Raw genomic sequence first — 237,173 nt, forward strand, 5'->3', positions numbered from 1 at the left:
CAGCCCAGTGCTTGGTATATTTTAAGCCCTCAGGAAATGTGAGCTCTTAGGCCATAATTATTTTTATTAATAAGAAAAACGGCACCAGTGAGGGTGAGCACATGGGGATCTAGGCTGATGTGGGTGTTACCATATGGATACTCTCCAGCATCTAGTCTTCCAGTGCAATAGGCATCAGGTAGCCCTGGGAGAGTAGCTTAGTTTCACTGGGAGATAGCATAAGTGCATGTGACATGGGCCTCTCTGTCTACCTGGACCTCTCATACTTCCCCAAGAATTTGATTGGGTTAGTTCCATTGTCATCCACAATGGCCCCTGCATTTTCACCTAGACATAGTTACTTTAACTCTGTGTCTAAGCAATTGAGGTTTTTTGCTTTTGTCTCACGGGCTCAATATAGAATCACTTGTGCTTAAAAGGGAAAAGTGGGCCTGGCAGACTTCTAGAGTTTGATAAGTTCTCTCTGAAAATAGACATGTTTGGGAAAAAAGAACACACAGCTGAGTTCCTATCCACCCAGGAGAGATGAGGAATCCCTCCCTCTGATGCCCTTGTCCATCAGTGGCTGTTTAAAAATGGCCCTACTCTCTTGTGTAGCTGCTATTGCTCAGGTTTCCATCCTGGTGACAGTTAAGTCCCAAGCTGACTGTATTCGTCAGGGCTTTGCAAAGGAACAGAAGCAATAGGATATATAGAGATAATATAAGAGGAGATTAACTAAGGAAATTTGGCTCATGTGTTTATGGAGGCCCAAAAGTTCCACAATCTGTCATCCATAAGCTAGAGGACCAGGAGAGCCAATAATATAATTCAGGCTGAGCCCAAAGACCTGAGAACCAGGGAACCCAATGGTGTAATTCCCTGTTCCAGGCCAGAGTCCTGAGAGCCAGGGGACCATTGGTGTAAGTCCCAGAGTCTGAAGGCCTGATAACCAGGAGCTCCAGAGTCCGAGGGCAGGAAAAGATGGACGTCCACCTCCAAAAGAGAGAGCAAGAATTCACCTTTCCTTTGCCATATTTTATTCCATTTGGGCCCTCAAAGGACTGGATGAGGCCAGCCCACTTTGGTGAAGGTGGATCTTCTTTACTCAATCTATTGATTCAAATGCTGATCTCTTCTAGAAATACACACATTGTTTCACACCCAGAAATAATGTTTTACCAGCTGTCTGGGCATCCCTTAGGTCAGGCAAGATGACACATAAAGTCACCTATCATGTTGACCAAATACCTCTCATTCACTATCATGCTTTTATCTTTGGGACCCAAGGTCAACCTGTCCTATGTCCTTATTTTTTCCACCTGTCACCCAAACATAGACTCCTGGGATTAAATAGTGTTTTGACTTATTCTGATGTCAATACTACTTTAAGTTTCTCTTGCCTGACCCCATCCTCTCTCTCTTCTATTCTCCCTAAATGCTTTCCCTAAATCTACCACTCCATTATTAATGAACTTCAGAGATCCTAAAACTTCACAAAATATTTTGTGCACTTTGAAGTTAGATGAAATCTTGTTTTCCCTAGAAGACCTTGATTAACCTTTTCTTCTTCCAAGCAAATCTACATATCCTCTCTCTTCCTATCTCTCAGAGTTGAGAGGCAGCATCTGAACATCTATGCACTCCACTGTCGCTTTTAGACTCTTCGTCCGCTGCCTTCTTATAAAAATTACATGCTCTTTCATGGTTCATGCCAATCACCTACATGATCTCCATCTCTCTTAGGGCTAAAAAGCAACCCAGAAGCTGTTTTTAAACATGGTGTTTAATTCTTTTTTGTAGCTAACATGGTCTAGCTCCAAAACCCGTGGGATTTATACTGTGAAATTCCTACTGGGGCTTTCCAAAAATCCCACACAACGTGGTTTTTTTCCACCTAAAATTGTGGTTCACATTTTTAAGTCTGAAACTGTGAAGGATCCGAGATGTTATTCTACTTATAAGTTAGCTGGCCTTTCTTCTTTCTTTCTGTCTGTCTGTCTATCTATCTATCTATCTACCATCTATCTCTCTCCTAAGAGAAACTGCAGACTTCTGGATGAGAGAACAGACAGTTTACCCACAGAGCATCTTAGCTGTGCCCTGACTCCCCCTGGGGCAACACAGTGAGGGCCAAGGTTCACTTCTGCAGAGGTTGCACTATAGAATATGAACCCTGAAATTAGGACAACTAGAACTTATAGGACAGCTGACACGTCTGCCTTCCTCCTCTCCAGAAGGAGACTTTTGCTCTGGAATATAAACACATTATCTCCAGGGAGAAGAAAAAGTCTCCAGCTTTTTCTTTTCTTTTTTTAACATCATTATTGGAGTATAATTGCTTTACAATGGTGTGTTAGTTGCTGCTATATAACAAAGTGAATCAGCTATACATATACATATTCCCCATATCTCCTCCCTCTTGCATCTCCCTCCCACCCTCCCTATCCCACGCCTCTAGTTGGACACAAAGCACCGAGCTAATCTCCCTGTTCTATGCAGCTGCTTCTCACTAGCTATCTATTTTAAAATTGGTAGTGTATATATGTCCATGCCACTCTCTCACTTTGTCCCAGTTTACCCTTCCCCCTCCCCACATCCTCAAGTCCATTCTCTACATCTGTGTCTTTATTCCTGACCTACCCCTAGGTTCTTCAGAACCATTTTCTCTTTTTACATTCCACATATATGCATTAGCATACAGTATTTGCTTTTCTCTTTCTGACTTACTTCACTCTATATGACAGACTCTAGGTCCATCCACCTCACTAAAAATAACTCAATTTCATTTCTTTTTATGGCTGAGTAATATTCCATTGTATATATGTGCCACATCTTCTTTATCCATTCACCTGTCGATGGACACTTAGGTTGCTTCCATGTCCTGGCTATTGTTAATAGTGCTGGAATGAACACTGTGGTGCATGTCTCTTTTTGAATTATTGTTTTCTCAGGGTATATGCCGAGTAGTGGGATTGCTGGGTCATATGGTAGTTCTATTTTTAGTTTTTTAAGGAACCTCCATACTGTTCTCCACAGTGGCTGTATCAATTTATATTTGCACTAACAGTACAAGAGGGCTCCCTTTTCTCCACACCCTCTCCAGCATTTATTGTTTGCAGATTTTTTGATGATGGCCATTCTGACTGGTGTGAGGTGATACCTCTGCAGTTTTGATTTGCATTTCTCTAATGATTAGTGATGTTGAGCATCCTTTCATGTGTTTGTTGAAAATCTGTATATCTTTGAAAAAATGTCTATTTAGTCTTCTGCCCATGTTTGGATGGGATTGTTTGTTTTCTTGACCTGCATGAGCTGCTTGTATATGTTCAAGATTAATTCTTTGTCAGTTGCTTCATTTGCAAATATTTTCTCTCATTCTGAGGGTTGTCTTTTTGTCTTGTACATGGTTTCCTTTGCTGTGCAAAAGCTTTTAAGTTTCATTAGGTCCCATTTGTTGTCTTTGTTTTTATTTCCATTTCTCTAGCAGGAGGGTCAAAAGGATCTTGCTGTTATTTATGTCATAAAGAGTTCTGCCTATGTTTTCCTCTAAGAGATTTATAGCGTCTGACCTTACATTTAAGTCTTTAATCCATTTGGAGTTGATTTTTGTGTATGGTGTTAGGGAGTGTTCTCATTTCATTCTTTTACGTGTAGCTGTCCAGTTTTCCCAACATCATTTGCTGAAGAGGCTGTGTTTTTCTCCATTGTATATTCTTGCCTCCTTTATCAAAGATAAGGTGACCATATGTGCATGGGTTTATCTCTGGGTGCTGTATGCTGTTGCATTGATCTATATTTCTGTTTTTGTGCCAGTACCATACTGTCTTGATTACTGTAGCTTTATACTATAGTATAGTCGCAAGTCTGGGAGACTGATTCCTCCAGCTCCATTTTTCTTTCTCAAGATTCTTTTGGCTATTCGGGGTCTTTTGTGTTTCCATACAAATTGTGAACATTTTTGTTCTTCTGTGAAAAATGCCATTGGTAGTTTGATAGGGATTGCATTGAATCTGTAGATTGCTTTGGGTAATATAGTCATTTTCACAATGTTGATTGTTCCAATCCAAGAACATGGTATATCTCTCCATCTGTTTGTATAGTCTTTAATATCTTTCATCAGTGTCTTATAGTTTCCTGCATACAGGTCTTTTGTCTCCTTAGGTAGGTTTATTCCTAGGTATTTTGTTCTTTTTGTTGCAATGGTAAATGGGCTTGTTTCCTAATTCTCTTTCAGATTTTTCATCATTAGTGTACAGGAATGCCTGAGATTTCTGTGCATTAATTTTGTATCCTGCTACTTTACCAAATTCATTGATTAGCTCTAATAGTTTTCTGGTAGCATCTTTAGGATTCTCTATGTATAGTATCATGTAATCTGCAAACAGTGACCGTTTTACCTCTTTTCTGATTTCTATTCCTTTTATTTCTTTTTCTTCTCTGATTGCTGTGGCTAAAACTTCCAAAACTGTGTTGAATAATAGTGGTGAGAGTGGGCAACCTTGTCTTGTTCCTGATCTTAGTGGAATACTTTCAGTTTTTCACCATTGAGGACAATGTTGGCTGTGGGTTTGTTATATATGGCCTTTATTATGTTGAGCTAAGTTCCCTCTATGCCCACTTTCTGGAGGGTTTTTATTATAAATGGTGTTGAATTTTGTCAAAAGCTTTTTCTGCATCTATTGAGATTATAATATGGTTTTTATCCTTCCGTTTGTTAATATGGTGTATCACATTGATTGATTTCCATATACTGAAGAATCCTTGCATTCCTTGGATAAAGCCCACTTGATCATGGTGTATGATCCTTTTAATGTGCTGCAGCATTCTGTTTGCTATTATTTTGTTGAGGATTTTTGCATCTGTGTTCATCAGCAATATTGGCCTGTAGTTTTCTTTTTTTGTGACATCTTTGTCTGGTTTTGGTATCAGGGTGATGGTGGCCTTGAAGAATGGGTTTGGGAGTGTTCCTCCCTTGGCTATATTTTGGAAGAGTTTGAGAAGGATAGGTGTTAGCTTTTTCTAAATGTTTGATAGAATTCTCCTGTGAAGCCATCTGGTCCTGGGCTTTTGTTTCTTGGAAGATTTTTAGCCACAGTTTCAATTTCAGTGCTTGTGATTGGTCTGTTCATATTTTCTATTTCCTTCTGGTTCAGTCTCAGAAGGTTGTGCTTTTCTAAGAATTTGTCCATTTCTTCCAGGTTGTCCATTTTATTGGCATAGAGTTGCTTGTAGTAATCTCTCATGATCCTTTGTATTTCTGCAGTGTCAGTTGTTACTTCTCCTTTTTCATTTCTAATTCTGTTGAGTTGAGTTTTCTCCCTTTTGTTCTTGATAAGTCTGGCTAATGGTTTATCAATTTTGTTTATCTTCTCAAAGAACCAGCTTTTAGTTTTATTGATCTTTGCTATCATTTCCTTCATTTCTTTTTCATTTATTTCTGATCTTTATGATTTCTTTCCTTCTGCTAACTTTGGGGGTTTTTTGTTCTTCTTTCTCTATTTTCTTTAGGTGTAAGATTAGGTTGTTTATTTGAGATGTTTCTTGAGTTAGGATTGTACTGCTATAAACTTCCCTCTTAGAACTGATTTTGCTGCATCCCATAGGTTTTGGGTCATCGTGTTTACATTATCGTTTGTTTCTAGGTATTTTTTGATTTCTTCAGTGATCTCTTGGTTATTTACTAGTGTATTGTTTAGCCTCTATGTGTTTGTAATTTTTTATAGTTTGTATTCCTGTAATTGATATCTAGTCTCATAGCTTTGTGGTCAGAAAAGATACTTGATATGATCTCAATTTTCTTAAATTTACCAAGGCTTGATTTGTGACCCAAGATATGATCTATCCTGGAGAATGTTCCAGGATAGCACTTGAGAAGTGCTTGAGCACTTGAGAAGAATGTGTATTCTGTTGTTTTTGGATGGAATGTCCTATAAATATCAATTAAGTCCATCCTGTTTAATGTATCACTTAAAGCTTGTGTTTCCTTTTTTTATTTTCATTTTGGATGATCTGTCCATTTGTGAAAGTGGGGTGTTAAAGTGCCCTATGATTATTGTGTTACTGTCGATTTCCCCTTTTATGACTGTTACCATTTGCCTTATGTAATGAGGTACTCCTATGTTGGGTGCATAAATATTTACAATTGTTACATCTTCTTCTTGGATTGATCTCTTGATCATTATGTAGTGTCCTTCTTTGCCTCTCGTAATATTCTTTATTTTAAAGTCTATTTTGTCTGATATGAGAATTGCTACTCCAGCTTTCTTTTGATTTCCATTTGCATGGAATATCTTTTTCATCCCCTCACTTTCAGTCTGTATGTGTCCCTATGTCTGAAGTGGTTCTCTTGTAGACAGCATATATATGGGTCTTGTTTTTGTATCCAATCAGCCAGTCTGTACCTTTGTGTTGGAGCATTTAATCACATTTAGGGTAATTATTGATATGTATATACCTATTACCATTTTCTTAATTGTTTTGGAGATGTTATTGTAGGTCTTTTCCTCCTCTTATGTTTCCTGCCTAGAGAAGTTCCTTTAGCATTTGTTGTAAAGCTGGTTTGGTGGTGCTGAGTTCTCTTAGCTTTTGCTTTTCTGTAAAGGTTTTAATTTCTCCATTGAATCTTAATGAGATCCTTGCTGGGTAGAGTAATCTTGATTGTAAGTTTTTCCCTTTCATCACTTTAAGTATCTCCTGCCATACCCTTCTGGCTTGCAGAGTTTCTGGTGAGAAATCAGCTGTTAACTTTATGGCGATTCCCTTGTATGTTATTTGTTTCTTTTCCCTTGCTGATTTTAATACTTTTTCTTTGTATTTAATTTTTGATTGCTTAATTAATATGTGTCTGACGTGTTTCTCCTTGAATGTATTCTGTATGGGATTCTCTGTGCTTCCTGGACTTACTGACTATTTCTTTTCCCATATTAGGGACGTTTTCAAGTATAGTCTCTTGATATATTTTCTCAGACCCTTTCTTTTTCTCTTCTTCTTCTGGGACCCCTAAAATTCGAATGTTGGTGTTTAATGTTGTCCCAATGTCTGAGACTGTCCTCAGTTCTTTTCATTGTTTTTTCTTTATTCTGCTCTGCAGTAGTTATTTCCACTATTTTATCTTCCCAGTCACTTATCCATTCTTCTGCCTGAGTTATTCTGCTATTGATTCCTTCTGGAGAATTTTTAATTTCACTTATTGTGTTTTCCATCATTGTTTGCTCTTTACTTCTTCTAGGTCCTTGTTAAATGTTTATTATATTTTCTCCATTCTATTTACAAGATTTTGCATATCTTTACTATCATTACTCTGAATTCTTTTTCATGTAGACTGCCTATTTCCTCTTCATTTGTTTGGTCTTGTGGGTTCTTACTTTGCTCCTTCATCTGCTGTGTATTTCTCTGTCTTCTCATTTTACTTATCTTACTGCATTTGAGGTCTCCGTTTTGCGGGCTGCATGTTCATAGATCCCATTGTTTTTGGTGTCTGCCACCAGTGGGTAAGATTGGTTCAGTGGGTTGTGTAGGCTTCCTGGTGCCTATGTTCTGGTGGATCAGTCTAGATCTTGTCTTTCTGGTGGGCAGGACCATGTTTGGTGGTGTGTTTTGGGCTGTCTGTGAACTTATGTTGATTTTAGGCAGCCTCTCTACTAATGGTGGGGTTGTGTTCCTGGCTTGCTAGTTGTTTGGCATAGGTTGTCCAGCACTGTAGCTTTCTGTTCATTGAGTGGAGCTGGGTCTTAGTGTTGAGGTGGAGATCTCTGGGACAGCTTTCCCCATTTGATATTATATGGTATAAGGAGGTCTCTGGTGGACCAATTTCCTGAACTCAGATCACCCACCTAAGAGGCTCAGTCCTGACACCCAAGGCCCCGTCAGCCACATGACTTAGAAGAGAGAAAAATAAAAAGAAAGAAAGAAAAATAAAATAAAATAAAGTTATTAAAAGAAAAAAATTAAAAATATATTATAAAAATAAATAAAAAAGAAAGAAAGAAGAGAGCAATCAAACCAATAAACAAATCCACCAATGATAACAAGCGCTAAGAACTATACTAAAAAAAGAAAAGAAAAAACAAACAAAAAAAACCAGACAGAATCCTAGGACAAATGGTAAGAGCAAAGCTATACAGACAAAATCATACAAAGAAGCATACCCATACACACTCACCAAAAGTGAAAAAGGAAAAAATAAAAACTATATAATATATATATGTATATATATATATATATATAAAACAAAAAAAGGAAGAGAGCAACCAAATCAATAAACAAATCTACCAATGATAATAAGCTCTAAATATTAACCTAAGATAAACTTAAAAACCTAAAGCAAACCCCAAGTCTACAGTTGTTCCCAAGTCCACTGCCTTAATTTTGGGATGATTTGTTGTCTATTCAGCTATTCCACAGATGCAGGGTACATCAAGTTGTGGAGATTTAATCCACTGTTCCTGAGGCTGCTGGGAGAGATTTCCCTTTCTCTTCTCTGTTCGCACAGCTGCCGGGGTTCAGCTTTGGTTTTGGCCCTGCCTCTGCATGTAGGTCACCCTCTGGCATCTGTTCTTCACCCATACAAGACAGGGTTAAAGCAGCAGCTGATTAGGTGGCTCTGGCTCACTCAGGCCAGGTGGAGGGAGGGGTACAGGATGTGGGGCGAGCCTGTGGCAGCAGAGGACAGTGTGACGTTGCACCAGCCTGAGGTGCGCCATGTGTTCTCCCAGGGCATTTGTCCCTGGATCGTGGGACACTGGTAGTGGCGGACTGCACAGCCTCCTGGGAGGAGATGTGTGGATAGTGACCTGTGCTTGCACACAGGCTTCTTGATGGCTGCAGCAGCAGCCTTAGTGTTTCATGCCCGTCTCTGGTGTCCGTGCTGAAAGGCGCAGCTCACACCCATCTCTGGAGCTTGTTTAGGCGGTGCTCTGAGTCCCCTCTCCTCGCACATCCCACAACAATGGGCTCTTGACTCTTAGACAGTTCCAGACTTTTTCCCAGACTCCCTCCCAGATAGCTGTGGTGCACTAGCCCCCTTCAGGCTGTGTTCATGCAGCCAACCCCAGTCCTCCCCCTGGGATCTGACCTCCGAAGCCCGAGCCTCAGCTCCCAGGCCCTGCCCACCCCAGCGGGTGAGCAGACAAGCCTCTCAGGCTGGTGAGTGCTGGTCGGCACTGATCCTCTGTGTGGAAATCTCTCCGCTTTGCCCTCTGCACCCCTGTTGCTGTGCTCGCCTCCATGGCTCTGAAGCTTCCTTCCCACCACCCCCCGTCTCCGCCCGCGAAGGGGCTTCTAGTGTGTGGAAACCTTTCCTCCTTCACGGCTCCCTCCCACTGGTGCAGGTCCTGTCCCTATTCTTTTGTCTCTGTTTTTCCTCTTTTCTTTTGCACTACCCAGGTACATGGGGAGTTTCTTGCCTTTTGGGAAGTCTGAGGTCTTCTGCCAGCGTTCGGTAGGTGTTCTCTAGGAGTTGTTCCACATGTAGATGTATTTTTGATGTATTTGTGGGGAGGAAGGTGATCTCCACATCTTACTCCTCCGCCATCTTGAAGGTGCCCCAAGTCTCTGGCTTTTATCCACCACTTTGGCGTATAAACAAATGGCCTCAGGGGAGATCTGTATTTAAGATTGCTATTCAATCACTCTTTATTCAGAAAGCCAGGACCATCCAGAAATGTGAGAACAATAGTAGTTTCACAAGACTCTGGCCCAAGTGGTAGAACTGCTTTCATAGCCACATTTTCTTGCCCTGGACCCCACTCACATCTGGCAGTCTTTCATGACATCCACTACAGGTCAGAGCACTATTGTTACCAATGGAATATTCTGCCACAGACCCACAGATGCTTTCTTCTTAGCTTTCTACACTCCTAAGTCTTCTTAGGTGTGAGATGCAGTAATTTTGCAGGGGACATCCCAGCATAGCTTGGACCATTGGGCCCCTCAAAACTTTACCAATATAGTGGGCCCTGATTCTTCATAGGTTTTATTTCCTATCCTCTGTAGTTTATATGCATTTAATCAAAACTTCTAACATATTTGCAACTTCTTGATCATTTGGTTCTGTTAACATGATGTTACCCATAGAGCATACTAATGTGGTGTTCTGTAAATGTTCAGATGGTCCAGATCTCTTCTAAATATATTTTGATAGATGGCAGGAGAGTTAGTGTAGCCCTGAAGCAAGACCATAAAAGTATACTGCTGTCTGTTCCAAATGACTGCAACTTTTTTTTTTCACCTTCCTTCTTAATAGAAATAGGAATGAAAAAAGTTTGTTAAATCAATGGCCACACACCATGTATCTGAGCCCATGTTAAATATCCACATTCTGCACAGCAAACAGAATTTGTCTGCTTGATTAGTGAATTAATTTGGGATATATTCGGGACTCTCACCCCGGCATTTTCTGAGACTTTAATATCTGCCATTCCCTCCAAGATGCAATACTGTTTTTGATTTACTAACTTGGCCAGTGGGGGTGGGTTGGGATGGTGACATGTCAGGTGTTTCCATGTGGCCTTTCCCACTACAATATAATCTACTAATCAGGAGAAGGAACTGTCAACTGAAAAAAAACAAAAAACCACACAACCTAAAAGTTGAGAATTATGTTTTATTTGGTGGATTTTATGAGGACTGAAGCCTGAAAGATGGCCTCGCAGATAGCTCTGAGGGACTCTTCCAAAGAGGTAAGAGAGGAGCCAGGATATATAGGAGCTTTTGCAAGAAAAACCAGGGAGTCAGAATATCAAAAGATTAATGTTAATTAAAGAAAACCAGACATCTCAAGTTAATGAATTTAGTGCTTTTCTGAGTATGGGAAGATGCAAGAGTCTGGGTTCATTGAAATCATTCCTTTGATATGCACCTCAGCTGTCTAGGGCCAGTATCCTGCTTTTCTCTTCTTGGATCCCCTCAGGGTGCATAGCTGGGTGTGGCTGTAGTGTCTGCTGGCTTGATGGCTGCAACATCCTTTGTTTACTGATGTGGCAGGTGACATTTTTCATCCACAGAACTTCTGTGGGAGTCTAAGAACAACCAAGTATATCCATACCTATGATATTATTCAGGGCCAGGTCCCAGAGAAATGACCACTGGGTGATTCTGGGGACCCAGGGAACTCCCTGTGAGCCAAACTGGGACAATATTGTATTTATTATGTTTCACATTCCAGAGCATCAAGTTAACTCAGACCCAGTGTCTAATCTTCTTGGAAATATTTCCATACTCCCTTCCTCTTAGTATATGGTTACTTGAGTAAATGGCTGGAAAAGTCTCTTTGAGGAAAGACTGTGGGGATCATTTGTCTACATGCTGCCCACTTGTATGGTTTTGCAGGGTCCTTCCTCCTGAGCACTTCAGTCAATATGTTTCAGATCTGCAAAATGGCTCAGGTCTAGAGACTGGGCAAGAATTTGAAATATTTTATTGGCAGGTGCCCTCAGCTTTCTTTCTTAAATTCTTATGATTATGTGGATTGAGTAATACCCTTTTGGTTACCCTTCTAGGTTGCTTTAATGGAAGCTATGTTTTTTTAAACCATTTCCATGGCGCCCTGTGGTTCAGGTCCCTGTCTGCCATTCCAGCCTTGCAGCTCACTGAGTTCATTGTAACAGCCTGGCTTTGAGTTCATTGTAACTGCTGACAGTTAAGTGCCATTACCTAGCCTCTATTATTTTGGAATTCTATCATTCTTAATTCTATTATTGAACCCCGACTTGTAATAGAAGCTCCTTCTGTTTCCCCTTACTTACAGAGGAAAAGTCATCACTGAGTGTCTTAATGACGCTGGTGCCCCTGTCACTAGAGCATAATTTATCACTTTTGTGGAAGTATCCACCCACAGAACATGCTCAGCTGGTAGAGTTTCTAACTTTACGTCCATATCCATCTAGAAGCCTATTTCCACTATCTGCAGTTATTCCATTTCTATTTCACTTATTGTGGGCCAGTGTTCTCTCCAAACTTCTAAGTGTCATCCAAATTAGAATTAGAACTATCTAATTAGCATATTAAGAATTAGCATATTAGCACCATCTTCTAGGGTCCTTTCCAGATTATTAGATTTTGTATTATGGGAGAATACTCATATCAATAGACTCTCCATTAGCCATCCTTCTGTACCATCCACCCCGGCCCCCCAACTTCACAGTCTAGCACTCTCAGGGTCCAGTTCTTTATATCATTTCCAGGCTCCTGCTGGTACGTGTAGGCTAAATCATGCAGGTTTTCAAGATATAGTCCATTTCCTCTCTTCCAGTCCCAGCACTACACTGGCCATACTCTGGTACAGCTTGATGCTACTACTTGGTCTGGTGGCTAGGAACGGATGTGGGGCTAGATTCTTATGGTGGGGTAGGGGTACAATCTAGAGGCTGCTGCATTGTCTTCAAGCAAGAGAAAACTGGGAACTTTTGATTCGGGAGGTGTGGAAACTTCCTGTAGATCCAGAGGGTTCAAGGGGATCTGAAGCTTCAATAATATCTACCCACATGACCCCACCCCATGTCTCAGAGTCTTACTGCTCTCCCGCAGTAAGCCTTGACTTGATGTAGTTGAGACTTCAGCCTTCCTTAGAGATGAGCTACTAGCCCAGGTCCTCGCTTTATCTGTTCTAGGTTGTAAAAGATACGAGTTACTTTATATGTGGCCTAAGAGGACCTCTGACTGTCACATTTTGCTTTTGATTTGTGAAATTACCCTCAGTCTTTCAGTGTCCTTCTCCATGTATCAGTTACACTCAGCAAGAGCCATCTGATTCCACTGTCCTTATAATCAGCACTTCTACTGAACCTTCCAAAAGCCTGATGTTTTGAACCAGCCAGTGCATTTCTCTTTTCTGGTGTTTCATCCATTTCATCTGGAGAAAGTATAATAATGACCAATTGCATCAAACTTCATTCTGTTTCTTTTTTGATACCTTTCTTTTCCACTAAGCAAAATTCAAACTGAGTTGTAAGCCCCTACTTCAGTGTTGGGCACAACATAATTATTTATTAAGTGTGTAAATATTAGATTTCTTTTAGGGTCTATATGATGATTTTCACTAATTCCAATTAGTGAATTCCAATTCCAATTATTCCTTTTTAATATAGTGCACATAGAACCAGGCTAATTTTAATAGCTTATATGTTGGAATTGGATTCTGTCTATTGGAAATAGATTGCAGCTAAGCCAGTGGTTATCATTGATCGAAAATCTGCCTGGTCAGGCCAATGTGATGGGTTAGGGTCTGATCAAGATGGCTCCAGGCCATAGCTTTTGCTCAAGCTTATCAGAAGTAGACATTAGGATTCTTGACAGAGCCTCTCGGCATGTAATGAAATAAGCTTCAGTTATACTTCTAGGTTAAAATTAGAATCAACTGTGTCAATATTAGTTTCATCAACCATATTACTTACATGGAGAAGTCATCACCTTTACACACACACACACACACACACACACACATTTCCTGTTAAAATTTTAAAATTGAATTATGACTCACAATGGATACCAGCAGAATTCTGGTAATGTTGCCTTAACCTCTGGAACATAATGGAATCAGTCTTCATAGCCTCCTTTGTCTGTACTCACAGAAAGATCTGCCTCTCCTTCCCAGTGTAATTTCTTTCAAGGCAGAATGGCATGCTCTCACAGCGGGGATGCCATTCTAGCTAGTTTTTGTCCTTGAGGTTGAAGGGCAAGGTCTCCAAGTTTAATTGATTTCTTTCTTCCAAAGAAAGAAAGTTGGAGGCTAGTGGAAAATCCCTGGTATTTGCACAGGTGTCATTTGCCAGTGTGCAAAACAGCACGGCTTTCATCTCCTCACCAACATCCATGCTTGGGTCCTGTCATCTGTGCACTGCTGGTATCTGGCCCTGAATCTAACACACCACTGAATGTACAAAGGAATCTGTTGTTGTTGTGTTTTTTTTGGCATTTCTGTTGTTGCTTGAGCCCCACTGATGTTGCTCCAGCTCAGCAGTCAGCTGCTCAGACGATGAGAGCCTGTCTCTTCATCTTGCAATTTCCTGTTTCCCACTCTCCACTCCCCTGATCCAACAAAAGGAATTCATTAAAGGAGTTAAGTGTTTGGTTATTATCAGAGGAGGGAAAACAAATTGAGCTATTTTTGACCACAGAGGTCTTTCACAACAGCCACTGAAGTCAGCTCTTTCCTCACTTATAGTAATCATAAAAAATCAGCCATGGTTTCTACCGGTCACTGCATTATACCAGCATAGAACAGGCAGAAGAGTAACTATGATTTGTGTTTGTGTTGTTAAAAACCAAGTACAAATTATGTAATTATTTGAAGAACTCATTGTTTTCTTTTGTTCTTTGCTTATCTATGTCCTACTTGTATCATCACTGAATTTCTTGGTAAGTTCTGAATATAAAGGCAAGTAAGGCTGACATATGACTATTAATTTTCCTGGAGAGCAAATAAAAAACTTCTTTACTAACTCCAACAGCAGTCAGTAACAGTAAAGTTCTTAAAAGCAGTCAGAGCCTCTAATATCTTGTAATGTACGAAAGAAAACCCTAGCTTATTTCTAAAAAGAAACACCCTATGTATTTTTTATATATATATTATTGAGAAAAGTTAGGTTATTCTTTTATCATACCACTATGTTTTCAATTTTCTATAAAATTTGATAGAGTTGAATAATTACATTTCATGTGCAAAGAACAAACAGGAAAAAAGAAACATTACAGCCTATTGAGCTTTTTGGTTATTCAAGTACATATATATATATATATATATATATATATATATATATATATATGTACTTGAATATGTATATATATTCTATATATGTATTCTCTATATATACTTGAATATGTATATATATTCTCTCTCTCTATATATATATTTTTAACATCTTTATTAGAGTATAATTGCTTTACAATGGTGTGTTAGTTTCTGCTTTATAACAAAGTGAATCAGTCATACATATACATCTGTTCCCATATCTCTTCCCTCTTGCGTCTTGCTCCCTCCCACGCTCCCTATCCCACCCCTCTAGGTGGTCACAAACCACCTAGCTGATCTCCCTGTGCTATGCAGCTACTTCCCACTAGCTATCTATTTTACATTTGGTACTGTATATATGTCCATGCCACTCTCTCACTTTGTCACAGCCTACCCTTCCCCCTCCCCATATCCTCAAGTCCATGCTCTAGTAGGTCTGTGTCTTTATTCCCGTCTTACCCCTAGGTTCTTCATCACCTTTTTTTTTTCTTAGATTCCATATATATGTGTTAGCATACGGTATTTGTTTTTCTCTTTCTGACTTACCTCACTCTGTATGACAGACTCTAGGTCCATCCACTTCACTACAAATAACTCAATTTCATTTATTTTTATGGATGAGTAATATTCCATTGTATATATGTGCCACATCTTCTTTATCCATTCACCTGTTGATGGACACTTAGGTTGCTTCCCTGTCCTGGATATTGTAAATAGAGCTGAAATGAACATTTTGGTACCTGACTCTTTTTGTATTATGATTTTCTCAGGGTATATGCCCAGTAGTGGGATTGCTGGGTCGTATGGTAGTTCTATTTGTAGATTTTTAAGGAACCTCCATACCGTTCTCCATAGTGGCTGTATCAATTTACATTCCCACCAACAGTGCAAGATTGTTCCCTTTTCTCCACACCCTCTCCAGCATTTATTGTTTCTAGATTTTTTGATGATGGCCATTCTGACTGGTGTGAGATGATATCTCATTGCAGTTTTGATTTGTATTTCTCTAATGATTAATCATGTTGAGCATTCTTTCATGTGTTTGTTGGCAATCTATATATCTTCTTTAGAGAAATGTCTATTTAGATCTAATGCTCATTTTTGGATAGGGTCGCTTGTTTTTTTGTTGTTGAGCTGCTTGTAAATTTTGGAGATGAATCCTTTGTCACTTGCTTCATTTGCAAATATTTTCTCCCATTCTGAGGGTTGTCTTTTCATCTTGTTTATGGTTTCCTTTGCTGTGCAAAAGCTTTGAAGTTTCATTAGGTCCCATTTGTTTATTTTTGTTTTTATTTCCATTTCTCTTAGGAGGTGGGTCAAAAAGGATCTTGCTGTGATTTATGTCATAGAGTGTTCTGCCAATGTTTTCCTCTACGAGTTTGATAGTGTCTGGCCTTACATTTAGGTTTTTAATCCATTTTGAGTTTATTTTTGTGTATGGTGCTAGGGAGTGTTCTAATTTCATACTTCTACATGTAGCTGTCCAGTTTTCCCAGCACCACTTATTGAAGAGGCTGTATTTTCTCCACTGTATATTCTTGCCTCCTTTATCAAAGATAAGGTGACCATATGTGCATGAGTTTATCTCTGGGCTTTCTATCGTGTTCCATTGATCTATATTTCTGTTTCTGTGCCAGTACCATACTGTCTTGATTACTGTAGCCTTGCAGCATACTCTGAAGTCAGGGAGCCTGATACCTCCAGCTCCGTTTTTCTTTCCAAGATTGCTTTGGCTATTTGGGGTCTTTTATGTTTCCATACAAATTGTGAAATTTTATGTTCTAGTTCTGTGAAAAATGCCAGTGGTAGTTTGATAGGGATTGCATTGAATCTGTAGATTGCTTTGGGTCATATAGACATTTTCACAATGTTGATTCTTCCAATTCAAGAACATGGTATATCTCTCCATCTGATTGTATCATTTTAATTTCTTTCATCAGTGTCTTATAATTTTCTGCATACAGGTCTTTTGTCTCCTTAGGTAGATTTATTCCTAGATATTTTATTCTTTTTGTTGCAGTGGTAAATGGGAGTGTTTTCTTAATTTCATTTTCAGATTATTCATCATTAATGTATAGGAATGAAAGATATTTCTGTGCATTAATTTTGTATCCTGCTACTTTATCAAATGCATTGAATAACTCTAGTAGTTTTCTGGTAGCATCTTTAGCATTCTCTATGTATAGTATCATGTCATCTGCAAACAGTGACAGCTTTACTTCTTCTTTTCTGATTTGGATTCATTTTATTTCTTTTTCTTCTCTGATTGAAAACTTGCAAAACTATGTTGAATAATAGTGGGGAGAGTGGGCAACCTTGTCTTCTTCCTGATCTTAGTGGTAATGCTTTCTGTTTTTCACCATTGAGGACGATGTGGCTGTGGGTTTGTCATATATGGCCTTTATTATGTTGAGGAAAGTTCCCTCTATGCCTACTTTCCGGAGGGTTTTTATCATAAATGGGTGTTGAATTTTGTCGAAAGTTTTCTCTGCATCTATTGAGTTGATCATATGGTTTTTCTCCTTCAATTTGTTAATATGGTGTACCACATTGATTGATCTGCATATATTGAAGAATCCTTGCATTCCTTGGTTAAACCCCACTTGATCATAGTGTATGATCCTTTTAATGTGCTGTTGGATTCTGTTTGCTAGTATTTTGTTGAGGATTTTTGTATCTATGTTCATCAGTGCTATTGGCCTGTAGTTTTCTTTCTTTGTGACATCTTTGTCTGGTTTGGTATCAGAGTGATGATGACCTCGTAGAATGAGTTTGGGAGTGTTCCCCCCTCTGCTGTATTTTGGAAGAGTTTGAGAAGGATAGGTGTTACGTCCTCTCTAAATGTTTGATAGAATTCTCCTGTGAAGCCATCTGGTCCTGGGCTTTTGTTTGTTGGAAGATTTTTAATCACCGTTTCAATTTCAGTGCTTGTGATTGGTCTGTCCATATTCTGTATTTCTTCCTGGTTCAGTCTGGGAAGGTTGTGCATTTCTAAGAATTTGTCCATTTCTTCCAGGTTGTCCATTTTATTGGCATAGAGTTTCTTGTGGTAATGTCTCATGATCCTTTGTATTTCTGCAGTGTCAGTTGTTACTTCTCCTTTTCATTTCTAATTCTATTGATTTGAGTCTTCTCCTTTTTCTTCTTGATGAGTCTGTCTAATGGTTTATCAATTTTGTTTATCTTCTCAAAGAACCAGCTTTTACTTTTATTGAATTTTGCTATCGTTTCCTTCATTTCATTTTCATTTATTTCTGATCTGATTTTTAAGATTTCTTCCCTTCTGTTCACTTTGGAGGTTTTTTTGTTCTTCTTTCTCTATTTGCTTTAGGTGTAAGGTTAGGTTGTTTAGTTGAGATTTTTCTTGTTTCTTAAGGTAGGATTTTATTGCTATAAACTTCCCTCTTTTACTGCTTTTGCTACATCCCATATGGTTTGGGTTGTCGTGTTTTCATTGTCATTTGTTTCTAGATATTTTTTGATTTCCTCTTTGATTTCTTCAGTGATCTCTTGGTTATTAAGTAGTGTGTTGTTTAACCTCCGTGTGTTTGTATGTCTTACAGATTTTTTCCTGTAATTGATATCTAGTGTCATAGTGTTGTGGTCTGAAAAGATACTTGATATTATTTCAATTTTCTTAAATTTACCAAGGCTTGATTTGTGACCCAAGATATGATCTATCCTGGAGAATGTTCCATAAGCAGTTGAGAAGAATATGTATTCGGTTGTTTGTGGATTTAATGTCCTATAAATATCAATTAAGTTCATCTTGTTTAATATATCATTTAAAGCCTGTGTTTCCTTATTTATTTTCATTTTGGATGATCTGTCCATTGGTGAAAGTGGGGTGTTAAAGTCCCCTACTATGATTGTGTTACTGTTGATTTCCCCTTTATGGCTGTTAGTATTTGCCTTATGTATTGAGATGCTCCTATGTTGGGTGCATAAATATTTACAATTGTTACATCTTCTCTTGGATCGATCCCTTGATCATTATGTAGTGTCCTTCTTTGTCTCTTGTAATAGTCTTTGTTTTAAAGTCTCTTTTGTCTGATATGAGAATTGCTACTCTAGCTTTCTTTTGATTTCCATTTGCATGGAATATCTTTTTCCATCCCCTCACTTTCTGTCTGTCTGTGTCCCTAGGTCTGAAGTGAGTCTCCTGTAGACAGTGTATATACGGGTCTTGTTTTTGCATCCATTCAGCCAATCTATGTCTTTTGGTTGGAGCACTTAATCCATTTACATTTAAGTTACTTATCGATATGTATGTTCCTACTCCCGTTTTCTTAATTGTTTTGGGTTTATTATTGTAGGTCTTTTCCTTCTTTTGTGTGTCCTGCCTAGAGAAGTTCGTTTAGCATTTGTTGTAAAGCTGGTTTGGTGGTGCTGAATTCTCTTAGCTTTTGCTTGTCTGTAAAGGTTTTAATTTCTCTGTCAAATCTGAATGAGATACTTGCTGGTAGAGTAATCTTGGTTGTAAGTTTTTCTCCTTCATCACTTTCAATATGTCCTGCCACTCCTATCTGGCTTGCAGAGTTTCTACTGAAAGATCAGCTGTTAACCTTATGGAGATTCCCTTATGTGTTACTTGTTGTTTTTCCCTTGCTGCTTTTAATATTTTTTCTTTGTATTTAATTTTTGATAGTTTGATTAATATGAGTCTTGGTGTGTTTCTCTTTGGATTTATCCTGTATGGGACTCTCTGTGCTTCCTGGACTTGATTAACCCTTTCCTTTCTATATTAGGGAAGTTTTCAACTATAATCTCTTCAAATACTTTCTCTGTCCCTTTCTTTTTCCTTCTTCTTCTGGGACCCCTATAATTCGAATGTTGGTATGTTTAATGTTGTCCCAGAGGTCTCTGAGACTGTCCTGAATTCTTTTCATTCTTTTTTCTTTACTGTGGTCTGCAGTAGTTATTTTCACTATTTTATCTTCCAGATCACTTACCCGTTCTTCTGCCTCAGTTATTCTCCTATTGATGCCTTCTAGAGAAGTTTGAGTTTCATTTATTGTGTTGTTCATCACTGTTTGTATGCTCTTTAGTTCCTGTAGGTCCTTGTTAAAAGTTTATTGTATTTTCTCCATTCTATTTCCAAGATTTTGGATCATATTTACTATCATTCTGAATTCTTTTTCAGGTAGACTGCCTATTTCTTCTTCATTTGTTAGGTCTGGTGGGTTTTTGCCTTGCTCCTTCATCTGCTGTGTGTTTCTCTGTCTTCTCATTTTGCTTAACTTACTGTGTTTGGGGTCTCCTGTTCGCAGGCTGCAGGTTCATAGTTCCTGTTGTTTTTCGTGTCTGTCCCCAGTGGCTAAGGTTGGTTCAGTGGGTTGTGTACGCTTTCTGGTTGAGGGAACTAGTGCCTGTGTTCTGGTGGATGAGGCTGGATCTTTCTTTCTGGTGGGCAGGTCCACATCTGGTGGTGTGTTTTGCGGTGTCTGTGGCCTTATTATGATTTTAGGTAGCCTCTCTGCTAATGGGTGGGGTTGTGTTCCTGTCTTGCTAGTTGTTTGGCATAGGGTGTCCAGCACTGTAGCTTGCTGGTCGTTGATTGAAGCTGGGTGTTGGTGTTGAGATGGGGATCTCTTGGAGATTTTCACTGTTCGACATTATGTGGAGCTGGGAGGTCTCTTGTGGACCAGTGTCCTGAAGTTGGCTCTCCCACCTCAGAGGCACAGCTCTGATGCCTGGCTGGAGCACCAAGAGCCTTTCAGCCATACAGCTCAGAATAAAAGCGAGGAAAAAAAGAAGGAAGAAGATAAAATAAAATAAAGTAAAATGATATAAAATAAAGTTATTAAAATGAAAAATAATTTTTAAGAAAAAATATTTTTAAGTAAAAAAAAAATAACAGACATAACCCTAGGACAAATGGTAAAAGCAAAACTATTCAGACAAAATCACACACAGAAGCATACACATACACACTCACAAAAAGAGGAAAAGGGGAAAAAATAATAAATCTTGCTCTCAAAGTCCACCTCCTCAATTTGGGATGATTTGTTGTCTATTCAGGTATTCCACACATGCAGGGTACACCAAATTGATTGTGGAGATTTAATCCGCTGCTCCTGAGGCTGCTGGGAGAGATTTCCCTTTCTCTTCTTTGTTCGCACAGCTCCCGGATTTCAGCTTTGGATTTGGCCCTGCCTCTGCATGTAGGTCACTGGAGGGCGTCTGTTCTTCGCTGAGACAGGACGGGGTTAAAGGAGCCACTGATTCGGGGGCTCTGGCTGACTCAGGCCGTGGGGAGGGAGGGGTACGGAATGCGGGGTGAGCCTGTGGCGGCAGAGGCCGGCGTGACGTTGCACCAGCCTGAGGCACACCATGCATTCTCTCAGGGAAGTTGTCCCTGGATCACGGGGCCCTGGCAGTGGCGGGCTGCACAGGTTCCTGGGAGGTGAGGTGTGGACAGTGACCTGTGCTCGCACACAGGCTTCTTGGTGGCGGCAGCAGCAGCCTTAGCGTCTCTTGCGGGTCTCTGGGGCCCACGCTGATAGCCGCAGCTCGCGCCCGTCTCTGGAGCTCCTTTAAGCAGCGCTCTTAATCCCCTCTCCTCGCGCACCAGAAACAAAGAGGCAAGAAAAAGTCTCTTGCCTCTTCGGCAGCTCCCGGCCTTTTCCTGGACTCCCTCCCTGCCAGCCATGGCGCACTAGCCCCTTCAGGACGTGTTCACGCCACCAACCCCAGTCCTCTCCCTGCGCTCCGACGGAAGCCCGAGCCTCAGATCCCAGCCCCACCCACCCTGGCAGGTGAGCAGACAAGCCTCTCGGGCTGGTGAGTGCTGATCGGCACTGATCCTCTGTGTGGGAATCTCTCTGCTTTGCCCTCTGCACCCCTGTGGCTGCGCTCTCCTCCGCGGCTCCGGAGCTTTCCCCCTCCGCCACCCGCAGTCTCCGCCCGTGAAGGGGCTTCTAGTGTGTGGAAACCTTTCCTCCTTCATGGCTCCCTCCCACTGGCGAAGGCCTGTCCCTATCCTTTTGTCTCTGTTTATTCTTTTTTCTTTTGCCCTACCCAGGTACTGGGGGAGTTTCTTGCCTTTTGAGAGGTCTGAGGTCTTCTCCCAGCGTTCAGTGGGTGTTCTGTAGGAGTTGTTCCACTTGTAGATGTATTTCTGATGTATTTGTGGGGAGGAAGGTGATCTCTGCGTCTTACTCTTCCGCCATCTTGAAGCTCCTGTCCCTGGTCGAGGTTTTGTTTGTTTTTTTGTTTTGGGGGTTTGGGTTTTTTTCTTCTCTTTTTCTAATATTCATCATAGTAGAATAAGTAATTACTACATTTAAGCTGAAATGTGTATATTTATTTGGATAATATTTATATCATTTTAATTCTATTACACCTTACTCTTAAAAATTTTACTTTTTTTTATAACATTGAAGACAAGCAATGAAGAAATACTATATGTAATAAAGAGTAATTTAATTATAGTAGAGTTCATTTAATCTTTATAACCAAATATAGTAAATACCATTATTTCTAATTCACATCTAATTTTCAGAGATACAAACCTATTTCCTAGGATTACATAGCTAGCATGTGGTTGAGCTGTAACTTAAACCCAGGGATTCTGATTTAAAAATAGTCAGTATGTTTTTATTTTTAAAATAATTGCAAAATAACTGGTGGAACAAGTTTTGGGGATGAGGTTGTTGAAATAAATTAAAATTTGCCTTTAGAGAAGCATATTCCTGTGGTTAAAGGCACAATAAGTATTGATTTAGTTTGTACAATAGACAGGGATATGTTTCTTCTTAATACTTTTGTGTCTAACTCTTACCTTTGTTTTTTCTTGCTTATATTCTTGCTTATATTTTATATTTCTTGCTTATATTGATGTAGATCAATGGCATGTCATATAGAAAAACACTCTCATAATTTTTAATGCATTACACATACACACACACAATTTTATATCTTTTCTAAAGTATATCCATTCCTTAACCTCAAATGTGAAAGGCCTTATGTAGCTGGCCTAGTTTGGAAGCTTGTCTCTTGTATATTTGCTGAGTTCACACCTGCTGCTTCTCCATCTGCTACAATTTTAGATCAGTATAGAACCTTCTTGAAATACATGGAAAATGTCAAACATACTCCCAAAAAAGTACTGTCTTTTTTAAAGCTGATGGTGTCCTGAGATGACTGAGGTTTTTCTTTTCCTAGGATTAGCACTCCCCTCTTTTGTTTTCAATGATTTAGAGTTTAAAGGATTAAGAATTATTTAAATGATTATTTAAAGATGAAGGCAACTTGGTCATAGTTTAAAGAATAGAGAAATATCATTTTGAAAATAAACATCATTCTACTTGATAGTAGGCACTTGAAAGGTTATCTATGCTATCAGTTTCTTACTTGAATTATATAACAAGTTTTAGTCATGATTTCGTATTTGGCAATTGTACAAATGGGTTTCTTTCCATCTCAGTCTTAATACATCCAGTACAATATACTTGATATTTAGAAATAACATCTAATAGCTTGAGTCATTCATTCAGGTATTTACTCTAAGCAAGTTTCTACCTGGAACTGTACTATGAAAGTTTAAAAATGTGTTCAGTAAGGAACTTGATGAAATTATATTCGTGTGGGTATGCTGGGTCATTCTTAAATACTAAGTTCCTATTGTTTGTGCTTAAAATTTAGACATTGAATTTTGTTTTTATTTTCTTGTACACTTATATGTAAATTTATTATGCTTAAATTACTTAAAAGTTGTGTATTTTTCCCCACAAGCAATAAAGAAGTTGTTAGTAGTAATAATGGATATAGTGGTTTGGAGGAAGGAGATAGTGAATCCTAAGTAGGTTGTATAGGAGAATTGTCAAGGTTTCGAAGCATTATTATGCTTCCAGGGTACATTGGGTTTTAGTGTTAATAACTTTTATCCTTTCTAGACACATATACTAGAATATTATCATGAGTTAGGGTGGATTTCACATGGAATAGTTTTTGCAGCAATAAAGTATTATTGGTTGAAAGTTTATTTTAATTCTAGCCAAAACGGCAAGTCCATGCAATCTTGGGTGTTTGCTTATTTACAAAATGAAGGCATTGGACAATTATAAAGTGACTTTCTGATCCTCAGCCAATCCTCGGCTGTCAGGCAGGGTTTTTTATTTGTTTGTTTGTTTGTTTGTTTACCACTGGGAAAGTCTGATTGGGGAGGAAAGGTGGGATCAATCTTCTACAAGGCTGTCGGCACTAATTTGCTGGACTCTGATATACAGAACTGCTGAGATTGGTTAGTCTTCCTACATCTGTGTTAGATCCTAAATCTTGACTTGGTCTCACTCCTAATTTTTTTGTACCTTTTAACAATCTAGACTCTCTTGAACTGTTCTCTCTTTGCTACCACTTGGGGAATTTCACTATAGCAATCCCATTCCCAACTTCTGTCTGAACTTAACAGAATGAAGGCATCCACCAAAAAGAAAGCTAACTAGATAACCACAGACAACATAAATTCAGTCAAGAGTCCACCTAGGAATTTGAACTTTTTCAAATGTGTGCTTTGAGGATTTTCAGAAAGCACAATGCCAATCAATCAGATTCCTGGAATTCGTATGTTAGGAGGCTTTGATTTTTTTCCCCGAAAGAAAACAAAACAAAGAGTGAACTTCTGCAAAGTGAGTATTGTATCTCAGAGATTGTGAGGTCCAAATACGTGAAAAAAATACATTTTTCATATTTTTGTTTTACCTCGGCCTAAGATATGGATGAAATCATTTGGTTCTGAACAAAATTCTCTATATAATCCTTCTTTAAAACCTTAAAATTTTCAAAGTATCAAGATCATGTAAGAACTTGGCTTATTATTTTGCCAAACACCTCTGAGTCAAGGCTGACATTTTAGGCTACTGAGTTGACATGGTGATAAGGCATTTTAAGTAGAGCTTATTTTTATTCTCTTCAGAACTCCAGCCTTTTGATCTGTAGCCTGACCTTGGTCCTTCCAATTCACAGAAGGCTCCAGAATCCCGCTAAAGAACCCCTCCCTGGCTTTGGGTGGGAGTAGTGCTGCTGTACTGTCAGAATTCCCTGATGCTGCCTGGATGGACCATTAGTGCGTTATCATTTATTGGATAGTTTTTTCCCTATTTCCTATATATCTAGACTTCTTCCCAGCATTTACTTCTTCCCACAGATGTGTGCATTTCAAAATGTTTTTTCTCCCAATATGTTCTGTACTACAAAACATCTGAGCCTTCTATACCTGACTGTTGTGAGGTACCTTCACGATTTGTATCGATGACTCCACCAGACCTTGCCCTTAAGGAAAAGTAACGTTTTTAATTCTGCCACTGCATAGGCATCACTTGAGGCTTTTCCTTACTGCTCTAGAAACCTAGAAATTCTAAAAATTAAAACATCCATCTCTGTCTATTCTGGTCGTAATGTGGGCCTGCGTTAAAGAGGGAGTCAGTGTAGTCACCCATCCTTAGGGGCTTTGACTATTTCTTCCTCAGGAAGAACTTGATTATGAATGCCTTTGACTATGGGGGGTAATGATTTGGAAGGGTTCTATGTGACTGTATTACATTTTTAAAAGAGCTGTTTGGTCATACATTTCTACTAGACATAAAATAGAAAAAAAATGGCCTTCTCCCCCTCTGCAAAATTATAATAATAAAAATAATCACAAATAACAACAACAATAACAAAATATCTTCTTCCTGCAGGCACTGAAAGTTATACAGTCTTTGTGGTTCACGTTCAGATTTTGGCTACAAAGAAACTTAGATCTAAATGTAGGGTTTAAATGTATTGTTCCACACCATATTCTCAATAAGCTTATTTCTCCACTCTCTATAAGTGATATCTCACTTTTTAAAAATTTTCAGCTTTAGTTTACAGTCCAGAGTGATTTTTTTACTTTGTTCATTGCTGTTGTGAGGTCTGAATATTTTGGATGTAGGTTAGATATGAACAAAAAATGCATTCAGAAATCAGAAACATTTTATAGATATTAACTGTTAAAGAATAAAACATCGACAACTTCATATTGAATGCATTCCATAGTTAAATATGCAAGATTGCAAGACTGGTCTATCTTAAGCTGGTGATAGGTGTGTGTAGGTGTGTGTGGGAGTAGGGATGGAGAGGTTTATCCCTAGAGAAACTGCTCCAGGAATTCAAGTCAATTGCAAACTGTCAATATGAATTGTCATCTATAAAAAGGTAACTATTATGTGGAAATTATTGTTATTCCAGAAAGAATTGCTTTGAGTAAACTGTCCCTAGGGCATCCAGGAATTGTTGGCATGAAAACAATGACTAAAAACTATGTCTAATGACCTGGAACTAGGTATGATAGTGTAAAACCAAGAGTGTAGCATTTGAATGTCTGTTCTCACCATGGACAGTACAAAGCAGCCAGATCAAAACTCCTTAATATTGATTTGGAGAGCTGTTCTTAGACATGACTCACATGGCTTTGAGTTGTACTAGAATCTTTTTCAGAATGACACCAAGTATCCAACAATAGTTCATCTCCAAACATTGCTCTGATAATCAGAACTCAACATCAGTTATTAACAATATATAATACACAAATGCTTTAAATCATATTTTTTTTGGTTTCGATGACATTAAGAAAATTGTGGAAAAGGTTTTTATCTTAGCTTCGTACTTTTACTCATCATTCTCAGGCAAATGGCCTAGCTAAAACCTTGGTACAAGCTGCTGGGGGTGCCCACGGCTGATTGCTGGGGAAGCATGCCAAGAAGACTTGCCAGATCTCTCATCATTCAACATGGCAGTCCATCTTCAACAGCAGGAGTCTGTCCTGCTGAACTACAAATGCTTGGCAGCCTCTCAAGACTTGCCCTGATCGTTTCTATAGAGATCTGGGTGATGCCTTTTATGACAAAAAAATATGTTCTAGATGCTCATCTGTCTGGATTTGGTCCTTGGTTATTTTTACCCCAAGAGTTGATCATTGTTATAAAATGTAGTATTGACTAATAATTTTCTGCCACTCTAACTTTGTTCCCTAGGCTGTTTCAGACAGTCCAGTGGGTAAAAGGACAAGTGTGCTTTGTCCTACTGATTGACTTTCCGAGCATGCTGCAGAGGATGATCTGACAGCACAGAACCCTGGCAAGCTCGCTTGCTTTTTCACAGCAGTGATCCTAGGGACTTGCTAAAGACAAAGAGGAAAGAAACAATGTTTTTCCATTGTGACTGTTGGTATTTCTATTACCTCTCTTACATTTTCATGTAAAATATTGCCTCCTTTTAGGTAAAAAATGAGAGTTACCAAGTGAGAGGAGTATGGGGGAAGATAATGGGAAATGAATGAGATTTGGGAAATAGATGGAAATTCAAGTGGCTGTTTTTCTCCTTTGTGGTTGAGAATAATCTGTTTTAGACTAGTGAGTTTTATATATGTGTGTATATATATATATATATATACACACACACATATATATATATGTATATATATATATACACGCTTGTCTTTTTTTCTAGTGACCAGAACCAAAAGTAGTGAACATATGAATATATCATATAAATATAAATATCAAACACATCTCACTTGGATGTGAAGATGTATGACTTGATGAGTATAGCTGGGTCTAAAGATAGATGTGTCCCATAAATACAGTGTTTGGATTTGGTACATATTTATCTCATAGTAGGTAACTTTCTTTGGTGCTAGGTGATATTCTGTGAATATTCATACTGGTTATTAAACCATTAACATCCTCCCATAGCTATTAGTAAATAGTCTCTGCTCAGGTCTCCAGAGTGGCTCTACCATCATCCTAATCCTGATGACTGTTTTATTTATGTATGATTTATTTATTTAGATATAATTGACATATAGCATTATGTTAGTTTCAGGTGTACAACATAAAGATTGATATTTGTATATGTTGTGGAATGATCACAATAAGTCTAGTTAACATTCATTACCACAATGTTTCTTCTTGTGATGAGAACTTTTAAGATCTTTTAACAACTTTCAAATATACTATTATTAACTGTAGTCACCATGCTGTACGTTATATTCCCATGATTTAGTTTATTTTATAACTGGAAGGAAGTTTGTACATTTTGACTTCTTTCACCCATTCCACACACACACACACACACACACACACACACACCTCGCCCAACTCACAACCTCTGGAAACCACCTATTTATTCTCTATGAGTTCCATTTTGGGGGTTATGTTTTAGATTCCACATATAAGTGAGATCATACAGTATTTGTCTGACATATTTCACTTAGCATAATACCCTCAAGTTCCATTCATGTTGTCACAGATGGAAAGATTTCCTTCTTTTTATGGCTGAATGGAATGCCATTGTACATACAGTTGACCTTTGAACAATGCAGGGGTTCGGGGGTGCCCATCCTCTGCACAGTCAAGATTTTTATGCAACTTATAATCAAACCCTCCATATCCTCAATTCCATATCTGTGGATTCAACCAACTGTGGATCATGTAGTACTGTAGTATTTACTATTGAAAAAAAAGCACATATAAGTGGATTCCCACAGTTCAAACCCATGTTGTTCAAGGGTCAACTGTATATACTAAATTTTCTTTATCCATTCATCTATTGATGGACACTTAGGTTGCTTCCATATCTATGCTATTGTAAATGACTCCGCTATGAATGTGAAGATGCACCTATCTTTTTTTTTTTTTTCTTTTGGCTGAAGTGCTGCAGCTTGAGGGATCTTAGTTCCCTGACCAGGGATTGAACCTGTGCCCCCTGCAGTGGAAGCATGGAGTCTTAACCACTGGACCACCAAGGAAGTCCTGCATCTATCTTTTTGAGTTAGTGTTTTTGTTTTCTTTGGATAAATACCCAGAATTGAGATTGCTGGATCATATGTCAGTTCTTTTTTAAATTTTTTGAGGAACCTCCATAGTGTTTTCCATAATGGCTACACCAATTTACATTCCTACCAACAGTGCACAAGGGTTCCCTTTTCTCCATATCCTTGCCAACACTTGTTTTCTCTTGTCTTTTTGATAATAGCCATTCCAACAAGTGTGAGGTGATATCTCCTTGTAATTTTGATGTGCATTTCCCTGATGATTAGTGATGTTGAACACCTTTTCACGTACATGTTGGCCAGCTGTATGTCTTCTTTGGAAAAATGCCTGTTCAGATTTCCTGCCAATTTTTCAATTGAATTATTTGCTATTGAGCTGTATGAGTCTGTATATACTTTGGATATTAACCTCTTATCAGATATATGATTTGCAAATGTTTTCTCCAATTCAGTAGATTGCTTTTTCATTTAGTTGATGGTTTCCTTTGCTGTGCAGAAGCTTTTTAGTTTGATGTGATCCCACTTTTATTACCTTTTATTACCTTTGCTGTCAAATCCAAGATATAATTGCCAAGATTGATGTCAAGGCCTTACTGCTTATGTTTTTTTCTAGGAATTTTATGGTTTTAGGTCTCACGTTCAAGTCTTTCATCCATTTTGAGTTAGTTTTGTGGTATGGTGTAAGATGGTAGTCTAGTTTCATTCTTCTGCATATGGCTGTCCAGTTTTCCCAACACCATTAATTGAAGAGACTATCCTTTCCCCATTGTATAATCTTGGCTTCTTTGTTGTAAATTAACTGACCCTATATGCATAGATTTATTTCTGGGCCCTCTATTCTGTTCCATTGATCTGTCTGTTTTTCTGCAAGTAACATACTGTTCTGACTACTATAGTTTTGTAATATAGCTTAAAATCAGGGGGTATGGTGCCTCCAGTTTTGCTCTTCTTTTTTAAGATTGCATTGGCTATTATAACTTCTTTATTAGGATATATAAATGAATATATTTACACATTTAAAATATTTATTTCTTATTTATCTTTAAAAATATAGTGTTCTCTACTACTACTACTATCACCACTACCACCACCACTTGTACTAATACTACTAATAGCATCACTGATTCATTGATCACTTACCATAGGCAAGTCATAGTCTTGAGCGTTCTACTTATATTAACTCATTTAATCCACACAACACTGCTATGAGGTACTATTATTGTCATCTGCATTTTTACAGACAAGGAAACAGAAACACCAAGAGATTAAGTAACTTGTTCAAAGTAACACAGGTAGTAAATGACATAACTAGGAGTCAAACCTACATAGTCTACTTTTAGAATCCAGGATCCTCACTACTACTCCTGCCAACCTAGTTAAGCAAGCACCCCTGATTATTTTTGGAAAAGAATGTTGTATTCTTTTCTAAGATAAACACATAGACTTGCTACTATATTTGTTTAGATTTGACTTTACTGGAGCCCAGTTTAGCTTTGACATTTACAGATGGGCTAGCTTTCACCTCACGGCAAGATATAAAGCAACCTGCTATTTAGTCTACCTGCAAAACGCAGTTAGGAAGCCCTAGAGGAACCTAATTAAAATGCAGCACATTTCCAAGGCACTGTATCTCGCTGTGTTGCCATAGAAACAGTGGGAATTTCTGGTCACTGACCTTTAAGGGAATCTGAGAATACATTTTCATAAGGTTCATAAGGAGAGCTAGCTCAGTGTATTAACCACAGTTGTAGGATCAACTTTGGAAATCCCCTATGCAATCCTTCCTGACTTTAGAAGCATATTATATCAGCAAAACCTACTAGGGGCTCAAACTGGACTTTCTGAAGGAATGCTTTTTAACCGCTTCCAATATACCATCTGTACCACTGGGTTTAAAATAATCAAAGATAGTGTTGTAGCAGCAAAGAAACATTAAAGAAAATCTTAGATAATTATACAGGAGATAATTGGAACTAAAATAATACTTAGAAATAGTTTTGGTGTTATAGCTATTCTATTGCATTTGGATTCCTGAAATCTAGGTTTACTCAAAGGATAAAATAGAGCATTACTATATCAAAAAATATACCTAGAAAATCAAGGCTTAATATAATTTAAAAATATAAATTAATTCATGTACTTTCCAGTTTATTCATTTATAAATTCAGCCATTACATTAATAAATATGTATAATTGAACAGTTTTATTTATACTTTATATATGTATTTTTGCCATTTGACAGAAGCTAAGTACCCATGATGCACTAGGAAGATGAAAAAGCCTGCCTTACTGTTGACTACTGTTATTATGTTGATATTTTTATCTTCTACTGAAAATAAATAACTTAGTTCTAGCGACAGGATGTGCATAGTTTAGTTATAAGGAAGGATAAATCAGGGTGATCAGGAGCTGGCTAATTTCTCCTAGAATTAGAAATAAATCTCCGTATACGTGAATATGACTTATTAGATGCCTGAAGAAGGCTAGAAATATACTAATAATTATACCTAGAAAAGCAAGGCTACTATCACTTTCTCTAGACTTCTGGGGAAATATACTAATAATTATACCTAGAAAAGCAAGGCTACTATCACATTCTCTAGACTTCTGGGGAGTTGCTGACATAGTTGTATGTCCTCACTCTGAGAGATGATGTGACCTAGGGGCTGAGAGCACAGACTCTGGCCCCATATTGATAGAACTTCTGTTTTGGCCACTTCTTAGCTCTGTGGCTATGAGAACATTACTTAGCTTGCAGGTGCCTCTGTTTGCTCATATATAAACTGAGGATAGTACTGGAACTTAGAGCTGTTTTGAGAATTAAACAAGTTACTGTTGATAAATCACTTACATCTATATTTGACACATAGTAATAAAAAAAAAAAGTATCTCCAATTTAAATTCCGGGGACAGAGCAAACAGGGAAGTACCAGCCCTGTTGTACTCCTGCCCAAGACAGAAACAACACAGTAGGATGAACTCATCCCACATAAAAAGAGTGTGGTGTCAGTGTGGTGGACGGAGGAGTCTGTCAAGTTTTCAGTCAGAACATTGCGTTTTTCTTCCTCAGTGTGGATGTGGAAAGCACTATCCCTGAGAACTAATGGTTGTCCTGAAGCGTGTGTATGTGTCTGTGTGTGCTGATCCAATAGTTAGCCACTGGATGAGCCAGAAGGTTGGGGAATATAGCTCATACTGGTGGGAGATTCTGCAAAAGATCTGACTTGGAATGCCGAACCATACATTAGACTGTTGTGCTGCTAACTGTGGCCAAAGCCCATCCTGACCTGTTTTGCTAAAGCCCCATGGAGCATATGAGGCTGAATAACTCAGACTTGGGGGGATGATGTCTGCAAAAGAAGCCTGGGAGCAGACTAACCCTCAGGCCACTTGTCAGGTAGTTGTCTCAGCAGTGGCTGTGAGACAAGAATCCTGAAAAGGCTTACGTGCCTTGCACAAATTTTGTTTAAGTGCTTGGTTCAAGACAACCACTACTGGTGTATATCTTCCCGTGGTATTTTCTATGCACATATTGGTACTAGAAGGCTTCTTGTACAGAAAGGCTGTAATTTCCCATGTGGTTTCCTCATGAATGTATCTAATGAAACAAGAGACTTACCGCTTCTCTCCAGTTTAAGACTACATACACAGCAGCTTAACACTCTGCAGTCTCTTTCCAATTAGGCAAAAAACTAAGTTTCTGTGGTGATCATGCTGAGAGTCATATTCATTCTGCCTTCCTTCCTTGCCAATACCTAATATACATCAAATTACTCATGATTACATCTGAGCTGCCTAGCACTTCTAGAATATTTTCTTAAAATTAAACTTTCTGTTGGGGACTTTTTAAAGTGGCTATGCCATTTGTCTCCTGAATAATTAAAAAGATTTTTAAAAATTATTGATTTGTATAGGTCTTTTGACATTCAAGTTTATTGTCAGCACCTATGGGGAATTAACAGATTTTCCCTAAGTAGAAAAATGTTTCCTAAAGAAATATCCTAGAATTCATATGTTTACCAGAATTTAAACGAGTCCAAGAGATTTTTATAAATCTAGAGACATTAAGGCGATTCTCTGGTAGTTCCCAGAGATGTTTAAAGGTACTTCCTGGAAGGAAAAGATTTGATTTAAAAATAGAAAATCCTGGTTTAAAGTTAACCAGTTTCTCTCAGAGCTTTTAATGTGCTAATGTTAATGTGCCTTACGAATACCTAAAGAGGATGTAGTCAATATCATTTCTTATGCTTCTATATTCTGTGGAACCCACTTTTTTGTTTTATTTATTGATTTATTGAAGTATAGTTGATTTACAGTGTTAATTCTGTACAGCGAAGTGATTTAGCTATACATATATATACATTCTTTTTCATATTCTTTCCGCTATGGTTTATCACAGGATATTGAATATAGATATAGCTCCCTGTGCTGTGCAGTAGGACCTTGTTGTTTATCCATTCTGTATATACTAGTTTGCATCTGGTAACCCCAAATTCCCACTCCATCCCTCCCACTCCACCTCCCCCTTGGCAACCACAGATCTGTTCTCTATGTCTGTGAGTCTGTTTCTGTTTCATAGATAGTTTCATTTGTGTCATATTTGAGATTACACAAAATGATATCATATGTCTCTTTCTGACTTACTTCAGTTAGTATGATAATCTCTAGGTGCATCCTTGTTGCTGCAAATGGCATTATTTCACTCTTTTTTATGGCTGTGTATTGGGTTGGCCAAAAAGTTCATTTGTGAAAAACCCACACAAACATTTTGGCCAGCCCAGTATATATGTACCACATCTTCTTTATCCATTCATCTGTCGATGGACATTTAGGTTGCTTCCAAGTCTTGGCTATTGCAAACAGTTGCTATGAACACAGGGGTGCATATATATCTTTTTGAATTATAGCTTTGTCTGGATATATGCCCAGGAGTGGGATTGCTGGATCATATGGTAAGTCTATTTTTAGTTTTTTGAGGAACCGCCATACTGTTTTCCATAGTGGCTGCACCAACTTACATTTCCACCAACAGTGTAGGAGGGGAACCCACTATTTTAGTAAGGCCTCTTAAGGTACTAGTGCACACCAGAACATATTTTGGGCAGTGCTGCTTCAGGGAATTCCCACAGTAAAGGGTTAATGTTTCATCTCATCTTTTGAAACTCCTCTAAAATCTATCCTCCTTCAAATGGCCATGAAGAACTTTATATTTAATTGTGTCAGCTCTCATGGCATGTTGTTTATAAGCATGGTTTTATTATTAAAGTGAGATGGGATAAAAATAAGATTTTTGTAATGAGAACATTTTATTTTAATTTTCACCATTTATATACAAACACAAGATAAGAAAACACATCACAAAACTAACATTTTTATAGTTAATATTTATAGGTGCATAGTTTCATGCTCACGTATTTAAGTATTGTATGTATTAAATTTCACAATACATCAATATATTTAGAATCATCAAAAGACACCTTAAAATCTTATAATATATTATAGTAAATCACTCACAATTTTTCAACATCAGCAACAAAAAAATTAGTGAAGATTTAGAAATAAGTGGTAGTCACTTAGGTGTTTTTAATTTAATTTAACATTTTAGATTTGAAGCCACAATATCCACAGCACACAGAGACCCTGCTATCATATATTAGGTGAGAGGGAAGCACCGAAATGCTGAGTTGGGGCAGGTGCAGATACTCCAATCACTGCTGATGGAAGACTTCAAAACACACTGAAAACTTTGAGAAAATGTCATGACTGGGCACGTTGGAGCTGAGCACTTGTACAGGGTGGAACATCTGTCAGCAGATCTCAGGAAACTGGGAGCAAAGATATTTCTTAGGCTTCAGGTTCGTAGTCCTGATACCCTTCCTAATAATAGGAAAATTGGAAAGACAACACGAAGTTTTAGTATAAGTGACCAGTAATCAGGGCTTTAGGGCAAATGAGATGGGACATGGCTTGCCACTTTGAATAAAGGTTATAGTCTTAACCGTTCTGGAACTATTCTGCTACATCCAGTATAATTTTCTTCTTTTTAATCGTTTTGTTTTCCTGTCAAATATAAAAGTGAATTATTATTCTTGTGGTCAGCGTTAGGGTGTCTGAATTCTACTTCCACATGCGCCATTTAATAATCATATGACCTAGTCCTGTAGGACACAGTAGCCGGTCTATCTTATCTGGCTCTCATTTTCTTCAACTAAAGTGTTAGCTTCTTTCTAAGAAATCACCTGATTTGGTTCTACAACGTTTAAAGGCAAGTCACATTTTCTCTCCTTTTACTTTGCCAGTTGGGAATATCATCTTCATCTATGGCTTCAATTATTACTATTTCAAAACTCCTCCTCTCCCCCTATAATACTTGGATAAACATAAACAATAAGAATATTGATGTTCTTAACCAAAGTGGCCAGATTAGTCCTCCTAAAAAACAACTCTAATAATATCAGAATCCTGCTTAAAACATATTTTCAATAACTCAAGCTGCTTTCTGAATGAAGTACAAACTTAAATGGCCAGGTTTTTACAGTACTTTACAATTTGCCTTTGACTCATCCCTGCAGCCTTCATCTGTCACTATTCTCAAAGCTTGAACCACATTTAATTACTCACTGTGCCTCAGACATATCCACATGCACTCTCAGACATGTATGCCTTGGAGTTTTCCTTGTGTTAGAATGTCCTCCCTTCATTTTGGCCTATCATACCTCCCACCCCTTCCCACGCAGATCACTACCACCTCTGCTATAAAACTTCTCCCGATTGATCTAAAGAAATCTTGTAAAATGTTAACCTTTTTTGTGCATCGTGTATATTTTTGCCCCTGTGATGCCTGGTGCATAAAAGGCAGTCAATAATGTTAAGGGTATCATGATGAGTAAATGAAGGGATACACTTGTATTTGTTTTTCAAACCTACTAGAGTGTAAACTCCTTGCATCCTGGTACTAGCAATTACTCTTCCTGTATTTCTATAGTGTTTATTAGCATTGTCCCATGTATAAAAAGACCCCCCAAATATTGGAAAAATTAATTAGGCAAATAATTTAAGCTCAAGTTCTGCAAATGGAATGATTATCAATATGCCTTTTTTTTTTTTTTTTTTTTTTGCTGTACGCGGGCCTCTCACTGCTGTGGCCTCTCCCGTTGCGGAGCACAGGCTCCGGACACACAGGCCCCGCGGCCATGGCTCGCGGGCCCAGCCGCTCCGCGGCATGTGGGATCCTCCGGGATCGGGGCACGAACCCGTGTCCCCTGCATCGGCAGGCGGACTCTCAACCACTGCGCCACCAGGGAGGCCCTCAATATGCCTTTTAATAATGCCATGAAGAAGAAGAATAACCTATCTACAACACACTTTAACTCAATTTTTAATGGTGATGTCTGGTTTCGATATCAGGGTAATATTGTTCTCATAGAATTGGTTAGGGAGTGCTCCCTCTTCTAGTTTTTGGATGATAAGTTAATTGGCATTAATTGTAATTAGTGGTATTTCTTCTTCTTTAAATGTTTGGTAAAATTCACCAGTGAAGCCATCTGGTCCTGGAATGCTCTCCCTGGCTGGGGTTTTTAATAATTCATTCTTTTTTCATTAGAAATCTATTCAGATTTTCTATTTCTTCCTGAGTCAGTTTCATTCATCTAAAAGTATTTTCTAATTTCTCTTGTGATACCTTTTCTATTAAAGATACTTACTTTCAAATTAAAGTATGCTGTTTAAAATGCTAGACTGAAATGTATCCATTATTGCAAACTATGCATTTATCATATTTCTACTCTCTAATTTTTTTGAGTAACTTTTATTTTACTATGCAAACATCTCACTAGAAATGTATGGCAAATAATAATTACTACTTTTGGCATTTAGTTGATTTCTCTAACTTTCCATTTTGGCATTTGTTTTAGAAGGTAAAGTTTCTAGTAACATAATTCTTCAATGTAGGGGCCAGCAATCTCTTTCTGTAAAAGGCCAGGCTGTAAATATTTTAGGCTGTGTGGGCCACATACCGTCTCTATCAGTGCTGTTGCCGTTTTTTCTTTTTTTTTAACTCTTTACAAATGTAAAAACCATTCATAGCTTGAAAGCTGTCCACACAATACATGTCCTGGATGTGGCTAACTTGTGCATCTAGAGAGTAAGTCATTCTCTTTAAGGACAAACGTAAGGGAAATCTGACATTGACAGCTTTGGGGTACTGATTATTGGACCCAACTTGAACTCTCAAACTTTATTTTTGGAGTTTCAGGTGTATAAACTCTTACCTCAGAAGGCATTTCATAAGCCTCATTGTCAGGATCCACAGGTGTATCTTCCAGAATTCCTTCCTGGGAGGCTCCTTCACTCTAATATTTAAATGAAAAGCATTCAGAGACTTTGAGGAGGTACCATTATTCACACTTTTTAAAATCACAACCATATTTTGAAAAAAATCTTATATACAGTACTGGCAGGGATGTAATAAAAATGGCACTCCTTAGTATCACTGCTAGCATTCTAAACTATACAGTGCCTTTGGTAAAACACTGAGGCAACAGGTGTTATTAACGCTAAAAATGTACAATTTTTTGGCCAGGTAAAGCACCATTCGGGAAACAGTCCAAAGCTAGAGAACAAAGATGTTTCTCACAGGATCAATGACAGTAGTAAAAATTGTTAACCTAAATACTCAATGGATGATGAAGAATTAGGAAAATTATCATTCAACAATTCAATAGATTATTATGAAAACATCTATTACTATGACAAAAATTATATAAAAAATAAGAACTTCTTTATGATACAATGTTTAGCAGTATATAAATGTTGTTGTATATATTATGGATACAGCCTAGGTAGAATTCAGATACAAAGGTGAAACAGATTGGAGGAAGGCACAACAAAATATGAAAAGTACTTTTTGTTGGGTAGCTATGCATGTTATTTTTACCTTTTTGTAAGTTTTTAACTTATATAACCATTTATAATGTAAAAGCGTACATATTTTATACTTTATTTCTAATAACAGCAAAGAAACAAATTTAAAAAACAAATTTCAAGACTGAAACTGTACATATTTGGCAGAAGAAAATTCAACTATTTGGTCAGTTTTCTAATTATCTCTCCTTAGGATACCACAAATTCAACCTGTTGTGGTCATGGTTTTATTAGTGTTCTTCATTAAATACCTTTTGTTGCTTTGCATTTATTCCAGAAAAGGAACTGTAAAAAGAAGTGATTGAAAATTAAAAGAGCAGGGAGGCAACGTGAGCCTATATGAACTTGCTTAAAGATATCAAATAGTCCCTCAGTTAATGTGGCTTCTGTTTAAAACTATGCCTGATGTAAATAACATCTCCCCATGTCTTCATCTTGAAAATACTTACAGGTAGGGAAAGGGATAAGGAAATGGATGACGGTGAGAAAACGTCAAACTAAAGCTCATTCTTACATTAGCTGGGCAGAGAAGCTTATAAATCATCCACCTCTGCCTAACTCCTGTTTTATAAATTTTAAAAGTCCAAGTTATTTATAAATTAAGTAAGATATAAACCATCCCCCAAATACCTTACTTCTAAACGTGGAGTAAAGGTACTGTGTTCAGTGCTTCACCTCTTGGTTCATGTCAAGAACATAGGTTCTGCTGATTGGTGGTTAGACACCAGGGCTGTAATATCACAAGACTTGAGTTCAGATCCTAGCTTCTACAGATTCTAGACCTTTTGTGATGTTGAACAAGTTTCTTAAGCTTTCTCTAAGCATCAAATAGCCTTAGTGATAAAATAGGGCAGCAATAACTTTTAAATTGGGAGGAGCCAATGACATCATTAGTCCTCTCATTAGTATTTAGATAACTTTTAGTGATAGTCAAGTATGAGGAAAATAAGGTAAATTTCCTGTTCCTTTGCATTTTAAGCTTTTAGGGATTTATTTTTCTAACCTAATTTGTTAAAAGATTTTGATATAGACTGGACAAGTAAATATGCAGAACTGACTTGCTTTCTATCACAAATGAGGTGCTAATTATACAACTAAGACTGATGAATGTTATTGGATATGTGTGTGTATGTGTATTTGAGTGTGTCTTACATTCTTCAAAGGTCATCCAAGTAATGGTCAATGTTGCTGGTGAATTCTTTGGCTAGATTGATCATGTATTGGCATCAAGTGAAATCCATCCCTATTAATTTTATTTATTTATTTATTTATTTATTTATTTATTTTTGCGGTATGCGGGCCTCTCACTGTTGTGGCCTCCCCCGTTGCGGAGCACAGGCTCCGGACGCGCAGGCTCCGGACGCGCAGGCTCAGCGGCCATGGCTCACAGGCCCAGCCGCTCCGCGGCATATGGGATCCTCCCAGACCGGGGCACGAACCCGTATCCCCTGCATCGGCAGGCGGACTCTCAACCACTTGCGCCACCAGGGAGGCCCCATCCCTATTAATTTTAAATAATGACATACTTAGGTTGCAAGTACATAATAACTGCTATTTTTAAAAGTATATGTATTTCTGAGCATGTATTTACCTAATCTTTAAAACCATACTCCAAATATCTACAGTTTATAAAGTAAAATATGTATCACTCGTGGGTAAGGATTTGAGAAGCCACAGAGGAAATGCTAATATAATATTTAAAAAGAAGTCAAATAAGTGATGAGACAGAAAGTCAGCTACAAAAGTAAAGACACATAAATTAATGGAAAAAAGAGGAAACAAGTGAAATATAAATACCAGGATGGTCAATAAGTATCAACATGTCACAGGAAGAAGCCTATACTTTCAGGTATCTTTACTCACTAAAGGAATAAATATGTGTGGCTTTCACAAGTTTGCTAGACTTTATGTGTTGTCCTCTGGTGAATGAGATTATTGATTTCATTAAGATAAAAATACATTAATATTAATAAACTATCATTAAGGTTTTAACTGTATTATATGAAGTGGAAATAGCTCATAGACCTCCCATGAGGCAGGCTATCCTTAGCCACATCTTGCCAAGGAAATTTGGCTTTAGAGGTTTAGTAATTTGCTCAAACTAGCAGAGGTGACTCCAGACTCTGTGCCCTTAACCACTATCCTGAGCTTCTTCTCCAAAAGAATTTTGGGGCCTCCCTGGTGGCGCAGTGGTTGAGAGTCCGCCTGCCGATGCAGGGGACACGGGTTCGTGCCCCGGTCCCGGAGGATCCCACATGCCGCGGAGCGGCTGGGCCCGCGAGCCATGGCCGCGGAGCCTGTGTGTCCGGAGCCTGTGCTCCGCAACGGGAGAGGCCACAGCAGTGAGAGGCCCGCGTACAGCAAAAAAAAAAAAAAAAAAAAAAAAAAAAAAAAAAAAAAAGAATTTTGGCATTCAAAATGTTTTCTTTAACTATCTATAGATTTCAGAAACTGAGAAATAGGACATTCTCTCACGTCCCTGACTATGCCTTGCCTATTCCTTTAAGACCCAGTTAAGAGTCTATTCCTGCTAAACAAAATTATCTTATAATTTGATTGCTGAAACCCATCAAAGAAGTTTATTCAGAAGCACTGTATGCTCTGTGGGGCCATTATAACTTTCAGACTATAAAAGTTTACCCAGAAGGAAAAAACAAACAAAAAGTATTAGTTAAAGCACAAGTGAGAATTGCCTTTGTTTATCAAAACACTGATGAATTCTCTAGTGTGTAGAAAGAAACCACCCCAAGGGCATGGCTAGAGAAACTATTGAGGATTAAGGAAATAGTGGGGATGAAGTTGCAGAAAAAAAGATAATTACTCAAAATCCTTTAAGAACAGGGGTGTATGATATTCAATTTCCTATTTTTCTATCCAGTCTTGTGCTGTAATCTAATTTCACCATCCTACCATATCCTTCACACATAGCCTGTTGGCCCTAAATATTCACTAAAGTGCTACCCAGTGGTCAGAATAGGATGCTGCAGTATGAGGAAAGCACAGCATAGGTAGGAGACGGATTATATATATAATGGAAGCAAGAAATTAGAACCAGAATTGACCAGGAAAAATGTAATCACAGGAAAACCATCAAACATGTACCTTGCCTTTCCTACACAAACTGTACCTTAGCACATCATTGGATGCAATCAGCAAAATTTGGACTGTGGGAAATGATACAGGACAAATAACTACTTCAACAAGTAAATTGCAAGAAAAACAAAAGTTTTGGGAAACATGTAGATTAAAGTGGGCTTCAGAGAGCATTAGAAAATTACAACTTAAGAACCTTATTTCACTCTTGTTTGGAATCCTGTTTTGAGAAAAGAGAAACAAATATGAGATGGGGGAATTTAAACACTGACTGGATATTTAATTAAAGAGTTACTGTTTACTCTTAAAATGGGATATTATATTTGGGTTTTACTTAAAGAAAGTCCATAAATTAAAAAATAATAATCAAATGTTTTTAGATCAAATAAGATATCTAGGTATTGCTTTGAAATTATCCAGGTTTGGCTTGGGAGAAATGAATAGGCTGTAGAAGAAACAGGAGTCTATGTGGTGGTGCTGATTGGTTGCATTTGAAGGGGAGCATAATATGCACCCTAAAATGTGGTGGGTAGAGTAATGTGAACTGAAGGCAGTCGAGGCCCAGCAGACTCAGGAAGAGTTTCTTACATCCTCCATAATTGCCTAAAAGAACGTAGATTAGAGGCCTGGACCAGAAAGAGAGCTTTCACCAGAGAGAACTTTTTGTTTATCTGAAAGCGCCCTCTATATGGCAGGGAAAACATCTGATTTCCAAAGATCTGCTCTTCTCGTCTTCCTGTGCATTGTCCTCCTCCCTTTTGAAGCTCGGGCCCCTATCCCATTCTTTAGTGCAGGGTAGTATATAAACCTCAATTGCCCGACTGCCTTTGAGTTCCATATCTTTGTGGGGCTCTCAACGTATGAAATTAAATTTGTTTTTCTCCTGTTAATCTGTCTTATGTCGATTTAGTTACGAGACCAACCAAAGAACCTATAAGGAATGAAGGGAAAATTTTTCCTCCCCAATAGTTTGGTGCCAAATGTGGGGCTCTCCTTTGGCTGGGCATTGCTTGTTCTGGGGTTGCTGCAGCTGAGAGATCCTGGAAGCTCTAGGTAGAAGGTAAGAATTCTTACCACATCAGTCTCCTGGATCTCTGCCTGCAGGATCTGGTGGAAGCAAGAGTGGGGAGAATCCTTTTCCTTTTTCTAGATTTAGATTAGCAGGAGACAACATTTGTGTGAGTCAGTTCCTTTGGCATAGTGACTCTGGTAAAGATCGGTTATGAGTATTCTTGCTTTCTATTGATTCCTTTCCTCCTAGGTCATTGTTTTCTTTTGTCTTTTGTGTTGTTTGTCATGAGGAGGAAAATTCATAGGGTTGAATACAGGGATGGACCCTATAAGCTTGTTGTTGGAGCTGGCCTTAGACTGGTGAGTTCATGATTCTCACGAGACTGGCATCTCTTTAGACAAGCTTTGCTGTGGTTCCCCTATATTAAATACAACAACAACAGAGATGAAGGATTCTTTTTGTCTTGTTCAGTCCCATCTGCCTGTTTTAACTTCTCTTTCCTGTTAAGATCTGCAGAAAGCACTCTGTCCAGATCACCAGGACCAGGGTATAAAGATTACTTATGTAAATCATGAAAGCCAGGAGGTGAATTTAGCAGAATCACTTGGGATGGGTGGTAGGGCTGGCTTCTCTGCCCCTTACAACTCCTTGTACTTTTCCATCTACTTCTCTGATTACAAGGCCCTGTAATCAGGTTCTGCCAGCTTCAGGCTTTCCTATGCAATGTCCCTTGCAAATGTTTTCTGGACCCCCAATGCAAGAATTCATGTCTATGGATGGTGGTAGTTCTGTTAAATTACAAAACCCTTTTACCTCTACTTTTCAGTTCCTACCAAATTTTAGGGAGGAGTTTAAAAGATTAGTGTACCTTCACAAACCCACTTACAGCTGCCAAGGTGTGCTTTCCCCCTCCATAAAAATTATTTTGGATTATATATAATAAAATTATGTTGTAGTTAACAGACAAAACAGACAGCTCCTGGCGGTGACGGGGTGGAGGGGAACTCTCACAGAAGAAACAGATGACCCAGGCCCTCCTATAAATAATCAGGAAATGGATCAGCTTGAGGCCAATATTCAGGGGCTAATAGAAGCATCAGCAGAGGTTTTTTCCTCCTGAAGTGAACTGGTGCAAGACTGAATTGTACCTTCAGGAAAAGGAAAACATTTGAAGGCCTTTGTTAAAGACTTTATCCAGACTTTTAAAAGGCATACTGCATTAAACCCTGAAGCTCCAGAACATAGAAATCTTTTGATTTCCATCTTCTTTGGAAATCTCCCTGATATAAGGAAGCAAATTAAAGATAATGTAGTTGGATGGGTGGGCCAGCCCCCTTGACAGTATTCAGGCTGCAACCCAATCTTTGAGGAATTAAAATCAACTGTCCTTATCTTGCAAACCTTTGCAAAACCAGAAGTGCAGCTCTAGAAACAGTTCAAAACACACCTATCTTTACCAACCCCCCAACCTCCCCTATTCATCTCAAAATGCTTGCACATATTGTAAAAACTCAGGGCATTGGAACAGAAGTGTTCTAAAAAGAAGGAAAATAGTAATTACCCTAAACTTCTGATAATTATAGAGAAACATATTCCAAAACTCATTGGAGACAACTCACATTCTTTCTTTGTCCCTTGAAGATATAAATCTTCCACGTCTTTGAAATGTAAACACCCCAAGGATATAACTAATACACAGCCCACAATCCTCTGAGACTGAAGTAAACAAAAGGGGTGGTGGTGGTGGGGGGAGAGGCTTTTTAAAATAAAACACAAACTGCTATATAATTTCCCTTGCTGAAAATTTAATCCACAGCTTCCATAAGATTACTTATTTCGGACAAATAAAAGTCCTTGCCACAAAAATTAGTAAAATGCTTTAGCCATTTGAGTGGTAACCTTCACTTGTTCCATCTTCCAGAAACACAATTTGGATTCAACTGTTATTTACAAACTAATGAACTTTGTATTGTTGTACCTGATCCTTGGCTAAAATTTAGGGTCCCTGTTTGTATCTGTGTGTTTATATATGTCTATGGATGTATGTTATGTATATGTGATATATTTCTACCTCTGGATGGTATTGCCAAAAAAAAAAAAATTAACTGACTGTTTAACTGGCTTAAAGAAAAACATGCACTTATCAATTTAAATATTTTTAAACACTCTGAAATATAATAGACACTAACCCAAATGCTTTTCAAGTTCATGTGGTCTGGGACAATCTTTGGTAAATAAAAGCTAGTTTAAGTTTGTTGGTTTAATTAAAATTGCCATGTCTTTACAGTTTTCCGCATTAAATATAATTTATTTGACCTAGGTTTACTAAAAGTCAAATAAGCTCATGTTGTCTCTGTTACAGAATTTGTCAGAAAGAAAAATAACCTAAGATGATGGCTAGCTGCTTTAATGTCTCATGAAATTTTATGAGTAATCTGAATATGATTGTTAAGAACAAGTGAATTAAATAATTTTAGGGGAGATAAAAATCTTAAGTGAACTTTTCAAAAATAATTATGGTTTATGATATGTCTACTTAAATAGTTTTCTAAATCTCTTTGGTAATTTAGAGTTTTGATATGTTAAGTTAAATGATGGAAATTCGGTGAGGTCATTTCCAAATAAGATAAAATACAGAACATAGGTTTATCCACTTTTGGTTTCTTATTACAGAGAAACTAAAGATATTTGGATCTGTCAGTAAAATGTCTTGTGTCACATTAAAAAAAAATTGTACTATGAGAAAGCATATACTTCTAGAAATTATGAAATGTACTCCTAAATTTGCCAGTCTATGGAATGATAGTATGACAGTTCACAATTGCTTACTTAGTTTTCACTAGATATTAAAGTTTCCAAGAGTTAAGAATTCTAATTAATATACATAATTGAAACTACTAGAAAGAAAAAAACTCTGTATGCAAGGGAATAAGATGTGTTTTTGGCTAAGAAAAGGTATGAGGTATGGAGATACGTTTTTATTAAGAGAAAAAAGACGAATATTGTCCTAAAATAAAGTAACTAATTATTTCAGAATGAGAAAGCAGAAAATAAAAGACAAACTAAGTGGATATACAAAGTTGGGGAGAAAGGGAGGGAGGGAAGGATAGGAAAAGAGAATTTTGCCCTGTGTAGTCAAACTGGCTAAAATTGAATGAATTTATTATAAATATTTTTAAAATAAGCTTTAATAACAATAGTATACTTATATTTGTGTAAAACTAAAACTTAATTTCATCTGCTAAAAGAACAAGATTTTCTTAGACTAGTCTGCTCTTCATAAGATTGTGAAAGGTTAAAGATTCTGTATTTTATCAAAAGAATTTATTGTGCTTCATGTTCTCTTTATCAAGTCTTTGATTACTTAAGAAAACCGAGTCTTCTCTATTAAAAGAACTCATTTTTTTTTAACAATTATATAACTTTCTATATCTGCCTGCAAAGTATTTTGTTGTCACTTTGGCTAAATGGATGACTAAATATTGTACCACAATGACCTATGATCCTATTTGAATCCCCCAAATCAAACTCTACATGAAATCTTTTTGTCCTTGAAATAATTGGGATTTTCAAGAGGGTCCCTGGAACATCCCAAAAGATTGGTGCTCTCACCTTATATTTAAAAAAAAAAGAGAGAGAGAGATGTTAAACTAGCTAAGTTTATTTGATGTTAAATTACATGGCAAGTATTGTCAGGCAAGAAGTAATACTAAACCTTCTTTATGTTGTATTTCTATGGATGTATGTTATTAATATGTATTCCAGAAATTGTAAAATTCCTAAAAATGATATGTATTGTTTTCAGTCACAATTCCAGTTATTACTTAAAAATGTTGTATATCACAAAAATAATCAAATTTCCTTATCAACTGCATTATAATGAACTCTCATCAAATCTTTAACTGTGACTTTTCTTTTGTCATTAACAGACAGTTACTCTTTTACTCTGATGCTTCGGAAAAGGTTTCTCGCAAAAGTGCTTCACCTTCAAGAAACTCCTGGAAAGGAATCTACCAAGTACAGGTTTTTGATAACTTCTGATCATACCACTAAACTGGGTAAGAATTTGCATTAATCTAATGGAGAAACTGATGGCTTCATAAAACTGCTAACAAAAGATCAATATCAGTAAGAATTAATTACATGGGAGTGAATGACTGATGAGGATGAGAACAACTTTTATGACTTTTTGTTTGAAATATTCTTGGTTCCTTGGTTTTGTTTTTCTAGATTTAAGGAAACCTTTTTCTTTCTCTCTTAAGCTACTAGCAATTTGGTAAATATACCTTTGTGAACAAAGATACAACAATTACTTTTTCCCACTATCTGATCCCTCCAGAATTTGGAGACTCTTAGTGAGTATTCTTATTTTCATGGTATTACAATTATTTGCATAAGTTCAATAGGAATCTGTCCTCATAACATGACACAATTGGAAACATTGGTTACACACCAAGGCTTTGACTGGAATGTCATATTTGAGAATGTGCACGGAGTCAGATATGACCAGACAGGTTTAAGTAGCTAAGGTTGACTTTATGGAGCCAATAATGCCCCTTGAAAAACCAGCCTGGTACCTTCCTTACAGGGTTCCTGGCAGCCTTATCAGATGAGTAAGGAAAGTCACTTCCTGGCAGGTGCAGGAACCTCAAGATATCTTGGGGACCTCAAGAGGAGAAGAATTACCCCAAATATATAGGTACTGCAGGCAAAGTCTGATGGTAAGTCCTTGGCTTGGCTGCCTAGCCTCCAGAGGCATTTAAAAGTTAAATCTGAGATTCCTTATGAAAGGTTCCAACAAAGCAGATTTAAAAGAGCCTATATGGTCAGCCACTATTCTTGTTGCACTTATGTAAATAATAAGGCCAAAGTTGTTGAAACTAGACTTAATTTGCAGAGACATTAGTCTTACCATGGTTATCTTTGGTAGAAATGAAGCTAACTGTAGAGAGAAAAATCATGTCTCAGTAATATACCTTTGTGGATATCATATTCTAGTGCTGTTAATTGTCTTTGAGGTTTTGTTTTCTACCTGTAAACTGGACTGGATCCTGAATTTCTTCTAGTTTCCTTCAATATTTGGCTAAAACTCTCCAAGCTAACATTTCCAACTTTTACCCACTTTTTGACTTGGAATCACTATGAACAAAAACTGCTCTCTTCCTGAAGCTCCGCAAACTAAATGTGAACAACTTGATATAAACTTCCCAGAAATCATCACAGCAGCTCATGTATAGATAGTCTTTATGCCTGTTGCTGTGTGGGCCCCTCAGAAAGTTTACTTGAACACCCAGTGACATCAGAAATATTCAAACTGAAAAAGATGTTTTGGCCCTGACAGCTAGAAATCTTCTTAACTGGCTGCCCTTAGGACTCAAACTGGGTTTATAGTCTGCTCCAAACATTAACCTTTGTTTTTCTTTTGTTTCCACAGAAATGCTTTTTTATTGAATATCTAATTGCTTGCACAATATAGGCCTAACTGTGGGAGCCCAATTGCATCACTTTCTTCTGAAATGAGGCAACTCTTTAATGGAATTGACCTATTCTCAGGACTCAGACGCTGGTTCGGTGAGAGGAGCAATCTATCAGCTCAGCTTCTGGACTGTGAAACTTCTTGGAGAAGTTTGAAAGGTGGGACTGAAGAGGAGCAGAATGTGCCACCCCAAAATGTGCTACTTTGGCAGGTAGATTATTTTAAGCTGAAAGCAATTAAGGCCCAGCAGACTCAGAAGAGCTTTCTGCCCCTGCCCTTAACTGCCTAAAACAATTTAGGTAGGGAGGGGAGGAGACAAGAAGGTGGACTAGAGGAACTTGAGCTCAACCCCTCTCACAAAAACAGCAAAATCACAACTAACTTCTGAACAACCAACCATCGACAAAAAAGACTGGAAACTCCCAAAAAAGATATTCTACATCGAAAGATAAAGAAGAAGCCACAACAAGATGGTAGGAGGAGCACTTTCGTGATATAATCAGATCTCATACCTGCCAGTTGGGTGACCCACAAACTGGAAAATCACTATATCACAGAGGTTCTCCCACTGGAGTGAGAGATCTCAGCCCCACGTCAGGCTCCCCATTCTGAGGGTCTGGAATCGGGAGGAGGAGCCCCCAGAGCATTTTGCTTTGAAGGCCAGAATGGCTTGAGTGCAGGAGCTCTACAGAACTGGGGGACACAGAGACTCCACTCTTGGAGGGTGCACACAAGGTTTCACATGCACTGGGACCCAGGGCAAAGCAGTGACTCCATAGGAGCCTGGGCCAGGCCTACCTGCGAGTCCTGGATGCTCTCCTGGGGAGATGGGGGTCAACTGTGGCTCACTGTGGGTACAGGGACACTGGTGGTGGAGGCCCCAGAGAATGATCATTGGCGTGATCTCTCCTGGAGGTCACCATTTTGGCACCGAGACCCAACCCCACTCTACAGTCTGCAGGCTCCACTGCTGGGACACCTCAGGCCAAACAACTAATAGGGTGGGAACACAGCCCCACCCATCAGCAGACAGGCTGCCTAAAGTCATCCTGAGCCACAGCCACTTCTAACACGCCACTTGACTCAGCCCTGCCCACCTGAGGGGCAAGACCCAATTCCACCCACCAGTGAGCAGGCACCAGAAGCAAGAGGAACTATGATCCTTCAGCCTACAGAATGGAGACCACAAACACAGAAAGTTAGACAAAATGAGATGGTAGAGAAATATGCTCCAGATGAAGGAACAAGATAAAACTAAGTGAAGTGGAGATAGGCAATCTACCTGAAAAAGAATTCAGAGTAGTAATAGTGAAGATGATCCAAGATCTTGGAAAAAGAATGGAGTCACAGACCAAGAAAACACAGGAAATGTTTAACACATTATTGACTGGGGGATTTTTACAGAAACTAATGCCTGTGGCTGTAATACAGCTCTGGTCAAAAATGTGTTGACAAAGAGCAAGAAGATTTAAAGAACAAACAGAGATGAACAATATACTAACTGAAATGAAATGAAAAATACACTAGAAGTTATCAATAGCAGAATAAATGAGGCAGAAGAACAAACAAGTGAGCTGGAAGAGATTAGTGGAAATCACTGCCATATGGTGCTGGCATGAAAACAGAAATATACATCAATGGAACAGGATAGAAAGCCCAGAAATAAACCCATGCACCTATAATCAATTAATCTACAACAAAGGAGGCAAGAATATACAATGGAGAAAAGACAGTCTCTTCAATAAGTGGTGCTGGGAAAACTGAACAGCTACATGTAAAAGAATGAAATTAGAACATTCTCCAACACCATACACAAAAATAAACTCAAAATGGACTAAAGACCAAAATATAAGACCGGATAGTTTAAAACTCGTAGAGGAAAACATACGCAGAACACTCTGACATAAATCACAGCAATATCTTCTTGAATCCACCTCCTACGGTAATGAAAATAAAAACAAAAATAAACAAATGGGACCTAATTAAACTTAAAAGCTTTTGCACAGCATAAACAAAACAAAAAGATCAACCACAGGATGGGAGAAAATATTTGCAAATGAAGCGACTGACAAGGGATTAATCTCCAAAATATACAAACAGCTCACGCAGCTCAATATCAAAAAAGACAACAAGAAACAACCCAATCGAAAAATGGGCAGAAGGCCTAAATAGACATTTCTCCAAAGAAGACATACAGATGGCCAAAAGGCACATGAAAAGATGTTCAACAGAGCCAATTATTAGAGAAGTGCAAATCAAAACTACAGTCAGGTATCACCTCACACTAGTCAGAATGGCCATTATCAAAAAGTATACAAATAATAAATGCTGGAGAGGATGTGCAGAAAAGGGAACCCTCCTACACTGTTGCTGGGAATGTAAGTTGGTACAGCCACTATGGAAAACAGTATGGAGGTTCCTCAGAAAACAAAAAATAGAATGACCATATGATCCAGCAATCCCACTCCTGGGCATATATCCAGACAAAACTATAATTGAAAAAGATACATGCACCCCTATCTATGTTCATAGCAGCACTATTTACAATAGCCAGGACATGAGACAAACCGAAATGTCCATCGACAGATGAATGGATAAAGAAGATGTGGTACATATATACAATGGAATACTACTTAGCCATAAAAAAAGAATGAAATAATGCCATTTGCAGCAACATGGATGCAACTAGAGATTATCATACTAAGTGAAGTAAGTCAGAAAGAGAAAGACAAATACCACATGATATCACTGATATGTGGAATCTAAAATATGGCACAAATGAACCTATCTACAAAACAGAAACAGACTCACAGACATAGAGAACAGACTTGTAGGTGCCAAGGCGGGGTGGGGGAGGGATGGACTGGGAGTTTGGGGTTAGTACATGCAAAGTATTTCATATAGAATGGATAAACAACAAGGTCCTATTGTATAGCACAGGGAATTATATTCAATATCCTGGGATAAACCATAATGGTAAAGAATATAAAAAAGAATGTATATATGTGTATAACTGAGTCACTTTGCTGTACAGCAGAGATTAACACAACATGGTAAATTAACTATGCTTCAATTAAGAAAATAATAAATTAAAAAGTAATTTAAAAATACAATCCCATTTTAATTAAATGATACTTTTAGAGAAACCAGTCTTATATAGAAATATGTATTTAGAAGCTATTCATGCTCTAATTTGGATAATCTGTTAGCATATTACTCATTTTCTTGCCTTTTGCTCTTCTAACTCTTTCTTTCGTCTTGGCAATCCTTTCAGAAAGAAAGAGGGAGAGAGAGGAAGATAAAGTGAACAGATGAAATGAGAACAAGTTTGACTGTTTTTTGGGTTTTTTTTTTTTTTGCGGTACGCAGGCCTCTCACTGCTGTGGCCTCTCCCATTGCGGAGCACAGGCTCCAGACGTGCAGGCTCAGCGGCCATGGCTCACGGGCCTAGCCACTCCGCGGCATGTGGGATCTTCCCGGACCGGGGCACGAACCCGTGTCCCCTGCATCAGCAGGTGGGCTCTCAACCACTGCGCCACCAGGGAAGCCCAAGTTTGACTGTTTTTAATAAAAGGTTTGGGATTGGGGGAGAGAGTAAAGCTAATACATTAAATCTATTTTAGCGTTATTTTTGGATGTTCTTTATCAGTATCCTTAAATCTAGTTTTAAATACATTCAGCCATAAATTATAAAATAACTAGTCTAGGGCCTCCCTGGTGGCGCAAGTGGTTGAGAGTCCGCCTGCCGATGCAGGGGATACGGGTTCGTGCCCCGGTCTGGGAGGATCCCATATGCCGTGGAGCGGCTGGGCCCGTGAGCCATGGCCGCTGAGCCTGCGCGTCCGGAGCCTGTGCTCCGCAACGGGGGAGGCCACAACAGTGAGAGGCCCGCATACCGCAAAAAAATAAATAAATAAATAAAATAAAATAAAATAAAATAAAATAAAATAACTAGTCTATTAATTGGTCTATAAATCAGGAATCAGTGTGAAATCATTTTGTAGATGAAATTTTCATTATATAGCAAAGAAGTAGTATTCTATCTTAAATCTTCACCCTCAGTAAGCATAATAAGTAGCTCAGTGACTGCCATATTTATGAAAGTGGCATATAATTAGCTGACTCACCTAATAAGACTTCACAGCAGAGAAAAAATTGCCAGCTTTTCTCATGTTACTTGGATATAGACCTAGTTGCAAGTACTAATACACAGTAGGAAGTCTGGGAATAAAGTATTTTCAGTTTTCAATGTTCAAAGATTAATCCTCTTTGTCCATTAATAAAGTAATATTATTATATATGTCTAAATATATATTTATATTTGCTTATTATTTAAGTTTGCATGGATAGAATTCCTGAAGATCAGCCCCTTGGCTAGTGCTTGAATAAGATATCATCAAAGTGAAAGTGGGTCAGCCTGAGGAAGATCTACTCTTCTGTTGAGCCCAGAAAGAGCCAGTTCTTTCATCTTTGCAAATGCATTGATATTTGGAGGCAAGTGTAAAACTAGCAACTGGGGGAGGAATCAGTGGGGAGTGCAGGTTTTGACAAAGAGAGAGATAGCGAGTCTGCTTTCATATCTTAGGGAACCTAGGGAATGCTGAAAGGCTCCTGGGAAGGAGGAAATTCTTGTGAAGAGCATAGTGAACCAAGCCTTCGGTGTCTGCCTTCAAAAACAAGTGGGAAACTGGCCTTAATACCTGACTGGGAGAAAATACTTCAGGCAAAACAAACTGCTCATACACGAAAAGGTGGATAGGACCCATAGGGCTCTGAAGCAGAGAGCGAAGGCAAGAACCTCAAGATTGGTGCATGTGAAACCCAGAAAAAGCTTAAAGAATGAGTAAAGATCTGCCTTCTTCATCTAAGAGAGCAAAGATTAGGAAAAGCTGTAAGAAAGGCAGAGCAGGAACACAGTACGGTCATGCACAGGTGGTAACCTGAGGTTCCAGGAGTCTCCATGATACTGGGAACAGATGCCAGTCCAGTGTGAAGGGCTTTCAAGATCTGGAAGGAAAACTCTTCAAGAGGATCTCAGCCTTCAACTTGGAATATCTTTGTTTAGCATCTAAGATGGGATACAGAGGGAACAATGCCCCACAGACCACAGTAGTCAATTTCAATAGGTGTTGCAGTTACTCTACCCTATAATTTCTACCATTGTTAAGTTCTTTTCACATTAGTTGTGGTTGTTTCTTTTGGTTACTTAGAAAAGCTTTCCTCTATCCTTGTCTCAACAAATCTGAGATAAAACGGAATTTACTTAGAAGAGTATCAAGAAAGATCATGGGCTGGGTATATCCTCAGGAGATCATTCAAATGAAGTATTGTTAAAGGCTTAATTTTCCATCTTACTCTTACATGGAATAACAATAATAGGTAAGGTTTATTTAGTGTGTACTCTGTATTTGTACTGTTCCAAGAGTTTCACATGCATTATTTCATTTTAAAAACCAACTACAGGAGGAGCTTCAAGATGGCAGAAGAGTAAGACGCGGAGGTCACCTTCCTCTCCACAAATACATCAGAAACACATCTACATGTGGAAGAGCTCCTATAGAACACCCACTGAACGCTGGCAGAAGACCTCAGACCTCCCAAAAGGCAAGAAACTCCCCATGTACCTGGGTAGGGCAAAAGAAAAAAGAAAAAACAGAGACAAAAGAATAGGAATGCGGGCTTCCCTGGTGGTGCAGTGGTTGAGAGTCCACCTGCCAATGCAGGGGATGCGGGTTCGTGCCCCGGTCCGGGAAGATCCCACGTGCCGTGGAGCGGCTGGGCCCGTGAACCATGGCCGCTGAGCCTGCGCATCCGGAGCCTGTGCTCCACAACGGGAGAGGCCACAGCAGTGAGAGGCCCGTGTACCACACACACACACACACAAAAAAAAGAATAGGGACGGGACCCGCACCAGTGGGAGGAGCCATGAAGGAGGAAAGGTCTCCACACACTAGGAAGCCCCTTTGCGGGCGGAGACTACGGGTGGCAGAGGGGGGAAGCTTCAGAGCCACGGAGGAGACCACAGCAACCAGGGTACGGAGGGCAAAGCGGAGAGATTCCCGCACAGAGGATCGCTGCCGACCGGCACTCACCAGCCCGAAAGGCTTGTCTGCTCACCCACCGGGGTAGGCAGGGGCTGGGAGCTGAGGCTCGGGCTTCGGAGGTCGGATACCAGGGAGAGGACAGGGGTTGGCTGCGTGAACATGGCCTGAAGGGGGCAAGTGCGCCACGGCTAGCCGGGAGGGAGTCCGGACACAAGTCTGGAGCTGCCAAAGAGACAAGAGACTTTTTCTTCGCTCTTTGTTTCCTGGAGCGTGAGGAGAGGGGATTAAGAGCGCCGCCTAAAGGAGTTCCAGAGACGGGCGTGAGCCGCGGCTATTAGCGCGGACCCCAGAGACGGGCATGAGACGCTAAGGCTGCTGCTGCTGCCACCAAGAAGCCTGTGTGCGAGCACAGATCACTATCCACACCTCCCTTCCGGGGAGCCTGGGCAGCCCGCCACTGCCAGGGTCCTGTGAGCCAGGGACAACTTTCCCCGGTGAACACATGGCGCACTTCAGGCTGCTGCAATGTTACACCAGCCTCTGCTGCCGCAGGCTCACCGCACATCCGTACCCCTCCCTCCCCCCAGCCTTAGTGAGCCAGAGCCCCCGAATCAGCAGCTCCTTTAACCCCGTCCTGTGTGTTCTGTCTGTCCTGTCCATCTGTTCTTTTTCTTTAATAATTTTTTTCATAATATTTTTTATTTTAATAACTTTATTTTATTTTATCCTACTATATTTTATTTTATTTTATATTATCCTCTTTCTTTCGTTTTTTCTTTCTATTTTTTTCTCCCTTTTATACAGAGCCATGTGGATGACAGGCTCTTGGTGCTCCAGCCAGAAGTCAGTGCTGTGCCTCTGGGGTGGGAGAGCCAACTTAAGGACACTGGTCCACAAGAGACCTCCCAGCTCCACGTAATATCAAACGGCGAAAATCTCCCAGAGATCCCCATCTCAACGCCAAAAACCAGCTTCACTCAACGACAAGCAACCTACAGTGCTGGACACCCTATGACAATCTATTAGCAAGACAAGCACACAGCACCATCCATTAGCAGAGAGGCTGCCTAAAATCATAATAAGGCCATAGAAACCCCAAAACACACCACCAGACGTGGGACTGCCCACCAGAAAGACAACATCCAGCCTCATCGCCCAAAACACAGGCACTAATACCCTCCACCAGGAAGCCTACACAACCCACTGAACCAACCTTAGCCACTGGGGACAGACACCAAAAACAATGGAAACTACGAACCTGCAGCCTGTGAACAGGAGACCCAAAACACAGTAAGTTAAGCAAAATGAGAAGACAGAAAAACACACAGCAGATGAAGGAGTAAGGTAAAAAAAAAAAAAAAAAAAAAAACCCACCAGACCTAACAAATGAAGAGGAAATAGGCAGTCTACCTGAAAAAGAATTCAGAATAATTGAGGTAAGCTTGATCCAAAATCTTGGAAATAGAATAGAGAAAATGCAAGAAAAGTTTAACAAGGACCTAGAAGAACTAAAGAGGAAACAAACAATGATGAACAACACAATAAATGAAATTAGAAATTCTCTACAAGGGATCAATAACAGAATAACTGAGGCAGAAGAAAGGATAAGTGACCTGGAAGATAATATAGTGGAAATAACTACTGCAAGCACAATAAAGAAACAAGAATGAAAAGAATTCAGGACAGTCTTACAGACTTCTCGACAACATGAAACACACCAACATTCCAATTATAGGAGTCCCAGAAGAAGAAGAGAAAAGGAAAGGGACTGAGAAAATATTTGAAGAGGTTACAGTTGAAAACTTCCCTAATGTGGGAAAGGAAATAGTTAATCAAGTCCAGGAAGCACAGAGAGTCCCATACAGGATGAATCCAAGGAGAAACATGCCAAGACACATATTAATCAAACTATCAAAAATTAAATACAAAGAGAAAATATTAAAAGCAGCAAGGGAAAAACAATAAATACACACAAGGCAATCTCCATAAGGTGAACTGCTGATCTCTCAGCAGAAACTCTTCAAGCCAGCAGGGAGTGGCAGGACATATTCAAAGTGATGAAGGAGAAAAACCTACAACCAAGATTACTCTTCCCAGCAAGTATCTCATTCAGATTTGATGGAGAAATTAAAACCTTTACAGACAAGCAAAAGCTAAGAGAATTCAGCACCACCAAACCAGCTTTACAACAAATGCTAAAGGAACTTTTCTAGGCAGGAAATAAAAGAGAAGGAAAAGATCTACAATAATTAACCCAAAACAATTAAGAAAATGGTAATAAGAACATACATATCAATAATTACCTTAAATGTAAATAGATTAAATGCTCCAACCAAAAGACACAGACTGGCTGAATGGGTACAAAAACAAGACCCGTATATATGCTGTCTACAAGAGACCCATTTCAGACCTAGGGACACATACAGACTGAAAGTGAGGGGATGGAAAAAGATATTCCATGCAAATGGAAATCAAAAGAAAGCTGGAGTAGCAATTCTCATATCAGACAAATAGATTTTAAAATAAAGATTATTGGGCTTCCCTGGTGGCGCAGTGGTTGAGAGTTCGCCTGCCGATGCAGGGGACACGGGTTCGTGCCCCGATCCCGGAAGATCCCACATGCCGCGGAGCGGCTGGGCCCGCGAGCCATGGCCGCGGAGCCTGTGTGTCCGGAGCCTGTGCTCCGCAACGGGAGAGGCCACAGCAGTGAGAGGCCCACGTACAGCAAAAAAAAATAAATAAATAAAATAAAATAAAATAAAGATTATCACAAGAGACAAAGAAGGACACTACATAATGGTCAAGGGATCAATCCAAGAAGAAGATATAACAATTGTAAATATTTATGCACCCAACAAAGGAGCACCTCAATACATCAGGCAAATAGTAACACCCATAAAAGGGGAAATCGACAGTTACACAATCATAGTAGGGGACTTTTAACAGCCCACTTTCACCAATGGACAAATCATCCAAAATGAAAATAAATAAGGAAACACAAGCTTTAAATGATACATTAAATAAGATGGACTTAATTGATATTTATAGGACATTCCATCCAGAAACAACAGAATACACATTCTTCTCAAGTTATCATGGAACATTCTCCAGGATAGATCATATCTTGGGTCACAAATCAATCCTTGGTAAATTTTAAGAAAATTGAAATTGTATCAAGTATCTTTTCGAACCACAACAGTATGACACTAGATATCAATTACAGTAAAATATCTGTAAGAAATACAAACACATGGAGGCTAAACAACACATTAGTTAATAACCAAGAGATCACTGAAGAAATCAAAGAGGAAATCAAAAAATACCTAGAAACAGATGACATGAAAACACGATGACACAAAACCTATGGGATGCAGTAAAAGCAGTTCTAAGAGGGAAGATTATAGCAGTACAATCCTACCTTAAGAAACAGGAAACGTCTCAAATAAACAACCTAACCTTACACCTTAAGCAATTAGAGAAAGAAGAACAAAAAAAACCCAAAGTTAGCAGAAGGAAAGAAATCTTAAAGATCAGATCAGAAATAAATGAAAAAAAATGAAGGAAACGATAGCAAAGTTCAATAAAACTTAAAGCTGGTTCTTTGAGAAGATAAACAAAATTGATAAACCATTAGCCAGACTCATCAAGAAAAAAAGGGAGAAGACTCAAATCAATAGAATTAGAAATGAAAAAGGAAAAGTAACAACTGACACTGCAGAAATACAAAAGATCATGAGAGATTACTACAAGCAACTCTATGCCAATAAAGTGGACAACCTGGAAGAAGTGGACAAATTCTTAGAAATGCACAACCTTCTGAGACTGAACCAGAAGGAAATAGAAAATATGAACAGACCAATCACAAGCACTGAAATAGAAACTTGATTAAAAATCTTCCAACAAACAAAAGCCCAGGATCAGATGGCTTCACAGGCGAATTCTATCAAACATTTAGAGAGGATGTAACACCTATCCTTCTCAAACTCTTCCAAAATATAGCAAAGGGAGGAACACTCCCAAACTCATTCTACGAGGCCCCCATCACCCTGATACCAAAACCAGACAAAGATGTCACAAAGAAAGAAAACTACAGGGCAGTATCACTGATGAACATAGATACACAAATCCTCAACAAAATACTAGAAAACAGAATCCAACAGCACGTTAAAAGGATCGTACACCATGATCAAGTGGGGTTTATCCCAGGAATGCAAGGATTCATCAATATACACAAATCAGTCAATGTGATACACCATATTAACAAATTGAAGGAGAAAAACCATATGATCATCTCAACAGATGCAGAGAAAGCTTTTGACAAAATTCAACACCCATTTATGATGAAAACCCTGAAGAAAGTAGGCATAGAGGGAACTTTCCTCAACATAATAAAGGCCATATATTACAAACCCAGAGTCAACATCATCCTCAATGGTGAAAAACTGAAACCATTACCACTAAGATCAGGAACAAGACAAGGATGTCCACTGTCCCCACTATTCAACATAGTTTTGGAAGTTTTAGGCACAGCAATCAGAGAAGAAAAAGAAATAAAATGAATCCAAATCGGAAAGGAGGAAGTCAAGTTGTCACTGTTTTCAGATGACATGATGCTATACATAGAGAATTCTAAGGATGCTACCAGAAAACTAGTAGAGCTAATCAATGAATTTGATAAAGCAGCAGGATATGAAATTAATGCACAGAAATCTCTAGCATTCCTATACACTAATGATGTAAAATCTGAAAGTGAAATTAAGAAAACATTCCCATTTACCATTGCAACAAAAAGAATAAAATACCTAGGAAATAACCTACCTAAGGAGACAAAAGACCTGTATGCAGAAAACTATAAGACACTGATGAAAGAAATTAAAGGTGATACAATCAGATGGAGAGATATACCATGTTCTTGGATTGGAAGAATCAATATTGTGAAAATGACTCTACTACCCAAAGCAATCTACAGATTCAATGCAATCCCTATCAAACTACCACTGGCATTTTTCACAGAACTAGAACAAAACATTTCACAATTTGTATGGAAACACAAAAGACCCCGAATAGCCAAAACAATCTTGAGAAAGAAATACAGAGCTGGAGTAATCAGGCTCCCTGACTTCAGACTATGCTACAAAGCTACAGTAATCAAGACAGTATGGTACTGGCACAGAAACAGAAATATAGATGAATGGAACACTATAGAAAACCCAGAGATAAACTCATGCACATATGGTCACCTTAACTTTGATAAAGGAGGCAAGAACATACAGTGGAGAAAAGACAGCATCTTCAATAAGTGGTGCTGGGAAAACTGGACAGGTACACATAAAAGTACGAAATTTGAACACTTTCTAACACTATACACAAAAATAAACTCAAAATGGATTAAAGACCTAAATGTAGGGCCAGACACTGTCAAGCTCTTAGAGGAAAACATTGGCAGAACACTATGACATAAATCACAGCAAGATCCTTTTTGACCCACCTCCTAGACAAATGGAAATAAAAACAAAAATAAACACATAGGACCTAATGAAACTTCAAAGCTTTTGCACAGCAAAGGAAACCGTAAACAAGATGAAAAGATAACCCTCAGAATGGGAGAAAATATTTGCAAGTGAAGCAACTGACAAAGGATTAATCTCCAAAATTTACAAGCAGCCCATGCAGCTCAGTATCAAAAAAAGAAACAACCCAATCCAAAAATGGGCAGAAAACCTAAATACACATTTCTCCAAAGAAGATACAGATTGCCTACAGACACATGAAAGAATGCTCAACATCATTAATCATTAGAGAAATGCAAACCAAAACTACAATGAGATATCATCTCACACCTTTCAGAATGGCCATCATCAAAAAATCTAGGAATAATAAATGCTGGAGAGGGTGTGAAGAAAAGGAAACCCTCTTGCACTGTTGGTGGGAATGTAAATTGATACAGCCACTATGGAGAACGGTATGGAGGTTCCTTAAAAATCTACAAATAGAACTACCATATGACCCAGCAATCCCACTACTGAGCATATACCCTGAGAAAACCATAATTCAAACAGAGTCATGTACCACATTGTTCATTACAGCACTATTTACAATAGCCAGGGCATGGAAGCAACCTAAGTGTCCATCAATAGATGAATGGATAAAGAAGATGTGGCGTATATATACAATAGAATATTACTCAGCCATAAAAAGAAACGAAATTGAGTTATTTCTAGTGAGGTGGATGGACCTAGAGTCTGTCATACATAGTGAAGTAAGTCAGAAAGAGAAAAACAAATACCGTATGCTAACACATATATATGGAATCTAAGGGAAAAAGAAAAAACGGTCATGAACAGCCTAGGGGCAAGACAGGAATAAAGACACAGATCTACTAGAGAATGGACTTGAGGATATGGGGAGGGGAAAGGTAAGCTGTGAGAAAGTGAGAGAGAGGCATGGACATATATACACTACCAAATGTGAAATAGCTAGAGGGAAGCAGCCGCAGAGCACAGGGAGATCAACTCGGTGCTTTGTAACCACCTAGAGGGGTGGGATGGGGGGGGTGGGAGGGAGGGAGACGCAAGAGCGAAGAGATACGAGAACATATGTATATGTGTAACTGATTCACTTTGTTATAAAGCAGAAACTAACACACCATTGTAAGGCAATTATACTCCAATAAAGATGTTAAAAAAAAAAAAACTACAGTTATTTACTTTTTCAATGAATGAACAGACAGGCCGTCTAGCTCCAAAACCCGAACTTCTAGCTACAATGCAATATTATTTATCAAAATTCTTGACAAAAACTTCTAACTAAAACATTAAGTTGAGCTGCTTACAGAAGATAAAATTCAGTTTCAAAAAATTCATACTCTCAATATGCAATGTAAAATATGTTATGAGTAAATATTGAGCTATCTCTACTATTATTTAAATGTTTGTCACCATTTTATCAGAAAAAAGTTAGAGGCTGAAAGAATTGTTGATATATATGTGAGTGGTATATTTACAAGAGCAAAAATCAGACAGAGTATCATTTTAACCACATGGTCATTAAATCTGCAAACACTAAACTGATTAACTTTTTGTTACAGGGTAAAATAGCTTATTATGAATTCAATGCATAATGTTTTTAAGGTTTAGACCTTTCCATTAGAGTGATTCTTACAGAATATAATGATAAAATTGTCAGAAATAAATTGTTCATTTTTTCCCCTAAATATGTGGCACAGTTTTCACAATGCTTTGAAACATCATCACTTGAGTTTCTTTTTTCACTCCTTTTGACCAGTCAGTGAAACTTTTGCCTGGGGCACAGGCCTCCTCTTCCTAGCTTTACACTGGAAATGGTCATCTCTCCCAATCCCCAGCAACAGAATTTATCATTCTCATAATAAAAAGTAATGATCCAGGGACTTCCCTGCTGGCGCAGTGGTTAAGAATCCCCCTGCCAATGCAGGGGACACAGGTTCGAGCCCTGGTCTGGGAAGATCCCACATGCCGCGAAGCAACTAAGCCCATGTGCCACGACTACTGAGACTGCGTGCCACAACTACTGAAGCCCGCACGCCTAAAGCCCGTGCTCCACAACAAGAGAAGCCACTGCAATGAGAAGACCATGCACCGCAACGAAGAGTAGTTCCTGCTCACCGCAACTAGAGAAAGCCCGCGAGCAGCAGTGAAGACCCAATGCAGCCAAAAATAAATAAATATATATATGTTAAAAGTAACGATCCAGTAAGTCTCTGGGCAGATGTTACACTTAGTTATGATGTTTTATTGACCTTGCATTATTCCACAGAGAATTTGGAGAGGAATAAAAGATTATTTCCGTATCACAGCAAATGAATAGCCTTTGCTTTGTCTAACATTGTCTTTTTTCTACCTTTAATTAAACACTAAATGTTTATTTGTGTTCTTTTAATTACTTTTAAAGCATCCATTATTTCTGGATTACATTATTGAACTCTCAGTAAATCAATATAGTCCTCTGTATTTATGTTTTTCAACCATTCTCACTTCTTTAATTTGGTCCATTTATATCTCCCTTTGGGTTTGTTTGTTTGTTTTTTTGAGTAGAACTCCTGATTTTTACGTCAGAGGGAGGAAAAACAAAGAACACACAGAATATTCTGTATTTAAGATGCTGCAACTGCCTCGATGGTCTCAAGGAGTAGGTGGGGTGGGTACATGCTTGTGTGTGAGTGTTTGCATGAGTGTGTGTGTTGGAAAACTGTATACTGAGGATAATTCCTAATTCTAGTTCTGCTGAGAAACTGAAACTGGTTGCACAATCACTGTAAACACCTTGTACAATAGTCCCTTTCCTCTAACAACTGTATGTACTATTTGTAGTTTGGAAGCACAGAAGAAAATACGCTTTAAAGAACATGGGATTTGGTGTCAGACTGAACTAGTGGCAGATGATATCCGTGAGATTTTGAGCAATTTAGATGTCTCAACTGGAATGTGGTAATTATAAAACATTTCTCGGAGTGTTGTACTAAATGAGGTGATAAACATAAATTAGCCTATAATGACCACAGCACACAGTCATACTACCAAATACTTACTGAGCATCTACTAGGCTGCTAAACTGTCTTAAGTACTTTGTTTTTGTTATCTAAATAGACTAATAAATGCACATCATATATTGTCTCAATACATATTACCTATTGTTTTTGTTAGACTTTCATCTTCTTGTTAATTTTGTTTTTTTTTTAATGCTTTTCTTGGAAAAGACTGAAACAAACAAAAAACTCTTAAGAATGGCTGCTTTTCCCTTATCTGACTAGCCACCTTTGACTCCCCAGTGAACTGCCGTGTTTTGCTTTGCTCAAACTGGTGCACAGGCTCTCCTCTTTTTTCCTTTTCTCTCAGCTGCCTAGAAACACAGCCAAAAACTTTTGTACTAAATGATAGATGGGCCTGTTACACCCCGAGTACATCCTTGTGATTTAGATAAGAGGCAAATGCTACAGAACTATCAGTGCAAGTGCTACAAGTACAGTGTTCTAATTGTGTTTAAATGAAGACTTTTAAGCAGAAGCAGTGTTATATTTAGACCATATCAAGGGTGAGAAATATTCACAGAACCACTACTTGAAGATAAATTTACTTTTCTTGATATTTATAATGTTGGTAAAGAAACACCTCTTATCCTTGCAATAACTAGCTTCTCATAATTGAAGCAGAACAAGTTATATATTAAAATCCCTGACTTTTCCTTTGTAGACTCTTGGGTCAACCTCACAAAAGGGTCAGTACTGTATCTGTGAAACTTAGACTGCTAGATCAGTCAATTATAACCTCGCCATAAAAAATAAAACACAGGGAAAATATAGAGAACTGAGATCTTAGAAGTGGCAAATACCAAGAGTGTAACATTACTACAGATTTTCCTTGATGTACAATGGGGTTACAACCCAATAAACCCTACGTAAGTTGACAACCTCCTACGTTGAAAATGCATTTAATACAACTAACCTACACAACATCACAACTTAGCCTACCTTCAGAACAATTACATTAGCCTACAGTGGGGAAAAATAATCTAACACAAATCCTATTTTATAATATAGTATTAAATATCTCATGTAGTGTATTGAACACTGTCATGAAAGTGAAAAACAGAATGGGTGTACAGCTATAAAATAGCTGTGTATTGGTTGTTTACCCTCCTAATCGCGTGGCTGACTGAGAGCTGTGCTAGCTGCCACTGCCCAGCATCATGAGAGAGTATCATACTGCATATTGCTGGCCTTGGAAAAGATCAAAATTCAAAATATGGTTTCTACTGAACGCATGTCACTTTCACACCATCATAAAGTCAAAAAATCCTAAGTTGAACCATCATAAGTCAGGGACTGTGACATACTGTCATAAATACAATCACTGGTAGCATTGTGACTTGCTTCCAAAAATGTGCAATATATTTGTGTTTAAAGGGCTATAAGATTTTGTAAGGCAAATTTAGAATTAAGTTGTTCTGTATTAAGAACTGACCTTAAAATGATGATTTCTGTCATACTGTTTATCCACGAGCACCTCCAAATTTTGATTAAAAACTATGATACAGAAAAATGTTTCTCAGCCTAATTCAGAGATAGAAATTCTATGTTTTGTGTTATATTACCAAATATGCAATTATATTGCCAATATTAACCTCAACTAATCAAAAGAAAGTAATTAGCAGTATAAATCCAATAAACATAATTATGTATAGTACTTATATCAGGAATCATAGAATGTACAATGCTATATAAACGCTAGATAAATAAAAAGAGATACATAAAAGTTAGTAAAACACAAGGTAGTAAATGTGATAAAAGGTCATAAGGAAAGTTAAAGTAAAATGTTCAGAATGGGGTATGATGACTTCTGGCTAGAGGAAACATCGTTAGAACTGGGTCTGAATATTCCGGTTAGACTGGGAACTTCAGGGAGAGGACATATCATGGACAAAACAGAGTGGCAGGGAAGTGAATTTGTCTGGCTGGAGAATAGGGTATGGAGATAGAGGAGTATCCTGATAGCCATTCAGTAGGGTTTAAACATTCAAGAATTGTTCTGTGTATCACACAGAAAAGTTATACGGTACATATTTTGTTTGAAAAAGAATGTCCTGCAAACGATGTACAGAACAGTTTGGAAGGAAGGAAAGCAGAGATGGATGGACCATGTAGGGGATTAGTCACAGCAGTAATCCAGAGCAAGGTAATGAGATGACTAGAGGAATGGGATTGGAAATGGAGCAAAGGGATTGGTGTTGAGAGCTATTGTAGAAGCTGAATGGACAGAATTTAGCCACTGTTATTTATGACTGTGATAACTCAGATTTTATCGTACTTGCAAGCTAACACGTTAGCCTGCCACAGCTTTATGGATGCTGGCCAAAGACACGAGAGTCCGGGGTCAGAGACAAATGACTTTATTCCTCATAATAAAAGCAGTAGCCAGAGTATCATCATTTTCTTGACCAGAGTCCCCAAGCCCTAATTCCCACAGAGAGGTTCAGGTAATGCCTACACAGCCAGTGGGTTGCATCATAGAAGAGGAATCCATGGCTTAGGCAACCTGTATCTTTTATAATCGCCAGTTAACATGTCTTTCCTTTGCCCCAGAAAGAGACACTATCTCTAACAAAGGCTGTAAGCACATCCGCCCTTTGTTTTAGAGAGAGAAACTATTTCTCTCTTCCAAGCTGTTCACTATACAAGAATCCTTGAAACATAGCCTCAAACACAAGGCAGTTGGTGCCTTGCTTGCAAAATGTGCAGAAATGTCAGATACTTGTTCTCTCAGCACTACTTGGATGTGGGCAAATGACATAGGACATGGGATAAAAACAACCAGGTTTTGAGTTTGACTAGGAAAATGGGAACCATTATTATAGCAATATAGTAAAAGAGGAGGAAGTAGATTTTAAGGGCCAAGTCACTTTTTGCTATGTTGAGTCTGAGCTGCTTCCATAAATATATGTTGAAAATGTGATACGAGAGTTAAGACTTCAGAAACATAGAGATATGTTTTGAATATTTACTCCATAGAGGTATTTGAGGAAGTTGTCAGGGCTCACAAAACTAAGAAACAGAGGCAAGTGAAGAAAGACAAGCTGGCATCACGTGAAGAACCTTCTGAGTTAGGAGGTATGGCAGGAAAAGCTAAGGCAGAGTAAGAGATGGAATATGAAAAACAGCTAGCAACAATGTTTCAGTAGCTAAATGAAAAAGGCCTTTTACTAATGGATTGGTACTACTGCTAGCAGTTTCAAGCAATGAAAAAAGAAAATGAGGAAGAGAACCACATTACATTCACTTTCAGTATTAATCATTTTTTCCTTGGGGGATGCATGTATGTTTATTAAATGTTTGTTTAAGTTTGTTGAATAGTCCAGAAAAAGATGGAGGAAAAAGTCAAATTTCAGGGGATAAAGAAATAAGCAAGACCACTGGAGGCCATGACAGCAGACAAAATTTTGTGAGGCTATGAGCAGGGAAAGTTGTTGAGACATTTAATTTTGCGAGCAACAGGATTTCAGATGAGTAGGGTTTTTGATTTTTGTTTGCTATTCTAAAGAAATGAAGAGGCTTATTAACGATTTCAGTAGGAGCAGAATTTCACAATACAAAGCAGAGAGGGGTTGGTTCATAGAATAAGATCTCAAAAGACAGAAAAAGGGATGGAGTCAAGAACACGGGTGATGTTTACTTTGGGGGAGGCAGGACACATTAACATGCAGAGACCTTTCTAGATGGAGACAAGAGAACTCAAAGGAGCCTGCAGCAAGGAGTCTCTATTTTCTAGGTAAGATAGTAATGAGATCACAAGATGAAATGTTTAGGGGTGGAAAAGACAGGGGAGGGAACTTATATTTATTAAATAATCTTGTAAAGTAATCAATCATCCCATTTTAGTGATGATAAACATGAATGTCAGAGAGTACACTTTTGCCTAAAGTCATGAAAAGATGATTAATAGTCAAGCAGGGTTCAAAACCTTATCAATCTTATGCTAAAGCTAAGTTTTTAATTGTTGTGGTCTTTAGGGAAGTGGACCACAATGGACTCTGAAAAATAAGATATCAATTAGAAAGAAATAAAACAACTGCTGAGAAGCTGGGAGTGCCAAGTGGGATCTGGGTTTCATCACTTGTTAGTTGAATCAACCAGCCCAATATCCTGATTTTCTTTAGCCTAAATTTTGAGGCTTTCACATGGGCTGAGTTCATTGTGAACTGTTTTACAGCAATAATGTAAGAGTGCTCAACAGATAAAGAAGTGAAAAACCACCACTGCCTCGGAGAGTTCTACTGCCAGTTTCTCCTCTAGGCTGACCTTCTGAGCCTTATAGCTGGTTTGTCAACAAAGAATCTGGCTGGCCCAGATTATCTTACATTAACTAAAAGCCAAATCTAAAACACATAAATAATACCATACGTGTCTACAAAACCACCTTCTAGTCAACCAAATTTCTAAATCATACAATAAAAATTTTTAAATAATTCCAAGTATTTGGAAACAAGAAAAAAGTCACTTTGACATAAAATTGACATATATAAAGGAGACTGTGCATAATGCATTTTTAAATGAAATTCAAACTTGAAATTTGATTTTTAAGATAAAAATTCAATATAAATATATTTAATTATTCTGAATAAATATTATATATGTTTTAACCTTCTAAACAAAGTCCTATTGTTTTGGTTACCTTCATTTTAGATTCCTCTTAATTTTGTTTAATTTTGATATCTCTGAATTTTAAGTCTAGGGAACTATTCCATCTTCTTTCACCCTAACCTTTCTAAGTGCTGGCATTCTTTTATTCTGTGTGGCTTTCCTATTTCCATTTTTTACATCTCAAACCATAATTTGGGCGGAGTACCCATGAATCCCATCTCTGTGGAAACCAAGACATAGGCAGCAGAAAGGTGATTTTATAAGAAAGTCCACTAGTGCAGAAGAGCCAGTGTACACATTTACTTTCCTAGCAGACTCGGCAACTTACCCTGGAAAAGAACGTCTGCCTCTGTTGAATCTTACTAGGCAAATGGAATATTTGAAGGCCGTTGGATATTTCAAACAAAACAAAACAAAACAAAAGCCAGGTGGTAGAACTGTGTTGGTGTTCTCACGTGCTTATGCCCAGAAAGTAGCAGGCTGGAGCTTCCTTAGGACTAATTGGTATCACAGTGCAATTCCTGCCCAGAACTGACAATCCAGTCATTTTAAACCTTTTCATCATCATCACAGTGTAATTACTATAAAGTATAAAATAACTACTTTTTATGAGAAACTTTGAAAAATCTCAGTGCAAACAGATAAAAGTGGTTCTTGCCCATCATTCCCTGTCCCCCAGTACCGGGGACTTAGGCACATCAAAGGAACTCATGGAGCTCCTTGGAGCAGGTGTGAAAACCGCAATGATCCACTACATCAATGTTTCCCTCAAAAGAGAGATACCAACATTTTACTTCAGGAAAAAAGCAGCCTGATATAATAGAATATCACTAGTTAAGAAACTTCTTGAAGCCACTTTCAAGGTACTGCTGCTAAATTACTGTAATTTGACAGATTATCTAATCTATGTCACCTGCCTACCTGTAAAATGAGACTTTCAAAACACACATACCCACCAGTTACACGCAGGTGTTTTAAAACAAGTGTTCCCCGAGTATCTAAATGTTAAAGCTTAGATCTTCAATTTTACGTTCTTCACGGACAAGCACAATATGTATTGAATGGATTAATAAATTAACGAACAAGATTGACATGGGTTAAGATGAATCACATTCAGCACAGAAATCATTTCCATAAATATTTAAAGATGAACCGGCACATCCATTACCCTTAAACCTCTCTTTAACTGATATCCCAACTTCACTCTTAGTAGCTATTCAGCCTTAGGTGTTAAGCACACCTCTCTCCTCTGGTCTTCCCTTTAAATTTCACAGCTACTTCTGGCAGGAAAGACAACTGCCTTGGTGAGTGTGAATACATACCACCGTGGACTGCAAGGCACCTGAGAAAAGAGGATGCCAAGATAGGGAAAAAAGACAGGGAGCTGGAAATATAACCTCTATGCATTTGTCTGCTTATAATCTAATTTATGTGTCAGTCATTTAAAAAAGATTATAAGGTGTTTAGAAAGTCAGTGTTGCCTCTGGCTGTACTTCATGCTGTGGCCACTTAATAGGAAGCAGTGTCCTTACTTAGTATCACAAAGGACAATTCAGAATCGAGAGCTCAATCTCTAAGGGTGGTTTATGCACTCTATCTTGAGGCACACCAAGGAGAGAGTTTATCATTTTCAGAAAACACTACCATTACTCAAGTTAGAAAGATGGCTGATGGGAAATTTACTTTTTTTAAGATTTAGAAAGATCATGAAGGCAAGCTGGCTTTAACAAAAAATATTTTTATGCATTTCCTGACTGATTGAATTTATAAAGTCCAGAAACTCAGCTGACAGCTTAAGCTTTTTATTTTTTAAAAAATTACAGTGGGGGAAACCTAAATATTATTTGGACTATCAGTTGTGAAATTAAGCAAAAGGGAAGTTTTGCTAATGGGTGAATTTAATATTCATGAATGTGATGGCTCAGCGTTTTCTCCAATGTTTCTGCCAGCAAGACCACTAATTAGTGATCATCTTTACGAACGAAACATATCATTGAGACTATTTTTTTTCTTTGCCAAGAGTTAATACTTATTTTGAATATGTTTCATTATTCCACTCCACTTTTCTCTGTTTATTTCTACCTGAAAATTTCTTGATTTTCTTTTCATTCAGTCCTCTTATTCTCACTATAGGATTTTTAAAAGCCTGGTTTACTATACTGAAATCCTCCAACTATGAAGTCAGCAATGTGTTGATTTGATCCATCTAACATTAGGCTGAATTTGTGAAGCTTAGACATCAACATGAAAGAAAATATTTTTTTAAAATAAAATGCCTGAATCAAAATGAGAGGTCAAATTTTTACAGGGTGTTTTGCGTCTTGAAAATCTTCCTGCTGTAATTATCTGAAGCCCTTCGCTAGATAATCATTAAGGGACTCTTGCAATTGTCCCTTTTCTCTACATAGATCACCACATTAATTAAGACAGGATCATTGGAGACACATTGCTGTTCTGCATCTTTAAGTATTTTTAGCTCTTCATTATCAAAAGAGAAAAAAATGCATTAAGAAACAGGTCGCTTCTCAGCCAAATTTTCTGATATACAGATATTCTCAAAAAGGTCTCTGGAATGGGTGTTAATCTTATTTCTGCACTTTTTTTTTTTTTTTAAGAAGGTCATTATGAATTTTACACATTTTTTAACCTGTAATGTACTTTTCTGATTTGATTTCAATTGAGCTAGTAAAGAAATAGGAATCCGGTGCTTGCTGCAATCAAGATGCCAAAGTTATATTTACACTATATCACAGCTTAGGTAGACAAGAAGAAAACTGATAATTGATTAGCCCCAGAGCAATTCAGATCTACCTAGAGAGGCCTTCCCCACTTAATGCAGTGGTAGGAGATCATGGCTCCTGGCTATAGGGATGCGAACCAGAGTACATCCAGTCCTAACCTTTGGAGGATGTCCTTACATTGTACTGCATTAAAATAAAAATACAAACAAAAGCAAGCAAACTGAGTTGATAAGAGCTGCTTCATTTTCCTTCATTTCCTTAATTTTTTTTTTCTTAGGCCAGCTCACATGCCCACTAGAAGAGAAAGGATCTGAGAAGTAACCTAAAAGTCTTCTTCTAAGCACCCTTAGATCCCAGAACAGTGCATGCACCTAGTACTTGCTTTGTAAATTTTCATCGAATGACTGTACCTCACCTATGAATTCTTCCATGATATCCTCTGTCAGAGCTAATCTCTCTCCTGGGTGCTCCCCTAAACACCTTCCCCATAGAGGTAGTTCAGCAGAAGCTGCCCATTTCGAAACTAATGGTGTAGGCTGGTGTCCTCTACTGGGTTGTAAGTTCCCAAGAGCAGGGATGACATCATATTCATCTTTTCCCTCTACAGTTCTTTGCCCAGTGCCTAGCAAATAATACCAAGTAAAAATTTTTTAAAAAATGAATAAATTAATGTATATAAAACACCAGTGGAGAAAACAGAAAATCAGAGTTACTAAAAAATTAACTCAGTTTAGTTGTTTTAAAATAGGAATCCCTCAGTGATTTGTATAGCAGAAATTAGGATTCAGATCCAAGTAAGAAGAGATAATATCAGCCCATAAAGATATCACAATTTGTTGTATAATACGTTAAAATATATTGTGTGATATTACGTTTTTACACAATTTTAAAAACGTATTTACCTTTTATGTATAGTTAGTTAGAGAACATTAACACCAATATGCATGGGTAACACCTGAGGTCCTCATTATAAATGCACAGTCCCAGGCTTTTGCATACACATTGACTGGTAAGTCTCCTTTTTTTTTTTTTTTTTTGAGAAAAGGACCTTTTATCTGGGGAGAAAGAAAGATAGTCAGCTTTTCTGAGAGAAGGCACTTCTAGAAAAGCCTTGATCCCTGGCTGTATCACCCAAGGCAGTGAGAGCGCCCTTCACTCTTCAGCCCTTTTACTCCCTTGCAACAGAAGCTCCCAAATCTCATTACACACGGTGCATTTTCTAATCCTGGTGTTATCTATGGGACTCCCACAGCAGTTTGGGAATCTGGATAAAGAAAGAAAGTACCAATCTTAAAGTACTTAATAATAAAAAGAGCAGCTTTTCAGAATTACAAAAAATGAATGGGTATACACAATGTTTTAATTGAAAGTGTCTTGACAATAGAATGAAATTGTAGGCTAGATATTAATAGTACATAATATATATTTTTTAAAAAATTTACCACTTGTTAGATCCTTATTGGGGGCTTTACCATGACTGTAGGAGGTAGGTGCTAGGATGAGGTCCACTCTACACACATAACTAGTTTACCCCACTGCTCTCAACTTCTAGGAAATGGAATGAGGGAGCTTGGCTGCAGAAGATATACTCTGAACTACCAGGCCACATCGCCTCTCAAAACAAGCCTGGGTGTATGTGGGTGTGTGTTTAGGCATATATGCATACCTGGGAGCTATTTGTGTCAAAACTGTCTACTACTGTTTACCTTAATGGTTGGAATTCAGGCAAATGAGACAATATTTATACCTTGAATACCGTTAAAATTTTAGCGGAATTTGTTAACAGTTTTATCCCTGTGTATCTCAGCAGTACATTTAAAATATAACAGTTAGATGGGAACTTTTATAACTGTGTGATTCAAACACAAGTACAAGAAATATTGAAGAAAAAAAATTTCTCCAATTACCATCTACTCCTAAGTTTCTCCTTCCCTCTGGATTTGATGTTAAATCGTGCCACATTTCTCAGAAACTAATATCTTATAACTGACTTCTAAGAAAGGGTTTAGAAAAAGAAAAAAAAAGTTTGAGTACAATGCAAGCCTCTATTATAATACTGTTTCATTCTCCTATTATCTCTCATTAGAGCATACCACCTGCTCTAAAATTAGTTAATAATGGTTTCTCAGCATATTTAGTTTTGTTAATACACAAATGCATCTGTAAATATACACACACAAGCACACATACATATATATGTATATATGTATAGATATATAGATATATAGATATATCATAGACTAGAATGCTTTCTTGGAGGGGTTTTGGGGCCTATGTGATGTCTGTTATTTAAATTTTCATAGTATTTGCACACATGAGAAAAGTAAAAACGGGAATAAAGAGAGATGTTTTAATAATCATTGGTGAGCCTGTTAAAAATAACATTTAAATGTCCTTTAAATGATAATTAAAACATCTAAAAGAAAACATCTCAGTTAGACTGTGATTAACTATTTGATTTGAGCCCAAATACCTTGAAGTTGTAAATTAAGTTTTATCCAGTAGAATACATAATCCCAAAGGTTACAGCTTTTTGGCCAGTAAAATATTAACTGGCTTTGTATTTATTAGCCAATTCACTTCAGAATTCCTTTGACTCACTGTTTCTATAATCTTTATTCCTCAAATTCTCCTTTGAACCAGTTTAGTGGTTCCCATATTAATTAGCCAGTTAAACAAAACCTTTGATATGCATTCATTTTATTTTTGTGTGAAACATATTTTTTACTTTTTGAAAACTATAATACACTATAGAAAGACCAATTGCTAAGTTTACTTGAAGCATTGTTGAATCGTCTTTTTCCTCTTTTAGTTTTAACATTCTGTATTATTTCAGATTATTTAAAAACTCAGAAAATATTTGGGGCTCATATTTATAGTCTTCCTAAGTAGTATAATCTGTTACCTAAATTAGGTAAGTAAACTTCCTTGAACATTTTCATCCTTTAAAGGTAAATACATGAAAAAAGAGCTATGTTCCAAATGTCTACGCCACACTCAATATACTGACTCCTTACTTAGGAACTCAGCAAGAATAGGTGGATTTTTTAAAAAACATACATCCCACAGGGTGTTGCTGTAAATTATTTTTATAAATTATATTGTCTCTTTCATTTCCCTTTTTATTTGGAACGTATTACAAACTCTAGTGGTTTCAGAGAAAGCACGTAGCTCATTCCAAGCATCTTTTCTGTAGAGTACAGGTGTGACAAAGTATGACAAGAACAATGGTTACCCAACCAATCAAGTGGCCTCCGAAGGACAAAAACCAGAGGATCTAAAGCCATGAAGGAGTCTGACCACTGAGGAAGCCCTAGGGAAGTGGCTGCTCCATTTCCTCTTTCAAAAGGTTTTCATACGGAGCATCTATCTACTCTCCTACATAGATGAGGGGACTCCCTAGACAACTACTCGTCCTCCCCCCTCCACATTCCCCAGTTTACATACACACCCAAGGAGATTAATTAACACTTATTCCAGGAAGAAACACAGACACTAGCATCCGATATTGGAATAGTCTTTGGTGAATAAGTATAAAACTTATGCAGGGAGAGGGAGATATTTTGAGAAAGGAAATAAGCATTGGACTTTATTGCTTAAAGTCAAAAGAAATTGGTATTTGTGGTAAAAGTATGAACAAAACATACTTTTTTTGAAAAACGAACAAAACAATGAAATTTTGTACTAAGTATCTACTGTTTTTGTGGCAATGGCCTGTCACTCTAAAAGGCTTACATAAAATGAACAATTGGATCTAAAACATCTACTATTATAGCATGCTCTGAAGATCTGACAACCTTCAACAAATGGATGGTTGTGATCCTACAGGCAGACACATAACTATAGATGCACAAGTAGAATGGTATTCCTTTTAAGTATAATATAAATCATTTTATATAATATAGTTATAAACATTTAGTTTGTTTTTTCAAAACAAAATACAGTCAGATTTAAAATATCTCTACTCTGAGACGAACACTTGACAATTTAAATTCAAGAGTCCTTGTTTTTTGAAGGAAACTATGAAAGCAAATGCTTTTGAGAACTTGGCTGTTATATGAGCCATTTCAATAATCAAATTCCACATTCACTTTTGAGTGATGACTTTGGAAGCTGTCAGGACGTACCAGTTATAATGTTTCCATTTATAGAGTTACTTTCTTCAAAGAAAAAAAGTGTTTTATGTACGTACCTAACAATTTCTTTCCAGGAAGATAAACTCAATAGGTATTGAGATGTTTCCCACTTGTTAAGTTGCATCCATGCAATAAATCCCATGTTTAGCAATGTTTCCCAATAAAGCTTAATATTTATAAACTCATGCATATCCAAATTTCCATTAGAAGATTTTTTTTTTTTTTTTTTGCGGTACGCGGGCCTCTCACTGCTGTGGCCTCTCCCGTTGCGGAGCACAGGCTCCGGACGCGCAGGCTCAGCGTCCATGGCTCACGGGCCCAGCCGCTCCGCGGCATGTGGGATCTTCCCGGACCGGGGCACGAACCCACGTCCCCTGCATCGGCAGGCGGACTCTCAACCACGGCGGCACCAGGGAAGCCCTAGAAGATTTTTACATTGTGAAAATGGATATATAGCATTTTGTGGCCAAAAGCATCACACAGTTCCATTGTTGTTGTTGTTTCTTTTTTGTTTGTTTCTTTCTTGCACAGTTTTTGGTCATAAATCATAGATGACATAAATAGGGCAATCTTAATTCCCTTTGCATAAAATTTCAATGCCTTCGCATAGCTTATACAGAAATCCAAACTTTTTCACTATAAGATCTGAAATACCTACAGCCTCTATCTCCTCCTTCCGCTCTCATATTCCCTATATTCTAGGTACTCTGGCCATTTCATGCCATTGAAACCACCAGATTCTCCCATCCTCAGGGCCTTCACATGTCAGCTTGCTCTGTCCTATACGTCTGTCTCACATTCTAATCACCCCATCCCCAAACACTCTCTCATCACATGATTTACCCCTTCTTGCCTTTCTGATCTCAACTGAAATGTGACCTTCCTATATAAACTTTCCATAAACTGAACTGACTGAATCCAAACGGTTAATGGGTTTCCATTCTTATTACACATTCTCTGTGCATCTATTTTATAATGCTTTGGGGAAAAAATGAGAAGGAGGTGGTCTCAGGAGAACGGAAGTACTGATGTAAAGGTGCAAAAGGGGAAACAGTATCTGTTCCGCCACCTGGCTCTAGGGATCTTAAGGAGGGGAAGAGAGGGAGAAAACTGCAGCAAATGCTGAAGGTGCCCGTTTGATTGACGTAATTGAAGTACTCAGGGCACAAGAGGCAAGGTCACTGGCAAGGGTATCAGTGGCATGATTCCTCCCTTAGTAACTCAAGGGCAGCAGACTCCAAAAAGGAAAGGAAAGGAAAGCAGATGAAAGTGAGCAGACTTGTTCTTGAGCACATGTGAGATACCCTTGGAGGCTGCAATAAATCACTGGGAGACTGAGGGGAGGTTTAGGCCCTGCAGATGGAACTCTGCAAGGGAGAGGAATATTATTTATCCTCAGGCTGTTCAGATCCAAAGATACTTAGGTCAAGTAAATGACCCCTGGGATGGTAACAGTCAGAGATTATCTACAGTTACAGATCTGTCTCTATACTAAACCAGATAACAGCATCCAGGAATTATCAAAAGCCACAAATCAATCCCAGTGTCTTACGATGAAATCACATAGTGCTTTTCCCTTTCCTCATGGCTACTTAATGGATACTGGCAAGCTTTCAAATAAACAAACAGAAGTGAGGATAAATGATGCTCCCCAAATATAAGGTGAGGCATCCGTCAGACTTGGTATGGTCAGGGAATTTAGTCTGGTTTTTAGCTAAGTTTACTTTAGCACAGCCATAAATCTAGCTGTAATTAGTCTCTAACTTCAATGACTCAATACATTAAAGCATTTCACTTGAGACTCTCAACCATGAAAAACTGCAACTGATTTGACACCAGTAAAGTGCTCTCACTCGCATGCATATGATGCTGTCAGTACAACATGTGCTTTCAGTATCTGTTTTTTTCTTGTGATACTGATGGACTATCACGAACCATCTTATATCCCTCCTAGTTTCCTCTGGCCTAATAGGATGCATTTGAGGGGCAAGTGAACATGGTAGAGCTTGTGGCCATTGGTTAGATTTCTCCCTCAATATGAAACAAATTAGCTTTTACAGACACTCAACAGAGCATGGGAATAATTTTTATTATTTTTTAAATAAATTTACCTACTTGGAACACCACCCCAGTCAATGAAGACAGTGTATCTTCTATAACTGATAGTAAAGATTATTTTTAGCTGAGATATGACAAGCAAATTGCTGTTTTAATCACTGGGATTACCATTTAAAATAGATAGTAAGCATTTACTTTTTAATCTGGAAACAAATTAAAGCAAATAGTATTTCATATCTAAATCACATTTAACATGTTTTAAAATGGAGAGTAATTTTTTTTAAACTTTAAAAATGTATTTGATATGTGTGGGTATTCCTGCACCTGAGAAAGATTTTCATTTCTCCAGGGATTTTTATTGACCCACAGAATCATAATAATGGGGCTGTGTAAAATTTCATCAAGTGCTAATTTAACATCTAAGTTTCTATTAATTGATTTGTAAAGGATACAACAATGAGATTCAAAGGAAGAGGCATCATCTGTGGACAGCTCCATTTTCAGATTCCGAGAAAACTATTAAAACACTTACAGCATTGAGAGTGAATCAGATGGGGTATGTACTCGTCTGTGTGGCCATATTGCATAGCGGGGGTGGGGGTTGTCAGGGTAATAAAGTTCAGTCATCCATTTAGTCTCCGGTTGGAGCTCAGGCAACTGTAATTTGTACTTATGATGATAAATTTCCAAAAAAATGAAGTATTTGTAGACCATGTTAAAAATTATTCAGTGGAACTAGAAAATTACCTATTTTGAAAATAAAAATGCACAAATATACAAATGCAAGAGAAACTGGAAGATTTAAAATGCTTGTTTTAAATAGAATTATCATAAAATTTTGATAGAAAATAGCTCAGCATATATTTGCTAATATTATATACTATTTTCATTTCATCAGTTCTACTAAGGCAAATACATGATTTTTTGTATACAAAAAAAAAAAAAAACCCTACAGGAAGTATACTCTGACCACAGGGTAAAGTTTTTTATGATTATTAGCATGGGAAAAGTGTAAATAGGTAGATACTTTTCATAATTTTAAATTATTAAATATATTTAATAGAAAGGAAATCTTATTTTACAAATAACTTGAAACCTTAAATATATATGTGACCTCAAAACACACAATGTTACTTTGTCCTGAGAATAACAGCTTTAAAAGAATTTAGGCTTAAATATTCTCCTAAATGCTTTGTAAGACTTAAACTATAGTCCCTCAGAGCTCTTGACAAAAGGGAATAGAAAGAAGCAAAGATTTTATAGAGCTCAGGGAAAGTTGAAAGATGCCTGTGTCATCTATTCCTTACATTTTTAAAGAGTAAATGGTAGACAGTTTTCCAGAGAGCCTGCAAAATTGCTAAAATTAAATGTTTGGACCTAAATGTGGAATGCAGAATTAGCTACCCTATTTTTAATTTGGCATTTTCAAAGGCAAATTAAAAGGAAATATATATATTTTAAAGTACTCAACTGTAAAATGGATATTATAGGAGACCTAGACTTATAAGAATAATGTTTTAAAAGCTTTAGATGTCACACAATGTAAGTATATTTACAAATAACGATTTTGTTTTCCTTTTAAGTGTAATTGTCTAAAATTTTCAATACTCTCCCCCCTTTTGACCTGTGATATCTTGACATTCAGCAAATGGGTAAGCAAAAAATTAAGTGGAATAATTGGAAAGAACCATTAAATAATCAATATCTGATAACTTAGTAATGTGAGATAAGAATTTTATGCATTATTTGGGCTTATAAACTAGGTCCTTTTTATAGATATTTGCTCTTATTCTAGTCATTCTCCAAAGAATTCTTAGGCACTGATTACAAAAGATGGCCAGAAATGGAAATTCTGTGTATATAATAAAGTCAGGTCGTCACTCAATAAAATCAGGTCTATATACCAGAAAAGACCTTTACCTTGAGGCTAAGGCAATCTGGACTGGACAAATATATTTCTTGTTGGAACCATTTCCATCTATAGTCCTTAAACATTTCACACACATTTACTCTGGGGGTTTGGTTTATTACTTCTCTTCACTCCCAGTCTCTTAAGCACTGGTATCACACTTGCAGAAATATCTCTAGATAAGACATTATTGACGGAATGAGAAAGAATAAAATATAGATGTTTATTTCAGAGATGCTGAAATGATTTATAAAAACTCTCTATGAGGAATACATGCATAATGTAACCTATCAGGAAAGAGCAATGCTATCTTTAAATAAAATTAGTATGTGTGTGTTCTGAAAGGTTGGACTTCACTGTTCTGTGTCACTTTCTTAAGGTGTGCTTGAATCCAAACTGACAGCTTTGGCTTGAAGTAGGCTTTAAAACAATGTCTGTTTTAATGTAATGAATTCCAAAATGAAATTTGTTGGAGCTGGCCAGGATACCTGCTACAAGTCAAAATGTTTATGGCAGGGAAGAAAGACCTGAAATTTAGGCATTTAGGGGGTTGCTATTATGATAGTTGTTCTAAACAGTTGAGTTCAAAATTGCATTTGTCCATTCTATTATCAAATATTATAAAACAGGTAAAAATAAATGTTAGGGAATTTAAAAGACTACAATCAAACTTATTTCAGAAAACTGCTAGTTTCCTAATATATGCACAGTTTTCAGTGTCTTTGGAACTGTAAACTCTGCCAGTGTGATGAGCAGATGATGAGCAGGTGGCTGTGTGGTGTTATCAATCACACAGTCAGAAATCAAAGTCTTCCTTTTTACTTTATAAATGTCTGGGAAAAGAAGGTGTGTGTGTGTGTGTGTGTGTGTGTGTGTGTGTGTGTGTGTGTGTGTGTGTGTGTGTGTGTGTGTGTGTGTGTGTGTGTGTGTGTGTGTGTGTGTGTGTGTGTGTGTGTGTGATGCGAGCAGGGGGAGATTGACTTGTAAGCCATTATCTGATGCATTTACTAAGTCATCTATGAGAAGACGGTTCAGTAAGAGCTGAGCATTCATATAAATCTTCAGGGACCCAGATTCTCTCAAGTGTGACAGCACACTCATCTTAACTGCAAGCACTCCTATTTTAAAAGATTGCATTTGGCAAATGGCTCTGGTGTTTTGAGTTTTGCTCAGTGACAGGTTTGTTTTCAATCTGATTAACATTATCTAAGGACAATAAAAAATGACCTTCAATTAAAACCCCTTTAAAATTTTCTATGTGAGTCCCCCCACCGTGGATGTTCTTTTTAAGAATGATCTCTAAAACACTTAAGATGATCATAGAAGAGATGTCTCGGAAGCCATAGAAAATAACCGTTGTTCAATGCTGGTCTGTGCACCATTAAGAATACTATATGAGTGGACAAAAATTTATCCCAGAAAAAGGATATTATCTAGCCACCAGAATCCAACTGGATTCAGTATAAGTGAGCAATGCATGAAACAGACTTGTGGTTTAAAACAGTGATGCGCAAGGTGCATAGTCTAAGGTCCTCACTCAATTAATTCCATTACCTAATCTGTTTGATATTTAATCTTTTTATAATACAGTGTGTGAAAACATCCCTATTATAGGATTCTAGACATACATAACATAGTTCTCTAACTGTGCTTGTATAATCACAAACAAGTGGGAAAACCCCTTGCTGGGCTGTATCAGCATCTCTGCCTACACATTCACATTGATTTTGTGAATTTTAGAGTAATTTATATTGGGAATGGCTCCCCCATGTAGGGCCCTTGGAAATAAATAGTGCTGAATTAACTGAGACACTTTTCATATTCTCATGTAATAAGAAAATCTAACCAATAATCCTTCTTTTGAGGCATTCATACAGAAATGTTTATAGAAAAAAGGTTATGTTGTTTACTTTGGCATTCCTTTTATGAGAAGAAAAAAAAACAAAGGTTATATCTACAGAGAGGAAACAATCTAAATCACAGACACATTTATTCATATGTTTCCAGACCTGTGACTGAACTCATTTTAAATAATGCTTTCATTTATAATCTAGCCCCTCTCTTCTATAATAGGATGGTTTTATACAATTATACTATCATCATTTCCATTATTTATAGTTACACACATCTTTCACCTAATTTACCCTTTTAATCCTATTTATTTGCTAATATTTTGGTATATTTATTAACTTTATATATAAATACAATCTACCAGCATTAGGCAGGAAATATTTAAGAGACCCCAAACTTTTTTATGCCAAGAAAGATAGTGGTTTGCCAAGAACCACAAGCTTTTTGAACTTAACTTTGATCTGTTCCAGCTGCAGGTTTGGAAGAAGGCTGTCTGAAGTGAAGAGAGGGCAAATGAATGGGTCAGTCAAAGAGTCAAAGGTCCAGTGGGTTATTCTTTCTTGTGGCACTTGACCTAGAATTGTTGCCTTTCCTCATAAAACCATAATGACAGACAAACACCATGAACCTGGGTAGGCACAGCTTTCACTTTCCTAAAAGACTAGTTGATATGTGTTATATGAATAGAGAACTAGAAGTGTTATCTGAACAGTATGGCCACAGTGGATAGAAATGAGGGTGGAGAGCAGACCGGATGTGTGTCTAGATATGGCTTGGAGCCAAAGGACAGCTATTAGAGGCACTCCTAAAATGGCATCTACTATTTGGGAACTGGGTCGAGAAAGCCTATAATTACATATCTACTCTGTCTACACAGCACTCATTCATCAGAGAGCTCATCCAAGAAAAGAGAGGACAGTGCATACAATTTCATTTCTTTCTCAACCCCAAAGTACATAAAACTTGGCATGAGATATTTTCCAGCTAAACACACAGTCATAAGTTCTAGCATCAGCTTTAATGTCTCCCACATCCATTTTCTGTGACAATAAAGGGATGAAGCCATTTGTACTTTATGCATATTTGTTACATCTTATTCTGTGTTTTTCATTTAGATAAATAGGCCTTTATACCCTAGGTACTATAGGAAATCCCAAAGCTCAGAAAATCACTAATGAGAATGGAAGGAATTAACTATCATGAAAGCTGAAGTACGCAGCTGCTATGCAACACTGCTCAGAGTTCATGTGACAGTGTCATCAGTGGGGCAGCTATTCAATCAGCTTTATTGGAACTTGAGTCTCACATCCTAAATCTGAAATGTCTCTTTTTAACAAAGATGGTAACTTTATGCCTTGCAAAACAAAACACAAGAAAAATCCTCAAACATTTTTTTTAAAATGAAGCAACCCTTTGTCTTTTCTCAGACGTTTTCTCTTCATCTTCTTAGGATCTTTGATAATATTTGAAGGATAAGCTACGTAACAGTGTAAACTCTAGGCTAAGTACAATGCCTTATACTTTGCAGGCACTCAAATATTTTTTCAGTAAATGAATAAGTGAAGTTTGAATAGGAAATTGTACTGTAAATTGTAAACTGAATTTAAAATGGGTTGAGAGTTAATCTCTAAATTAACTGAATTACATAGGGTTAAGCTCACTGATAAATTTTCACTACTAAATTTCACATTATTTATTAAGGAAAGGTGGTGTTGGAGAGTTATAGAGTTGATGGGTGGATTATCTATAGATTCTAATATACCCAGAGAACATGAGCTTTCCTAACATGTAACTTTTACAATATAAATTCCAGAACATTTAAAGCTGTAACACTTTTGATTAGTCTTTTAAGAAACTTCAGATCAACTTCAATATTTGCTTCCCATAAGGAAAAGCCTATTAATATGTACAACATAACAAAATTTATAAATCATATGTACTACTGCAAGAAATCTGTAAGAGTGAAACTATGATTATAAAAATCAGCAGACCCAAACAAATGAATACATCATTCAATAAAGCTTATAGGTACCAAAGGACATTCAGCTTCAAAAACCCCATCTATGGAAAATGATAAAAGGACCAAAGCTGTAACTGGTAACATGATTTCTGCCTAACAACAAACTAATTTATTTTAATAGCTATGCTGGAACCAGTAAGTTGTCTTTTTTAACCTTAGCTAAAGAATATTTATACAAACCTTGCTATGCAGAACTATCCTATAGAAGATCATACCCTTGAAGAAAAAGGAACTGGGGAGATATGAAAGTTCTCATTTTCTAATCCCAGCAGATATTATTTCATTGATATTCCATGTATGTATAAATTCACATAGAGCATGAATATTCCTTGTAGATCAGTTTTACTGACAATCAAATTGCACAAATCATTTTAGGGCTGTGTGGTACCTAGAGATGTTGTACTGTTAATTGGCATCATTAATTAACATTTTGAAATTATGGCGAGTCTAAATGTACTAGCCGAAGATTTGATTGGGTACTGATAAATCACAGACTTGATCTCTAAAGAGATGGAATTCATATCTTAATAGGTTTTATCCTTACATTATCTGTCACAAATTTGGAACACATTTCTTTTAATTTGCAATTTATATTGGAAAACTAAACTATTATTTTAATAATTAACAGATGAATTTGAAATTCAGTGCTCCCCATGGTAGCCTCTTATTTTTGGGGCTTCTTATTGATTCTTTTTAGGGATAAGTATTCTGTGGAAACCAAATCCTATGATTGCCCTAATTTTTAAATCCTAAGTTTCTAATTTGCATTTTGGCAAAAGAGGCCCAAAACCCAAGAATAGTCTTTTTTGACTATTTCTTTCTCAACCCCAAGATCCTGCAAAACGGAGGCTGCATTCTTCCTCTCACTGAAGGTTTACCCTTTACCATCATCTTTTATTCTTCCTTCACTGTCTTCAATCATCCTGTAGCCAATTCTTTCCAGGGCATTCTCTAACCTCTATTTTATAGCTATACCTCTCTATCTATCAGAACATTTTAAATATGGATATAAAGTTAATAGTCTTCCCATTCTTTAGGAGGAGGAGTGAAGATGGTGGTGTGGGAAGACGCGGAGTTAGCGTCTCCCCACAACTAGGGCGCCTGCCAGCAGCTGGTGGGGGACTCTGACCCCCAAGGAGACGGGAGGAACCCCAGAGTGAACTGTAGGATGTAGGGGGACTGAGGTGGGAGGAGAAGTGGAGGCCAGACAAGATCGGCGCCCCTGGGGCTGGGGAGATCAGGAGAGGCAGGCGGGAGGTGCCCTGTGGGAGAAGCAGGAGAAGAATGAGGGCGATTGCCCAGCCCACTCAGGCCCAGGGAGTCTGCTGAGCTCCAAGGCCGATACCCTGCCCTCCAAGCCCCCTCCAGGTTGTGTGGGTCCTGGGGGCGTAGGAAGGTGGCCAAGGGGAGATCAGGAGAGGCAGGCAGGAGGGGCCCTCTGGGAGGAGTTGGTGAGCAGAGGGTGATTGCCCCACCTACTAGAGCCCAGGAAGCCTGCTGGGCTCCCAGGTGAGGTCCCCTGTCATCTGAGACCAGGGCTGGGGGGCAAGCCTGGGCCCCTTCTGCTCCTTGAGCCTAAGCCCCACCACACACAGCCCCCAGGGCCTTTTCCAGCCCTGTGGGTCCTGAACATTGGCCCCGCCCACTGCCTAAACCTCACCCTTGCTTGGCCCTGCCCTCCACAGCCAATGCCTTCCAGCACCCCCTCCTTTTTTTTTTTCTTTTCCCTCCTCCTCCTATTTACTATTGTGGTACTGATGTACCTTCTGGTTGTTGATTCATCTATATTTTTATTTTTACATTCTTTCTAACATATCTGTTAGTTTCCTAGTCTAATTTTAGTTTTTACTTTGTTATTGTTCTTTTTTTTTTTTTTTTGCCACCCCACTCAGCTTGTGGGATCTTGATTGGAGAGCCTGGGGTTGGGTGGAGGCTCCTGCGGTGGGAGCTCTGAGTCCAAATGACTGGACTAACAGAGAACCTCAGACCCCAGGGAATACTCATTGGAGTGAAGTCTCACAGAGTTCCTCATCTCAGCACCAAGACCCAGCTCTACCCAACAGCCTACAAACCTGAGTGTTGGAAGCCTCAGGCCAAACAACAAGTAAAACAGGAACACAATCCCACTCATTAAAAAAAAAAAAAAGAGATGGGAAAAAGTATGTCACAGATGAAGGAGCAAGGTAAAAACCTACAAGACCAAATAAATGAAGAGGAAATAGGCAGTCTACCTGAAAAAAGAATTCAGAGTAATGATAGTATACATGATCCAGAATCTCAGAAATAGAATGGAAGCAGGGACCGAGAAAATACAAGAAATGTTTAACAAAGATCTAGAAGATCTAAAGAACAAACAGACATGAACAACACAATAACTGAAATGAAAAATACACTAGAAGGAATCAATAACAGAATAATGGAGGCAGAAGAACTAATACGTGAGCTGGAAGACAAAACAGTGGAAATAACTGTTGAGAAGCAGAATAAAGAAAAAAAGAATGAAAACAATTGAGGACAATCTCAAGACCTTCTGGGACAACACTGAACACACCAACACTCGAATTACAGGAGTCTCAGAAGAAGAAGAGAAAAAGAAAGGGTCTGAGAAAATATTTGAAGAGATTATAGTGGAAAACTTCCCTAACATGGGAAAGGAAATAGTCACCCAAGTCTAGGAAGCACAGAGAGTCCCAAACAGGATAAAGCCGAGGAAAGACACACCAAGACATATTAATCAAATTAACAAAAATTAAATTCAAACAAAAATATTAAAAGCAGTAAGAGAAAAACAAAAAATAACATACAAAGGAATCCCCATAATATTATCAGCTGATTTTTCAGTGGAAACTCTGCAGACCAGAAGGGAGTGGCAGGATATACTTAAAGTGATGAAAGAGAAAAACATACAACCAAGATTACTCTACCCAGCAAGGATCTCATTCAGATTTGATGGAGAAATTACAACTTTTACAGACAAGAAAAAGCTAAGAGAATTCAGCACCACCAAATCAGCTTTACAACAAGTGCTAAAGGAACTTCTCTAGGCAGGAAACACAATAGACGGAAAAGACACACAAAAACAAACCCCAAACAATTAAGAAAATGGTAATAGGGCTTCCCTGGTGGCGCAGTGGTTGAGAGTCTGCCTGCTAATGCAGGGGACACGGGTTCGAGCCTTGGTCTGGGAAGATCCCACATGCCACGGAGCAGCTGGGCCCGTGAGCCACAACTACTGAGCCTGCGTGTCTGGAGCCTGTGCTCTGCAACGAGAGGCCGCCATAGTGAGAGGCCTGCGCACCGCGATGAAGAGTGGCCCCCGCTTGCCACAACTAGAGAAAGCCCTCGCACAGAAACGAAGATGCAACACAGCAAAAATAAATAAATTAAATTAATAAACTCCTACCCCCAACATCTTAAAAAAAAAAAAAAAAAAAAAGAAAATGGTAATAGGAACACACATATCAATAATAACTTTGAATGTAAGTGGATTAAATGCTCCAACCAAAAGACACAGACTGGCTGAATGGATACAAAAACAAGACCCATATACATGCTGTCTACAAGAGACCCACTTCAGACCTAGGGACACATACAGACTGAAAGGGAAGGGATGTAAAAAGATATTCCATGAAAATGGAAATCAAAAGAAAGCTGGAATAGCAATACTCATATCAGATAAAATAGACTTTAAAAGAAAGACTGTTACAAGAGATAAGGAAGGACACTACATAATGATCAAAGGATCAATCCAAGAAGAAGATATAACAATTATAAATGTTTATGCACCCAACATAGGAGCACCTCAATATGTAAGGCAAATGCTAACAACCATGAAAGGAGAAATCAACAGTAACATAATAATAGTAGGGGAATTTAACACCCCACTTACACCAATGGACAGATCATCCAAACAGAAACTAAATAAGGAAACACAGGCTTTAAATGACACAATTAGACCAGATAGGTCTAATTGATATTTATAGAACATTCCACCCAAAAGTGGCAGAATACACTTTCTTCTCAAGTGCACATGCAACATTCTCCAGGATAGATCACATTTTGGGTCACAAATCAAGCCTTGGAAAATTTAAGAAAATTGAAATCATATCAAGCATCTTTTCTGACCACAGCACTATGAGATTGGAAATGAATTATGGGAAAAAACTGTAAAAAACACAACTACGTGGAGGCTAAACAATATGCTACTAAAAAACCAAGAGCTCACTGAAGAAATCAAAGAAGAAATAAAAAAATACATAGAAATAAATGACAGCGAAAACATGATGACCCAAAACCTATGGGATGCAACAAAAGCAATTCTAAGAGGGAAGTTTATAGAAACAAGAAACATCTCAAATAAACAATCTAACTCTACACTTAAAACAACTGAAGAAGAACAAAGACAACCCAAAGTCAGTAGAAGGAAAGAAATCATAAAGATCAGAGCAGGAATAAATGAAATAGAAACAAAGAACACAATAGCAAAGATCAATAAAACTAAAAGCTAGTTCATTGAGAAGCTAAACAAAATTGATAAACCCTTAGCCAGACTCATCAAGAAAAAAACAGAGAGGATGCAAATCAATAAAATTAGAAATGAAAAAGGAGAAATCACAACTGACACTGCAGAAATGCAAAGGATTATAAGAGACTACTACAAACAACTATATGCCAATAAAATGGACAACCACGAAGAAATGTATAAATTCTTGGAAAGGTATAATTTTCCAAGACAGAACCAGGAAGAATTAGAAAATATAAACAGACCTATCACAAGTAATGAAATTGAAACCATAATTAAAATCTTCCAACAAACAAAAGTCCAGGACCAGATGGCTTCACAGGTGAATTCTATCAAACATTTACAGAAGAGCTAACACCAATCCTTCTCAAACTCTTCCAAAAAATTGCAGATGGAGAAACACTCCCAAATTCATTCTATGAAGCCACCATCACCCTGATACCAAAACCAGACAAAGACATCACAAAAAAAGAAAATTATAGAACAATGTCACTGATGAACATAAATGCAAAAATCCTGAACAAAATACTAGAAAATGGAATCCAACAGCACATTGAAAGGATCATATCATACACCATGATCAAGTAGGACTTATCCCAGAGATTCAAGGATTCTTAAATATATACAAATCAATCAATGTGATACACCACATTAACAAATTAAGGAATAAAACCCATATGATCATCTCAATAGATGTAGAAAAAGCTTTTGACAAAATTCAACACCTATTTATGATAAAAACTCTCCAGAAAATGGGCATAGAGGGAACCTACCTCAACATAATAAAGGCCATATATGACAAACCCACAGTAAGCATCATAGTCAATGGTGAAAAACTGAAAGCATTCCCACTAGGATCAGGAACAAGACAAGGATGTCCACTCCTGCCACTCTTATTCAACATAGTTTTGGAAGTCCTAGCCACAGCAATCAGAGAAGAAATAAAAGGAATACAAATTGGAAAAGAAGAAGAAAAATTGTCACTATTTGCCGATGACATGATACTATACATAGAAAATCTTAAAGATGCCACCAGAAAAGTACTAGAACTAATCAGTGAATTTGGTAAGGTTGCAGGATACAAAATTAATGCACAGAAGTCTCTGGCATTCCTATACACCAACAACGAAAACTCAGAAAGAGAAATTAAGGAAACAATCCCATTTACCACTGCAATAAAAAGAATAAAATACCCAGGAATAAACCTACCTAAGGAGGCAAAAGACTTGTACTCAGAAAACTATAAAACACTGATGAAAGAAGTCAAAGTTGACATAAACAGATGGAGAAATATGCCATGTTCTTGGATTGAAAGAATCAATATTGTGAAAATGACTATACTACCCAAAGCAATCCCTATCAAACTACCAATGGCATTCTTCACGGAATTAGAACAAAAAATCTTACAATTTGTATGGAAACACAAAAGACCCTGAATAGCCAAAGGAATCTTGAGAAAGAAAAACGAAGTTGGAGGAATCAGGTTCCCTAACTTCAAAATATACCACTAAGCTACAGTAATCAAGACAGTATGGTACTGGCACTAAAACAGAAATACAGATCAATGGTAGAGGACAGAATGCCCAGAGATAAACCCACGCATGTATGGGCACCTAATTTATGATAAAGGAGGCAAGAACATACAGTGGAGAAAAGACAGCCTCTTCAATAAGTTGTGCTGGGAAAACTGGACAGCTACATGTAAAAGGATGAAATTAGAACACTACTTAACAGCATACACAAAAATAAACTCAAAATGGATGAAAGACTTAAATGTAAGACCAGACACTATAAAACCTTTAGAGGAAAACATAGGAAAAACACTCTTTGACATAAACCACTGCAAGACTTTTTTTGACTCACCTCCTAGAGTAACAGAAATAAAAAGAAAAATAAACAAATGGGAGTTAATTAAACTTAAAATCTTTTGCTCAGCAAAGGAAACCATAAACAAGAAGAAAAAGACAACCCTCAGAATGGGAGAAAATATTTGCAAATGAAACAACAAACAAAAGATTAATCTCCAAAATATACAAACAGCTCATGGAGCTCAGTATCAAAAAAACAAACAATCCAGTTAAAAAATGGGCAGAAGACCTAAATAGACATTTTACCAAGGAAGACATATAGATGGCAAAGAGGCACATGAAAAGATGCTCAGCATCACTAATCATTCAAGAAATGCAAATCAGAACTACAATGAGGTATCACCTCACACTGGTCAGAATGGCCATTATCAAAAAAGCTAGAAACAATAAATGCTGGAAAGGGTGTGGTGAAAAGGGAACCCTCCTACACTGTTGGTGGGAATGTAAATTGATACAAGCACTGTGGAAAACAGTATGGAGCTTCCTTAAAAAACTAAAAATAGAACTACCATATGACCCAGCAATCCCACTACTGGGCATATACCCTGAGAAAACCATAATTCAAAAAGAGACATGCACCACAATATTCATTGCAACACTATTTATAATAGTGAGAACATGAAACCAACCTAAATGTCCATTGACAGATGAATGGATAAAGAAGATGTGGCACATATATACAATGGAATATTACTCAGCCATGAAAAGAAACGAAATTGAGTTATTTGTAATGAGGTGGATGGACCTGGAGTCTATCATACAGAGTGAAGTAAGTCAGAAAGAGAAAAACAAATACCGTATGCTAATGAATATATGTGGAATCTAAAAAAAAAAAAAAAAAAAAAAAAAGGTAGTGATGAACCTAGTTGCAGGGCAGGAATAAAGAGGTAGGCATAGAGAATGGACTTGAGGACATGGGGTGGGAGGGTGAAGCTGGGGCGAAGTGAGAGTAGCATGGACACACATACACTACCGAATGTAAAATAGTTGGCTTGTGGGAAGCAGCTGCATGGCACAGGGAGATCAGCTTGTTGCTTTGCGATGACCTACAGGGGTGGGGTAGGGAGGGTGGGAGGGAGGCTCAAGAGGGAAGGGATATGGGGACATGTGTATGTATATGGCTGATTCGCTTTGTTGTGCAACAGAAACTAACACAGCATTGTGAAGCAATTATACTCCAATAAAGACCTATTAAAAAATAATCTTCCCTTTATAGTAATAACCACCACTGACTTTGCAGTTGTTAGCCTAAACACTTATTTGACGCTTAGGAAGTGTACTATGCCACACTTTATTTAAATCCTATGAAGTAGGGGTAATTTTTATCTTCATCTCACACGTGAAGAAACTGAGGCACATAAAGATTAAGATACCTTGCCCCAAATCTCATAGTTGGCAAATGGTCTGACTGTAAAAATGAAGCTTTCAACTACTGTATTGTAAGACTTCCTGTGTATCACTATAAACCTTTCATTGCATGGTCTTTACATTTGGGATCTTCAGCTTTAAAGTTATTCATCATGTACTCATGACACTACGTCCTCAATGGCATTGGAAGTCAATAGCAAAAAATTAGTCTGCAGGAGAAAATAAAGCTAGGCCTAGAGTACCTGACTGTGTTAACAAGAGGCTTGAACTTTATTTTGCCTGGGGTGGGAGTCACTGAGGGGTTCTAGCTAGGCATATGCAGAATCGCACTGTGGAGAACTCTGAGGCCACGGGAGAGGCGAGCAGGCCCTGAACTATGTGAATGTTGATTAGCTTGGGAGGAGGGACAGCATCAGAAAACACTTGGAAAGTGACATTTTCTAGGCACCTGTGACTGACTGGATGGAGGATGAGGGAGACGTTGGCTGCTACATCCTAAACACTGAGGACTGTCATGGCCACAGCATCAGAAAAGTGGTTTGCTTCTGGCCCTGCTGTCGGTCCCACTCTCAGCCTAGACTCACCACCCTCCTCCCCCCAGTGGCTGCTTCCCCATGCAACTGAGCTCCAATTTCTCAGTCACCCAATGGATCTGGGTCATAGAAATGGGAAAGAACATGATTAAGCCTGAGGTTGCTGGGCTGTGAGTGATCAGGTAGTTTGGCTGTATGTTTGCTTATGTATTGGTGAATATCTCAGTCATTGACAGATCTGTTCCAAATAATGTTCTTTACAACAAAAATCTGGTCAAAAACAGGATTTCAATGGTTCCTTATATCTACAAGTAAAACTCTTCTTTGCCTCAAAGCAGTATTCAGAATACCATGGATGCTGACCCAATTCGGGTAATTATCATAGTCATGCTTCTGTAACTTAAGGGGATCCATAAATTAAACATACACACACAAATACTATATAATTAAAATCATGTGACTTGCAAGACACTTGCCTAGTTGCAAAAGTAAAATAGGTGTCATAACTCATTTACCTCTATTACTTCAGCAGAAAAGCTGATCTTAAAATGCATTTTTCCTAGCTCTACTTACACAATCCTATGACAAGCCATGCTTCATACCAGACAGGTTAGCCCCGGTTAGAAGAAGCCCAGAGTCACATAAGTTAATGCTCAACTAGCTCAAGAAAGTATCAGGAGATCGGGTAAGAAGCAAAATGAACTAACTCAGGATGCAAAACAATAATATGAAAAACAACAACAAAAAAGTTAGGTACCTAAGTATATTTGTCTATGTGCACATACAGAAAAATTTCTGGAATGGTACATGCAAAACTTATAGTAGTAGTTTTAATAAAATAAAATACGTATTTTGGATGAAAATATAATTTGTTTTAAAAAATGGTTTACTGCATATGTTTATGGTTTGGGGAGTAGGGGGAACAGAAGACAACAATATAAGAAAAGGCAGATCAAGCCAGGGGCGAGCACAGAGACCAGCACAGAGTAGGTAGTTCGTGAATAGCTTGGGAATGAAAGTCAGGGTAGCAGCACTTAGGGCTTTTATGCAAGTGACACACAAGTTGACTTGGCAAGATGCTGCATCTAAGTCATGGCTTTGACTCAGGTGCTGACTTAGAATATTCCTGGGAAGCGCAGGCCTATGTAATAAAAACCTACTACACACAGAATTCCCTGGACTTAATATCTCTCCAAATCACAAGAATTTAGACTGCTTAGAGGGGAAAATTGCTTTCACTTAGCTAGGCAGCTGGGCTGGATCAGGTGACTCTCAAAGCTGGGGCTGGAGGGTGTCTACATCCTTCAAGAAATTCTTTGCAGCCAAATAAAGGACTCTACCTCTTTCCCATAAGTGCATCTTTATCTCAACATGGAGGCAAGAAGCCTGACATCTAGGGTTCTAAAGACTCAGGTATGCTCTCTCATTTGAAGCTAGAGTGAAACAATCATGTCCTAAAAACATCTGCCAAGACTCCAGAAAATCTCTCTTAAACAGACTGGTAATTTTTCCATTTCTGTCACTTAGGAGGATTTTAGGGACATAACTCTGATAATTCCACTCTTTATCTCCAGAAAGGTGATAAAATCCAATACTCACTGAATGCTCACTAACTGCCAGGTACTTTTCTAAACACTTTACACCTTACAGCTTGTTTATTTGGAGTATTCCTATTGTCCTTCACTTGGGAGATTTGGGAGAGAAGCACAGTGACTTGCCCAGGATGGCAGAGTTGGTAAATGGGAAAGCAGAACTCTGTAACACCAGTAGTGCAACCCGGAGACTCTTGTCTTAACACTTTTACTATATGCCTCCTAAGAAATCAGGGCAAATTTAAAAGTACACCATGTCCTATTAATTAATGATTTGCTAACAAGTCATAGTAAACTCAGTAGTTTAAAATACTGTGTTCCTTTGGTTCAATGACCCACAATTGTACATAATTTTTTGGCTTCTGATTTTGGGATATATATTTTAAATTAGTGTGCATATTCCCCTCTCTGTCCATCTCCTCAAATTCTTACAGTAATACTGTTAAGTCCATAGTATACGTTATTATTAGGTGTCAGATTCAAGAACATATAGAATTACTATTATGCTGTATGTTTGGTTCAATGGCAGAAATCTAAGGGCTGTTAACCAAGACATAAAGAGAGATTCTTGGTCGCTCTGAAGATTTACCCTTCAAAGCTGCTATGTATTTTGTTACGTCACCTCCAACAAAACGAATTCTGTTCCTTGTACATATTCTTATTCAACTCTTCAGCAAACATCTGCCTTGTTACCAGCATAGCACAAAGTGTTGGAGATTCCGGGAAAAATAAGCTGCTATCCCTGACCTTCAGGATCTCGAAGTCCAGTAGGGGTAACACACACACGAAGACAGTCTTACAACATAGTTGTTTTCTGTAGCAATAGATGGGGATCCAAGGAATGAAATTATTTGGAGGACTGAGGGATTTCCTTGAGGAATTCTCGCTACATGTTTGTCTAGCCACTGGTAGATGACAAATTTATGATTTTGGAAGTCATGTGATCTCCTTGGTCTTAAAAGATATTGAGGGTCTTTCTCACTCAAATATGGTGACACTGTTAATCCCTACATTAAAGGGATACTGCTCCCAATCACAAATTGCCTGCCTCCTAGAATCTCTCTGAGCCTCAGATGAGTGTGTGGAGGGAAGAACCTGGTGATCTAAGAACATCTCCAGTGTCAGAGAAGCAGATAGACGAGCATAGACCATGAGCCACAATCTTTAGATAGCTGTTGCCCATGTGGGTAAGAATCTTGACATTTGAAGTGTTCACCGAACTAAATTTCTTGGTGGATATTCCTCCCACAAAATCTGAGGAATAGAAAAATGAGTGTGAACCTATGTTTGAAAGTGATGAGAATTTACTGTAATTCATTTAATTCTTTGTAGATAACCTCCTTTAAGTTATCGTTGCTTCTGTAGGTTTATATGCTTACAATTGATTAAGCAAGAACAGATTTGAAAATACAGAACAAAAAAAATTTTTAATTTCAGAAGTAGATTCTTCTCCTCCATGAACAATTGGCATTCTGTTTCTATTTCACTTTAGGCTGAAATTGCATTTTTGTCTTTTGATTTCACATGCATTTTAATGCTTGCTGAAAGATTTAAACAAAAATATTGGGTAGTGAAATTGAGAAAGAAATAAAGTAAACAAATAGCTGGCTACAAAAATGACCTTATAAGTCTCTCAGTCTATTGAAAATATACCAGATATTTACATGGAGAAGCAACTGCTTTATAAAGTTATTTAAATTTAAAATAAAAGTGCATAGCTATGAATGTATAGCTATAAACTGGTAAAAAAGTTTAAATATGTTTAACCCTTTTCTTGTTCCACTTATATATACATATATAATACATATATATTATGTATATATTATATGGTTCTCTATCTTCAAATCTGCTCTTGCTTAATCAATTGTAAACATCTTGAATCTATGCTCAGAGGCATAGAAACTTATCTTCAAGATTCAAGATTCATGTTTATCTGGGTGGAGTTACAGAGTTGCCTTGGTAACAGCTACTTTCATCAAACTGAGAGTTAATAATGGAAAATTTTAAAAATGCAGATGCCAAAGTAGGGCAGTGTAGGGAAAAAAATGTTTTAAGTTACTTTTTTCCTATATCTATTTTACATTACAAAATTTATTACTTTTAGAAATTTTTGAATGTTTAAAATATGTACATATATAAAGTCCTTATTATTGAAATAATCAACTTAAAATTATGAAATGTAAAAACAAAAAACAGAATGGTATATGACCAAAAAGGCAAAGGACCCTTACTGTGAAAAACAAGAGGGGTCACATATAATCATGATAATGCTTCTTGCTTCCTATTACTGGTGAATAGAATTCTATACCCAGAACCAGAAGAGTTCTGGCATTTGGTCTAGAATCATTTTGAAGGGTAAGTCTGGAGCTGCAATACTAAGCACAGACAATTTGGCATTTGGCTCCAAAAATATGCTCAGAATTTGTTATTTCTTCCCTCAGCAACAGGCTCTCAGCCAAATAATTTTTAACCAAATCTCAGAGCCCAATTTTGCTTCAACTACTGAGATCCTATTTCAAGTTGCTGTCAAGATATGGGGAAAAGTGAAATATCAATACCAACACTTGTGAGATCTCAAGACTACATCCATACAATTCCTGTTTCTGCATTAAAAAATAAAAAAGATATTGAGGGAAGAAAGTGTGATATTATTGAGCCACTTAATCGGTTCCCTCCAACTTAAAGTCCAAACGGGTAAGTTTTTTTGGTTTCTTTGTTTTTAAATCTAGACTTGGTAGAAGACAAAGCATAGACATTTTAAACAAAATATTAAAACTTCTATTATAGTGAATCACTTAAAATCTAAATCTTGGACTTTCCTTAGACTGAGTCTTCAATTCAGTTTTTACAAAAAGTAAAATTTGACTTTTATTTCTAAAAGGGGCAGGAGAAAGAAGTGAGTAAAAACACTTTGTCTCTTTCTTGCTTTTAATACTGATATTCAATTCTTTTGACACTATGTAAAAATTCTGTTTTTTCTTTCCAAATGAGAGTAGAATGAAGCATTTTCCTTTAATGTATAATTGATAAAATTTAGAGTTACAAAGTATCTTCTACCTCCTGGTGTAACTGTGTAGCTGAATTTAAGCTTTTTTTCCCCCTCCAAATATGAAACTGTTCCACATCTTAGCTATGTCTTAAATTAGAAGTCAAGATCTAGTACCAACTTTAATTTAATCTCTCCTAAAATTTTAAATATAATAAATATGGTTTGATGTTCCAAACATGTCATGTTTGTTGGCCTATAACAGTTGTATTGAGTTTTCATTGAATAAAATATATATTTCCCTAAAATTTTTTGCCTTTATTATCATATCTCATAAACTACCTCTGAATCCATGAACATGTGTATAGGTAGATAACACAAAGATCCATTAGAAAGACTTTCAGTGTGGTATGCTCCTTCTGTTTCTTTTTCAATAGCATTAACTTACATTTCAAATTATTATAATTCATTCTGTTTTTCACAGTTCATCAAATAATACTTTATGAAATGAAAAGAGATCATCACATAGTTCACAGAACTACATTTTAAAAGTAATAATGAATTTTAAATTCCTACTTTGGCAAGAAAACTCATAATCTTTTCTAAATTCTTTTAGTATTATGCCTACTTAATTTTCCTTTATGATTTTTAATTATATAGTTTCCTATTGCTGCTGTAACAAAATACCAAAAATGTAGTGGCTAAAACAATAGAAATGTGTATCTTACAGTTCTGCAGGTCAGAAGTCTGAAATGGGTCTCACCGGGTTAAGATGAAGGTGTCAGCAGGGCTGCACTTCTTTGTAGAAGTTCTAGAGTAGAAACCATTTCCCATGTGTTCCAGCTTCCTGAGTCTGCCCAAATTCCTTGGCATATGCCTCTTTTGGCATACGGCTTTTCTTGGAAAGCCAGCAATGGCTGTTCGAGTCTTTCTCAAGCTTCATCACTCTAACACTGACTCTTCCGCATCCCTCTCTCATTTTATAAGAACCCCTGTGATTACATTGGCCACACCTGGATAATCCTGGTGCCCTCCCCATCGCTGTCAGCTGATTAGCAAACTTAATTCCACCTGCAACCTTATTTCCCTTTTTCATAACATAATACATTCACAGGTTCCAGGGATTAGGATGTGGACCTCTTTAGGGGGTGGGAAAACAGGAGGAGGGAGCATTAGTCTGCCGACAATATTAATATATCATTCTTAAAAGAAAGACAAAGTCTGTTTTGTAAATAATATTTTTTCTCAGTATTATGTCTTCCCTTCACTCAGGAATTTAGTTAGAAATTAAGATTAATAAATATTAATTAAATAGTAAAAAGCACCAGTACCAACAGTAAGACATACAAACTGATCCTAATATTTTAATAATATTAAGTAATGGCACTTGTATTGCACCTGACACTAATTTACTATAGTTCTTACCTATCAGTAGATGATTTATATTTGGTTATCTTTTAATTCCAGGTCTTTCCCACAAACACAGAAAAGAGTCTACTATGACACAAATTAAAAAGTCATCGTCTCACCATTTCTCTGTATTCTTTCTCTTCAACAGGCTCCATGACTGGAACTATTACACTATAGTAGATCTAAAAATCACTGGGCCACCTTCTTTTGTAATTCTTTCCTTGTTTTTAATTAGTATAGAGTATAAATTTATATTTTATCATATCTTCAAGTGACTAATATTCTACCTGAAGTGGTCAGGGATTCATTTATCCCCCAAATTATAAAAGATTCCTCGGTTCCAAGATTTCACCGAGGACTAATCATTGGAGATAGAAGTCTGCCTGTTTTTCTCTCTCATGCATTCTGCTAAAACAAACACACACACCAGGTTCTGCTAATTATCATTTTTTTGTTCCAAATCATCCCCAATCCTAAATCACCTGTGTCCACACCAATCTTTTTTTTTTTAAAACATCTTTATTGGAGTATAATTGCTTTACAATGTTGTGTTAGTTCCTGCTGTATAACAAAGTGAATCAGCTATATGTATACATATATCCCCATATCCCCTCCCTCTTGTGTCTCCCTCCCACCCTCCCTATCCCACCCCTCTAGGTGGTCACAAAGCACCCAGCTGATCTCCCTGTGCTATGCAGCTACTTCCCACTAGCTATCTATTTTACATTTAGTAGTGTATATATGTCCATGCCTCTCTCTCACTTCATCCCAGCTTACCCTTCCCCCTCCCCGTGTTCTCAAGTCCATTCTCTACATCTGCGTCTTTATTTCTGTCCTGCCCCTAGGTTCATCAGAGCCATTTTTTGTTTTAGATTCCATATATATGTGTTAGCATATGGTATTTATTTTTCTCTTTCTGACTTACTTCACTCTGTATGACAGACACTAGGTCCATCCACCTCACTACAAATAACTCAATTTCATTTCTTTTTATGACTGAGTAATATTCCATTGTATATATGTGCCACATCTTCTTTATCCATTCATCTGTTGATGGACACTTAGGTTGTTTCCATCTCCTGGCTATTGTAAATAGAGTTGCAATGAACATTGTGGTACATGACTCTTTTTGAATTATCGTTTTCTCAGGGTATATGCCCAGTAGTGGGATTGCTGGGTCGTATGGTAGTTCTATTTGTAGTTTTTTAAGGAACTTCCATACTGTTCTCCATAGTGGCTGTATCAATTTACATTCCCACCAACAGTGCAAGAGGGTTCCCTTTTCTCCACACCATCAAGTGGCAGGACATATTTAAAGTGATGAAAGGGAAAAACCTACAACCAAGATTACCCTACTCAGCAAGGATCTCATTCAGATTCAACGGAGAAATTAAAAACTTTACAGACAAGCAAAAGTTAAGAGAATTCAGCACCACCAAACCAGCTTTACAACAAATGCTAAGGGACTGTCTCTAGGCAGGAAACACAAGAGAAGGAAAAGACCTACAAAAACAAACCCAAAACAACTGAGAAAATGGTAATAGGAACATACATATCGATAATTACCTTAAATGTAAATGGATTAAATACTCCAACCGAAAGACATAGACTGGCTGAATGGATACAAAAACAAGACCTGTATTTTTGCTGTCCATACCAATCTTATTTGCCTACCAGTCCCTTGTCAAATTACTTCCTTCAATAGTACCTCCATTTATGATGTCCTGCTTTCCTGATGCATAGTAACAGATGAGGAGTTGAGACAAAGGAGAGAAAGGTCATTACTCTCATCTGCCTGGAGAGCAAACAACCAGCAAATTGTCCCCCATTTAAGGGAAGCTGGCTTCACCTGAATATATCTTCAAGATATTTGCAACATATCGTGTTCAGTTATTTTGCTTTCATCCATTATAGAAAAGATCAACTTTTAGATTGAGGCAATAAAAGCTGAGCAATTTTTACTGGGATGGCCTTCATGTTTGAGAGCTGACTGCTGCTTCAACAATACTTCACCCATAACTGTTCCTCTGTATTCATTTAGGGAGGTTTGATTCTGAAACACATAAACAGCTGTGTTTCTCCTGAGCTACAACCACATTTATAGGTGGATAAATCATAGATTTTTCTCGATTTTGATGGCATTTTCTTCTTCATGCACTACATACTGGCCCTGAAGACTGCATGTTTTAAAATGTTCAGAATTATTTGGATCACTGATTTCTGACTGTAGAAAAGTAAATAGTAAAACATATAACAACACTAACACTAATTGGAAAGAGAAACATTTTCCAACTAGCAAAATATGAGTATAGATATAAAGATCATGGACAAAAGTCACAAAGCACACTGCCAGCAAAGAATTGAACCAGGTATCCCCTGCCCAAAGAAATCTGCTTAGTGCTTAAAAAAAAGTTTATTCCTAATAGTTATACTTGTTTACACAGTTCCAAATATATAAAGGTTTATTTGTTTCATCTAAGAGACAAGTAGGAGGGACACCCAGAATTTTTTGATATAAGTATTTAAAAAGTTTATCCACACTCAGATGGAGGGGTGAGTAAAAAAAAAAAAAAGAAAAAAAAAAGAAAAATGGAGAATAAAAAATAAATAAACAATAAACTACTTCTTTTTTTCTCCCTCTCCTTTCATATAAAATCTGTTAAATCCTCTTGATTATATATCACAAGCATCATGCATTGGTTTAAGATGACATTTTTCACATACCTGCCTCATTATTCATCAGGTCTTCTTGACTTTAGTTTTGCTGCCTGTAAGTCAGACCTCAATATTGGTGAGAAAGCACCACTAAAACACAAATCTTAAGACCCTTCAGGGGCTTCCCATCACCTGTGGGAACTCTCTCTAACCAGAGATCTAGGCCCCCAATATTCTTATCTCAACTCCGGCCTCTCTTCCACATGCCTCCTCTTTCTAACTGACTCAGAGTCAGTAAAGGCACAACACAGCTTACCTTTTCTTGAATTTAATTTGTGCTCTTTGCCGCCCATGCTTTTGTGCATGTTAATCCATTGGTCCAGCATGCCTTCACTAACCTGTATACAAGGGGAACCATGGTTCAGAACAAAAGGAACATCAAAAGTGCCACTCCTTAGTTGCTTTCCAATTCCTCTGATGTCAGCCAGTGCCGGATGCACAATTTCTTAAGGGCTTTGATTCATTTTGTGCCAGCACCTTGCCTTAAGTATGCTGTGCCTTCTCACCTTCTGCCTAGGGGTTTCTCCAGTGCCAAAGTTAAGATGGGAGCCCTGCAGAATAGCAGAGATAATACCCTAAGGGCAGCTCTCAAACAATGGGACACAGGACCTGATGGATAAATGTTTCTTCCTCTTTTCCTTCAGGCAGATAATTCAGGGAAGCTGTCTACATGGTTCTTGAGAGGCTGCCAAGACTTAAAGGCCCCATTGCATCCAACAGCATACCTTTACACTGGCTTTTTCTCCTGACCTGCCACACTCTTTCCTTTTTCCTAGGATTACCACCCAAATCAACTACCTGCATTCTGCACTGTATATAGGACTCTGCTTTGGAAGAATCTGACAAAGCTAAGAGAAGGCCCAGAACAGAACCTGCTTCCATGCTCCCAGGTCTCTGAACCTACTTCTATTACGGAACTTATCATACAAATTTCTTTAAGTGTGAGGTTTCTCTCATTCGTCTTTGAATCTCTAGTGTTAATCCAGTCCCTGACAAACTACAAACGTTCAGTAAATGACAATTAAATAATGAACTCATAATTCTTATTCATGGACTTTTTGTTAAACTGCAAACTTTAGGAAACAGATACCGACCTGTAAAACACGCCTGTAAGTGTTATAGCACCTAGTACTGACAACTCAAAAATATTTATGAAACGAAAGAAAATGAAGGAAGCTGACTCACCAAAAGAAGAGACATGGCCAAAGTCTGGAAAAAAGATATACTGCCCCAGTGTAACTTCTGATAAGTTGTAAGAGAGAAAGAAAAACAAGACAGGTACCTTTCCTCAGCCTTCACATCTAAAGGTATTAACCTCGAGGGGAAAAAAGTGTGGTCTGAAGAAACAAGGGACTAAAGCAAGTGTGTCTTTCATCTCTCTCAGAGTCAGCCTTGCTGCAAAGCAGTCCCAAGACAGCCCTGCCTGGACAAATCACTAGCAGTCTGACCATTTATATTTTTATTCTTCAAGATCCACAGCTATAAATATCTAGTGTTTCCCAAGTTGTCTTCATTGTCTTTTAAAGTTTCAGGAAAACATTACAGGAGAGCATGGATACTGATGATTTGCTGGATCATGCATAGTTCAGGGTCCCTTTGACCCTCTGATTGCACAGCCAGAGTGAATTGTTACTTGGGGTCCCCCTATAGGATATTCCCTAATCCACCTATGAAAGTTCATGAGATTTGTAATAATCAACCCAGTCTTCTGACCATTCCTTTGTCAGCATTCTGAAGGTTTGAAAATGAATTCTATATTTGTGTGATTGCACATAAAATACTATAAAACTTTTTCCTTGAAGGTAAAATTCATGCATATTCTTCCTACTATTTTAGCAATAGCCTTAAACTAATATTGTTTATTCAGATGTAAATGTAGATTCCAGTACAGTGGTTACAGTGCACAGAAGTATGCCTTATCAAGGTTTGGAGAAAAGATCACTAGCAGTGGTACAAAAATGAGTAATTATGTGAATAGCATCATTATAAACACATAAAAGACAAAGTTGAAGTATTTTTATAATCATATCACATTTCAAATGACCTGAAATATTTTATATAATAAACGTTTCAAAATTATAATTACTTAATTCCAAAAATATTTATCATAACATTTCTATTTTTTATGAAAAAAATAATTTTATCCAGTTGTAAATTTTTCAGGTTAGGGAAACAATTATTTGCTTGAGGTATTTATGAAGATAAATGGTAATGGTAAAAATTTATTAAAACATAAGGTAAAAGTTCTACCCACACTTAGACACACGACTAGAGAAAAAAGTCAATAAACTTTTCATCTAGAGTTCTGGGGGTAAGTAGAATTCACTTGTTTTACTGGCCTAGGCTTGTAGTGGAGTTTAGAGGCAATGGAACTGGCTGGACTACTCTTTTGTCAAATCAGGTATATGAAAAAGGTTGTGAAGATTTATATTTTTTACAGTCCTTGGCTGAGATGATAAGTTGCAAGCATTTTACTTTGTCCAAAAGCAAGTATTAGGCCTGGTTAGCTCAACTACTCAAATTTTCATTCACTCCTAATGACACCTAGTCATTCTTCACACCTCTCGTTCTCTCTCTCTCACCCTTCTCACACCCAAATTGTTAACTTTTTTCTCTATCCTCACATTTGTAATCTGGTTCAGACCTTCAGTGATCTCTCACCTATACTTGTGCTTACATTTCTTAATTGGAATTCCCATCTCTAGTCTCTTATTTCAATATGTGCCATCAGAGCTTTGTTTCTGAAATTGAATTTGATTTCACCACACCTCTGTTGTAAAATTGTCAATGTGTCCATATTCCTACTGGCTAGAGTTCAAATTCACATCACACAAAGTCACTCACCACGTGGCCCAAGCCACTTCCCAGCTTCACCTCTGGGTATCCCCTCTTGGGCTCTCAGCCAGCTGTTGAGGATACAAAAGTGAACGCAATAGCCATTGCTCTCAATGAGCTCATAGTCTGACTGGGGAGATGAATAAGCAGATCACTGTAAAACAGTCCGGCAAGTGCAAGGTCAGGAGTGTGCACGTGGGAGCAAAGAGAAGGGATATATAATAAGCCAGACTAGGAGGAGGAGAGGTTCAGGAGGACTTCCTGGAGGAGGCAATGCCTGCGGGAAGTTTGAAGTGCAGGAAAGAGTTGTTAAGAGAAGGGGAAAGGCGGCAAAGGAAAGCAGCACATGGCACCAAGGTAGGAAAAGCCTGGTTAGATGCAGTCTGGTGCTGCTAATGTTCAATAACCCTTCTGTGAAGCTTTTTACGATCTTCTCATTCAGAGTTCAAATCTTGACTCTCAGTGTTCTCACATCACTTTATACTTACTTCCATTATTGTACTCTCACAGTTACTCTAATACTTTGAGATGCCATGACACCATTCATCATTTCTCAAACCCATAGTGTGAACTGCACAGTGTTTTGTGCATGTAGAGGTTGCATAAGATTGGGTGGTTCAGTGGGTCTGGAAATTTAAAACCTTCTATTGTGGACTCATAGAGATAAAAGTCCCCGTTATTAAGAAGCACATGTTCATAAACTATCCTTGTAATTATATTAAATCTTTAAAATTATGTTTAAAAATCAGAGGCTAAAAGATAACAATCAAAAAACATATTCCCAAGAACAAAATATTTGGGGTCTCAAACTATTGTGAGATTAGCTATAATCAAAAACAAATGACCCCTCACCATTTCTCTGAAACTCCTGTAATTCCTGGACCCACTGATTTCCCATGAGGGTTACCTACCTCTCAGTTTCCAAAACCAGTCTGACTTAAGGCTCTAGACAATTAAGCAGCTTCAAATGCCTACCTACGATATTTCTATTGATATATTGGATCTCTTCCCTGTTTCTCTGTCCATAATATGTCCTTAATTAACTTCTCTTTGCTGGAGTCAGACCTGGGAGACATTAGACACCAAGTCACCTTCCTGGGAACTGATCACTGGGTATCTACTTTTTTATCTAAGTCTCCTGGAATAATTATCTGTTTACAAGCTAATGGTATCCACCTGGCTCATGGAATCATCTCCTTGCTATCTGTGTCCCATAATACACATCAAAATCCCTGTATGGCATACAAGGTTCTGTCCCGAGAGGGTGTTTTTAAGCCTACATTCCAGAGACATAGTTCCCCTGCCCGAGGTGCCTCAATTTGTACACCTAGGATCCTGCCTTGAATTCTGCTTCTCAATGCCAAGTACCTGTGCCCACTTATTAGGCTGGGTCCATGCCACTTTCCTGTGGAAATAGAAACCCACTCCTTAATGACCATCCAGGATGTACTATCATGGCCCTCCCTCCCTGCTGCACAGATGTTTACTGGTATGTGTGTGTGTGGTTTTCACTGGTTTCCTGAATCTCATCCATGTGCTTTGCCACCTTTTGGTGAAGCTTAAGTGCAGAGTTCTGATGCCAAAGAGTTTTCTGACCACTGCTATACATCTTAGACAATGGTTCTTTTTGCTGCCTATTATGAGATGTACATCTCTAGTCCAAACCTGAACACAAAGATAAAAAATGTCAAAGATGACAAAAATTCTAAAGAGCTTTTAGGAAATGTACAGAATAGTCTGTGGTCAATACCTCAAAACCAATAACAAATATTTCACATATTATTTATAATGGGAACCTTAAGAAACACTACATCAGCTTACCATTTTGGAAAAGTCCATCAATTAGTATCATGCAAATTATTTTTCAAAAGTCTTTCTAAATCCATTTCATAAAATAGGAAAAATACTTTTTAAAAATTATCAATATTATGCATGGGCCATTGTTAGAAAATTTTTTTATCTTAAAAGAAGCAATTTTTAAATTATTTGACTGCCAGTTAGAATATGTAAATAATCACTCCAAAATCTTGAGATTTCAGATGAATCTATTATGGCCTTCAAATTATCATTCCTACCTCTAACTTATCTCTCCAAAGCATTCTGTGCATTGCCATCAGATTCATTATTTGAAAGCTTCAATTTCATCATGTTATTTCTCTCATTAAAAATTTTCAAGGATCTGATCAAACTTCCCTATTGTATGTATTTCCCAGACAAAAAATCCTTTACTATAATTATTTATTTTTCTCCAAAATTACTGTTTATAACACTCACATATTTATTTTATTTATGAATGCACTGATTTTATTATTTATTAAATAATTAAAATATTAGTCATATTAAGGGATTTTAAAAAATTAATTCATTCATTCATCTCCCCTTATCAATTAGACTATAAAGACTTAAGGGCAGTTGAGTAGAGGCCCAAATGATTGCTGAATTCAATTATACTTCTTTATATAGAGAGCCTCACATATAGGGACTCCCATATGCACTTACATAGCATACAAAATAAATAGCAAATCAGTTGATTGCTTCATCAACTGGCTATAGTTTGTAACAAGGCTTGCATTAACAACATCTTGTAGGAAAAGTGTGAAATATGTTTCACTATCCTGTAAAAATGCAACTGGAAGTCATGTGGTTTCCTAGTTTATACTCCGTTTATAAAGTCAAAGCCTTTATTGACTCATAGCTTCACACCAGGTATCACTCTTCGACACAAGGGGAGAACATCTCTAAGCCTGACTGGTTGCACTGCCACACAAACTGTGGTCACAAGAGAGGTAGATATCTCAGTACCATTCAATGCCACTCACAGAAAAAGCAAATTATATGTCCTAGTGAGTACAGAAACCTGATTATAGCTCACACTTAATGTTAAACAAGAGGCCCTCTTCTTTATTCTCAGTTAAATGACTCTACAGTAAGACAATAGTGCAGTATTTTACCTAATGACGGTGGCACCCCACTTTCCTTCACTTTAGGATTATACACTGGCTTTCGATATTTAAAAAAAATCCTTCACGCTTTGTTTCTAAACAAGCACATAAATGGAAAACATTTCCTAACATTTATTTTATAAACTTAATTCTCAAATGAGAGATCACCAAATACCTGACTTTTGCTATTTTTCTTCCAGATACATGTCTTTTATAGACACTTAAAACTCATCAACTTAAGTAGCAAAAATGTCATTTGGTTCTTCTCTCAATCTCAGAAGGGAGTATTTCATTAGGAATTCATCATTAAAAATAATGATGTGGAAGGTGTTACTTTTACAGTTTTCTTGTCTTTAAATATGGTGAAATTATTTTAGTAATGTGAGAATGAGTATAATCTAGAAAAGAGAAAACTCTTTAGATTTGAGAACAGATGGTTAATCATCACGACAGCAAAGAACATAACCAAGGTTAATGACCTATATGCTGAACTTCTTTTAATTTTTACAAGCCATTACCAACTGAAAATATCCGGTTTTAGCTGAACCAACAATTACAAGCCTTTTTAAAACATTTCTTTAAACCTTTAGAATGGTACCCTTGCCACTGGTCTCTCTGGAGCGACAGCAGGAACCTGTGTGGTTAGTCCTTTGTGGATACAAGGTGCATCCACACGGACTTGGTGGTTTCTGAATGCTTAGGAGACAGGTAATGTCATACTAACACCTTCACTACAAATTCTTCTAGAATTATTTTATTTCTTATCATTCCAAGCCTACTTCTAATTGCCCTTGGACTAACTGCCCCCTCCATCAATGGTTAAGTTATTATTTATCTGCTAACTAAGGCTACTCTAAGGTTCTATCATAAAATGTTGGAAGAATCAGGTAAGACAAAAAATTATGCTTATGCCAGTTATCAACAGAATGTTAAGAAAGATTTTTAAGAATGAGAATGTTAGTTCCAGGCTCCAGTTGTTTGATATATTTCACCAGGGAACAGGAATGACAAACAGGTTGGGTCTGCAATGAAATTTCAAGGTCAGACTTCTACTCTGCTATTTACATTTTTTTACAAAGGTGACTTGAGAAAATGCACATTTTTCCCTAATCATTACATACATACTTTTGGTGGATCAGACACTCTTCCTTGAGGCTGGTGATCTCATATCATTACCTGTAACTATTGTTCTTATGGTCAAGTGAATGGACCATTGGCAATCAAGCCAAACGAATTCTACTTTCATACCCAGTTTTAGCATCTATAAGTGTGGCTTTTGAATAGCAGAAAAGATATCATATCTTCTAGAGTCTACATTTAGATATAGTTAAGGTTACATTGTGGGGAAAACTTTTCATCATTTTTCATTCACAAAGGGGATGAAAAATAATTTAAACATTTCATTATCTCTAGGTTCAATATCTGCCTTTACCAAAATTTTAAAATATTTCTTTTGAAGAAGAACAAATATTTGCATTCAATCTTAAAAGTCTAACATGTAAATGGATGCTTAGGAAAACATATTCTTAACTGTGTGTTTATAAACTGTATGAAGATACCTTTATTTAATAACAGGCCTTTTTCCAGGATAAATGTCTTAAGACAGCTATGTTTTCCTTTTTTTAACATTGATTTTCAGTATGGGGTGGGGAATAATAAAACCTACTTATTATTTATATGAGGCATATATTTTTCAATGTCTGTATTTGAACACTTTAAACTATAAATTTGACATAGACAGTATTATAGATTATGGTCTATGATTTATAGTAATCTTTGGGTCATTTTTCTGAGTTACTTTCATAAGTGAAGAAACAAAGTTACCAAGAGAATAATCTATGGCACAGAAATAACTTTGAACAATAAGAAACTTGAAGTACAACAAAGAGGCCAGGGTCTGGGCTAGACAAGACAAAAGGAAATACACTAAAAAAGGAAGAAAAGAGTATGCTATGGCTCTCCCCAGATTCCTCCATGACAGAATGAGAGAAACTAAATCTAAGGGCAACTCAATAACAGTCAGTAATTATCAGCTGAAGGAATGGATGGATAGGTGGACAGATGGATGGATGGATGGAAGGATGGATGGATGCTTGTGTCTGGTGACCCTTGGCCATCTTGCATAAGCAGTCCAAACCTCTTAGACAAATTCCATGTGACGTGCTTCTTTCACTTGTGAGTAAAATGAACATAAGCACAGGCATTAGGAGAACATGGGACTGCAACACTCAGACTGCTATAATAAGGGGAAGGGAAAAAAACTTGAAAGTTCTTGTTGAAGAAAAATTTTGTACACTTGATAATGTATAATATTTCTATTAATCAACAGAGAAACCCTGCCTTGGAGAGAAATGTTTATACTGGATGTTGTCACTATCTTGCAGAAAAGGAGAGAGGATGACAATAATTTTTTTTTTAAGTTCTTTGTAAGATGGATTGGAAATGGGGGACAGAGGAATTGTATCTCCACTGCTTAAAAATATGAAACATCAAGGAAAGGACGTCTACAGCAGAAACGGTCTTCATTACTTTCAAAACAAAGAAGCCTTAGCGATAAGACTATAGCATTAGGGAAAGCAATACTTATTCTAGTGCCCATCCTACTACCTGCTAGTTTTATGACCTTGGCCAAGTCACTTGATTACTCTGGGTCTAAAAATGAATCTGAAGATGAGGGTCTGTGGTGGACCATTCCAATGCTAAGACTGAAGATTCCGCATTCACAGTTACATTTGAAAACTTCCCTGGCATTTCTGAAGCTTCCCAAGGCTATCAGGAATTTAGTATGTTTATAAGATATTCATGGTAGTATTTTCTAAACATAACACTACTATGTGTGTAAAGAGATGTCTTCATTAAAATTTCTCTTCAGTTGTTCCTTCCCAAAGTAGTGGAAGCTGAACAAATCTTAGAAACTCATTTAGAATTCGTGATCATTCTACTTGACTAAATTTAAGATTCCAACCATCTTCCTTTTAGAATAACAGTATATTTTATTTTAAATATCCAAAGATCAATTTAGTCATTTTCATCCATAGGCATAAATTCACCTTAAAGTAACTCTTTTTTAGAAATATGGGATGGCACTATTAATATTTATCAAGCAATGTTTCTTCTAAGAGTGAGGGAAGGGAATGTGAAAGTCTAGCAACATAAAAGAGACTGATCCCACACATCATGTAATACAGATTTGGAAGATGGGGTGGCAACACTTTATTAGTGAAGAAACAATCTGTTCTTTAGAGCCAGAACATTGAATTCTCTGGTTTCCTCCTTCTAGTCCCACTATGTCTCTGGCATCATATAACTGCTGCCAATCAATTGCATCCAGAAGGTGGGATAAGATGCCAAATTACCCTTTCGGCAATATTCCAGAGATTCTCAGATGGCTCTTTCCTTTTCCTACTTTAAAACAGTATCATATGAGCTAGGTTTATTTTGAAATGTCCATGAAAAACAAGTCAGATTTTTTCCTGAAATTGGGTCCTCTTGGAGTTAAATGTTTTTGAAGATGCTTCATATAAGTCCACTTGTTCATTTTATTATTTTTAATCTTTTTCATAAATCTGTCCTCTAAAAGGAGCTTGAAAATTTCACCATGTTCTGACATTACTGTAGAAATATATCCTATTTATTGAAAGACAGAGGTCAATATATTTATTCATTAATTTTAAGAAATGTTAGAGGAAAACTAATATAACCTGAAAGTGATACTAAAGGTCACTCAATGAAGTTGAGCATTTTATCAAAAACTAATGATAATAATAAAAAATATAGTGTTTTACCACTTGTAAACTGCATATGTTTTCATTTGATTCTCACAACCACTGTGCTAGATAGATAATATTATCCTCTTATAACACAGAAAATTTACGGAGGATACTGTTTTATCACTTGCAAAGTGCATATGTTTTCATTTGATTCCTGCAACTACTGTTCTAGGTAGATAATATTATCCTCTTATAACACAGAAAATTTACAGAGGGTAAATGGCATGAATTAAGTCAGAGAGCTCTCAAAATAGGTGATGATTATAATTCCTAAATTATTTCTATAGGATCAGCTATTTCCTTTGATATCAAAAGATATATTCAGTTACATGACTTTGTAAAATTCTGTTAATTCTTTAGTGACCTCGTATGTGTTTGTTCAGGAAACTACTGCAAAAACAAGAAGGTGGATACATTAAAAATGAGAAATATTTACTAAGTATAATACATTTATTGTACATCAAAAATTTTTCAATATTTCTAGCAGCAGATATGCATCTTCAATATTCTCCAATCTCTTCTGAGAATGAAGATATAAACAAAAATTTTAATTTAAAGATGTTCATCATCAAAACATTATTTATAATACATAAACTTACAAATAAAGTGTGGTACTGTATTCGTAAGTAAATTGAGACCCATGTCATTTGATCATAGGCACAGTAGTAGTTAGGGACAGATCTGGAACTCAAATGTATGTTAGCCATCTCTAGATATAGAACTCTCTGTAAGAGGACACTCTTTATACTGCAGAACTGCAGAACTCTAACTGCAGAACTGATGGTTTGCTTAATTGTTTGTTGGATATGGGTATGGATTTATGTGTAATTGTGATTAAAATTATTATTCTTTTAAGTTAAATGAAAGGGGAGGGTAAATAGATTATAGCGCAGCCATAAAACAGTAGGTTGCTCTGCTGCCCCACGTACCAAATGCTAGATAATACATTTCACATTAAATATATTTTCAAGGTAGAGAAGAAATGTACCTCAACATAATAAACTTTATGTATGACAGGCCAACAGCTAACGTCATACTCAATCGTGAAAAACTGAGGCTTTCCCACTAAGGTCAGGAAAAAGACAAGTATGCCCACTCTCATCACTTCTATTCAACACAGTACAGAAATCCTAGCCAGAGCAGTTAGGCAAGGAAAAGAAATAAAAGGCATTCAAACTGGAAAGAAGATAAATTGCCTCCATTTGCACATGATATGATCTTATACATAGAAAACTCTAAAGACCACAAAAAAACTGTTAAAACTAATAAACAATTCGGTAAAGTTGCAGTTTATAAAATCAACATGCAAAATCAGTTGTGGTTATATACACTAACAACAACTATCCAAAAAATAAATTAAGAAAACTAACCCATTTACAACAGCATCAAAAAGAATAAAATACTTAGGAATAAATTTAACCAAGGAGGTGAAAGATGTGTCCACTGAAAATTTCAAAATGTTGATGAAAAAAATTGAAGACAAATAAATGAAAGATATCCTGTGTTCATGGATTGAGAGAATTAATACTGTTGAGTGTTCCCCAAAGCAATCTACAGATTCAATGTAATCCCTATTAAAATTCCAATGGCATTTTTCACAGAAATAGAAAAATAATCCTAAATTTCCTATGAAATCACAAAAGGCCCTGAATAGCCAAAGCAATCTTAAGAAAGAACAAAGTTGAAGCATCACACTTCCAGATTTCAAACTATATTACAAAGCTATAGTAATTAAAACAGTATGCCACTGGAATTAAAAACAGACACATAGATCAGTGGAACAGAATAAAGAGTCCAGAAATAAACCACCTCATATATGACCAAGTGATTTTTCACAGAGACCCCCAAGAACACACAATGGGGAAAGGATAGTCTCTTCAATAAATGGTGTTGGGAAAACTGGATATCCACATTCAAAGCAATGAAACTGGACTCCTATACTACTCAAAAAAAAAAAAAGAAAGAAAAAAGAAAAAATACCACAAACAATATATGCTCTCCCAGCCCACCTACGTGTGTGTGTGTGTGTGTGTGTGTGTGTGTGTGTTTCTGGCATGGTGGTACATTAACCTAAATTGTCCAATATGTACATCCCCAAAACAAAAAGATTCTTCTACACTGACACAATACAACTCAAAAGCAGGAAGTCAACAGTGATACAACACTACCATGAAGGCAGAGTATACTGAAATTATTATATATTTATTGTTTGCTCGAGTACTTGTTCAGTGTGACAAATATTATGATCACTCTGGCTGCATGTTTCACCCACCATCTCTGCACCCCTCCATCCCCTCTCCCACTTCTTTGGCTGCTGGGCACACCGCAGTTAACCCCTGCAGTGCAATCCCTTCCCGCAGCCTTGCTCAGACATACAGCACCCATGTTAACAAGTCTCCATACCAAGAGGGAAGGGAAATGAGGGAAGGAAAGGAAAATGAGAAGAGCAAGGGAAGATGATGAATTAATTAATTTTTAATTAAAGCTACATGAAAGGAAATGTTAGCAACTGACATTTTTGAAAGTTAGTAGTAAAAATATCCCCCAGAGGGCCTCCCTGGTGGCGCAGTGGTTGAGAGTCCGCCTGCCGATGCAGGGGACACGGGTTCGTGCCCCGATCCCGGAGGATCCCACATGCCGCGGAGCGGCTGGGCCCGCGAGCCATGGTCGCGGAGCCTGTGTGTCCGGAGCCTGTGCTCCGCAACGGGAGAGGCCACAGCAGTGAGAGGCCCGCGTACAGCAAAAAAAAAAAAAAAAAAAAAAAAAAAAATATCCCCCAGAGACTACCTAATGTGGACATGTATATTTCTTTCAAAATTCTATCTGAATTGAAAAGAAGAGCTGAAAGGACTGAGAAACTGGAATTGGCTGCCTGGATTTATAATTCTCTTTGATGACCACCATCTTTTTACTACCTCTCTAAATAGCAGGATTAAGCACACAAAGATGAATGCTTCACTCAGATTGAAATCTAAATCTTTCTTCTTTTGTTCCCTTAACTGTAAAGTATCTTCCTGAGCTTCAGACAGTCTAAAGGTGGCATGAGGACACTGAACATTTTTTTCAATTATCCAGTAGCATAACTCAGATGACCAACAAGATACTAATTATGTGGGCCTAATGTTTTCACCTTTTCATTTCCTTTATCACAAACCAAAATGCTGCTTCCTTATAAAATATATGTGTGGGTTTCCCTGGTGGCGCAGTGGTTGAGAGTCCACCTGTCGATGCAGTGGACATGGATTCGTGCCCCGGTCCGGGAGGGTCCCACATGCTGTGGAGCAGCTGGGCCCGTGAGCCATGGCTTCTGGGTCTGCGGGTCCGGAGCCTGTGTTCCGCAATGGGAGAGGCCACAGCAGTGAGAGGCCTGCATACCCCCCCACACACACACACACACGCACACTATATATATATATATATATATATATATATATATATATATATATATATACATATAATGTGCGTGTGTGTGTAAGCCAACATGATTCTTTTTGTCGAAGCAAAGCTTTTCTCTGAAATCTAGCTACAGAAGAAAATAAGTTTATAGGAGGTGTATAGCACACATTCAGAAACATTTTGCCTCATAAATGTTTTGGTAAATGCTTCACTTCTATGTAGGAGGTATGAGATTCATGCTAAAAATACACTCCCTTCTTTGATTATTCACAATAGATGCCAAAAATTCTCACAAAGACAGGGCTGATGGGGCAGTGTCTTGTTTAAGATGCAATAATCATTTAGATTTTATATACAATTTCAACATTTATCCATTATGTTGAATAATCTTATAAAATGTCCTGATTAATGTACTACATACAAAATGTTATCAAGTACTTTGATAAATTAACAAAAAATACAAGTTTTCTTCAGTATCTGTAATACTACTACCAAACTGGGCTGAGAAGAACCAATACATGTGAGATTATGACTTAACAATTATAACAGGAAGAGAACATTGTTACCTAGGGCACTGTCTCCTCAATTATGAATGTGTTTCCTCCAAAAATGTGTTTGTAAGGCATGTGCTGGAATGAAGACCGTATTTCCAACACAGGAATTAAATGAAGGGGATTTTTTAGTTCCCAAGGCAAATCCAAAACAGTCTCTCTTATTTATCATGTCATGAGACTACAACACTGTATTATTGGTACTACTATCTAACCAATAAACCCAAAAGTTCACTCTCAAGACCCAGGTTTCTCTACTAGCTCTAGTTGTCCTAGTTGTCCTAGTTCTCAGTAGTAAGTTTTTCTAGGTCTCAATAGGAAGATGAGAAGTCCCAAGGTTCTAGGCGGGGGGGGATCCCAGGGTAAAAGGAAAGATGCTGCAGATAGGGACTGAGTCTTCATGAGCAACCATGGGCAGTACCTGTGGTCTGGTTCTTGGTAGGTAGTGTGAATGCTACCTAAATCTCTGTGTGCTAGGTTTTTAGCAGCAATTGGCAGGTAAAGGACCACATCTCTGATGACAAGTGATCGTCAAAGAAAAGTGAGAACTACAGGCAATGAATAAGGACAATGGAAGGGTGGAAGGATAATTCTAGCAGTAGCTTATGTGGGTAACTGAATCCCAGCCTCGGGAAAATCACCTCTGCCATGGATACACACACACACACAGACACACACACACACACACACACACGCACACGCGCACACACACAGAAGGTATCAATTCAATACCCTAAATGGAACACTGCAAGCTAGTTCAAAATACTAGTTACTATTCAATAGTTTTAACTGCCCTAATTCAGTATTTTATGCTATGCTCTCTGCCATTAGTGAGAATGATTTGTACTCTATGTATTCAAGTGATGCTTTGGTGTATAATGCCTATTAAAGATTTTGTGCTAGGTAATATTTGTGGTCTTGTCTCGCCTTTCTCAGGGGACTCACTGACAAAATTGAAACAGCTCAGCATGTCATATGGAAAAATCTCTTAGAAAATAAAGGTCAAAGATGAAGTACGATAGCCGTTGAATTAATTTGTTTTTCTTAAGAGGAGTTACTCCACAGGTCAACACTAATGTCACTGACAGTTATGTTTCTCATCTTGTTCTCCGGGTGTGAGGAGAACAAGTTGTTGATTTCCTTCAGTGGCACTTTTCATGTCTCAGAAGAATATACTCATAAATTCTGCACAGCTGTGATTTAGTAGTGTGACAAAAACAAAGAATGCGTTTCCTTTTCCACCAAGAAAACAAAGTACAAATCTCCCCCCTTCCTCACCCTCCCCCATCGTAAACACTTAGCCTGGTAAAGGGTTTTTTACCCCAACCATGTGCAAAGGTAATGATATACTGCTGCCTCAAAATCGTGCTGATTAAAATTTTCAAGCTTTGTGTAAATATACCTACTGCCGAATTGCTGGCTTCTATGTTATATGGCAATGGTTCCTAAAGGTAAAATTGTCTTACAAACAAGTAATTTTGACCTGACTACCCTCAAACATAAATATTGAGCCCTCCAACTTGCTTTTATTTATAAAAATGAAAAGGGCTCAAAAATGAAAAGGGCTTTCCAACTTCAGGAACACAAATCTTTCACTTGTACTAATACACCACAAAAATTTCTCACCTTTGGATAGTTTGTATTGTGGATACGTTTTGAAGAGAAACAGACATACAGAATCTAACTGTTATCTGTGTTTGTTTCTAGAATGCTTATTTTTTAATATTTTGTTTTTTATTTTTATGCTTTTATTTTTTAAATTTTATTTATGACTGCACTGGGTCTTAGTTGCAGCACGTGGGATCTTTGTTGTGGCATGTGGGATCTTTTGTTGTGGCATGCATGCTTCTCTCTAGTTGTGACGTGCGGGGATTTTTCTCTCTCTAGTTGTGGCGCGCGGGCTCCAGAGGATGTAGGCTCTGTAGTTTGCGGCACGCAGGCTCTCTAGTTGAGGTGTGTGGGCTCAGTAGTTGTGGCGTGCGGGCTTAGTCACCCCGCGGCATGTGGGATCTTGGTTCCCCAACCAAGGTTTCCCAATCCCCAGGGATTGAGCCCGTGTCCCCTGCATTGGAAGGAGGATTCTTTACCATTGGACCACCAGGGAAGCCCCTATATTTAATGTTTTTTTAAATGAGTGTTTCTGATCTCATACATTTAGAATACTTGTATTGGGGTGGCCAAAAAGTTCGTTCAGGTTTTTCTGTTAAGATGTTATGGAAAAATCCAAGTGAACTTTTTGGCCAACCCAAATAATATAACAGCAAATTTCCACTGTGGAGACAAGGAAAAGTTATACAATTTTACAGCTGGAAATAACCTCAGAGATCCTGTAACACACGTCCTCATTTTTACAAATGGAAACAGGGTATGTGGGTCTGAGTGACCTGCTTAAGCCATAAGCTAGTGGTATAACTGACTTATTAGGCCTATCTTGTTCAGTTTCTCCATGGTGAAATCTAGTGATGCAGTTCCTTCACAGCAGCCCAGCATCTGGCCAGAGAATCATTCTGTGGACACTCCCTGATAGTAACAGCACCTCCTTGGTTTACTTCTGGTACAGTTATTTATTCCCATTGCTAATTCCCTGGTCATGACTCTGTCACTTGTATATAAAGGGTGTCAACCTATTCTCTTGATATTTCCATCATCTCTTTATTCTTATACACAGAGTAGTCAGAGTCTAATCTATCATTTAGCTTGCATTTTCCTCTTAAAAGCCTACCATACATCTCACATGGCCTTTTAAATTAGATTTAACCCAATAAGACATTCAGTTTTCCTTAATTTGATAGCTGTTATCTACCATTATATCCTCTGTTATAACTTCTATTTCAGCAAGGTAATCTTGTTACACCTCCTTACGTGTATGCCATTTATTTTAGTGCCTAAATTTTGATTATAATGATAATATTATAGCATCTATTACTTATGTCAAACACTGTTCTTAGTGCTTTGAACCCATTCACTTCTTTAGCATTTACAATAATACCATAGATATTATTTGTCACCTTGACATTTTATTGTTCTATAATGTAAGTATTTTGTTAGAGTTTTACTCTATTGTGGCTGTAATGAATTATCACACATTTAGTGGCTTAAAACCACACATAATTATTAGCTTAGAGTTCTGTATAAATCTGACAGGCGTCTCACTGGGTTAAAACCAAGGTGTTGGCAGGGATGTGTTGATTTCTGGAGGCTCTAGGGGAGAATCTGCTTCCTTTTGCCTTTTCTAGTTTCTTAAGGCCATTCTTTGTTCTTATCATGACACAGTACCCCCTATATTATACCTATTTTTTATTTATTGTTTGCCTAACCTCTGTGAAAATGTCAGTTCCTTGATGGCAGGGTTTTTTATTTGTTCTGTTTGTAGCTGTATTCTAGTGCCTTAAAACAATGTCGGATACATAATGGGCACACAGTCTACATTTTGAATGAGCCAAAAGTTTTGTTCCGTCACTTAATAGCTATGTTATCTGGGGGAATACAGACTTTTAAAGCCTAATTTTCTCATATGTAAACTGGGGGTATTAACACCAAGATGTTGTTTTGAGGATTCACTGAGGTTATGTTTGTGAATTCCTGAAGCATAGAGCCTGGCATATAGTATGAACAAATAGTAGTAGTATTATTAAGTAAAACAGCATTCTGTTTCATTTTCTTCAGAGCACCTACACAAGGTATCCAAATTACCTTGTTTATTTCTTTACTCATTTATTAATTGTCCCATGAAAGCAGAATCTTATATGCTTTGCCTCTGTACCTCTAGTACCCAGAGTAGGAACTGGTACAAAGTAGGAGTTTAAGAATGTTGAATTAATGTTACTTGTGTAGGTAAAGAACCTTAGGGGCCTTTTATTCTACCACTTAAAGCTGTGCCCACTATTATGCTGACTTTGTTGTGTGTCCATACGGATTCAGTTTCAGAACCTAAAATGCGATGTAGAGTGGTGGTTGAGTTGATGGTGGGGATGGGAGAAGCTCTGAATTCTCCTTATTGTAAAAGTTCTTAATGTTTTACGTGTTACTTAACCCTAGTGGAACCTGATGAAAGCCATGAACACTTCCCCCCAATTTCACATCCCTACCACAGCACAGTATTTTGCATAAATGTCCAAAGGACCACTGAGGTCCTAAAGACTCTCCAATGATCAAACAGATGTTCACAAGTCTCAGATAAAGAACCTTAAAACAGGCTCTTACCTACAGGTTATAGTGTGTTACTAATACGATACAGTATGTTGATGTAGCAGGAATAGGCTATGGTGACAGAAAGCAGGCAGCAAGTTATTATTACAGTCCAGGTGAGATATTCTGAAGACCTGAATTGACACTGTCATGGTGGAGTTAGAGAAAAGACTTAAGCAAAGTCAAGTCAGTGGTCTGAGTGTTCTGGAGAGTGAGGGAGAAAAACATCGTCCCTGACTCCAACATTGCTATCCTCCACAGGTCCGTATTTTGTATATTTTTTACTTAAAATGAAAACAGTTAACAATATTAGCTATGAGAAGAACTTGTGAGTAAAGAAATAAGAGTTCAGGAGCATTTTAATGAACTTCTCTATTTACTTCCCACATAATAAGCTTAAAGCTATTTTAGTTCTCATCACATTACAATCCAGACCTCATTCACCACATGATTATTATTTGGGGATTCTTTGATCTATGAAGAGTGGACTTGACACCTGTTTAAAAAGTCCATAGGACTTCCCTGGTGGCAGAGTGTTAAAAATCCACCTGCCAATGCAGGGAACACGGATTTGAGTCCTGGTCCAGGAAGATCCCACATGCCACGGAGCAGCCAAGCCCGTGCACCACAACTACTGAGCCTGTGCTCTAGAGCCCGCGAGCCACAACTACTGAGCCTGTGTGCCACAACTACTGAAGCCCACGCACCTAGAGCCCGTGCTCCGCAACAAGAGAAGCCACTGCAAAGAGAAGCCCACACACTGCAATGAAGAGTAGCCCCCACTCGCTGCAACTAGAGAAAGCCCATGCGCAGCAAGGAAGACCCAACACAGACAAAAATAAATAAATAAAATTAATTTTTTAAAAAAAGTCCATAATACATGGTCCCATGGAACTGCTTCAAGTACCACTGCAATACAGTATTATACTTAGAAATATCACCAAGTCATGCAATGAACATAGTATTCCTACTTCCATTGTCAGGGTGTCAGGAAGGACCCTGAGCTACTTGATCATCAGATAGAGGAAAAATCAGCTGTTTCATTTCACAGGGCATAGCCACTACTGCTTACCGGTCCGGGTAAGTTTTTTTCAATTTGGATGGGGGATTGACACTTAAAATTGCTTCTAATATATATTGGCGGGATAGACGAAAATTTTTTAAATTTCTCTTCTTTAATATTAAAAGAGAAAATAACTCCTCACCACAGGCAAAAAAGTCCAATTTGGAAGTCTTCAATGAAACTAATTTACATTAAGATAGAAAAATCTAGCTTGATATCTGCCCCTATTAAAAGTGGTGAGATTCAAGTAACTCATGAGCCTCATTCATCAAAATATCACTTCATGGAAAGATACTGAAGCTCTTAATTTTTTTCCTCTTACTTTTCACCGAATGGAAAAATATTTAGGATGATTATTAAAAGAAAAATTTTAGAAAGAAATACCTCCAGGTTTCCTAAAATTTATGTCAAACTCAGCATTATTTATTTTACAAAATAAAAAGTCATAACTTTTACTTTTTATTAAAAATATATAAAAAATAAATAAATTATATATATATATATATATATATATATATATATATAAAGCAAAAGAGAAGTAACTCACTAAATAACAACTGATTTATCTCATTTGCGGCTCCTCTCTACTTAAAGACTTTGTAAAATGCTGTGGATTTTTTAAAAATGAGAAGGGTGCAACCCTTGCCTTCAGGAAGTTCCTTGTCAAATTTTGGAAATAAATTATTTAACAAAGTTACAAGTTTTCAAAAGCCAAAATATTTATGACAAGATATGCGGAGCATGCCCAGGGACACCAAGCAACCAGAGGGGAAAACGTGGGGCAACAGAGGCAAGAGATGAGGTGGGAGAGAAGGCCTGAACTGGCACACAAAGGGGGCTTGTACAGCCAGGTTGATGCCTAGGAATCCATCCTGAATCTGAAGGAGAGATGCCAATGGGGGTTAAGCAGGTAACAACTCTGACGATTATGAGACATGGATTTGGATACAGCAGCAGAAAAGAAAAAAAGAGACGAGTTGGAAATACAATACTGCAACTGTCCACCTAAGAGATTTTGAAGTCTTAAGACGAATTCCAGAAATATGGTATCTAGAAAGGAAAATCACAGAATGTTATGACTGACCAAGGTGAGAGAAGTGAGGAAGAGGAAGAGCTGAAGGTGACTGAAACAACCGACTGCAGGAGGAGGAGAGGGGAAAGTTACGGGGAGGAAGGTCAGTTCACCACAGGCCCAGTGATTGCAAATCACCCCTGCATAACCAACACAACCCTATTCCCCATGTTCTGAAAGTTCAGCACCTCATCTAGCAGAGAGATCCTTCCTATTTGACTTGTCTAGACTCTTCAATAGATCTTCAAGGTTTTATTTCCCTGGACAAATCATCTAACCCTTTTGTAGATCCACTATTTTATAATGGGAAAACACTGTAACCCTTTCAAAATGTATGTTATTAGTAGACCTTTTCAAGTTTATTAATTTAGGACAAGGTCCATCTTCTCCTCCCTTGCTAAATGTCACACATCTCATTCATCTTCTTCAAGTTGACTTCTGCTGTGCTGATCACAGGGCAACTAATTTTTAGAAGGAAGGGTGATTTGAGATTGTTCTCATATATAAAGGAGAGTCTGTGACTTTAAAAGGTCAATTACACAAGAGGCAAGGGATATGGGAACAGATGTATATGTATAACTGATTCACTTTGTTATAAAGCAGAAACTAAAAAGAAAAAAAAAGGTCAATTATATTGAGGGATAATTTGCCTACAATAATATACACACATTTAAAATGTACATTTCTAGAGTTTTGATGTATTAATAATCCCATATAACCACCAGCACATTGAAGATATCATACGTTTTCACTATCTCCCCAAAATTTCATTTATGCCTTTTGCTCATTAATTCCCTCCCCCTACCTCCACGGTGGCCCAGTGTGGTAGTAATGAAGGTACACCTCTCAGGTCTCTATTCAAAAGTTTATTCGGGGCAAGGAGTGCTGTCAGTTTCCCACTGCAGCAGCGATGAGATCCACTGCAGTATAAGAACTAAGGCCAGGGCTTCCCTGGTGGCGCAGTGGTTGAGAGTCCGCCTGCCGATGCAGGGGACACGGGTTCGTGCCGCGGTCCGGGAAGATCCCACATGCCGCGGACCGGCTGGGCCCGTGAGCCATGGCCACTGAGCCTGTGTGTCCGGAGCCTGTGCTCCAAAATGGGAGAGGCCACAGCAGTGAGAGGCCCACGTACCGCAAAAAAAAAAAAAAAAAAAAAAAAAAAAAAGAACTAAGACCATAATCCAGCCAATGACTAAGAACAGCAATAAAACTAGGACCTGGACATCTCTGCCCAGTGTATGACTCCTCACAGAGCAATCTTCGTACCAGAGCTCCCTACTGGAAGCTAGGAGGTCCCCGGAGCTGCACTGCAGCCTGAGGCTCTTGCCGTCCAATTCTCCCTTCTGCCTCTTCTTAAACAGGTCACAAACCTACATGGTGGTCTCAAGGCATTCCCAGCCTCCTTTTGCTCCCATTCTCCCTTTACCCTTCACGGGTATTGCCCCCAATAGATCTCTTGTAATTCTATCACTGTCTTAGCATGTGCTTTCTGGATGACTTCCCAAGGCTGCCTGCACTGCCACTCCACCTCCAACAGCCACTGATCTACTTTTTGTCACTGAAGATGAGATGTGTGTTTTCCATGACTATAGTATGTACTCATTTGGGCTTGGCTTCTTTCACTCAGCAGGACAATTTGGGGGCTTATCCGTCTTGCTGAGGTTATCAGGAGTTAATTCCATTTTTATTGCTAAGTAGTATTCTACTGTGTGAATATAACAAAAGTGTTGACTGACAATTGGGTTGTTACCCGTTGGAACCAGCAAGAGTGAAGCTGCCATGAACATTTCTGTATAAGTCTCTGTACAGACATATTTTTCATTAATCTTAGTTAAATACGTAGCAGTGAAACTACTGGTCATGAATTGTGTGTTCAACTTTATAGGAAACTGCTAACTGCTTTTCTAACGTTACTACAGCATTTTACAAACTCATCAGAAGTATGTTAAAATTCTAGTTGCTCCACATCTTTGACAACCTTGGTAATAATGTTTTTTTTAATTCTAGCTATTACAGTGGATATGTAGTGGTATCTCATTGTGGCTTTATCTTACATCTCTCTATTGACCAATGAAAGTGAGCATTATGTTTTATTTTGCCCATTAAATTTTTTTTTTCATATTGAGTTGGAAGAGTCATTTAAATATTCTTCATACAAGTGTTTTACCAAGACACACTTGGTAACTTTCCATTGTTTACCTACAAGTTTTATCTGAAATATTAACTTTAGGTTTATTGATAGAGAAGAAGCTAAGATTTTTAAAGGACTGAGATACCAATAGCAATATCTAACATTTTTTGAGAGCTTACTATGCACCATTTATATTCTAAGTGCTTAATCTCATTGAATCCTCATAGCAACACTCTGGAATTTATTATTCTTATCACTTTTCAGAGGAAGAACCAGAAGTACAGCATGTATGAAACTTTGCACCAGAGGGTGGCACAGGCTTCCTGGCTCTAGATCCAACACTCTACACTGTATCACTCCTTATGGAAGAAGACCTATTTTTATTGAGCCATTTAGAGATTCCATAATGTTTCATCAAAGTGTTAACATTTAGGTTAAAAACAGCAAAAGTTGGGACACAAACTCAAACACCCCAGGGATTTGAACTATTAGAAGAATGATGAGCACTTAATACATGCAATCAAACTGCACATGCAGCACACAACCCAAAGTGTTCCTGGAAATCTCAGTGCCATAAAAAGGTAACTGTAGAAGACAAGGATATATTTGAATACTATGTATTCATTTTAAGGAAAATCTTTACTGAGACAGCAAATTAAAAGGAATATGAAGATGTATAAAGACGCTCAGAATTCTGCTTGTGAAAAAATTTCTTCAGTTAAGTATTCAGATAACTTGGGTCCTCTCCTGTAGCCTTACAAGTTAGTCCAAAGATGAAAACCTGTAACTAACCTGCACTCTCATATTACCATTGTTAAACACGTATACATAAGGAACAAGTTTAAAAACAATGTACCATCAAGAAATATTAATATTTTATCTAATCACATTACTCGCAGTACACATTACTCATGTGCTTTATTGTCTAGGGCAGCACTGTCCAATATAATTACCATGTGAGTCATATATGTAATTTAAAATTTTCTAATTGCCACCTTAAAATGTAAAAAGAAACAGATGAATTTTATATTTTGTTTAACATACCATTCAAAATATTACAGTTTTGACATGTAATCTACATAAAAATTCTTGAGAAATTTTATGGGGGTTTTTTCATACTAAGTCTTTGAAATCAAGTGTACATTTTACACCTGCATCTCAATTCCGGCTGATTACATTTCAAGTGCTTAATAGCAACATGAGTTTAACAGCTACCGTATTGGACAGTGCAGGGGTAGAAATCAACAGGAAACATTTATTAAGTACCTATCATAAGAAAAAAAAATTGTATTAGCTACTAAGGAAACCAAGAGGAAAAAAATCACAGTGCACCACTAAAGTAATTACAAGGAAGTTGAAAAAAAGATTTTGTACTGAAAAGATAATTGACACAATGCAGCCATCTCTGAGAAGTTCAGCAGACGTCGTAGACAGCAGGTTCTGTATGAATTTATGGCAGGGATTTTTGAGATCCTGGGCAAAACTGTGTCTTAAATATGTGAGATTTAAGAAATGGTTTTAGGTATTGAAGATACACACATACACAGAAGTAGGAAAAGCCTGATATATCTGGTGACAGTGGATGAGCCATCATTCGAGACTTCATAAGCTAGATATTGAACTTGGTGGGTGTTCAAAGGTTAGCCAGCTCTTAAGCATATGAATAAACGAATGAAGAAAGATATAACATAGGAACAAAAAAATGTAAACATGAAAATATCAGTCTGATGACATAAACGTTGGATTCCAATGAATGAGGAGCCAGTTAAATGTGTTTGAATGGGATATGATGTGTGAGGTGGAACATACGGCAGCTAAAACTTTACTGGGAGGAAAAGGAAAGCCACGGGTTGATGAGCTGAGAGCCTAGTGCACTGATGTAGGCATAAGCTGATGAGAGTCTTATCCAAACCACAATGGAAGAGATGGGAGAAATAATGGAAAAGATAAGGATCCCAGAATCATTTTATGGCTAAATGTGGGAAAGAGGGTATTATGAATACACCAAAGGTTTATATTGTGGGTCAAAGGGAAAATACTTGTGTCAATGGTGATAAATCAAGGGAGGGATTCCTTGTTTGCAGTAAAGATTAAGTTCAACTTTAGAGTTGATGAAATCACAGTGATAGTGTGGTATCTAAGTAAATATGTTCAGTGGACAAAGACATATGAGAGCGTATATTAGGAAAGAGATCCTGCTAGAAACATGCAAAAAAATAGTCATGAGAATATCTGACATTGCTGAGAGAGAGAGAGCAAAACTCAGAGGACAGTGAGTCAGGAATCTATATAACATTAAAATAAAGGCCTACATTGTGAAAATGTGAGAAACAGTTTTTGTAGAGAATGTTCTAGGGAATAAACCTAGAGAAGAAAAAAATGAATCAAATATCAGCTAGGTAGAAAGGCCGTGCATATTGGTGTGTGCAAACATACAGTTGCATAAATGTCAAGTTTACTATCTTATGTGGCTATATTACTACGTACACGATAGCCTTTAACAGTACATAAATGAAAGCAATTGAGGATTGCCTGTGTAGTCATGAAATCCTTTGTTCTATTATATTCTTGTCCATGTTTTGTATAACATGACTGCCTGTAATCTGAGTATTGTGTGTGCTCTTTATTAATAAATCCTTGTATAAATCTCACAAGGATTTTTCTAAAGACAAATCTGGCCTGCCAAATATTAGACACTCCAGGTTGAATTTTAATAAATTCCATAAAACGTTACCAAACATGGTTTTGAGACTTTTATATTTTCAGTGTTATTTCTTCCCATGTCTTCCATTTTTATTGGTTTCTTTTGTGGATATACTGGTTTCTTCCTTTTACCCTTCAGAAACTCTCTCCACTCTACTCTTATTCTGTGGTGATAATAATGTGATACATTATTATGACTAAAGTCCAGAGTTTACTTTAGGGTTTACTCTTTGTGTTGTATAGTTCTGTGAGTTCTAATAAATATATAATGCCATGCATCCATCATTAAAGTGTCATTAAAAATAGTTTCACTTCCCTGAACATCCTCTGTTCTCTACCTATTCACTCATGCCTCTGTCCTTACACCAACCTCTGGCAACCACTGGTCTTTTTACCGTTCTATACTTTTTTCTTTTCCAGAATGTCATATGGTTGGAATCACATAGTATGTAGGCTTTTCAAACTGGCCTATCTCACTTAGAAATACTCATTTAAGGTTTGTCCATGTGTTTTGTGTCTTGAGAGCTCATTTCTTTTTCTCACCACGTAATCTTTCATTGTCTGAATGTATCAAAGTTTATCCATTTACCTACTGAAGGATGTCTTAGTTTTCCCCAAGTTTTGGGACTTATCTGTAAGGCTTCTAGAAACATCTATGTGCAGGATTTTGTGAGAATATATTTTCAACTCCATTGGGTAACTGTCAAGGATAAGATTGCTGGATCACATGAGAAGAGTATGTTTAGTTTTGTAAGAAACAGCCAAACTGTCTTCCAAAGTGACTGCACCACTTTGCATTCCCACCAGCAACAACTGGTAGTTCCTGTTGCTTCACATCCTTCCCAGTACTAGGCACTGTCAACATTTTGGGTTTTAGTCATTCTAATAGGTGTGCAGTGAGCTTTACAGTTTGATAGCTATTTTGTGGATAGGCAAATGGCCAAGGAAAGATCAGGGTACCAAAGTTCTGCTTTTCTATGATGGTGATGAGGAAACGTATTGAAATTATAAAAAGGCTGTATGCTAAATATAAAGAATTTTCTAACAGTTAAACTGTTTAGCTAAGGAGTGGTTGAAAAAAGCTGACTTAATGATGTACATAGGATATAAACCTTTCCTCGTGCATTCTTGCATTGATATCAATGTTTCATTTGGTGAAGATTTAAGCACTAATGGCTGTCAGTACCTGCAAATTGTTAGTAAGTTTGAGTAGCAGGACACTTTTTCTGGTACATACGAATACACAGATGAGAATCATGTGATACAAGATGTGAAACTCTCCTGGGACATGCAACGATCTCTATGATGTAGTGGGGCAAGCACTGAGCTTTGTATCACTGAGTTTCGGTTTGTTCCATCTGAGTCACTCACTAATCATGTAACCTTGGTTCACTTGATTTCTTCAAGCCTCAAAAATGAATTTTTAAAATGGAAAATACATTCTTTTTTTCTACCCATCTTACCGTGAAGCTCTTATAACAAGAACAACAAGCACTTAATAACTATGCTGTATGTCTGACACTAGGTGAACAATTGGAGAATCACAAAGCACCACATATAAGGTCATATCAGTGATGGTCTTTAAAGAGTTCACCGTGTGGCAGGGAAGTTCACAACTAAGTACAGCACAGTATGATCAGTGCTGTGGTTGTGGTACTACACATGTCCTCTGGAGCACTAAGGAAGAACGGGAGAGAACTATAAATATGAAACTCTCTTGTGCCAGGTTCTGGGCACACATTTATCCCAGGTGGTCACCACATCTCTGAGATGTGAATTTTATTATTCTCATTTCACGCAAATGATGTGACTGAATAACAGAGCACTTTGTTCATGGTTACACAGCTAATGACTGTAGTGTAATTCCATTCTTCATGGAGAACTGGAGAAGGCTACATCATATATCCTGAACTGCAATGGCCATTTCTAAAACTCAAATTTCTAGAACTCAAACTACACCACATACAACAGATTACTCTGTTGACAGTAGGAAAATGTGGGAACTCTTTACATGGCGATCCTTAAGGGCAAGATTCCTATTTACTCAAGAATTAGTTTTAGGTATTGGCCCTGTGCTCATATTGCTGTTTTACGTTTTTCTCCTATCAACCAGAAAAATAAAGAAAAATACACATAACAACAACCTCATTCTATTTGTGACCTTCATTACCAATCAAGAGTGAATAGAATATCAAGATAAACTTGTTGCAGATTTAGTATCTTCTCTGTCTCATTTTCATGGTTGCCCAGAATCTAAGAGGCTTGGAATGATTCCAGACTGATAAGGAGAAAAAGACATGGAACTCAGTGTCTAGAGTCTAAAATAGATCTGGGAAAACTATTCCTTTAGCGTTACTGAGATTTGTCGGAATAACTGTTAAACAGAGATGGATGTTCTTTTTTCCTAAGATGTAAGAACATTTCTTAATCATTCTTATATCCTAAAAGTTACCACAGCATATGGCACTGCACAGAAATTCATTAAATATTAGTTGACTATTAGATGTGAAAAGAGGTAGTAATATAAATAGGGCCTCATATAATTTGCATGGGCTCTTTAAGTTCTATATTTGCCTGTAAGGTTGCTTTTTAAAGAGTTCTGCTGTTAGAGTCATTACTGGTTGCTATCTAGGGAATCACCTTCAACCTTCATTGAAAATACAGTGTTTAAAAAGAATGAAAACTAAGAATGCAAATTGTGTTTAACATAGATCACATGAAGGATCTGAAATGAGCAGATAAAAAATGGCAAGTTTTAATACCTAGATAATAATTGGTTCTGAAAAGAAGAACAGACTGTACCAACTAGTGAGAAGTGTTCCTGAATAAAACCAAACAATGGTATTCTCAGAAACAATGCACCTTAGAAAAGTTAATATCAGCCAAGTACACTATAACAGTATCATGCCAACTTTTCTCCCAGTGAGACAGAGAGAAAACAATGTATCTCTAACAGGAAAAATTCCAAAGATATGTTAACTGGGGACTGCACTTTAAACATTTTAAAACAGATTCCCTAAAGTAACAAATACAACTCTAAAAAAATAACTAATAAAACTTCTATCGATAATCTGAAAAGGAACACATAGAAAACACATTAATAAAGAAATATTTAGGATTGAGAAAGAAGCTCATAGGTACTAACATTAAAAGCAAGTTGCAGGGGCCTCCCTGGTGGCGCAGTGGTTGAGAGTCCGCCTGCCGATGCAGGGGATACGGGTTCGTGCCCCGGTCTGGGAGGATCCCATATGCCGCGGAGCGGCTGGGCCCGTGAGCCATGGCCGCTGGGCCTGCGCGTCGGAGCCTGTGCTCCGCAACGGGGGAGGCCACAGCAGTGAGAGGCCGGCGTACCGAAAAAAAAAAAAAAAAAAAAAAAAAAAAGCAAGTTGCAGGAGAGAGGTCCAAGAGGGAGGGGATATACGTATACATATGGCTGATTCACTTCGTTGTACAGCAGAAACTAACACACCATTGTAAAGCAACTATATCCCAATAAAAAGCAAGCTGTAAATCAATTTGAACAACAAATAATATAGACATATAATTTAAGTAAAAGGGAAGAAATCATGAAAAACAGTACATGAATAAACATTTTCAAAAGTACATTTTACCAAAATTTAAAAATTCATTAAAAAAAAAAAAAAGGAATAACCGTGATGGCAGCAAAAACTATCTATGTGTTTGGCTGATTTGGGTTCAAAGTTTGGGTAGAGATCAACTAAATGAACATCTTGGACTGAAATAATTCCACAAAAAATACAATGAATAAATCAAACAAAATTTGGCACAGTGATTCACATAACCAATTTCCCAAAATTTTTGATGTGGCAGAAAGTATGAGTTCCAAACAAATATCCAAATTTATCTGGGCATAAAAATAGTACAGATGATCGCCATCACTACAGTTGCCATGACCTCTACCCTTGTGAGGCTGTATGGAGAGGGGCACAATGGTCTGCTCTCGGGCTCCTCAAATTTGACTCTATCAATTAGAAGGGGTCTGAGCACAGAAAGTGAAAGGGGCTGTGGTCCTCAAGTCATCTTGCTCACACAATTTACCTGGCATCTAGGTCTGAGAGATATATTTTGGATTAAGAGCAAATATATGCAAATTTTGCTTTGGCTGTGAAGCTAGTGGCCCTTACACATAATTTTCCTATAGGTAGGATATCTACTGATTCTCTCCGACAAAGGAGGAATTGTTAAACTAAAATGGTTTCAGCCAGATCAGACATTACAGGAGGCAGAATTTATCTGTGGTTTTCAATGAATCTTATTTACTGTAAAGAAAATCTATCACACCCAAAGATACACCTTGACATTAGAATATTCTGGATAAACCAGTATAACCTAGAGAGAAAATGAGTTACAAAGCCTTCTCTTAAATCTCGATCAAAATTGAGAGATGACTACTCCACATCACAAAAGCTATCTCGTTCTTTTTTCTTTTTTAACGTTTTTATTGGAGTATAATTGCTTTACAATGGTATGTTAGTTTCTGCTTTATAACAAATTGAATCAGTCATACATATACATATATCACTATATCTCTTCCCTCTTGCGTCTCCCTCCCTCCCACCCTCCCTATCCCACCCCTCTAGGTGGTCACAAAGCACCAAGCTGATCTCCCTGTGCTATGCGGCTGCTTCCCACTAGCTATCTATTTTACATTTGGTAGTGTATATATGTCCATGCCACTCTCTCACTTTGTCCCAGCTTACCCTTCCCCCTCCCCATGTCCTCAAGTCCATTCTCTAGTAGGTCTGCCGCTTTATTCTCATCTTGCCCCTAGGTTCTTCATGACCTTTTTTTTTTTTTTTTAGATTCCATTTATATGTGTTAGTATATGGTATTTGTTTTTCTCTTTCTGACTTACTTCACTCAGTATGACAGACTCTAGGTCTATCCACCTCACTACAAATAACTCAATTTCATTCCCTTTTATGGCTGAGTAATATTCCATTGTATATATGTGCCACATCTTCTTTATCCATTCACCTGTCAATGGACATTTAGGTTGCTTCCATGTCCTGCCTATTGCAAATAGAGCTGCAGTGAACATTGTGGTACATGACTCTTTTTGAATTATGGTTTTCTCAGGGTATATGCCCAGTAGTGGGATTGCTGGGTTGTATGGTAGTTCTATTTTTAGTTTTTTAAGGAACCTTCATACTGTTCTCCATAGTGGCTGTATCCATTTACATTCCCACCAACAGGGTATGAGGGTTCCCTTTTGTCCACACCCTCTCCAGCGTTTATTGTTTCTAGATTTTGTGATGATGGCCATTCTGACCGGTGTGAGGTGATATCACATTGTGTTTTGATTTGCATTTCTCTAATGATTAATGATGTTGAGCATTCTTTCATGTATTTGTTGGCAATCTGTATATCTTCTTTGGAGAAATGTCTATTTAGGTCTTCTGCCCATTTTTGGATTGGGTTGTTTGTTTTTTGGATATTGAGCTGCATGAGCTGCTTGTAAATTTTGGAGATGAATCTTTCATCAGTTGCTTCATTTGCAAATATTTTCTCCCATTCTGAGGGTTGTCTTTTCAACTTGTTTATGATTTCCTTTGCTGTGAAAAGCTTTTAAGTTTAGCTATCTAGTTCTTAATGTTTTTCTCTGCTCTTAGTGAAATCTGTATTGCTGAAGTATTCCAGAAGAAATAAGCAAAGAAGTCTGTTGTCTCAGCCAGTACTGCTCAGAGTTCCACACGGCTGATGAATCCAGGCAGTGACAAATGACACCCTGTTCCTCAGTGTGCAGCCTTTCCCTCCCTCTCATCGTCTTGCGACTGAATACTGTCAGATTTCCATACAGAGGAAAGGAATTTCAGAGCTGTCATCCTTGCATAAAAGGCAAAAGCAGGGGGGAAGTTCCTTTTTCAATCTGCCTAAACATTTCATTTTATTATTTATATATCAATTACCATGTGAAAGCCCTGACTGTGTGTTTGGATATAAAACGTGGAAAGTTGTTTTGGAAGGCATTACTTTCAAAGGAAAACATAGAGCAAAAAGTCAGAAGCAAAGGATCATCCCTTTTCAAGAGCAATGGGAAACTTCCTGCCTTGTTGGTCTTAATCTTCTTTCTGGCACCTTATGCTCACCAACTGCTTAATATTGGATGCCTGCAGTTCTGCCCATCTGTTCAACAGTCATTCTAATTTATGTGGTTTACTAAGAAAATGTTTATTGCAAAATGAATAATGTATAGTGATAAGCAGTTTTGAAATCTCCAGGATTTACCTCATAAGTGAAACGGTTGCTTTGTTCTTGAGAAAGTTAATTTCATGTATCCATGTACCATCAACTAGAGTGGTTATAAAAGTATGGAAAAGCCAAAACTTTTCTGATAAGTATGAAGGATACAAGCCATTTCATTAGAACAGGCTCATATTCTATAATATACCAAATTAATAATATGCACTAAAATCACATGGAAATCTAAAGGAGAGAATATCTGCCATTTTACACATTCTTTTTTTTTAACATCTTTCTTGGAGTATAATTGCTTTACAATGGTGTGTTAGTTTCTGCTTTATAACAAAGTGATTCAGTTATACATATACATATATCCCCATATCTCTTCGCTCTTGCGTCTCCCTCCCTCCCACCCTCCCTATCCCACCCCTCTAGGTGGTCACAAAGCACCAAGCTGATCTCCCTGGGCTATGCGGCTGCTTCCCACTAGCTATCTATTTTACATTTGGTAGTGTATATATGTCCATGCCACTCTCTCACTTTGTCCCAGCTTACCCTTCCCCCTTCCCATATCCTCAAGTCCATTCTCTAGTAGGTCTGCAGCTTTATTCCCGTCTTACCCCTAGGTTCTTCATGACCATTTTTTCTTTTTTTTAGATTCCATATATATGTGTTAGCATACAGTACTTGTTTTTCTCTTTCTGACTTACTTCACTCTGTATGAAAGACTCTAGGTCCATCCACCTCACTACAAATAACTCAATTTTGTTTCTTTTCATGGCTAATATTCCATTGTATATATGTGCCACATCTTCTTTATCCATTCATCTGTTGATGGACACTTAGGTTGCTTCCATGTCCTGGCTATTGTAAATAGTGCTGCAGTGAACATTGTGGTACATGACTCTTTCTGAATTATGGTTTTGTCAGGGTATATGCCCAGTAGTGGGATTGATGGTAATTCTATTTTTGGTTTTTTTTTTTTTTTTTTTTTTTTTGGTACGCGGGCCTCTCACTGTTGTGGCCTCTCCCATTGCGGAGCACAGGCTCAGTGGCCATGGCTCACGGGCCCAGCCACTCTGCGGCATGTGGGATCTTCCCGGACTGGGGCACGAACCCGCATCCCCTGCATCAGCAGACGGACTCTCAACCACTGCGCCACCAGGGAAGCTCTATTTTTAGTTTTTTAAGGAACCTCCATACTGTTCTCCATAGTGGCTGTATCAGTTTATATTCCCACTAACAATGCAAGAGGGTTCCCTTTTCTCCACATCCTCTCATTTCACACGTTCTTACAGTTTGTCTTTTTAAAATTAGGATCAGAAATTATGGGTAGTTGTTTTTTTTTTAAAGGAAACTGTAGCATTTCTATTTGCTTTTAGAAGAAGTAAACAGTCCACATTTAAATGAATAAAACTCATTTTACATATACTTCGTGAGTATTAGAAATGTGCTTGGCAGGTCTGAAGAACAGCAAGAAGCCCAGTGTAGCTGGAGGGCAGTGTATAAGGGGTAAAGGGACAGGAAATGAAACTTAATGAAAACCAGATGACATAGGGCCTGTACCCACAGGAAGGATCTGGATTCATTCTATGTGTGATGGGAGGTCACTGGGTGATTGAGAACAGGGGAGGGATGATTTGGTTTGTTTCAAAAGAATTACTGTGGTGAAGAACAGACTATCCAGGTTGGGTGAGTGGAATTAGGGAGCTCAGTCAAGAGGCGAGGGAAGGAAAGTAGGTGAGAAATGATGAGGGCCTGACCTAGGGCAGTGGCAGTGGAAAAGGGAGACATGGGGAGATCAGGCATATATTTTGAAATACAGGTAAACTGATTAGCTAAAGGCCTGGATGGAGGATGTGAAAGGAAAAGAATCAAGGTTTTGGCCCGAGCAACCAAATATGTACGCTATATCTTGAAATGCTAAGAGGACTAAGTGAGGTGAAATTACTGTGCATTTCAGTAGTTAGGGAAAGTTTTTGGAGTTCTGAAGGCTTGAGCTGGGCTTTTTAGCCTGGATAAAATTCAGACAGTAGGCATAAAGCCCTCTCAAAGGGAAGGCAGAATTAAAAGTTACATATTCTGTTAAGTAACTGGAAGGTATTTTGAAGACACTTGTCTGCCTTGACTGAAGAGTTTTCTTGAGTAACTGTGAAACATATGGTTGAAAAGAAAGGAAGGCTGGATAAAGAAGGGCCTTGAATAACAGGATTAGACCTTGGGGCTTCATTCTATGGGTAACGGACAGCCACTGGCTAACCTGGCTAGTAACTTTCAAATTTCCAGTATACTATATTAAAAGAAGTACTGCCAGGGCCTCCCTGGTGGCGCAAGTGGTTGAGAGTCCGCCTGCCGATGCAGGGGATACGGGTTCGTGCCCCGGTCTGGGAGGATCCCATATGCCGCGGAGCGGCTGGGCCCGTGAGCCATGGCCGCTGAGCCTGCGCGTCCGGAGCCTGCGCGTCCGGAGCCTGTGCTCCGCAACGGGGGAGGCCACAACAGTGAGAGGCCCGCGTACCGCAAAAAAAAAAAAAAAAAAAAAAAAAAAGTACTGCCAAAAGCCATTTCATGTATTCCAAAGATAGAGATTTATGGAGGTGCATTTATAAAATGGTTGAATTCTGAGAAGATCAGGAAGATTTCTATAGAAAACGCTACCATAAGTTGCAGTTTACACACATACAATCCACACCCACATTCACACACACACACACACACACTCTGAACCACCCGTCATAACATGAGCACCTCCCACCCCATAAGTCTTTACAGTTTCTTTTTATAAAGGAATCAATTAGTTTCAAATAAGGAAAAGGAATGTGTAAAGGAGGAAAGAAATTCTATTCTTTCTATAAAGAATGAAAACACAAATATTTGTTAGATATAAGAAATATACTTTTTTTCTCAAACAGTTCCAGGATATTTATCACCTAAAAAATAGGCACTTTGTGGAATTTTTTACCCCCTTAAAGCCTTAATTTTTTTTCTTATAGTTGCCTATATTTTTTAAGTGTGAAAACCTAATTTCTATTTGCAACTGAATTCCACTTCCAAATACATACATTAATGGTTCAATCCTTGTTACATTTCAATAAACCTTAGGTCTAAAAATATAAATTTATTTCAAAATGTGACCCTAGGCATTTGGAATGATCAGATCTGCTAGTTACTACTAAGCAAAGGCAGTACCTATTAACGAGATGATACTTGAGGTTACAGAGAGTCTAAAGAATGTAAGGTCCTCCCAGTCCAGGGGCAAGGCCTTTGTTCCTATGTAAAATAAACTGAACACTGTGGATGGAGTTATCTAATTCCAATAGAAATAAACTAACTATAGTAAAAAGTCTATCAAAAAAGTGACACTTTTACAACTTCCTAGATATTATGAGACAGGTTAACAAAAACATTGAAAGGTTGTTTGTAAGCTTTGGAGATTTGGGCATGCTGTGGCGAAACCATATTGAAATGAGAAAGGCAAAGTTTTTAGGATACATGAATATAAGAGGATGACAGCTTTCTCAGAGCCCCAAATATTTATAATCAGATTTTGTTATAATATTTGGCAAAGTCAGATTGTGAGTAAGGCCCTAGATGATCAGATATACTTGCCAAAAATGAGAGAACAAAGAAATGATTCAATTCACTTGGACAGAAGACCCCATTACCCCTCAAAAATCTTTGTTAAAATTTATCTTGAAATTTGGATGTGGAAACCAATATTATTAGATAGCAAAATAGAATTGCTGAGATAGTATGTTAATTTGGTTTGATAATTGTGATCAAGAGGAATAAATGGAAGAAGTGTATTAAACCAGATATTTTGAGAAAGAATAAGAGACTGTGAGTGCTATGATACCTCACTCAGAGACAGCATTCCTTCCAACTGGAAGGGAAGAGAAGGAGGTTGGGGAAGAAATCTTCAAGCAGGGTCCACAATATTAATACACGAATAGACTCCTACATATACTCATCATGATTAACAGCTAGATGTTCATGCCTAGAGCATAAGAAATTGGTCTTACATATCTCTATATTTCTGATGATGCCTGGCACAGGAGTTTACACAGAGCATAATTTTAATAAATATGAATCAGGTGAATGGATGTATAAACAGACAGGTGAAGGATGAACAGCACATACTACAACTGTATTTTCAGTGTCTAGAAGCTAAGATGATTTTTTTAAATCAGTAGAACAGATGTAAGCAGGAACTAGGGGACTAGGAAAGAAATTAGTCTCTTTAAGTCTCATTATGGTTAAAGCAGAAGAATGCTTAGTCACATAAATGTTGAATAGTGTGGAATATTACAAATACCACTTATTATGCTTTTGTTATGAATTCAATACATACTTATTAAAGGAAATTGAAGAAAGTGTAAGTAAGCAAAGGGAAACAATAAAATGACTATAATCCGTGACCCAGAAATAGTCACTCAGTTGCAGTGTTTGCTCAAGGAGGGCTTTTTGTGGTTGGTACGATGCCTGGGGAGCACTACTGGTATTTAACAAGTAAGGCCCAGGGCTGGGAAACATCCCACAGTGAATGAGAGAGTTCCCCAAAGCAAAGAATTACCCAGCTGGAAATGCAAAGAGTGATTCACTAAGAAAAACTGAAAGCCGGGTGCATTCACCTCAAGATCTTTGTACACACGTATAACACACACGGTTGTTTTTGATAAAAATAGGTTATACTATACAAACTGTTCATGTTGTTTTATTATATGTTCTTTCCACTTAATGCAGCAAGAGCTTCCTTCCTCTCCATCAATTATTCTTTTACACCAACATTTTGATGATGGCCCAGAGTAACCACTGTATGGATCAACCATAATGTATTTAACTAAGTCCCTATTGTCAAACTTCTAGCATTTTTTAAAAAGTTAATATTATAATCAATGATGAGGTGAGCATCCTTATATTTAAGTTTATGATCATTTAAATTCTTTGAAATGAAATTGCTGATTTAAAGAATATGCATAATTTCAATGCTTTTAATAGAGATTTCCAACATGTCCTCAAGAATGATTTGTATCAATTTTTCGCCAACCATATTGTTGGAAGGACATTTCCAACATAAAGTTGCTGAAAATGTAACACCAACTGAACCCCAGCTAACAGTTGGTTCCCTTCCTATCCCACATCCAAGTAGAAGGTGCAGGGACTCATAGCTGAGACAGTGAAACTAAATCATTAAAGTTCAAATACCAGGGCCTCCCTGGTGGCGCAGTGGTTAAGAGTCCGCCTGCCGATGCAGGGGATACGGGTTCGTGCCCCGGTCTGGGACGATCCCATATGCCACGGAGCGGCTGGGCCCGTGAGCCATGGCCGCTGGGCCTGCGCATCCGGAGCCTGTGCTCCGCAACGGGGGAGGCCACAACAGTGAGAGGCCCACATACCGCAAAAAGAAAAAATAATAATAATAAAAAAAAAAAAAAAAAAAAAAGTTCAAATACCAGACCCTTTTGTCTTATTCCATCAGTAAAGTATAAAAAGAAAAAAGAGATTTTCAGGGGAATAGATTTGAAGTGGAGCATTAGAGTTTGTCTTCTCCCGTGAACCCTCCTCTGTGGAGGCACTCCTCATGAGGTTGGGGATGTCTGTGAGCAGGGAGACTGGTGTCTTGTTCCCTGGCGAGATGCTGCCTGAGGAACAGGGCCTGCTGAGCTTTCCCAGTGACGGCAGAGTGTGAGCTAACAACTACAGAGACCTGGTGGCTGACATATAACATAGGCAAGTTCAGACTCAATCTCTATCACCCCTGCACACCCTGACTTTTAAGAGTTAAGGCTGGTGTGGGAAGGATTCCTAGGTTTCCCCTGGGTCCAGATCAGGCCTTGGAAAGAAGTGTTGGCAGGCTCTGGCCAGCCAAAATGTGGAGACAATGACATGGTTGTCCCAGACGCCCGAGGTGAGCAGGGGACCAGCCAGGCACATTGAGGCCACATCAGACAGTCACCCAGGATATCAGTGGCTGTGTGTAATGAAAACCAGAAACCATCAAGAGCAAGGATATTCCTGCCCCCATTCCTTGTCCTTTCACCCTTTGCAGACCTACCATCCCATTTCAAGTGAACTTGGGGAGAGGGAACTTTGAGCTCATGTTAATCTCTGGCAACAGATAAATCTTGAATTTGATTGAATATTTATACAATGAGTCTGTTTTATACTAAAACTAACTAAAATAAGATTAAATACAAGTCCTTAAACATTAAACTAGGCCTTAGCGCTTATCATGAAGGTGCCATAGTCAGATGAGCATGGGGTTGTTCCTCCTCTGGAACTGCTCCCTTTCTAGAAAATTAGCTTGAGGAGAACCTCTCTGGCCTCTTCCCTTTGATGGACTTCCTTGCCTTTGAGTAAAAGGGAAAAGGGCCAAGAAGATGACTCAGCCAATTTTCACAGTTGCAAACTACTTAGACCTGCCCCCATCTGGGAGCTTTGTCAGGATTTGGTACAAAAGCTTCATATGAACAGAGTCCTCTCTTTGGCCTTGTCCCAAGGGATCTTATAGAAAATGGGTATAAAAGAAGAGGATTTGGATATGGGGTGCTGAGTCTTGGTAATCTCTCTAAATACGTCTAATGCAGAACCAAGAAACAAGGCATATTAAGAAGAGGAAAAGAGTGAGTGGGGACAGTTTCAGTTAGCCTGGGGCATCTCAAACCTGTGTTCCACAGAATACCCAGAACTACTCTCCAAGGGTTTTGCATCAAAAAAGCAATAGGAAAGACAGCAACTATATCCCTAACACAACATATTAGGGCTCTAGATTTTCTTTAGTTTAAAAGAGATTTTTAACTTTGTTTACTCCAGTGTTTCCCAAAATTGTTTCTTTCTAATTATAACATGTATGTAATAATCAGTGGAACCATACTGGGGAAATCGAACACAAAATAATAGTAGTATGACTTTATTTTATTTAATAGACTGTTCAGTGAATGGTTTTTCCTTTTTGTGTTTACAATTTCCGCATTAAATATCATCAAAATATAAACAAATATAGAAGAGACCTTCTATAATCATATATCTAACACAACTTAGAGAAAACGTAGGCTCCTCTTAGCAAAATGTTATAACTACAATGCATTGCAGTTGGTTATCTTTTGTCTGCCATACCTCATTTCATTCACACTCTGACTCTGTGCAGTGACTGGCCAGTTACAGATGAGTAGGTTTGGTTTAGAAAGGTTAAATGAGTTGCCAGAAGTCTGGCAATGCGAAATTGAACAAACTGGCCTAAAATTTAAGCCATTAAACAAGGACTCAAAACATTTTGAACTCATTTAATCCAACACTGTTATTTCACAGAGGAGAAAATCCATGCTCAGAGGGGTAAAATGGCATCATCCAAAGAGACAAGACCAACTCCATGTTCCCTGATTTAAAGCACATGCCCTCTGCATTAAGCCATGCTTCTCCTATAGCTGACCAAATCCAATGGTGTGGGTAAACCAGGAACCCAGTACAAAGATAGAGGCCAGCTGGCTATCATGGTAGATGAAACAACAGATAGAGAGCAGCTTTAGTCAGAACACTTGTGATCTGCGTCAGACACAAATGTTCCCTTCCCTTTGCAGGAAAAATACCATGGAAGAAGGATTGCTACTATAAGCAGTTATTAGTATTTAGTGCAGATTATTATTTTTAAAGGTGCCTATCTTACATATGTTGCAATGTTAGAAATTAAAGGTGAAGTATTTTTAATGACATTATATGCTTTGTGTGATAATTATATTAAGCCCCAAATTCAGGGACATAAGTAGGAAGCATGTGCCTTGTCCATTTCTGCTACAGACAGTATATAATACACAATCCACTGAGTAAAAACTGGGGCCTTAAGGCAAAGCTGTATGTACCAGAAAACCCGTGTGGCAAGAAATAGTACAGTGTATAATGAAAGGGCAATTTTCTGCTTTTTTGAGGATCCCCAACAATCAAATAGGATAAAATGTGTATATGTGTTAATTGGAGATGATTTGCTAATATGGCTTCTCAGACTTACATCATCCCCTTGTAAGCATAGAGAGTTAAATTCTATGTGATTTTCTTAAATTATAAATTCACATTATTCTTCACAATCCCCAAAGCTGCAACTGAATTCATTCTTATGATTGGAGTTCCAAATACACTCATCATACCATGTAGCTGTGAAGAACACACAAGAAAAATAAGATAGTTTCCACCTCTAATCAGAAAGATAAAATATATATTCTTTCTATTTTTTTGTTCATTCGATTGTTTATTTACTCAACAAACATAATTTCTGTCTCAGTGTTCTTTGTATTCATGTACACTATAGTTTTAATAAGAATTAAATAATACTTTTCTTAATACATCTGTTTAGTGACACCAGAATTACCTGGTAAAGAGGAATATTTAAGTTGTAAGATATACAAATGTTCGGTAAAGTTTTAATAAAGTTTTTTTATAAAAGACTTACCTCATATTTGAGTTGACAAACTACTCATTTTCCCCTCATAGAAGAACAATTAGATTGATAAGATGAATAGCCCAACTCTAGTTCCCATAATTACGTATTCGCATGCACAATCAGCATCTCATTTATCTTATTTCTGTTCCTCTAAAATTCAAGTAAACATATTTTGTTCTAGATTTGTGTATATTTTGAATATTTTGAGAACCTAGGACCTCTTTTTCTATTGTCTCTTGATAAAGCAAACACCACCATCAAACATCTCCCTGAAAATTAGAAAACTAAAAGCCTTTCTTTCAAGGGACAAAAAAATCAAATTATTCTTACTTTTTAGGAACACACAAGTTGATCATCACTGAAGTGTGGAATAAGATTACTGTAAATCATAATAAATAAACATACCTTATTTCTTTTATTCCTGCCACTTAAAATTATTAATGTTACTAATGTTGTTTTTCATTGAATTACAAGGTAGAAATATGGCTCAGATGGTAAAAGAGCTTTTAAAAAAACACCTAAATTTGAAATCATCTGACACATAATAGTATCTGATTAATGAAACACTATCAAAAATATCATGTCATCTTGCATGTGAAGGGATGGTAGCAATACACCTTAGCCACAAGCGCAATGACAATGAGTTCATAAAAGTATGGGTATTGCTCTCACACTGCATTCAGCAAAATTGCAATCCATGTTAAGCATTTATGAAGGAATAAACCAATCGCACAAATATGATTTAAAGCTATTTGTTGGTGTGCCTTGGAGCAGTTCTATCATACCCTTCTTATAATATATTTCTCTAACAAACAAAACTATCATCACAATTGGTTTTCTGAGACTGAAATTGGATCTGTACTCATGTATGTATTGCAGGGTTGTAATGCTTACACATTATTGTTTTATGACAATTTTAAAATTTATTGTTTATTGTTGTATTACACAATGCTTACACTGGTCCTAGGATTCAGGTGGAAGTGTTTTATATTTTAGTTGTGTCTAAACAGCTAAAATATTATAGCTCTTATCTCTGTGTGCAGTAATTTCACAGTCTACTGACAAAAACAAAATTTAAAGATAATATTTACTGAGAGGATAAGTCTCTCTCATTTCTAACAGAAAGCATTTTTTTCCCTATAATGGATATATACTTGTTACAAATACATGTTCTCAAAGACCAGAGATGCTCCTTCTTCCCAGGGGAAAATACGTCGGTCGCCTGCCTGGATTGCACATTTCCTGAAGGCAGGAGCCATCCACGTGTTATTCGCCTTTGTATTCCCCATAGTGCCCAGCTGGGCATCAGCACATACAAAGTACCCATTAAATGACTGAATGCTATTGAATTTTAATGAAAACTTAACCATAAGCCTATGTCCCTTACAATCTTATATATAATTATAGGGTGCTTTCCTACTTACAACCTTACAAGATTAAGGGTCATTAAGAATCATGATTCATCCATCCTGAACCCAGTGAAATATTATTAGATACACAGAAATCCCATCATAATGGATGAGTTTCTTAGTGGAGACAGTTTACGTAACACTAGTAGACTTTCACACGAGTATAGAATATTGACTTTTACATACCACATTGCAAACTATTACTGATTATATTCATTTTGAAACAAATCAATTAGGTCAATTAGTTTTTTTCTTTATTTACCACATTATGCTTTCATCTAAGATCACAATGATATTAGCCGTATACACTGCTTCCACCACAAATACAAATCAGGCAGAGCATTGCACCTCAGAAGTTTTAGTTTAGGTTTAAATACAACTAACAGTCATGTTGGTTATGTTCTAAGGTCAAGCACAAGGCAAGACTCAAACTTCTAATTATTTGAGAAAATACATTGTGTCAATCATTAATAAATATTAAAGGAAAAAGTTTACTGTAAATTAAAATACTTCACTAATGTTGACATCTCTTATTACCTTCTTATAAACAATGTTAAGACCACGTCTGTGATATGTGTATGCTTCTTCAAAGAAATCTGAAAGGTTACCTGTGACCTTTGGCTTATTTGTGAAATCAGTAGCAAATGAGCTAGCTGATTGCCAACGTTCATCATTTGATTAATCATTTAATTAGAAGGTCCGTAACACTCAAGTGTTTAAAAATAAATTTGGATCAAGCTAAACACAATGGTTCTGGTAAGTCAAAGGAAATAAGGACACTTAAATGTTATAGATCACAATGTCAAATCTGAAATTTTTCATTTCTGCTTTGTTTTAGTCACCTAGCACACATTTGGTGAGCTATCCTCTTACAAATTAAGGCAGGATTACAGATTATACATGCTTCTATACATTTGACATCAATATTTTCTGGGTAACTGTGCTGGGGATATTAAAAATTGTTTATAATATGATCTAATTTTTCCAAAATGGCACTGCTTAGGAATTTTATTATGATTCTGAAGAAAAAAATAAACAGATGAAACCTGAATATTTCAAGTATCTGAGGCCATAAATATTTCAAGCTTATTTCTTCCATAAAACCTATTCATCTCCATGTAGATAGGGCAGTGCCTAAATGGGATGTGATAATGAAGTTGACTGCTGTACTATTTGTCAGGCAGTGGCTTTATAGCTTATTCAGAGCTTTCACTCTCTACATGTGCAGAAAATTACAAAAATATAAACCTCAGGGACACCGAGGATCCAACTGTTCTAGGGCATTCCAGATAGCATTAAAGAGATGCTCATGTATTCAGTAAGGATTTATTTGAGCAGCAAACACATGCAGAGCACTATTGAGGGGCTGGAATGGAGCAAATGCTGTAGTTAACCGCTGTATATTGTAAACACAGACGCACTACATATAACTCTTACTCAAGTGCCTTTCTTTTATAATATTCTTGGTACAAGAAGATCATTTGTTCTCAATAGAAGTGGGAAACATAAATTTTATTTATATAACATCACTGTTTGTTTGAACTTAAAACTTGAATACTTCTGCCAATGCATTTGTAGCTTGTTTCTATTGTGCTAATCAGGTGAATGAGCTTCAGGAAATGATTTGTATGGCTGGTAACCTCTCGTGTGTACATAGGTAAAAACAGAGATCAGTAGATGTATTATTCTGATGTATTAAATAAAGAAGCTAATAATATTTGAATACAAAAAATTCTTAAAATTCAGGACATCCTATTTGTCATTTAATCTAGTATCTTATAATTAGAAATTATTACTAAGGGTGGCTTCATTCATATGATCAAATTCACAAAAACACTTAGGTATCTGTGGTCATACCTCTCATCAAAAAGAGATGAGTACAACAGAATAAGCATTCCCGAAGAGATGAATTTAGCAAATAGAAAGAGAAAAATAAAAATGAGTGCTAGAGCTCTTGGTTTAAAAAACACACAAAAGGCAGGAAAGAAAGAAAAGAGAAAGGAAAGGGAGGGAGGCAGGGAGGGAGGGAGGGAGGAAGGGAGGGAAGGAAGGAAGGAAAGAAAGAAAGAAAGAAAGAAAGACAGAGAGAAAGAAAGAAAGAGAAAGGAAGGAAGGAAGGAAGGAAAGAAGGAAGGAAGGGAGGGAGAAAGGAAAGAAGATTTGTCCCCTCATCAATCTGGGAATGATGGGCCAAATACCCTCAAAGGGCATGCGGGCTGAACACCAATGCAGCCAGTCCTTTTGCAGTGTTCCTGATATTCAAAGGGAGAAACCAACAACCAAGAGAATGGCACAGCCACTAATCCACTTCAACAAGCTAACACCTAGTAGCCCTGCTTATCACATTCCTCTTCCACCAAGCCGAGTGAAATGCATCACTGAATCTCGTTGATATTACTTCCTGTGTAGTCTTTGAATTAATCCATTTCTTTCTTTTTCCCTCACCAACACCCTGGTATTCACAATCATCTCCTCTTTTTATCATAGCCCACTAACTGGTCCCTGGTTTCCTCTCTTTCCTCTTTTTAATCTGTTTCCCACACTACAGGCAGAGACACCATTTCCACAGGCAAATTTATAAACTGACATCCAGATTAAGTGTTTAAAATGTTTTAATAGGTTCCTTTATTTTTAGAACAAAGAACAATGTTTTTATCATGGCCAACTGTGACATGGCCCGGCTACATTCTTATTTTCTCTGGTCCCAGCTGTCCTCTTTGATTTGCCAGGCTCCCCTCCTACCACATTAGATTTCCTCTTGCTGATGCTTTTACCTGGAATGCTTTTCCTCTAACTATTACTTCTGAAAATTGCTAGTCATTTTTTGGATCTCAGTTCAAACATCACTTCCCCAGGGAAGCCTTTGTATTGCCTCCCCCTCACCCTTACCCTGCAGTAGCTGGGTCAAGTCTCTAGTTAGATATTCTTGGCATTATGTACTCCATTGCATTTATCACAGTTTATAACTACACACTTATTGTGTGGTGATTAGATGATTACTACTGATTTCTGTCACTAGACTATAACCACAATGAAGAGAAAAACTGTATGGGTTTTCTTATCATTTTAACCTCAATATCTAGCAAATTTTCTGGCACACAGTGAGCAAGCATTATTTCTTCAATGAATAATGAGTGTCAAAATGGAAGTCATTAACAAGTGGTGAAAACAACAATAAAGTGCTTATTTCCATTCACCAGCATCACTTTGATAAGAGTTTGAAGGATTAAATTATTTCAAATTTCATAACGAACAAATTCAACAATTTTGTTTAAATTCGGGAATTTTTGGCATCCCGTAGATGTGGCCAAAATGAAAGTTTAGTAGCATCTTCCTTGAATTATTACAGAAACTCAGAACTTTATTGCTAAATTGGGATTTAACAATTTTCTAGTATATCCCTCATTATACAAGAAAGAGTCTTATGAGATATTCAAAAGGTCATTTAGCCTGTTCATGACAGAGCAGGGATGAAAATCAGCCATTTAAACTCCCAGTTCAATTCTTTTTGCTACAACTATGCTGTAATTTCTAGGCTTATGGCTTCATTTTCATATCAGAAATTTGTAAGACCCTACAAGTACCCATAAGAGAAATATCTCCAAATGGTTAATTCTGTCACATCATTTAGATTTCTGCTTTAAAAAAATTAAAATAAAGAGCAATATTTTTAGAAAGGTAAAAAGCAGGCCCAATTTTGTAAGAAATGAAACATTTTCATGCCTTATTTGCAATTCACATTGTATGCCTTAAATGAGGGTGAGATGCAGACGGTACATGCTTCCCTGGTTTCTTAATATTCCGAAGTAAAGAATTTTCCCAGTTAAACCTGGTTGTCCAAATTTCATTTATGAAAAACCAAAAGGAAGGTAAATTTTGAGGAAGGGGTTGGAGAAATGACATTAGTAGATGGAAGAGCACTGCTGATATCCAGTCTATTACAATTGGCTATGTGACCTTGGACTGCTTACTTCCCCTCTGTAAATTTCCTCATTTGTACAATCAGGAAACAGATCTAAATCATGGGCTCTGTCTGTTGATGGGCTTCCATGATCCCACTAAGCCCTTTGGTGTGTGTATGTGAGTGTACATTTTCTGGGAAGAGGGTCCAGAGTTTCTATTATGTTGGCAAGGATCTGGGACACAAAACACATTAACTGCCTTTGTGCTAAAATCTGAGGGTCCCTCTGAACTTTGGAAATGGAATAAAGCTATACATAGAATTATAACTTCAGATGGAAATAGGAATTAGTATAATTATTAGCATGAATAATAAGATAGTTTGAAAAGCATAGTCTGTACAAAGGAATACTACTATCATCAACCATACATTCAAGTATTAGCTGAAGAACTTCACTGGAATCCCAGTCCAGATTTTCCAGAAGTAGCATCAATTGTTCCAGACAATGTAACTACATGTGATAAAATCTCAATATGTCACAGGTTTTCAGTCCTTCCTTTTTATTGACGTTTTAATGATCCATTAAGATAGGCCTGCTACATAGGATTACATGGAGTGGAAACAATACAGAGTAGTCTGTCAGCAAATAAAGATACTTTCTTATAGTTTTCAGGATATCTATTCCAAAACATTTTGATGATAACTTTTGGATGGTTGAAGAACCATGGTTGCTATAGTACACACATATTTACTAAAGACACAGAAATAAAAGTCACTTTCTTATCACTGATTTCCTTCCTTCCTTCCTTTCCTTCTTAATGTAATAAATATTCCTTAATTGTCTCCTATGTGTCAGGGCACTCTTCTAGACACTTGTGAAATATCAGTGAACAAACTAATATCTTCTACTTTCGAGGTGCTTACATTTCAGAATGGGAGAAATAAAATAAATGATATGCATAAAAATAAGTTAGCTATTATTTTTAAAGGTGATAAATGATTTGGCCAAAAAAAAAGAAAGAGTAGGGAAATTAGGAATACCAGAGATGAGGAGAATGGTTCCAATTTTAAATAGGTCAGAGTAGGCCTCACTGAGAAGGTAATGATTAGTGAAGACCTGAGGAGATGAGGGAGTGAGTCAAATGTATAATCTTGGGGAAGAGCTTTCCAGACAGTGGGAAGAGTCAAGGCAAGGGTATGCTTGATGTGTTCAAGGAATAGCAAGGAGGCACTATAGCAGGGAAAAAGCGAAACTCATTCTGCTGCTAATCATGCTGCTGACAACGGTTTAACCTCCAAAATATACAAACAGCTCATACAACTCAACAACAACAACAACAAAACAAACAACCCAATCAAAAAATGGGCAGAAGACCTTAATAGTCATTTCTCCAAGAAGATCTATGGCCAGTAGGCCCATGAAAAGATGCTCTACATCACTAATTATTAGAGAAATGCCAATCAAAACTATAATGAGGTATCACCTCACACCAGCCAGAATGGCCATCATTAAAAAGTCTACAAATAACAAATGCTGGAGAGGGTGTGGAGAAAAGGGAACCCTCCTGCACTGTTGGTGGGAATGTAAGTTGGTGCAGCCACTATGGAAAACAGTGTGGAGGTTCCTCAGAAAACTAAAAATAGAATGACCATATGATCCAGCAATCCCACTCTTGGGCATATATCCAGACAAAATTATAATTTAAAAATATTACATGCACCCCTATGTTCATAACAGCACACTTCACCATAGCCAAAACATGGAAACAACCTAAATGTCCACTGACAGATGAATGGATAAAGAAGACGTGGTACCTATATACAATGGAATACTACTCTGTCATAAAAAAGAATGAAATAATGCCATTTGCAGCAACATGGATGTAACTAGAGATTATCATACTAAGTGAAGTAAGTCAGAAAGAGAAAGACAAATACCATATGATATCACTTATATGTGGAATCTAAAATATGGCATGAATGAACCCATCTACAAAACAGAAACAGACTCACAGACATAGAGAACAGACTTGTGCTGCCAAGGGAGAGGCGGGGAGGGAGAGGGATGCATTAGGAGTCTGGGGCTGGTAAGTGAAAACTATTGCATTAAGAATGGATAAACAAGGCCCTACTGTATAGCACAGGGAACTATACCCAATCTCTTGGGATAAACCATAATGGAAAAGAGGATTAAAAAAGAATGTATTTATGGATATAACTGAGTCACTTTGCTGTACAGCAGAGATTGCCACAGCATTGTAAATCAACTACACTTCAGTTAAAAAAAGAATCATTCTGCTGCTGTTGTCAGGAAATTTGTAAAATTTCATCTTCCAGTTGACACTTCATTTTCTATTGTTTACTTGTTTAAAATGAATAATAAATCTTGAATAATCTTCCTAGAGTCTCATATTTGTCAAGAAAGGCAAAGTCAGAATTCTTCTGAGAACTGAAAAACCACCCCAAAACAATGATCTCTGGTTGGTAATGTAGTTTAAGTCTCTCAGTTTCCACAGACATATGTTTGGCAATGAACTGTTATGTAATAAGCAAATCTGCCCTTTAATAAGAGATGATGTCACTATAAAGAAATCAAGTAAAAGATCTTCATTTTTGAACATTTAGAGATTGGTCACAAAGCATTTGCTATACTCCAACAAAGAGAAATTCCAAGATTCATAGCTAACATAAAAGCACCCATTCTTTCTGAATGTCACTGTTCTTTGGGGCATTTGTTAAACTCCATTTCATCAACTTTTTTCCAGAAAATAAAACAATCATGACTATTGTACAATTTTCATGGCATTTATCTGGGTGAATACCTCCAAAAAGAACACACATATAAAGGTAGTACTTTTTTATGAGGGAAGGTCACTCAGCCCTCCCACAAGTAAGCATCTTATTCCTGCCTAGTGCCTTGACTGAAAACTCACCGCGATCCACAAGCTTACATATAAAACAAAAAAATGTACACAGCCATACCTTGCCCAACTGATCCTTTTTGCCAAAGCCAGTGGCAGCTGCAATGCTCCCTGCTCCTTCCACTGTCTTCTGTGCTACTGCAGTCACCCCTGTCACCACTGCCTCTCCAACATTTGTCACTTGCTCTTTGGTCTTCTCAGCCACTGGAATAAATCAAGAATGACAGATTAAGGGATGATGATGATGGACCGATCGCCACTTAAAATAATTTCATTTCCACTACACATCGACTTCTAAAGGCCTATATTTGCACACGTAGATAGCTAAAGAGTAAGAAGAAATAAAAGCTACCAAGATTTCTAAGTGAGCGTGGCTTAGCCAAACATATCAATAGAATCTTTGCTAAGATAGTCTGTTGTAATCATGCAGATATTAAGAGGTGTTGCAAGCTTAATGATCACAAATTTAGAACCATAAGCAATTTCAGTTTGGTTTACTTTTAATTAAGGAAAGTTTACAGAAAGCAATGCTTACAGGGGCAGTTGTATCGAACTTAGCATGAAATTTATTTCTTTATTTCAATTTCAATGCCAATTCTTTGATCTCACTCAGCATGTTTGTTTCATCACACCTTCTGAGTCACAGAACACATATGCACTCTCACACGTTACCATCGGAAATAAACAATAGAGTAAGGGAAGATTATGAAGGAACTTTGATCCTTTTATGAAAACATCACATAGTTGAAACAGAAGGGGTTTTAGTGATGAGATTGATTTTCAACCATTTTAATGGGAACAAAAGAGCTAAAGTATGAAAATGAAATGGTTTGTTGAGCACACTTACAATTTCTTTTCATTAAAAAAATATAATATGGTGATTCAGTAGGTTTTTAAAAATTAGTTAAAATTTTAAGAGGGTATAAACAGTTTGGGATTAGACTTAGAAGAGATTTAATCTCACATCAAAAATCCTCTAAGACTATATCTGATATAACTGTTGATTTAATCTTTCTAAATTACCTCCATACAAATATCAAATAAAGGAAGTTGCAATTAAAAAGTTTGTTTCAATTAAATGAAGAGTTTTATGAAAAAGAGGTAAAAGATGAGATTCTGCACTGTTAAACAATTTCAAGGTCAACAGAGAAACTAAACAACCCTTCACCTAAACTTTATAACATTTATACTCATAAAGCCTGGGTCTTGCATTCTTACCTATATCTATGTAATGTTTGCCTTCTTTTCTGAGGAATCCGATGAGTTGCACTATGTTAGCTGTTAAGTGTTATGTGCTAGTCACATGATTATTGTACAGATTTCATGTCACCAGTTGGGAGAGGCCAGTGATTAAACAGTAATCATGTGGACAAAACAACTGGGTTTTGAAAACACTATGTAGGTCAAGGAAGCTGAAGAGGTCTGTAAGGACAGAGTCTCACTCCTCAGTCTAGGCAATGTGGGGAAGCAGAAGTGACCCTCGAGTCTAAAACCAGGAAGGGTTCACAACAGGTGATATGGTTGATGCCTGCTAACTAGTCATGGCTATTCTCAATGCAAAGTTCAGTTTAAATGCCGGTGAAAAGCTGTACTGGAAATCTCATGTTTTTAAACATTTACAGAATGTTGATGCTTTAAAAATAGTGAATTATGGGCTTTAAGTTTTCATTTTTTTCTTTTCTAAGAACATGAATAGAAAATTTTACTTGAAAATGAACATTTCTTGTTACAAAATCTCAAAGACAAATATAAATTTTGATCTTTTTACAGATTCGTTTTTCTGCCAGCCACGAAAGTTTATTTTTATAATTCTAGATTTACATACATATACACTTTTTTAATGCACATAAACTGCACAGCAAAATGCACTTTGTACTTCATTATAATTTTATTAGATTTTACCACTGTAAGAATAAGTAAATCAGTTACATTACAAAATGGCAGAGTTTACATATAGCAATGATAGGCACATTTTAAAAGATTTCTGTAGGACTTGATTTATCTAGCGGATTATTCACTGACCTCGAACTCCTTTGTTAAAACCCACCTCAAATGTCAACCTCCATGTTAAAAACCTCTCCTCCCAACAAATGTCCTTGTTCCTCCTCCTGTGATCCCATAAAATTTTAGGTATATCTTTACTACTGAACTGCTGTTTTTCACCATAATTGTTCCTTGCCCACTATGTCTCTCCACCTCCAGCATGCATATACGTGCGTGCATGTACACATACACACACATACACACATGAACCCCAAAACACATGTTTACATTTTGTCATTCCGGAGAAGACAAAAATTCTGACTTTGTCAACAGTTATCCTTGCAGCGCATCTCCACAGCCTCCATTAGATGGTAGTATTAGTTGTATTCTTTTTTTTTTTTTTTTTTTTTTGCGGTACGCGGGCCTCTCACTGTTGTGGCCTCTCCCGTTGTGGAGCACAGGCTCTGGACACGCAGGCTCAATGGCCATGGCTCATGGGCCCAGCTGCTCCGTGGCATGTGGGATCCTCTCGGACCAGGGCACGAACCCGTGTCCCTTGAACTGGCAGGCGGACTCTCAACCACTGTGCCACCAGGGAAGCCCCTAGTTGTATTCTTTTAATTTTTACCACAGGCTCTGAACCTTGAAACGTGCTTATCTGCTTTCTCAACCACATGGTTTCTCCTTCAACTATTAAAATGGAAAGCTGTTACTCTACATAGGCTCCCTTCATACAGCATAGTCTACAACTCTCTGATATCCATTTCTTATAAGAATCATACTTCATAATATCCCATCTACAGAAGGTCCCTTGAGGGCAGTTTATATATATCTTGGATTGCAACAGAGAAAATGTAAGCTTGTTTTTTTTATTTCATGATTAACTTAATTTTTTTAACATCTTTATTGGAGTATAATTGCTTTACAATGTTGTGTTAGTTTCTGCTGTATAACAAAGTGAATCAGCTGTACATATACATATATCACCATATCTCCTCCCTCTTGCATCTCCCTCCCACCCTCCCTATCCCACCCCTCTAGGTGGTCACAAAGCACAGAGCTGATTTCCCTGTGCTATGCAGCTGCTTCCCACTAGTGATCTATTTTACATTTGCTAGTGTATATATGTCAATGCTACTCTCTCACTTCGTCCTAGCTTACCCTTCCCCCTCCCCATGTCCTCAAGTCCATTCTCTACATCTGCGTCTTTATTCCTGTCCAGCCCCTAGGTTCTTCAGAACCATTTATTCTTTTTAGATTCCATATATATCTGTTAGCATACAGTATTTGTTTTTCTCTTTCTGACTTACTTCACCCTGTATGACAGACTCTAGGTCCATCCACCTCACTACAAATAACTCAGTTTTGTTTCTTTTATGGCTGAGTAATAGCCCATTGTATATATGTCCCACATCTTCTTTATCCATTCATCTGTCAATGGACACTTAGGTTACTTCCATGTCCTAGCTATTGTAAATAGTGCTGTAATGAACAATGTGGTACAAGACTCTTTTAGAATTATGGTTTTCTCAGGGTATATGCCCAGTAGTGGGATTGCTGGGTCGCATGGTAGTTCTATTTTTAGTTTTTTAACTAACCTCCATACTGTTCTCCATAGTGGCTGTATCCGTTTACATTCCCACCAACAGAGCAAGAGGGTTCCCTTTTCTCCACACGCTCTCCAGCATTTATTGTTTCTAGATTTTTTGATGATGGCCATTCTGACTGGTGTGAGGGGACACCTCATTGTAGTTTTGAATTGCATTTCTCTAATGATTAGTGATGTTGAGCATCCTTTCATGTGTTTGTTGGCAATCTGTATAACTTCTTTGGAGAAATGTCTATTTAGGTCTTCTGCCCATTTTTGGATTGGGTTGCTTTTTTGATATTGAGCTGCATGAGCTGCTTGTGTATTTTGGAGATTAATCCTTTGTCAGTTGCTTCACTTGAAAATATTTTCTCCCATTATGAGGGTTGTCTTTTTGTCTCGTTTACGGTTTCCTTTGCTGTGCAAAAGCTTTTAAGTTTCATTAGGTCCCATTTTTATTTTTGTTTTATTTTCATTTCTCCAGGAGGTGGGTCACAAAGGATCTTGCTGTAATTTATGTCATAGAGTGTTCTGCCTATGTTTTCCCCTAAGAATTTTATAGTGTCTGGCCTTACATTTAGGTCTTTAATCCATTTTGAGTTTATTTTTGTGTATGGTGTTAGGGAGTGTTGTAATTTCCTTCTTTTACATGTAGCTGTCCAGTTTTCCCAGCACCACTTATTGAAGAGGCTGTCTTTTCTCCACTGTATATTCTTGCCTCCTTTATCAAGAATAAGGTGACCATGTGTGTGGGTTTATCTCTGGGTTTTCTATCTTGTTCCATTGATCTATATTTCTTTTTTGTGCCAGTACCATAGTGTCTTGATTACTGTAGCTTTGTAGTATAGTCAGAAGTCCAGGAGCCTGATTCCTCCAGCTCCATTTTTCTTTCTCAAGACTGTTTTGGCTATTTGGTGTCTTTTGTGTTTCCATACAAATTGTGAAATTTTTTGTTCTAGTTCTGTGAAAAATGCCATTGGTAGTTTGATAGGGATTGCACTGAATCTGTAGATTGCTTTGGGTAGTAGAGTCATTTTCAAAATGTTGATTCTTCCAATCCAAGAACATGGTATATGTCTCCATCTGTTTGAATCATTAATTTCTTTCATCAGTGTCTTATAGTTTTCTGCATACAGGTCTTTTGTCTCCTTAGGTAGGTTTAATCCTAGGTATTTTGTTCTTTTTGTTGCAGTGGTAAATGGGAGTGTTTCCTTAATATCTCTTTCAGATTATTCGTCGTTAATGTATAGGAATGCAAGAGATTTCTGTGCATTAATTTTTTTTCCTGCTACTTTAGCCTCCATGTGTTTGTATTTTTTACAGTTTTTTTCCTGTAATTGATATCTAGTCTCATAGCATTGTGGTCAGAAAAGATACTTGATATGATTTCAATTTTCTTAAATTTACCAAGGCTTCATTTGTTACCCAAGATATCATCTATCCTGGAGAATGTTCCATGAGTGCTTGAGAAGAAAACGTATTCTGCTGTTTTTGGATGCAATGTCCTATAAATATCAATTAAGTCCATCTTGTTTAATGTGTCATTTAAAGCTTGTGTTTCCTTATTTCTTTTCATTTTGATCTGTTCATTGGTGAGAGTGGGGTGTTAAAGTCCCCTACTATGATTGTGTTACTGTCGATTCTCCCTTTTATGGCTGTTAGCATTTGCCTTATGTATTGAGGTGTTCCTATGTTGGGTGCATAAATATTTACAACTGTTATATCTTCTTCTTAGATTGATCCCTTGATCATTATGTAGTGTCCTTCTTGGTCTCTTGTAGTAGTCTTAATTTAAAGTCTACTTTGTATGATATGAGAATTGCTTCTCCAGCTTTCTTTTGATTTTGCATGGAATATCATTTTCCATCCCCTCACTTTCAGTCTGTATGTGTCCCTAGGTCTGAAGTGGGCCTCTTGTAGACAGCATATGTATGGGTCTTGTTTTTGTATCCATTCAGCCAGTCTATGTCTTTTTGTTGGAGCATTTAATCCATTTACATGTAAGGTAGTTTTCAATATGTATGTTCCTATTACCATTTTCTTATAGTTTTGGGTTTGTTATTGTAGGTCTTTTCCTTCTCTTGTGTTGTTGTTGTTGTTTTTTTTTTTGTGGTACGTGGGCCTCTCACTGTTGTGGCGTCTCCCATTGCACAGCACAGTCTCCGGACGCGCAGGCTCAGCGGCCATGGCTCACGGGCCCAGCCACTCTGCGGCATGCGGGATCCTCCCGGACCGGGGCACGAACCCGTGTCCCCTGCATCGGCAGGCGGACTCTCAACCACTGTGCCACCAGGGAAGCCCCTCTTGTGTTTCTTGCCTAGAGAAGTTCCTTTAGCATTTGTTGTAAAGCTGGTTTGGTGGTGCTGAATTCTCTTAGCTTTTCCTTGTCCATAAAATTTTAATATCTCTGTTGAATCTGAATGAGATCCTTGCTGTGTAGAGTAATATTTCTGTATGTTTTTCCCTTTCATCACTTTAAATATGTTCTGCCACTCCCTTCTGGCTTGCAGAGTTTCTGCTGAAAGATCAGCTGTTAACCTTACGGGGAGTCCCTTGTATGTTTTTTGTTGCTTTTCCCTTGCTGCTTTTAATATTTTTTGTGTTTAATTTTTGATAGTTTGATTAATATGTGTCTTGTCATGTTTCTCCTTGGATTTATCCTATATGGGACTCTCTGCACTTCCTTGACTTGATTGACTATTTGCTTTCCTATATTAGGGGAGTTTTCATCTATAGTCTCTTCAAATATTTTCTCAGTCCCTTTCTTTTTCTCTTCTTCTTCTGGGACCCCTGTAGTTCGAATGTTGGTGTGTTTAATGTTGTCCCAGAGATCTCTGAGACTGTATTCAATTCTTTTAATTCCTTTTTCTTTATTCTGCTCTGCGGTAGTTATTTCTAATATTTTATCCTCCAGGTCACTCATCCGTTCTTCTGCCACAGTTATTCTGCTATTGATTCTTTGTAGAGAATAGTTTATTCATTTATTGTGTTTTTCACCATTGTTTGGTCTTTAGTTCATCTAGGTCCTCGTTAAACATTTCTTGTATTTTCTCCATTCTATTTGATTTTGGATCATCTTCACTAACATTACTCTGAATTCTTTTTCAGGTAGACTGCCTATTACCTCTGCATTTGCTTGGTCTGGTGAGTTTTTACTTTGTTCCTTCATCTGCTGCGTATTTCTCTGTCTCTCATTTTGCTTAACTTACTGTGTTTGGAGTCTCCTTTTCACAGGCTGCAGGTTCATAGTTCCCGTTGTTTTTGGTGTCTGCCCCCAGTGGGTAAGATTGGTTCAGTGGCTTATGTAGGCTTCCTGGTGGAGGGGACTGATGCCTGTGTTCCGGTGGGTTAGGCTGGATCTTCTCTTTCTGGTGGGTAGAACCGCGTCTGATGGTGTGTTTTGGGGTGTCTGTGAACTTACTATGATTTTAGGCAGGCTCTGTGCTAATGGGTGGGGTTGTGTTCCTGTCTTGCTAGTTGTTTTGCATGGGGTGTCCAGCACTGGAGCTTGCTGGTCAGTGAATGGAGCTGGGTCTTAGCATTGAGATGGAGATCTCTGGGAGAGCTCTCACCAATTGATATTACATGGGGCCAGGAGGTCTCTGGTAGACCAATGTCCTGAACTTGGCTCTCCCACCTCCGAGGCTCAGGCCTGACACCAGGCCGGAGCACCAAGACCCTGTCAGCCACACGGCTCAGTAGAAAAGGGAGGAAAAAATAGAAAGAAAGAAAATAAATAAAATAAAATAAAATGAAGTTATTAAAATAAAATATAAAATATTATTAAAATTTTAAAAAAAGAAAAAAAAAAGAGAGCAACCATACCAATAAACAAATCTACCAATGATAACAAGTGCTAAAAACTATACTAAGATAAACATAAAAATCAAAAACTAGTCTTTGGCATACAGCAAACCCCAAGTCTACATTTGCTCCCGAAGTCCACAGCTTCAATAACCCCAAGTCTACATTTGCTCCCAAAGTCCACAGCCTCGATTTTGGGAATCCTAACCACAAGGCCACGAGGGAACTCCCTGTTTTAATTTTATACCCTAATTTTTATCATAAATATGTATAAAATAGTCATATAAATACTTCCACTAGCCACAAAAATGTAGCTCCGGATAGATCCACTATAAAGTGATAGTAAGTAACACCTAGATAATATATACTATTTGCCTTCAGTATTCTATGTATTTATATATATTCATTCACTGAATTTTTTTACAGATGAGGAAACTGAATCACATAGATGTTATGAATCTTGCAGAAAAATCACACAGCTAGTAAGGGGTAAGCAGAAATTCAAACTAAAGAGGTCTTGCTCCAGTGTTTATGGCCTTAACCACAATACGGTATTAATATTCCTGTTTGATTTTCCCAATTTCTATTTTATAATTTATCAATAGGAGCATGTTATTTTTCTGAAGGCTTGTTATGTTTACTGTTTTCTGATGATATGAATTATATTTCTGATTATATCTCTTGTTTTACCACACCTGTCAGAAAGCTTGGAGTACGTACAAAATGAAACTCAATCACAGCAAGTCTGTGTGGGCTTTTAAGGTTGTTAAATTGTGATTTTTCCCTTGATTTTGCTATTTCTATCATTATCCTCCTCCTCTTCCTCATTATCACCACCATAATTTTCATAATTTTTGCTATTCATTTACTGTAATCTTCTTACAGACTTATTCAAAATCTTGGTGAAATTAGGCCAAAGAGATAAATACAATAATTAATTTACCAATCATCCCAAGGGTGTTTCCTAAAATGTCTTCTGAATCATCAAGGAAATGTTATAATTCGTATATTGTAGTGTCAGAATATTTCATTATACTCTACAGAAAATTTTAATTCATTCCTTGAAAATGGCAATCCTTATATGATATTTATGCTATTGGTTTGCCAAGAACACTAAGATGGTCTGAATACTCAAATCTACACTACTATAAATTAAACAATTAAACTGGTTAATTCAGTCATCATTCTTGACAGTTACACACATTGAGCTTTATTTATTTACAACAAATACTTAAACTATTTAAAAATATTTAATAAAGAATCAAGATTTTTAAAAAAGATTTAAAAAAAAGAACCAAGATTAAACAAAGCTGATGTTCCCTAGTATGCTCCTCTATGGGCAGAGTGGTTATTTACATTTACATTCTGAATGATCAGTGCTAGGGCTATACTGCTTACTAGATATTTTCAATATCATCCCTGGATATAAGCTCCACAAAGCTTACCTGTTGTCACACCATGAACCACTCCTTCCTTAGTTTTGGACCCTATAAAAACAAACAAATTGAAACCATAAGTCTCAAAGTCACCCTTACTGCTAATGAGCTACTTTGAAATACATCTAATGGAAAAACAGTATCTCAATCTTCAGAAGCCCATGTGTTAAGATATCCTCAGGGGGGCAAAAACTCTAAAACAAAGAAATCCAGCAATCACTACAACAAATAGAAGAAAGCAAAGCTAACAGGATACTTTCCAATTATGATTTTAGCACACAGTGATGACTTTTCAACCCCCTGTGGCCCACTTCACCCATCAACATACAGAGGGGGAAAAAATGGTGAGATAACACTGGGGCTGGGTGGGAAGGTGATTTTGCATTCAGAACTGCAGAAGTTCTACCAAAGTACAATACAAAAGAGAGATTAGGTAACCCATGAAACATAAACAGATGGGGGAGGGAGAGAAGGAATTCACATTGTTGAACACCTATTATGTAAAAGGTATTTTACATCTCATCTCATTTAAACTTTATAATACCCATTTCATATCATGCCTATTTTATTCCATATGAAGCAATTACAAATTAAAGTTAAATGATTTGCCTAAAGTCACATAGGTAATAACTGGCTATAACCACATTCAAATTAAGGGCTCTATGACCCTAAGCCCATATTTTCTACGAAGCCAGGCAAACCTTTAGAAGGAATGCAGTACTTTATCATTCAAGTATGATTAATGCCAGCTTCAAGAAGTGGCAAGATAGGAATTTTCCCCAATTCTTGACCATTACTAAGCTTTTACACAAGAAATTTATTAATATGTCATTAAAACTAAGTTTGTGAACAATTTTATTCATAAGCCCTTTAATGTTGGATTTTTTAGTGTAATTGATACCAGCTTTTTCATAAAATGTTTTTGAAGAAAATAACAACAAAATGAAGATTCATTTGAAAACTACCCTATAAGTCAAATAAAGTAGTTCTATTAGACAGAGAAGAATGTAAGGAAATTAGGACATAAAAACTTGGAAATGATTTAAACCTATATTTGGATATTAAGATAGTCACCCATCTTCAGTTTAAAAATGCACTGACTTATAAACCCTTACTAAGTATACTAGAAATAACTGTAGACACATTTTACAACAGGAAAAAAGTATAAGAGGGCCTCAGTTCCTTATCAAATAAAAATCCTTACCAACAAAATTAATATATAAGATTAATTAATCTCTAAGAAGCTGGTTCTTAAACTGGAGAGTGCAGCAGAATCAATTAAGTGGAGGTAAGGTTAAAAAATGTTGACTACTGAGTCAGAGTTTCAATATTCAGTAAATATCAGGTACAGATATTTGCATTTTTAATAATCCTCATGATCTAATGCAGGTAATACATGGATCAAATTTGAGAAACACTGGTCTGAGGCAGTTTCTAGTTCCAAATTTATTTAGAAGTACATACCAATGATATAAATAATACTATGATCAATAAGCTGATTTAAATAAATATACATGGTCATATTGAAATTTTTCATTGAAATTTTTAATAAAAATATATAAATAAGGCATTAAGTATAACTTGCATGCATTATATTTAAACTTACACTGTACAAAACAGTCCAGCTAAGTTTCTACATTTAATAAAGCAATTTATGTATATTTAAGAACTTCCAATTTGAATGTATTTAAGGACCTCTAATAAATATAGAGCATAAAATGAAATACAGTCTTGTAATTAAGAAAGTGAGCTCTGGATTCTGATTTTCTGGATTTAAATCTTCACTTCACTACATAATAAACAAATATACATCACACAATCAACATGAAGATCAAAGCAAATAATACACGCACAGGTCTTAAAACAGTGTTTAGTACTAGTACTTAGTAAGTGATAATTGTTATTATTTTTCTTATATAATATTTGTAAAGAGATTTTCAGTTTAAAACACAGGACAAATCACCATGTCATAAACTCATATAAATGAAATTGTGCAGTTGTTAAATATGTTAAAGGTTATAGGATAGTATTTTACATATATGCAATATGAAGTGTGTGTGTGTATTTTTCAGGCAATGATCACTTTGCATAGTATTGTGGAATCATAAAATGACTGCACACAAACTGAGGTGAAGCTATAGAAAGTGATCTTAATAATCAATGAGGAAAATTCTGATTAATCAGTGATAAAAATGACTTGTTCCATGATCTTTAAAATTTTCCGTCAAAACATTAAAAATTCTTCTAGTCATTTAAAAACGTACAGGGAAATTAAAAACTAAGTAAAGTAATATTTATTTTGTGTACTGTAATTTAAAACATTGAAAAGTGTTTTATTTCTTTGTAAAAAACTTATGAGTGGTTTAAACAGTGCTTGTCTTCTCCCCATTGTATAACTTTCAATATTAAGCTGAGCATCTTTTCTAGGTCTTAGAAAATTGTAATACTCCTTCATAAGTTTGGGTCAGTTTCCAAGATCTTAGCTTTTGTATTTTTAATGTCATGATATCTCTCTGATGGTTTCTTTCATGTGAGGTGTTTATATGGCACCACTTCCTCTGGGACAGCTTCAGCCTACTCATCACAAATACATTTTCCACTTATGTTGATACCTTCACCTTCAAGAAGTTCCTCTGGCTGCATATCAAGAGTCTCCTGAATGGCAGCAGTATCCACATTCTCACAGTCAGCTATTCCTTCTATAAATACATTTATGTCTGATTCAAATTTTACTTTCAGCATTTTTCACTTCATTTCTTTGCTGACATTCACTTCTTTGGTCAATTTCCTCTTTCAATTATGCATTTTTGTAAAATATCATCTGTGTTTATCATTGGGAGGCAAGGAGGTAACTTAACTATGGGCTTTGCTGTCTGCACAAACTGAATAACAGATCATACAGCCACTGCCTGTTACAGCGGACTGATCACAAATAAACTTTGAAAGAAGTCATGTGATTTGGCCGTGGATCATAATGAGTTTCTGTTACTTATGTAGTGATTGTGGGCTAAAGAGCTAGGAGCAAAGTTTGTACTTTATGTAATAACTCACAGTTTATGTATTGCGGTGATAGAAATTTGAACTGTGTTGTTAGGGACTGGTTTTATTTAACTGACTGTGGTAACTGAAGTTCATTCATACTGGAACTATGCAAAGTGAGAAAAACCTGTATTTGAGAATAGTTCTTATCACTACCCACCTGCTACTCCTTGAACCCCTTATTTCAAAAACTGACTAGTAAAAAGAAATTTTTAGCAGTTGGCCTGTGGTCTTTCCTCTCTACCTCAGTTATAACTAATAATTTGATCTTTGGCTTAATCATGGAATGTATCCTGAATTAAAGATAGGTGAAAGTCTTGATGAGGTTGCTTTGCATTAAACCAATCACCTTTTTTTGCTGTCATAATTGTTCATTAGTATATGTTATTGATGATTAACCTTTAATTGATGAGTAATCTATAATTGAAAAGACATAGCTACAAAATAGGTGCCAAGTGGCTATGTGACTAGTAACATAGATGATGGATGGATGGATGGATGGATAGATAGATAGATAGATAGATAAATCTCATAATAGATATAGCTGAAGGGACACTAGACCTGATGGCTTCCCTTAGCTGAGGTGGCCCACACTTCCCCTCTTGTCTGTCAGGACTTCACAAAGCTACAGAGTGGAGAAGGTCAGAAGTCATGCCTAATCTTTGCAAGGACTCAGTTATGCTATTGTGCATGTTATGTTGACTATCTGAATACGGTGGAGGTGAAGCATATTGTGACTTAGGAGTTTGATATCAATCCACAGTCTTGACAACTGCTACTTACTGAGCAGAATGTCATTGGAAGGGTTTTGAAGACCATTTGCTTGCCTTTACTGTTAACAGTACTTGACATTATATAAAAAGAACTACTTTTTTTTTTTTGCTTTTGAATTTGACTCTCAATTTATAATTTCTAAGCTATTTGATTGAGAAAATTTTTGTCCGTTAAATTGAAGCAGGTTGATTGAAAATTTATGTACAAAGATATCACAAAAGGAGAAAAAAATCACAAAAATAACACTGATTCTTATGGTGATTCTTCAATTAGTTAAAAGATAGTTGTCAAAAGTATAATGTTGTAAAGGAATGAGGTTACTTTTCTCATGAGGCTTAAGAAAACTGTGTGCCAAACTTCTTCAGCCATAAGTGAAATTAGAAAAATTTCCTTAGGCATTTCTAATCTTTCAAGCTAGTTATTGATAATAGTTCTTGTAATGAGGATGAAATGATAGAAAGAAAATATACTGACAAAGGAATTATTCTGTTAGAGAGTTTATTTGACAGTAATAACCACGGCTCCTATATATAAAAGCGTGCTTTACAAAAATTCTCAATAAATATTAACAAATCAAACCCAACAATGTATAAAAAGAATTATATACCACAGTCAAGTGGGATGTATCATAGGTATGAAAGGCTGGTTCAGCATTTGAAAGTCAATTAAGTAATTCATCACATCAGCAGGCTCAGAAAGACAAATCACATGATCACATTAATAGATGCAGAAAGAGCATTTGACAAAATCCAACACTTATTTGTGATAAAAAAAAAAAACTCCAGTAAACTAGAAATAATGGGGAACTTTCTCAACTTGATAAAGAATATCTACCAAAAAATCTACAGCTAACATCATATTTCATGGTGAGACACTAGAAGCTTTCCTACTAAGACCAAGAACAAAGCAAGAATATCCCTTTTCACCACTTCTTTCAACATCGTACAGGAAGCCCAAGCTAATGCAATAAAACAAGGAAATATAAAGTATCAGACTGGGAAAAAAGAAATAAAACTGTCAAGAATCAACAAAAAAATCTCCTGGAGCTAATAAGCTATTACAGAAAGGTTGCAGGATACAAGGCTAAAAAGTCAATCACCTTCCTATCTACCAGTAATGAACAAGTAGAATTTGAAATTAAAAACACAATACCATTTAACATTAGCACCAAAAAAAATAAAACGCCTGCATATAAATTTAACAGAATATATACAAGATCTATATGAGAAAAACTACAATGCTCTGATAACAAAATCAAAGAACTGTATAAATGGAGAGCTAGCTATTTCATGTTCATGGATAAAAGATACAATATTATCAAGATGTCAGCTCTTCCCAACTTGATTTATAGTTCAATGTAATCTTAATCAAAATCCCAGCAAGTTATTTTGTGAATGTTGACAAACTGATTCTAAAGTTTGTGTGGAGAGGCAAAAGGCCAAAATAGCCAAAATGGTATTGAAGAACAAAATTAGAGGGCTGACACTACCAAACTTCAAGACTTACTATAAAGCTACAGTAATCAAGGCAATGTGATATTGGTAAAAGAATAAACAAATAGATCAAGGGAGCAGAAAAGAGAGCCCAGAAATATGCTGACATAAATATAATCAATGGAGTTTTGACAAAGGAAAAAAGGCAATAAAGTGGAGCAAAGACAGTCTTTTAAACAAACGGTGCTAGAACAACTGGACATCTACATGCAAAAAATAATTTTATACACCAACTTTACACCCTTCACAAACAAAAAACCCAGTATAGATCACAGACTTAAATGTAAAATGTGAAACTATAAAACTCCTAGAAGATCACATAGGAAAAAATCTACATAACCTTGAGTATGGCAATGACATTTTAGCTATAACACCTAAGACACGCTTCATGAAATAAATCATTAATAAGCTGGAACTCATTTAAATTAACAACTTCTATGAAAGACAACGTCAAGAGAATGAGAAAACAATCTACAGACAGGAAAATATTCACGAAAAATATATCTGAAAAAGAACTGTTATCCAAAATAGACAAAGAACTCTTAAAAATCAACAAGAAAGCAAGTAACTTGATTAAAAAATGGGCCAAAGATCTTAACAGACACCTCATCAAACAAGATGTGCAGATGGCAGAGAAGCATTTGAAAAGATGCTCCACATCCTATGTCATCAGGGAAATGCAAATTAAAATAACAATGAGATGCCACTACACACGTATTAGCATGGCCAAAATCCAGAACACTGACAACATCAAATATTGCTGGGCAAGTAGAGCAACAGGAACTGTCATTAATTGCTGGTGGGAATGCACAACAGTGCAGCCCCTGCAGAAGACAGTTTGATGGTTTCTTTAAAAACTAAACATAATTTTACCATATGACCCAGAAACTGTGCTCCTTGGTATTTACCCAAAGGAGCTGAAAACTTATGTCCACACAAAAACCTGCACAGCAGATTTATTCGTAATTGCCAAAACTTGGAAGCAAGCAGATGTCCTTCAGAAGGTGAATGGATAGACAAACTGTGATACACTGAGACGATAGAATATTATTTGGCACTAAAAAGACATAGAAGAACTTTAAATGCATACTATTAAGTGAAAGAAGCCAATCTGAACAAACTACATATGATTCCAATGATATGACATTTTGGAAAAGGCAAAACTATGGAAAGAAAAAGATCAGTGGTTGCCTGGGGCTGGGGGACACTGAAAATATTCTATAAGATATTATAATGATGAATACATATCATGATACATTTGTCCAAACTCACAGAATATACTATACCAAAAGCAAACCCGAATGGAAACTATGGACTTCGGATGATTATGATGTGTTAGTGCAGGTCCATCAGTTGTAACAAATGTACCATCTAGTGAAGGATGTTGGTAATGGGAGAGGCTATGAATGTATGGGGGGGAGGGGGTACATGGGAAACCTCTGTACCTTTTTCTCAATTTCTCTGTTAACTAAAAACTGCTATAAAAAATAAAGTCTTTAATTTTTTAAAAGTATGTGTTATTATTCATATGTTCTGCTTTATTATGACATTCTCACAAAAACTCTGCAAGGTAGTTGCATTTATCCAAATCATATTTTTACAAATGAGGAAAGTGATGCTCAGATATGTTAAGTTACTTCCCCAGTATCCTAGAGGTAATAAGTGGTGTAGCCTGGAGTGGAATTTAAGTTTGACGCCAAATCTATGTTTTTTTCTCCTTTATCAGGAGTCAGCAAACTACAGCCTATGAGCCAAATAAGCTCCCCAGCTGTTTTAGTAAGTAACGTTTTACTGGAACATAGTCACCCTAATTATTGTCTATGGCTGCTTTCACACTATAAGAGCAAAGTTGAGCAGATGAAACATATCATAACCTAAAATATTCACTTTCTGCCCCTTTATAGAAAAAGCTTGCCAACACCTGAACTATATTACTTACTATGTCTTCACATGGTCACTCTTCATCCTGAATCCTGTATTTGTATTCAACTTTTAATTGACTTTAAAACATAACTGATAGTTTATAGAATGCACCATGTGTTAAATACCAAAATAAACATTGAAGATGATTTTTAAAAAACACATGTCACATAAACAAATTAAAACTTCATATAATAATCTCAGAACAAATAACAGAATTAATCTCTAAAAAGTAAAATAATTTTATTTGCCCAAACTCATAGTTGACAATGAAAACAAATACAACGCTTTCCAGATGATAATCCTGCTTATTACCTGGAAAACTGCAATGTATTAATTTAATATTCAGTATTTTCTGGGCTCCTTACAAACTAATAAAGTGGATATTATCACACTAAAAAAATCTTTAAAGTTAGTAAGTTATAAAGTAACTGAAATCAAAGAATAGTTGCAAGCATGCACTTGCACAACTTGGAAAACTGAGGACAAATATAAAGATATTGATTATCTGCATGTCACTGATTCAGTATCCCAAATTCCATCTGAAAAGATATAATCCGCACTTCACAAAAAAACTTGAAGTTAACTCATCAATTGTTTCCCTCTTGTAACATCTTTTAATCCAATGAAAATATGTTTTAAAGTAAAGAGTAATTTAATTAGAGATTTGTGGTAAGATTAAGCCAACGTAAAAAGAGTCTATGAACAGTGAGAAAAAAATGAGAAGGATTCATAAAAATCATTCCAGGGCTTCCCTGGTGGTGCAGTGGTTGAGAGTCCGCCTGCCGATGCAGGGGACACGGGTTCGTGCCCCAGTCCGGGGGGATCCCACATGCCGCGGAGCAGCTGGGTCCGTGAGCCATGGCCGCTGAGCCTGCGCGTCCGGAGCCTGTGCTCCGCAGCGGGAGAGGCCACAACAGTGAGAGGCCCACGTACCGCAAAAAAAAAAAAAAAATCATTCCAAGTATAACTTTTCTCCAGCGCATCGATGTTGGAGAGACGGTGTAGCTTTCTTTCACCCCACAGACACAGGCAGAGTATTCTAAATATGCTCATCCTCCACTTTATTGCTCATCCTTTGGCTACTCTTGCTACAACTGCCACCAGAGAATGTGGAAGAGCTCGGAGGAGAAAGAGGAGAGGCAGAATGCGCAGTGGGTAAGTGTATGTGTATGTGTGTGCATGTGTCTATCCTTATGCATGAGTGTGTGCCTACTTCTTCTCCAAAGAGTTTGAGGTGATTTGTAAAATAACACCCAACCTAACACAGTTCAAGAGAGTCTGGGTCTGTAAGAATACTCCAAGGTGGGAATTTATAAACAAGTAGAAATAATAAGCATCAATCTCATCATTTATTGTGTGTATCGCTCGATAAATGAAATATATAAATGTCTCGGAGATATCAGCAGCCTTCAAGCACTTTCTTGAGCTTAGTCCCCAGCTTACCAAGCGGTAGCAAGAACTAACTCCACCAAAGACTTTTTTGTCCTGTCCTTTTTAGGGCCACAGAAGGTCTCTCTTTACATATCTCAAGGTCATATCAAAGTCTTATTTTTAAATTAGAATACACTAAAATTAGTATATATTATACATGATGATAAAAGAAATCAAAAGCCAATGGATGAGTTTGATTCTTAAAACAGTCTCGATTATTTTTTAAGACTGAGTTTTAAAAACTGTCCTCGGAGCTCTAGTTACTTATGCATAGAAACATTCATTTTAAAAAAAGAAACCAAGTCCTAAGTATTATTGCAAAATTAAATGATCTGGAAAAACAAAATAGCCCCACTTTTTACTATAGCCCAAACACACACACATTTACCTACATACACATACCTCTGATTCAGTCCATCATTTTGACAAGTGAAGATGCAAAACTGAGTCAAGTGGGAAACACCAGCATTTAAAACATCAGTCATCCTAGCGCATCAGTCATAAATAAATAACGAAGTGACACTTGGGTCTTACCTACCTACGTAGAGAACACCCTCTTTTGTCTTTTCCGCTGCTTCTGCTACACCCTGCTTGGTTTTTTCAGCAGCGGCCACGACTCCCTCCTTGGCCTTTGAAAGTCCTTTCATGAATACATCCATGGCTAATGAATTCCTTTACACCGCACTGGAGAACACAAAAGACACTTTGAGAACTTTTGGGTAAAACAAAACGAAATCAGAACCACCCAAGGTAAAAACCACTGAAAGATCAGTAGACTCCCCAAAAGTGTGGGATTCTTTTAAGTGTACCTCCATTTCCACCATCGGACAAAGCAGCCTTCTTTTTTTTTTTTAGCTTTTGCATTAAAAATTTAGCATCTCCCATCCATCTTGGCTGGTAAAAGTCTAGCCGCCTAAACATGGATTAGGATGAATCATCTGAGCTGTTCTTACAGCCTTTCCGAAGTGGAATTACATGAAAACATGGACCCCTCTTTTAACTTCCCAGGGTCCAAATGGTAACAGTATAACTTAGAAGTGCGTTTAGAAGACAGGTTACACGAAAAGCAAAGGGAGCTGGGGGCACGGGGTCAGAGACACTCTTAAAATAAATTCCCGAAGGCGGCTCACAAGTCAAACGTGAAAAGGGCAAGGGAGGGAACTACTCACTCTGGGTGTGGCTGAACCTCAGAGCCCCCGCACTCGCCCTAATCCACCCCACCACGCACCCTGCCCTCGGCCATCTACCCTGCGCGAGCAGGCGCGCGTTCACACCCGCGGGCAGTCTCGGGATGCGCGCCAGCTCCCCGAGGGGGCGTTCTCCGCGCGCTGAACCCGCCAGCCACCCAGCGCCCGCACCTGTTAACCCCTTACCACCTGCTGGCTTGCCCTCTTTGCTCTTCCGTTTAAAGATTTGCCAAACACAGCTTGTTTACTTAACAAGAGAGAACGGACTGCGGGATTTAAGGAAAGCGGAAAATAAAAGTTGAATACTCATACTCCATCGAGCATCCTCGCCTTTCCCAAAGAAACAGCTTACCCCCTGAGAATCCGGACCTCTCAGCCTTTGAGGACAAGACGCGGGGAGTACCGGAAGCAGAAGGGAAGCCAGGTGGATTTACTTTCCGCAAGCTCACCATTAGGGGTAAGAACCCACCTCCGGGAGAGACTCGACTACGGCGGGTCCTCACTGCAGCACCAACCCCGCCTCCCGGGCGTTCGCAATGACTCTTCTCCCACCAGGTTTTCTCCATGATTTCCCAAGCTGCCCGTTTAGATCCACAGGTACTTACCTGATTCCCTCGACTCCTCAGAACTCGGATTCTTCCCCCACCCGCACTTTTAAAAAATGTAAAACAATCCCCAAATATTATTTAAGTGGGAAGAGGGTGGGTGAAGAGCGCACAGGAAGGGAGGAGGTGGCACCAGAAGAGGGATGGTCCCCAGAGGAGGCGGCTGTCAGCATAACCGCGCGAGGAGAGGCTGGGGGCGTGGGACGCCAACCCGCACACCCGGCGTCGAATTGCCACTCCCCGTCCCCCGCACGGGAGGATTCGAGAGAAGAAGAGAGAAGGTCGCCAGGGAAGGCAGGGAAAAGAGCGCCAAGGACGCTCAAGGCGGGGCTCGGTCCCCGGGTCAGCTCGAAGGCCGGCACACACCTCACCCCGCGTGGCCGCGCGCGCTCGCTCGCCCCCTCTCCTTCTCCTCCTCTCGGTCCTTCCGTCTCCTCCTCCTCTTCCTCGCCCTTTTCTCCTCCGCTCACCGCCCCCCGCAGCTGATTTGTCAGCGCCTCTCCCCGCCCCTCTCCCGGCGCTCGCCGCTTTCCCCGCCGCGTGCTCTTCACTCCTCTTCTCGGTGGGGGGTGGGGGGTGGAGGAAGGCTGTCCCTCCAACTCCGGCAGCCCGCCAGGTCCTGGGAGACGGGAAGGTGGTGGTGTCCTGGGGCTCACTTCCAGTCCGGGGTCACGGGGGGGCTCTTGCGGAGATTCGGAGCGGTTAGGCTTGGACTGATGTCTCTCCCTCTTTCCCATCCCCCCCTTCCCCGTCTCCGCCTTTCCCTCTGGTTCCTCAAGGGGACCCCCACGTCAGAGCCAGCCTGGGGAAGTGGAAGTCTGGGCGATCGACCACCAAAGATAGAGCCAGCCTCTCGGGGAGCTGCTGAAGGAGACAGGCAGCTTAGGAAGGGTGCTCCCATCGGCACCGCCAAGAGCACGTTTCCCGCGGATCGCTGAAATTTGATTAATGGTCGTAGGACACAACGTTAACGATGCTTTTGTTTAAAGAGCCTCCAGGTGTGCGTTTGCTCTTAACCTCTCGTGAGCCCGAAATGGTCTCGCGGGCGGAGAGAAGACGAGTAAAGAAGAGTTACAGGTTGAAGAGGCAGGAGGAGGCTCGTCAAATCCTCTTCCCACCCTACTCTCACCATTTTCTTTTCCACCAACCAGCGGCTGCCAGACGCTGATTTTCCCATCAGTGGAACGAGGAAGGAATAGTCTCCCCAGCCGTCGAAACCAAGCGGCTGTAAGGCTTTTCGTTCTCAGAATGGAATTTACTTTCCAGATTCAAGGGCCTGGTTGGAAGAGACAAATCCCGCGTGATTGAGTCTCCTGACCCAGCAGGTCCAATTTCTTCCGCCCTTCTGCAAAGGGAGAGTCTACACACCACTCACCTTTCCGACTTCTGATTCCCGTTGTCCTCGGTGCTGACACGCTACCGCATCCCACACACAGACACACAGGCAGACACTCGCACGGGTTTCAAGACAATTTTTGCATGGCTTAACACAGTTTCACCTTTCAGAGCTGGAGGGAAAACAGCTGTTCTGGATCACACCGGAATGGAGACCCAAGCGCCTCCCCTTAACAGATCTGCCTCTGCTTTCTTTGCCTGGAATGGGAGGATGCTTTTAGAACTGGAAGGGGAAAAGAAGTCTTTGCTGTATGTTTTTTTGTTTGTGTTGTGTTTATTTTTTGTAGGAAAAAAAAAAAAGCTTTCTCTGATCCTTGCACTCACATTCTGAAATGGGAGTAAAAAAGAATTTAAATCTACAAAACAACCATTTGAAACCAAAAGAGACTGGAAGCAAGTATATTTGTTGCTTAAACAACTCCTTGCACTATCGGTGGGCCCATTTGAAAAGTAGCCTTTCCAAAACGCTCATATTTTCTTTCCTTGGGATCAGAGAAAGTAGGTTAAACTTGGGAGTTGGATTGCTTTCTGGCTTTGAGAGCTTGAACAAGTTACGTCCTTCTTCTTCTGTTCAGTTTTCTCTTGTGAAGGGAGATGGACCAAAATGATCCCCCTTTTTTCAACTTTTTATTATGGGAAATGTTCAAACATATACAAAAGTAGACAGAATAAAGAACTCTCAGTGGACTGTCACCCAACTTCCACTATTTTCCAATGCACGATTCATCTATATTCTCATCCACTCCCCAGTTTTACCACTACTCCCTTCCCCCATTTTTCTTTACTAAATCCCCAAAATTGCATATCTTTTCATCTGTAAGCAATTAAGCATGCATCTATAAACTATAAGAACTATTTTAAATAAACACAATAATGTTTTGATGGTCTTTTTAAAAATATAAGTAAAATTTACATGCAGTGGTATGCTCATCTCTTTATAGTGTTCCTTTAAATCAGTTTTGAAAAATATATGCATTAGTGTTATCCTCACCATTTTGAAGAAATAAAACATTTTCATCCCCCAGAAAGTTCCCTCACGCCCCTTTTAGTTGTATATATTCTAGAATTTCATAAAAATAAGACCATACATTATGAACATTTTTTTTTGTATGTCTCTGGCTCCTTTCACTCAGCCTAATACAACACCTGTGAAGTTCATTCATGTTGTTGCATGAATCAATAGTTTCTTTTTATTGCTTCCGAATGTTTCTTTTTATTACTGCCAATAATAAATGTTTTCCATTGTGACCCATCACAACTAGTTATTTAATATAAATATTTGATGAATATTTAATATTCAATTATATGACATATTTATAGGTTAACAGGGACCTCCTTGAGAAGTCAAAGGGGTGGATAAAGTGACAGATATTGTAAGCCCTGTGCAGACCAATGAGAGAATTATTTTCAAGCAGTTGTTACATTTTTGTGCTTCTTTTTTTTTTCTGCATGATTCTTTCTTTTTCTGCTTTATAACAAATTTAATCAGTTATACATATACATATGTTCCCATATCCCCTCCCTTTTGCGTCTCCCTCCCACCCTCCCTATCCCACCCCTCCAGGCGGTCACAAAGCACCGAGCTGATCTCCCTGTGCTATGCGGCTGCTTCCCACTAGCTATCTATTTTACGTTTGGTAGTGTATATATGTCCATGCCACTCTCTTACTTCGTCCCAGGTTACCCTTCCCCCTCCCCATATCCTCAAGTCCATTCTCTAGTAGGTCTGTGTCTTTATTCCTGTCTTACCCCTATGTTCTTCATGACATTTTTTTTCTTAAATTCCATATATATGTGTCAGCATACAGTATTTGTCTTTCTCTTTCTGACTTACTTCAAATTAGTGTTTTCATCTTTTCTGGATATATGCCCCAAACTGGAATTGCTGGATCATATGGCAACTCTATTTTTAGTTTTAAAAGGAACCTCCATACTGTTTTCCATAGTGGCTGCACCAATTTACATTCCCACCAACAGGGTAGGAGGGTTCCCTTTTCTCCACACTCTCTCCAGCATTTATTATTTATATACTTTTTGATGATGGCCATTCTGACCAGTGTGAGATGGTACCTCATTGTGGTTTTGATTTGCATTTCTCTAATAATTAGGGATGTTGAGCATTTGTTCATGTGCCTGTTGGCCATCTATTTGAACTTCTGGATCCCCAAATATTTAAACATCTTTTCTATCTAGCTTTAAAGTCTTTAATCATAGAATCTTGCATGTCTTAATATTCTTAGCACCAAAACCCACAAGGATATTTAAAATGACGTCCAATTGAATTTTACATATTTCATATTGAGGATATACTACAGTATTAATAAATATGATAAATACATTGTGCTGGAATAAATGTCCATTATTTTTTGCTGCATGTGGTATTGTAGAAACAACATGAAGTTGTCCATGGGGTCAAATTAAATAATCTTCTCTGGACCCTATATGTCCTCTTTATTGTTTTTCATATTTCTTTGGAGTAACCCTGTCTCAAGGGCAACCCCTTTCCAAAATCACACACAATGCCATCCCAACTGTATGCATTAGGCTTTCCCTTCTGTGCCCACTATGAAATTACAAGAGAAGCCTACCAAGATCTCACTACCTCCTGTTTTCCATACATCTACTGAAGATGAGAGAAAGGTGCAGACAGAGAATAAGAAACAAGTGGCTCACTCTTCCCAGGTGGTGCAGTGGTTGAGAGTCCGCCTGTTGATGCAGGGGACACGGGTTTGTGCCCCCGTCCGGGAAGATCCCACATGCCGCGGAGCGGCTGGGCCCGTGAGCCATGGCTGCTGAGCCTGCGCATCCGGAGCCTGTGCTCCGCAACGGGAGAGGCCGCAACAGTGAGAGGCCAGCGTACCGCAAAAAAAAAAAAAAAAAAAAAAAGTGGCCCAAGAATCGACATTACTTGCTCCTTGTGTTCACAACAAATATGGAATATTATTCAAAGATAGTAAAGATTGTATTTTCCTTACTTAAACACATTAAATCAATTCTTATCCTCCCTTTAGTATATGGTCACGGGAAGCTTCCTTATTTTTCATGTCGTTCCACTTTGCAGTTCAAGCTTACCGCATGGCACACCTAAAAAATTAGTTGTTTTATGGGGAAGATAAAGAGAGCCTAGGTTAATCATGCGTTTCATAGACTGTTAATCTTTGGCTAAATTACTCTATTAAACTCAGATAAAACAATCCTATTAAATGTAGCAAAATATTTAGATTTCATTTGTCAAAGAGAAAACCAAACATGGTTGTAGTCATTAACAAAATATGCACATCAGTAATGCCTCCCAATAGGTTATCCTTCCATATTCCTTATGAGGTACAGGCCATTCAATGAGTTAATTTGGTTTTTTAGTAGTTTAAATTTTAAAGTTATATTCAAACAGTTACAAATTTTCTCAAGGCTATGTTGTCACCTAATGATGAAAAGAAAAAAAAATCGATTAACTTTCGGTTCCCTTCTTTGTCCTTGAGTAGTTCTGCCTCCTTAGGAATACTGAGCTAAGAGAATACAGGTAGAATATAAGAAATGTCACTATTAATATCACCAGTAATTAAAAGTTTATTGAATGCTTACTTGTTCAAGGCACTTTGAGGGATGAAAAGAGGAGTACGCAAGAGGGAGGAGATACGGGGACATATGTATATGTATAGCTGATTCACTTTGTTATACAGCAGAAACTAACACACCATTGTAAAGCAATTATACTCAAATAAGGATGTTAAAAAAATAATAATACTAATGTGAAGAGTTTTGAAAGGTAAAACATAGAGAAAATTTAAATGACAAAAACTTATTTTATAATTTTCTTTTTATTTTTTGTGGGTGATGAGGAGTCATCTTCCCCTATAATTACCAATATAGAAATGGCAACATTTCAAATATGAATGCAATGTTTTAGAACATAAATTCTCCTTGATTTCCATTGTCACCTCCAAATTCAAATGCTATTTCTAACAGAACTGGGTCCCACTTTTTACCTCCCACCCTATGCCGTGCCCAATCTGCAAGGTTCCAGAGATTACTGCCAATTCAGGAGGCAATTGTGCCTTTGGGAACAGTTCCTGCTGGATTATCTCAGCGTTGCCACTTAAGAGCTATGCAATTTCTGCATTTTACCAAAGTTCTTTGAGCTGCAGATTCCCTATCTACAAAAGATACATAATAAAACTTAACTTACCCATTTATTATGATTAAATGATCATACATTAGTCCTTTGCCAAGCATAATGTACCATATCAAGGTGTGGAATCATACCTATACACCCCAAGGTTCATAGCAGCAATATTTACAATAGCCAAGGCATGGAAGCAGCCCAAATGTCCATCGACATATATATACAATGGAATACGACTCAGTCATAAAAATGAATGAAATAATGCCATTTTCAGCAACATGGATGGACCTAGAGAGTATCATACTAAGTAAGTCAGACAAAGACAAATATCATATAATATCACTTATATGTGGAATCTAAAACAATGATGCAAATCAACTTATTTATGAAACAGAAATAGACATAGAAAACGAACTCATGGTTATCAAAGGGGAAAGGCAGAGGGAGGGATAAATTGGGAATTTGAGATTAACATATACACACTACTATATATAAAATAGATTTAAAAAAACAAGGATCTACTGTATAGCACAGGGAACTATATTCAATATCATGTAATAATCTATAATGGAAAAGGAATCCGAAAAAGAATATATGTATTCTGAATCACTTTGCTGTAGACCTGAAACACTGTAAATCAACTATATTTCAATTTAAAAATTCTTTAAATTAAAAATGAAACCAATAAAAAATTCAAATAACTTTAATATTTGAAGGGAAAGCATATTTATGAACTCAAGAAGTGAGTAAGCATGGTAGACTTCAGAAAGTAGAGGAACTGGGTACAGGTTAAATGCAAGGACTTATCTAGGCTCTACTACTTGGTAGCAGGACTGAGAGCAAGTATCCAAACTCTCTAACCTCTAATTTTCTTATCTGTAAAATGGTGATGACATCTTGTGTGATTGTTGTAAGGAATAAATAATATGCTTTTTAGGAAAGAACCAAGCACAGTGGAATCTCTCAATACAAGTAGCAATTATTGTTATCTAGCCTCTATATTTTAGGGCGCCCTAGGAAACACTTTTTTCCTTGCAGTAGTTTCCAACATTATTACCAGCCCTCCCCAACCTGCCTTCCCACCACAACACGCCCGAGGTATCTGATGCCTCCCCATCAATAACTTCATCTTACTATGGCAAGTAAAACATTTCCAACCAGAAATGGAAGTTGTGGGGAGATTAGAGTGTGGGGAGTCTAAAGACATTGATAGAGGTCATTAGCGGAAAATCTGCCAATATCTCTTTTCTCTCCTTAATGTGTAGATTACAGTAACAACATCACTCATGGCAATTTGCTTCAGGAGCCTGCAAAAAGAGAGAAATAGAAATATATCACTGTCTTTATTGATAGTTTTACATTCTTGGAACCTGGTTTCTTTAAAGGGGTGGTGGCAGAGTTCTGTTTGAATTATGTTAATTTTCTAAGGGAGAAAAATAAAATGATACAACAAATGGTGTTCCAAGTTTGCCAGACTCATTGTGACAGCAACCCTGAAGGCTTCAGAATGAATATCCAGTTCAGAGATAAACTCAGCCTCTCATGTTCCAGCTGAGTGAAGAATGGACAGACTGATGGGACAGTGACAGATCGACTTATACTTTTCAACAGCATCTGTGTGCAGAAAAGCACAAATAAATGGATGAAGAAACATTTCAGGAAAATTTATAATATTTTCGTATGATGTGTTAAACTGAAGTTTTAATGCCTTCATAAACAGAGAAATCATAACAAATTAGCAAAAGGACTATGTTTCTTATAATACCATAATTATCAAGGCATCTGATTACCTTCCTCTGTAGATAATTTAACAGTATGAAGTGACATTTAAGAAATTTTCTTAAACACTATATAAAAAGCATATCACTAATGTTTTGAAAGCTAGTTATCCCACCTAAAATTGGAAATTTATATTATTAAGAAAGACAAGAAAATAAGAAATTATTTCTTAATGGTTACTTGATAAGTACGTTAACATCAAAACATATCCATGTAAATAAACACACAGTTGTAATATCATTTTACCTAAATATATTACCATGTATTTAATTGTCTATTTTAAATTTATTTTTATTACTTTTTATTAATATAATGAGTTTTTTTCTATTATCTTCACAAGTAGGACAAGAACCTGTCTATATATTCAGTCTACTAATTTTTTCATATATAAAGTATTATGAATGAGTTCCTTTTAAATCAACTTCTCTATGGTAAACAATGATTGTTCTTTAAGTCACAGATTCTCTTCTGAGCCTATTTTCATTTAAATTCCCCTTAACTTTCCTCCTTAAAATATTGGACTAAATGCTTTCAGTTTCTGTTTCAGTTTTTTAGATCAGGATTAGAAGAAACTCCAAGTAATCAGGTTAACACAAAAAAGGATTTTTTAAATAGTACTGGCTATTAAACTTATGAAAATGATTAAAAAACAAAGTTGTGTATTTTTATTTTACATTACCAAAATTTAAAGGGCAGAAATAGACTGCCTAAATATGTAAGTCTCCAATTTCTACAGGAAATCTAGATGTTTCATAGATATGTCTTCAAATACATGTCTAAGAAAGAAAAAAATAATATTCAGGCATCTTCATATAATGTAATCATCAAAAAGGAAAAACTGATTTATATAAAAAATATAAATGATATTACTCAAATGTGTACAGTTGATTTTCAAGTAAGGAAATAGCACATACTTACAAGATCATCAAGATGTAGACAAAAAAAATATAATACATGAACACATACACACATATACACATAATGCAGATGTTATATACAGTAAAGAAAGAATAGGAGTCAAGTTAATTGCCAGGTGCTTTCAATATAAAAGGGACCTCTGTTTAACGTCTTAGTTTATCTCTGTATGAGAGTCTTTAGCAACAATTAATTGAGAATTCAATCTTCTTGATCATCTTGGATTATGGTCTTAACCTGCAGGAAACATTTAAATAATTAAAAAACACTCTCAAGATATGTTAAAAATCACTGGATTGCCATGACAGGACAGACTGAAATGATAGTCTATAAATATAATTCTCCTTTATTTTTTGTTGTTACATGAAAAGTATATGCTCATTAAAGTACACAAATGCATATAAGAAAAAGGAAAAAAATAAAATATCAGTATGTCCAGCAACATGAGATAACCTGTTGACTCTCCTATTAAAAATTACCTTTTATAAAAAAATTAAAAAAAAATATATATATATATAACAAAACCATTCAATACGTCCATACCTTTGACTTCAATTTACTGCTAGAAATACATCCTTAGAAAAAAAAGAAGTCATATTCTCAAAGATATGCATTTTATGCTGTTTTATACAGCTGTATGAATGTTCCTGCATTTTACACAAAAAGATTTACCAATGCCATTTTCCAAGTTAAATTTCTGATGAGGTAGTTATCTAAGGTCACTTACTCTTTATGTGATATGTAACACAACTAGTAAACCATGAGCCATGTTGTCTCCATATTCTTTCTTCTTAAGCAGCACACAATGCAGCCCCAAATACTTGCTGTTGACCTTTTTCTCCGCTTGCTCTTTGCTCTTGAAAAGATAAGGGTTATCTATACCAACCTCACAACTTGGTGAAAATGGATTGAAATAATATATATAAATAATTATTTTGATGATATGTGAAAGAACTGGTTCTACTTAACTTATAAAGCATATTTTAGGGGAAAAAAAACAGGCTAATCTATCATTCTACTGCTCTTTTCCTGAGACAAATGCTGCATATGGTGAAATAATGCTTGCAGAAGTGAGGGATAGATTTTAGTTCTGGACATAGAAGAGCTACTAACTTTAGGAAAAAGACAATGAGGTTATAAAAACTTTTCCAGTTAAGCAGAAAAACACCAAGACAAAGGTCAGGCAACAAAAAAAAATTTTTTTACTTAGAAACAAAGGAGAATTGGCCCAAGAGTATCTTGTATATATTACTAATTTCTCAAAATAATTTATTTAAAACCATTCAATGTTATTGTCTGTAAAATTAAAACTTTAAGAAATGATTGGCATCAAGAAGTGAAGCTGAAGGAGGTAGAGTCAGCCATTCACAACATATACATAGTATATGCTGTTGTATTTCAAACTAGACATCTAAGGAAGTTTGAAAATTTGAAACAAATTAGGAGAGCCAAAAGTTGTCAGAGATGAAAATATTTAAAGACATTAAAAATTATTTTGTCCAAGACAATTCTCTTCCCTTCCCTATCAATAAAGTCAGCTCTATTAGAAGAGCTTCCCCCCAAAATCTTTCACATTGCATCAGTACTGCCAGCTGCATCTTGGGAGCCATCAATTGAAACAGCTGAAGAGCTTTCAACGCTGTCTGTATATATACAATATCTAGTTAATAATCATATATATATGTCTGTAATTAAAAGAGTTGTTTAGCATTAAGTGTATTTAAAATACACTGTTTCTCTTCGGGAAGTTTAAAATCTTGACTGAGAATATTGCCAGTGGTGAGGGTCCCCTATCTTTATTACAGAGCTATGGGATGCATGTTACAATGGTACACAGAGACTTATCTGAAGATGAGCAGAGTTTCTCAGGCATCTTTTATTATCATGGCCTAAAAGCGACCTAGCAGTGTGGCAGAGGAGAGCAGTAGCGAAGCAAGGCAAGTGCTTTTCTCCATTGTGGAAAGGGTCAGAATCTGAGAGACTGCTCTCCAAGGGGAAACCTCTAGATAAAGTCACTTTTCCCTATCAGAGAGGAGTATACTCTTTAACTCCTACCCAAACAAGAGGACACTGCAGAACATGTATTCTATTGATTCCTGCTTAGAATAACTAATTAATAACATCCATGGAATTATTTTTTACATGATATTTTTTTCTTTTAAAACATTGGCTTTTTGGCCTGGATGATTTATACCCTCATGAGTACTATAATCCTACTTCTCAAGATTTCTTCCACATCATTCCTCTCCCCAAGAAAAAATGAATTTAACACCTTTCTGAGTAGAGCTTAATTGCATAGAAAGAATGTTATACCTTTTAGAGTGCTAATTAGAGATGGTAATAATATGACAGGTCTCATCTAAAATCCTTTCGAATTATACTATCAGTGCTGGAATGATGTTGAGCTTCTGCACGCTTGCCAGATATGAAAATGTATTTTTTCTATGGATTTAGAGAAGGCATCATGAAGAAATTTCCCATATGTGAACTGTGTATTCTGATTGACATATTGAGACCTTTAATGGAGGTAAAGAGCAATACAGAAATCTCTCTGAATACACAGAGGATAGAATGCAGAAGCTTTACAGAATTAGGCAGCCTGTCATTTAGTCAGGATTTTTCTTTCCCTCTTTTCACCCTAACCTTTCTCTCTTTCAGTTTTGTCTTTTTATTTCTCGTGACTTTCTCTTTCTAAAATACTGGTCTTCATTTACCAAGGCACTAACAGCTAGTGGAATTAATATCCCAAGTGTTATGGGCTGAATCATGTCCCCCACAAACTTGTATGTTGAAGTCTTAACCTCCAGCACTTCAGAATATGACTGTAGTTGGAAACAGCATCTTGAAAGCGGTAACTAAGTTTAAATGAGGTCATTGAAGTGGGCTTGATCCAATATAACTGGTGGCCTTATTAGAAGATGAGGTTAGGATACAAACACACACACAGGGAAGAAGATGTGAGGACACCAGAGGAAGACAGCCAGCTATAAGCCAAGGGGAGAGACCTTAGCTGGAAACCAACCCTTCTGACACATTGATCTCAGACTTCTAGCCCCAGAAAAATGAGAAATAAATTTCTGTTATTTAAGCCACCCACTCTGTGGCACTTTGTTACGGTAGCTCTAGATAACATACTTCAGAATGCTAGTCATGTTTTCAAATAAAACTATGTAGCTACACAATGAGCCTTGCCATCCTACTTTTCCCAGGAAATTTGAAGTTTGTAGAAACTATGGGACTGGACCAAGATTAACCAACCAGTATCACCCCAGTGGATGACGTGGAGGTTGTAATTTTCCTACACATACTAATCCCTTCGTCTACTCTCTCATAATTAAATAAGCCAGGGAATAAAATACATAGAATTAGCACCAGCACATCTTCTCCTTCATAAGTGCTTGTGTTGTATTTTACAGGCTTCAGAGGGTGGAGAACAAAATCTGGGGGTAAAGAACAAAAACTGGCACTATGAATATTTTAAAATAAAATAAATAAATAAATAAATAAATAAATAAATAAATAAATAAAATAAATATGCACAACCAAAAATAATGTTTCAAAGGTTGAATTTAAGGCTCTAAAACCATTCTATCTAATATCATATGACATCATTTCAGCTCTCATTCTTAAAAAAGGTGTGGTGGACAGGTTAACCTAAAAATCATTGGTGTTTAGGACTGAGAATTTGAAGAACTGAATTATAGTCAGGTTATAAAGAATGCATTGTCTGATTTCACCACCCTTATTATAACCAGCTGGAAGATCAAAAGCATCCATTAACTCTTAAACTTTCTATTCTGTAGGACTTTCACTTCCGAACTGTCCAGACAATTCAATAGAAGGTGTGCATGTTCACTGCTAAATAGGATGATAGAATCATTTGTATTCTAAGGCATTCATCTTTTACATGTATTTTTCCGGGCTTTGAAATTCTGACTGTGGACCTATGTGTTACTAAATATTCAGTTCATACAATGGCTATTTATTGAACAAATGAGACCCACTCTTTCTTTTATCTTTGGTGCCTGGCATATGTGTCCAGGGGAAGGATCCAGGAAGTTCCCAAGCACTTCTTCACCCCTTGATTTCCAGTTTACAGAATTCAGTCTCTCCTTGGATTCCAATGTTTCCTTTTACAGGAAACTGTCCACTTACCCAAGGGAATCCTGCCAGGGACCAGGGTTCTGCTTTGATTTTGACAGTACTTATCTTGAAAACCTGGCAATTTGCTCCAAAAGCTTCCTAAAGGCAGACTGCTGCATTTGTGAGATGACTTAAATGCTAGTTTGATTTTGATCCAAAATAATATTCAAAAAATTATTAGGGAAATGCAAATCAAAACAACAATGAGATAACACCTCACACCTGTCAGTATGGCTATCATCAAAAAGTTTACAAATGCTGCAGAAGGTGTGGAGAAAAGGGAACCCTTGTACACTTTTGGTGGGAATGCCAATTGGTGCAGCCACTATGGAAAACAGTACGGAGGGTCCTCAAAAAACTAAAAATAGAACTTCCATATGAGCCAGCAATTCCAATCCTGGGTATATCCGGAAAAAAATAAAAACATTAATTTTAAAATATGCCTGCACCCCAATGGTCATAGCAGCACTATTTGCAAAAGCCAAAATATGGAAGCAACCCAAGTGTCCATCAACAGACAAATAAATAAGATGTGGTGTGTGTGTGTGTGTGTATATACACATACATATATATATATATATATATATATATATATATCAGAATATTACTCAGTCATAAAAAAGAGTGAAATACTGTCATTAGCAGCAACATGGATGGGCCTAGAGAATATTATGCTTAGTGAAATAAGTCAGACAAAGAAAGACAAATACTGTATGATATCACTTACATGTAGAATCTAAAAAATAACACAAATGAATGTATATGCAAAAGAGAAACAGGCTCACAGATATAGAAAACAACCTAGTGGTTACCAATGGGGGAACACATTAGGGGTATGGGATTAAGATATACAAACGACTATGTACAAAATAGATAAACAACATGGATATATTGTAAAGCAGAGGTAATTATACCTATCATCTTCTAATAATTTTAATGGACTATAATCTATAGAGTCCATTGAATCACTATGCTGTACACCTGAAATTAATATACTATTGTAAATCAATTATACTTCAATAAAAATATTGTATCATTCTAGTTTGGCTATTTAAAATTTTCATTAGAATAAGATTGGTTCAGGCATTTAATTCTTTCCTTTTTCTTGTCGAGTTTTCTACTTTACTGTTTTTTATTATTCTTACTCTCATATTAATAAAACAAACTTATCCAGATGATAAAATTGTTTATTTTTATAGGGCGAAGAAACATCAGAATAGTAAAGAACATCTTTGAAGAACTCACTCATCTGTCTTCATTCTTTTTACCTGGATGTTGGATTGTTTATTTCCCAGACTCAGTTCTGCAGCTGTCAATCCTGGCAAAAACACTTTTCAAAGACAGAATTATTGGAAACGCTGAAAAGAAAATGAAAATGTGACAGCTGCCATCTAGTAGGGTGTAGATTCATGTATTCCTTGGGGAAAATTAGAATACTCTGGTTATTGTGTTAATTTTATACTATATTTCTCAAATTTCCTGTCCTTCCAACTGTGATAGAATGTGCTCTGTGTTCTGCTATGTATATTCAGTGACAAAATTGTGATTTAAGTGAAACTTTAAAATAAATTCAGCCTCATAGGTGATAAAAAGAGATATCAGGAACAGAGATGATTACAGAAGCAGGAAAAATTTTGGCAACATGAAGGGCTAGTTTCTTTATATACTAAAATCATATATTTATGTGCCTAATCAAATCACTATCACATTTTCCAGCATTGGATGCAGTAAATAGAGGAGCTTGATTTCAACATTGGGCAGATTCAGGATACAGGACTCTGCTGTATGAATAAATACCAAAGTAGAGTATTTGCACAGATGATGATGATAATAATATTATTAATAATTTATTAATAACAATAGTTTATAATAATAAATTATTCATCATTTTACAGTCTTAAAAGATATATCTTTTTTTTTTTTTTTTTTTTTTTTTTTTTTTTTTTTTTGCTGTACGCGGGCCTCTCACTGCTGTGGCCTCTCCCGTTGCGGAGCACAGGCTCCGGACACACAGGCTCCGCGGCCATGGCTCGCGGGCCCAGCCGCTCCGCGGCATGTGGGATCTTCCGGGATCGGGGCATGAACCCGTGTCCCCTGCATCGGCAGGCGGACTCTCAACCACTGCGCCACCAGGGAGGCCCAAAGATATATCTTATTAATGAATATCTATAGAGTTTTGATAAAAAGTAATAATTTATCAGAACTAATGCCGGCTTTAGCACTAGATCCTCATATTTGGGTAATCAATTGGACAGATGATGATAATTCAACAGTTCTCTGATTGTATTTAAATCAAGCTATTTAACATTGAATTGAAAACTATACGACAACACTGTTTTCCATGAATACCAGACACTCAATTCTTTGTTGATGGAGTACTACAAAAAAAGCACACATTAATACCTGGGTAATTAATTTGCTGAAAAAAGGTGATGATAAGAAAGATTTTGCTAACCTTATGAAGTGTCACTCTGCCAGTTACAAAGCTACTGCTGTTAAGTCCAAGTTTATTTTTCCTTTCTTTTTCCTCTGGTACTGGGGCTAGGGTCCACAGATCATGTTCCCTTGCCTGCTGACTTTCTGTTTAGATTCTGCCACATGGGGACCTTAGATGCCGGGGAGAAGGGATCTGACCCTTCCTACTTGGTGCTGTCGTCAGTATCACCCAACTCCAGCCATCTTCGTTCATTCCAGCAGCAGCAATCGGTCCTCATCTCTAGCTTTGTTCTTTTTTTTTTTTTTTTTTTGCGGTACGCGGGCCTCTCACTGTTGTGGCCTCCCCCGTTGCGGAGCACAGGCTCCGGACGCGCAGGCTCCGGACGCGCAGGCTCAGCGGCCATGGCTCACGGGCCCAGCCGCTCCGCGGCATATGGGATCCTCCCAGACCGGGGCACGAACCCGTATCCCCTGCATCGGCAGGCGGACTCTCAACCACTTGCGCCACCAGGGAGGCCCTCTAGCTTTGTTCTTAATTTCCAGAACCAATCTCATTGCTCCCCTCTGGGTTTCCAGGACCAGGAGGGCAGCACCCTCTCCTCAGATGTCTGAGGCCCTACAATGAGGGACTCTTCTCCTGGGCTTCTGACTTATCAGCACCAGGCACTAGGCAGTGCTTCCTCCTGGTGGGTTTGATTTCCTCATGGGTCTGATTGCAGCTCTGAGCTCCTGTGATGCCAGCACAAGCCTGGTGGCACCATCTCCGCAGAAGCGTGAATGCCAACTTGACAGGAGGCCTGCTTTCAGATTTTAGGTTTCCATAACTCCAAACTTTGGCCTTTGTGGCCCGAGTCTCGGGAGCGATACCTGCTTCTTGCACCCAGTAATCTTTGTGCTATCCTATAATGTCCTTTTTCAGCCCTTCAATACAATTTAACCAATTCTTATATTAAATGTCCTCTGTTGAAAACTGACTGTTGTTCCCATTTTCCTGACTAAAACTTCATCGATCTACTGAGTGATTTAGGTAAAACAAAGTTAAGACTATTCTGATCTAGTGAAAATAAAAGTATAGAATTGTTTACAAAAAGTTTATCTTAGGAACATAAAAGACAGATTGAATAAACAAAGTTTTTAGGTTATTGGTCTTATCTGATACCTAAAATAATATTAAACATATTAATTAATCAAGTGCACAATAATATTTTAGTATTTTTTAGATGTTATTTTTGTAGTTCTTTCAATGAGGCAAGAAAAAGTAATCTTTAGTCTCTGCCTCAGTAACTGATTTAAAAATTTGAATTAGGAGGATATGAACAAAAAAGTTTAATTCTTTTACAACTGCTCAGTGGAAATTCTGCTTAAACGTATCGATGTATAGAATTCTGTGTTACTATTCCTGCACAAAAGTCTGAAAACTAACGCTCTCACTATCTAGTACAGCACAGTCAATGCACAAGGATAATTTGACTGAAAACATGTTTTCTCCAAATCACAGATTTAAAAAACCCTTGAGGGCCTCCCTGGTGGCGCAGTGGTTGAGAGTCCGCCTGCCGATGCAGGGGATACGGGTTTGTGCCCCGGTCTGGGAGGATCCCATATGCCGCGGAGCGGCTGGGCCCGTGAGCCATGGCCGCTGAGCCTGCGCATCCGGAGCCTGTGCTCCGCAACGGGAGAGGCCACAACAGTGAGAGGCCCGCGTACGGCAAAAAAAAAATAATAATAAAAATAAAAAAAAATAAAAAATAAATAAATAAAAAAACCCTTGAGAGAGTTTCTTGCCTTTCCCTATCTGGATGTAAAACAAGCAAAATGTACAGATTAAGAACCCACCACCTCTCATAGGGAAAAAGAGAAGGGATAGTATTTCCTGAACACTCATTGACAGCAGGCAATATTTTCATTGCTTCATTATAGAATTCCACCCTCACATTAAATTTTGAGGTATGAATCATTAGTCCCTTTCTTTCTTTTACTTGGAACATGAGGAAACCGAGTCCTTAAAGGGCTTCAAGAATCAGGCCCGGATCTGAACCAGATCTCCTGCCTCCAATCCCAGTGCTTTTTCTATGAATGCATTTCTAGCCTGGTTGGTACATAGCACAGTTATGACATGAAACTGTGAGTCCAATTTGTAGTTGCCAACATGAGTCACTTCTCTATTACATAACATTTTCAGAATGCACCAAGTTATCACACTGTTATCCCAGGGGCATTTCTCATCTCTCTCCCACTTCCTCCCTTTTCCCCACTCTTGCTTCTCCTCTTTATTCATTTCTCAAATGCTTGTTTTTAAGGTCTGTGAAAAGCTCAAGAGTTGCTTTCCTACTAATGTATAGTCATTTTTTTAAATCATGTAACATATAGCTTTGAAATATATCTATATATCTGTAAGTGTATGTGGACATATAAATATACACGCATGTATATAAGTACATGTATTTATGGTGATCAGTAGGAATTCATAACAACTGTCATAATTTCCTCAGCTATATTAGTTTCTAAAATGGCTGGTCTCACAGTAGATCCATTTGGTTTTTTAACTGGCATACAGTCTAAATTAAAGTACCTGATTACATTAAGAATACGAAATTAAATCCTCATTTGTGTTTGACATTTTGTTTAGTATCAATTTTTGAGAAAAATTTTAATTCATACTCTTTTCAGAAACAGTCAAGTATATTAATACACAGGTCTAATGTTTCTTTGAACTGACGTTAGTAAGTCAATAGAGCCCTTGCTCGAATGCTTCAGTTGTAGCACATATTTGTGGTTGTCCTTCTTTAAGACAACAAATTACTTTTTATTATTTATTGACAAAACACTTGAACTTTTAAAATTCTTGAACTATGTCCTCAGTTCTTTGAGACTTAAATTTTAAAAACATTGTAGTGTTTTTCACCTGATTTCACGTTTTAACTTTCAGAGCTAGCAGGTGTTAAAAATCTCGAAGTGGCAAGAGGAGATTTGACGTGCATTAACACTCAGTGTTTACTTCAGATATGAAAAACTCCCATAGGACAAAGTGCCAGACAGTTTTTATCCAGGGAAAATGCTGAATTCAGAGGAACCAGCAGTCAACATGCTGAATTCATAATGCTAGATTTAAAGCTAGACCTTAAGTGATCAAAATGAAAAATGGCCACTTCCAGCAACTTTCTCAGTCAACACGAAATGTTCACAAGAAAGAATAATATTTCAAGTGGTTAAAGTCGGATTTTTTTCCCCAGAGAAATAACTCCATATAAGACTACTGGCTCAAGACCTTTCACGATGGTGTCATCACCAGGATAAGCAAGTATTTCTTCTCTTATCTACAAACACCTTCTTCCCCAAGCCTCATATCTAACTGACATTGACTATCCAGTAGGTTATACTCTTAGGTTAGGAGCAGTCCAGACCAGTTTATCAACCAACCTTAAAAATGTACACACTATTGGAAAGCTTTATGCTTTAGGTAACATAACTATGCACATGTTCAGAATAGCTAAACTGTTGCTACTCGGGTAAAATTCAATAAATATCATTACCAACTGTAGCTGCCAGAAAATCCTACAGGACCTAAAATGGTATTTATAAATGTATGCTTCATTGCAGGAAAGTGATACAATATAGCAAGAACAGTAAAGTAAGTATATTCATCAGAGCCAAAGACTGTCTTCCAATAAGGGGTCCACAAAGGTCAAGTGCAGGCTCCCACCATCGTCCACTCTGTAAGGGCTGTCTACTGCCTCTCTTGAATTAGGAATAACCTACATGGGCACAGAATTCCTCTGAACCAGGGAGTGTAATATGGAATCTAGGTCAGGTTCCTTATACTTTGCTGGTCATGTAGGTATATTCTTGTTATGTAGCCATCCCCAATGGCATAACACTTCAGGGGTCTCACGGAGACTAGGTGGAAATCATTGAACTCATAGCTCTTTTTTTTTTTTTTTTTTTTTGGTACACGGGCCTCTCACTGTTGTGGTCTCTCCCGCTGTGGAGCACAGGCTCCGGACGCACAGGCCCAGCGGCCATGGATCACGGGCCCAGCCGATCCGCGGCACGTGGGATCTTCCCAGACCGGGGCACGAACCCGTGTCCCCTGCATCGGCAGGCGGACTCTCAACCACTGCGCCACCAGGGAAGCCCAGAACTCATAGTTCTTAACGAACAATACAGACAAGCTGATACAACCCCCCGGAAACGTATCTCACCCTCATGGTTACAGAACACTACTACTCATCACCACATTTCATGCCTTGACTAGGTGTCAGAGATATGTAGGTAGATCTCCTACTCTAGCCCAACCACGAAGGTCAGTTCCAGGGTCACTGGACTTAGCTATTATGGGGCAGAGTGTTCATAAAAAAATTTGTGAAGCTTGGTGATGCTCATGCTCCCTGTTTGTTTATACTCACTGGTTCAGAGGGGGAAGGAGAGGGTATCTCTGGACCCCTTGTCAGGAGACAGTCTTCGGCTCAGATGCTTTACTTCTTCTAACGCTGTTACTACACTGCATCACTTTCCTGAAATAAAACATAACTTTTTAAACATTATCCTTTTGGGTCCCCTAAATTTTCTTTAGCAGTGAAACCCCGTCTAACCTGGAGTTCCCAAGTTATTGGGAAACATACAAACATACAATGAACTTCCTTAAACCTACACCTAAGCCGAAATCCTTCATTAGTCTGAAGTTTCTTTTCTTCTTGTCTGAACGCTGCCTGGCCATTTCCTTTCTATGCATGCCTCCTAGCAGAGACCTTTCTTTGTCCACAACCTCCTCCCATGAACCACTTTATGTCTCTTTCTAGTGATTGGCCTTATGTAATTGGATTAGGAGTGGATTCATGGCATCTGTCCAGGTAGTCAGCATTTTTCTTCAGGGAATTTTAGAGAAAGAAGGACAACTGGTTAGTCAGTTGTCCTTGGGGAACTAAACTGGAAGGTCAGTCTGGTTTTCCTGTTGAGGTAGCCATGAATAGCAATGGCCAAGAAGATTGAGTGAGCCAAGAAGCCCATTTACAGAGAGAGAAGAGAAGAATCAAAGGGAAAGTCATTTGGCCACACAGAGGGAATGAGAGTGACAGAGCATCGCTGCCCAGTGACCTTCCCAAATTCATGGACCTGCTTATGCCTCCCAGAACTAAGTTATACAATATTATCCTGCATACCTAAATTCTACTTTACATAGGGTAGACAGAATGGATTATTAAAAGAATATTCTTAGCATAAACACCATAATCTCCTTAATGAATTCCTAATCATTCTTGAAAAGCCAACTCTGACTTGCCTTTTGCTGGGAATCTTATTCTGATTTGGATAATTTCTTTCATCTTGTTTTCCCTATTTTTAATTACTGCCTCCTCAGTATTATTCTTTATAGATGGTATATGCTTATACCTTTCATATATAATTATATAGAACATAGCATTTTAGAATGATTTCTTTAACAGGTTATTGACTGTGACTTTCCCGTATGCCCAGAATTTTTTCAAAGACCCCAAACTGAAGAGTAAACAGTGCCAACACCCACATTCTAAAGAGATTCACCGACAACTTGGGTTAGATACTTTTCTCCAGAATTTACTTAAAGCAAAACTATTTCTTTTAATTCTATATCATGGAGATAAGGAGAGATCTGGACAGCTAAGTTGGAACTTGCTCCAAGAAAAGATGTCCAGGCGCGGCTGAAAGCACGGAGCCCAGAGACGGGCGTGGGACGCTGGGGCTGCTGCTGCCGCTGCCAAGAGGCCTCTGTGCAAGTGCAGGTCACTGTCCACACCGCCCTTCCGGGAGCCTGTGCAGCCTGTCACTGCCGGGGTCCCGGGATCCAGGGGCGGCTTCCCTGGGAGAACGCACGGCGCGCCTCGGGCTGGTGCAACGTCACGCCGGCCTCTGCCGCTGCAGGCTCACCCCACACTCCGTGCCCCTCCCTCCCCCACGGCCTGAGTGAGCCAGAGTCCCTGAAGAGGCTGCTCCTTTAACCCTGTCCTGTCTGAGCGAAGAACAGACGCCCTCCGGCGACCTACACGCAGAGGCGGGGCCAAATCCAAAGCTGAGACCCAGGAGCTGTGAGAACAAAGAAGAGAAAGGGAAACCTCTCCCAGCAGCCTCAGAAGCAGCGGATTAAAGCTCCACAATCAACTTGATGTACCCTGCATCTGTGGGATACATGAATAGACAACACATCATCCCAAATTGAGGAGCCCGGAGTCAGTGCTGTGCCTCTGAGGTGGGAGAGCCAACTTCAGGACACTGGTCCACAAGAGACCTCCCAGCTCCACATAATATCAAACGGCGAAAATCTTCCAGATCTCCATCTCAACACCAGCAGCCAGCTTCACTCAACGACCAGCAAGCTACAGTGCTGGACACCCTAAGCCAAACAACTAGCAAGACAGGAACACAACGCCACCCATTAGCAGAGAGGCTGCCTAAAATCATAATAAGTCCACAGACACCCCAAAACACACCACCAGACGGGGACCTGCCCACCAGAAAGACAAGATCCAGCCTCATCCACCAGAACACAAGCACTAGTTCCCTCCACCAGGAAGCCTACACAACCCACTGAACCAACCTTAGCCACTGGGGACAGACACCAAAACCAACGGGAACTACGAACCTGCAGCCTGCAAAAAGGAGCCCCAAACACAGTAAGATAAGCAAAATGAGACGACAGAAAAACACACAGCAAGAGAAGGAGCAAGATAAAAACCCACCAGACCTAACAAATGAAGAGGAAATAGGCAGTCTACCTGAAAAAGAATTCAGAATAATGATAGTAAAGATGATCCAAGATTCTATTTCCAAGATCCAAAATCTTGGAAATAGAATAGACAAAATGCAACAAACAGTTAACAAAAACCTAGAAGAAATAAAGATGAATCAAGCATCGATTAAAAACACAATAAATGAAATGAAAAATACTCTAGATGGGATCAATAGCAGAATTACTGAGGCAGAAGAACGGATAAGTGAGGTGGAAGATAAAATAGTGGAAATAACTGATGCAGAACAAAATAAAGAAAAAAGAATGAAAAGAACAGAGGACAGTCTCAGAGACCTCTGGGACAACATTAAACACACCAACATTCGAATTATAAGGGTTCCAGAAGAAGAAGAGAAAAAGAAAGGGACTGAGAAAATATTTGAAGAGATTATAGTTGAAAACTTCCCTAATATGGGAAAGGAAATAGTTAATCAAGTCCAAGAGGCACAGAGAGTCCCATACAGAATAAATCCAAGAAGAAATACGCCAAGACACATATTAATCAAACTGTCAAAAATTAAACACAAAGAAATCATATTAAAAGCAGCAAGGCAAAAACAACAAAAAACACACAAGGGAATCCCCATCAGGATAACAGCTGATCTCTCAGCAGAAACTCTACAAGCCAGAAGGGAGTGGCAGGACATACTTAAAGTGATGAAGGAGAAAAACCTGCAACCAAGATTACTCTACCCAGCAAGGATCTCATTCAGATTTGATGGAGAAATTAAAACGTTTACAGACAAGCAAAAGCAGAGAGAGTTCAGCACCACCAAACCAGCTTTACAACAAATGCTAAAGGAACTTCTCTAGGCAAGAAACACAACAGAAGGAAAAGACCTACAATAACGAACCCAAAACAATTAAGAAAATGGGAATAGGAACATACATATTGATAATTACCTTAAATGTAAATGGACTAAATGCTCCCACCAAAAGACACAGATAGGCTGAATGGATACAAAAACAAGACCCATATATATGCTGTCTACAAGAGACCCACTTCAGACCTAGAGACACATACAGACTGAAAGTAAGGGGATGGAAAAAGATATTCCATGCAAATGGAAACCAAAAGAAAGCTGGAGTAGCAATTCTCATATCAGACAAAATAGACTTTAAAATAAAGACTATTAGAAGAGACAAGGAAGGACACTACATAATGATCAAGGGATCGATCCAAGAAGAAGATATAACAATTGTAAATATTTATGCACTCAACATAGGAGCACCTCAATACATAAGGCAAATACTAACAGCCATAAAAGGAGAAATGGACAGTAACACAATCATAGTAGGGGACTTTAACACCCCACTTTCACCAATGGACAGATCATCCAAAATGAAAATAAATAAGGAAACACAAGCTTTAAATGACACATTAAACAAGATGGACTTAATTGATATTTATAGGACATTCCATCCAAAAACAACAGAATACACATTTTTCTCAAGTGCTCATGGAACATTCTCCAGGATAGATCATATCTTGGGTCACAAATCAAGCCTTGGTAAATTTAAGAAAATTGAAATTGTATCAAGTATCTTTTCTGACCACAATGCTATGAGGCTAGATATCAATTACAGGAAAAGAGCTGTAAAAAATAAAAACACATGGAGGCTAAACAATACACTACTTAATAATGAAGTGATCACTGAAGAAATCAAAAAGGAAATTAAAAAATACCTAGAAACAAATGACAATGGAGACACGATGACCCAAAACCTATGGGATGCAGGAAAAGCAGTTCTAAGAGGGAAGTTTATAGCAATACAATCCTACCTTAAGAAACAGGAAACATCTCGAATAAACAACCTAATCTTGCACCTAAAGCAATTAGAGAAAGAAGAACAAAAACATCCCAAAGTTAGCAGAAGGAAAGAAATCATAAAAATCAGATCGGAAATAAATGAAAAATAAATGAAGGAAACGATAGCAAACATCAATAAAACTAAAAGCTGGTTCTTTGAGAAGATACACAAAATTGATAAACCATTAACCAGACTCATCAAGAAAAAAAGGGAGAAGACTCTAATCAATAGAATTAGAAATGAAAAAGGAGAAGTAACAACTGACACTGCAGAAATACAAAAGATCATGAGAGATTATTACAAGCAACTCTATGCCAATAAAATGGACAACCTGGAAGAGATGGACAAATTCTTAGAAATGCACAACCTGCCAAGACTGAATCAGGAAGAAATAGAAAATATGAACAGACCAATCACAAGCACGAAATTGAAACTGTGATAAAAAAATCTTCCAACAAACAAAAGCCCAGGACCAGATGGCTTCACAGGCGAATTCTATGAAGCATTTAGAGAAGAGCTAACACCTATCCTTCTCAAACTCTTCCAAAATGTAGCAGAGGGAGGAACACTCCCAAACTCATTCTACGATGCCACCATCACCTTGATACCAAAACCAGACAAAGATGTCACAAAGAAAGAAAACTACAGGCCAATATCACTGATTAACATAGATGCAAAAATCCTCAACAAAATACTAGTAAACAGAATCCAACAGCACATTAAAAGGATCATACACCATGATCAAGTGGGGTTTATTCCAGGAATGCAAGGATTCTTCAATATACGCAAATCAATCAACGTGATACACCATATTAACAAATTGAAGGAGAAAAAACATATGATAATCTCAACAGATGCAGAGAAAGCTTTCGACAAAATTCAACACCCATTTATGATAAAAACCCTGCAGAAAGTAGGCATAGAGGGAACTTTCCTCAACATAATAAAGGCCATATATGACAAACCCACAGCCAGCATCGTCCTCAATGGTGAAAAACTGAAACCATTTCCACTAAGATCAGGAACAAGACAAGGTTGCCCACTCTCACCACTATTATTCAACATAGTTTGGAAGTTTTAGCCACAGCAATCAGAGAAGAAAAGGAAATAAAAGGAATCCAAATCGGCAAAGAAGAAGTAAAGCTGTCACTGTTTGCAGATGACATGATACTATACATAGAGAATCCTAAAGATGCTACCAGAAAACTACTAGAGCTAATCCATGAAGTTGGTAAAGTAGCAGGATACAAAATTAATGCACAGAAATCTCTGGCATTCCTATATACTAATGATGAAAAATCTGAAAGTGGAATCAAGGAATCACTCCCATTTACCATTGCAACAAAAAGAATAAAATATCTAGGAATAAACCTACCTAAGGAGACAAAAGACCTGTATGCAGAAAATTATAAGACACTGATGAAAGAAATTAAAGATGATACAAATAGATGGAGAGATGTACCATGTTCTTGGATTGGAAGAATCAACATTGTGAAAATGACTCTACTACCCAAAGCAATCTACAGATTCAATGCAATCCCTATCAAACTACCAATGGCATTTTTCACAGAACTAGAACAAAAAATTTCACAATTTGTATGGAAATACAAAAGACCCCGAATAGCCAAAGCAATCTTGAGAACGAAAAATGGAGCTGGAGGAATCAGGCTCCCTGACTTCAGACTATACCACAAAGCTACAGTAATCAAGACAGTATGGTACTGGCACAAAAACAGAAAGATCAATGGAACAGGATAGAAAGCCCAGAGATAAACCCATGCACATATGGTCACCTTATCTTTGATAAAGGAGGCAGGAATGTACAGTGGAGAAAGGACAGTCTCTTCAATAAGTGGTGCTGGGAAAACTGGATACGGACATGTAAAAGTATGAGATTAGATCATTCCCTAACACCATACACAAAAATAAGCTCAAAATGGATTAAAGACCTAAATGTAAGGCCAGACACTATCAAACTCTTAGAGGAAAACATAGGCAGAACACTCTATGACATAAATCACAGCAAGATCCTTTTTGACCCACCTCCTAGAGAAATGGAAATAAAGACAAAAATAAACACATGGGACCTAATGAAACTTCAAAGCTTTTGCACAGCAAAGGAAACCATAAACAAGACCAAAAGACAACCCTCAGAATGGGAGAAAATATTTGCAAATGAAGCAACTGACAAAGGATTAATCTCCAAAATTTATAAGCAGCTCATGCAGCTCAATAACAAAAAAACAAACAACCCAATCCAAAAATGGGCAGAAGACCTAAATAGACATTTCTCCACAGAAGATATACAGACTGCCAACAAACACATGAAAGGATGCTCAACATCTTTACTCATTAGAGAAATGCAAATCAAAACTACAATGAGATATCATCTCACACCGGTCAGAATGGCCATCATCAAAAAATCTAGAAACAATAAATGCTGGAGAGGGTGTGGAGAAAAGGGAACACTCTTGCACTGCTGGTGGGAATGTGAATTGGTACAGCCACTATGGAGAACGGTATGGAGGTTCCTTTAAAAACTACAAATACAACTACCATATGACCCAGCAATCCCACTACTGGGCATATACCCTGAGAAAACCATAATTCAAACAGAGTCATGTACCAAAATGTTCATAGCAGCCCTATTTACAATAGCCCGGAGATGGAAACAACCTAAGTGTCCATCATCGGATGAATGGATAAAGAAGATGTGGCACATATATACAATGGAATATTACTCAGCCATAAAAAGAAACGAGATTGAGCTATTTGTAATGAGGTGGATGGACCTAGAGTCTGTCATACAGAGTGAAGTAAGTCAGAAAGAGAAAGACAAATACTGTATGCTGAAACATATATATGGAATTAAAAAAAATGTCATGAAGAACATAGCGGTAAGACAGGAATAAAGACACAGACCTACTAGAGAATGGACTTGAGGATATGGGGAGGGGGAAGGGTAAGCTGTGACAAAGCGAAAGAGCGGCATGGACATATATACACTACCAAACGTAAGGTAGATAGCTAGTGGGAAGCAGCCGCATAGCACAGGGAGATCAGCTCGGTGCTTTGTGACCGCCTGGAGGGGTGGGATAGGGAGGGCGGGAGGGAGATGCAAAAGGGAGGGGATATGGGAACATATGTATATGTATAACTGATTAAATTTGTTAAATAAAAAAAATAAAAAAATAAAAAAGAATACACCTAAAAAAAAAAAAAAAAGATGTCCAGAACAAGAGGTTGTGTCTATTGCCCTTGTTGGATGGTTGCTGAGCTATAGGATCTACAGATTTACCTGGTGTGGCCAACAAAACTGACTTCTGATGTGGATCCATTTACGTTAAGAGGGGGATGTAGACATGGTGACTGGAGCCAGTTTCTGATTTAGACATTTCTGAAGGTGGAAACCACACGTCACCTGAAGTCCTTGGAGGGATAGTGATGGTGTATGCCTGAGAAGACTTGGATAAACATCTCTCCATTACAGTTCCCTGCAGCAGCCCCGGAGCAAGTGAGATCATACTCCAGTACTTCCTATGCCTCCAGTGACGGAGCACAGAGCTTGCAGGAGGGCGCTATAGGGCTCCTGGGAGAGTCACTAATGAGGCACGTGGAGTAGGGCTATCATGTGAGGGACGACACCTCTCCTCCATCAGGAAAAGAGACCAGGAATAAGTGACACTGCCCACAAATGCTATGCAGAGAGCCAAGTATTGGCAAAGGCTACAATTAACTGATAGAATCCAAAGAAAACAAATGGGCCTGGGATGTGCACATGCCATGTACAGGCAACCAGTGCCTAAATTCATCTCTGTGTACTCCAAAGGACAGGGAGGGAGGGGTATCTCCAGAGACACCATCCTCCCTCTTCTCACTACAGGTCTTTGGAGCTACAGGTCTGGCCTAATGTGGGGGAAGAGGAAGTTTGAAGTGGTTATGCTACTGAAGCTTTAACATCTCCTGGACTAAATTTAATAACTGAAATGTGTCAGAAAGTTGTCATTTCTACCCAGATTCTGTTCAGGTATCAGAAAGAGAAAATGGGCATATTATGGTTAAAGGCAATAAAGAACATCTTTAAAGCTTCACATTTATATTCAATCAAGGCGAGGTTGCTCCATCAAGTGGCTACCTTGGTTGACAAGTTTGTCTTGCCCTCTGGAGCCATGAGTCTTTGAAGAGAGCTTGGCTTATTCAGGTCGGTATTCACAGTTCCTTGCCCAGAACTCGAAACCTAGAAGAACTAACTCCAATAAACGTGGGTTGTAACTGAATAAACGTTTATACATTATGCCAAGGTTTTGTCAAAGGCACTATTGAAGTCAGCTGTGTATATCTTAATATATCTCTTATGCTTTTCAGTCCTTACAATCCAAGGCCGGCTTATGGCATTTTTAACTGTTGATAATCCTCTACACTTCGAAATCTCCAGCCCTAAGTTTCTACAACATGGTACTTTTATGATTATTTTCCTACTTTTCTTCTTGGTCTTCTTTACAGACTCCTCTTTCGCTGTGTATTTATTACTCCTCTAAAATGTATTTCTCACCCTGATGTTCTCATTTTGTTGAATGGCAGCATACACCAAACACTAAATTCTTCGAAATAAAAACCTGTAACTTACTGGATGATCATCTCTTTCTTCACCCTTCATATCCAGTTAGTAAGTCCTTCAAATCTACCTCCTTAATATTTTGTCCATCATCGATCTCCTCCTACTTTCCAGAGTGGAGTCTAAATGTACACCCTGTTTCACCTTTGTAGATCTCTGGAATAAATTTGCCACCCAAGACAAGTACCTCCCTCCTTCAATATGGCCACCACACTGCCATCAGGCTGCTCTTTCTGAATTTCCATAATTCTCATGCCCTTCCCTCAACTCACAGACATCAGAGACTGACCATCATTTATAAGGACTGGCCAATAATCCTCTCTGGGCTTGGCCTCTGGGTACTTGTTTAGCCTCCTCAATGGCTCCTCTTATGTCCTCCTCCAGTTCTGCTGAATAGTTATTCCTTTCCGAGTATGCATATTTCATACCTCCATGCCCAGACCTTAGATAGCCTCTCCCAAATTGTCCCTCAGAGAAACAATGGCTCATCCTCCAGGATTCCATTCAAGAGTCCTTTCTTTCATAAAGCCATTATTTTCTCTCCATTCCCTGATGTTTGGTCACTTCCTCTTTTGTGCCCTTACTGTACCTTGAATCTAATTACAGCGTCTTCTTGTAACATTTGTGCCCTTATTTGGTTACATGTCTGTTTTTTCAGTTTCTCTGGCTCCAAGCATTACCAGGGCATTGCTCAATTAGTACATATTAAGTGGTCAATAACAGTTTGGTGAAAGAGTAAATATGCATGTTAAAAAGAAGGTCAAAAACCATATGGCTATACCCAGTAATCTGAGGATGATACACATAGACTGTCACTAATACAAAACTTTAATTTTAAATAGAACTATTCAAAATGTGATGATTATCACTAAATGCCTATGCACTGCCAAACATGGTATTGAATATTAGAGGTACAAAAATGTTTAGGACACAATCCATGATTTTGATGCACTCAGATTTTACAACAGACACATCAGGCTGTGAGCTCAAGCTTGTCTCTCCTAATAGAAGGACTCATATTGTGAGTGAAGACTTTGTATATACAAAATATAGAATTCAAACTAAATAATGAAAGCAATGAAAAGGGCAATTACATAATTTACTATTCAAACCAGATACTTGTTAAGAGCAAAAAGCAACACAAAAAATAATTGCACTAGCACAACAGATGTAAAACTGGACTGTCTACGTTTGGACAAACATTTGAGATGTATGTTGATCCTGATGATAGGGAGAATGGTAAAGAGTTCAAACAAGGGAGGAATGTAATCAGTGTAATCTGATTCATTTTGCTTAAAGAGCACACTCTGGTGTCATCCTGTAGATGTTTAGAGAGGAGGAAAACTACATTCAGGGAAGTCAGTTAGTAAGTTGTTATAATTGTCTAGAAAGAAATGATGAGCACTAAAGAGAAGGCACTGGCCGTGGGAATATAATGGGAGAAAATATATTTGAGAAGCATAGGAGATCCCATGGATATGATTTAAAGATATCTTGGATATGAGAACTGAAGGAGAGGGAGAAGTCAAATGACTTTCTGATCTCTGGGTTGGAAGTCTGTAAGGATGTTAAGGAACTCTAATAAGAAGAGGGCTCCAAGATATATGTGGTAATGCTTTAAGTTCATGAACTTTTTATTTAAAAGACAGTATATGAGACAAATCTATTTTGCTATTGAAAATGTGACCTGGACTCATTTGAATCAAGCATGCTATTTATAATAGTTATACAACATATACATGGATTGTCTCTCGAAACATATTTAGCAGTTTAAAAATAGGTGCAAATTTTATCTTAAAATACTCTTAAAAACCTTTGCTGATCTGTGAAACTGGCCTTAGCATTCACAGGTCACTGTGTATACTATTCTGTTACAATACGTATGTCTATTGGGGTATGCACAGTTCTGATGCAGGGAACACACCATATTATTCTTTCTTCCCAGTGCTTTGTCAAGTGCCCAGAGGCATTAGGCACGCAATAACTATTTGTAACTTGAAGTAAGCACGGTGTAGACAATTTTATAGAAAATGGCATTTCAAGGTTTTAAGTTAGAATGCTGGTTTCATTGTGTGCCTGTTATTTGCCATGTACTGGTTTGGAGCAAAGACCTGCTTATAATCTAAGGTCAGAGGCAGTTAATTCAGAATTATATAATATAAGGTAGAGGTAATTAATTTTAAAAGAAATAAAGCAGAAGAATGGATTGGAGAGTTCCTGGAGGGAGGGGAGTGGCCATTTTTGATGGAGTGGCCGGAGAAAGGCTCCTGAGAAGTGATAACTAAACAGAGAACCAACAGAGAGACAGAGTGAAGATGTAAAAATATGAATACCGATCTAGGCGGAAGGAAGAGTGTGAACACTGCTAAGACAGAGCATCTTCCATTCCTTACAGAGACTTTGGCACTTGGAGCTTCTCTGGGTTCTCCGGCAGCAGCGGGGGCTCCAGCTGTTTGGATGGGAAGGAGAACAGGACTGTGTTGGTGAGTATATTTGGATGGACGTACAAAGCAGAGCAGGCTAAGGGCTCTGGGGAAAAGAGTTCTGTGAGGACCAAAAGGAGACTAGGGGTCCACAGGGAAGGAGGGGGGTGAGAAGAGAGACATATAGGTAGAAAACAGGCTGATTCTGGGTGTAAATTAGGGCTCAGGGATGAGCATTTCCCTAAACATATAATACAATAGAGAAAATACCTAGTGAAAAAAAAATTACCACTTTATTTTTAACCATATAGTTAGATCTTATTTCTATAATCAGAAATATTTAAAGGTAAAGAAAATATCAATATCAGATTTCCTTTTCTCTCTACCTAATGCTAAGCAAAGTGTTTTGGTTGATTTTCCTCTGAATATACTAAATCAGTGGTTTTCAGTCAGGCTGGGCTGAGGCCCAAGAATGTGCATTTCTAGCTCCTTCTCCAGGTGATGCTGACTCTGCTGGCCCAGGAAGGATACTTAGAAAACCACTGAACTAAGCTGGTTGAAACATCCAAGGCGCTGATGTCAAGGAAACACAAGTTAAAGTAAATGACAGTTTTACTATTTTAAGTTTCTTTTAGCACCTAGACTACGAAAATTAGTTTTTCTTTGTATTAATCCTGTGGATATGTTAAGTTATAAACATACTATGATTGCACCACTCAAAGAAAAGTAGAGATTGCTAACACCAATGGTTAAGTGTTGATTGATATTCTATTATGGCTCACGCAGTGACCTTAGTGCTTTAAATTAATTAACCTCATTCAATCCTCTGAACTGTATTGGGTATTAATAATGATATTCACTTTGCAGATAAGGCAACATAATCACAAAGCCACAGGTTAGGGCGAAGGACCCTGGTTGGGCTGATCTAGAGTCTTGTTCTTTTCCACACAGTCTTGTTTTGCTTTAGGCAATGAAGCCGACAACATATTCACATAGGGGTCATGGACATAACCTGGAGCTACTGCTCCTCTTTTTCTAGCACGAATGTTCCCTGCTTTGAAATATCAGGGGTTTTTGGCAGTATCACAGTGTGACGGCATGTTGTTAGTCCAATAAAAAGCATACGGAGCTGCTGTGCATGTTTATATATTTAAACAACACTGGGTATTTTACTCTTATGGTCTACAATTTGTTCCGTAGACAACAATAGAGGCTCATTTAAATGCATGTTTATAGGGTCTGTGGAAAGATCCCAAATGGGGAAGCAGGAGCTATATCTCAGGAATGCATGACAATGCTTTAAATTCCAGTTTGAACGCTAACCTCCTCTCACGAGTCAGGGGAGATCTGTGGTTGAAATCGATCTTAAAACACAGGTTATTTAAAGGAGAGAAGAAGTAAGATTGAGCCTTTTCCAGGTGGTTTTTAATTAGGAAGCTTTTCATATACATCACTCTGTTGGCATAGGAAGTGAATGTGTACAACTGAGGTATTTGAACCTTCAAACGGGTAGCGAGGGAGTTAAAAATTATGATTTAAGTGAGTCAGTTTCATAAATATTACTTATAAGATGATCAGAAGAGAACAAGGACTGGGGAGTGGGGAGGGTGAACGCAACATTCTTCATTACATACATATTGCTTGGAGATTCACTTCCGATTACTGGGACCAAGGTATTAGCAGGTGAGAGGAGAAGTACATGAATTTTTTAAATTTCATTTTGGCGGCTGAAGGAAAAGGTAGCTATTTCTATTATTAGGGTCAAACAGTTTTCCCACATTTCTTGCATTTCCATAAGGAGAGATGTTCCCTAAATTCTCCTGAATTCTTTCCCTAACACTTACTCTGCCCCAGGGGAGATGGGGTAATTTAAACAATGGTAAAACTGGGAAAGATACCATACTAGGCTTGGTTCAACCTCTTCCTATTATCACTTTGGGGAAAGTTTTTTTTTTTTTTTTTTTAATTTCTTCATGATAGAACTCTGTATGTACCCTTAACCCTGCTGCCCTTTGGAGTACCTTCCTCAAAATTCTCTAAATCCTTCTCCCTCCAGTGTTGGGATCTGTCAACAGAGCTTTCTAGAAGGGACACTCACAGCCTAGAAAAGGATTCCTATTGATCAGTCCCTTCTCCCTACTCTCCAACCCTCTAGTCCTGTTCCATGTGGAGTTGACCAGATGCCCCTAAGAATCCCGAGGCTCATGTTTATAGCTTTGTTCTGGGAGCCTATGGTCAAGACAGATCCAGGAGGGCACCATGGCATCACTTCGAGAAGCATTTCTTTAGTGAGATTGTGCACAATTGCACAGTCAGAATCTATCTCACTAATACGCCTTATTTTGGTGACCCACTCATGTTGGACATAGGACCAGTTCAAGGCTCTGGGCTAGCCACCAACTATGGCTGGCCCCAGGGTCTTGAGCCATATGTCTGAGCTCTTGCAAGCCCTCTCACCTGTCCACGTTTCCTTCAGGGTGCCACCTCTGGTCTACAGCACTAGGAGAGACGGAAGTGCTAAAAGGCATCCTCTGCCCTGTGTGCCCTCCAGCCACTGTGCTACTTACTCAGCAGGCTCCGTGTCACCAGTCACACATACCTCCAGACTCCAGGGTAGCTGCATCTATCTCCTTTGAGGGCTTCCAAGACATCTGCTCTACATCACTTATGGGTCTTTCTGATACATGTCCTCTCTTGCTTCTCCTCAATGTGGTGAGGTCATGCTCTCATGAATGGTCTTAAACCGAGTGGGGGTGGAATGCACATTTTGGCACAAATATGGCTGCTGTTCTTGGTCTGTCCCTGGCCCTTCCCCAGTCCTCCCTCTGGTGGTGGTGTGTAAGAGGCAGGGTGAAATCAACATTGAAGGAGATCACACTCTGAAAGTTTAGTGGTTATATCCTAAAGAGTTCAAGAGGAGACACGACAGGAAGATGTGTTGTTCTTAGTTCACAATATAAAATGCCAAACAGTAAATTTAACTGTTTACTGTTAAGGGGGAAAGCAACTGTGGTTGACATTTCCCTGCATATTCAAAGACTTGCAGGAGTGGTCCTCATCAACAAAACACAAGAACAACCTTTGAATGTCTTTGGAAGCTAGTATTCACAGGCAGCATCACGAGTAATTCTGTAAGGAGCATTAAATAAATGGTATTAGGGAACTGTAAAGGCAAGCCTCTTGCATCTTGAAACTTAATAGGGCATGTAGTAATAGTGTAAAAAAGTTTTCTTTAAAAGAAAGTGAGGAGATCATTTGTTGCTGTATGGTTTAGAGAAAAATTCACAACGGAGATCCTTCAGATCAATCTTTATGGATAATTGTAAAGAAAATGATAGAGAAAGGGTAGGCATTTTAAATGAAGGGAAAAGAGGTGTGTAGAGCAGATCTATAAAATTCACAGTCCATTTGGACTAAAATAGACCAAATTTGGACAATACCAAAAATATATATAATGTTAGATGGCCAATTCCCCCACTGTTTTTGCAAGTGCAGGAACTTGGTCTTAATTCTCTGTGAATAAAAGTGTTTAGCGATTTCCCTGGTGGTCCAGGAGTTAAGACTCCATGCTTCCAATGCACGTTCCAATGCATGGGAAGCAGGTTGGATCCATGGTGGGGAGCTGAGATCCCACATGCTTCGTGGTGTGGCCAAAAAAAAAAAGTGTTTAGTCTATAGCCTAGAGTAAAATATGCTTTTGATTTGTTGAACTGAGTAGAAGCAGAGTTCAGTGTTGGGCCTTAAAATCCTTGAATATGTTTGTATGTATGTTGTGGGGTGTGTGTGTTTCAGGGAAGGTCCAGAGATATGGACATGCACTAGAAAAAGCTGATGGTCTGCGTGGAATGAGTTGTATGAGCAACAACAAAAGGTAGGGACTATGCGGAAGCCGATGCTGGACAGTGTAGATCAAGAGCAAGCTGAACTGGAGGGTTCCATGGAGAGGGGTGGCTCAACGTAAACAACAAACCCATATGTGCGCTACAAATATCATACGTTAATCTGAATTAGTTTTTCTCTTGGGCATCTGGGGGAATGGTGGTAGCTTCAATTGCGAAAAAGAAGGTAGGAAACTACTTGGGCTATAAGGAAAGCTGAAATCGTTTTTCTTTTTTTCAACATTTTAATGAATCCTTGGATTAAATATTTCCTTCCACACTTGCCTTTTGAAGCTGCAGATCACCACTTGTGAACGCAGGGTGTGCTTTCTCTAAGACAGCCTGGAGCCGGTGCAAAGAGGTGGTGGGACTTTATCATTTCCTGACACATAGTGAGTCCTTGATATCTCAGTGTTCCTGCTATTTAGTTTAAATGCTGAGTGTAACCATATCTAAGTTGGGAGGTGATATACTCTGACTTGAGGTAAAGTTGATAAGGCTGAATGTGAATGACTAAAAACAAGTCACATTCAAACTATTTTCCCTGTCTTTCTGTATGTAATATCATTAATATATTTGCCATAACACCAATAAAACTCTGAATAAGTGTTTCTAGTATATTTAAGACTAGACTTTTTAAAAAACCTTGTTTTGAAACATGAAATTTCCAAAGAGTTGTAAAGTACTGAGAGTTCCTGTGTATCTCTCACCCAGTTTTCCCTAAAGTTAACATTTTATATAACCATGGTGAATTTATCAAAAAACTAAATATTTAAAATTTTGTTTTGAAATCTGAAAGTTTCAACTGTGGTTAAAAGTTTAAAACTTGCCTTATCTTTCACAACTTTATACCCATTTATCCATATATACATTTTATTCATGCATATGTCATAAACAAAATGTTTTTCTGAATATATGGACTGTAACATTTTGTGGACTATAAAAACATAACCTTAATCTGTAGGTTATTGTTTTTCTAACATTTTTTTGACTGCACCTCAGGGCTGGTGAGATCTTCCCTGACCAGGGATTGAACCCAGGCCACCACAGTGAAAGCTCAGAATCCTAACCACTATGCCACCAGGGAAGTTCTGTAGGTTACTTTTAATACCTAGTGAACTTGCACTTGGTCATGTTCTCTTTGAGTTGGCTCATACCTAGTAAAATGACTTATTTTGTTACTGAGTTGTCAATGAAAATTATAAGTAGTTCAACCAATACATTCAAATGTAAATTTCTCCCATTTAGAACTTTAAATTTTATTTCAAATTACTAATTGTGAAAATAAGATGAAAATTTAATTAAATCAAATAAATTACAGAGCTGCTAAAAATTTGTCAAATTAGTCAAAACTGTGATTTTTGCCAACTGAGAAACAAATATTCCTTTATACTCTGGCTATTAAGCATACCCTACAGCAACTTTTCAAAATACATGCTTAGAACTGTATCATTTATGCTGTGAAAATAATGCACATATTTCAACTATTCCAGTTACCGTAACAAAAAAGTATACTGCATTTTCCCATTTTTCAGTTTCATTCAAACTCATTTGGATTTGATTGCCACAGCCAATAATGAGAAAGACAATTAGTACAGCATTTGCACTTCCACTCTGGTTTTTTGACATTGGTTACATAGTTTTCTGTTTTGAGAAATGCTCTGGGATAATGTCCAGGCAGGGTGGAGAAAGGTACATTTTCTATAATCTCTTGCACTTAGGTGTGATATAAGATTAAGTTCTGGCCAATTAAATGTTAGCATAAGTGTCACATGACAGCTTCTGGAACAATCCATAAAAGACAGCTGGTGCACACCCTTTGGCTTCCTTTTCTTCTTCATATATTTCTGCATATAATTCCTGAAACACAGATATGGTGCTGTGTTTTTTTTTTTATTGCTTTGTGTTTTGATGCTCACTTCCATTTTGGACCCCGAGGACATGGGCTATATACTAGAGATGGCAGAGCCATGGATTAGATGTAGTTTTGTCTCTGAGAACTTTCTAGAATAGAGTTGCCATCCCAGCACTTGACCGTCTCTGAATTTCTCCACAGGAGAGAAATTATTCCCATCTTATTTAAGCCATTGTTATTGATATTTTGCATTTTTCTGTTGTTTGCAGTTGAAAGGAATCCTAATGTGACACATCTGTATGAAGAGTGGAAATAGGAAAGAAGCACTAGATATCTATATTTTTCAAGAAAGACTGATCTTTCTTCATTCACGTATGTACTTATCTGTCACCTGTAAACACTTGGGTTTGCTACTTCTGCTACTGCTCTTATTCTCCGGGTGGATCCAGACGGTTAATAGGATGCCAGCAGCTGTGTCAGCGCTGTCACCCCGGCCCTTACCTGAGTCGTCCTCAGCTCCCAGTCTACCTTAGACACTACTGAGTTTTGTCTTGGGTTTTTGGTCCATTTGCTTGTTTGTTTTTGAAAACATCATGACATCCCAGTATAATAACATCCTAGAGTTCTACACAACCAAGAATGGGGAGTGATTTACTTAAAGCTTTTTGTTTTTTATTTCTGGGAAAATAGATACATGTAGTTAACTCTTATTACTCTTGATATGATTAAATCAGCAGAGCAAATGTACACCGTTTATAGTACAGTCAAAATACTTGAACAAACCATTTATATAAATGCAGTAGAGAAGGGAAAATAGAGAATATATAAACTGCAGGGGAGGTCTCTTCTAAGCTACACGTGCATCAATATTCTGATATAGAAAAGAGAAAATAGAAAAAATACATTGAAGGGGATTAAAACAGTTTAGTTATATTCGAAATCTATTCTGTCAAGCATAATAAGAATTTGAAAAGAATGAGGTAGGAAACATGGAAAAGGATATATTATTAACAGTTTGCTAAGTGATGAGAACAGAGCCATATGATAATTCACTCTTCAGTGATAAAGAAAATAGAAAGGAAAAGTGTGTTTTTAAGGAAAAAGGATATAAACAAGTGGGATGACTATAATCATTCAAGAGAATATTTTAGACTAAATTTCCAAAATGTTGTTCTAAGAAAAACACCTGGCATAACAGCATGGCATATCACTGGGAATACTGAAACCAAGATGTAACATAACACATAAACAGATAAGCACCTCAAATTGGCAACGCTACCTCTGGCGCTACCTGAAGCTCCAGGATGGACTAGAAGAGGGGAGCCAACGGGATGAAGTTGCTGACTCTAAATTCTTCTACTAAAGAACTAATGTTCTTGGCAAAATTCTATGGTAAATGAATTTGTTCTTCCTACACCAAACTGGACTGTCCTGTGAGAACAAACTTTTTTTTTCCATCTTTCTTCCTTGTCCTCAACTCTTTCCACATATTCTACCCTAGACTATAGTTCTTGAGGGAAAAAAAAAAGGCGATTTGGCAAATTTTATAGTTTATGTTAACTTTTAAAATCTCTGTGACTGGGCTTCCCTGGTGGCGCAGTGGTTGAGAGTCCGCCTGCCGATGCAGGGGACGCGGGTTCGTGCCCCGGTCCGGGAAGATCCCACATGCCGTAGAGCGACTGGGCCCGTGAGCCATGGCCGCTGGGCCTGCGCGTCCGGAGCCTGTGCTCCACAATGGGAGAGGCCACAGCAGTGAGAGGCCTGCGTAAAAAAAAAAAAAATCTCTGTGACTGCCTTGGGCTTCCCAGTGGCTACTTAGTCCTACTGTTCTTCAGTGCAGTCTTTTCCCCCATGAGCTATCCTAATCCCTACTGATGCTCAGAGGAGATTATCCTGGTTTAACAGTGGAGCATTCCAGTGCTATTAGGGTCATCAATTAGATTATGACTTTGACTTCATTTGTTTTGATGCTAATACCTCTAAAATTTGAGCAATCAGCTTTTCAACTGCTGTCAGTCATTAATTCTGAAAGAACAGTATTTTGTTCAAGATATTGCAGACATTTTTCTTCAAGACTTATTGTCAGTAAAACTGTATTTCCTGAATTAAAGCTAATTGTGTTTCTGAGGCTAAGACAGTCATTATGAGTTTAAAAAAAAAAGAGAGAAAAAAATGGTAGTGAATATAGAATTTGATACTGCCATCTGTTATTTAAAAACAAAATTTCATTGTGCCTTAAACCTACAATTTCTTTCTCAAATTTTCAAGAAAAAATAGTATAGGATCAATTTAGCTCATGTTGTCAATACATTAAAAAGAGAAAAATATGCTGCTTTATTCACACCATATTTCTGAACTTGGATTCAAGTGCATGTGCCATTTCTTTTATACTGTCATGTGTCATAGTTTTGAAATTGCTATAAATATAAATGTTATACAAGTATCCATTTAAAAGTTAACAACTATTTAAAAAGATACTTAGTTCAATGAAAATGACTAAAAATGAAAAGCAAAATAGCAGATATAGGAGATACTAAGGATTGTTTCAAAAAATAATAAACCTTAATTTGTATACAAATGTTAAAGATGAGAATGGTTTTTTGTTCTGAATAATGAAGATAATCAATTATGAATGATCATGTAACTATGGCAATACATAAATATATATTTTAGACTTGGAAGAATAAAATTCAGTATTTTAAAATATTCGGGGCTTCCCTGGTGGCGCAGTGGTTGAGAGTCCGCCTGCCGATGCAGGGGACACGGGTTCATGCCCCGGTCCGGGAAGATCCCACATGCCACGGAGCGGCTGGGCCCGTGAGCCATGGCCGCTGAGCCTGCGCGTCTGGAGCCTGTGCTCCGCAACGGGGAGAGGCCACAGCAGTGAGAGGCCCGCGTACCGCAAAAAAAAAAAAAAAAAAAAAAATTCAAGTTGTTTAGCAATGTGAATTATATAATTTCCTCTGTTTAAATATCAGAAAATTTCAAATACTCTATGTAATTAATATTATAGAAACAGATAAAACTAAATGAATGACTTTATTCATTCAATAAAAATATTTATTTGTATATTCTTATACAAAATAATTTTTATAAAAATATATAAGTATATTTTAATTATTTGGATGATACAAGAAAAATATTTTTATGTGATTATCTGTTTAATTGCTATAGTTTTTATTTTTATTTTTCCAGAAGATATTAAGTACAAATAATAGCAAAATCAACTTACTAAATGAATGTTGGTATTGCAGAGGAAAAAGAAAATTCAAAGTATATATGATTGTTGTCTATGATTATTTATTACTAAAAAAATCCTGAGTTTATTTCAGTATGTTAAAAAATAAAACAATTCTACAATTGACTCTGTGTCTTGGTTAAATAAAAGCAAAATTCCAAAGAAATATGTTAAATCCTCTATTTTATTTTCTCTTTCATAATCAGCTAATATTCTGTATATATAAATTATTTATTGCTTCATCTCTGTCACCTTCTTCTTCCCAGTTTGTCTAAAAGATTTGTTGGTGTAATGAATTTGTTAACAGATAAAAGGAGATCCAGGAAAGTGCTGAACAATTTGGGTTCATGATGTTACAAAACTATCCATAGTTTGAGCAACATTTCAAATTATTTATGCTGTTGTTTACAGAGGTGGTTTAACATTCCATAGTAGGTAATTTCAACTGGGCTTAAGTCAGAGTCTTTTCTAATGTTATTACATGGAAACTGTAGTGGAATTGTAAAACTACTTTTTAGAATTATATTCTTACCTATAGTCATTCTAAAAGCAGAAATGGTAAAAAATAGAAAAGTCCCATTTACTTTTTCCAGAATGAACAAACATGTTTATCTCCTTGACACTACTGATAGCTCACATAAGGAAAGGCTTCATGAAGATTATTTTCTTCTCTTATGTTTAGCTGTATATGACATTTATTGGTAATAATCTCACAGTAATGAATTAATTTTAGAGTATTTTGAATATAATCTGACAAATCAGTATATGAACCCAAATGTTTAAACAAGTCCTCAGTCTTACATGTCTTAAGCAGATATAGACCCCAAAGGAAGATGAATTAGCAAATTTCTGATTTCATCCAAGATGGAGTAACAGGGATTGGCTTTATCCTCTTGCTCGATACAACTAAGAAATTTCAAAAAATATATGGAACAATGGCTTTCTGGACATTGGATATCAGGCAACAGTGATCAGTGATACATGAGAAACAAATGAAGTGAGCCCTATAGTTGCCTGAGATTACTACCTGGAGAAAGGGTCCAGGCCATGGCATAGGGAGCTGAGGGTTCTCTTTGAGTTACATGAATGAAATTGGGAGACTGGAGAAGCAAAGGTGGTGAAAGTTTGCAGGGCAGAGTACTGGAGAGAGAGACCTGCACAAACAGAAAACACCAGAGTTCTGTGGAGGGTCATCCTCGAGTGCTCAGTTGAGTACTACTGAACATATACATCTGAGGAAGCAATCTGAGGCCAGGGAGAAAACCACGCAGAAGATTTAGAGGAAACAAACTCCTAAGAACACATAGGGCCAGGAATAGTGTGTGTCCTAATACACAGAGTGGAAAACCACACTACTTCACAAGACATCAGAGTATAAGGAATGGTCTTGCCTCAGCAGTCAAGAAAAATTAGCCCTTAACCAAGTGCTTTTCTGGTTCTGCCTCACAAATATAAGAAGCAAGAACTGAAACGGATGCACTGTTTCCAAGTAACTTAATCGTATCCCAGAACAACTCTTAAGAATATTTAAAGGAATTCAACAAGGAAAAATTTACAATGTCTGACATATTGTTGAGAATTATGAGGCATGCAAAGATAAAATAAAAAACAATTCATGTGATGAGAAAAATAAATCCATTAAAATGATTCTGAAATGACACAGAAGATCTAGTAGACAAAGATATTGAACACTTTTAACTGTATTCCATATGATTAATAAGCTAGAGGTAAGATTAACATGATAAGTATAGACATAGAAGATATAAAAAAGACACAAGGTGAACAATATCTATGATGCAAAATACACTGGATGGGATTAATGGCAGATTAAACATCGCAGAAGAAAAGATGAGTCAACTTGAAGACATAGTACTAGAAATGATCCATAATGAAAGAGTGAAAAGCAAGTGAAAAAAAATTTAACAAAGCATCAGTGAACTGTGGGATAATTTCAAGTGGTCACATATATGTGTAACTTAAATCTTTAAAGGTAGAGGAAGAAAAAATACATATATATAGATGTATTTGAAGAAATAATGGTCATTTTCCCCAAAATTTGATGAAAACTTTTAACCCACAGATCCAAGAACTGCAAGCACAGGAAACATGAAAAATACATCAGTGCATATCATTATCAAATTGTTTAAAACTAGTAATAAAGAAAAAATTTAAAAGCAGCCAGAGAACACAGGTAAGTTCATATAGGAGAACAAAAATAAAGATGTCAATAGATGTTTGTTTTTTTTTTTTTGTCAGAAACAATGTAAAATGCAAGCTAGAAGACTTTGGAGTAACATCTTTATAGTACTAAAAGAAAAGACTATTAACCTAGAATTCTTCACCCAGCCAAAATATCTCTCAGATGGAATCTTGTGCTGTGAAAAGTTGTCCGAGATATTTTTGAACCAGCAGAATGGTTCTGTGCTTTTTGGCCTGTCTGGGATGAACCACATTTGCAACACTGCCCTTCTTCCTTCAATACCCTCTCCCAGTCTCCAAATTCTTGTCTGGTAAACATTGGTAAAAATATAAAAATTGCTGTATTTCTACTCTTCTATCTTTCAGAATCTGCCCTATTAATTTAGTCAGCAATACTGGAACTATGGAGGTGCCTTCATAGAGTTTACATTCTTTTTTTAATTGAAGTATAATTGATTTACAATGTGTTAGTTTCAGGTGTACAGCAAAGTGATTCAGATATATATATTCTTTTTCAGATTATTTTCCCTTACAGGTTATCATAAAACACTGAGTATAGTTCCCTGTGCTATACAGTAGGTCTTTGTTGGTTATCTATTTTATATATAGTAGTGTGTATATGTTAATCCCAAACTCCTCATTTGTCCCTACCCATCTCTTTCCCCTTTGATAACCATAATTTTGCTTTCTATGTCTGTGGGTCTATTTCTTTTTTGTAAATAAATTCGTTTGTATCTTTTTTTTTTAGATTCCACATATAAACAATATCATATGATATTTGTCTTTCTCTGTCTGGCTTACTTCACTCAGTATAATAATCTCTAAGTCCATCCATATTGCTGCAAATGACATTATTTCATTCTTTTTTATGGCTGAGTAAGAGTTTACATTCTTGTTGGGAGGGGGTCAGCAACATACAAAATTATAAGTATATTGTATAGTATATGAGATGATAAAAATAAAGTAGAGAAACAAAAACTATTAGGGCAGCGGAGGTGGGTGTTGCTATTTTAAATTAAATAATCAGATTTAATGTATTACATGGTGACTATAATCAATAACACTACTGTATCATTGAAATTTGCTGAGAGTAGAACTTAAAAGTTTTCACACACATAAAAGGTAAGTCTACGAGGTGATGGATGTGCTAACTTGATGGGGGAATCCTTTTGCAGAGTATAATTATATCAAATCATCAAGTTGTTCATTTTAAATATCTTACAATTTTATGTGTCAATTATACCTCAAATTAAAAATCACAAAAATAGATAAGTAAAATTAAATAATCAGTGAATGCCTCAATGGTAGGACAAATAAGGAAGACCTGAAGGAGTAAGGAAGCAAGCTACATGGTTACCTGGGGAAGAGTGTTCCTAGCAGAAGAAATAGCCTGTGCACAGTCCTGAGGTAAGAGTATCCAAGGAGGCCAGTGTGGTGCCCACAGGGAGGAGAGTTGTGGTCAGATGTGGTCAGGACTTAGCTGTATGGCCTCATCCACCATTCTATAAAGGCAATCAAGTGGTACAGACAGTGACACAAATCCCTACAGTGGAATTCTTTGGTCTAAATCACCTTCTGCACGAGAAGTAAAGTAAATAAGCAAAAGAAATGGCAATTTAAAAACTATCAGCATTTCTTTTTTTATGCATTTCTAAGCAATTTTTCATTGCTTTTGCATTCAGTCCTCCTTTAAAAAATATATTTAGAAAAAAAGAAAATAATAAAATAAACTCCCACATTCCCTATACCCAAATGAAAGTATCAAGATTGTGACAAAATTCTGGTCATTATTCTTTTTTCCTTTATTGAAATATATTAAAGCAATTCCAGATCTAGTCATTGTATCCCTCTACTTTAATCAGTATCTCTAAAAATAAAGCCATACTCATTAGTTACTCATAAGTAACTACAAAACCATTATCACATGTAACTATATCAGATTATTCCTATTTATCGGATACCCAGCCCATAGCCAAATTTCTCTGATTTTTCAAAATGGGTTTTGCAATTGGCTTGTTTGCACCAATACCAAAACTCAGTGGCACTTCTTTAATAGAAATGACCATTTTACTGTTCATATAGTTTTTCCTTGAATCTACTTATTTTAAAGAATTTTAATCTTCTTAAGCACTAAATCAGAGAATTGAACAGTTAATTACAATCATAAGCATCCTACGTTCTGCATCATCTGTAACTTTAAATGAGGAGGCTCAAAAATAATGCACTGGTATTATTTTTATTATTGTTATTACTAAGGCAACTAATTCATTATACTATCACCTAAATCACATATCTGCTGTTTTATTATTTTTTTTAAATCATAGAGGGCTTAGCTTACACACATAAAGCTTAGATACATTTAAATGTTACATGAAATAGCTAGAGAATAGAAAATGGAAAAAGCAGACCGGTGATAACAGCATAGAAAATGAAAATGATCCCAGCAGGGATAAATGGAGGCCCAGGGTTCATTTATTCCACATATTACAATTAGAAATGGTAGGTTTTGGTTCCAGTATTATTGTGACACATTTACAAAGCAGCATTTGACTTAGGTCACATGAAGACTTAACAATAAAATCTGTCGGGATTTTTACAAAGCCTTCCCTTTTTCGTTCAAATATTTCCCTAAAGGTTACACATGTGTTTTTATAAAAATTAAACATTTCCATCCCTTTTTGGCTCAAAGTCAATGATAGTACTTTCTCTTTATGTACGTGTTGTTTTACCTTTCTCTATTAAACACTCTTCAAGAGCAAACCAGTTGGTGTAGAGAATGTTCAAAATTATTTGATGCTGATGACCCCATTTTTCAAATACCAGAAAAATGATTTTGTGTCATTTTCCATTGCACATTACTGAACTTGAACTCTACCTTAATCATTTCCTCCTCCTTTTCCCACAATGATATGCTGACTGATGGTAAATTTATCCATGTCATTCAAGTTTGAGGGAGAAGGGATTTGAAAATTCTAAGATATTCAAGTCACCATATAAATTTTTCAAAATATAAATTGATCTCTGACACTGAATATTATAACATCAATTTCCTGCAACTAGAATTGTTTTTCCACCTTCGCAGGTATGCTTTGGCTGTAAAATATTGTACAGCCCTCCACTATTACAGATAAACTTTATACGTATGTTCTACATCAATTAATTTTTGGTGGTCTAATAAGTTTTTCTTTCCTATGATCCAGTGTAGTCCCTGGATTCTTTTCTATCAAAATTTCTATGGATTATTTAATAGAGAAAAATACTTGCTTTCAACTAACTTATGACTTTAATTTAAAAAATGAGTTGTTGTGTTCACTCAAGGATGTATCTCTCACATGGATGGTTTATTTCTCCTCCGTAGGCTGGAGATTTGGCTTAGAAATATACAAAGATAGAGATAAAATAGATATTATTATTGATAATAACTTTATCTAATATTTATTGAACATTTTCTAGATGGAAAGACTTTTGCTAAGTCCTAGGTTATTTTATTTATTCTTCACTACAATCTTATGAACGAGGTACTACTGGGATCTCTACTTTACAGATGAGGGAACTGAGGAAGCCAAAGTGAGATTAACTTGGATGCCAGATACTTTGCTTATACTGCTCCTGAAGACACAGACACCTCTATCTTTCAAGAAATTCAATGACTTAAACCAATAAAAAAATCTTCATTATATTCAATTCCAAGTTGAAATGTATATCTATCTGCATGCTAACAGAATCATAGAATATCAAAGAGTGTCACACTGGGAGCTGAATATACAATGATATAAACAGACTAAGTTTTTGCTCTCAGGGAGCTTGTATTTCAATGGGTGGACAACCTGGCAATAAATAGGTATATCCTATAATCTCAGAAAGTGATAGAGCAGTAAAAAATAAAAGCAGTAAATACATTTATATATGTCATTTACATATGCAATGAATGTGTCATTTAAGGATGACCAGTTTTTTGAGCACTTGCATTACACTTTGATAATTTTCTTCACTGAGTTTTGACCTTTCCCAAAATGGAAAATAGAAAACTTACTTTCTCAGCCACCTTTCACTTAGGATGCAGGCAATATCTTGGATTCTGTAAAACAGATTCACTAACGTAAGATTTCAATATGGAATTGAACACCTTGAAGATATTTGTTTCATTCAGGACACTGAGTTTCTTGATAGATGTAGTAGTACACAGTCCAGAAGAACAGTACTGGCCATTTCTGGTATTTATTTCCCAAAAATATTGATGTAAATGGGACCCCAGCATCATTGGTATGAGCTGCAGTGTTGGTGTAATGTGTGTTACTTAATATCTTATAACATTTATTTCTTCTTAAACTGCCTATAGTGAATTCTACTGTTTGCAACAAGGAACTATGGCTGATACACAGGGATAGATGTAATAGATTAGTCTTAAAAGGACCCTTAGAAAAGTTGATATATGTCAGAAAAGACATTAAATGTAAGAGAGAAAAGCACACAGAGATGAAACCAGGAGAAACAGTAAGTAAAAGTCCTGAAATAGGATTAACTTGATGTGTTTTTGTAGCAGGAAGAATGTCAATATGGCTAAGAGAAGTAAGCCAGATGGAGAATTAAAGGCAATGAGATCGGGCAGAGTCATGAGGAGCCTTGATGATTATGACAAAGCATTTGGATTTTATAGTGAATGTAATAGGAAGTCAGTGTGTAGTTTTGAAAAGCAGTTTTATAATATGACTTACATTTCAAAAATCCACTCTGACTGCTGTGCAGTACTTATAATAGAGAAGCCAGAGTAGAAGTGAGAAACACAGAGGTCTAGGAGAGAGAAGACTGTGACTTGGATACTAAGTTGGAAATAGTGGAGGTCATAGGAATAGGTTAGACTCTACATATATGTTGAAAATAGAGGTATCACTTTTGTTTGTATATTGGATGTGCATCGTGAGAGAAAGCAATTGGGTGAATTATGGTTACTTATTACAAGTGAAACAGCTAGAGATGTTTTGTTTTGTTTTGTTAACATGGGGATAGAGAAATGAAAAGTTCAGTTTTGAAATTACCCGTTAGACATCTAAATGAGGATTTCAAGTAGGCATTTTCTATGGCTGTGGGGAGTTCAGAGGGAAAATACTGAATTAGAGACATACATGTCAGAGTCAACTGGACATAGGTGATATTAAAATTTTTTGGATATGAGATGACGTCTAAGTACTAAATGGAGACAGGGAATGCAAGGGGACCATGTACTGTACTAAGCTAGGGGGCGCTCTAACTTTAGATGTTGGGAGCATAGGAGGAGTAAGAAACAGACTGGGAAAGAGTGGCCAATGAGATGAGATGAAAATTCAGGACAGTCTTATTTCCCACGTTCCAAGTGAAGAAAGCATTTCTAGAAAGTTCGTGGCACCAACATGTGAAATGCTACTGATCACTGGAATAAGAGGAAGCCTGAGCATTGACCATTAGTATTTGGCAAAAAGAGGTCACCAAGAAGCCAGGTCAAGGCAAGCTTGAGAATATCTGATTCAACCGAAATGAGAAACAATAAAAACCTATCTCTTGGTAGGGGTGTGGGAAGACCAGGGGATAAAGAAGTGGATATGTGGAGGAGAATCCACTGGTTTTCTGAACAAAAGAACAGAGAATTGGGTTATTTTGAAAGCACAAAGTTTAGGAAGGATTTTCCTTCCTTTTTCTCTTTCTTATTTTCTTCTTTTCCATGTTTACATCGACAAAGACATCTATTAATGAAGAAATATATGATTTTGCCAACTTCAAAATTTTTTGTTTTATTTATTTTACCTACCATTACCCAATGGCTCACTGAAACACAAATCAAATGGTAAATATATTGAAAGTAATTTACCAAATCTTACCAAAATTACTCAGGTTGTTCAAAATGGTTTTAGAGTAGACGAATTTTAAAGGGCTGAATGTTACTTGAAAGAAATATTTCATTTCATTTTATCAAAAAAATGTTTTGCTTTATATCCTAAAAGTCTACAGAATGAAGCATGGCCATAAATATTTCAGTTAAGAATATCTAAACTTTGATGCTAAAATAACACTTACAGTATTTAGAAAATAATGTAGAAAAAAACAAAAGTCAAGAGAAAACCAGGCAATTGTGATATTCCCCAATTAATAATAAAGCAGTATTCAAAGGCTTTTACTTTGGCCCTACTAGATAAATATAGCTAAGTGCTATAGGAGACACTCAGAAGTATGAGCATGGTTCTACACATCAAACAACATACAGATAGAGTTGGGAAGATAAGGAGTATGAATCAGAAGATAATATTGCAAAGCAGTAAATAAGTGGGCAGTGTAGACAGTAAGTGCCATAAAGTTCAGGGCAAAAACAAACAAAAAACAACAACAAAACAGCTATGAGCTAGAATCATTGGTTAAGTCTTCTGTAAAGGCAGTAAATGAAAGCATGTGTAGAATCTGGAAAGGCAAATAAAATGGGAAAGAACATTCCCAGAAAAGAGAAGAAAATTTTGGAGTAATTTGTTAACAATTTAATTTAAAATATTCTCCTTGACTCCTATTGTGTTATATGTTTAAGAGCAGGAATACAAAAATAATGATGCTCACACACAATAGAATGACTATAATCAAAAAGACAGAAAATTACAGGTGTTGATGAGGATGTGGAGAAAATGGAACCCTCCATACATTGTTGGTGGGTATGTAAAATATTGTAATCATTTTGGAAAAACATCTAATGTCTACTTAATGCACTGTGGTGTCCTAAATGGGAAGGAAATCCAAAAGGGAGGGGATATATGTATATGTATGGTTGATTCATTTTGCTGTGCAGTAGAAGCTAACACAACATTGTAAAGCAACTATACTCCAAGAAAAATTAATTTTAAAAAATCTAACAGTTACTCAAAAGCATAAAGTTGCTTTATCACCCAACAATTCTACTCTTAGGTGAATTGAGACAGATGTCTACACAAACTTATACACATATGCTCATAGCAGCAATATTTATTATAGCCAAAAAAGAGAGATAACCCAAGCCTCCATTAACTGATGAATGGATAAACAAAATGTAGTATATATACACAAGTAAATATTATTCAGCCTAAGAAAAGAATGAAGTACTGGTACATGCTACAGCAGGCGTGAACCTTGAAAACATTATGCTAAGAGAAAGAAGCCAAAGGCCACATATTGTATGATTCCATATATAGGAAATATACAGAACAGGCAAATCCATAGTGACAAAAAGTAGATTAGTTTTTGCTAGGGGTTCAGGGGAGAATGGGGACTTACTGCTAACGGGCTGGGGTTTCTTTATGGGATGACGAAAATGCTCTGGAAATAGATAACGGTGATGGTTGTACAACTTTGTGAATATACTAAAAACCACTGAACTGTAGACTTCAAAAGTGTGAATTTTATAGCATATATCTTAATTTCTTAAGTGGGAGACATTACAAAGTCATAAAAAAAAAGCTGAAGACATTCTGCATGTCTTTTTGTGTTTGGGAGTCACATAGGAGCAGAAGTTGATGCAGAAGATGGGGAGATACTGAATAGACTAGGCTGACTAAGGAGGAGACATAAATAAAGTTGGTAAGATGGGTTACGCCAATCAATACCAAGAACTAGAAAAGACTGAAAGATCCACGTCAACTTAGTACAGGCTATGATATGTGAAGAAAGCATTATTATGTACACCCCGTTTAAGAGGTAAGGAACCTGAGACAGAAGTACCTGAGTAGTTTACCTAAGATACAGCAAATAAATGACAGTCAGTTGACCTCAGATTTGACTGATTCCAGACTCAACACCCATGACTATTCTTTCTTCCCTTGAATAATGACATTTTATCTTGATGACATTTCTGATATAAATAACTTTTAGAGTACCAAATTTTATTTTTTCCCATTATAAGATGAAAAATTAAATTTGAGTTATATTTTATTAGTACACTAATTTCTTAGGAGCCAGCTGATTTTCACCAAGTGCAGAGAGAAATGTCAACTTTTTAGCATGATTTATTCTTTTTGAAGCTGAATCATTCTAATAGAGGATTGTATAGAACACTCCATTTTTCTTAGACTTTACCAAATATATTTAAGAAGGTATGAAATTATATCTATAATAGAAATGCAAGCAAAGAGGGAAATTGGGGCACTGGGGAGAGGATGCATATTTTTATAGTCCTAGTCAAGGTCATTTAAACCAACGCATAATATTTGATGTTTTTTTTTCTATCTTCAACCATAAATTGTTAAGGTGCCATTCAAGAAATGATCTCATTATTAAGATATTTTTGCCTTCTTTTGTTCTGTTATCTTTTAGTCATAATCATAGTCAAAACTTGCTTAAAAATAGTAACTTTTCCATAATTACTTATTTATTGATTGAGTCAACCTTCAAAATTATTTTCAAAGACAGTCTACAATGTTTGAAGCTCTGTGTCAGTTACTATGTTAGTTAGCATTTGAGTTGGATGCCTATCACTGGAAATTCTCATTAACTGTGAATTAAACTGGATAGAAGTTTACTTCTCTCTCTTACTTAGGAAGTCTGGATATGGTCAGCCTAGCATTGGAGTGATAATCATGATGTCCGGGACCCAGGTGTGTCCATCCTCATGTTTTGCCCTGCATGAATTTTGATTTCTCATTATTTTCATGATAACAGGTGATTGTCAGATCTCCAGATATTCCATCCAGCAGGAAGGAGGGAGAGGTAAAGAAAGATGCAAGTGCATTTCTTTCCTTGAAGATATTTTCTGGCAGTTGGGCACACAATTTCTGCTTACAACACACTGAACTTAATCACATGGCCGTGACTGACTGCAGGGAAAATGAGGATGTGTAGCCTTCATTCTGGGTGATACAGCTAAAAATAAGGTGTTCTATTGCTATGGAAAAGAGGGAAATAATAAATGTTTGCAGATGTTGCAGTTCAAGTTCCCTGGGAAGCATAATCTGAGATGAAGATTATTTCCAAGGGAGTTTATTAGAGAGTGTTCCTGGGATCAACACTTTGTGGAAGGTTGGGGAAGGGAATGGCTGTGGATAGAGGGAGAAGCCGAGCTGCTCTTCAGTCCCGACAAAGACTTAAGCCAATCCCACTCAGAGTTGTCCATAGTTGGAGTGAGGGGGAGTGGTCGGTCTTTATATTTCAACTTTGGTCATTCGCTGCAGGCTGTTGCTGGGAAGTATGATATTGGGCAAGACAGTTCTCTTCAGCTGAGAACATTCCCAAAGAACACTGACAGTTGAGGGCTGTCTTCCAACAGTTGGGAGAAAATTCTCCATTCCTGAAAAGGGGCCTGGGTGGTACATCACAGCATCTACCATAGCAGACTGCTAGCAGTATCTGCGCTATGGAGGATAAAATAGGAAATACAAAACACATTTTTCCCTGGACAAATGAGGACCTTACCTTCCAGTTACACTCCAAAGAACTCTAACATAAGGTTGGAAGAATTAAGTGTTTAAAGAGAAATACAAATGAAGAGGGATGGGTTTTCAGAGGGTAATTTTAATCCACTCATTTACAATTCTTATTAAGCACCTACTGTATGTTAGATACCATGCTAGGCAATATGATAAAACAAATAAATGTGATTGTGTGTTCCTTTGCCATCATGGAATTTAGTGACTCATTTGGGAGAATGACTGAAAACAAGTAAATAAGTGAAATAACAGCTAATTGTGACATGTGGTGGAAAGGAAAAAAACAGTAAATGAATGACTAATTGTGAAATATATATTGAAGGAGATGCTCATAGGAAAGAGGGAACTACATAAGCTGAGAATTAATTCCGAGAAGGAAGCAGCCTCTGGAAGAACAGGAAGACAGATATCTAAGCAAGGGGTCTAAAAAAAAGTTCAATGACAAAGTGACAAGTTTGAGAACTAAGAGAGCACCTGCTTGACTGGGACACAGTAGCAAAGAAGAGAGTGGTGTGAGATGAGATTGGAGTGGTAAGAAGATCATTCAGTGCCTGAGAATCTGGGTGATAGTCTAGGCACAATGGAAGACAATGATTTAACACCCATGAAAGCATACATGATATGATTAACACTGTACATAAGTTACCTCTGGCTACAGTAGAGAAAGTGATATTTAGGGATTAAAAAGATTTCAGAAAACTTGACATTACTTTTGAGAACTGCTTTCAACAATTATTTAATAAACACATAAATATGCCACACTCTAGAGATAGAGTGATGAGATAAAAAAGACAAAATCTCTTGCCTCATGAAGTTTAATTTTCCATAGATTCTCTTTTCTATCTCTATCACTCTCTCTATGCACAAACACGAATTTATAATAATGAATGGATTAAAAGTAATCTCTGAATAACTCCCATAGCTCTTCATTATTTATTTTTGCTTTTTTTAAAATGTCATTCTTTTACCTTGTATTAGAGTTATTTGGAATACAAACACACACTATCTCTATATATACAAAATTATTTATATATCCTACATGCTGTATGTGTATATTATGTATATATGTGTATATATTATGTATATGCAGTATAGATACTATATATAGTATATATAATACTACATAGATGTTATTTATAATATGCTTATGCTAAATTATGCATTAATATAGTTTTCATGTTTTCTAATATTTGAGTAAAAATATTTTTACTAGAATAATTTATAGTGTAATCTTAATTTTGTCATGCCCAATACTGTATATCAAACCCACAGGATATTCTCTGTTGAATTCACAAACTTGTGTTATGTTTTTATAAAAATAATTTCATATTTTTATTTTAATAATTATTTAATTTAACTTATTTATTTATGCATTTTTTGGCCATGCCATGTGGCATATGGGATCTTAGGTCCCCGGCCAGTGCCCCCTGCAGTGGAAGTTTGGAGTCAACCACTGGACCACCAGGGAAGTTCCAACAATTATTATTTTAAATATCTTCATCTTTTTCAATTTTATGTGAGAATGTGTCTAATCAAGCATAATTTCTTATTTTAAAATATAAGCTCAAGTCAAATGTTAGTGTCAAGGCAAAAATATTTTCCTTTACCTATGACTAATTATTATTTAATTCATTCTATTTGTGATAGATACCTATAAAGCAATTCAGAAGTTTTCTAGATTGACTCTAAATAAGATAGGTTAGTGGAATGTAGAGCTGAATGTAGTGCTCTTTTAGACATTGTATTTTCATAAAATCTGTGAATGAATTTTGGATTATTTCACATGAGAGATTTATGATACTTTGTTATGGTTCTACCCATTTCATAATAGTCGGGTAGCTATTGGAATGCTTACATCATTAAAGAAAAAGGAACACCATTTGTTTTCTTTTCAAAAGGTATAAACAATTTTTGGACATGAAGCATGCAAATACTTGAACTATAAATGGAATTTAAATTAGAAAAAGAACACTGTTCTAGTTGGTTTTTTTGGTTTGTTTATTGCTAAATAGACTTTTTTTGTGTGTGTCTCAAAAGCAGAACATTGAAAACTCATTGGAATTTAGGTACACTTCCATCCATATGCCTTTAAACTTTCAAAAGTGTTTTAGACAGAGACCTACATGTGCTATAATCTGTAGACTTTTTCAACAGCAAAGCTCTTGGTTGGGGAGTCTCAGCTGATCAGAGAGAGAAAAATCTTCAAGGGATCAAAATATACATGGGAATGAACTCAAACTATGTCAAAGCTTCTAGCTACAGAAGGGAACTACACATTTACTGATCAGCAATCATGTGCACGATTGGGCCTGAGAAATTCAAAAGACAATAAAGCACAGAGCCCTTCCCACCAGCTTGCAGAGGAAAATCTATTTACTCAACAGAAGAAATGCCACAAATGCTGAAACAGAGGCAGAAGCTAAGTGTAAAGGGATTCAGCTGACTGAAACTTCTCCACACTCTAGAAAAATTCTGTCAGAGATGCAGACTCCCAAGAACTCATTTTCCATCCACTCTCTGGAGCTGGGTGAGAAACTATAGAATGCCTTAGCAAAGAATTAGAGCAGATTGTATCAGTGAGGTGTGGCTGACTGTGAAATGCTCTCAGTAATGCAACCCGGGTCTGCAGTAATGGTGTTAACAAAAAGCTAGAGCAGGTTACCCTAGCTTCCACCATTTTTTTTTCTTGTTTCCAAATCTGGTAGAATTAAGTCTAAATCTTAATAAATAAGATTTATATATTAAGTCTGTTTTCAATATTGGCTTAAATATCATTAATTAACAAAATATAATGCCATCAAGATTTTTGAGAAAACTCTCTTAGCCTTGCGTTAGTAAGAACACTTTCATTGCAGTCGCTAAACCTCCAAGTTGGATAACACTTTTTAGTAAGAGCCTTAGGCTCACATCAACACTGAAAGGACAGGAGGCAGGCTGGGGGTCAGTGCCCTCAGGCATCTTAGTTGCTCCCTCTCTGGGCTTCTGTTGCTAGGCGCTCACAAAAAGAATAATGGGGGGGCTATTGTAAGGGTGTTTTACCCCTTGCCCTTCTTAAGCTCCTGTTTCTCTGGTTCTGAAAATAAGTGACTATTTGGAAGCAGCCTACAAAGAGGCCAACAGAGGTTTCCACATGCTTCCATCTAGTTTATATCCCTGGGCAAAGACTTTTAAGGTAAGAGCTACCAAGGATTTTTTCTAAATTAACATTCTGCTTGAAAGAATTTTTTTAAACAGAAGTTTGCTACTGTTGCCTCTAATGAGATTACAGGTCTATTTTAAGTATTAATAGTGTTAGTATTTGTGGAACATATAATAAATTTATTTTTTAAAGCATCAATTTTCCTTTAAAAATATGTGGCATTTATCATAAGCCAGTAGGAGCTTGTGTAGAGAAAAACTTTTTGGCAGAAATTAACAATATATATGAAAACAGCCTGAAAAAAAAGCATTTATGTTGAAAACTGTTATCATGTTATTATTGCTTATGGCACAATTATTTAGCTATTTCTTTAATTGAGAGACTAAATCAACTACTAAATCAATAGACTTTGTACTGTGAAACTGTTAGTCTTTCAGACAGTAGAATGTTGCGGCTTTAATTTTACAGATATTCTGATTGCTCTGGATATAGAAACCTTGGAGAAGGATGTTTGGTGCATTTGCAAATTTGACTGCTTTCTTTTGTTTTGAAACCAAGCTCTGTGTTAACTATTTAAACCAGTTTTCTAATATAACAGAAATTGGCCTTTGTGTGTCAACAAAAACTAAGAATCTAACTTAATATATGAGATCAGGGTAACCTGGAAAGAGGGCAAAGCCTCAGAGTTAAAGGACCTGGGTTCACATGGCGGTTCTGTCACTTTTCAGCTGCCGTGCCTTGGGTGGTTACTTGACTTCTTGGTAAAATGGGGATTATGAGTCACATATCAGTGGTTGTTAGAGAAATAAAACAACACAGTTTATGTGCCACTTAAGATAATGCTTAGCACAGAGTCAGTGCGTACTAAGCTAACAATTATTACAATTATCAGAAGTTAAATCAGCATTAATCTTTGGCATAAGAAGGAAAAACAAAATTTATGTGTCCAACAAAAATTTATAAAACAGATGAACCACACAGAAGGCTTTCTGGTGCTTTGAGTAAGAATAATCCTTCCTTGAAGATCAAAGGAATTCACCAATAGGTGGTCGAAGCTCTTACTTTGTCAAGAGTAGAGAGAATATAACGGAAATTAAGCATAGGGTTGATAAAATATAGCTCTGGTTTCTTGATATAGTAACATCCCAACTTTGACCAGTATATTACTTTACATTGTATAAAAAGTCTCATGTGCACTGACCCATGTAATCATCGGAAGGAGGATACAGATGAGATAACTGAAGCTTAGCAGGATCGAGGGACATGTCTAAGATCATACCAGCAGTCCATGACAGAGCAAGGATGAGAAAGAAGATCTCAGGTTCAAACCTGAGATTATTCGCCATGCTGCCTTCTTTCTACACTGCACTGCCTATGGTTCTAAAAGAAATAGTTAAAGAATTTGGAGAGAAGGGGTCCACGAAAATATGAGAAAAACTATGTGCTTTGTTAGGGTAGATGTTTTTGGAAGAGAGATTTATCTACTGGGATTTAGGAGCAGAAGTACTGATAAACTTAAGGGAAAGTCATTTCTTGACTGCTTCAATGCAAATCCAGAGAGTCCCTTTGCCTATAGTCATAGGAATGTTTTGAATGGATAATTCCCTTATTTCTTCAGTTTAACCAGCGATACACAGATGTGCATACTCTAAGCTAAGCAATGAACTGTAACTGCCTATGGAGACAATTTCTTAATTTTATTGGTGTGTGTGCTAATATCTAGTTAAAGTTTAAATTCCAATCTGGCAAAACCGCATTTGTAAAGTTGAAACAAACACATTTGTAACATATTTCTTAAGTTTAGGAATTGTTTATTCAAAGGTATTAAGTGATCTAAGGTAATGTGGCTGTTTTCTAGTTAGGACATACAATATCTTCAAAACTTGAGAATTACTGTTAGATGTACTTGTTTTGTTAAAATGATTTCTTTCTAACTGTAAAAGCAAGTGTTCTCATTTTGTGTAAATGCTTCTGTGTGTATGAATGAGTTATATGTCTTTTCTTTCTTTTTTTTTTTAATGAAGGCTTGAGACAAGAATGTTGAAGCTGTTTTGTGTTTGTCAAAGTTGCCATTGGTGAATGTAAGATGTCTTTTTTTTTACTCTATTGTTTCTCTGTTTTATTTTTATTGAGATATAATTGACATAACATTGTATTAGTTTCAGGTGTACAACATAATGATTCAATATATGTAAATATTGTGACAACCAACACAGTAAGTCTAGTTAACATCTGTGACCACATGTAGTTACAATATTTTTTCTTGTGATAAGGACTTTTAAGATCTCTCTTAGCAAATTTCAAATATACAATACAGTATTATTAACTATAGTCACTGTGTTGAACATAATATCCCCAGCACCTACTTATTTTATAACTGGAAGTTTGTACCTTTTATACCCTTCAACTATGCCATGCCCCTCCCATGCCCCCTTATGGCATTCGCCAATCTGTTCTTTCTCTCTGAGTTCAGGGTTTGGTTTGGTTGTTGTTTTTTTTTTTTTTTTTTAGATTTCACAAATAAGTGAGATCATACAGTATTTGTCTCTCTCTGTTTGACTTATTTCACTTAGCATAATACACTTAGAGTCATTCCATGTTGTCACAAATGGCAGGATTCCCTTCCTTTTTATGGCTAAATAATATTCCATTGTGTATATCATATATAGAACTTTGCATGGTATTTCCTAATCTATTAGTTTTTTTAACATTTTTATTGGAGTATAACTGCTTTACAATGTTGTGTTAGTTTCTGCTGTATAACAAAGTGAATCAGCTATACATACACATATATCCCCATATCCTCTCCCTCTTGCATCTCCCTCCCACCCTCCCTATCCCACCCCTCTAGGTGGTCACAAAGCACTGAGCTGATCTCCCTGTGCTATGTGGCTGCTTCCCACTAGCTATTTTACATTTGGTAGTGTATATATGTCCATGTCACTCTCTTACTTTGTCCCAGCTTACCCTTCCCCCTCCCCATATCCTCAAGTCCATTCTCTAGGAGGCCTGCATCTGTATTCCCATCTTGTACCTAGGTTCTTCATGACCATTTCTTTTGTTTGTTTTTTAGATTCCATATATATGTGTTAGCATACAGTATTTGTTTGTCATACTGTCCTGATTACTGTAGATTTGTAGTACAGTCTGAAGTAAGGGAGCCTGATTTTTGTTCTAGATCTGTGAAAAATGCCATTGATAGTTTGATAGGGATTGCACTGAATCGGTAGATTGCTTTGGGTGGTACAGTCATTTTCACAATGTTGATTCTTCCAATCCAAGAACAGGTTATATCTCTCCATCTATTTGTATCATCTTTAATTTCTTTCATTAGTGTCTTATAGTTTTCTGCATACAGATCGTTTGTCTTCTAAGGTAGGTTTAATCCTAGGAATTTTATTCTTTTTGTTGCAATGGTAAATGGGAGTATTTCCTTAGTTTCTCTTTCAGATTTTTCATCATTAGTGTATAGGACTGCAAGCAATTTCTGTGCATTAATTTTGTATCCTGCTACTTTATCAAATTCATTGATTAGCTCTAGTAGTTTTCTGGTGGCATCTTTAGGATTCTCTATGTATAGTATCATGTCATCTGCAAACAGTGACAGTTTTACTTCTTTTCCAATTTCAATTCCTTTTATTTCTATTTCTTCTCCAATTGCTGTGGCAAAAACTTCCAAAACTATGTTGAATAATAGTGGTGAGAGTGGGCAACCTTGTCTTGTTCCTGATCTTAGTGGAAATGGCTTCAGTTTTTCACCATTGAGGACAGTGTTGGCTGTGGGTTTGTCATATATGGCCTTTATTATGTTGAGGTAGGTTCCCTCTATGCCCACTTTCTGGAGAGTTTTTACCATAAATGGATGTTGAATTTAGTCAAAAGTTTTTCTGCATCTATTGAGATGATCATATGGTTTTTATCCTTCAATTTGTTAATGTGGTTTATCAGATTGATTGATTTGTGAATACTGAAGAATCCTTGCATTCCTAGGGTAAACCCCACTTGATCATGGTGCATGATCCTTTTAATGTGCTGTTGGATTCTATTTGCTAGTATTTTGTTGAGGATTTTTGCATCTATGTTCATCAGTGATATTGGCCTGTAGTTTTCTTTCTTTGTGACATCTTTGTTTGGTTTTGGTATCAGGGTGATGGTGGCCTCATAGAATGAGTTTGGGAGTGTTCCTCCCTCTGCTATATTTTGGAAGAGTTTGAGAAGGATAGGTGTTAGCTCCTCTCCAAATGTTTGATAGAAATCGCCTGTGAAGCCATCTGGTCCTGAGCTTTTGTTTGTTGGAAGATTTTTAATCACAGTTTCAAATTCAGTGCTTGTGATTGGTCTGTTTATATTGTCTATTTCTTCCTGGTTCAGTCTTGAAAGGTTGTGCTTTCTAAGAATTTGTTCATTTCTTCCAGATTGTCCATTTTACTGGCATATAGTTGCTCGCAGTAGTCTCTCATGATCCTTTGCATTTCTGCAGTGTCAGTTGTTACTTCTCCTTTTTCATTTCTAATTCTGTTGATTTGAGTCTTCTCCCTTTTTTTCTTGATGGGCCTGTCTAATGGTTTATCAATTTTGTTTATCTTCTCAAAGAACCAACTTTTAGATTTCTCGATCTTTGCTATCATTTCTTTCATTTCTTTTTCATTTATTTCTGATCTGATCTTTGTGATTTCTTTCCTTCTGCTAACTTTGGGGGGTTTGTTTTGTTTTTCTGTCTCTAATTGCTTTAGGTGTAAGGTTTGGTTGTTTATTTGAGATTTTTGTTGTTTCTTGAGGTAAGTTTGTATTGCTATAAACTTCCTCTTAAAACTGCTTTTGCCACATCTCATAGGTTTTAGGTCACTGTGTTTTCATTGTCATTTGTTTCTAGGTATTTTTTCATTTCCTCTTTGATTTCTTCAGTGGTCTCTTGCTTATTTCGTAGCGTATTGTTTACTCTCCATGTGTTTGCATTTTTTACAGTTTTTTTCCTGTAATTGATATCTAGTCTCATAGCATTGTGGTCAGAAAAGATACTTGATATGATTTCAATTTTCTTAAATTTACCAAGGCTCGATTTGTGACCTAAGATAAGATCTATCCTGGAGAATGTTCCGTGAGCACTTGTGAAGAAAGTGTATTCTGTTGTTTATGAATGGAATGTCCTATAAATATTAAGTCCATCTTGTTTAATGTGTCATTTAAAGCTTGTGTTTCCTTATATATTTGCATTTTGGATGATCTGTCCATTGGTGAAAGTGTGGTGTTAAAGTCCCCGACTACAATAGTGTTACTGTTGATTTCCTCTTTTATGGCTGTTAGCATTTGCCTTATATATTGAGGTGCTTCTAAATTGGGGATATAAATATTTACAATTGTCTTATCTTCTTTTTGGTTTATCCCTTGATCATTATGTAGTGTCACTCTTTGTCTCCTGTAATAGTCTTTATTTTAATGTCTATTTTGTCTGATATGAGAATTGCTACTCTAGCTTTCTTTTGATTTCTATCTGCATGGAATATCTTTTTCCATCCCCTCACTTTCAGTCTGTATGTGTCTCTAGGTCTGAAGTGGGTCTCTTGTAGACAGCATAATACAGGTCCTGTTTTGGATCCATTCAGCCAGTCTATGTCTTTTGGTTGGAGCATTTAATCCATTTACATTCAAGGTAATTATCAATATGTATGTTCCTATTATCATTTTCTTAATTGTTTTTGTTTTGTTTTTGTAGGTCTTTTCCTTCTCTTGTGTTTCCTGCGTAGAGAAGTTCTTTTAGCATTTGTTGTAAAGCTGGTTTGGTGGTGATGTATTCTCTTAACTTTTGCTCATATGTAAAGGTTTTAATTTCTCCATCGGATCTAAAGAAGATCCTTGTTGGGTAGAGTAATCTTGGTTGTACATTTTTCCCTTTCATCACTTTAAATATGCCCTGCCACTCCCTTCTGGCTTGCAGAGTTTCTGCTGAAACATCAGCTGTTAACCTTATGGGGAGTCCCTTGTATGTTATTTGTTGCTTTTCCCTTGCTGCTTTTAATATTTTTTCTTTGTATTTAATTTTTGATAGTTTGATTAATATGTGTCTTGGCGTGTTTCTCCTTGGATTTGTCCTGTATGGGACTCTGTGCTTCCTGGACTTGATTAACTATTTTTTTTCCCATCTTAGGGAAATTTTCAACTATAATCTCTTCAAATATTTTCCCGGACACTTTCTTTTTCTCTTCTTCTTTGGGACCCCTATAATTCGAATGTTGGTGCGTTTAATGTTGTCCCAGAGGTCTCTGAGACTGTCCTCTGTTCTTTTCATTCTTTTTTCTTTATTTTGCTGTGCAGCAGTTATTTCCACTATTTTATCTTCCGCCTCACTTATCCGTTCTTCTGCCTCAGTTATTCTGCTATTGATTCCTTCTAGAGAATTTTTAATTTCATTTATTGTGTTATTCATCATTGTTTGTTTGGTTTTCAGTTCTTCTAGGTCCTTGTTAAACGTTTCTTGTATTTTCTCCATTCTATTTCCAAGATTTTGGATCATCTTTACTATCAATTACTCTAAATTCTTTTTCAGGTAGACTGCCTAGTTCCTCTTCAGTTTTTGGTCTGGTGGGTGGGTTTTTATCTTGTACCTTCACCTGCTGCTTATTTCTCTGTCTTCCCATTTAGCTTAACTTACTGTGTTTAGGGTCTCTTTTTCACATGCTGCAGGTTTTTAGTTCCCATTGTCTTTGGTGTCTGCCCTAAATAGGTAAGTTTGGTTCAGTGGCTTGTATAGGCTTCCTGGTAGAGGGGACTGGTGACTGTGTTCTGGTGGGTGGGGCTGGATCTTGTCTTTCTGGTGGGCAGGGCTGCATCCAGTGGTGTGTTTTGGGTTGTCTGTGACCTTAGTATGATTTAGGCAGACTCTCTGCTTATGGGTGGGGTTGTGTTCCTGTCTTGCTAGTTGTTTGGCATGGAGTGTCCAGCACTGGAGCCTGCTGGCCATTGGGTGGAGCTGGTTCTTAGCTTTGAGACAGAGATATCTCGGAGAGCTCTCGCCCACTGATATTACGTGAGGCTGGGAGGTCTCTGGTGGACCAATGTCCTGAACTTGGCTCTTCCACCTCAGAGGCTCAGGCCTGACATCAGGCCAGAGCACCAAGACCCAGTCAGCCACAGGGCTCAGAAGAAAAGGGAGAAAAAAAGTCAGAATAGTAAATAAATAAAATAAATAAAATGAAAAATAAATTATTAAAATAAAAAAGTAATTTAAAAAAGAGAGTAATCAAATGAATAAACAAATCCACCAATGATAATAAGTGCTAAAAATTATACTAAGATAAACATAAAAATCAGAAAGAAATCAGTCACAGATAGCACACCCCAAGTCTACAGTTGCTCCCAAAGTCCACTGCCTCAATTTGGGATGATTCATTGTCTATTCAGATATTCCACAGATGCAGGGTACATCAAGTTGATTGTGTGGATTTAATCTGCTGCTCCTGAGGCTGCTGGGAGAGATTTCCTTTTCTCTGTTCGCACAGCTCCCAGGGTTCAGCTTTGGATTTGGCTCCGCCTCTGCGTGTAGGTCACCCTCAGGCTTCTGCTCCAGACAGGACGGGGTTAAAGCAGCAGCTGATTAGGTGGCTCTGGCTCACTCAGGCTGTGGGGATGGCGGGGTACTGTAGTTATAATTGGAATGTGGGGCGAGCCTGCGGTGGCAGAGGCCAGCAAGACATTACAACAGCCTGAGGTGCACTGTGTGTTCTCCCAGGGAAGTTGTCCCTGGATCACTGGACCCTGGCAGTGGCGGGCTACACAGGCTACTGCAGAGGTGTGGATAGTGACCTGGCTTGCACACAGGCTTCTTGGTGGCTGCAGCAGCAGTGTTAGCATTTCATGCCTGTCTCTGGGGTCCACGCTGATAGCCGTGGCTTGCACCCATTTCTGGAGCTCGTTTAGTCTGTGCTCTGCCTTCTGTGGGCAGACAGGGAAGGAATCCCCTCTGCTCACGCACCCCGAAACAATGGTCTCTTGCCTCTTAGGCAGGTCCAGCGTTTTTCCTGGACTCCCTCCTTGCTAGCTATGGTGCACTAGCCCCCTTCAGGCTGTGTTCACGCAGCCAACCCCAGTCCTCTCCCTGGGATCTGACCTCCGAAGCCCGAGCCTCAGCTCCCAGCCCCCGCCTGCCCCAGCGGGTGAGCAGACAAGCCTCTCGGGCTGGTGAGCGCTGGTTGGCACCGATCCTCTGTGCGGGAATCTCTCCACTTTGCCCTCCACACCCCTGTTGCTGTGCTCTCCTCCCTGGCTCTGAAGCTTCCCCCCGCCCACCCCCCGTCTCCACCAGTGAAGGGGCTCCTAGTGTGTGGAAACTTTTCCTCCTTCACAGCTCCCTCCCAGAGGTGCAGGTCCTGTTCCTATTTTTTGTCTCTGTTTTTTCTTTTTTCTTTTGCCCTCCCCAGGTACGTGGGGAGTTTCTTGTCTTTGGGGAAGTCTGAGGTCTTCTGCCAGCATTCAGTAGGTGTTCTGTATGAGTTGTTCCACCTGTAGATTTATTTTTGATGTATTTGTGGGGAGGAAGGTGATCTCCACGTCTTACTCCTCCGCCATGTTGAAGGCCCCTCCAAGATGTCTTATTCTAATCAGTTCTATTATTACTACTCTGATAATGGCTTTACTAGCATTGATTTATATTTTTATCCAGTTATATACTGTATACCTTCTTCAATGCCTTGTATTATTGCAAGTTGTATACTGAATCCATTTCTGCAGGTCTACTTTTCAACTTACAATTTTGCTTTTGGGAACTGAACAGTAATGATACAACTAATGAAGGAGCTAAGTATAGTAAGTTATGAATTACAATTGCTGAGAATGCTTCAGATGAATATAAAGTGCTTTGTGAGCTATTTTTGTTCTGATTATAACACTGGTTTACAACCTCTGGTCATTTCCTAAATTTATTACTAATGAGAGTTTGTTAGCAGCTGGGATAGCTCTAAACTTAAGCTAAGCTTATTTAAATTAAGCTATTATATTAAGCCAATTTCCTGCTGCTTAAGAAATGTAAACCTTTCAGAAAACTTACTTTCATATTTTGGTTCTATATGTTATAATCACATTTCTATAGAATGACCATACTTCTTTAATTCCTCTAAGATAGAGGGATATTATTGGCTTTTCATTTTTATATTTTAAGTGAGTTTTGTCACAGTTAAAAAAAAACAACAAACAAAAACTGTTGGATTGCTACTCAGCTACTTATTTTATATATTTATAAAATAAATTATATATATATATATATATATATATATATATATATATATATCATGGTTAGTTAGTTGGAAACAGCACTTAACATTTTTTTCCAGTTTAATAAAATTAGAACAAATCTTCTAAGCTCTAAATTTTACTAAGATAGTTGTAAGAGAATGTGTATGAGGACAAAATTAGATATAGAAGGACTACTGACTCCATTTTACAGACCCGGGATTTTAGTCCTGATTCTAACAGCAAAATTTTCTCAGTGACCTACTGTATTTATTCTTTCATGTTGTAGGCATACTAAATTTTTAGTAAATATCAATTCAATTGAAGTTGACTTTTACCCTGAAGATCATCTCTGCTCTACAGATGAATGTAAATATTAGATTTGTTGTATTTGGTAAAAGAAAGATTGTACACTTAATATAAGAAAGTTCAACACACTGCTAAGAAGGGGTAAATTTTCTTGATTTAAAGCTTATTAAATTCTTTTTCTTGCACATAAAAAAATTAATGTGTAAATTACATACAATAAAATTCACAGCTCTTAAGTGATTTGACAGTTGTGTATAATCATTACTCACAACCCAAAGCAAAATGTAAAATATTTACATCATCTAAGAAAGATTTTTCATGTCCTTTTCCAATAAATCCTCCTACCCCCAGAAAAAACTACTGTCTGATTTCTACCACCATAAATTAGTGCTTCCTATTCTTGGATATCATATAGATAGAACTGTGTTCTCTACTATCTTTTCTGTCTCAGATCTCTCACTCAACATATTTATTTTGAGATTCACCCATGTTACTGCACATATCAGTACTTCATTCTTTTTTGTTGCATAGTAGTGTTCTACTGTATGAACATTTCAGTCTTCATTTATATCTTCTTCTCTTGATGGACATTTGGGTTGTTTCCAGTTTGGGGCTACTAATATGAATAAGGCTGCTCTGAATACTCTTGTACAGATCTTTTTGTTTTTATTTCTCTCAGGTAAATATCTCAATGTAAAATTCCTCTATCAAGGGTGAGATATATATTTAAACTTTATAATTGTCTCACAGCTCTAAAAATGGTAGTACCATTTCACACTTCTACTGGAAATATATGAGAGATCTGATTGCTTTACCCCCTTCCAACATTGGGTGTTGTCTTTTTGAATTTCAGTTCTTCTAATGGTAGTAAAATGGTATCTCATTATAGTTTTGTTTTGCTTTGCTCTGATAACAAAAAATGCTGGGTACCTTTGCATGTGTATATTAGCTATTTGTGTATCTTTTTTGTTATGTGTCTGTTCAAGGCTTTTGCCAACTTATTAATTGGATTATTTGTCTTTTTATTATTTACTTACAGGAATTCATTTTACATTCTGGATAGCTAATTTGTTCAAATATTTGAATTTCTACCATTTTTCTCCATTTTTCTACCATTTTTTTGCCATGGGGTCATGATGTAATAGCATTTTACATAGTATTCTTATTTAGTTATTTTTATTTTCATGTCTGTGAAGGACATTAGTCTGTGGTTTTGTTTTTATTGAAGTATTTGGTTTTGTAATATTTTGTACTAGTGTTTTCTGACCTCATGAATTGAGTTGGAATATATTACTTCCTTTTTTTAAAGAGCTCATGAAGACATGATATTTCTTCTTTAAATGTTTGATAGAACCTACTAGTGAAACCATCTGGGCCTGGAGTTTTCTTTGTTGGAAAGTTTATTATGAATGGGGCTTTTTAGATTTTTTTTTATGATTCTTTCTATCAATTTTAGTAAGTTTAAAAAAAATAATATATCTTTTTCATTTAAATTGTCAAACATATTGGCATGTGGGTCTTCTGGAGAAAAATCCTTTTAGGTTTTGCCTATTGTAGATATCTTTATTTCTCCTTTACTTTTATGGATATTTTTACTAGATAGATATAAAATTCTAAATTAACTGTTTTTTTTCCTTTGAGTACTTTAAAGATGTCATTCCACTGTCTTCTCTCATTCATTGTATTTAATGAAAATTCAACCATAATTGCTGTACCCTTTATATAATTGTGACTTTTTAGAAAAATTATTTGAGTGCTTTCAAAATGTTATTTGGTGTTTCAGGATTTTACCTACAGTATGTCCAGGCACAATTTCCTTCTCAGAGTTTTCTGAACTTCTTTAGTGTTTGGGTTAATGTGTTTCACCTATTTTGGAAAATTCTTATCTGTTATCTTTTAAATTTTTATCTTTTTTCCTAATCTCTTTCTTTTCTTCTTTTTCTTTTATTTATTCCTATTATATCTATGTTATACCATATGAAAATGTTCCACAGATATCAGGCACTGTTCCTTTTGTCTACACCTTTATCTTTTTTGTGTTTCAGTTTGGACAATTTATTTTTGACTTGTCTTCAAATTAGCCAGTTGTTTTCTTTGATAATTCCACAGTGCTATTAAGCTTACCAAATTAATTCTTTATTTCTGATATCATATTTTTTGTTTCTAGCATTTCCATTTTCTTTATAGTTTTTGTCTCTGCTGAAATTCCCTTTCAGACATGCTTCCCTCATTCTAGCAAAGTTAGGTTAAATTCTCTGTCTAATATCTGATATCTATCTAATATCTATCATCTAATATCTGAGCCTTTTCTGGATTTTTTTCTACTGATGTTTTCTTTCTTGACTATGGGTCACATTTTCTTGTTTCTTCATATGTCTCATAATTTTTGAGAGGCATTATGTGTAAAAGAACTGTAGTAAATAATATTTACCTCAGAGAAGGGCATACCTTTTCTCCTGTCAGGCCGCTAGCATGGGGGCTGAGTCACACCAATTTGTAGTGAGCTCGGTTTAATCTAAACCGAGTTGTTGCATCTTTTATTAGTTTTAACTCACTATAGTTTTTAAATACTTTGAGAGCGTGATCAGTATTTTCCTTTCAACTAAGCTTAAGATCTGAGTAGAAACAAAGCTCCAGAGAATCCTTTATTCTTTTCAATACAGAAAAAAGCTCTCTGAACTTTGTGTGTTATAAGTCCTAAAATTAAGGTTTACTATCATATGCTGTCTTGACATTTGAAACCCCAAGGGCTTCATATGGCCTAACCACAAGTTTCCTTCCCCACTCTGTTCCAGCGGATAAGGTCCCCTGGCCAAATAATTCTTCTTATCAAGGGGACCAGACACAGTTCCTGCTTTTCCCTGAGTAGTGGATTTCAGTTCTCTGCCAGCCTGTAGAATTACTCAAACAAGCCAATTGCATCCGCCAGTGAGAGCTGGGGGGGCAACCTATACCCTTAATATTACACAGCCTGCCTCTTACAGCTCCTGGCTCTTTGCTCTGTTCTCAAGTGCAACCCCTGTGTCGCCCTGCATGGTGTGTGGTGTCTTCCTTCCCAGCTCTGTGAGTATATGTATAAACTGCTACCAATCTCATTCATCCAGTATCGGGTGTCATGTGTTCAGCCACCCCCATAACCTTAGGGTGGGAATTCCTTCCTCACCAGTGAAGAGGAGATGATTAAAACACTGTGGGAGATCTCCTACTTTACAGTAAAAAATCTATTTTTTTCATCTCTGATGAGTTATCTTTCTTCCCCAGAACCACCCCGGATTTCTACACCGTGGAAGATATTTCTCAGACTTTTTGCCTTATCACCCGCCTTTGGGGGACCATTGAAGTGTGCTCAGTGAAGACCTGGCATGCCTCAAAGTTATTTCTTTTCTATTCTCTTGCCCTTTACCCAGCCTATGGAGGGTTATGGCAGTGACTTAGTGGAGACTAAGTTCTCCTCTGTTAGCCTCCTCTTGTCACTACCCCAGGGAAGGGATGGGGGCTGAGGCTGCTTGTACAAACCTTGTGAGTGTGGAAGCCTAAGCTCTCCATTCAGCCTTTGCAGGCAGGGACGGAGCAGCACCACAGTTCTTTCTGTGGTATTTTGTGCTAGTAGAGCAGTTATTGTCTAATAAGATTTCTGTCTTTCTAGGTTGACCGTTTTCTGGTCCTTTGGCTTTTCTTGGGTTTTTTACTGTTCATGCCATTGGTGTTTCTAGCTTGTCAAATTCTCCAGTACTCAGTCTGGGAGGTATGAGGCAAAAAGAAAATCCAGAGAACCCAATGCTGTGTTGTTCCTTGGGTCTCCTAGCCAATCTGCCTTCTTTTCTTCACCTTTCAGAGCCTTATGTTTGTTTTACATATAGTGTTCAGGATTTTTAGATGTACTTAGCAGGAGGGATAGGAAAAAGTATGTCTATTCCATAGTTCCAGAAGCAGAAGTCACTAATGATAATCACTCAATGACCAGACATAACTTTCATGAAGGTAAAGAAAATGTTATTTCTAAAATGTGCAAAAGAAATTAGTCTTAAAGACTTTTTAAATTAACTTTTTCAAGTGTATTGCTCTACTTAAATTGGAAATATAAAATAAGCAATAGTATAGTTTTGCATCCTACCAATATAAACATTTGCTTATGAAGGATATTTGGTCATCTTTTATCAATTTGTTCTTAATGTTCCTAATTATAGCATTAAAATTTTTATGTTAGTACAAAATATGTTGTGTTTTATCCTGACAAACTAATACATTTCTCTCATTTAATATTAAGAATTATATGACTCATTATACTTCCATATTCACTTTTCTACCAACCTACTTAGACCTAAATTTTACTCTTAATTTCAGTTTGTTGCACACCTGAGATTTTTCTGGCATAACTACTTTGTTATTACCCTTTCTTATACAGCTCTTAGACTTTGCTTTATAGTCCTCATGTGTCTGCAATGGTTTCAAAATAAACTGTTTCAAATATACTTTGAAAACAGATGAAGTAGAAACAATGGGCTTTCTGAGTTTTACTTAGGAAGGACTTGCAAGAGGTAATCTGATTGAAAGGGTTTTCTAGGAGACCTTTTGAAGCTGTATTCATAAAGGGAGTACTTGTGTTTATTTACATTGCTTTTTTTTTCTTTTGTGTGGCTATGAGTTGGGGAAATAGATCCTCCTCTCTAACCCCTGACAGGTGCTACTACGGATATATAGAAGTATATTCATTGTTTTATCCATTCATGTATTTGATAAATATTTATTGAATGCCTACCAAACACTGTTCTAGATGCCGGGGATGTAGCAGTCTTATACTGTCCTCGAGGTTCCAATCTAGCAAATGAAAGGAGCATATTATCTGTGCTGTCAAGGATAAGGCAAGGTCATCACTTACAATACTGCACAGGAATTGAAAAAGGCACCCAACCAAAAAGAATAAAAGAAAAAGGCACCCAACCAAAAAGAATAAAAAGTAAAGATTAGACTAAAAGCAAACTTATAAACACAACACTTCCCCTCTAATTCCATAAATTTGAACAAACAGAAATCATAATGTTATTAGCATTATCTCACTATATGTTTTAGCTGTGAAGTAAAATCTAAATATTGAGTTAAAAACAATAGAGAAAATGAATTTAAGATAATTTGAAAATTATTTTCTCTAGATTTTTGTAAACTTAGATGTTTACTATTTCTTTGGGGAGCATATTTTCAGATGGTGGAAAGAACCAGAATTGGACATACATATCTATAGATTACCAGTGTGTTACCCTAGGAGGTTATTTAATTTCTTTAAGCCTGATTTTCTCTCAGTAAAATGAGAGTTGGATACTTACTTGGCATGATTAGGAGAATTAAATAATACGCCAAATTTAACTTATTTAGCACATTGCTTAGCTCATCAAAATCACATATAAATATGTTTCAGTCCCTCCCCCAACCCTTTTACCATATGGTTATAACTCCCTTGGGTCCACATATAAACGTAACATGTTTTTAATACTTTCAACCAATATAAAATCGAAAAAAGCTTAGAGCATTGTTTTCTGCAATTATCTTTTGACAGTGACAATTTATGGAGAGGGGCTGTAGTGAAGTATTATTTTAGAAGTTTCATACTATTTTAAGAAAATAATAATTTCTCATGTAAGAAAGAAAGAAAGAAGCTGCTAAGAAGTCCTATTAATCTAGTGGAAGTTATTCCTTACTCTCAATATTTTACAAAGGATAATAACTCTTGCAGCCATAAAAATGGCTTTAAATAATACATGGCACCATCTACAAACCATGAAATCCTTAATCTAAGATTCTCTTTTAACTCATATTTATATTTTTGTTTCAACTTAATAACATCTTTGTTTTTTCTTATGATTAGAAGACTAAAATAATAATGTGTAATAAATTAAATAATAATACATTAGAGGGCTTCCCTGGTGGTGCAGTGGTTAAGAATCCACCTGCCAATGCAGGGGACACAGGTTCGAGCCCTGGTCCAGGAAGATCCCACATGCCGTGGAGCAGCTAAGCCTGTGCGCCACAACTACTGAGCCTGCGAGCCACAACTACCAAGCCCGTACACCACAACTATTGAAGCCTGCGCACTTAGAGCCCATGCTCTGCAACAAGAGAAGCCACCGCAATCAGAAGCCCGCGCACCACAACGAAGAGTAGCCCCTGTTCGCCACAACTAGAGAAAGCCCACGCACAGCAACAAAGACCCAATGCAGCCATAAATAAATAAATTAATTTTAAAAATAATAATACATAAGAAAAAGAAAACTGAAATAAACCCATTATATCATCACCTAGAAAGAACCACTTTTGCAATACGTATTCAATCTTTTGTTTATGGTACACTGAAAAATGACATAAAAACCTCCTGATAGCACATAATAAAATGAGTTTCATAGTTTCTTTCTTATAAATTACTCAGTGGGGAAAAAAGGCAATAGGGTAAAACGTAATTTAATATAAAAAATTTAGCAGGCACAGGGATGTAGCAGAATGATGGGGTCCAGGTATACAAAAATCTGATGATATAGTTTAATCCAAGGATAGTATTTAGAGTAGTTAGAAAAATGATTGAGTATTCTTTAGGCAATAATCCCAGGAATATTATTTTTTAACTGTTATGTGATAAGTATTAATGAGTCTCAGAAAGCAGTTTCTCTGACAGTTTCTGAAGTACAGATATAAATTATATCTCCAGTTAAGGGATGATCCATACATCTAAAACCATCAGATGAGCTGGGGACTCTCTGGGGAGTTACAGCACAAGATGGCTTAGTGAATTGATAATGAGATACAGAAACTTTAGGCTTTTTTTTTTTTTTTTTTTTTTTGGTGTACGCGGGGCTCTCACCGTTGTGGCCTCTCCCGTTGCGGAGCACAGGCTCCGGACGTGCCGGCTCAACGGCCATGGCTCACGGGCCCAGCCGCTCCGCGGCACGTGGGATCCTCCCAGACCGGGGCACGAACCCGCGTCCCCTGCATCGGCAGGCGGACTCCCAACCACTGCGCCACCAGGGAAGCCCACCTTTAGGCTTTTGATTGCAAGGTCACTTGTAAGCTAGGATAAGAGTAACCAAAATCATTATTGGTCAATACCTTACAGGAGGAGGAATGAATTGCTTAGCTCAGTTCAGTTTTTATTACCATTTGAGAGCCATTTGTTATCACTTATAGATCCAATGAGTGACCCTTTACCACTCAAGTTCACTTGTCCTAAACAGGATCAAGATGTTTTTTTCAAATCATAGAAGCAAAAAAATCTACGTGTGTCATTATTCTGGTTGTTTCTTAAACTTTCAAGATGGTTTCTTCATCGACTTTTACTAAATCTAGGAAAATGGATTTAAAATCGTACACTAAATAGAAATACTTTACTTGGATTTTTCTAACTATTATTCTGCTCTAAGCCAAAGATAGTTGCTTGTGTCTTTTCCAGATTAAGAAGCTGTAATGTCTTTTTCTTAGTACTGAAAACGATGTTTGTGTTGTGAAAATTATGCAGTTTCATCACTCTTTTTAGTTACTAATTGCTGCCTGGATTGTCTGTGCTGGACCTTTCTGCTCTTTTACTAACGCAAAGTTTGTGGGATTGTTCTGTGATATATCCGAGAAACAGATGTTTTGTACTCCATGTCAAAGTCAACTGGGGTTGCTGCTGACTACTGTGTATCGTAGTTTAAATAACCTCATACTATATACTCTCTAATATGTTGACAATATGCTTGTATAAGTGAATGGCAAAGATTAAGGGGAGAAAGGAGTATTAACACCAAAAAGTTAGTAGTTCAGAGGAAAACTAGGTCTTGTTTCAAACCCTGGTGTCCTGTATCCAGGATTAGAGACAAGAGTATAGATCTACAATAATATATAACCAAATAGTCACAAGGTTTCCAATTTTCCAGTTCTGAAAGAAAACATTCCATGACTGAATATTTAACAAGAACCTAATGCCAGACATAGAAGTTGACAGAAAGATTAATTACACAGAGATCTAGCCTTCAGATAATGTATATAGGCCACGAGCAAATTGACAGCCAAGAATATTCTTGCTTTATAATCTCAGCACCTAAGCGAGTACCTTACTAAAGCTGACTGAGGGTTTGGGTAATTACTAAATGAATGAAGGAAGAAAGGAATGTATGTATGGATGAACTGTTCTAGCTTGTTACTTGTATGTCTGAAAAGTTTGCTGTGGAATATTTTACAGATGAGAGAATTTAATGGAAGTCTGAGAATCAGACATTTGTTGGAGTAGTGAAATCATAAATCCCATGAAGCATCTCTACTGGGAAAACAACCATAGAAAAGTCTTTGATCAATTTAGTTCTCTCTTTTCTGCAGCTGTTATATTTTTCACTACAGAAGAAGTACAAAAACTGATCCCAGTTTAATTTATTTTCATGTGACTCCACTTTTTCTTCATCCCTTCCTTAGTGGTAAAATACTAATCACCCCCAACCACTAGAAGATAAGGATTAGAAAATAGAGGAAGTAAATTTCTGATTATTCATTCCATTAATTGGTTCTTTTAGAAATTTGGAGATAATTTAAAGTGATTTTCTTGTATACTAACATAATTCAATAATTTATGCTTTTCTTTTTATTATCATTATTGAGATTAACTTCAAATAATGCTACAGCTGAAGTGTATATATAAAAATAGGGATGTGTATATATATATATATATATATATATATATATATTTCACAATTCAGCCTATGATGTGTGAAAGAGCAGAGACATTGCAGATGAGTTTTTGTTTACATGTGTACATGCGTATACGTCCTTGAACAAAATGTGGCTCTCTGGATGGGGCC

General features: G+C 37.4%; 1 protein-coding gene across 1 annotated transcript; it reads right to left on the reverse strand.

The window, feature by feature from the left end:
• Window positions 1–34,352: 34,352 nt before the first annotated feature.
• SNCA (synuclein alpha) lies at window positions 34,353–164,751 on the reverse strand. Its single transcript, XM_060094647.1, has 6 exons — window positions 164,716–164,751; window positions 163,462–163,607; window positions 154,273–154,314; window positions 145,514–145,656; window positions 36,779–36,859; window positions 34,353–34,385 (listed from the first exon to the last, which is right to left on the reverse strand). The coding sequence occupies exons 2-6, from the start codon at window positions 163,580–163,582 to the stop codon at window positions 34,353–34,355; spliced, it is 420 nt and encodes a 139-aa protein (XP_059950630.1). The 5' UTR covers window positions 163,583–163,607; window positions 164,716–164,751.
• Window positions 164,752–237,173: the final 72,422 nt, after the last annotated feature.

The sequence above is a fragment of the Mesoplodon densirostris genome, chromosome 1 (genome assembly GCF_025265405.1).
Source record: "Mesoplodon densirostris isolate mMesDen1 chromosome 1, mMesDen1 primary haplotype, whole genome shotgun sequence".
Lineage (NCBI taxonomy): Eukaryota > Metazoa > Chordata > Mammalia > Artiodactyla > Ziphiidae > Mesoplodon > Mesoplodon densirostris.

Coding starts and splice junctions, on each gene's coding strand:
- SNCA (XM_060094647.1), bottom strand. CDS start 163,582: ATGGATGTATTCATGAAAGGACTTTCAAAGGCCAAGGAGGGAGTCGTG. Junction 145,657..154,272: donor GGTTCATGGTGTGACAACAG/GTAAGCTTTGTG, acceptor GATTTATTCCAG/TGGCTGAGAAGACCAAAGAG. Junction 36,860..145,513: donor AAAAGGATCAGTTGGGCAAG/GTATGGCTGTGT, acceptor TTTAAATATTAG/AGTGAAGGAGCCTCCCAGGA.